The sequence below is a fragment of the Sus scrofa genome, chromosome 13 (assembly GCF_000003025.6).
Source record: "Sus scrofa isolate TJ Tabasco breed Duroc chromosome 13, Sscrofa11.1, whole genome shotgun sequence".
Taxonomy (NCBI): Eukaryota; Metazoa; Chordata; class Mammalia; order Artiodactyla; family Suidae; genus Sus; species Sus scrofa.
Window position 1 is genome coordinate 74847359 of NC_010455.5, and position 251755 is coordinate 75099113.

Genomic DNA, 251755 nt, shown 5'->3' on the forward strand with positions numbered 1-251755 from the left:
GGCAAGTCTACATACACATGAGTGAAAGTTACTAGAGTTGTAAAAAGAAATGGCACCGCCTCAGTTCACTGTGAGGGAGCAAGTCTGTGGTGAGCTGTGTAGTAATTACTGTTGTCAGGCACCCCACAGTGGACAGGGGACTCCTGCTTGCCCTGTTCCTGCTCACTCTACCCAGCGTTCTGCCCTAGAATGTGGGCATTACTGTCCAAGTCACCTAGATGGGAAAGTGAAGCTCAGGGCTGTGTGACTTGCCCAGGGCCACCCACCTGGGAGGTGGCTGTACCTGCATTTGAGCTGAGGTGCTGTGGCCAGAAGGCTTAGCTCCTCCTGACCCACCACAGGGGTCCCGGTTACAGGCTGCCACCCATCTCTACAGGGAGGTCAGCCCTGGGGCAGGAGCCTGATCCTGACCATTCCTGGGGCCCAGTGGAGGCCTCATGGGAGGAGGAAGGGACTCACAGATGCTGCTAATGAGGAGGAGGAGGAGGAGGGGGAAAATGAAATCAACCCTTTAGCTTTTCGTGGCTGGATCTGAATAGCAAGGGAGTCCATCTCCTCTTGAGAACAGGAGACCAGGGGCCAAGTTTTGCCATCTGTATCTGCACATGGGCAAAGAGGGTCTGTCTTGGAGGCCCCTAATCTTGGGCATTAGCTAGAGCCCTGGGTCTTTGTCTGGTGTGGTGCCTGGACCAGCAGCATAAGCATCACCTGAGAATTTGTTAGAAATGAACATTCTTTTTTTTTTTTGTCTTTTTGCCTTTTCTTGGGCCGCTCCCATGGCGTATGGAGGTTCCCAGGCTAGGGGTCTAATCAGAGCTGTAGCTGCCAGCCTACACCAGAGCCACAGCAACGTGGAATCCAAGCCACGTCTGCAACCTACATCACAGCTCATGGCAACGCCCGATCCTCAACCCACTGAGTGAGGCCAGGAATCGAACCCAAAACCTCATGGTTCCTAGTCGGATTCTTTAACCACTGAGCCACAACGGGAACTCCAGAAATGAACATTATTGAGTCAGACTTCTTGAAGTGCGGAGTTGGAGGGTGGGGCTGCTGCTCTGAGTTTTAACAAGCTGATTCTAATGCATATTAAGGTTTGCTTGCATAGCAGTCCCTTAGGAAAGAGTGAAAGTGGTTATACAGGTTGCGGTCCATGAAGATTTCAGTAAAAACAGGAATAGTTGTGATGTGCTCTCTGGCAGCTACCTTTGGAAGATAAATCTGGGCCTTAACTTTACTCTTACCTCCCTCACATTAATCCCTGTTTCTTTGGCATTTCTGTGACCTAGAGCCAGAAGCTTCAGACCCTGCCTGGAGTACAGTTATAGGGAACCTTATGTTTGTAGAATGAAGAGACACAGGAAATAAATATAGCAGGGCAGTTACTTTTAAAATGTGGATGGTGAGAAAACGAGTATTTCTTGTCCTATTTTGCTACATAGATAAGATTTCTGAAAACTAAAAAATAAACTAAAAATAGATTGTTTTCAGTGATAGGGTTTTATATTTGTTTTCAGTGCTGTAAATGAATACGTACCTACATATAAGGAAATGTATAATTAAAAAATGAGATTAGTACATATAGGACAGACTCTTGGTTGCCAGGGGGGAGAAGGAAGGGGTGGGATGGATTGGGAATCTGGGGTTAGTAGATGAAAACTCTGGCATTTGGAGTGGATGGGCAATGAGATCCTGCTGTATAGCACATGGAACTATGTATCTACTTACTTGTGATGGAACATGATGGAAGATATTGTGAGAAAAAGAATGTGTGTATATATGTATGACTGGGCCACCTTGCTGTACAATAGAAATTGACAGAACATTGTAAATAAATCATAATAAAATTTTTTTAATAAATTAAAAATACAAAAAAATGAGATTAGTAAATTATCTTTCTTGCTGCAGAAATAGTCTTTGCTGCAGCACAATATTTATTTGTTGTCTGTCTTCAATAGCTGGATGGTAGAACATCGGCATACTGAGTCTGCTAAAGTATAGGGAAAAGGAGGTAAAATGGAATGTTAGTGGCATGTGTTGGTGGCTGTTAGCTGCATTTAATTAGGTATTATAAGAAAGTAATAAACTCAGAAGAAGTGGCTTGATTTCAAGCAAAAAATAAGAGAAAAAAATCCAGGAGTGCCCATCATGGCTCAGTCTTAACCACTAGACAACCAAGGAGCTCCCTGGATGCCTTCTTAGGTCTGTCTCGTTTCTCTAAACTGTGTTTCTTTTTTTTGTCTTTTTGCCATTTCTTGGGCCACTCCCGAGGCATATGGAGGTTCCCAGGCTAGGAGTCGAATCAGAGCTGTAGCAGCTGTCCTAATCCAGAGCCACAGCAACTCGAGATTCAAGCCGCGTCTTCAACCTACACCACAGCTCATGGCAACGCTGGATCGTTAACCCACTGAGCAAGGGCAGGGATCGAACCCTCAACCTCATGGTTCCTAGTTGGATTTATTAACCACTGCGCCACGACGGGAACTCCTAAACTGTGTTTCTTTACTTACCAAATAAAACATTTGAATAGTCTTGTCTAAAAGTGTGATTTCTAGGGAAACTCAAACTAAGACAAAAGACCCAAGACATTTGCTCCTCTTGATAATGTGTGTTGTTGCTGGAACAGAGTGCTCAGCCACAGATTCCAGTTCCCATCCTGTTTGCATCTAGGTGGGATCATGTGACTGAGCTATGGCTGATACAATGTAAGCTGAAGTGATGTTTAGCACTTCTGAGCCTGGTCCATGCCAACCTCTCATACTGGGTCCCACACGTCCTTATTCTAGATCCCAACACAAACAATAGTCTTGGAAACTGCATGTTGAAAATTGCAGAGCTCTGAATGTCTGTCAAGAGCTCCAAAGATGAAATCTCCACCCCCCACCCCACCCACCCCACCCCCCTGCCTCTTCAACAGATAAGCACTACTGCTGCCAACTGGGTTTTATATTAGCAATAGTTTACTGTATTAAACCACTGAGATTGAGAGTTTCATCTGTTATGGCGACTGGTACCAACCTAATCAATTCTGAAGTTGGCAGGGTTTATTTTTTATTTTTATTTTTTTTCTTTTTCGAAGTTGGCAGGGTTTAAACAGATGTGTTGCCACTTCAAAAACTGTCTTTGCAGAGTTCCAGTAGTGGCTCAGTGGGTTAAGGATACAGCATTGCAGTGAGCTGTGGTGTAGGTCACAGACACGGCTCAGATCCCACGTTGCTGTGGCTGTGGCTGTGGCTGGCACCTGAAGCTCTGATTCGACCCCTAGCCTGGGAACTAACATATGCCGCAGGTGCAGCCCTAAGAGGAAAAAAACAAAACTGTCTTTCATTACCAGAAGGCCCTTGGAAAGAGGAAAGAATGAAGTGACTCCAGAGGCCACCTGGGAAAAAACATGGACTTGGAAGCAGGCTGCCTAGTTTTTTTGGGGGGGTTTTTTTTTTTTGTAACCTAAGAATTTTATTTTTTAAAGTTTTATTGAAGTATAGTTGATTTACAATGTTGTGAAGGCTGCTTAATTTGAATGTCAGCTCTGACATGTACCGGCTGGCTACCTTGTGCAAATTACTTAACCTCCGTGTACCTCACTTTCTTCCTGTATAAAATGAGATGACAACAGCATCTACCTTGTGGGTTTATTTTAATATTAGAAAAACACTTAGCTCAGTGCCTACACACAATGATAAATTTACAAATCCCTGATTTTCTAAAGGTCATCATGAAGTCTTTAAAATGTTTTTGACAATACAATCTAACCTTCTGCTCTGCTATTGTGAGAGATTATGCCAAAGCAACAAAGATGGCTTTGGCACCATGAATGGCCTTCCTTTGCAAGATGACTTTGTCCCCATATGTAGGAAGTTTCCATAGTTTGCGCTACTCAGAGGTCAGAGGGCACCTTGGCCTATTGGATTTAGGCTGTTAGCTTTAGGTAGATCATCAATCTTAGCAGCAATATGCACCCCTTGACCCTAATTGGTCTTTGCTGCAGGCTTACGGAGACAATTGCTCAACCTACTTTGGATATAATCCTGTGCATTTATTCATCTATTTGTTAATTTTTTGAGCCTTATATTAGGCACTATTTTCCAATAGGATCAACACATTGAACAAAACAAATGTGATCTCTGCCCTCATAGACCATATTTCCTTTCAAAGTTAGGAGTAAATGGAAGACGAGCTAAAGAAGTTACACATGAGCACAGTACCCTGTGAAATTCATTTAGTAACAATACACTAGAGTCTTAAAAAATAAAGATTAGGAGTTCCTGTTGTGGCTCAGCAGGTTAGGAAACTGACTGGTATCCATGTAGATGAGTTTTGATCCCTAGCCTCACTGGTGTGTTGGGTTTCTGTGTTGCCATGAGCATTGGTGTAGGTTGCAGACGTGGTTTGAATCCTGCATTGCTGTGGCTGTGGCTGTGGCTGCGGCCAGCAGCTGCAGTTCTGATTCAACCCCTAGCCTGGGAACTTCCATATGCTGCAGGTGTGGCCCTGAAAAAAAAAAAAAGATTAAAAATGAGTAGCTAATGTCATCCTTGGCTAGTGCTTCTGCCATGGTGAAGTAGCTTGTGCAGGAATTATACTATTGTTGAATAGATCTAGATGTGGAGAAAGCATCAGAAAACATCTATTTCTTTTCTTGTTTTTTTTCTTTTTTCTTTTTTTTTTTTTTTTTTTTTTTTGCCTTTTCTAGGGCCGCTCCTGCGACACATGGAGATTCCCATAGGGGTCTAATCAGAGCTGTAGCTGCTGGCCTACGCCACAGCCACAGCCACAGCAACGTAGGATCCGAGCCTCGTCTGTAACCTACACCACAGCTCACGGCAATGCCAGATCCTTAACCCACTGAGCAAGGCCAGGGATTCGAACCCAAACCTCGTGATTCCTAGTCGGGTTCGTTAACCACTGCGCCATGACGGGAACTCCAGAAAACATCTATTTCAAGAGCATTAGAAATTAGGAGTTCCCGTCGTGGCTCAGTGGTTAACAAATCCGACTAGGAACTATGAGGTTGTGGGTTCGATCCATGACCTCACTCAGTGGGTTAAGGATACAGCGTTTCTGTGAGCTGTGGTGTAGGTTGCAGATGTGGCTCGGATCCCATGTTGCTGTGGCTCTGGCTTAGGCTGGCAGCTATAGCTCTGATTAGACCCCTAGCTTGGAAACGTCCATATGCTGCAGGTGCAGCTCTAGAAAAGAAAAGAAAAAAAAAAAAAAAAAAAAAAGAGCATTAGAAATTAGAAGTGCCAAATTTCTGGAAAAGGGAGGGGGTAACCCAGAGGGTTGAGATGACATTCTGCAACCACTTGGGGGAGTTTTCCACTTCCAGGCACAAGGCAAAATGTATCTGGCTTTGCCTAAGCAGTGGGCCACTCCTAGCAGAACCTCAGTGCTGGAAAAACAATTGGAGACAAGATCCCAAGGAGAAGAGAGTACAGAGAACTAAGCCTAACACATAATCAGTTTTCCTCTTAAGGAATTTGGCACAATGTGAAGCTCCATAGAATGAATGGGAGGCAGAAAAATAAAATTCCACAAAGGTCCCAAAGAATATAGCAGGTGTATTAGTTTACTATTTCTTCTGTAACAATCACCACAAATTTAGCAGCTTAAAACGATGCAAATTTATTATCTTATGGTTCTGTAGGTCTGAAGTCTGAAATGGATCTCACTGGGCTAAACTCAAGGTGTTGGCAGGGCTGTGTGCTCCTTTCTGAAGTCTCTACAAGAGAATCCATTCTTTTGCCTTTTCCAGCTTTGAAGCTGCTCACATTTTTTGGCTCATGGCCTCACCCCCTTCCACCTTCAAAGCCAGCAACTGTAGAGTCTTTCTTACATTGTCTCTCTCAGATACTAACTCTTCTGCTTCCCTCTTCAACATTTAAAGAATCCCTGTGATTGCACTGACCCAACCAAATAATTTAGGATAATCCGTTTATCCCCAAATTGCCTGATTAACAACTCTAATTCCATCTGCAACCTTAATCCTCCCTTGCCTTGAAACATATTCACAGTTTGTGGGATTAGGACGTGGATGACTTTAGAGGGGCCATTTTCTGCCCGCCGTACCAGGCTTTCAGTGTGAAGATATAGGAAGGAGCCTATTAAAATTGCAAACTAGTCTTGATTCAACCAAATCTCAGATGGATCCAAGTGACTAGTCCCCATTCTATCTTCTTAGCAGAATGAAAGAGCGAACTCCCCTTGGAAATTATGGTATATTGTCTAGAGCCTCTAAAATATTTTATATGCAATATCCAGTTGTTCAAGCAAAAATTAAAAGGCATGCCAGGAGGACTGTATGTCAAAAAAAAAAAAAAAACCTAGTAGAAAAGCTCACAATATAAATACATCCACGAATAATCCAGATACTGCAGCTAGCAGACAGACAAGGAAATTTAGCCATTTATTTATTTATTTAGGGCCACATCTGCAGTATATAGAAGTTCCCAGTCTAGGGGTTGAATCAGAGCTGCAGCTGCTGGCCATAGCCACGGCAACACAGGATCTGAGCCATGTCTGCAATCTACACCGCAGCTCCTGGTAACACTGGATCCTTAACCCACTGAGTGAGGCCAGGGATGGAATCCGAGTCCTCATGGATACTAGTCGAGTTTCTTACCTTGAAGCACAACGGGGAACTCTGACAAGAAACTTTAAAAACCATGATTAGGAATTCCCATCATGGCTCAGTTGGTAACGAACCCAGCTAGTATCCACGAGGATGCAGGTTCTATCCCTGGCCTTGCTCAGTGGGTTAAGGGTCCAGCATTGCCGTGAGCTGTGGTGTAGGTTGCAAACATGGATCAGATCCTGCATTGCTGTGGCTGTGGCTGTGGCTGTGGCTGGCAGCTGCAGCTCTGATTCGACTCCTAGCCTGGGGACTTCCATATGCTCTCTGTTAGGCCCTTAAAAAAAGACAGCCACCCCCCAAAAAATCCCCACGATTAGTAGAGTCAAAAAGTAGAGTAAAATGTGATAAAAATGGAAGAAAAGATGGTGAATATAATGGAAAAGATGGAGAATTTCTTTGGTGAACTGAAATTTATGAAGAAGAAGTCAAATGGAAATTCTAGCAGTGAGAAAGGCAATAATTCTACTACAGATCTAAGAAAAAGTGTCTTTGCGATTTGTCTTATTGTGGTAGGCAAAACTGGGGGAAATACAGGAATTATGAAGCTATGGAAAGAGAGTCTTTGCAACTCAGAAATAACCTTGTAAACAGCAAAGAACCTGTTTTACTCCAAAAACATCTAAAACATGAGTTTAAATGAAAATGCAACAATTGATGTTAATTTCTCATTAAATGGATTTAACAGTACAAATAGACACAGAGAAGAGAGAATTAGTAAGCTGGAAGACAGGTTAACATAAAATATCTGAACTGGAACACAGCAAGAAAAAAAAAGATGGAAATATAGGAAAAAAAAGCACGATATATGTGCATATTTTAAAAAGAGTACTACACAATTACAGTCATAGAAGTAGAGTCAAGAGAGAATAGACAGGTGTTCCTGCTATAGTGCAGTAGGTTAAGAATCTGACCACCAATAGCTTGGGTCTTCGCAGAGGCTTGGGTTCAATCCCAGGCCTGGCACAGTGGGTTAAAAGCTCTGCAGTAGGTTGCAGCTGTTGCTGGGATTCAATCCCTGGCCTGGAAACTTTCATATGCCATGGCTGCAGCCATAAAAGAAAAAAAAAAAAGAATTTTCCAAGAGTGATGAAAAATAGAGCACACAGTCACAACTAGGATAAAATCACACTTAGGCATAATATAGCCAAACAAAAGAAAATAAGATGATAAAGGGAATATTTTAAAAGCAGCAATATTTGACTTCACAACAGAAATTATGGACAAAAGAACACAACGCAGAGACAATATTAAGGAAATAACCAACAGAGTGGAATATTACACTTGGTGAGGAAAAAAAAACTTAGAAGACAATTAGTTAAAGATATTTAAGGAGTTCCTACTGTGGGTTAAGAATAGTGTCTGTGAGGATGCAGGGATTTTGTTTGTTTGTTTGTTTTAGGGTCGCATCCGAGGGATATGGAGATTCCCAGGCTAGGGGTCTAATCGGAGCTGCAGCTGCCATCCTACGCCACAGCAACACCAGATCCGAGCCTCGTCTGTGACCTACACCACAGCTCATGGCAACGCTGGATCCTTAACCCACTAAGCGTGGCCAGGGATCGAACAGCAACCTCATGGTTTCTAGTTGGATTTGTTTCCACTGCACCACGACAGGAACTCCAAGTGTCCGTGAGGATGAAGGTTTGATCCCTGGCCTCACTCAGAGGATTAAGGATCTGCTGTTGCCACAAGCTGTGACACAGGTGGCAGATGTGGCTCTGATCTGGTGCTGCTGTGGTGTAGGGCGGCAGCTGCAGCTATGATTGGACCCCAAGCCTGGAAACTCCCACATGCCACAGTGCAACCTTAAAAAGAAAGGGGGAAAAAAGAAAAGAAAAAAAAAGGCATTTAAGACCCTGAGAAAATTCTTTGCAAGAAAATTTGTACCAAGGGACAGAAATTCTTTTAGACAATAAAAATGATCCCAGATGGAACCACGGAAATGGGGAAGAAGTCAAGAGAATAAATATGTGGTTAACCATAAATCAATACTGACTTAACAAACATAAAATTTTGTGACTTTCTAAACTATAAATGAAATTAAAAATGCATAACATAACACAATAGTCAGAAAACAGTAAGTGAACTTGTTATAAAGTCCCTAGCACTAGCAAGGAAGTCATGGAAGTGATAATGCTCTTTACACTTTAATAAGTCAGGAGGTTGTGTTGCAATCTATTGGGTACTCATTAAAAGAATAGGAAAATAATATGTAACCAACAAGTAAATAGGAAAAAATGGATGCATTTTTAAAAAATGATTAAAAGAGGAGGAGTTCCCGTTGTGGCTCAGTGGTTAACGAATCTGACTAGGAACCATGAGGTTGCGGGTTCAATCCCTGTCCTTGCTCAGTGGGTTAAGGATCTGGCGTTGCCATGAGCTGTGGTGTAGGTCACAGATGCGGCTCGGATCCCGCATTGCTGTGGCTCTGGCGTAGGTTGGCAGCTACAGCTCCGATTAGACCCCTAGCTTGGGAACCTCCATATGCCGCGGGAGCGGCCCTCAAAAGGCAAAAAGACAAAAAAAAAAAAAAGATTAAAAGAGGAAAAGAATGGAAAGTATATAAAAGAGGTTAGCCAAGTAGAAAACAAATAATAAGGTGATAAATAACACCCCCAATACATCAGTAACTACATGAAATGTCAGCAAACTATATGCCAATTAAAAGCCTAAAATTATCAGATGGAATTTTTAAAAATCTGTTTCTTATAAAAGACATACTTTAGACAAAAAAAAAAAAAAAAGATGTACTTTAGCTATAAGGACACAGAAACACTGAACACAAATGGAGTAAAAAAAATATCATGCCTATAATTGACTAAAGAAACCTGGTTTAATTATATCAATATTAGATAAGACTCTAAGGCAAGAAACATTACTAGAGATAAAAAGAGGCATTTTGGTGGGTGAGGGGTGGATTGGGGTTTGGGATTGGCATATGCACACTGAGGTCTATGGAATGATTGGTCATAGGGACTTGCTGTATAGCACAGAGAACTCTATACCCAATATTCTGTGATCATCTATGTGGCAAAAGAATCTGAAGGAGAATGGATGCATGTACATTTATAACCGAGTCACTCTGTTGTACAGCAGAAATTACCACAAATTGTAAGTCAACTATACTTCAATAAAACTTTAAAAAATGAAAAAAGAGATTTCATGATGATCATAGTTATAAAAGAAATAACCCACCAGTAAAATAGCACAATCCCTTGGAGTTCCCGTCGTGGCTCAGTGGTTAATGAATCCAACTAGGAACCATGGGGTTGCAGGTTCGATCCCTGGCCTTGCTCGGTGGGTTCAGAATCTGGCATTGCTGTGAGCTGTGGCGTAGGTTGCAGACAAGGCTCAGATCCCGCGTTGCTGTGGCTCTGGCGTAGGTCGGTGGCTACAACTCCAATTGGACCCCCAGCCTGGGAACCTCCATATGCCGTGGGAGCAGCCCAAGAAAAAGACAAAAAAAAAAAAAAAAAAAAAAAAAGAAAGAAAAAAATATATAAAACAAAAGTTTTACAGAATCAAAAGAAACAGACATACCGCAGAAATCAACATAACATTGTAAATCAACCACACTTCAATAAAACTTTTTAAAAAGTAAAAAAAAAGAAGAAATAGACAAATCTACAATCATTGTGGGAAACTTTAATACAACTTTATCTGGCACTAGTAGAAAAATCAGATTGAAAAAAACAAAGATAGGAAAACAAAACCCAAAGAAATACAAGAGAGCAGAAATCAGTGAAATAAGTGAATTTACAATAGAGAAAATCAACAAAGTCAAAAGTTCACTCTTCTTGAAGATTCATAAAACAGATAAGACCCTGCCAAAATGAATCAAGAAAAAGGAGCAAACATAAATAGCAACATCAGCAACAAAAAAGAAACGTTCTAGCAAGAATCTTTCATACATTAAAAATGTATAAGAGCTTCTAGGATGGTGAACATTTATTTTCATGTGCTGGGAGGGTGGTGCACTCCAGTTTCTCAGGGACAGAGGCTTCTCTATGCAGGACCCTTCTGGACCTCACCAATGAACCTCTTCATCTGTATCCTTTGTAATATCCTTTATAAACTTGCAAACAGAAAAGCATGAACAAAGATAATATTGTGACCAAGCTTATAATAAATTTCAAATTTGAAGTTTAGATGAAAACAAAATGTACTAATTCTAAAACTTCAAGAATCAGACAATCTGAACACTTCTCTAACTATTAAAGACATTTAATCTGAAATTGAAAACCTTTCCACTATGAAATATAATTTGAAATTGAAAACCTTTCCACCCATCTAGAGATGAATGACTTTACTGCTAAAGTCTTCCAAGAATTTAAGAAAATAGCACTAGTTTTACATGTCTTCCAAAAGATAAGAAAAGAGACATTTCCCACGTCATTTTTGAGCCATCATAACTTTAAAACCAAACTTAAAGGGAAATTAAAATAAAGAAAAACTGGAGAATGATATCTCTCATGAAAAAAGATGAAATGGATGCAAAAAAATCCTCAAGAAAATATTAGCAATTCAAAGTCAGCAATATATAAAAAGCATTACACATACTAACCAAGTGAGGTTGAATACAGGAATGTAATAGTGGTTTAACATTTAACAATCAATTAGAGTAATTCTCCATATTAACGCTAAAAGGAGACATAATCATGGTGATGTCACTGTGGCTTTGCTTACAGCTGTGGGGTGGGTCGATCCCTGGCCCCAGAATTTCCTACCCCATGGGCATGGCCAAAAGCCAACCAACCAAACACAAAACAAACAACAAAAGGCAAACTAAGAAGAAAAATAGCTTCCTTAAGCTAAACAATGTCTAAATAATATCTAAAACAAAACACCAGCAAACATTTTACCTAACGGTGAAGTATTGAAAGCATTTCTCCTCTATCACTAATTTTATGCCGTGATGTATTGTAAGTTCTAGTCAGTGCAGTAAATCAAGAAAAAGACATAAAATTATAAGGATTGGAAAAAAGGAAACAAAATATTACTGACAAAAATACAAAGCTTTACACAGAAAATCCAAAAGAAACTCTTATGATTAACTATTAACTATTATAATTAATAAAAATTTAATAAGGTCATTGGATTCAAGGGCAACATAGAAAAACTAATTGTTTTTTCATATAGCAGCGATGAACAAGTGGGAAAAGAGTTAAAATCATGATACTGTTTATGATAGCACCAAAAAAACCTGTGCTATCTAGGAACAAATCTAGTAAGGATGTGCCAGGCCTTCAAAGTGAACACTGTGAAATATTATCCACAGAAGATGTAGTAAAGAAGAGCTAAATAATTGGAAGGATATACCATACTCATGTACTACAAGGCTTAATATTATCAAGCTGTCACATCCCTCCAAACTGATCTATATTTTATGTAATTTCAATGAAATCTCTGCAGTTATTTTTTCCTGGAAATTGATGTGCCAATTCTGAAATTTACATGTAATTGCAAAAGCTAAACTAACATCAATAAACCAACAAATCCAAGTGCATCTTGAAGCACAAATGGGAGGACTTAACGATGAGTTTTGAAGACATTATAAAGTTACAGAGGTCAAGGAGTTTCCATTGTCGCTCAGCAGTAACACACCTGACTAGTATGCATGAGAATGTGGGTTATATCCCTGGCCTCGCTCAGTAGGTTAAGGATCTGGCATTGCCGTGAGCTGTGGCGTAGGTTACAGGTGCACCTTGGATCCTGCCTGGCTGTGGCTGTGGTGCAGGCCGGCAGCTGCAGCTTGAATTCCACCCCTAGCCTGGGAACTTCCATATACCGCAGGTGTGACCATAAAAAGATAAAAAAAAAACAGAACAGTTTGGCAGCAATTATTAAAGCTGAACATAGGCATTTGCTGTGAACTAGAAATTGTGCCTTTGTGTATGTAATCAACAGAAATACATACACATGCTTACAGACATGTACAGGGATTTTCACAGCAGTATTCCTTCATAATAGCCTCAAACTGAAAGGAGAAAAAAACAAATGTTCATCAATAGTCATTGATACATTCACCATTGGAATACCGCACAGCAATGAGAAGGAGCAAATTGCATATGAAACGGCATGGTGGACTGTCATGAATATTATGTTTAGACAAAGAAGCAAGACAGAAAACAGTGCTTACTTTATGATTCCATTTGTCTAAAATACAAAAACAGGTGAAACATCTATGGTGTTCAAAATCAATAATAGTCACTTTTGATCACTGGTTACATTGGTGTGTTCACGGTGTGTCAATCCATAGGCTGTACACAAGATTTGTATGTTTTCTATATGGATGTATAAGGTCAATAAAAGATTCACACTAAAATGATATAAATCTCTTTTCCTCTAGATTAAAAATAGAGGAAGGGACTGTTATTCTCATTTTCAAAAATTCTAAAGGTCAAAAGATTCCTTGAGTGGAAAAAGTAGAAGTAGCTGAGAGTCCCAGCACAGAATCTCTGGTCTCTAGTGTCCTTGGCAAGGGGTGGGTAGCAGGCAGACTTCAGGATTATGTCACCATCACAGCAGGCCCAGAGTAAGGGTATAGCTCTTAGCAATCTCTGTGGCAGGTGCCATGCTAGGGACCTCCTGATGAGTGTCTCACCAAGGAGAGGACTTGTTCATCCTTTCCTTTGGGATGACGTTAGCTGGATTGCTGGTCCAGAGGTTGCTTTAATCTCTAACCAGAACCATACTGGCTATTTCTAGCTCATGAGCAGATGGGCTGTCGTCATCAGGGACCCTGCCTCTCTGCCCAGCATGGACCTTGGGTGACTGAGGCTCCTAAGCCTTTCTCAGTGCTTTCCAGCTGGCCTCATTCCAAAGCACAGAGGGTCACCTCAGAAGCTAACCAGATGTGAGAAGAATCCTTCTCCATCCCCCTACTCATCTGGCACATAGAGAGGGACAAGGTACGCTTCTTGAATTGAAAACTGAACACAGCTGGCTAGAGGTGTGTGAAGGTGAAGAGAATAAGGACAATCTCCCCTTGGTTGTTGAAGGATGGTAATGTCTGCAAGATGCAGAAGGAAGGGGATAAGCAGTTTACTTTGAGGCGTGTGTGTGTGTGTGTGTGTGTGTGTGTGTGTGTGTATTCCAGAGAGAGCCCAGGTTTGTGTATCATAGTTTCATGCCCTTGACCTTGTGACCTCTATGATTTACAGCCTCTTCCCACTCCCTCAGGACTGTCTCTGGCCTCAGTGGAAGGCAGAGTTAGTTTCTGCAGAGGGAAGAACTTTCCATAGTCTTGGTAGGAGCTGAAACGAACAACATTTCATTTCCTTAGCAAACATTCACCCTTTGCACGAGAAGAGGGGGCAGAATAAAGAGTAATGGTGGGCTAAAATGATAAGACTGACAGCGATCTAAGCCACTGCAGTGACAATGCCAGCTCCTTAACCTGATGCAGCACAACAGAACTCCAGCATTCACTATTTACAACAGCCCAAACTTGAAACTTCCATCATTAACAGGAAAGATAAACAGTGGGCCCTGCATACACAATTTGGGGTCATACACAATACCCAAATCCCTGGAAGGGCAACGATGCACAACAACATAGATGCACCTTACAAATACAACCTTAAGTAAAAGAAACCAGATGCAACATTGTACATACTATAAGATTCCATCCCTATAAAGTTAAACAATCAGCAAAATTAGTCTACTGTTGCTGGAAATCAAGATAATGGATATGATGTGGCCAGAGCCACTTCAGTGACAACAGGATATCCTCAATAGGCTGTGCCACAGAGGAACTCCAACCGCCTGTTTCTAGATGTGAATGCTGGTTATAAGGATGTGCCCACTTGGTGATAATTCATAAGTAAGAATAGTCAGAATATGTGAAGTTGTATGTATGCATGTAAGACTCTATCTAAATTTGAAAGACTTCCCCCAGATAGAGGTCACAGATTATAGGAGGATAGGGCTGCAGGGTGCAGGGGCGAGTAGAAGGAGCACTTCCTGGGTTCAGCGCTTCACCACCCGACCTCAAGCTTCAGAAGAGGGTTGCCAGGGACCGCGTCACGGGGAAGGAGTGCTGCAGAGCTTCTGGGAGGGCCCTGGAGAGGGCTACCGAGACGCTTCGGAGTAGTCCTAGGATCCCTGAAGATTGTGTTCACTACATTGTGTATACGCGTGCGCATTCTTTCCTGGGGGACGGGTCCACAGTTTTTACCTCCTGGACCGACCCTCAGTCCCAAGGAGTCTGTGTTCAAAGCATCTAAGAGCTGTTTGTCTACACGACGGTCTGGGGGTCAGGGAACCTGCATTCGAGTAGCTAACCTGGGACCCAGGCAGTCACTCTCGTCTTGGGCCTCAGTTTCTCTCTCTGCGGCGTAAGGCGGTCATTACTTCGGGCTCCGAGGTTGCAGGGGCTCGTACCTCCGGGTTGCGGACCCTTAGCCCGCGAGCGGAGATCCAGCCTCGCAGTCCCCGGCCCGAGGCAGAGGGTGCAGTGGAGGCTCTCGGGCAAGGTGTAGGGGTGTGGCGAGCGCAATCAGCCCGGAAGGGCGAACCTTTTGGAGGAGGCGGATCCGCCCCCTCTCGGGCAAGTAACAGCTGGCAGAGTCCAGGGGAGCCGGGTCGGTGTCGCGCGCCGCTTCACAGAATGAGGCTCGCTTTCTGCGTCTTGCTGTGCGCGGGGTCCCTGGGTGAGTGAGCACTGGGAGCCGGGTGGGGGCTGGCCCTCTAGGGTAGGGACCGGGTGCCAGCCGAGAGTCAGCTCCCGAGCGACACTGCGCTGCCTGGTCTAAGCGGCTTCAAAGCAGCGCGGCGTCTGGTTGACTCCGAACTGCCTCCCACTCGCTGGTAGTGGTACATCCGTGCACCTGACAACTTTCACCCTTGCAGAAACCCTCCAGCACCGGGCAGGGGTTCACAAACCATCACCCGCCAGCCAAGTCCGCCAGCCCCGTCTGATAAACAGCTGAGTTGAGCTACATTTTTCCATGGGTGAAAGAAAATAAAAAGAATAGTTTTGACACGAGAGACTTACATGAAATTCAAATGTCAACATCCATGAATGTAATTTCATTGGAACGCGATCCTGCTCATGCAGGTCAGTATCGTCCATGGCTGCTTCCAGGCTTTAAGGGCAGAGGTGCATAGTTGCCACAGAGAGTGTAGGGCCTACAAAGCTAGTAACTGACTAGCTTTACAGAAAAAGTTCATAACCTCTGGCCTGGAGGGTGTTAATCCTGTTTACAGTGAGGGAAATGGTCAGCAGAGAGAAGGGATTTTTCCCAGGGCTCACAACTAAGAGGGAGAGGGGCACGCGTCAGGTAAGCTTGTCATGTCAGATATCTAGCTAGAAGGATTGTTCCTGCTCTGAACTGTATGATGCCAGCTTCCATTTGTACCACGCACCAGGGAGGAGGAGGAGGAATATAGGGGGGAAACAACCACCCTAGAATGGGATCCACCCACCACTCAGTTCCACGGGACTCTGGGTGGTCCAGTGCCTTCTCTGAACTAATTTCCTTTTCACAACACACAGTTGCTGTGCCCAAGGGCACAGGTGAGTTATCACTGGAAAAAATCCGCACGTAAATATTGGGGTCCCCTTTCTGTGTTGGGGTGGCAGGGCTTATGGCTGGGTAACTGTAAGGAAGGTCATGGTGGAAAGCCACTGTGCTCATGCAGGTGGAGATCCCCTCATTCCTTGATTCTACAGCTGGGTTCTATCCAGCCCTGGTTCAGTCAGGTCTCAGGCTGTCTTAAATCATTTCCAAGGTGGGGTATCTATCGTGCAGGGAGGGATAACCCAGTGCTGCCCACCTAGGGCCACAGAGGGAGCTCTGCCGGGTCTGGGGAAGGCTGGCAAGGACCCTACAGTTGTGGTCTAACTGTGGCTGGCCACAAGAAATCCAGAGGCCTCTGGTCTCTCTGGCATTCTTCCTGGTGAACAGGGCTTGTATTGTTTGTTCCATCTCCATCCTCTCTCTTGGCAGTGTCAGGCATGGCCCAGAAGTTTGTTTTCCCAGTCTGCTCTGTGTTTACAAACCAGAGGCAAGAGCTGCCCCCCACCCCGCCTCTGCCGGCCCCACCCGCAGCATTCCTTTCCTCTTGGCCCCCGGACCAGGCTGGAATCTAGGACACACTTTCTTCAAAGCTCAGTGTTCTTCTCCAGCAAAAACTCTTCTAACTTAAACAGAAAAGGTCCGAGGAGAGGGAATGGTTATTCCTGGACCTCCACCTTGGCTCCCACTTCTTCCTTCCACCTCTTGCTCTTTCCGGGAAAAGACTTCTCCACAGAGTGAGCATGTGGCCAGCTTTTCATTTCAAGGATCAGATTGAAGTATTCACCGTGGGCCCTGATTGCCCCTTCTTGAAATCGTCACTGGTTGGATGAGGTGGTATGGATGGCTGGCCTCCTTTATGTTACTTGACCCCATTGATCTTTAGCTTGCTTGAACACGCTCTCTTTTTAAAATCATTTTTTTATTGAAATATAACTTACATATAGTAACATGCCCTCCTTTAAGTATACATACAGTTCAAAGAATTTTGACAAATATGCCTACTTTCGTAACTACCATCACAATCAAGATACAGAGCATTTCCATCACTCCTAAATGGTCCCTACCCTTCCCAGCCATTCTTATTTTTTCCCACTTTAGATAAGTTTTGCTGTTTCTAGGATTTCACATAAATGGAACCATATAGTCATATAGTGTTTGGTGTTTGGCTTTTTTCACTAAGCATAATTGTTTAGAGGTTCATCCCTGTTGTTGTGTGTACCAAAGTTCACTCCTTTTTATTGCTGAGTAGTATTCCATATGACTTTACCACAGTTTGTTTTCCATTCATTTGTTAGTGGATATTTAGATTGTCTCCACATTGGGGATATTGTGACTAAAGCTGCTATATTAGTATACAAGTCTTTGAGTGGGCATATTTTTCATTTCTTTTGGGTAATTATTTCATTTCTTTTTCTTTCTTTTTTAGGGCCGTACCTGCGGTATATGGAGGTTTCCAGGGGAGGGATCAAAATGGAGCTGTAGCTGCCAGCCTACACCACAGCCATAGCAACGCCAGATCTGAGCTGCATCTGTGACCTACACATCTCACAGCAAGGCAGGATCTTTAATCCACTGAGCAAGGCCAGGGATCGAACCTGCATCCTTATGGATGCTAGTCAGATTTGTTTCTTCTGAGCCAAGACGGGAACTCCCAGAAAATGTCAGGTTTTGAGTAGTTGTACCATTTTATATTCCCACCAGCAATATGAGAATTTCAGTTGCTCCACATCCTGGCAATACTTGATGCTGTCAGTATTTTCATATTTAGCCGTTCTAATAGATGTGTTGTGGTATCTCACAATAGTTCTAAATTGCACTTCTCTGAGTAATAATATTAAACATTTTTAAATGTTTTTATTTTTATACTTTATTTTAATTTTTTTATTTTGGCTGCGGTATGCAGCGGCTTGATGTGGGATCTCAGTTCCCAGATCAGCATTGAAACTGGGCCACAGTAGTGAAAGCACCTAACCATTAGACAACCAACACTTTTTTTCATGTTTTTTATTGACCATTCTTATATCTTCTTTTATAAAATATCTGTTCAAGTATTTCCTCATTTTTGATTGTATTGTTTGATAATTGAGTTTAAAAACACTTTATATATTCTAGATGCTAGTCCTTGGTCAATGTACTACAATTATTTTCTCCATGTTTGTGGCTTAGCTTTCCATTTTCTAAATGATATCTTCTGAGGAGCAGATGTTTTACATTTTGATCAGGTTCAATTACCTAATTTTTATTTTTTGTATTATGTTTTCTGTCCTCTCTAAAAATATAATTGGCTACCCCCAAAGTTGCAATATTTTCCTCTCTGCTTTGTTTTAGAAGTTTTATAGCTTTGGCTTTTATGTTTTGGTCTTCAATACAGTTTTGGTTAATTTTTGCGTATGGTATAAAGTAAGAGTTGAGGTTCACTTTTCTCATATGGATATCCAGTTATTCCAGGACTTTTTGAAAAGAATGTTCTTCCCCCTTTGAATTACCTTGGCATCTTTGTTTAAAATCTACTGACTCTATATATGTGGGTCAATTTCTAGACTCTTGTTTTGTTCCATTAAACTTTCTTTCTTTCTTTGTGTGTGTGTGTGTGTGTGTGTGCGTGTGTGTGTCTTTTGTCTTTTTAGGGCTGTACCCACGGTATATGGAGGTTCCCAGGCTAGGGATAGAATCAGAGCTGTAGTTGCCAACCTACACCACAGCCATAGCAACGCAGGATCTGAGCTGCGTCTGTGACCTACACCACTGCTCACGGCAACGCCGGATCTTTAATCCGCTGAGCGAGGCCAGGGATCGAACCTGCATCCTCATGGGTGCTAGTCAGATTCGTTTCCACTGAGCCATGATGGGAACTCCCTGTTCCATTAAACTTTCTGTCTATCCTTGTGCCAGTATCATACTGTATTGGTTACCGCAGCTTTATAGTATATCTTGAAATCAGGTGGTATAAATCCTCCAACTCTGTTGTACTACTTCAGTGTTGGTTTTGCCATTTAGATCTTTGCATATCCAAGCACAGTTGTTTTTTTAATTTTGTTTTTGGCTACAGCCATGAGCCAAGACACAGAAGTGACAACACTGGATCCTTAACTGTTGAGTCACCAGGAAACTCCCAAGCAGTTTTGAATCACAAGCACAATTTCTATAAAAAAAAACTTAGGGCTTGGATTATTTTGGGGTTGGCATTTAATTTACAGATTATTTTGAGGAGAATTGTCACCTTAATACTGAGTTTTTTTCAACATTGTAAATCAACTATACTTCAATAAAATTTTTAAAAATGAAAAACAAAACAATGCAATACTCTGTTTTCTAATCCATGAATATTCTGTATCTATTTATTTAAGGCTTCTTTCATTTATCTTGGGAGTACTTTATAGTTTTCAAGTACCAGTCTTGTTCACAATTTGTTAAATTTATCCCTATATAGTTCATATTTTTGGATGCCATTGTAAGTAGTATTTTTAAAGTTTCATATTACACTTTTTTCTTTTTAGTTGTAGAGATTCAATTAATTTTATTTTATTTATTTATTTATTTTTATCTTTTTGCCATTTCTAGGGCCGCTCCTGCAGCGTATGGAGGTTCCCAGGCTAGGGGTCGAATTGAAGCTGTAGCCACCGGCCTACGCCAGAGCCACAGCAACGCAGGATCCGAGCCACGTCTGCAGTCTACACCACAGCTCATGGCAACGGTGGATCCTTAACCCACTGAGCAAGGCCAGGGATTGAACCCGCAACCTCATGGTTCCTAGTCAGATTCGTTAACCACTGAGCCACGACGGAACTCCAAGATTCAATTAATTTTAGTATTTTGACCTCAAATCCTATTTCTAAATTCATTTATTCCTTTAAATTTTCTGTGTAGAGAAGTGTTATCTGTGAATATAGACAATTTTGTATCACCTTTTCCAATCTCTATGCCTTTTTTTTCTCTCTTGAAGCTTATTAAAAGGGTTAAGACCTCTAATACAATGTTAAATAGAAATGGTGAGGAGTTCCTGTTGTGGCTCAGCAGAAACAAAACCTGACTAGTATCCATGAGGATGTAGGTTCAATCCCTGGCCTTGCTCAGTGGATTAAGAATCTGTCGTTGCTGTGGGCTGTGGTATAAGTCACAGACGCAGCTTGGATCCCATGTTGCTGTGAAAGCTGAAGCTACGATTTGACCCCTAGCCTGGGAACTTCCATATGCTACCAGTTCAGCCCTAAAAAAAAAGGAAATGGTGAGAGTGTTTATCTTTGCCTTGTTTCTAACCCAAAGGGGAAAGCATTTAGTCTTCACCATTATGTATGATATTAACTGTGGGTTTTTGTAGATGATCTTCATCAGGTTGAGGACATTCCTTCCCGTTCCTACTTTGTTTGGAATTTTGAATTGGCAAGTACTTTTTCTGTTCTATTGAGATAATCATATGGATTTTTCTCTTTTATTCTGTAATATGATGAACTATACAGATTAATTTCTGTATATTAACTCAACTTTGCCTTCCTAGGTAAGGGAAAACATATTTGTGTGTATGCATGTGTGTGTTCATGTACTCACATTTTTGTCCGGCGGGGAGCGGGTGGTTGGATTTGATCTGTTAATATTTTGTAAATGATTTTTGTGCCTATGTTTATGGGGGATATTTGGCTGTAGTTTTCTTTACTGGTAATGTCTCTGGATTTGGTATCAGGTTATTGCTAGTCTTAGAAAATGAGTTAGGAGTATTCCTATTCTTCTACTTTACAAGATAGTTTGTGTAGCATTGGTGTTATTTCTCTTTTAAGTGTTTGATAGAATTTGCCTGCGTTACCACTTGGGTCTGGAACTTCCTCTAACATACATTGCAGTGCAAATTTGCTGTGCCCAAATTCTCCCAATACTTGTTTGTCTGAATTTATTTTTGCCTTCAATTTTGAGAGTTACTTTCATTGGGTATAGATTTCTAGATTACAAGTTATGTTCCTTTTAGCACTTTAATGCTATCATTCCATTGCCTATGATTTGCATGGTTTCTGACCAAAAGTCTGTGATATTTATTGTCTTTGTTCTTCTGTTCCTAATTTTGTCTCTTTTTTGTGCGGCTGTTTTAGAACTGTGAAACTGTAGTTTTTATGTTAGGAAATATTCTGGACAAATATTTCTTCATATGTTTTTTTCTTGCCACTTTTCCTAATTTTTCTCCTGAACTCCAGTTATACATATGTTGTATTACTTAATACTGTATGACAAGTCACTGAGGCTCTGATCATGTTTTTCAATATTTCTTTCTCTCTGTGCTTCATTTTGGATAGTTTCCAATAATGTCTTCCATATCATCTTTTGTCTTCTGCAGTATTTAATCTGATGTTAATCTCATCCAATGGAATTTTCATTTTAGATATTCTGTCTTTCTTTCTATCAATTCTTTTTCACTCTTTGTATCTTATATTTGTATCCTCATTATGTTCTTGTTTTTCCTTAAATCTCTCAGCATATGTATAACATTTTAAAGAGCTGTTTTAAAGTGATTTTGTGTTAATTTCATTACTACTTTCATTTCTAGTTCTGATTCTCTTGACTGATTTTCTTTCTGGTTATGGGTTACATTTTCTTGCCTCTTCATCTGTGTAGTAATTTTATTGGCTGCTGGACATTGTGAATGTTATCTTGCTGAGTACTGGATTTTGTTTTTTTAATTTAAGGAGTATCAACTTTTTTTCTGGCAGACAGTCATATTATCTTCAGATCTGTTTCATCTTTTCAAGACTAGTTTTCAAGATTTTTAGGCTGTGTCTAGAATACCCTTCACTCTATATCTAACTTAGCTTACTTCTAGAATTTTTCATAAATGCACTATTTATTCAATAAGATTTTCTCCACTCCAAATGGTAGAACTCAGCTTAGGCTCCTCATTAATTTTTTTTTCCTAACAGTTGTCCTTGCCTGGCCACCACAATGCTCAGGTTGGTATTTAGCCAGAATCTTAGGGGTATGAAGCATCTGGATCTCAACCTCTCTTTCTTTCTTCACTCATTTTGCACTCCCTGCTCTTTGGTACTCTGTGCTGCACATTCTAATGACCTCCTTCTTACCAAGCTATGATCTCTGTCTCCTCACCTTGGGATGACCATCAGGCTGTATGGTTTTCCCTTCTCTGCCCTGCCATCCAGTCCCTTTGTCCAGGAAGAAAGCTAGAATGATTGTAAGGGCTTGGTTACCTACTTGCTCCCTGTCTGTCAGGGATCACAGACTTGTACTTCCTGTTGTTCAATATTTTAAAACACTTTTTCCAGGTTTTTCATTCGCTTCTTTTTTTGGCCATGCCCATAGCATGTGGAAGTTCCCAAGCCAGGGATCAAACCTGTGCCACAGCAGTGACCCAAGCCACTGCACTGATAATGCCAAATCCGTACCACAAGAGAACTCCCCAGATTTTCTTTTGTTGTGTAAAGTGCTAGGGCAAGTCCCATATCAATTATCTTTCACAGGCAGAAATAGAAGTCCATCCTCATTTGGGTTTTGGTTTGTTTTGTGTTTTATTTTTCTTGCATTTGTTTAGTTCCCTGTTTTAGTACCATGTTTCTGTGAAAACTTTAGCTTTTCCCCTAATGAAGCAAACTTCATTCACCTATATTATACTCACACTTTTATTTATTAAAAAAATTTTTTTGGGAGTTCCTGTCATTGGCATGGCGGAAACGAATCTAAGAACCATGAGGGTGTGGGTTCAATCCCTGGCCTCGCTCAGTGGGTTAAGGATCCAGCATTGCTGTGAGCTGTGGTATAGGTCGAAGATATGGCTCAAATCTGGCATTGCTGTGGCTGTTTTGCACACTGGCGTCTACAGTTCTGATTAGACCCCTAGCCTGGGAACCTCCATATGCCATGGGTGGGGCCCTAAAAAAACAAAACAAAAAAAAATTTTTTTTAGTTGTTAATTTTTTTTTTGCTTTGTCCAAGAGCTCCTGGGCCAGGGGTCAAACCATAGCAGTGACCCAAGGCACAGCAGCGACAACACGAGATCCTTAACCATGAGGCCAGCAGGGAACTCTGATTCTCACATTTTTAAAAACATTGCTAAATGCAAAGCTAAAGTCTTAATCATTTGAACATAAGCAGAAGTAACTGAAAATACAGACTTTCAAAAAGGCTTTCCCAATAAGTTCATACCTTTGAAAAAGAAAAAAAATCCTACACTTGTGTACAGTACCTCTTTATGTAACTTAACCTCCTCTCTAAGCTATTTTCATTTATAGAGTTATATTGTCTCTATGGTTACCAGTCATTGCCAAGCACAGAATGTTTTAAGAATCTGGATTAGCAAGCAGAGTAAACATGCTTTGAAAGGCTCAAAATGCAAAGTGAGCCTTTACTCTGAACACTTGTATTTTACTCAAGGCACATGGCTCCATTCTCTCGATGACTCTCCTTCCCTGGGCTGCTACTATTGAAAGGCGTTTTTTGTTTTGTTTTGTTTTGTTTTTGCTTTTTTTTTTTTTTTTTTTTTTTTTTTTTTTTTTTTTTTTTTTTGCTTTTTAGGGCCTCACCCACAGCATATGGAGGTTTCCAGGCTAGGAGTAAAATTGGAGCTGCAGTTGCCAACCACAGCCACAGCAAGGCAGGATCTGAGCTGGGTCTGCAAACTTCACCACAGCTCATGGCAATTCCAGATCCTTAAACCACTGAGCAAGGCCAGGGATCGAACCCACAACCTTATGGTTACAAGTTGGATTCATTTCTGCTGTGCCACAACAGGAACTCCTTAATTTTTTTTATTATAGTTGATTTACAATGTTCTGCCAATTTCTGCTGTAAAACAAAGCGTCCCAACCATATGTGTACACACACACACACACACATTCTTTTTCTCACGTTATCCTCCAACATATTCCATCACAAGTGGCTAGGTGTAGTTCCCTGTGCTACACAGCAGGGTCTCACTGCTTATCCACTCCAAATGCAATAGTTTGCATCTACTAACCCGAAACTCCCAGTTCATCCTGCTCCCTCCCCCTCCCCCTCCCTCTTGGCAACCACAGTCTGTTCTCCATGTCCATGTGTTTGTTTCCGTAGAAAGGTTCATTTGTGCAGTATATTAGATTCCAGATATAAGTGATATCCGAAAGCCTTTTCAAACAGAGCTGAGGCATTCTGTTTGTCACTCCCAATCTTTGATATGGGATTCTCTCCAAGGAAGTTTGACATCTGCCCCATTTCTTCTGAAATTTCCTACTTACAGACAGTTAAAAGGCAACACAGATTTTGGAGTCCAATAGACCTGGATGTTTCAAGTATTAGATTCATCTCAAGTTGTTTGATGTCTCTGACAAGTTTCTTTTGTTTGCCTGTTTAATCTCATCTACAAAACAAAAACACCAATATCTAACCCACAGGGCAATTGCGGGCATTCGAGGCCTTCGTGTGTCTGGCCCTTGTCGAAAACTGTTAGCTATTACTGATGTTACTTTCATCTTCTAGATTTCATCTAAGATAACATTTTGCTCAAATACCACAGATTTGTAAATAGCATTTTGCCTTTCTTGTATTTTCGGCACTAGTTACTACAGCTTAAAGTGACAGTGAAATAATAAGGCACTGATTTTGACATTCCAGCTATAATACTGTGTAAGGTTAGAGGATCCAGGGTCAAGAGGAAGACTAAATCACTAGGCCCAAATCTCCTTTCCCATAAGATTTTTTTTTTTTCCTTTTCTTTTTTGGAGTGAAATCCACTAACATAAACATTTTATTTATTTATTTATTTTTCTTTTTTTTTGTCTTTTTGCCATTTCTTGGGCCGCTCCAGCGGCATATGGTGTTTCCCAGGCTAGGGGTCCAATCGGAGCTGTAGCCGCCGGCCTATGCCAGAGCCACAGCAACGTGGGATCCGAGCCGCTTCTGCAACCTACACCACAGCCCACGGCAACGCCGGATCGTTAACCCACTGAGCAAGGGCAGGGATCGAACCCACAACCTCATGGTTCCTAGTCAGATTCATTAACCACTGCACCACGATGGGAACTCCACATAAACATTTTAAAAGTTAGGGGAGGTCCCATTGTGTCTTAGCGATAATGAACCTGACTAATATGCAGGAGGACATGGATTCGATCCCTGGCCTTGCTTAGTGGGTTACAGATCTGGTGTTGCAGTGAGCTGTGGTGTAAGTCACAGATGCAGCTCACATCACGCATTGCTGCAGCTGTGGTGTAGGCCAGCAGCTGTAGCTCCGATTCAACCCCTAGCCTGGGTATTTCTATATGCCGCATGTGTGGCCATAAAATAAAATGAAGTAAATAAAATAAAATAAAATAAAATAAAGCAAAAAAATAAAAGTTAGTACACTCATAGGGTTATGCAACTACCACTTCTATCTGTTTCCATCACCCAAGAGAACATCCTGTACACAGCCTCCTCCCCCCGCAGCCCTGCCCACCACCAATTTGCTTTCTGTCTCTATAGATTGACTTATTCTAGATATTTCATAAAAGTGGAATCGTGTAATGTGTGGCCTTTTGTGTCTGACTTCTTTTGTATAACGTAGTATTTTTGAGCTTTGTCAATCCTATAGCATATAGCAATGCTTTGTGTTTTATGGTAGAATCTATTCCATTGTATGGATATACTGTATGTTGTTTATCAGTTCATTCACTGATGTACATTTGGGTTGTTCCCACCTTTTTGACCATTGTGAATAGGGCTGCAGTGAAGATGTGTGAATATGTATTTGAATACCTGTTTTCAATTCTCCTATACTTAGGAGTAGAATTCCTGGCTCATATGTTAATTCTATATTTGACTTCTGGGGGGGGGGTATCTTTGGCCTTTTTCTCCAAGGGGAAAGGCACAATCAGAGAAGTGGGACCTGAGAATTTGTGTGTGCCAGGCAGCCAGTCCACTTTCTGTTTACCCCTCTCAGTTAACCCCTGACCTTGTCTTTAACCTCTTCTTCCAGTAGAGAAAGGTGAGTGCTGTGGGTCCCTTATACCTCTGGCCTCTCTCCCCTAGGGCTGTGTCTGGCTTTTCCTAAGGAAACTGTGAGATGGTGCACTGTCTCAAGTCAAGAGGCCAGTAAGTGCTCCAGTTTTCGTCACAATATGAAAAAAATCCTTCCAGTGGAAGGTCCTCATGTCAGCTGTGTGAAGAGAACCTCTTACCTCGAGTGCATCAGGGCCATCTTGGTAAGTCACTGCAGCCTAAAGGCAGTGGAAGAAAATCCTTACTTTCTCCTTCTTCTTCTTCTTCTTTTTTTTTTTCCTTTTGCTTTTTAGAGCCTCACCTGCAGCATATGGAGGTTCCCAGGTTAGGGGTTGAATTGGAGCTGTAGCTGCCGGCCTATACCACAGCCACAGCAATGCCAGATTCGAGCCCCATCTGCAACCTTCACCACAGCTCCTGGCAACGCTGGATCCTTAACCCACTGAGCAAGGCCAGGGATCGAACCTGTGGCCTCATGAATCCTAGTCAGATTCGTTTCTGCAGTGCCACAGTGGGAACTCCATACTTTCTTCTTCTTTTTCTGCACTTGTTATTGTTTACTGCTTCAGAACAGCTTTCTCCTCACAGGAATTAGACCAGGCTTTAGAGGAGAAAGAAATGAGCAAAAGACCCCAAATCACGGAGACTGTGTGAAGATGAAAATATAGGTGCTCAAATTCATTAATAGTGAAAATAACAACAGTAATAATTAAACAACTGATAGAGAAGGATTCAGTGAAAATGTCCATGGTAAAGCAAAGCTGGACTTGCACTGGAGGAGAGATCTATCAAGTCTCAGGTATAAGAGTTCCCTGTGGCTCAGCGGGTTAAGGATCTGGCGTTGGCACTTCTGTGGCTCTGGTTACTGCTGTGGCACAGGTTAGATCCCTGGCTGAGGAACTTCTGCATGCCACTGGCATGGCATGAGAAAAAAAAAGAAGCTCTAGTATCACTATAATTACTTAATACTGTTTTCAAAATTTCCTGGTGATGTAATAAGATATAAAATGCATGTGAGATAGCAACAAAGAACATAGCAATATTTTCAGATGCTTTTGTGCCTAGAAAGTACAATGGAATTGAGAGAAATGTTACTATAATTATTTATTAATGAAACATTAGTTTGGTAAGAGGTAATATATCACAATTAATGTCATTTTCATATATCAACAGTCACTAGTTGAGGAAAATTAGCCCCAAAGTGCCAAATTATGATATCACTTATAATGATATACGGAAAATGTCTATGAGGAAAAATCATATGAGAGCTCTGCGTGATTATTATAATACAAAAGTCTGGGGCAGATGAACAATAATTACTGATAAAGTAAAACATGCCATTTTCCTAGGTAGCAAGACAAAATATCATATATGTGCATATTCTTTTAAAGTTAATTCACAACTGTAACATAATTTTCATCAAAATTATATTAAATTTTTTTAAAGTCGAAGTTTCCATTGTGCCTCGGCAGTAACGAAGCTGACTAGTATCCATGAGGTTGCAGGTTCAATCCCTGGCCTCGCTCAGTGGGTTAAGGATCCAGCATTGTCATGAGCTGTGGTATAGGTTTCAGATGAGGCTTGGATCCCTTGTTGCTGTGGCTGTGTGTAGGCTGGCAGCTGCAGTCCTGATTGGACCCCTAGCCTGGGAACTTTCATATATCCTCAGGTGTGGCCCTTAAAAAAGCAAAAAAAAAAAAAAAAAAATTTAAGTCAATGAAATAATTTTAAAAATCTTAAGTGTGGATGAGAATGTAAAATAGTATTATGAAAAGTAAATTTAGCAGAGGGGTGGTTGAGGCCTGCCTGAAATACAGCATATTAAGTAATAATATTACAGAAAGCAGGGTCCTCAGACAGATGTGGGAGACATGGAAGCTTTCTATACATACATGCATCTATCTGATTATCTATATGATGTGATGTAGATGCAAACTATAATGAAAGTCCAACATTAGGGCACTGAGGTTGGTTTTTGTTTTTTGTTTTTTGTTTTTGTTTTTTTAGGGCCTCATGTGTGGCATATGGAAGTTCGAAGGCTAGGGGTCTAATCGGAGCTGCAGCTGCCAGCCTACATCACAGCCACAGCAACTCAGTATCCAAGCCATGTCTGTGACCTACACCACAGCTCACAGCAACATCGGATCCTTAACCCAATGAGCAAGGCCAGCCGGGTTTGTTACTGCTGAGCCACAATGGGAACTCCACAATGGGAATCTGTCTAACTCTAAATCTGGTTAAGCAGATTTAGATATTGTATGATAAGGCAAGCTTCCCAACAAAATGGCTGAGAAAGGATTTTTCATTGTGCAACTGGATGGCCGTTTAGAGATAAAACCAATTGAGATTTTTAATCTGTTTACCAAATAAACTCCCAGCTTGACTCAATTTGGCTAATATAGGTAGATATAGCAAGATAAATTACAAAAGCAGACAAATTTGGAGATGTAAAAATTTTAAATCTCTTACAAAGAAAAGAAATATAAAACCCTAAGCATACCAGAAAATATATTCAATCAGCTATGACAAAATAGCATAGTGTAAATGCTATATGAAGATTTCATTTAAATTTATATGGAATGCTTAAGAATAATAAAGTATAAAAAACTACTCACAGGGAGTTCCCGTTGTGGCTCAGTGGTTAATGAACCCGACTAGCATCCATGAGGATGTGGGTTAATCCTTGCCTCACTCAGTGGGTTAAGGATCTGACATTGCTGTGGCTGTGGCATAGGCCAGCAGCTGCAGGTCCAATTCTGCCCCTAGCCTGAGAACTTCCATATGCCGGGTTCACTACTGCTGAGCCACAGCAGGAACTCCTATAATAATACTTTTTAAATGATAGCATTTCTTGCTGGTAATTTTGTGTGAAACTGGTATGCATTGCTATTTGCATTATAAGTTATAAATTTCTACATCATTTCTGGAAAATAAATTGGAAATATTCAGTAAGGGTCATAAAGATGAACATGAACTTTATTTTTCTCTAATTCATTCATAAATATATATATATGTAAATATACGGTGGAGATTGATTTGTTATAGAAATGTATATGAATACATAATATAAAATATATGTAAGGAAAAAATGGGGTGAGGAAAAGGGAGGCAAGTATATGGAAACATAGTATTATATTTATAAAAAGCTAGAGTTCCCTTGTGGTACAGTGGGTTAAGTATCCAGAATTGTCACTGCTGTGACTCGGGTCGCTGCTATGATGTGAGTTTGATCCCTGGCCTGGGAACTTTTGCATGCTGCAGGTGCAGCCAAAAAAAAAAATTTATCAAAAGCTGAATTACTTTAATGTCAATTAATAAATGAATAAAAAGCATTATTTACAAGTGTCCATCAGTAGCTGAATAAATAAAGAAGATGTGGTACATAGATGCAATGGAATATTACTCAGCCATAAAAAAGAATGAAATCTTAACATTTGTAACAACATGGATGGACCTTGGGAGTGTTTTGCTAAATGAATTTATAAGTTAGGCAGAGAAAGGCAAATACTGTGTGATGTCACTTATATGTGGAATCTAAAAAACTCAACAAACAAACATAACCAAATAGAAACAAAGTCAAAGATACAGACTTTGTGGTTGTCAGAGGTGGTTATCAGAGGTGGTGTTGGTGAGGGAGGAAAGAAATAGGTAAGGGAGATTCCAGTTGCAAAAATAATTTTTTTCCATGATGGATAGGGAGAGGCTATGAGGTTACTGCTTCTCTCAGAAAGGAAGGACCCCTTGGCTGATAGATTTTCGAGTGGGGAATCAGATCCAAGAGTATAAAACATGACTTTTTTTTTTTTTTTTTTTTTTTTTTTTTTAGGGCTGCCCCTGCAGCATATGGAGTTTCCCAGGCTAGGGGTCTGATCAGAGCTACAGCTGCTGGCCTATGCCACAGCCACAGCAATGTGGGATCCGAGCTGCATTTGTGACCTACACCACAGCTCATGGCAATGCCAGATCCTTAATCCACTGGGGCCAGGGATCGAATCCGCAACCTCATGGTTCCTTGTCAGACTCACTTCCGCTGTGCCATGACGGGAACTCCCAAACATGACTTCTTATGGATGGAAATATCCTACAATTCATTCACTCACTTACTCAACAACATTTATTGAACACCTACTGGTAGTAGGTGCCAAGGCTCAGGAGGCTAAAACAACACAACAATAATGTCCCCACCTTGGTGGAGCTTGCATTCCAAAGGAGAGAACAAACAATAAACGAAACAAGTTTGTCAGATGGTTGATGAAAGTTGAGGAGAAAAACAGAGGGCTTCTGGTATTTGTGAGGTGGTGGTTTTAAGAGCATGGTTGGGGACAGTCTCACTGAGAAGGCTTTTGAACTGACCCGAGGCAGGTGGAGGTCTGAGCCGTGCAAGTGTCCACAGGGCCAGAGTCCCTGCCAGAGGGTTAGGTGAACCTTCCTTGGAGGTGAGGGGCTCCCCGTTCATGTCTGGCCTCTTCTCTTTCAGGCCAATGAAGCAGATGCTGTGACCATCGATGGAGGTTTGGTGTTTGAGGCAGGCCTGGCCCCCTACAACCTGAAGCCTGTCGTGGCAGAATTCTATGGGTCAAAAGATGGTGTGTCCTCCATGGGGACCCAGGACTCTGTTCTGACGCAGCAGCCACGGGGGTGGGGGTGGGGGAAGCAGGGACTCTGTCAGCCTTACACTTGCAGGGGACAAGGTTACTGGAGCCCTTTGGACTGTATGAGGCTGTCACCTCACTGACCCCTGGGGGCTGGGATCTTGGCTCTCTCTGGGAAGCTAGGAACTTTGCACATCCTGATGGGCCTGGCATTGGTGCTACTGAGTGAGAAGGGGAGTCCAGAGTCCAGTGCCTACCCAGGAGGGTTGCACAATGGGAAGCCCATCTCTGGAGACACATAGGCCCAGACAGCCCCTTCCCTGGGCAGAGTCCCCTGCAGGTGTGAGAGCACACCAGCCTGTGAATGTTGCCAGGAAAGATTGTGGGGGATTGAAGGATGGGACTTTGCCTCCACCATGCTGGTCCATCCGCGTCACCAGTGAGTGTGTGAACACGGCCTGCCACAATTTGAATCCAGCTTTCAGAGCTCTGGCAAAATCCAGGGGATGCCCACACGTACCTTCCTCTCACACCTTCACCTTCATGTCTGGGCTACAGACAGAGAAGCAGAGAAGGGACAGAAGTTCTTGGGGAGAAATAGTAACATCACAATGACTGGGAGCTTCAGGCTCTGTAATAGCAGGTGCAGAAAAAGAACTAGGGTGTGAGTCTGTTTCTGCGTTGTAGGTAGGTTCATTTGTGCCCTATTTTAGATTTAGAATGGATAAGCAATGAGGTCCTACTGTATAGCACAGGGAACTGTATCCAGTCTCAGGGGATAGAACATGATGGGAGATAATGTGAGAAAAAGAATGTATGTATGACTGGGTCACTTTGCTGTACAGCAGAAGTTGGCACAGCCATGTAAATCAAGTATGCTTTTTAGCAAAATATAGTTTCAAATGCTACTTCCTTAAAATAAAAATAACCCAAAACCAAAAAACTAGGGTATATTGCCTTGAAAAGGCAGTTTTCTTTCTCCTGTCAATCAAGGGCCTTTCCCTTTCCTTTTCTGCCTGCTTCGCAGGAGATGCTGTAGGTCCTAGGATCCCCAGAAGGTCCCCATTGCACACACTCCAGATTAGTAGCAATGATGTGGCATCTTCCTTTGGCCCTTCTTTTTCTGCTCCTTTGCAGATCCACAAACCCACTATTACGCGGTGGCCGTGGTGAAGAAGGGCAGTGACTTCCAGCTGAGCCAGCTCCGAGGCAAGAAGTCCTGTCACACAGGCCTTGGCTGGTCTGCTGGGTGGAACATCCCCATGGGGATACTTCTTCCTCCTGACTCAGGGGAAGAAGGTAAGCTGGCAGGGTGGGGGTGCCCTCAGGCCAGGCTTCTACTCCCATTCCCACCTGGATTGTAGTAGGGCCTTACAATTACTATCAGGTGGGTGGGTTTCAGAAACTCCAAGATGGGCTCAGGACCACTTGCTTTACACATGTGCTGGCTGGGTTTGCTACCCCAGCAACCCTCGGGAACAGGCAGCTGTCTTTCCTTCTCTCACAAATAAGCCCCTGTCTCTCAGCTCCTGACAGCCCCACCTTCACGGTAATCCTATAGCAATTTGGCTTGACAAGGGCCATTGTGGAGGCTCCTGAGAAAGGGGAATGCCCTTCCAGCTGCCCAGGAAGACTCAGTAGGGATGACAACTGCACCACCCAGAGTCTGGCCTCAGTGCCTTGGGGGAGGGCTTGGGTTAAAAGCCAGAGGGGATGGTGGCCCAGAGGGATGATTTTTTTGTATGCTCTTCTCTTGTTCAGTTATAATGAGGCAAGGTGAGCCAAGGCCTAGGGTGCCTTTTCAGCCCCTGAAAGATGACAGCCAAATTTTCTGCACTCTACAAAAGTTTTGTCTTTTTGAGTCCTCCCCAAGTCTACAGCATTCGTGTTTCACCTGTGTTAGGGGCTGCTGGGGCCAGATGGGCCGCAGCTCTGGCCATGGTTGCCCTTTCTTGGGGTTCCCACTTGCCTCAGTGTCAGACATTGCTGGACATCTGTCTGGGTGGTTATAAGGCTGCTATTGACACCACCCTACCACCACCAGGCAGGTTATCCCAACCCCCATACCGAAATTCCTGGAAGAGGGATCCCTGAGAGCCACCCCAGGCTCAGGAGAGGGGTGAGTGGGGCCATGTCCTGAGATAAGGAAGGGCTGGCAGGGGTTCCTGCATGTTTAGAGAGAGTTCTGCCTGCCCAGCCCCCATGTAGATGGGTAACTCATCCTACCAGCTCACACCCTGAGGTCCATATGTCTGTGTTGAGCAGCAGCAGCCAAGTTCTTCTCTAGCAGCTGCGTCCCCTGTGCGGACCGGATGGCCTTCCCCAAAATGTGCCAACTGTGTGCGGGGAAAGGGGTGGAAAAGTGTGCCTGCTCCAACCATGAACGGTACTTCGGCTACTCGGGCGCCTTCAAGTGAGTGGGGCCCCCTTTCTTCTCCCCCTCCTCACTCTGATGTTGGGGAAAACAAGGCACAGGGAGTGGCCAGGCCTGCTCCAGACCACGGAGCGACAGTGTGAAACCCAGGCCCTGAGTGCCTCCCCTCTGCCCACCCTGGCTCCTGCCCAGCCCAAGGAGCAGTCTTCTGCAGGGGAGCCCCTACTCTCTCCCCACAGCCTGGGGTCTGGACCAAGGTCTCTGGGACCCATAGACACAGGCTGGGGCCAGACCAAAGGCCAGGACCTCCCCGGCCTCCTTCTTTTGACTTGGCATCTCATGTCAGGGATGCTGCTGCCTCTCCCCACCTCCTGCTTAGCCCCCTCCCTCCAGGCCCCTCTCCATGTGCCACGCACTGCAAGAAAAGTAGGTACCACTTAGAACCAGAGCAAAACTGACCAAGAATCTAAGGCTAGCTGGAGTTGTTATCCTCAATGAAAGAGGCCTTATACTTCTTTAAAAAACAAAAAAAACAAACAAACTAAAAAAACTGAATAGATAAACAACAATGACTTACTGTAGACTGCAGAGAACTATATTCATATCTTATAATAACCCATAATGGAAAAGAATCTGAAAAAGAGTATGTATATATATATGTGTGTGTGTGCATAACTGAATCACTTTGCTGTATGCCTGAAACCAAAACAACATGTAAATCAACTATACTTCCAAAAAAAAAAAAAAAATCTGTTGCTTTAGGCTGCCTAAAGAGGAAGGTGAGGGTCCCTCTTTAGCACCATCCCTCCCCAGGGGCTTTAGGGCTGCTGCCTGCTTCAGACCTGGACTTGGCTCTGGGGCTTCAGAGTCTCCTCAGACAGGACCATCACCTCCGTGAGGCAGACTGAAGCCCAGGAAACTGTGGGTGAAGCCCTGGGGCAGAGGCTAGGGAGAAGAGGGGCAGGGCTGCTTCGGAAGGGGTAAGACTGTGTGTGGAGACTGGCCTGACCACAGCCGCTGTGCTTCTCAGGTGTCTGCAGGAAGATGTTGGGGACGTGGCCTTCGTGAGGCATGTGACTGTGTTCGGTAAGTGCGTGGGCCACACCCTGGCCAGGGGAACTAGTTCTTTCCTAAAAGTTTCCTTACATCTAGAGATGGGTGGTGACAAAATCTTTAAGGAAATAGAGTTTCTATACAAAAAAATTTCTGTTATTTGTACTTTATTTAGGGCTCAGTTTGTTCAGTCTATAAATCTACTAAACAATTTTTTTTTTTTTTGGTCATTTTGTCTTTTTAGGGCCACAATGGTGGCATATGGAGATTCCTAGGCTAGGGGGTCTAATTGGAGCTGTTGCTGCCGGCCTACACCACAGCCACAGCAACACCGGATTCTTAACCCACTGAGCGAGGCCAGGGATCAAACCCGTAACTTCATGGTTCCTGGTCGGATTCGTTAACCACTAAGCCACGACAGGAACTCCAATTTTCTGAACATTTAAACATGACCTACCAATTAATAACACAAAACAAGTTTTAATAATCAGATTCTCTTAGTCCCTGAAACTGCAATTTCAGATCTAATCATATTCTCCCTGAATGCATCACTATAAATGGCTCCAAAATGCTTTAACCACCTAAAGCAAACACAAACTATTATAATGATTTTGGAAGTTATTAGCACATCTACAATTAAATCTGTTGCAAAAGCATTACTACCAACCATGGGAAAAAATGTTTTGTTTTTTTGTTTTTTTTTTGTCTTTTCTAGGGCCACACCCATGGCATATGGAGATTCCCAGGCTAGGGGTCTAATTGCAGCTGTAGCTACCAGCCTACACCAGAGCCACAGCAATGCCAGAGCCAAGCCGAGTCTGTGACCTACGTCACAGCTCATGGCAACCCTGGATCCTTAACCCACTGAGCCTGGCCTGGGATCAAACCCACAACCTCAAGGAACTCAGCCACAACAGGAACTCCCCAAAGGCCACTACACTTCTCTTTCCTATTAGGGCAAGACACCAGGCTGTGAAGAACTAAGGCCCCTAGAAAAAGTGAGAATGCAAAATTCTCCTTGAGGTAGCAGACACTGATTTTTAAAATGAACCTAGCATAGACTATACACTTTTGTTTAAACATCTTACGTGATACAAGGGTGTTCTATGTCAGATAGAAATTTTTTTTTTTTTTTTTTTTTTTTTTGGTCTTTTTGCTATTTCTTGGGCCGCTTCCTCGGCATATGGACATTCCCAGGCTAGGGGTCTAATCGGAGCTGTTGCCGCCGGCCTACACCACCGCCACAGCAACGTGGGATCCGAGCCGCGTCTGTGACCTACACCACAGCTCACGGCAACGCCAGATCCTTAACCCACTGAGCAAGGGCAGGGACCGAACCCGAAACCTCAAGATTCCTAGTCGGATTTGTTAACCACTGAGCCATGATGGGAACTCCAAAAAATGTTTTTATTCTTTATTTCTTTCCTTTTTTTTTTCTTTTTTGGCCACCCCAAGGCATACGGAGTTCTCAGGCCAGGGATCCATGCCAGTTGTGACCCATGCCAAAGCTGTGACAGCGCTGGATCCCTAACCCACTGTTCTGGGCCAGGGATCAAACTTACTATCCAGCTTCTTTATTTCTATATTAAAAAAAAAAAAAAACACTGTTACAGAGTTTTGGGCAATTTATCAGAAACAAACTAGTATTTCAAACAAATTCAGCTTACAGATTTTGGATTTTATAGCCAATTAAATTTCTGACAGGAGTTCCCATCGTGGCACAGTGGTTAACAAATCCGACTAGGAACCATGAGATTTCGGGTTCGGTCCCTGCCCTTGCTCAGTGGCTTGGGGATCTGGTGTTGCTGGGAGCTGTGGTGTAGGTCACAGAGGCGGCTCGGATCCCTCGTTGCTGTGGCTTTGACATAGGCCGGCAGCTGCAGCTTCAATTCGACCCCTAGCCTGGGAACTTCCATATGCCACATGTGTGGCCCTTAAAAGACCCCCCAAAAATTTTTTTAATTAACAAAAAAAGCAGAGTAGTGATCTTTTTTCCCTGGTCAGGCATTCACAGTTCATTGTCCCCCTCATTATTACACACTGACCTGGTTTGTTAGCATTTCGGCAATTGGGGCATGTCTTATTATCAGTAATTTGAATTAGTGGGGTCATCTATGGGTTTCATCTCCCAGAATCAGGTTGTTCCAGATAATTATCATTGTTATTTCCTCTGCTTGCTCAAGTTAGCACAGTTAGGCCATTGGGTAGCATCTTTCACTCACCCTAGAGTATTGAAAACCTCCTCACTTTCTGAAAACAATCGGTTGTCTGAGACCATCCCGATTTCCCTCTGCCAAGAGTCCTGTGTCCACTGTTACACGAGAGCCCTTGTTGCCTTTTAAGTAGAAGTTTCTGAGAAACTACACACTAGGCTGTAGTGGTAAAATGAGTGTAGGTAGTGAGCTGCTGCCACCACCGGGCCCTAGAGGGACAGAGATGGAAAAATTCTTTCTTTTGGAAGCTATTGGATCATATTGATTCTTTTAATTCTAGCATGAGCTGAAATTAGAAACAATATTTTTCGTTTAATATAAAGATTTAAAATGTACTTTCTCTGCACCATGCCTGATTAAAATTGAACCATTCACAAGAACTCTAATTGTATTATACCTTCTCTCTCAATAAGATATTTTATCAACCTAAGATCTATATGAGTTTGCTAGGGCTGCCAGAACGAAACACAGTCATCTCTTGGTATCCATAGGAGATTTGTCCCAGGGCCCCTGAGGATAATAATATCTGCAGATGCTCAAGTCCTTTATAATGTTGTAGTGTTCACATATAACCTATATACATCTTCCTTATACTTTAAATCATCTCTAGATTACTTGTAATTCCTAACACAATGTAAATGCTATATAAATAGTTACCTAGGTGGAAAATTAAAGTTTTGCTCTTTGGAACTTCCTAGAAGATAGATAGAGATCCTGTGGATATTGTGAATTGACTGTATCCCAAACTGGGTGGCTTAGCAACAGAAGTTCATCATCTGAGTTCTAAAGGTTAGAGTTCCAAGATCAAGGTGTTGGCTGGGTTGGTTCCTTCTGAGGGCTGTGAGAGACAGCCTGCTTCATGCCCTTCCCGTAGCTTCTGGGTTTAGCGGCAATTTTCGGCATTCCTTGGCTTGTGCTTGTATCACCCCAATCTCTGTCTTTCTCTTCATGCGGCATCCTCCCCGTGTGTATGTCTGTCTGTGTCCAAGTTTCCCCTTTTATTTCTTTTCTATTTATTTTATTTTATTTTTTGGCTACATCCATGGCATATGGAAGTTCCTGGGCTAAGGACTGAACCTGTGCCCCAGCAGCGACCTGAACCACAGCAATGACAATGCCGGATCTTTAACCTGCTGCACCACAGAGGGAACTCCTAAATTTCCCATTTTATTTATTTATTTATTTATTTATTTATTTTGTCTTTTGTCGTTTTAGGGTCGCACCTGTGGCATATGGAGGTTCCCAGGCTAGAGGTCTAATCAGAGCTATAGCTGCTGGCCTACGCCAGAGCCACAGCAATGTCAGATCCAAGCTGCCTACACCACAGCTCACGGCACTGCCGGATCCTTAACCCACTGAGTGAAGCCAGGGATCGAACCCACAACCTCATGGTTCCTAGTCGGATTCGTTTCTGCTGAGCCATGACGGGAACTCCTAAATTTCCCGTTTTAATAAGGACACCAGTCATGCTGAACTAGGGGCCCACCCTACTCCACTGTGACCTCATCTTAACTAATTCCATTTGCACTGTTTCTACTTCCAAGTCTCCTTCTGAGTTACTGAGGATTAGAATTTCAACCTATGAACTTTAGAGAAACACAATTCAATGCAGAGCTCCTAGACAAGGGGAATCAAAGAGCCTGTTTTCCTCACAAGGCTCTCTGGTCCTTCTTTGTACCTACAGAGAGTCCTGACTGGGCTCTGAGGCCTCTGCCCAGCCCTCAACTCTTCTGCCACCTTTCCTTAGCAGGCTTTGCCCCCAGGGAAGGGATGTCCCTTTAGTCGAGGACCTGGATTGTCCTAGCGGGGTGATGTGTCAGCATCAGACTTAGCTGAATCTTTGACGAGTTACCCTCTAAGCATCCTTCTGCTCATCTCCAGGATGGGGTAACCACATTACCAGTCTCTCCCCGTTGTTATCGGGGGTAAACAAAACAGAGCATGGAGAGCCTTCAGCTCTGTCTTTGATAGGCTGTGAGCACTGAGAAAATATGTGCTGTCACCATTCATGTTAGCAGAGCCCTGGGCCAATCAGGCCTCAGCATCCTCATCTGCCTAAAATGCATTTGCTTTTGTGTGTGTGTGCTTTTTCAGGGCCACACCCATATACGGAGTTCCCCAAGCTAGGGGTCAAATCAGGGCCATAGCCGCCAGTCTACACAGCAGCCACAGCAACGCCAGATCCGAGCCGCATCTACTACCTACACCACAGCTCATGGCGACACAGGATCCCTGACCCACTGAGTGAGGCCAGAGATCAAACCCACATCCTCATGGATACTAGTCTGATTTGTTTCCGCTGTGCCACAATGGGAACTCTCATAAAATGTATTTGGAAAAGATTCCCTGTACTCCTCTTCAGGCTGTTATAAATGATTAAAGAAAACAGTCGAGGTGATACAAACACACTTCTTGAGATGGGCAGTCTCTGTTCAGAGGACTGCGAAATGGGGCAGAAGGCAGGAAACTTTGATAGGATAAAGAGTAAAGAACAAGGAAGAGACAGGTAATGTGTGATTGGCTGGGGCTGCGTGGTCCACTCTGCTTGGGGTGAGAAGGAAGAAGGAAGTCAGTGTAGAGCCCAGAACTGGTCTGGCCTTGGGGGCTGGATGGACTGCATTTCTGATCAACTGGGGCACTTACAGGCACACAGAAGTTATTTAAGTTTCGGTGCTAATGTGGCCTCCCAGGAAGGAGTGGCTCCATTTTGAGCTTAGAAAGTTATTTCAACAAATCCCCAAACAATCTGGGATTCAGGGAGGGTCAGGCACTGCAGCTCATGCTCTGCCTGTGGTCCACTCACCTGGGCTTCCCTCCCCAGAAAACCTGCCTGACAAGGCTGACAGGGACCAGTACGAGCTGCTCTGCAAGGACAACACCAGGAGGCCTGTGGATGACTACGAGAACTGCTACCTGGCACAGGTCCCTTCCCACGCCGTTGTGGCCCGGAGTGTGGATGGCAAGGAGGACTTGATCTGGGAGCTTCTCAACCAGGCTCAGGTATCCCCACCCACCGTCCTCTCCTCCTGTGTAGGGGTCCCTGCTTGGATTTGGGGTGCTTTCCTTCATTCCTTTCCAGCCACTCTGGAAGCCCTGGGTGTCGGGCACAGCAGGAACCATGCCATTCGTCCTCCATTCCACTGATAAGCACTCAGTCTGGATACATAGTGGGCAACAATAACCTTAAAACTCCCTCACGTGGTATCAGTGACACAGTGGGCCAAAAACTCTGCAGAAGCCCCTCATTGCCCCCTTTTTATTCTTCTTAGTTCTAAGGGGTCCTCAGACTGCAGCGCAGATGCCTCTCCTCCATGAGGTGCTCCCCTCTTATCCCATTGGCTAGGGACCTCTCAGTGGCTGTCCCCGGCGTGAGCATTTTATGTCCTACGCTAGAGGCCCTCTCCCCCAGCCCGCCCTCATTTGCCACCTCTCCCACCTCTGGCAGCACCCTCTGCTCAGCACTGGGCGTTCAGAGATGAACTAGACAAAGACCTGCCCTTGGGTTACTTACAGACGACTGTGGAAGTTACACACGTCATACACACAGATCATCACCAGAGGGCGCCACTTTGGGGGCAGGGGGCATGGACTGTGTCTGTTCAAGGGTCTGATTTTCAGGGTGTATCTGGGAAGTTTTCTGGGCCCCAGGAAGTAAGCTGTGGGCACTCCAAGGAAGTGTGGGTGTTTTCCAGAGAAGGCAGCCAGTGACATTTCATGCAAACTCACTGCAACAGCAAAAAGCAGACAGACATTGCAAAGAGCGTCAGCTACAGTCAGGCGTGGCTTTGGGCCAATTAGCAGGAGTCAAAAGCAAAGAGCCCTTCATTTCTTTGGGGGCCACAGAGAGGAAGTGACTGGTTAAAGTCCTTCACTGGCAGGCCTGGGCCTGCAGACGTGTCCAAGACTCCTGACCTCCAGGCTTGATGGTCCTGGATCACCACCTGCTCCAGGATGAAGCCCATCAGAACCCCCCGGGGTGATCAGATGTCCAGCAACAAGGCTGAGGCATAGGAGAGAGGCAGCTGCTTAGCCATGGCAATCATTACCCTTTATACAGACCTGGGGGACAGCCCCTGGCAGTTTCCCTGAGGCTTCAAAATGCACACAAGCTGGGATTTCAGGAAAGCATTTACTGGAGAAGACTTATTTGAGCCATAGGGACACTGGAGGGCCTTACTCAGTCATCACTCTCGGGCACTCAGATTTCCCTCCCTTTTTGTTCTCCTTGTCTGTTTGGGGAGGTGTTTTTCTTTTATTTATCTCTGCCAGCCTCCTTCCTTCACTGTTTCTTTTATCCTTTGAACAGGAAAATTTTGGAAAAGACAAGTCGGCAGAGTTCCAGCTCTTCAGCTCTTCTCATGGGAAGGATCTCCTGTTTACAGACGCCTGCCTTGGGTTTTTAAGAGTCCCACCGAAAATGGACGCGAAGCTCTATCTGGGATATGAGTATTTTGCTGCCATTCAGCATCTAAGGAGAGGTGTGTAAGGTCCTGGGAGGGACCTGGAGAGCCTGGCCTGCGGGGCCACGGAGGCTTTCCCAGTGCTTGCAAGCCTCACTGCACCTGGGCTTCCCTGGCCTTCCCTGGCTTGCGGGGCCTGAGGAAGCTGCCTACTAGACTGAGTTCATGCAGTGATTTTCTGCTGAGCTGGGGAAAGGCCTGAATTATGGGATCACAGTCTGGGTTTGGAAAACTTTCAGCCTACAAGCAACTTGAAGTAATGATGGTCCTGGCTCCTTTGGGTTACCCAGGGTTGCCCCACCCCGCAGTAGGTCTATTTGTGGGGGAAAAACAACCCATCCTAATCTGGAGCAGGGACCTCTGCCACCATCAGGAACAGAGCTAGAATTTCAGAGGAGTTTTTTGTTGTTGTTGCTTTTTTCTTTTTTGCTTTTTAGGGCCACACCCGTGGCATATGGAAGTTCCCAGGCTTAGGGTCAAATTGGAGCTGTAGCCACCAGCCTACACCACAGCCAAGGCAATACCAGATCCAAGCTGCATCTGCAACCTATACCACAGCTCATGTCCAAGGATCCTTAACCCACTGAGCTAAGCCAGGGATAGAACCTACATCCTCATGGATTCTAGTCATGTTCGTTAACTGCTGAGCCACGAAGGAAGCTCCCTTTCAGAGGGTTTTGATCCAGCTCTTGCCTTCCTTTGGATCTCCATGGTTGGTTTCTTCCTTCCTTCTTTTTTCTTTTCCTTCTCTTAGCCAGTTGTTATTGAACATCTCCCAAAGCCACTGTGATTGTGGGCATACTTGGGGAGCAAAGACATTGGGTGGAGGGAAGCAAGCAAGCCCACCTGGAGCAGATGACCCTGGCTTCCAACTAGGAACACTCCCCAGATGGGAGAATCCCATCCTGTAAGAGAGAACCCCAGAAGGCCCTGAGCTTGTCTGGTGCTCAGAGAGGCCCTCCTCAAGGGGAGGCCACGAGGGGGGTTGCCCTTGCCTTCACTGCTCTGTCATCCCATTTACAAGCGGTGGCATGGGCATGAGACATGCCAACTCTGTTGCTGTTAAGAAGGGCCCCTTGGGCAGCCACTGGGAAGCCAGAGACACTAGACCCATCGCTGTTTCTTCTCCACCAGTCCAAGGGACAGAAGAACCCCAGAGGGTGATGTGGTGTGCAGTAGGCCAGCACGAGAGGACCAAGTGTGACAGCTGGAGTGTCCTGAGCGGCGGCATCTTGAATTGCAACTCGGAGGACACCATGGAGGACTGCATCGCTGCCATCGCGGTAAGGAGGGCCCCCCCGTTGAAAGCTGGGGCCCTTCCCGGATGCCTTTCCATCAGCCTCAAGGCTGAGAAGAACCTGTTGTGGGCTGCCCCCCACGCTCCAGAGCCCCACCCACTGCCCTCACAGGCCCCTCCAGCTCCAGCCTGGTGGAAACTTGAAAACACAGAGCAGCCCCAGACCCAGACTCAGCTCTGGAGTCCAGGGAGCTCGGAGGGGCCCTGCTTAAGAAGTGGGATGACAGCCCAGGGTGTGGTCAGGGCTCCTGTGGAATGTGAAAGCAAATCAACCTTTTCAGTCCTTTGGAAAGGTTAAGATTTTCTTTTGGGGGGTTTTTTGGTGATAAAATATCACATGCAGAAGAGAAATGAAAAATACTGTTTGTAACTCCATAACTCAGAACTCAGTACCACATAATTTCTGAGTTATGCTGTAGTGTTGGCTCTTACCTGTCCATTTTCTTTATGAGCAGATATTTTTGAAATCAGAAAAAAAAAGTTTATAAATAAAAGTGGAACAATTGACAAACAGGAGAGACTACAATTTTCGTAAGAAGATCATGATTTTGATAAATCTCCCTAGGACCAGCCCATAATATTAAGGCCTTGCAATTTAGATAGTCTCCTAAACTTGTCAATTATAAGAATTAAGTGAATATGAGTGCTTGTAAGTTCACCTGGCATATAATAAGCAATTAATACATGTTAGGAATTGTTACTATTTCAGTTCTTGAGTACAGCTGATACACTTTTTTTAGATAATGAAAGAATCATTTGAAATATGTTTTTAAAGGCTGCATAATAGCCCACCAAATATTTCTGTCTCATTTTTTTTTCTTTTTATGGCCACACCTTTAGCATAGGGAAGTTCCCAGGCCAGAGGTCAAATTGGAGCTTCAGCTGCCAGCCTATGCCACAACTTGTGGCAATGCTGGATTCTTTTTTTTTTTTTTTTTTTTTTTTTTTAGGTCCACGCCCGCTATATATGGAGGTTCCCAGGCTAGGGGTCAAATTGGAGCTGCTGCTGCCAGCCTGCAACTCAGCCATAGCAACGTAGGATCAGAGCCATGTCTATGACCTACACCACAGCTCACAGCAATGCTGGATCCTTAACCCACTAAGCAATGTGAAGGACTGAACCTGCATCCTCATGGGTCCTAGTCAGGTTCATTAACCACTGAGCCACAACAGGAACTCCCAATGCTGGATTCTTAACCCACTGAGCAAGGCCAGGGATGGAACCCACATCCTCATGGAGACTAGGTCAGGTTCATAATCTGCTAAGCCACAAAGGGAACTTCTTTTTGCCTCAATTTATTTAATCAATTTTTAAATGCCTGTACTTGAATTATTTCCAAATCCTTTGCTACTATAGATATTATAGGATTGGAGATTTTTGTTCTCTACCCATCGATATTTCTCAATATATCTTTACTGTTAATGACAGTGAATATATCTGGAGTTACTTGCTATGTGCCACGTGTGTATAGGAGCTTTTCACTTGCATTAATTCATTTAATTCTCATAATAAACCTATGATGTAAACTTTTCACCCATTTTATGGATGAAGAAAATGTACGCAGAATAGTATTTAGAGATGTGTCCCCTTGGAGCCATCAGGGCTGGAAGCTGTGTTGCATAGTGGTTGTGAACAGAAGCTAAAGAATAAAACTACCAAAGTGTAAGTCTTAGTGATCATCTCTTGGATAAATTGCAACCTCTCTCTGCTTCAGTTTACTTAAGTGTAAGGGGGGGAGCATTACGTACCTGCCTTATTTGACTTTGTGAAGAATACATGAGGTAATCACCATAAAGTGTTTAGAAAAAGGCCTGGCACATAGTAAGGAACTGATACACTTTTTTTGTTGTTTTTTGCTTTTTTCTTTAGGGCCACACCCACAGTGTATGGAAGTTCCTAGGCCAAGGGTTGAATCAGAGCTACAGCTGCCAGCCTACGCCACAGCCACAGAACCCAGATCTGTCACATCTGTGACCTACATCACAGCTCACGGCAACACTGGATCTTTAACCCACTGAGCGAGGCCACAGATGGAACCCTCATCCTCATGGATCCTAGTTGTGTTCGTTAACCGCTGAGACACAAAGGGAACTCCTTGACACACTTTTGTTTCTATAGTTACTACTGTTTTAACATAGGTTTCTAGAAGGGCAGTTAACAGAGGAAGAGCAAAGAGCATGCCTGTTTCTGTGTGTTTTTTCCCTGATGACCTAATCTGTGACTATAAGTACACATTTTTTTTTTTTTGCTCTGTTGTTGGAAACATTCATTGATTAAAATCATAAGTTAATTATTGATTTGATTAGAGTGGAATGCTAATGGGGTTATAGGAATAGAACCCAGTGCTGCCATTTGGAACAGATTAAATACATACCCTGAGCCTAACTGTGTGGCTTGTTGAGTGAGTGACAGTGGTTGCAAAGAAAGTGTGGTGAGGGAATGTCAAGTATTCAGAATGGGGTCTCATGGGGGACACAGAGATGAACAGAGAGCGTGACCTGGGTTGAGTGCTTGCTCCTGGGTCAACTGGCTAAAGGCACTTCCAGTTTTCTAAACCCTGTCTATGTGCCAAAAACTTTGGGTAATCCACCATTTGGTTTATCACAAGGACATCTGACACGGAGTCTCTGAGGGTGAGTCAGAACAACAGCCTCACTTTTGTGTTATTATTGATTTATTTCTTAACTGCAGAAAGGAGAGGCTGATGCTATGAGCTTGGATGGAGGCTTCCTCTACACAGCGGGCAAGTGTGGTCTGGTGCCTGTCCTGGCAGAGAACTACTGTGAGTGAAGCAAAGGGTCTCTTGTGTTTTCTTCCCTCTGGGCCATAGACATAGAAAGATGAGGAAATAATTTAGTTCAGTGCAGACATAACAATAGCTACTGTTGGAGCATAGAGGGCTAATAGATAACATCTATCTTCCCCAGAGTCAGAACCAATTAAGATAGAGAAGGGGGAGTTAGTCAGAAAGAAATCAAAATAGCACCTTTATGACTTAAAGAGTGAGGTTGAAGGGCATGGCATCGAGCTGGCCACAAGGTTTGCCAAACTGTCCTTGAGTTAAGAGTTGCCCACTGAAGTTTCCGTCGTGGCTCAGTGGTTAATGAACCCAACTAGCATCCATGAGGATGCAGATTTGATCCCTGGCCTCACTCAGTGGGTTAAGGATCCAGTGTTGCCATGAGCTGTGGTGTTGGTTGAGACTCAGAAGGCCTGCAGCCACAGCTCCAGTTCGATTTCTAGCCTGGGAACCTCCATATGCCGTGGGTGCGGCCCTAAAAAGACAAAAAAAAAAAAAAGTTGCCCACCAACTCAGGAGGACAAGTGTTCTGGCTGACCCCACTGTTGAGGGCAGAGGAAGACACATTCTGTCATAGGTGAGAAGATGGAAGCCACCCCAATTTTTTTTCTTTTTATAGCCACACTTGCAGCATATGGAAGTTCCCAAGCTAGGGGGGTCAAACAGAGCTGCAGCTGCCAGCGTATGCCACAGCCACAGCAACACTGGATCCTTATCCCACTGAGCGAGGCCAGGGATTGAACCCACATCCTCAAAGATACTGTGTCGGGTTCTTAACCTGCTGAGCCACAATGGAAGCTTCCCAGATCCTGGCTGGTTGATGGCCAATGGCCCACCGCTGAGTTAGCATTTCTCATATTATTCTTGACTGTTGAGATTGAGAAAATCATGACTTGAATAATGTGGGAGTTTAAGGCCATCTACCCTGTCTTTTCCTTTTTAGTGTCTCAAGATGGCAAAGAGCGGTTTGGGTCTAAGTGTGTGAATACACCTGTGGAAGGTGAGTCAGAATAACACAGGGGCTCAAAGGTAAAGGACTGTTATCAGGGAGATGGTGAGGCAAGTCTACAAATAAGTGAAAGTTACTAGAGTTGTAAAAAAAAAAAAAAAAAGATGGCGCTGCCTCAATTCACTGTGAAGGAGCAAGTCTGTGGTGAGCTGTGTAGTAATTACTGTCGTCAGGCACCCCACGGTGGACAGGGGACTCCTGCTTGCCCTGTTCCTGCTCACTCTACCCAGCGTTCTGCCCTAGAATGTGGGCATTACTGTCCAAGTCACCTAGATGGGAAAGTGAAGCTCAGGGCTGTGTGACTTGCCCAGGGCCACCCACCTGGGAGGTGGCTGTACCTGCATTTGAGCTGAGGTGCTGTGGCCAGAAGGCTTAGCTCCTCCTGACCCACCACAGGGGTCCGGTTACAGGCTGCCACCCATCTCTACAGGGAGGTCAGCCCTGGGGCAGGAGCCTGATCCTGACCATTCCTGGGGCCCAGTGGAGGCCTCATGGGAGGAGGAAGGGACTCACAGATGCTGCTAATGAGGAGGAGGAGGAGGAGGGGGAAAATGAAATCAACCCTTTAGCTTTTCGTGGCTGGATCTGAATAGCAAGGGAGTCCATCTCCTCTTGAGAACAGGAGACCAGGGGCCAAGTTTTGCCATCTGTATCTGCACATGGGCAAAGAGGGTCTGTCTCGGAGGCCCCTAATCTTGGGCATTAGCTAGAGCCCTGGGTCTTTGTCTGGTGTGGTGCCTGGACCAGCAGCATAAGCATCACCTGAGAACTTGTTAGAAATGAACATTATTGAGTCAGACTTCTTGATGTGTGGAGTTGGAGGATGGGGCCGCCGCTCTGTTTTAACAAGGCTGCAGTCTGATTCTAATGCAATTAAACTTTGAAAACCATGGTGATGGAGGATCCTGAGATGGAAACAGGTATTCACTTGGGTTCGGATTTATTTTTTTCTTTTTAGCACCTCATCCGCAGCATATGTAAGCTCCCAGGCTAGGGGTCCAAAAGGAGCTGCAGCTGCCAGTCTATGCCACAGCCACAGCAACATGGGATCTGAGCCATGTCTGCGACCTACTCCACAGCTCAAGACAATGCTGGATACTTAATCCACTGAGTGAGGCCAGGGATCAAACCCGAATCCTCATGGATACCAATCAGGTGTGTAACTTGCTGAGCCACAATGGGAACTCCTGCAATTTCTTATGAGACAGGAAAGCTGGGGGAGGTGGGTGAGTTTGGGGTATCATAGCACAAACTTGGGGCCAGAGAGTCCACCCACCTCCACAAAGGCCTCAGGAGTAGAGGCCACTTATCTGGCAGCAGCTCTGCTTTGAGTGCAGCAGGACTCCAGCCCTGGGATATGTTCTTCTTCTGCCCTGTCACTTTCATGGCTAACAGTCTTCTCTGAACTGGGTGTATCCCCAATCCTAAGGGCTGGCATTTCATTGTTCTGATTATAGAACACATGAAGTTAGAAAGAACTCCAGTTGCCTCATGAATTTCTAGAATGTAAAGTCAAACACACATGTAGGCCAATGAGGATGCTTAGGAGCTGGTTCAGAGTGATGGAGAAGGTTAGATTTGATTAAGGATGGAGAGGGGTTAACCCTGAAGCTACACACACATACACACACATGCACACACACACCAGATGACAATAATTAATGTTATTTGTGCAGACATCGTCACAGCTCAAGAAAGGCACTGTAACGGTGTTTTGCTGAGTCTGGTAGGCAAGAGCTTGCTGAGGCCTCAGGAGAATCTGCTTCATCAAGAGGGACTCTGGCACTGCCTTTGCTGTTAGCAACATGATTGGAAACCTAGCGATGTCACCTTCCCTTCCCATTCCTAGGGTGCAGTACGCTCCTATTAGTTCATCTCGTTCCTCTAAATACCCCCCTGCAAGGGTATTACTCTTACCACTTTACTGAGGAGAGACTGGGATCCTAGAGGCTGAGTGACTTGTCCGAGGTCATTTAGTAACTGACAAGGCAGGTCTTCACAAACTGCCAAATTGACTCCCAACTTTTCCAGGCTTTAGTAAATAGAATATACTTACCACAGCAGCAAGTAAGGGTGTGTGTGTGTGTGTGTGTGTGTGTGTGTGTGTGTGTGTGTGTGTGTGTGTGTGTTCTGGGTGTGGTGGGCATGGTGGTGGTGAACCACATTACCCTCGATTCCAATTGTATACATTCAGCCTTGCAGCTTAGGCCTTATTCAACAAGCACAATTGTGTTACAGAACATTGGGATAGGAATATGTCGAATATCAATGGTGTTCCCATAAAAATCAGGAGCAAGACAAGAATGCCCCCCCAAGATATTCGGCATTATTTTGGAAGCAAATGAGGTAGGATAAGAAAAAGGGATTTTAAAATATACTGGGGGAGTTCCCATTGTGGCTCAGAAGAAACTAATCTGACTAGGATCCATGAGGATGCAGGTTCAATCCCTGGCCTCCCTCAGTGGGTTAAGGATCTGGCGTTGCCACGAGCTATGGTGTAGGTCACAGATGCGGCTCGTACCTGACATTGCTGCGGTTATGGTGTAGGCCAGAGACTACAGCTCCCATTCCACACCTAGCCCAGGAACCTCCATATGCTATGGATGCAGCCCTAAAAAGACAAATATATATAAGAAGATATAAGAAGATATTAAATTGTCATTATTAGAAAATGGTATTATTGTTATAAACCTGAATCAAGAGGTGTTGGCAGCATGTCATCAAGGAAGAATGAAGCAACTCACAGGGAAGAATATATAGCAGCATCCCATTGGAAAAGTATGTAGCTTATAAGTGTGTGTGTGTGTGTGTGTGTGTGTGTGTAAATATTGGTGAGTGTGTGTATGAAGACATACCTGCAAAACAGCAGAATCAGACTCTTGGCCCAGTTACTATCGGTGATGGTTACAGGGAGGATCTTCTGCCCCTGCTGGAGTAAGGTGAGGGCCATAAGCTGTGCCCCCTCCCTGGGAGAGTGGCAGGTGGCAGCTAGCCCAGCAGCTCTGATGTACATTTTTGGATGGCCCTGAAGGTATTGAAATTGCACCTCAGTGTCTCTGTCCCAAGGTTATTATGTCGTGGCCGTGGTCAAGAAGTCAGATGCTGACCTCACCTGGAACTCCCTGAGAGGCAAGAAGTCCTGCCACACAGCTGTTGGCACTTCCGCAGGCTGGATCATCCCCATGGGTTTCATATACAACCAAACCGGGTCCTGTAAACTTGGTAAGTGTGCTCTGGGTGGTGGTGTGGCAGCCCTTCCCTTGGCCTGTGCCTGTGTAGGGGAGAGGTTCAGTGAATGGCCAAGTGGCTGGTGCGCTCAAGGGCTAGACGGCCATGTAGGTGTGCTTCACATCTCCCTAGCAGGGCTCTCAATCTCTTCTCCCGTGGCATCCCAGGGGAATGGCTGGTCCCAAAGGACAACTCTCAGGGAAACACTCAACTCTTTATGTCTTTCCTCTGGCTCAGGGAAGAAGCCAGAGCTGCAAAGTAAAAATAATGTGTAGGTGTGCACATGTGATGGGTGTGGGTTTGTGTGTATGTATTGTTTTCCCATATAAACCGAATTGGCTGCTTTTTTTTTAAATGAAAAAAATGTTCTATTATGATTCATTTACAATGTTCTTTGAATTTCGTCTGTGCAGCAAGCGACCCAGTCACATATATATATATATATACATTCTTTTTCTTGTATTATCTTCTATCATGTTCTATTGCAAATGATTCGATATAGTTCCCTGTGCTATACAGCAGGACCTCATTGCTTATCCATTTTATTCTTTTTTTGTTCTTTTTTTAGAGCCACACCTGTGCCATATGGAGTTTCCCAGGCTAGGGGTCAAATCGGAGCTGTAGCTGCTAGCCTACACCACAGCCACAGAAACACTGGATCCTTAACCCACTGAGCGAGGTCAAGGATCGAACCTGCATCTTCATGGATACTAGGTAGATTTGTCTCCGCTGAGCCACGACGGGAACTCCTGCCTGTCCATTCTAAATGTAATAGTTTGCATCTACTGCCCCCAAACTCCCAGTCCATTCCACTCCCTCCCCCTCCCCCTTGGCAACCACGAGTCTGTTCTCCATGTCTGTGAGTCTGTTTCTTTCTATAAATAGGTTAATCTGTGCCATATTTTAGATTCCACATGTAAATGATATGATATGGTATTTGTCTTTCTCTTTCTGATTAACTTCACTTAGTATGATCACCTCTAGTTGCGTCCGTGTTGCTGCACATGGCATTATGTTGTTCCTTTTTATGGCTGAGTAGTGTTCCATTATGTATATGTACCACATCTTCATAATCCATTCATCGTTGATGGGCATTTAGGTTGTTTTCCTGTATTGGCTATTGTGAATAGTCTGCAATGAACATAGGGGTGCATGTATCTTTTTAATGAAAAGTATTGACTGGATATATGCCCAGAAGTGGCATTGCTGGATCATATAGTATTTCCATATTTAGTTTTCTGAGGAACCTCCATACTGTTTTCCATAGTGGTTGTACCAATTTACATTCCCACCAATAGTGAAAGAGGTTCCCTTTTCTCTACACCCTCTCCAGCATTTGCTATTTGTAGACTTATTAATGATAGCTACTTTCTTAATCATAAACCTTCCACCAGAAGGTCTTCGAGTGCTTTATCTTTCACTTTCAGCCTCACCTCTCTTAATTTTCCAAATTAGTCATTTCAGCAACACTCTTGCCTATACCTAAAAGGCTCCTGGTCCCCTGCTTTCCCCACCATCTGACACATCCAAGCACTGCACTAACCTGCACCTGGGCAGTTGAACACAGCTGGAGAATGTCACAGGGCAGAGCAGTTCATACCATTGAGATGCTCCAGCTGCTGGTCTCAGAGGGCACCTCTAGCGCTCAAGAGCACCCCTGCTGTTTCTCTGCTCCACACGCACACTTCCCATCATCATCCTAATGTCCTACTTGTTCACAAACCTCCATCCCACACCAACCTATCTATCCCCCTTTCTCAGCAGATGATCTCATCTGCACCTGCAAGAGACGCTTGAAACCATCAGAAACGTAGTTTTCTGTCAACACCCCACTGCCAAAGCTGGGGGCTCCTGCTGGCTGCATCTGCTCAGCCTCCCTCCATAACCCTGCCAGTCCTCCTACCTGTACTTGGGGGTGGGCCCCTGACCTGTCCCCGCCCCACCCAGAGCCTCACCCTCAGTTACCACGTCTTCCTCTGGTATATCCGACAATTTCTTCAACATGTAGATGAATCCGATGTCTTCCATCTTTAAAAATCCTCCCTCTCCCAACATTTCCCTCCAGCTCCTGCTTCTCCTACTCCCCTTTACAGCCAGACCTCTTAGAAGCATGGTCTGAGCCACTCACCCCAGTCATGGCTGCACTCCCTGCCCCCTGGCTCCTCTGCCTCCTTCCACAGGGAGAAGTCTGGTCAAGGCCACTAGGATCTCCATATTGCCCAGCTTGAAGGATGTGCCCCAGTCTGTTCCTCCATGACCTCCTCTTCTTCAAATCACCTTAAAGCACCACCTTCTGGCCTTTGTGAAAACACGCTGGCTTCTTTTTTTCTCCTACCCCTACAAAGTCCCTCTTTCCCAACCTGGTTAATAAATGTTTGAGTTGCTTAAAGCAACTCCCCAACCCCAGCTCTAAATTCAACCTCTGAGCCCATACATGCATGCCTATAGCCTGGATTTCCATCTAAACAAATATTACATGTACAAAGCCAGGGACATAGCAAATACTGGATAAATGTTTGCTGCTATCACTATTATCATGTCTATATGCTGATAACTAAAGTTTTTGCCCCCAGCACAGATCTCTCCTTGACCTCCAAACCTATGTATTGAACTGCTTGTTTAACATTATCTAGTCAGATATCTTAAAAGCACATTGAGCTCAACCTGTATGAAATGGAATGCATCTTCTCTGCCAACCCACAGTTCCATCACAGTGATGTCAGCTTTTCCTCCCTCCTCTCGCCCCCTCCTTTGTGTTACTCTGCTCCAGGCTGGTCTCATGTCCCCTGACCTCCTGCAGGAGCCTATGGCGGGCACCCCACATCTGCCCTGGCTCACCCTGCTGCTGGACCCCTGGGCCAGCATTGTCTAAAACCCTTCAAAGCCTTTCTATTTCTCTATGGACAAAGGGTAAGACATCGCATGTGGTCTGGACCCTGCACCCTCCCCACTTACTAGACCACTGGGTGGTCCAGGCTCAATGGCCTCCATTAAGCTTTCTGTGCCATTTCCCACCTCCCCCAACCCCTAAGCCTTTGCAGATGCTGTTCCCTGTCTGGAAAGCTTGTCCCTTTGCCCATCCTTGGGTAATTCCCAGTCATTCTTCACTTGAGGACTTCCCTGACTCCCAGGTCTGTGCCGCATTCCTTTATCTGTAGCCATGGAACCATGTTCTTTTCCCCAGAGCGTGGTGGGAAACTCAAATTCACTAGCATGGTTACTTGAGTCATGAATGTCACCCCAGGAACTTGAAGTCCAAGAGGGTGAGGCCTCTATGGTTTCCTCACTGGTGCCTTGAGGCCCAGCACAAGGCTAGATGGCTGGGCCTCTCAGGCCCCTTCCTGGCCTTGAGTCACAATGGCAGAGCTTGTAAGGAAGAACAAAGGCAGCAGACGTCAGAAAGTGCAGGACCATCAACCAGCCAGGACTTCCAATTTTGCCCACTCTCTTAAAGTTAAGTCTGTGTCTACCCTTCCATGCTGCCGCCCTGTTCCAGGACTGCTGTGAGCTCACGGACCCTTGTTCTAGCTGCAGCCAGGCCCTCTTTGCTCCAGCTGTAAACTTTTTTTTTTTTTTTGTAATTCCATAATGTTCTTATTTCTACCTCAAGTATGTCTTTATGTCACTCAGTCAATTTTAAGGACAAAATCTGAGGCTTTCTTGCCAACAAAGGCAGGAAAAGCTGACCGCCCCTGTCCTCCTGTGCAGATGAGTTCTTCAGTCAAAGCTGTGCCCCTGGGTCTGATCCAGAGTCCCGTCTCTGTGCTCTGTGCAGTGGCAGCATCAGTGGGCAGCCAGCCCACACCTGTGCCCCCAACAGCCACGAGGGGTACCACGGCTTCAGTGGGGCCCTCCGGTGAGTAGCATCTGTCCACCAGCTTTGCTTTGGCACCAACCCAGTGAACTTTCTGTCCTTTCACCGTTTTCATCACCCCCCCCCCAATCTGGGTGCTGCATTTAGGAGGAACCAGAATTAGAGAATAGAAAGGCAGATTCCCAGGGGCCCTGAGGGTTCTAGTCTGCTCTGGAGCCCTCTGCTCAGGGAGGACCAACTGATGCAGGGCACCAGAGAGGTGCAAGGATGATGGGTGCAGAGTCCCAATCCCGCTTCTACTTGTGATCCTTTCTTCTGTGTGATTGTGGACAAGTCACAGCTTCTTTCAGCATCCCAATTTAAGATCAAAGGAAGGCCACTGGACTCGTGCTTCTTCTACCTGGTTGAGGAGTATGTTTATTTATTTATTTTCCTTTTTGGCCACACCTATGGCATATGGAAGTTTTTGGGCGAAGGAGTGAATCTGAGCTGCATCTGTGATCTACACCACAGCTATGGTGAACAAGATCCTTAACCCCTGGAGCCATAGTGGGAACTCCAAGGAGTACATTTTAAAAACACATATTCCTGGGCTCCTCCATCCATTCAAGAACTAATTATTGGACACCTAGTATGTGGCAGGTACTGTTCCTAGTTGGAGCAGTATAGCAAGCAGCAAGAAGACACACACAGCCCCTATGCCTCCTGAGTCTTGTGGGGAGAGGAGGACAATGAACCCATAATGGGTGATGCCTTCCTGACTATGATAAGTGCTACAGGGGACTAAGGAGTTGATATGGCCAGTGACTTGGGGACAATCTTAGAAAAGGTGGTAAGGAAAGGCCTCAGCAGGGGCCCTGTGAACTGAGGGTTAAGTATTGCATGAGAATCAGGCCTGGAAAATCTGAAGCAGAGTAATCCAGGAAGAAGGAACAGCAAGGACAGAGGCTGGAGTGGGACAAATCATGCCATGTTTGAGGCCAGAGAATGTCCCAGGGAAGAGGGAGGGAGGGCAGGGATCAGGTGCAGAGATTGGGGCTGCAGACACTGGCTATTGTGGTGCCCTATAGGCCTGGCTGAGATAATTCTAAGTGTGATGGGCAGTGTGGACACTGCGAGGCAGTGGGGCATGCTGTGCGAATTAGGGTTATGTGGCATGTGGGGGCCTGTGTGAACCTCTAGAAAGAACCCTTTTCTTCATCACACTGACAGGCTCCCTCATTCCTCCCTCTCCAAAGTTTTGTCCCTTTCATAAGCCATACATGAATCACATATTTTCACAGATCCCTGAACATTAAACCTAGACTAAAATAGTTGAACTTCCCTTTACATTGGGAGATGCGTTAGTCTTACGGTCCACGGCCTCATTTGGGTAGGGTGATGATAGATTCACAGAGGGCCTAGAATTCTGTCCTCAGGTTCTGTTCTGAATCAGGATTTCCCCTGTTTCCAAAGTGAAGATGAGCACACATAGAACAGTCTTCCTTCTGGTCAGCTCATTCTTCCTACCTCCTCCTTCCTGCTTTTGCACTGCCTTGGCTTCCTGACTCTGACAGCCAAGATGCTTCAAGGTGGGGGTTTCCAGGTAAAATTCAGGTCATTAGTTAAATTAGAGTTCCGCATAAACAATGAATGAGTCTTTAGCATAAGGGGACACTCTGCTTCTCCCCTCTCTCTTTCTGTATATCTGCCGCTTTTCTCTCTCCCATCAGGGTAGTTTTCTCTGTTGATAGTTTTCTCTGTTGAGCAGTCAACAGAGAGGGAAGTGTCTGTGACCAGCAGCCCCAGCACTGTTATCGCTCCTGGGTTATAAAGAAGCAGTCAAACACAGACCATGATGTATTAGTCCCAGTTCGCAGGAAATAGGATTGTCAGCCCAGTTCAGGTGAAATTCCTGCTTATACCACTCCTGCGGTGAAGTTGCACTTTAAAGTTCTAGTTGTCTCTGCTGTGGGTTAAAGGGAGTCTAGAGGGGAAGTCGCTTCTCAAAAAAGTAGATGGAAATGAGAGCAAATAACTCTAAAATAAGATTATACACAGGGAATTTTTCTTTCCTAATTATAAAAATTATTATGCTATTATAGTACCATATAATACGGTAATACTGTAAATCAATACAGGCTGGTTTATGTGAAGAATGACAAGTCAGTGGAAGGAAAAAACCTCCAAAGACAGATATATGGAAGAGTTCCCTTGCAGTGCAGCAGGTTAAGGATTCAGCCTTGTCACTGCTGTGGCTTGGGTCACTGCTGTGGCATGGGTTTGATCCCTGGCCCAGGAACTTCCACATGCTGCAGGCATGGTCAAAAAAAAAAAAAAAAAAAAAAAAAAGACAGACACATGGAAATATTATCTTTAGTTTATACCAAAGATGACATTTCAGATCATTGGGGAAGGGATGAACTTGAGAAATCCACTAAGATGTGTAGGACAAACTGGCCCCTGGATCTGGTGACCCCAGGCAGGAACAGATTCAACGAGTCAATCCTCTGAGATGACCGACAGGGTCAGAGAGGGTGGGGGGCAGGGGTGCTGATGTTAGGTGTGATGATCTTTTTAGGGAGTTGAATGAGTTGGGGAGAGAGGCCTGTTGCTGAGGGGCGGGATCAAGGCAGGGCTTAGTGTTTGCTTTTTAAGGTGTGAATGCTGACCAAAAAAAAAAAAAAAAAAAAAAAAAAAAAAAAAAAAAAGGAAGTGTAAATAATGATGAAAAAAGCCCAGTGAAGAGGGTTATAGAGGAGGAAAAGGGTGACTACAGTGAAAAGTGCCTGAGTGTGGGCGGGAGTGGGACACAGAGCACCTGGAGAGGAGACTTCTGCTGGAGAGAGAAGAGCTGTGGGAACTTGGGCTGCCAGATTCCGCAGGGGGATGCTGAAAGAGAGCCCACGCAATGACTTCTGTGTTTCCTCTGGGAATCGAGAGCACCTGTGAGTGCTGGGTATGGGTATACGAAGAGACTGAGATTTGGGGGAAGTGGAAGAATGTTTTGGAGTCACTGCTCTATGGATGGTGAGGGGGAGGTGCTGTCTCAAGCAGTGGTTCTCACAGCCCAAGTCAGAATCCCCCAGAGGGCTCATTAGAACACAGAGGGCTGGGTAATTCCCGTTGGGGCACAGTGGGTTAAGGATCCAGTACTGTCACCGCTGTGTCTCTGATTGCTGCTCTGATGTGGGTTTGATTCCCTGCCTCTCCAGTTCCCAGGGGCAGCCGGGCATCACCGTTTTGTGTGTGGAGTAAATGGACTGTGTTAGATGAGTTGAATGGCCCCAGGGGGCCGGGGTTGGGAGCCTCCCAGTGAGTCCCTCTTGGAGCCTCTTTCTCCCTCCTCATGTGGGTTCTCCTTGCTGACCTGACCCTCCCTGTGCAGGTGCCTGGTTGAGAAGGGAGACGTGGCCTTTGTGAAGCACCCCACAGTCCTGCAGAACACCGACGGTATGTGCATGTACAGTTCCCTCCTCCCTGGAAAACTCTTCCAGGGAGTTTTCCCAGGAAATCAGGTCCAGGTACTTAATGGGGGAAGTCTATCAACCCAGTCAGTCTCCGGTGACTTTGACTGTAACTTTTGTTTTTTTTTTTTTTTTTTTTTTGTCTTTTTGCCTTTTCTAGGGCCGCATGTGGAGGTTCCCAGGCTAGGGGTCGAATCGGAGCTGTAGCCACCGGCCTGCGCCAGAGCCACAGCAACACGGGATCCGAGCCACATCTCACCATAGCTCACGGCAATGCTGGATCCTTAACCCACTGAGCAAGGCCAGGGATTGAACCCGCAACCTCATGGTTCCTAGTCGGATTCGTTAACCACTGCGCCACGATGGATACTCCCGTAAAATTTTTTTATTTAGAGGATGAGCAAATTCTTTGTGTCTGGTCAGATTCGGCAGGGTTGGTTATCACATTGGCCTTGGCCATAGTCTATAGGAGCATGTCTGGCTCTTGATTTTTAGGCATTCTCTGTGTATTCTGGATAGCAATTTTTGCCAGCTATATGTATCACACATATCTGTCCCTCTCTGAAAAGGCGTCCTTTTTTCACTTTCTTAATGATATTTTTTGAGGAACATTCTTAATTTTAATATATTTCAAATGATCAATCTTTTCCCTTTTGGCTAGGGCTTTTCAGGACAAAGACATCGTTGTCTTTAACGGGACTGAAAAATGAATTTGTGAATGTTTCTCTTCTGTTTAATGTAAAAGCTTTATTGTTTAGTTTCTCTGTTTTTGTGATTCTCCCAGGCGCTGGTAGTCAGTCCCCTGCCCCAGTGAGGGCACCTTGAGAGGCCATCAGCTCTGGCTCATGCATTCTTCTCTCCCCAGGAAGGAACCCCGAGGCCTGGGCAAAGGATCTGAAGCAGGAGGACTTCCAGCTGCTGTGCCCCGATGGTACCAGGAAGCCTGTGACTGAGGCCCAGAGCTGTCACCTAGCAGCAGTCCCCAGTCATGCTGTGGTCTCAAGGAAAGATAAGGCGGATTTTGTCCGCAGAATGCTCTTCAATCAACAGGTGTGGGAATTCAATCCTCATCCCCCAAACGAACGCTCAGGTCCCTTGCAGAGCTGCACAGATACACTCCAGCGCAACCCTGTGCCTTTTCTCCCTGTGCAGTGGGCCTCTCTCCTGGAGGAGCCCCAGATGAGTAATTTAGATCTTAGTGTATACTGCCCACCCATCCCAGGCAAAGGATGGTGACCCCAGGGGCAGATGACAAAACAAGAGGCTCTTGGTCGTGGACTTAAAGAAATGAGTAGCTACCTCGGCTACAAGGGAAGTCAACAAAGGAAGAGGGGAAGGGCAGGGAGAGATGGAAATGGTCCAGGCCTGGGGAGAATCCAGAGGGCAGAAGAGGCAAGGAAGCCAGGCTCCAGCCATAGAAACACAGGCAAGCGTGACCCAGAGAGTGGAAAACATTCAGCCGTGCTTGGTGGGATAGTGAGCCAGTGGCAAACATGGAGCTTTTTCTCTTTTGCACTTGCTTTGCATACATCATCTCACTGCTTGGTCGAATTACCTCTATTTTTACAAGTAAACCGAGGTTCACTGAGGTCAGTCAAGAATTTTCCTGAAGTCAGAAGGGCAAGGATTTGAACCCAGAGGCCATGCTTTTTGCCGTTTTCCTAGGGTGCCTCCTAAACTGTGGCTGTGCCCAGGTTTCCTAGGGGCTGGAGTGCAGCAGACTTGGGACTTCTGAGGCAGGAGACACAACCTCGTGCTGCCTGGGGCTGCTGGTCACCTGCTGTCTGTCTCTTTGTCTGTCTGACTCAGGAGCTTTTTGGAAGAAATGGGTTTGAATACATGATGTTCCAGCTGTTCAAATCCTCGACCGAGGATCTGCTCTTCAGCGATGACACAGAATGTTTGGCTAACCTTCAGGACAAAATAACTTATCAAAAATACTTAGGGCCAGAGTATCTTCAGGCTATTGCTAACGTGAGACAATGCTTCCCCTCCGGTGAGTAAAATAAACAATAACGTAGGGGTCAAGATAAACAGGTTTGTGTTAAGGATGACTGTGTGCCAAGCCTGGGCCAGTACAAATAGGAACACAAAGGTTGGGAGGGCTTGCTCCTGGCCCTGCAGGAGGATTCAGGCTTACCAAGGAGGCAACTCAATTGGGCAACAGCATAAGACTCTACCTAAAAAAGGCCAAATCATTTGAGGGAGACAGTGCAATAGAACTTGAGATCATTTGGAAATTGAATTTGTTTACATATGTATTTCTATTTTTTTTTTTTTTTTTTTTTGGCCAGTAGAATGAAAATGTCTGGGTGTGAGCACTTCAACATAGAGAGAGGGTTGGAAATGACACGTGTACCACTCGCGGAGGACCAGTTTTCAAAGTTTTTAAGTAAAATATATGAAAAGTAAAGTAAATAGAAGCAAAGTGTTGTTGGCACTAAATAGGCCATTTCTACATTCACACATAGAAGTAGCACTAAGTAGGTCATTTCTCTCTATTTCTATGTATTATAGAACTGACATAGCTGCCTCAAAAAAATGGTTGGAGAAATAAAATTAGAGTTGAAATAATGGAATGATTGGGCATGTGCCTAAATTTTTGTTAAATTATATCATGTGTCAGAGATGGTGAAAGCAAGAGGAAAGGAAAATGCAGATGTTTTAGGATAGCATTGCTATCAAAGGCGGGGGGCGGGGTGGAGAGAGAGAGAGTTTTAAAAAAGCCTTTTTTTTTTTTTTTTTTTCCTTTTTAGGCCCACACCTGCAGCATATGGAGGTTCCCAGGCTAGCAGTCAAATCGGAGCTACAGCTGCCTGTCTAGCCACAGCCACAGCAACGCCAGATCCGAGCTGAGTCTGTGACCTACACCACAGTGCACAGCAACGCCAGATCCTTAACCCACTGAATGAGGCCAGGGATCAAACCTGCAACCTCATGGTTCCTAGTTGGATTCATTTCTGCTGCACCACACAGGAACTCCAAAAAGTTTAAAAAAAATCTTAATTAACCTACCATTTACTTTTAGAAAATAGGAATAGAATTGTGTTTACTATGTACAAGCAATACCTGATGGCCATTCTCTTATATTACATCTCACAGAACTTCTGGATGCCTGCACTTTCCATGGAAATTAAAAACTGATCAAAGTGGGCAACCACACAGATGCTCGGAGCCTGCAAGTACAGTGGGGCCACATTTTCCTTTGTCTGTGTGGTGGGTCTGGGTTAACATCAGTTATAGTTATAATTGTGTACTGTAACTGATACAAAAATCACAATGAATAAAAACTATTGTGTCTTCTCAGAAAACTTTATGAGATGTTCTCAGACTTGGGGAGGGAAAAATGGTTTCTCTGTTTTAGAATTGTTCTTCTGAGTTTAATATCTATTAAATTATTCCTTTTTTTTTCTGACCTCTACAAGACTAGCTCAACTTCCCTCCTTATTCTTTGATTCTTTACCTGAGTCAACTCACTTAAATAGAGTTTAAGCAATAATTTGTCTGAAGGGAATCTGAGTGGTGATTATAAGTGTTCAAAAAAAAAAAAAAGCATTGGTGTGTGCCATATCAATGACTTACATAATGAAAATGAAGGATAAGGAATGCGTTTGTGCATTTTTAAAATATATTTGAACATTTAGGAGTTCCCATCATCATGCAGCGGAAACGAATCTGACTAGAAACCATGAGGTTTTGGGTTCAATCCCTGGCCTCGCTCAGTGGGTTAAAGGATCTGGCATTGCTGAGAGCTGTGGTGTAGTTCACAGACGTGGCTCAGATGTTGCTTTGGCTGTGGTGTAGGCTGGCAGCTGTAGCTCTGATTAGCCCCCTAGACTGGGAATCTCCATGTGCTGTGGGTGCGGCCCTAAAAAGCAAAAATAAAATAAAATAAAATTCATAGCATCTATTGGAATCAAACCCTTGATTAGATTAATTGAAAAAATTAAGGTTATTCAAAACTTTGGAGTAGCCATTGTGGCTCAGTGGCTTACGAACCCAAGTAGTATCCATGAGAATGCAGCTTCTATCCCTGGCTTCCTTCAGGATCCCACGTTGCTGTGAGCTACAGTGTAGGTTGCAGATGCGCCTCAGATCCCTTGTTGTTGTGGCTGTGGCGTAGGCTGGCAGCTGCAGCTCTAATTCAACCCTTAGCCTGGGAACTTCCATATGCTGCAGGTGCGGCCCTAAATAGCAAAAAAATATAAATAAAATAAATAAATTACTGCAAAAATCCAATCCTACTACCCTTTTACAATTTTCTGAAAATGTGATTTACATTCATTTCATTCCGTTTCTTATCAAAGATTTTGCCATGTCTATTGTGACCATGATTTCAGCCTACGGTAGTGCCTCAATAAATTCTACTTAGAAACCTAAGTTACATATTGTGAAGGGTCAGTTTTGTGAGTGTGGACCTCTGCTTCTGCCTATGAAAGAGTAACCAGTACAGGAATGGCTGTCCTTTCATAAACAACTAAAAAACTGGAAAAAAATATGTGAAACAAATATTTTAAAACATTGAACAGTAACAATGCAGGACTTTGATCCTTAAAAGAAGGGAAAGAACAGAGGTGAGCAGAACAATGACCCTACTTTTTGCCGAGAGGAAGTTTCCAGATCACCTCTAAGGAAGCAGGAACCCAAGAAAGCCCACTACACTGAGTTGAAGAAATAGAGATAAGAGTTTGGGAAAGCCAAAGTGACTGGAATTTCTATAAGAAGAGAGCTTTATATAAATCTCCTTGAAATCTTTAGCAAGGAGATCTGCTTGGGTGTAGAATGAAACTGATGTCCATCAAGCAAGGCAAAGCATAACTGTGAGAGACATATAAGCTGAATAATACCCAGCACTCCACAGGGACAGGAATCAATCATGTTCCTACTAACCAAGGTGAAGAGAACTCATTAAACACCTAGGCTTTTCGCTGAAGGGCTCTGGGACTGAAATAGCTGTAGACTAAGGGCTGCTCTATAACTGCCCTCACTGACCATGACACTAGCCTGGGTAGAATCAAGTGGATCTCAAAGTCTCTTTTTACAATTGTTAAATATTTACTAAAAAAGATTTTTTTTTTTTTTGGCTGTGCCTATAGCATGCAGAGTTCTCAGGCCAGAGATCAAACCTGGGCCACAGCAGTGATAACACTAGGTCCTTAACCTGCTGAGATGCCAGAGCAACTCCTAGGTCTGCAGGTCACTTGATTGCCCTCCGCAACAAACCTCAATACTCACTAAAAGGAAGACAATACAAATCTGAATATTCAACAGTGTATCATACTTAATATCCAGAATCAAGTGAAAAATTGCAAGTGCAAAGAAGCACAAAATGTGACCCAACTGATAGAAACACATCTAGAAACCACAGAGATGATAGTATTCAGACAATGAACTTAATTTTTTTTCATTCATGATTCACTTTATTTTTCTTTTTTTATGATTTTTATTTCTTGCATTATAGTTGATCTACAGTGTTCTGTCAATTTCTACTGTACAGCAAAGTGACCCAGTCATATATATATGTATATATTCTTTTCTCATATTACCCTCCATCATGTTCCATCACAAGTGACTAGATATAGTTTCCTGTGCTATACAGCAGGATAGCATTGCTTATCCACTCCAAATGCAATAGTTTGCATCTATTAACCCCAAACCCTCCCTCTCCCCTGTGGCAACCACAAGTCTCTTCTCCAAGACCATGAGTTTCTTTTCTGTGGAAAGGTTCATTTGTGCTGTACATTAGAATCCAGCTATAAGTAATGTCATATGGTATTTTTCTTTTCTTTCTGACTTATTTCACTTAATATGAGAGTCTCTAGTTCCATCCATGTTGCTGCAGGCATTCTTTTGTTCTTTTTTATGGCTGGGTAGTGTTCCATTGCATATATATATATATATATATATATATATATATATATATATACATATATTACATCTTCTTAATCCATTCATCTGTTGATGGACGTTCAGGTTGTTTCCATGTCTTGGCTATTGTGAATAGTGCTGCGATGAACATACAGGTGCATTTTTCAGTTGGGTTGTTGGTTTTTTTGCTGTTGAGTTGTATAAATTGTTTGTATATTTTAGAGATTAAGCCCTTGTCGGTTGCCTCTTTCGAAACTATTTTCTCTCATTCCATAGGTTGTCTTTTTCTTTTTTTTTTTTTAATGGTTTCCTTTGCTGTGCAAAAGCTTGTCAGTTTGATTATGTCCCATTAGTGTATTTTTGCTTTTATTTTTGTTGCCTTGGGAGACTGACTTAAGAAAATATTTGTACAGCTGATGTCAGAATGTTTTGCCTATGTTCTCTTCTAGTAGTTTGATGGTGTCTTGTCTTCTGTTTAAGTCTTTAAGCCATTTTGAGTCTATTTTTGTGCATGGTGTGAGGGTGTGTTCCAGTTTCATTAATTTACATGCGGCTGTCTGGTTTTCCCAGTACCTCTTGCTGAAAAGACTGTCTTTTTCCCATTTTATATTCTTGCCTCTTTTGTCAAAGATTAATTGACCGTAGGTGTCTGGGTTTATTTCTGGGTTCTCTATTCTGTTCCATTGGTCTGTATGTTTGTTTTGTACCAGTACCACGCTCAGATAGTGAACTTTAAACAGCTGAAATAGTTGTTACACACAGGCCCAAGGATTTAAATGAAAACATGAGCATAATAAAAAAAGTATACAGTTTTAAAAAAACAGTGAAAATCTAGCATGGCAAAATTTGTGTTTCAAGGAATTTGTCTATTTCATCTAAATTGTTTATTTTTGCCAAAAAATTCTTCAAGATATTTCCTTAATATTCTTCTAATATTTATAGGATGTGTAGTGATATCTCTTCTTCCATTTTTCATATTGGTAATTTGTATTTTCTCTCTTCTTTTTTCTTGGTCAGTCTAGCTATAGCTTAATCAATTATTTTGAACTTTTCAAAAATTGATTTTTGCTTTTATAAGTTTTAACTATTGTTTTTAAATTTAATTTTCTGTAAACTTATTTCCTTTCTTCTACTTATTTTTCATTTAATTTTCTTTTTCTTAGATTCTTAAGGTGCAAGCTTAGATCAATATTTACATTTTATTTTGCTAATATATACATTTAAAGTTATAAATTTTCCTCCAAGCACTACTTTAGCTGTATCCCACCAATTTTGATATGTTTATTTTCATTATCATTGAGGTAAAATTTTTTCTAGTTTTTCAAAGACTTCTACTTTGACCTGTTGATTATTTAAAAGCTATTTTTTGGGGCCATACCCAAGGCATGTGGAAGTTCCTGAGCTAGGGATCAAACCCTCACCACAGCAGCAACCTGAGCAGTGCAGTGACAATGCTGGAACCTTAACACAATGCACCACAAGGGAGCTCTCCAAAGTTTGTAATATATATCTTTAGTTTAATACTAGCATCAAATAATGTTGTATCGCTTTGTGTATAATATCAGATCTGTAATAGTAGAGTCCCACTTTCCCTAGGGACGTGTGGATAAACCAGATCTTCAGGGTAAAAAAGGCCTTGATTTATATCATTTGCCAGCTTCATGCCAGGTTACCCCTAGATACTCTCGCCATGGATGATTTCAGGCCACCAAAGTGATGTCAATGAATTCAGAGTTGAGAAGAGATACAAATGATCAGCTTTTGCAAGCCAACACTTGCTAGCTGCAATACCCCACTGATTTCCCTGCTTTATTATTTATTTTTATTTTATTTTATTTTTTTGTCTTTTTGTCTTTTTAGGGCCACACCCATGGCACATGGAGGTTCCCAGGCTAGGGGTCCAATCGGAGCTGTAGCTACCGGCCTACACCAGAGCCACAGCAACGCCAGATCCAAGCCGCCTCTGTGACCTACACCACAGCTCACGGCAACACGAGATCCTTAACCCACTGAACAAGGCCAGGGATTGAACCCGAAACCTCATGGTTCCTAGTCAGATTCATTGCCCCTGCACCATGACGGGAACTCCCTCCTTGTTTTATTTTTTGTGCTCTTATTATCATACATTTTACTTCTACATGTATGAAACTCCACAATATATTTTTAAAATTATTTTTACATCAAACCGTCAATTATATTTTCAATAAATTTTAAAATGAAAAAGAAAAATCTTTAATATTTAACCACATGTTTACTGTTTTTGGCTCTCTCCATCTTATTGTGTAGGTTACAGATTTTAGATATTTTGTGGATACACCTTTCTGGTATTCTTTCATTGTCTGTAGAGATGTTATTTTTCTCTTATTGAATTTTTTTCTAATAACTTTGTATAGTATTTGACTGAGGTATTTTCTTTTACTCAATTTTAGGTGAAATTGCTTTCCTGAACTTTTATTATTATTATTATTATTTTCTTTTTAGGACCACACCTGCAGCCTATGGAAGTTACTGGGCTAGGGGTCAAATCAGAGCTGCAGCTGCCAACCTACACCACAGCCACAGCAACACTGGATCTGAACTGCATCTTGGTCTGTGCTGCACTTGTGGCAATGTTGGGTCCTTAAGCCACTGAGCCACAACGAGAATTTCTTAAACTTTTAGAATAAGGCTACTTTCAGAAAAAGTTTTCTTACTCTACAGAACTCCCTCTTCTGTTGTTTGGTGCATTATTCAAAAACATAACATCTTGCTGTCTTGAGTTTCTTGGCTTTATTCCCTTGTCCACTTTGGTCTAGACCTTCTTTTTACTTCATCCTTGTTTTCCCTTTCCTATACAGTCTTGACTCCACTTTCAGCAGTGTCTCTTGCTCTAGATTGCTCCAGGTCCTTTAGTCCTCTGAAGGTATTTTCACATCTGGTCCTAGGTTAGCTCCCTGCAGGTTATCCCTAGGAAGCATGCTTATCCTTTACACTGGGGCTTCTAGGGAGACTCTCTTCTAGAGTGTCACCTGCTGCAGAGACCTCAGGCTCTGTTGCCTTAGGCCTCAGACTGTTGCCCTTGATGGGCTTGAGTCTCTGCCACAAGTTTCCCCACCAGGAAAGCCACTCTTGCAGTCTCAAGTGGAACAGACCTGAAGCAGGAACCTGAAGATCCTGGTCCAACAGGGACCTCTCCCAGGCACTGGGGAAGAGCTGTCAAGTGCCTTACCTCTTCTTCCTCCAAGTTCTAAGACTTGGAAAGAAGACCAGAGCAGATAATTAATGTCTACTATTTCAACATGTTTGAGGTACTACTGGAGGCCTTGAGGATCAATAAAATCCTGGGCCCTCATACTAGAAACACATATATACCCCTTGGTGTACAATTTTTGTGTATTCATAGTTCCAGGCCAGTGATTCTTCGGTGACATCACATCATAGGAGAAGCACTGGGGATAAGGTTGCTTAATCTATTTTCAGGCAGATGCTATCTTATGGGGCTAATAAGCCTTATTGCATATAGACATGTTGCATATATTTATGTAAATGGTCTATCTGTGGAACATTTAGGACAAATAAAAAGGTATGATAACTCAACTGTAGAAACCAAGAGTTGACACCCAATGTCTACAAATCTGTTTAGATCAGAGGTTTACTTTGGAACAACTGAGAAACCAGGTGGACTTTGCTATTTTTTTTCCATGGAGGGCAGGGACATCAAACAATGGCATTTGCTGTTGGGGCAGTAGAGGAATCTATAATCTGTTTGTTTTGCCCCAGGAGCAATAGACTCTGCTCTGCTTAGCCAGTCACTCCTCATGGGCCCACATGAAGATCTCAGGACCCAGCTTCTCTTGGTGAAGGAGCATGGGAAGTGAAATCCCTAAACAACTTAGACGACAATATGAATGACACCTTCCAAGAAAATGTGTCACAGGCTGGTGGGGAGAGCGCAGCTTACTGACTCCAAAGTCTTAGATTCTTGCTTTGCCTGCCTTACCGGACACCACAGCAGTTACATCCTCTGTCTGGGACATAGTTTTTCTCTCTATAAAATGAGATCACTGTAAAGGTGGTCTTGGAGGGTGTATTTTGCTGAAGGGTCCCTTAGCCATGGAAGGTGCCAAAGAGAAACTATGTGGAGTCCCTTCATTAATTCACTGAATGTGTTTTAATACTTTATCTTAGCCAGGTGTTTAGTAATAAATGGTAGTCATTGCCATCTATTGGTGACTGCTACTTGTCAGGCAGTACTAGCACTATGAGTAATCTTTAAAATGACCCAAGAAGGAAGGTATACGTAATCTTATTACTAATGAGAAAACAGATGCTAAGAATAGATAAGTAACTTGTCCAGCATCATATAACCCTAAGTGGTCTGTGATCCAAACCCAGGAGTCTCTGACTCCAATTTCATACTCATTTTATTCCACAGATTGCACATGAAAATACTCAGTATCTGTCCTCAAGAATAGATAGGTGAGTAAAAGGCATGTACAGCTAACTGGTATACAGAGAAAAAAACGCTGCAGCATCTTTTTGCTATATTATTTATGATGCATGGTCTAGGATCTAGGGGTCAGCATGCTTGCAGGGCTCCTTGATATGGTGTGATCCAAGGGGCTGGGGTCATAGTGCTGTGCATACAGGACTTGAAGGGGGAAAATATTGGTCATAACACAAATAAGAATGAGAATAAAGTCCTGGTACTATAGTAGGTGATTTACTTTAATTACTAACTGTGTTCTTGGAACAACCCTATCAAGTAGGTATTATTATTCTCATTTTCAGATGGGAAACTGAAATTAAGTAACTTGCAAAATTCACTAAACAGCTGAGTTCTTATTGACTAGAAGTGAATGTGTAGAAGCAAATGACCATACCACACTAGCTTTAGTGGTGTCCCCAGTCCAGGAGAACAAGGGCCATGCTCTTGTCTTAATTTTTACAGTTGTGATCATTTCTCATGTTTCTTTAATGCTACATCTATCACCACTACATTCATGCTTAGCATGGGCAGATGACTTCCAAAAATAAATGTGGGATTCAACTACACTCTGGGAGCAGATTCCTTTACCTGAGATCATTCCTTTATTTTAAAATCCAAAAATAATAATAAAATAATAAAATAAAATAAAATCCAGACTCCTTGACACCCTCATGTCCTGGCCCACTTTATACCAGGCTCTCAGAATCCCCCAGCTGTGCTTCCCCCTCCATGGCATCCCTTTTTGTAGCCTGGGAGAAGTCAATTGCCAGAGGAGACTTTGGACAGATGTTCCATCCTGGGACAGATGCTGCCCATTTCACAATTTTGCCTGAAATCAGCCCTGCCACAGAGCCATAACCTGTGCCCCTGGCCCTGACCTCTAACCCATCTTTGCCAAACCTGTCCAGGTACTTTGCAAAGAGCATGCCAGAGAAGACCAACTTTTCCTGCATGCTTGCCTTTGGTCAGGGACTTTTGTTCCTTTACACATGACAGTTTCCAGAGTCCATTCAGCTCCAGGGTCAGTGGCCTCTACGTCTGTTGGCCTAGAGATCAGACATGGCTGGGCTAGATTGAACATTGTACTGATGAAGAAAGGGTTTTCTTAGAAGATCCTTTTGCATGCAGAATGGATAACTCTGCCTTTTGAAACAAGGACAAACAGGCTCTGGTCTCTCCAAGTACATTATAGAAGAATGATCGAGGTGAGGAAAAGGAGCACAGAGCTTTGCTTAATGGTGAAAAATGCTGACCATCTTTGTTCAGTTATTCCTCATTCCACATGATCCTGCTTTCTGCCCTTCACAATATACTGTGTGACTGTGGAGACAGGTAAAAAGGCTCCTCTTTCTTTTCCTTTTCCCTTACCTTTCTTGCTTCCCTTCTTTTTTTTTTTTTTTTTTTTTTCGGTTCTTTTCTTCAGTTAAAAATGTTTGTTCTCCTCCCCTGCCTTTCCTTGAGATGTCCAGGGGCAGTGGAGCCTAAGAGACTGGGATCAAGAAGGCAGCTGGAGATCAGGAGATAAATTATATACAGGGGAAGGGAGTAAAGAAATAAAAATATTGAGAATATTGGGATCCACCTCTCAGAGAGAAGGAAGTTGTAAAAATGAGGAGGAAAAAAACTAGGAGATTTGCGGTAGTGTTCAATTGGAATTGGAGGAATCAGTGTGAACTCATAGTTGGGGAGCAGGTTGGGGAGATGGATATAGATATATGTTATTATGGAGATCTGTAGCTATATCTAGAGTTAGATCTAGATCTAGATATCTGTCTGTTGAAAGATCCTAGTATCAATATCTCTCCAAAGCAGTTACCACCCCTAGCACCCACATTTTGGTTCGTAAATACCGTTATATACTAAAAGGATAAAGTTTCTTAGAGAAATGAGATTCCAGAAACAGAGATTCCAGAGCTGGTGCAGGAAAATGTGAGGAAGGCCTGAATGTCTTATTCTGCCAGAAAGTGAAGCACCTAAAAAATGATGAGGCTTTAAAAAAAAACACACAGGGAGTTCCCGTCGTGGCGCAGTGGTTAACGAATCTGACTAGGAACCATGAGGTTGCAGGTTCGGTCCCTGCCCTTGCTCAGTGGGTTAACGATCCGGCGTTGCTGTGAGCTGTGGTGTAGGTCACAGACGCGGCTCGGATCCCGCGTTGCTGTGGCTGTGGTGTAGGCTGGAGGCTATGGCTCCGATTCAACCCCTAGCCTTGGAACCTCCATATGCCGTGGGAGCGGCCCAAGAACTGGCAAAAAGACAAAAAACAAAAAAAAACAAAAAAAACACAAAACACAGGAGTGAGCTTGAAGGGCCATAATGATCTGATCATCAAAATAAAGAACGAGGAGGACTCTGGGAAGAAGGTAGTATGTAAAGCCCAAAAATTTGTCTCCCCACCCAGTCAGAATTTACACTGGTAAAATCTGTTTGATAGAAGTATTTTTTAACTGGAGTCCATTGAAGACTTCCAACTTCTAGGGGAAGGCTTAAAGGGTAAATTGCCATTAATCTCAGTCAATCTCAGTTCTTAGCTTGGCAGTGGCTACCCATTCCCCTCCCATCTGCCCCCACAACTGTCAGGCATGCAGATATTCTAGGAGGAACTTGCACACAGCTTGTGGGATCGAAGGTGGAAAATAAATATCCTCTCATGAAATATTGGGGATCTGTGTTATGGTCATTGATTGCTGCTTCTGAACATGAAGGTGCAGGTAGAGAGGAGGGAAGCTGCTGTTACTGCACCTCCCTTTTTGTTGCAAGACCCTCCTTCTCCAAGTGATTTAAAGGGTCAAACCTTTTTACCATGCTTCTCTGCTCTTCAGTTTTCTCTTTCTCCACTTTGCAAGCTAGATATTTTAAGACTAGGGCATTCAAAAGCAACTTCATATTCAGAGGAAATTAGAAAGTCATTGGGCATACCCAGGGAAAGGAGCAGGATCAAAACTACTACAACTAAGGTCCTACTACTGAAAGGACCTTAAGTTTGTGTTTCAGGCTGCTGCTTGGCACAAAGATAGCCTACAGCAATAAAAACCAACAAAATGAAACTGCCAGCCCTGAGGAAGGAGAATCTGCTTTCTAGAGTTACTGTACTGTTAGATTCAAATGTTCAGTTTTCTTTCTGTCTTTCCTTTTTTGTTTTTTCTTTTTCTATTTAGGGCTGCACCTGTGGCATATGGAAGTTCCCAGGCCAGGGGTCAAATTGGAGCTACAGCTGCAGGCCCTATGCCACAGCCACAGCCACAGTAACACGAGATCCAAGCCACGTCTGTTACCTATGCCACAGCTCATGGTAGTTCCAGATTGTTAACCCACTGAGAACCACCAGAGTTCGAACCTGAGTTCTCATGGATCCTAATCGGGTTCATTGCTGCTGAGCCATGACAGGAATTCCCAAATGTCCAGTTTTCAACAACTACATAAGGAATTAAAAAAAAAAAAAAAAAAAAAGGAAAATGTGGCCCATTTAAAGAAAAAAAAAAAAAAAAAAAAAAACACCCAGAAACTATCTTTGAAAAATACCCAATGATGGATCTACTACATAGAGAATTTAAAACAACTATTTGGAGTTCCCACTGTAGCTCAGCAGGCTAAGAACCTGACTAGTATCCATGAGGATACAGGTTTGATCCCTGGTCTTGCTCAGTGGGTTAAGGATCCAGCATTGCCACAAGTTGTGGCATAGGTCACCGATGCTGCTCAGATCCTGCATTGCTGTAGCTGTGGCATAGGTCAGTGGCTATGGCTCCAATTTGACCCTAGCCTGGTAACCTTCACATGCCATGGTTGCAGCCCTAAAAAGACAAAAAAATATATATATAAAACAACTTTTTAAAATGCTCAAAGAACTAAAAGGAGATGTGGAGAAAGTGAGGGGGAAAGTATATAAACACAATGGATAAAATACTAAGATATAGAAAAATCTAAAAAGAAACCTAGAAGACATTTTGAAGCTAAAAAATACAATAACTGAAGTCAAAATTCATTAGAGGGATTCAAAGACATTTTGAACAGGCAGAAGAATCAGTGAACCAAAAGACAGGACAATTGAAGTTACTGAGTCTGAGGAACAAAAGGAAAATAATATGAAGGAAAAGTGAACAGAGAATAAGAGACCTGGGGGTCACCCACAATGCAGAATAACATGCACTGGGGGAGTTCCAGAAGGAGAAGAGAAAGAAGTAGGGAGAATATTTGAAGAAATAATGGTCAAAATTTTCTCAGTTTTCATGAAAGACATGAATATACATCCAACAACTCAATGAACACTCAGTAGGATGAACTCAGGGCCCACACTGAGACATATAATAGCCAAACCGTCAAAAGGCAAAGATGAAAAGATAATCTCCAATGCAGCAAGAGAAAAGTAACTCTTGAAATACAAGGGCTCTTCAATAAGCATATCTACAGATTCCTCTTCAAAAAGCTTTGGAGCACAGAAGGCAGTGGGCTGATATATCTAAAGTGTTAAGAGAAAAATCCCTGACCTCCAAGGATCCTATATCTGGCAAAATTGTTCTTCAAAAGTAAAGGAGAAATTAGGACATTCCCAGATAAACAAAAGCTGGGGATGTTTGTTATCACTATATCTGCCTGACAAGAACTACTAGTGGGACTATAGGTTGAAATCAAAGGACACTAGACAATACCTTGAAGCCTTAGCAGAGAAAAAGATCACAGTGAAGACAAATAACGAGCGATTATAAAAGCTAGTATTGTAACAGCGGCATGAAACTCCACTTTGTTTTCCACATATATAAGAGACTGATGTGTAAAAATATTAGTTTATGTTTTAAACACAGTATATAAAGATGTAACTGTGAAGATATCGACAACTGAAAGGGGTGGGGAATGGAGCTGAAAAGGAGCAGTTTTTGTATATTATTCAAGTTAAGACGGTAAATTCAAATTAGAGTGTTATAAATTTAGGATGTAATATCCATAATAATCACAATGAAAATAGCTATAGTATATACATAAAAGGAAATGAGAAGGAAATGAAAATGCCTCACTATCTGAAATCAACTAAGCACAAGAGAAGATGGTAATGCTGGATATGAGGAACAGTAAAAGCCATATGTTTTCGATATGGTATGTGGAAAACAAATAGCACTATGATGGCAGTCCCTCTTTACCAGTAATTACTTTCAATGTAAATGGATTAAACTCTTCGATCAAAAGATAGAAATTAGCAGAATATAAAAAAGCCTAATTCAATAATACACTGTCTACAAGAGACTTACTTTAATCCAAAGACACATGTAGATTGAGTGTGAAATGATGGAAAAAGATATTCCCTGCAAACAGTAACCAAAAGAGAACAGAGTTGGCGGTAAGAATATCAGACCAAAGAGACTTGAAATCAAAAAATCTTATATGAGACAAAGGACATTATATATTAATACAATTTTCAATACAGCAGAAGGTATACTTAAAAGTTACAAACCTAATAATAGACCATCTAAATACATAAAGCAAAAATTGACAGAAAAGAAGGGAGAAATAGTTCTACAATAAGAGTTAAAGATGTCAATATCCCACTCTCAACAATGGACAGAATAACAAGATAAGTGATAAGCATGGAAGTAGACAACTTCAACAACTCATTAAACCAAACAGATCACAGACATATACAGAACACTCAACCCAACAACAACAAAATGCACATACTTTTCAAGTGCACATGGGATATTTTCCAGGATTTGTTAGGTCACACAGTAAATCTCAGTAGATTTTAAAAGATAGATGTAATGTAAAATATCTTCCCTGACCACAACAGAATGAGTTAAAGACATACGACAAGAGGAAAACTGAAAAATTCACAAATTTATGGAAGTTAAACAATACACTATTAAACAACAAATGAGTCAAAAAAGAAATCACAAGAGAAATTAGAAAATACTTAGAGATGAATCAAAATGAAAACACAACATACCAAAACTTATGGGATACAGCAAAAGCAATGTTAATGGGGAAATTTATGACTACAAATACTTACATTAAAAAAAATGATCTCAAATAAATAGCTTACTGACACAACTTAAGGGACTAGAAATAGAATAACAAACTAAACTCAAAGTTAGCAAAAGGTAGGAAATAATAAAGGCTAAAGATAAATGCCATTAGAGAACAAAATAGAAAAATTAGTGAAAAATCAATGAGCCCAAAATGGAGTTCCCACTGTGGCACAGCAGGTTAAGGATACAGCGTTGTCTCAACAGTGGTTTGGGTCGCTGATGAGGCATGGGATGGATCCTCAGCTGGTGCAGAGGGTTAAAGATCCTGTATTACTGCAGCTGCAGCATGGGTTGCATCTGTGGCTCGGATCCAATCCCTTGTCCAGGAGCTTCCATATGCTGTGGCAGCAGACACTAAAAAAAAAAAAAAAAAAATCCTCAACAAAATACTAGCAAAATGAATTCAGCAGCATAATGAAAGGATTAAATACCATAACAGTGGGTTTTTTTTTTTGGTATGCCAAAAGAGTTCTACATATGAAAATCACCCAGTGTAATACACCACATTGACAAAAAGATGGAAAAACCCCATGTGGCCATTTAGATTGAGACGGAAGAAGTGTTTGACAAAATTCAACAGTCTTTCATTGAAAAAAATCATTAGACAAACTAGGAATAGAAAGAACTTACCTCAACATAATAAAAGTCATAAATAAAAAAACTCACAGCAGAAATCGTATTCAATAGTGAAAGACTGAAAATATCTCAGGACTGAAAATATCTCAGGAACAAGGCAAGGATGCTCACTTTCACTAGTTTTGTTCAACACAGTAATGGAAATTCCATCCAGAGCAATTAGGCAAGAAATAAAACTAAAAAAATCCAAACTGGAAAGGAAAAAGTAAAATTTCCTCTGTTGGCAGAAGATATGGTTTTATATGTATAAAACTCTAATGATTCCACTAAAAAAACTGACAAATTCATCAAAGTTATAGGACACAAAATCAACCCATGAAAATATACTAACAATGAACTACCCAAAAGGGAATTTAAGGAAACAATTCCATTCATGACAGCTTCAAAAAGATGCCTAGGAACGATCTTAACTAAAGAGGGGAAAGACTGGTACAATGAAAACTACAAAACATTGCTAAAGGAAATTAAATTGAAGACATAAAGAAATGTAAAGACATTTCATGTTTATGGATTAGAAAACTTAAGATTGTTTTGATGCCAGTACTACCCCTAAACAATCTACAGATTAAATACAATCCCTATCAAAACTCCATGACTTTTGTTTTCAGAAATAGGAAAAAAATCCTAAAAGTCATATGGAATCTCAAGTGATCTTGAATAGCCAAAACACTCTTGAATAAGAACAGAGCTGGAGCATCCACATTTCCTGGTTTCAAAACATACCAACAAACATAACATTATATGTTACAGATATCAAAAGAGTATGGTACACATAGACCAAAGGAATAGAATAGAAAACCCAGAAACAAACACTGATATATATGGCCAAATTATTTTCCATAAAGGGGCCCAAGTCATTCAGTGGGTAAAAAGACAGTCTTTTTGACAAATTGTGCTAAGAAAATCGGATATAAACATTCAAAAGAATGAAGCTGGATCCTCACCTAATACTATATAAAAATTAACTTAAAGTTATTTAAAGACCTAAATTTAAGACCTAAAAGAATATTTCTTAGAAGAAAACATAGGGCAGAAGTTTCATGATATTGGATTTGGCAGTGATTTCTTGGATGTGACATCAAGGCACAGGCAACAGAAACAAAAATAGATTGAACTTTATGAAAAGTATAACTTTTGTGCTTCAAAAGAATATGAACACTGAAAGTAACACACAAAAATGGGAGAAAATATTTTCATATCAGATATCTGATAAGGCATTAATATCTATAATAGAGAGAAAAGTCCTAAAACTCAAAAACAGAAAAACACCTATTTTAAAAATGGGCAAATGGGAGATCCCATCATGGCTCAGTGGTTAATGAACCCGAGCAGTATCCATGAGGACGTGGGTTCGATCCCTGACCTTGCTCAGTGGGTTAAGGATGCTGCATTGCTGTGAGCTGTGGTGTAGGTCGCAGAAGCAGCTCAGATCCCGAATTGCTATGGCTGTGGTGTAGGCCGGCAGCTACAGCTCTGATTTAATGCCTAGCCTGGGAACCTCCATATGCAGTGGGTGTGGCCCTAAAAAGACAAAAAAGACAAAAATAAAAAATAAAATAAAAATGGGCAAAGAACTTGAACAGATGTTTTAAAAAGACATTTATGAATGGTCAATAAGCACATGAAAATATGCTTAATATCACTATCATAAGGAAAGGCACATCAAATCTCATACCCACTGGAATGGCTACAGTAAAACAAACAAACAAACAAACAGAAACTAGTAAGTGTCAGTGAGACTATGGATAAGTTAAAACTCTGTGCACTGTTGGTAGGAATGTACAATGGTACAGCCATTATGGAAGACAGCATGGAGACTGCCTGAAAAATTAGATGTAGAATTACCATATGATCCAGAAATTCCACTTCTGAGCATATACCCAAAAGAACTGAAAGCTGGGTCTCACAGAGTTATTCACACACCCATGTTTACTGAAGTATTAATTGCAATAGCTAAAATGTGGAAGAAAGCACATTGCCAGATAAAATGATAAATAAATATGATATGAACACACAATGGAATATTATTCGGCCTTAAAAAGGAAGGAAATTGTTGACATATGATACAACATGAATGAAGTGAGGACATGACAGTAAGTGAAGTAAGCCAGTCACCAAAGGCAAATATTATATGATTCCACTTACTACTTGGTATAGTGAAAATCACAGAGACAGAAAGTAGAGAGATGATTGCCACAGGCTTAGGGTAGGGGAAAATGAGGAATTATAGTTTACTGGGTATAGAGTTTCAATTTTGCAAGATGAAAAAAGTTCTGGAATCGGATGGTGGTTTATACAGCAATATGAATGTACTTAATACCACTGACCTGTACACTTTAAAATTGTTAAGATAATAAGTTTCAGGCTATATTATTTTACAATTAAAAATTTTTTAAATAATAATAAAGTATTATAACTCACTGAATAAAAAGAAATCCCTAAGTCCATGCTGATAGAAACAAATAAAAAGAAATCAATAAATAATGGAGAAAGAGAAGCACTTATTTACTTTATTTATTTATTTAGTTCGTCCTCTTAGTGCCACACCCACGGCATATGGAAGTTACCAGGCTGGGGTCAAAGCTGCCGGTTTACAACCACAGCCATAGCAACATGGGATCCAAGCTGCATTTGAGACTACACCACAGTTCACGGCAACACCCACTGAGCAAGCTCAGGAATTGAACCCACGTCTACTATTCAGATTGATTACTGCTGAGCCACGATGGGAACTCCTTATTTACTTTAGAATGTCAATTGATAAATGTACAAGGAATGATATCAGAAAATCACTGTTTGGCAACCAATACCGTAATAATTGATTCAGGCAGGAATTATCAATAGTTGCTGAAACTGGAGGATGAAAGTCTGATGAGGAACAGAAATTAAGTAGTTTCAAAGTAGCTTCCTACAAACTACTCATTAATTACAAAAGGAAATTTACAGTGTAGAGACCTGTCAGACACCACCTTAAGCAAGAAAACAAACTTAACAGAAGCGATAATGGACCAAATTATAATTGTGTTCTTTCTAAAGCAATACCCTGAGAAAAACACTGCATTACTTCTGTGATGTTGCTGCAAAAATGCACACCCTAAACCAAATCATGAGGCAATCTCAGACAAACCCCAACTGAGGGACTTTCTATGAAATGCTGTTAAATGCAAAACAACATGTTAAATCACATCTCAAAGATACACATCAACCAAATCCAGAATGTTGTAAATTCCAACAAAGGACAAATGATGCAGTTTCTTCAACAAGTAAGTAGGATAAAAGGTAAAAGAGTAAAAGATTTAAGACATATAACCAACTCAATCCCTAGATCTTGTTTTAGGTTCTAATTTGAACAAGTTAAATTTTTTGACAACCAAGGAAATTGGCATATTCATGGATATTAGTTGGTAATATAGAATTTTTCATTTTGACAGGTGTGATAAATGCATTATGGTTATATATTAAACCTTTCTTAGCTATTAGAGATGCATACTTTTGTGGGTAAAATTATACAATGTCTGTTATTCCAGAAAAAAAAAGGGGGAGTAGGAGGATGGATTATGTAAGATTGGCAAAATAATGTCAATTGTTGAAGTTGGGTAAGGTTTGCATGAGAATTTATTACTTCTGTGTATATTTGAAAACTTCATATATGTATGTAAAAAGAAGGGGGCGGCAGAGAGGAATCTGAAATAGATCTTAAAGGATAGCTAATGAAGAATTTAACTTTTTTTTTTTTTTAAAGCTGCACCTGTGGCATATGGAGATTCCCCAGCTAGGGGTCAAATTGGAGCTATAGCTGTGGGCCTACACCACAGCCACAACAACGCAGGAACAGGGCAGCATCTGTGACCTACACCACAGCTCATGGTAACACCAGGTCCTTAACCCACCGAACAAGGCCAGGGATTGAACCTGCCTTCTCATGGATGCTAGTCAGATTCGTAACCACTGAGCCATGACAGGAACTCCAAGAATTTAATTTATATCTTAATGTGAAAGAATTAGAATGAACATAAGAACTAAATATATACTGATCGTAGTGGATGTATGTCTACCAATACTTATTTAGTGGACTGCATATAATTTTCATGCATATAACTAGTCCAGTATCAAGTTGTAGAAAGTACATTGCAGATAATGAACACTTGAGTTGGACAAACATGACAATTATATTTCAGATGTTAGTACTTAGAAAAATTTAGAAAAATAAATGCATTCTATTCTCACCTTGGTATATTACAACTTATACAACCGACCAAATGTCTATTTAGGATATTTTGCATTTCCCTATAAATTTTAGAATTATATTGTCAATTCCCACCAAAAAGTATAAAATATTTATTGAGAGTAAGATTGGGAGTGCATTAAACCTACATATTAATTTGGGAAGAATTGACATCTTTTTACTACTGATAAAAAGTATATTTCATTTTTTGGTATGGCCCTTTAATTTTCCTCAGTAATATTTTATAGTGTGGTGTGTAAAAATTTTAGACATCTTTTAATAGACTTAGTCCTTGACATATGTTATTTTTATACTACTTTAAAAAGCATTTTCTTGTTTTTTCATTTTGAATATAGAAATACAATTGATTTTTGTGTATTTACCTTATATCCAGCACACTACCTAACATTTATTTTTCTAATAATTAATCTAATTTCTTTGGAATTTTATATTTACAATCATATCATCAGTGAAAATAAGTTTTACTTTTTCCTTTTCAAACCTTTTACATATTATATCTTTTTCATACTTGACCAGACTGTCAAGGACTGCAAGTTAAAATGCTGAAGAGAAATGATAATGGCTGACCTTTTGATCTTTTCCTTGATCTCAAAAAGAAAGCTTTCATTCTTCATCTCACCACTGAGTATAATGATTTCGTGTATAAATTTCTTATGTATTTGCATATGTATTTCTTTTACGTATATTTCACATATACACATATTGTTAGTACAGCAGAGTCGAAGGGGACAGAGACTGGAGCAGTGAGATTGCAAGCAGGTTTATCTAACAACAGAGTGGATGGGAGCAATGAGCAGAGAGAACTAGGGCTCCCTGCCGGTAGGGCAAGGGCATCTTTTATAGGCAAGGGTCTGTGTGTTGGGCCACATAATCCTAAGGAAAAAAAGGGGGGGGGCTTTGGAAATAAGGAAGGAGGATTTAGGTCATCCTGTAAAAATTTAACAGTCTCTTTGACTCTGCTTATCTTGAGGCTTAACAGTTCCTTTAGTTATCTTTGTCCTGGGACCTTCATCCGTGCAGGGGTCTGTTTTCTGTTGGTCTGGTCGGGTGAAACCACCTCTGGAACCTCAATGGAATTTTGATGATACGGCTGACTTCATCTCTTCCATTTTTAACTTTCTCTCCAGATTATTACCACCTAACACATACATTCTCTTTTTACATTCTTTTTACAAATTTTCTAAAATAAGTTGGCTAGGGGGATTTTTAAAATGAATGATTGTTGGATTTTACCAAAAGGTACTCCTCTGCCTACTGATATAGTCATTTTTCTCCTTTATTCTGTTAATGTGATCAATTATACTGATTGATTTTTTTTAAAGGATTTACTTGCATTCCTAGAATAAACTCAACTTGGCAATGATTTAATATCCATTTTAGGTTTGCTGGATTCAATTGCTAACATTTTGCTTAGGATTTTTGCATCTATATTCATTAAAATATTTTTAAAATATTTTTCATGAAATCTTTGATGGTTTTTGCTTTCAAACCATACTTACTGGCCTCAAAAAATTAGTCAAGGAGGGGTCTCTTTTTTTTTTTTTTTTTTAGTACTTGGAAGAATGTGTATAAGATTGCTCTAATTCTTCTTCAATATTTAGTAGAATTCATCAGTGAAGCTATCTGGTCCTGGACTATTCTTCATGAAAAGGATATTTTTATGGTCTCCCCTGGGGAAAGAATAGAATCCCAAGAATTGTCCATTGTTCAGGGATTTTGGAGGGGTGGAAGGGGGTGGAGAGAGAGAGATGGTACTGGATGGCATTTCAAATTACCTGACATTTTCCTAAAAGGAGTCTGCTCTTGATTCCCATCTATCTCACCACACAGCCCTAAGCTAGGAGTTCTGTCTATAAGCATAGTTTGCAGGCTGCCTGATCCTACCTTCTCCATGACCCAGTGGCAGGTCTTTCAGTGAATCCCTGGTGTTAGGCAGAGAGTGGTGGTGGTTGGGGGCACTGGTTCTAGCAGACAGAAGCTCTTTGTTTGCTCTGCTTCTTTGTAAATGTGGCAACATTTGGAAACAAATATTGGTTCAAAGGACCAGTGCTTTCATGCCCATCCCCTTTAGGTCAGCTACCTAACCCCCCTGCACGTACACACAAATTCAGTTCTTTCAACAAGAGGGCCAATCCTGTGGAAATTTAAGAGTTTTATTCAGCTTATCTTGGAAGATTTGGGTCATACCTTAGATTGGTCTGTAACTGGAAGCTCTCTTCTCTTTCTCTGTCTCTATTCTCCCTCCTTCCCTTCTTTCCTCCATCTAGCTCCTCCTCTTCTGGACAAATAAAGAGATCAATATCAAAAAAGAAAAGAAGAAAAGGAGAAGAGGAGAGGTCAATATCAAGAAAATAGCTGCAGTCTAGAGAAGGCTGGGACTTAGGAGATCTGAATTCAGGTCCCAGAGCTCTGGGAATGAGGACCTGTCATTTTACTGTAGTGGCCACATCTGAAAAAGGGGTCTGATCTCATCTCCTTAGGCAGTTGGTCAAGATCACAAGATCTTGTCCCAGTACAGTGCCTGACACACAGAAGAGCTGAAAATGTGGTAAACCAGTGCATGCCTGAGGTGCTACATGTGGGGCACCCAGACTTCTCCCAGATAGACAAGCCTCTTTGCAAGAGAAACCGGGTGCATGTCTGTAGAGACATGGCAGGGCTGGGGGTGCCCTGTCTGTCTGTCTCTCTCAGTGTGACCCCGATGAGTCCTTGGCTTCTGTGTGTTCCTATTTCCTGGGAGAGGGAGCGTCCCTGGAGGATGGACACATAGGTTCTGGAACCCGAATGCCTGATTTTGCACCTGGCTCATCAGCTGACCTTGGACAAGTTATTAGCCCCTCAGGACCTCAGTTTCCTCATCTTATCTGTAAAATGGGGATTCTAGTGCTCTGATCTCAGAGGGCTGTGGTGAGGGCCCGGAGAAGCTCTCAGTAAGAGCTAAACATCACTAAGCTGTGAAAGATGGATAATGGGAAGTTGCCGTTGTGGCTCAGTGGTGACAAGCCCAACTTGTATCCATGAGGATTTAGCCTCACTCAGTAGGTTAAGTGATCCAGTGTTGCAGTGGCTCTAGCATAGGCTGGCAGCTGCAGCTCCTATTCGACCCTTAGCCTGGGAACTTCCATATACCACCTGTGTGGCCCTAAAAAGTAAAAAAAAAAAAAAAAGTTGGATAATGAGTTTCCTGACTCCAGAGTGTCTCTAGTAAAGAATAAAACACCATAGGGCGAGCACAGGGACAAGTGTCATGGGACACCAAGGACACAGAACATGATATTTAACCTCTCACCTCCGCATACTCCATTCACATTGTAGCTGAGGGCACAGCCATACCAGCAAAGGCTGTGCACACATGTATACCCATAGCTGAACTCACCCTGCCTCCAAGGAGTGGCAGACACAGGGCTCTCCCAAGCAAGCGCCAAGGCCCGTGTGAGTAGATGACATGGGACCCGGTTCTCTGTGTCCCATCTGGCCCTTCTTCAGACCCTGGGGGCTCTGTACCTCCTCCCCTCCCAGGCACACCTTGATTTTGGACTCAGAGGCTCCACAGAGGCAGGGTGTGGGGTTGGCTGGCCTGGAGAGGGTTCTGCCTGGCCAGAGTGCTCTTCTGAGAGGCTCAGGCTAGGCTGGAGAGGAGCTGCCCCAGGAAAGGCTCACTGTGAGAGCAGAAGGGGCCCAGAGGGAGGACCCTGGTCTGCCTGCCTTCTGTCTGTCCTCCATGCCTTCCACCGAACTTCCCTGAGTTTGTGGATTCATTCAACATTTGGCACCTCTTCTTCCTGCTTTTAGGCGGACGCTGCAAGCTCACTGCAGGGCCTGTAAGAAGAGGCAGCATCTGAGGGCAGGCATTCTCCCAGCCAGCCCTGCCCCCTGACTATCCCCCTCCATTTTCCTCTCAGTACCTCAAGGTGCCCCCCCCTGAGGCCAGACCATCCCCTAATTCCTGCTGGGTCATCCCTGGCTCCCTCCAGAAAAGTGGTCTCCAAAACTGGGTTTCCCATGGCTTGAGCAGAAGGGCCCACGGGGGCAAGGACAGAAGAAGGGCAGCAGCTGCCATTCTTCTTCCTGGTAAGGCAGGGTTTTGGAGGGCAGAACTTGTCATATGTCCCCACCATAAACAGAAAGGACCTGTCCCCTACTAAAGAAATGAGGTCTCTGCAGTGAGGTGTGTGTAACCCCTTGTATGTGAAACCATCTACTGGAGTGTGGGGGGCCACTGAGGTGTCCTGAGGGAAGATGGGGAACACCTCACAAGGGAGGAGTGAGGAAGGGGATGCTGGAAGTTTTGGTTCCCCCTGCTTCTGGCTTGTGTGGTTCCACATATTGAGGTTTGCACATGCCAGTAAAATGGAGGTAGAGATGAAGTAATGTGGGTTAACTCATCAGACATCACAAAAGGCATGAGGGCCTTAGAAAGATTTCTGCAAAGAAGCCAGAATTAGAAGGTGACGCCAATAACACAAGCATAGGTGAACTAAAATTAAATGGCACTGCTGACATGTCCTCTAGGCCTGGTTCAAATGAGTGGGTGTAAAGTGGACCGAAACCAATGATCCTCTGATCCAGTTGGGTAAGATGTAACTCAAGAAAACCTTGACCCTCTCATGATGACTCTCTGGAATATGGATTTATACTTACTCTCAGGAACCTCACCCTCTGCCTGAGTGTATATTTTACCTTGAGATAGTTTTCATTGTGTAAAAGGCAGAATAAACAGACATTTACAAATGAATGTTTCATCTTTGTCTTATTGTTTTAAAAATGTTTAGTCCTCTCATGATTGACATGTACACAATATCAGTTTAAAAAATACATCTCTAGAATGGACAGCTTCACAGCATTTCCTGATGAGGATGGGCAGGCAAAATGGTGTGGAGACCACTTTCTGGGAGGGAACCAGGGATGACCCAGGCACTGAGATTAGGCCACATCTGCGCTCCTGGGTCCCTTTCTTTGTGCTCTTGCATCACTTACTTACCAGTGTCACAGAGTCTTGATCACCCTCCCGGGCAACTTCTTGTGAGACAGATGTCATTGCCCCTGTGACTCTGTTCCCTGCCAAGGTGTCCAGCAGGCTGCAGGAAGGGAAGGAAGGTCACCAGGCCTGGAGCATGTGCACAGCTGGGCACATGGGAGGGACAGTTCCTCCATGGGGCCTTAAGGGCACAGGGCACTTGGGAACAAGTGAAAGGTGTTGAGCCTGTTGTCTTTGACTTCAGATCAGCTTCTTCCTCTCTCACACGCTGTCCCGGGAAGGTCTTTGCCTGCCATACTTCTGTTCTACTCTGCACCTGAGGCAGTGCCCTTCCCTCTTCCATCTTCTAAATGAGCACATAAGTAGATTCAGGACCAGCTCTGGCCACCCGGGATTCAGCAGCAGAGTCACCCCACCCCTGCCCACGGCAGCTCTGTTCCTGGTACAGAGCAAGCGCACATTAACAACGGGTTGATTTTTCTTTTAATTCCCCTCCAATCAGCATTTTTGTGTTGGATTCCATCCATGGTTCTGTTCCAGGGGTCAGGAAACGAGGCAGTCAGCTAGGGCGAGGAATGAAGGGGGAGGGATGAGGGGCGATTGGGCAACCGGGCTGAACAAACACAGGAGGTCAAAGATTGTGCTTGGCCAGCCCCGCGGGGGATAAAGGGGCCCAGGGCTCAGGGAGGAGGCGCAGAAGCCAGTCAGTCTGCGTTCGGCACTCCACGCCGCAGACCCAGGAGGATGAGGCTCGCTGTCCGTGCCCTGCTGGCCTGCGCGGTCCTGGGTGAGTGAAGCTGCTGGAAGACCTGCAGTCTCTGGCCCGGGCGCCCTGTGCATCCCCGAGCTGGCCACGCCACCCCTGGGCTCTGCACTCAGGCTGGAAGCCTGGAGCCTTTCCTTCGCTTCTCCCCGCCGCACCCCTGCACCTGCTTCAGCACTGCCTCAGGGACAGCTCTGTGCCTCCCACACCTGCTGCTCCTACCTGTGCCCCTGCCACCTTTTCAGCCTCCCCTGCTTCCACCTCCTGTATCCAGTAAATCTTGTAGTAGCGGAATACAATAAACTAGAGCACTTCTATCATGGTTTATCAAATCCCTTTGCTTTGACCTCAATTAAGTCCCAACTACTTAGGATGGCCTTTGAGGCCTCCCTGGATCTGATCTCACCTCCACTGACAGTCTGATGTTCCATGGTTGCCCTTGGTGCTGACCATGTCCCACTAATGAGGCAGGGCCATTGAGGGGTTCAGGGTATGGGATGCGAAGCCACATTTTTGGGTCCTCAGTGAGAAGGGTAGTACAGCCTGGCCTGGGAGGGTCACATGATAGTAAATGAGGCCACAGATCCAGGCACCAGTGAAGTGGACTTTGCTGCAGACCTCTGTGCTTTGGGGTCTGTCACTGTTGGCCCTTGCACACTCATCAGCTCCTGAGACTGAGGGACACTCCTTGTCCTCTAAATTTGCCTGCCACTCATGGTGCATTTTATCATAGCTTTGGCGCCTTCTGTATTTAGCTACTTGTGTCTCCTGAAAAAGTTAACCCTTGAGAGTTCATCCACCTTACTTGCCTTTACCTTCCCTGACTCCCAACCTCAGAGAATCAGTCTCAGAAGGCTGTGCAGGGTCAATGCAATCCTAAGGACAAATTCCTGTGTTTGGAACTTCAGGAGGGGTGATTTGGGGAGGGGCCGGAGGAATGGTTTGGGGGAAGGTCTGCCACTGACTCCCTCTTGCCTGCTTTGATTTCCCATGGGCATAGGTGGAATAAAGTCAGGTTGGAGGAGCAAGCTCCCTATGGCCCCTCTTTTTTTGTCCTGGAGAACCATTCCCTTCCCCGCTTCTGCTTTGTGCAATGTGGATGTTCATCAGCTTTCCTGAGTCAGCCCTGTGCTGTGGATCCAGGGTGGAGATGACAGAGGGCTTTGGGAGCAATGCCAAAACTCAGTTCATGGGGACAAGGTATCTGCAACCAGGTGGTTAATAGCTACAGACATGCTCTAGCAATCCTCCTAGTGGCAGCCCAAAGGCCTAATGGTGGAAATTGAGGGAGGAGTCATAGACAACAGAGAGAAACATTGAATATGTGGAGTTTCTAATTATTCCTGGGATGAAGGATGACAGAGGAAGGTCATAGGCAAGTCCATTGCCTCATCTATCATTTACCCCTCTCTACTGGCCAAGGAAATGGAAACCCCATCAGAATGTTATCTTCTTTTGTTCCCTGGGCAGAGACCAACCTCTGGAGACCTGGTTTCTAGGCCAGTCTGGGTAAACCTTGGGTAAAGAAGCCCTCTCAGAGCCCAGTTCCCTTGTCTCCAAAAGATACTGATTTATAGATGTAATTCCTACCCTGCTGGCTTCCCAGAGTTGTGGCATTGAGCCAACACCTTGATGTAGCTAAACATCCCCTGTGCATCCCAGGTCATGACCTTGTGTGAAGGAGGCTCAGAGAACACTGAGGAGCAGGTTGCTGTCTCCAGTTGAGTGTTGATGGCCAAGCTAGCATCCCTCTGGCCAGTACAGGCTGGTCAGTGGGAAAATAAGAGGTCATTAGTGTGCCTGTCACTCATCTCCAGACTCAGAATGTAATGGAACCTGTTTCTCGTTGTTCATGGACAGGAGTGGAAGGGGGACAGGATGGAGGGGAGGTAGCCTTCATCACCCTTCAGAGGTGGCTTCTGTCTCTCCCACTGGTGTAGTGACCCCTGGCCTCTCTCCCCTAGGGCTGTCCCTGGCTGTCGCCCAAAAAACTGTAAGATGGTGCACCATTTCAAATCAGGAGGCCAATAAGTGCTCCAGTTTCCGTGAAAACATGAGTAAAGCCGTTAAGAATGGTCCTCTTGTCTCCTGTGTGAAAAAATCCTCCTACCTGGATTGCATCAAAGCCATCAGGGTAAGTCCTTCCTGCCTAAAAGAGAGTGGAAGGAAATCCATGCTTTTTCTTTCTCCTGTCATTTTGAAATGATTCTGTACTCACAGACAGGAGGCTGACGTGTGAGGCAGTCAGCTCACAGTGCTAAGAAAAGCACTTCAGGGAGTTCCTGTCCTGGCTCAGAGGAAATGAATCTGACTAGTATCCATGAAGATGCAAGTTCAATCCTGGCCTCGCTCAGTGGGTTAAGGATCCGGCATTGCTGTGAGCTGTGGCGTAGGTCGCAGACACGGCTTGGATCTGGTGTTGCTGTGGCTGTGGCGTAGGCCAGTGGCTACAGCTCCAATTCAACCCCTAGCCTGGGAACCTCCATATGCTGCGGATGTGACCCTAAAAAAGAAAAAAAAGAAAAAAGAAAAGCACTTCAGAAACAGACACAGGAGCAGTCACCCTTGATGAGACTTAAAGCAAAACCCAACATATGCTCTGAGAGGGGATTATTGTGAACCATTAAGTTCTCTGAACTCAGAAAAGAAGAATGCTTGCCATCAAAATGACCATGTAGGCGTTCCTGTCAGCCTCAGTGGGTTAAGAACCTGACATAGTGTCCGTGAGGATGCAGGTTCGGTCCCTGGTCTTGCTCAGTGGGTTAAGGATGTGACATTGCTGCAAGATGTGGTGTAGGTTGCAGATGCGGCTTGGATCTGGTATTGCCATGGACCAAGAACTTGCATATACTGCCAGTGTGGCCAAGAAAAGAAAAAAAATGGGGAGTTCCCATTGTGGCTCAGTGGTAATGAACCAAACTATTTTCCACGAAGATGTGGATTCAATCCCTGGCTCTGCTCAGTGGGTTAAGCATCCAGCATTGCTGTGAGCTGTGGTGTAGGTTGCAGATGCAGCTCCAATTTGACCCCTAGCCTGAGAACTTCCATATGCCACACCTTTGACCCTAAAAAAAAAAAAGAAAAAAGAAAAAAAATAACCATAAAACACGATTTTGGTGGTTCTTGATGCATCACAAGAAGTAGATAAATGATTCACACAAGGAAGAGGTATAGGTCGTGATTGCAGTCTTGATAGCTGATCCTTTTGGTTTCTAGGTTTTCCAAAACCTTTCACTCCTTCTGCATTGTTTCTGCACATCTGAACATGTGTCAGACCTTGTGCTGTGCAATGGGGCTTCACTAGTGAATTTAAAGGCACATGGTCCTTACTCTTGAGGAGCTCACAGTCTAGTGAGAAGAAAAACATGAAGGAAGTGAAATTTCTATGTGCGATTCCTACAATGGAAGGAAAGAAACAGAACTTTCAGACAATACTTGCTTTGGTCTGGGTGTCAGGAAGAGTCTTCCTGAGAGGGAGCAATGAATTTGGGACCCCTGGGATGAACATGGGTAATCCTGCCAAGAGCTATGCGTAGGATATGCCAGATAGTGAACCATAGCATGTGCAAAGGGCCTGAGACAGGAGAGAGCTAGGCTTGCTTGAGTTTCTGTAGGAAAGCTACAGTGACTGGAGCAGAGCAAGTAGGAGTCTGGAGGAAGGAATGAGGTGAGAGAGGTGGACTCAATCTGATGGAGTATGATTAACTCAAGGAATCAGTGATTTGGTATAAATAACTGGCCTGGTGTGTGTGTGTGTGTGTGTGTGTGTGTGTGTGTGTGTGTGTGTCATTGAATCTCAATTACTATCCTGGCTTAATTATAACTTGATTAATGACATACATTCAGCATTAGTACATGTATACACCTCTTTGTTTTTAAGTATGTTAATAATATAAAATAAATTATCCAGAATCCACCAAGGTTCTCAAAACTTCATTGGTGCCAATAGCTTACTTCTAGGGCTACTGTGTGACAGCACTGGATTCTATGGGAACACCACCACCTGGGGTCGCGTGACCCACTCACTGGTACTGTTAAGTAGTACTTAACAACTACTTATGTGTTTCCACATCCAGTGCAAACAGAATCCTAAAACTTCCTTGCCTTTTATTTTAATTTTTAAGACTGACATAGAGTATATGTGAATGATTGCATAGTTTTGCTTCTTGAAATATTTTATCAGTGGGACATTGCTATGTGTTTTCTCTTACTTGTTTTTCCTCCTCAATAGTATACTGAGATTTCACCCACATTGTTAAATAGAACTATTGTTCATTCATTTTCTGAGCGCTACAAAAGTCCATTGTGCTAGTATACCACAATTTTTCTTTTCTGTTCTATTCATTAGGAACTTGGATTGTTTCCAGTTTGTTGTTATTCTCATAACAAATACATGTAACCCCATTCTTTTTCAGATTCTTTTCCATTAGAGGTTATTACATAATACTGGGTATACTTCCCTGTGCTATACAGGAGGTCCTTGTTGGTTATCTATTTTATATATAGTAGTGTGTACATGTTAATACCAGTTTCCTAGTTTATCCCTCCCCCTTTACCCCTTTGGTAACCATAAGTTTGTTTTCCATGTCTGTGAGTCTATTTCTATTTTATAAATAAGTTCATTTGTATCATTTTAAAAGATTCCATGTATAAGTGATAACCTATGATATTTGCCTTTCTCTGACTGACTTATTTACTCAGGATGATAATCTCTAGGTCCATTTGTGTTGCTGCAAATGGTCTTAGTTCATTCTTTTTAATGGCTGAGTTATTTGGTTTTTAAGCAAAGCCAATGTAGTTATTCCAATTTCCACTCTCACCAGCAGTGCATAAGAGAATAATCTCTCACCATCTTTGGTGAATTTGGTATTTTATCAATCTGCAATAATCACTATCTCTGGCAGTGCTTTTTTTTTTTGCCATTTTGCCTTTTCTAGGGCCATTTCCACGGCATATGGAGGTTCCCAGGCCAGGGGTCCAATCGGAACTGTAGCCACGGGCTTACGCCAGAGCCACAGCAATGCGGGATCTGAGCCGCGTCTGCGACCTTCACCACAGCTCACGGCAACACCGATCCTTAACCCACTGAGCAAGGGCAGAGATCAAACCCACAAACTCATGGTTCCTAGTTGAATTCGTTAACCACTGCGCCATGACGGGAACTCCTCTGGCAGTGCTTTTTGACTAAATTCTATTTTTCTGATATTAGCATACTATATCAAATTTCTTTTGGTTAGTTTATCTTCCTCCTATATCTCTTTGTGTTACCTTATTTTTAACTTTCTGTGTTATCACAGACACCCCCCCTTATCTTTTGAAGGTGTCTTTTGTAAACTGTATGCTGCTAGAATGTGTTTATTAATGTAATCTGTCAATCTCATTTATTTTATGCGGTAAATGTAGACCATTAATAAACTTTTTTTTTGTCTTTTTTCTCTTTTCTAGGGCTGCACCCATGGCATATGGAGGTTCCCAGGCTAGGGGTCAAATCAGAGCTGTAGCCACCGGCCTATGCCAGAGCCACAGCAATGCAGGATCCAAGCCACATCTGCAACCTACACCACAGCTCACAGCAATGCGGGATCTTTAACCCTGTGAGTAAGGTCAGGGATCGAACCCGCAATCTCATGGTTTCTAGTTGGATTATTTAACCACTGCGCCACAACAGGAACTCCCATTAATAAACTATTATAAGTTTGGACTTATTTTTGCAATATTACTTTTTTTTTTTTTTTTTTTTTTTTTTTTGGTGTCCCAGTCTGAGCTGCAGTTTCTGGGGCAACCCTGGATCCTTTAACCCTCTGTACAGGTGCTGGGGATTGAACCCGCATCTTGGCGCTGCAGAGAGGCTTCCGATCATGTTGTGCCACAGCGGGACTTCCATATTACTTTTCTCTTAGTCCTGCTTTCCCCCTGGTTTCCGATTTTTCCTTTTCTGATTTTTAGCAATTGAGTTCAGACACCTGTATGTTCATTTGGATTGTTTTCCCTTTATTCCACTTTTCCCCCTACTGGTTGTAAATTTAAACAATTTTTTAATCTTTTTTAATGATTTCCCTTAAATTTTTACTGTATAATTTTAGCTTAACAAAGTGTTACAGTAAAATAATCTTGACTCACCCTTCTGATACAGTAAAAGAACTCTAGAATGTAGCCGTTGCTGTGGCTGTGGCATAAGCCGGTGGCTACAGCTCTGATTTGACCCCTAGCCTGGGAACCTCCATATGCTGGGGGTGCAGCTCAGACTTTCCTTTTCTTTGTTTAGATATTACTCTTTGATATTTTATGTCTATCTTTTCTTAACCCTAGAGTGTAGATATTTCATGTATTTGTTGACAGCACACATAAATACTATGTAAATATAGCATATGTGTGAGTGTATTTGTGTACACAGCTAAAAGTTCAGGAAGACAGAGAGGAGGGGAGGGAGGGATGGAGGGAGACAGAGTGTGGGAGAGAAATTTGGCCTATCTACATTTTTGCTATTTAATCTCATTACCATTCTTTCTTGGTTCAGATCACCCTTCCGAGATACGTTTTATTCTCAAAATGTGTTCTTTTGGTGATATTTAGAGTCGATATCTTGGTGTTAAACTCTCTCTGTTGCTTGCATGTTTGTTTTCTCTGCAAATGCTTTAATCTCTCCCTTATTCTTGAATGGTAATTTTGCAGAATGCATAATTCTAGTTTGATGTTTTTACACTATTTAAATATATTATTCCACTGTCTGATGACTCCCATTGTAGTCATTGAGAAGTCTGGTGTTATCCTGTTATTCCTTCAATCATCTCTGAATAAATTTGATATTTCATGTTCTTGATTGAGGATGTTCCATAAATCTGCTACGATATTTCCAGTTGTGGAAATCTTGGTACTTATCTTGCTCCCATCCTCTCTTTAAACACTGCTACTTCTTCCTTTTTTTTTTTTTTTCAATCCTAGGTTTCTAAGAAGACATGTGTTAGACCTTCTTAATCTAGCTTCTGTGTCTTTATTTTTTACATTTTTATGGCCACACTTATGGCATATGGGAATTCCTGGGCTGGAGGTCAAATTGGAGCTGCAGCTGCCAGCCTACACTGCAGCCACAGCCACATCCACACAGGATCCAAGCTGCATCTGTGAGCTACGCCACAACTTGTGGCAACACTGGATCCTTAACCCACTGCGCAAGGTCAGGGATGGAGTCTGGATCCTCACGGACACCACGTCACACCATGTCAGGTTCTTAACCAGCTGAGCCACAATAGGAACTCCTCACCTCCATATTTTTAAATCCCTCTTTCATAGTTTCTGTCTTTGTACCTCCTTTTGGCAGCATGCAGGATGAATTCTTCAGATGCAGCTTCCAGTTCTTTAATTCTCTATTGAAATATATCTAATCAGGAGTTCCCATCATGGCACAGTGGTTAATGAATCCGACTAGGAACCATGAGGTTGTGGGTTCAATCCCTGGCCTTGCTCAGTGGGTTAAGGATCTGGCATTGCCGTGAGCTGTGGTATAGGTTGCAGACGCGGCTCAGATCCCGTGTTCCTGCAGCTCTGGCGTAGGCCAGCAGCTACAGCTCCAATTAGACCCCTAGCCTGGGAACCTCCATATGCCTCGGGAGCAGTTCTAGAAAAGGCAAAAAGACACACACACACACCAAAAAAAGTCTAATCAACTTGTTGCCCATTCAATTTTCATTTCAACAGTTATATTTTTTGCTTCTAGAAGTTCCAGTTTAGCAGGTTTTTTATTCCTATAATTTGCTTTTCTACACTTACCTCTGTAAGTATAGCCTTCACTTTGTACATAAAGTACATAGATAGCTCTTCTTCTCTGTTTTGACAGTTCCAACCTCCACAATCCTTGAGGCCCATATCTACTCTTCCTGTGGCTCCTCATGCTTTGTGGTTTACCTTCTTTTGGGTTTGGGTATTTGCACCTGGAGGTCATGCTTGACTTTAATCCTCCCCCTCCCTGCTGGTTCAGGTTCCCTCTGGAATCCCTATTGCTCTTGCTGATCCCATGAGTTAGGCCTTGGCGCCTCGGTTCTTTTTTATTTGTTTGTTTTGTCTTTTTGCCTTTTCTAGGGCTGCTCCCACAGCATATGGAGGTTCCTAGGCTAAGGGTCGAATCAGACCTGTAGCCGCCGGCCTATGCCACAGCCACAGCCATAGCAACACCAGATTTGAGCCGCATCTGCGACCTACACCACAGCTCACGGCAATACCAGACCCTTAACCCACTGAGAGAGGCCAGGGATTGAACCCACAACCTCATGGTTCCTAGTCAGATTTGCTTCTGCTGCACAGCCATGGGAACTCCCTGTGCCTCTATTTTTTAATGCATAAAGTGGAGCTAGGTTGGACAGTAGTGTCTGAGTACTTGATTGAATGAACTGATTGGATTGGAAATAATTCTTAGCATTTAACGCTCAGTTCAGAGTCTAAGCAAGAGGTTAAAGCCCGAGAAAGCACCAATCCCTGAACAAAAGACTTCTGCTGTAGTTATAGATCAGGACCAGATGGAAAATTACAGAGTACTGGATCAGAGTGGAGAAGAATACCATTCCCCCCCTACCCCCCGAAGAGGTCTCCACAGAGGCGTCTGAGGAAGCTCTCAGCAAAGGCCCAAGATAAAGAGGTCACCATATGAAAGCACCTGGGCTTAAAATGTAAATTTGTCTAAGAGTATACCAGGCAGAGAGTCCTTGACTGCAGCCCCTTCAGAGTCTGAGAACCCAGACTGGGGTTGGGGGCCAGCTTTCCCCCGGAGACCTGCTGATAAAGCCTCTGGAATTCAGGTCCATCTTGAAAAATCACAGTAGTTTTCCAGGCCAACAGCTGGACCCTTCACAAGGGAAAAGAGAAGAATGATCCATTTTTTCCTCTTTGTAGGAGTTATAAGAATATGGTAGTCAAATCTCCTCACCAGGGAGGCAGAATCAACTGAAGACTGTGGTATTGTGCAAGGTCTGGCCCCAGATCCAAGGAGCACCGCCAGTCACCTCAACATGCATGACTATCAGTGGGCCTTTCTCAGAAGTAAGGGCTTCATCAGCGTCTGGTCTGTTCTCTTTCAGGATAAAGAAGCAGATGCTGTGACACTGGATGCGGGTTTGGTATTTGAGGCAGGCCTGGCCCCCTACAACCTGAAGCCTGTTGTGGCAGAGTTCTATGGGCAGAAAGATAGTAAGTTTGCCCTGGGGACCCAGGAAGGGGTTTATGGTCCTTGTTCTCTTACGGTTGACTCAGAGTCTGGTCTCATTCAGGCAGATAATGGAGATTGGATACTAATGAGCTTTCTCCATGGGGGAGTAAGTGGGGAGTGAGGGGCCCTGTGAACCACCACAGCCACAACGCTGGGCTTCTGGGGGCTTTGGGCCAATGGAAGACTTGTACTCATGATACTGACCTCCAGGGCAATCTGTGTGCAAACCATGCTGTACCACTGGAGTGTAAATCTGTATAGAGGAGCCCTCCAAGAACCTCAAGTGTTGCATACAAGGGAGAGACTGCACGGGAGCATGCACTTGGAGTGCCAACTGTCCCTGGGCCTGTGTGATGGGGGCAGGGATACGCAGAGTCAGAAATGTGGCCTCTAGTGGAGCAGGTGCACTTTTTGCCACAGTTCCAGCTTCCTGGGGGCTCAGCTTAGTAGGTGTAGGCAAACACTCCTGCAGGGCCATGGTAGGCAGAAGCCTGTGGCTTTCTTGCTCCTGAGTTTGCCTGGAGGGTTATTACTGTGACTAAAAAAAAATGCACAACCTGAAGGTGGAGAGGTAAGTATTATTTGGAGCAAAATTAGGACTTAAGCTCAGGAGACAGCATCTCAGGTAGCCCTGAGAAACTGCTCCATGTTGGCGAGGGTGAAGTGAGGATACATGAGTTTCTGAAACAAAGGGAAGGTAGTAGGAGCAAAAGAGTTACAGATAACCGGATTTATAGAAAAAGATTAAAAAAACCCAAAAAACCCAGTTTCTATGAGACAAAGGTCTGGGCTTAGTGGAATCACTCCTTTGATAGGCACCTCAACTGGGCGCCAGTCTTCTTTGTTCCTTTCCTGGGTTCCCTCAGGGCTCACCAGCCCACCCTTGGGAGTGACGGCATTCACAGAGGACCATGACATCTTTTGCTTTGTCCACTTAACTATGGCTCAGGAGGCAGGACTTCAGATAGGTCTGACATGCTGCCCCAAGGAGGAAAGGGGGAATATCACCACATGAGTCATAAAGGTGAAGGGGGAGGAGCCTGCAGCCAGGCACACGTTTTATAAAGTTTGCTGCTGGCCTTGTGAAGGTTATACTAGTCATGAGGTGCAGACATCCCCATGAAGGGTTTTAGTGTTTTTCTAGATACAAGGAGATGCAAGAAGTGGGCTCACAAAATCTTCTCCTAAAAACATCTAACTCTCTGAAGACCTGTTCTTCCAGTTTTCCCTGCTCAGGGATGCTGCGGGTCAAGAGCTGCAGTGGCTCATGATTTAATCCATGTAGAGGCAGATGGCAAGGGCAATGTCTCTACTGTGGTCCTTTCCCTTTTTTTTTTTTTTTTTTTTGTCTTTTTGCCATTTCTTGGGCTGCTCCCACAGCATATGGAGGTTCCCAGGCTAGGAGTCTAATAGGAGCTGTAGCCACCAGCCTACGCCAGAGCCTCAGCAACGCGGGGTCTGAGCCGCATTTGCGAACTACACCACAGCTCACGGCAACGCCGGATCCTTAATTCACCAAGCAAGGCCAGGGATTGAACCCACAACCTCATGGTTCCTAGTCAGATTCGTTAACTGTGGTCCTTTCTTTCCCCTGTAAACCTAGGGAGGTTTTTCAGAACTTTCCTTTTCTACAACCCAACTCAGCATAAATGTTTCCTCCAAGTTCCCCTTTCCTCCCCAGGTGCCCATAGTGATGAGCAAGGCTACCCTGAGGCCCAGTTTGAGAGTCTTTCATCCACGCTGTCCCTTTGCAGATCCACAAACCCATTATTACGCGGTGGCCGTGGTGAAGAAGGGCAGCAACTTCCAGTGGAACCAGCTCCAAGGCAAGAGGTCCTGCCACACAGGCCTCGGCCGTTCTGCTGGATGGATCATCCCCATGGGATTACTTTACGATCAACTGCCTGAGCCACGGAAACCTATTGAGAAAGGTAAGTGGGCAGGAGGGTGAGTAAGCTTGACAGGTGTCTCTTCTTCAGATGACCACATGGGCCACACCAAGGTCACTCAGACACAATCAGGTGGTCACGAGTATGACGACTCCGGGCGTGGAGGTGGGAGGTTAACCAGCCATAATCTGGCAGGTCTGCTGTACCAGCAGCTGTTAGGGGCTATTACATGCATCCCCTTTTCGTGGAACTCCTGACACCCCACCAGAGGCTTTTGGGGGAAGAGCATCCAGCCTGATAGAGGGCTTCAGTTGAGTCCAAGGTTGTGGACCTCATTGTCCACTTTCCTGGGGTGCTTTCCTATCTGTGGCTGATGCATTTCCCATTCTGCTGGAGCTCTCGCTGGAGGCCATCTTCTGGCCATGAACTTGGCCTGCACCTTTCCAGGCAGGTCTCCCATCTCTCAGGCAGGCCTCCCAGAGGAGACCTCTCTCTGAACTGTTCAAGTCAGACAAGGCAGTTGGGGGTGGGGGTGGTGGCTGTTGGTGACCTGAGATAGGCCTTGGTTGGTGAAAGGCACAAGCATAGTTCTTGAGGAGAGAAGTGGGGGGAGGAGGTTAACTCATCCCTTTTTGGAAATCTTTGACCTTGAAGAGTAAACACTCATAAGGGCATACTGGGCCTGGAGGGTGTTGGTTTTGTCTGGGTCTCTCTCTGTTCCTTTGGGAGGCTGGGCTGGGAGCTGTAATTGCCTCTGGCCAGGCTGGCTCATGCCCTGTGCTTCCGTGTCTCTGTGTTGAGCAGCAGTGGCCAGTTTCTTCTCCAGCAGCTGCGTCCCCTGTGCGGATCCGGTGAACTTCCCCAAACTGTGCCAACAGTGTGCTGGGAAAGGGGCTGAAAAGTGCGCCTGCTCCAACCATGAACCGTACTTCGGCTACGCAGGTGCCTTCAAGTGAGTGAGAACAGCTGCTGCTCTATCCAGGCTCCTAAGTGCCCAACAGCCTCAGGCGGGAGACCCTCCCTGGCCCATAGCAGAGCCCAGCCTGCAAAGGGGCTTCCGGGGGCCTAATTCCCTCACAGAGAGTCAGGGAAGCAGCTGGGACTCCCTAGGCCAGGCCAGCGCATACTTGCTTCATGGGATATTGACAAGGAAGCCCCCTCTCCTGGGACCCTTTCTGTCTCCCCAGAGTTCTCTCACTGGACCAGGCAGAGCCTGAAATGCCAGGCACGGCCCAACTGTCCAGCCTGTTCTTTAGTGGCAGAACCTCTGCTTCCCATTGCAGTAGCATCACTGCTCAATGAGCTGGCCTCTCTCCTGCCTCCTCTTGGTGCCCCTGTGCAGGCAGCTCATATGGCTCATTTCCTTCTCTCTCTCTTTTTCTTTTTCTTTTTTCTTTTTTGACTGTGCCCCTGGCATGTGGAAGTTCCCAGGCAAGAGATTGAATCTGTGCGGCAGCAGTGACCTGAGCCCCAGCAGTGACAACAGCAAGTCCTAACCACTAGCCCACTAGGGAACTCCTCGTGTGGCTCATTTCTTACTCCCTCTTTTCCCATGGTTAATTTTAGAGCCAGACAAGGGCATCTCTCCTCCCTCAGTAGATACTTCGCCTTTATCCTCCACCAGAAGTTTGAAAAACTTTTCTCTGCTGAAATATTTTCAGTGCTTTTTTAATGCTTTGGGGCACATGGTGAGGGCCCTACAGCTCCTAGGAGCACAGGCCCTGATCCCCCATCTCAATGGCACCCTGGACATCAATGCCTCATGGTGCTTCCTCAGCTGTGGGTCTGTGCGCAGGCTTTGCCCTATCCCAGGGCTAGACAGTGCCATCAGATCCTCCAGCCCTGCGGGAACCCCCCTCACATGTTTCTTCCCCACAGTTGCCTGAAGGAGGATGCTGGGGACGTGGCCTTTGTCAAGCACTCAACAGTATTGGGTAGGTAATCAGGGAACCTGTAGACCCTCTAAGCAGAAGGCCCGCCTTTGCTTCCTGCCTCCTTTACATGCTCAGTAGTCAGACATGAGCATAGTGTGGTCCTCTTTTCTCATGGCTAGGAGGGCTGTTTACCTGTGCAGAGAGGTGTGTGCCTGTGGGGCCTCCACCTGGTCTCCTGGGCCTCTTCCCATCATTCAACCTCCTAGACACAGAGACCGCCCCCCCCACCCTGCCCGTGGTTAGTGTTGCAATAACAGGAATTGGGGGTGGGTCTGGCCAATCCTGGCCTGTAGTAGGCCTGCTGAAATGAGACCCCTCGGAGGGTGTGGGCAGCCCCTCCTGCGCTGGGCATCAAAAGCGTCTTTGTCTGTAATTGGCTGTGGGGTCTTGAGAAAGTCAGTCTCCCTCTGGCCCTCAATGTTCACTCTAGGCTTCTCAGCTCACACAGTTTAATGATTCAGTGGGGTTGCCAGGGAGAGGAGAGGCACTGCAGCTCATGCTCTGCCTGTGGTCCACTCACCTGGGCTTCCCTCCCCCAGAGAACCTGCCTGACAAGGCTGACAGGGACCAGTACGAGCTGCTCTGCAGGGACAACACCAGGAGGCCTGTGGATGACTACGAGAACTGCTACCTGGCACAGGTCCCTTCCCACGCCGTCGTGGCCCGAAGCGTGGATGGTCAGGAGGACTCAATCTGGGAGCTTCTCAACCAGGCCCAGGTATTGAATCCACTGGCCTCTTCCCTGCTTAGCAGTCCCTGTTTGGATCTGAGACATTTTTCTTCATTCTCTTCTTGCCACTGTAGAAGTCTGTCTGTGTTCCGGACATAGCAGGGACCACGCCACACACCATCCGCTTGTATGAAAACCCCCAGCCTTCTCAGAGTTGCACAGAGCCTAGTCCTGCATTATCATCTACCAGACACTTTCATTCTGGTCCAGTGACATGAAAATGCTCCTAATTGCTCTATTCCATTTCTCTCCCATTGGAAAGGAAATGATCCCTCTTCTGAGGTTCCCTCAGCCTGACTGCAGGGGAACTGCACACACAGCCAGTTTTCCTTCCCTAGAACAGCAAAATGCCAGAACTGAGCCAATCTTCTCTTGTCCAGCCTTCCCATCTGTCCATCAATAAGAGTTTAAGTGGTGGGACTCCCTGGGGCCTCCGCAGGTTAAGGATCTAGCACTGTCACTGCTGTGGCTTGGGTTCAGTCCCTGGCCTGGAACTTCCGCATGCCGCAGGTGTGGCCAAAAAGGAAAAAAAAAAAAGAGTTTAAAAGAGGCTTCATGCTGTCAGCCTCTGAAAGGGATGTGTTTCTTGTCCTCAATGTCATCCAGCCAGGGAGACAGGCACAGAAACACATTCAGGGAAATCAGGGACCTCAGGTGTTGCATGGCCTGATAAGAGGACCTTGAATGGAGAAGGTGCTGGGTGGGGGCGGGGCGGGGGCAGGGGAGAGCAGGTCCCACTGCTCTCTCTCCCAGCATCTTCAGAATTCCACAGTTTTCATTTATTTCCTGAGTTTTAAATTTTCTTCAGCCCCATTTTGCAGCATCCTTTGTGGCTGTAGCTACTTTGTTCTGTGTTTTACTCCAAACAGGAGCATTTTGGCAGAGATAAATCTCCAGACTTCCAGCTTTTCAGCTCCTCTCATGGGAAGGACCTGCTGTTTAAGGATTCTGCCAATGGGTTCTTAAGATTCCCTCTAAGATGGACTCCTCGCTGTACCTGGGGTATCAGTATGTCACTGCTCTTCGGAATCTAAGAGAAGAAATAAGTAAGTCCTGGGGAAGGATTGTGTGATCCCAGGAGCTTGGAAACCTGGTGGGGTGAGGACCAGAGATAGTCTTTCCAGATGCTGAACACCTGTCCTAATGACACTTTTTATCTGTCCTGCTTGGCAACACAGTGATTGATGGATGCTAAATGGCATCAGTCATGAGATGGGCCTGGACATCACCAAAGAGCATTAAAGGAAATTCATGCTTAAACTGACTTGTATTAATGCCAGCGCTATTTCTCCTGTATAAATCAGGGCCACCCTACCCACTTTGTGAAGCCAACTAACCTGGCACAAAGTAAGTCAGATGGAATAAAATTGCTACAAACTTGCACTCTGAAGTCAGTGCTATGGTCAGCATGTGCCACAGAGAAACTGGGGCTTCAGACAGGTTGGTCTTACTCCTGAATTTCCTTGGGACATTGGAGATGTGTCTGAACATTAATTTGATCTCGGAGAGACAGGAGTGAGTTACGGCTTGAAGAGAGATCTTAATTCTCTGCTCAGGAATTGAACTTGGGTGAAAACTAGGAATCCCAGCCACTAGACCAGCTAGAAGCTAAAAGTAGAATTTCACTGATTCTTGCCCCCGTTGAAAGCAAAAATGTTTCAAGGAGGCAAAGACTGTGAAACAGGTACAAGGTTTATTATCAGAGTTCCATCATGGCTCGGCAGAAACAAATCTGATCAGTATCCACGAGGATGCAGGTTCAATCTCTGGCCTTGCTCAGTGGGTTAAGGATCCAGCATTGCTATGAACTGTGGTGTAGGTCACAGACTTAGCTTGGATCTGGCCTTGCTGTGGCTGTGGCTGTGGCCAGCGGCTACAGCTGATTCGACCCCTAGGCTGCAAACTTCCATATGCCATGGCTGTGGCCCTAAAAAAAACAAAAAACAAAAAAAACCCAAAACAGAGACACAGTATAACATGTGGAAGAGCAAACAGAAAAGCAGTTTATTTAAAACAAGAGGAAGAGAGAAATACACACCCAAAAGAGTGCAGGTGCAGGTGTCCTCTTGAATGAGGAGTGTGTCAGAGAGGTGATTTATTTTACTTATTTATTCATTTATTTTTGCTTTTTTTTTTTAGGGCCACACCCACAGCATATGATGGTTCCCAAGCTAGGGGTCCAATCAGAGCTACAGCTGCTGGCCCATGGCACAGCCACAGCAACACCAGATCTGAGCCTCGTCTGCAACCTACACCACAGCTCACAACAACGCCGGATCCTTAACCCACTGAGCAAGGTCAGGGATCAAACCCACAACCTCATGGTTCCTAGTCAGATTCATTTCTGCTGAGCTACAATGGAAACTCCCAGAGAGGTGATTTAAATGACTAATATAGGACACTTCTTCCAGGTCTTTGTTTTCCTTTGGCCATTTATCTTGTTCTATTTCTCATACCTGACTGGACCCAGGTTGCCCTCCCTGATATGTGTGTGTATCTTTTGGCCAAGATGGATTCCAGAGCAAGGGCTTATGGGAAGGTTACCTGGACTTGTAACGGCCTGGTGCCCCCTCCCATTTTTGACCCTTAGGAGTCTTTCTGCACATGTCTAGTTGGGGAGGTCCCCTTGACCCCAGGAGTGCTCGATGTGGTTATACTTTTACTCCAGCAGAGCTCAGTTCCCGCCATTATCTTTCTCCTTGACGTGTCCAAGAGAAGCAAGGCCCAATGTACTCAGCCTAACATGATGCAGCTGTTCTCAGCCCAGGGGCCCATCTACCTCCTACCTCACATTCATTCAATAGACAGACATTGACCATCTAGCATAAACTGTGTTATATACAGGGCATACAATGGTGAGACGAAGATATATTTGATTCTGCTGTCATGGAACTTTCAGACCAGTGGGGAAGGCAAATGTTCAAGGAATAGTCATTGTATTGAATGATCATTAAAATGAGAGATTTCCTTAGCAGAGAGAAAAAAAACAAAAACAAACAAACAAACAAAAAAAAACCCAGAACAAAATATCATGGCTCTATGAGAGTGCAAAAGAAAGACAGGTCCTAGAATGGAAATAAGGCATCCCCGAGGAAGTGAGCTGCGTCTGCAAGTTGAGCAGGTGTCCATTTATTCAGCAGACATTTATTGGGCTGACCATAAGCCAGGAACTATCCCAAAGACGAAGGGTACCATGGAACATAGGGAGACATGGCCCTTGGCTTGGCCAAGCTTATGTTCTCCTGCATTGGACAGGTGAATAAGTGAATAACAACAGCTCAGTTGGTGAAATAACATTTCTAAATGAAGAGGAAAAAAACCCTGTAGCCTGAAGTGATAGAGTGCCTTGGGGCTGGGAGGAGAGTTGGCTTCTCAAAAGAAAGAATTTTAAGCTAAATCTAAATGGTAAGAAGCCAACCAAGAGACTGCGACTGCATTTGATTTCTAAGTGATTAATTCCATGAATGGGATTTGTTGGTTTATTACTGAAAAATCCTGGCATTTTCATGAAGACAGTAGTAGCTTCATGACCAGCAGGTAACATCTTCGGCCTCTTCTTATCTCTGGTTCTCATTCTTATGCCTTAGGCCCTGATAGCTCAAAGAATGAATGCAAGAAGGTGAGGTGGTGTGCCATAGGCCACGAGGAGACGCAAAAATGCGATGCGTGGAGCATAAACAGTGGTGGGAAAATAGAGTGTGTATCCGCAGAAAACACCGAAGACTGTATCGCCAAGATCGTGGTACGTCCCTCCTGTCTCCGTAAGGCAGCATCCCTGCCATTGCTGTCTGCCTGTCCCCAACGCTGAGTAAGTGTTCCTGGGAATGATATGAAAACGAAGGTTCCCAGGAACCTTGCTCTCACTGTGGGAGCCCAACCCCATAGGAGCCTCAGGATCTCTGAGCTTATCAATCTGAAGGGCTCCCCAGGGCTTGTCTCCTCTCCGTGTTAACAGCTGGTGGAGGGCAATCTGAGCCGCGGTCTGCTTAGGAAGCCTGGACTTCCGTGTAGGTGTGCCTGAGACCCACTGTGTGCCCTGGCAGGTGTGACAGGGTCATGTTAGTGTGCAAACAGGTAGAAGTTTAGCTTTGTTGATTACAAGAGCATTCACATTTGCTTTCAGAGAATATTGAAAACTGAAGGCGAAAAAGAGGAAAATACGTTGAAACTAATTGTAACCTTGTAACTCAGAGAAAATCCTGTTAACTGGGCTCATACCATATAGAAGATTTACTACTCTTTTCTCACCTAATGTTGTCTGGAGTGCTTTTCTCTTGTTACAAATCATTCTTTGAAAACACCTCTTTTTTTTTTTTTTTTTTTTTTTCTTTTTGGCCCACATTCCTCCTGGGCCAGGAATTGAATCCAAGCTGTGGCAACACTGGATCCTTAACCTGCTGCTCCAGTGCCATCACAGAGACAACCCAGATCATTAACCCATTTTGCCCCATTTTGCGGGAACTCTGAAAACTTGATGTTTTAATGTTGATCTGTATTCCGAAGTGTGGATGTGCGATAGTTTGTTGGGTCATTTCCTTCATGTTGAGCACATACTTACATGTTTTTGCCACTTACACATTTTGCCCAGATAGTTTCCCACATATCTGATTATTTTTTAGGGTATATTCATTAAAAGTATATTTCCAGGCCCAATGGGAGGCTTGGCAACCCTGTTGAATTTAAGGATATCTGAAATTTGGAGCTTATTAAGATCTAATAGGTCATTTGAATTTATCTGACTCATACGTTAAAGCTCTTGTAGGAGTTCCCGTCATGGCTCAGCAGAAATGAATCTGACTAGCATCTATGAGGATGCCAGTTTGATCCCTGGCCTCACTCAGTGGGTTAAGGATCCAGAGCTGCTGTGAGCTGTGGTGTAGGTTGCAGACGCAGCTCGGATCTGGCTTTGCTGTGGCTGTGGCGTAGGCCGGTGGCTACAGCTCTGATTGGACCCCTAGCCTGAGAACCTCCATATGCTGCAAGTGTGGCACCAAAAAAAAAAAAAAAAAAAAAAAAAGCTCTCGTATTGACCAAGCACTGAAATAACACCCAGCCAATATGGCTGAGACTTGGGGGCTGGAGCACTTTATGTCACAGACACAGTCCCAAGTCCCTGAATCCACTCTCTGTCTTACAAATGAGAATTCTTGGTGTCAGAAAAGTATTTTGAGAGTGTCTTTGGGACACCGTGTCCTTTGAGCAGGACTAAATGTGGGTGTTTGCTCCTGAAGAAACTAAGCAAAGCATCCAGAGGTAATCATCAGTTAATCATGGTTTGGGTGAAAATGAGAGCACATTTTATTTTCCATGGGGGGCATGCCTGACCACTCCCTGGGTGGTCCAGCACCAGCATCTTCTGTCTCCCAGGCCCTTCACAACTGGTGATGGTCTCTTTTCACCTGTTGCGATGTGCTCTGTCTTTGCAGAAAGGAGAGGCTGATGCCATGAGCTTGGATGGAGGCTACATCTACATTGCGGGCAAGTGTGGTCTGGTGCCTGTCCTGGCAGAGAACTACAGTAAGTGGCAGGGATGCCTCTCAATAGTTCATTTCCTCTGGGCCATGGAGAGAGGAGATGGGAAGTCACAGCCTGACTCAACCCATGGGCCACAAAGCTCCTGCCTACTGAGTGCTCCTACTTCCTAGCTCTGGGCGCCCTTGTCTCTAGTCCCTATAGTTGTCTTGAAGGATGGCATCTTCTACCATACCTTCCACATGGGAGTTGGAAGCTTTGCGTGGGGAAGTTATAGCTAAAAGTGACCCCTCTGCAGAAGCCAGCTGGATTGTCAGCTGGAATTTCTGGCAGGTCTTCTTGCTTCCCAAATTCACACTTTTCCTGTTCCCTTGGTGCAAAGATTTGAGAAGAGTTGGCAGAGGCCACAGGACAGATAGAGTGAGCGGGAAGCTGGAAATTACAATTTGGGGCTAAATTCCAGAGACCAGTGAGCTAAAGTGAACTTGCCTAATTCAGACGGCCTGGACCTTTTGGAAAGTGGTGATATGTAGATAGTTTCCCTGGTTCTTTCTTTCTTTTTTTCTTTTTTTTTTTTTTTTGTCTTTTTGTCTTTTTTATGGCTGCACCCTCAGCATATGGAAGTTCCCAGGCTAGAGGTTGAATCAGAGCTGTAGCTGCCAGCCTACACCAAAGCGACAGCAACACGGGATCCGAGCCATGTCTGTGGCCCACGCCACAGTTCATGGCAACATCAGATCCTTAATCTGCTGAGTGAGGCCAGGTATCGAACCCAAAACCTCATGGTTCCTAGTCGGATTCGCTTCTGCTGCACCATGACAGGAACTCTTCTCTGGCTCTTTTTATTCTGAGCTGCACACGGGAAAGACGATTTCCATCCATAAATGAGTATTTAATGACTTCTTTGTTTTCTTCTCTCTAGAAACTGAGGGTGAAAACTGTGTAAACACACCAGAGAAAGGTGAGTTGGGACTGGTCACCTCTTGAGTTTAAGATAAATTCCCATTGCTTTTAGGAAAAGGTAAGGTAAGTTTTGGTTTTTTTGTTTGTTTGTTTTTTCCTCAATGAGTTTATTACATTTATAGTTGTACAATGATCATCACAATCCAATTTTATAGGATTTCCATCCCACAACCCCAGTGTATTCCCCCACCCGAGGTAAGTTTAAATTCAAATCAGAAGTAGATAAGAGACCAGTTCTCATAATGTAAAAGAATAATGGAAGGAGAGTAATTGGCAGTGGTCATTACTCTTCTGCGCTTGTCATGACTTGCACAGAGGGTTTCTCATTTAATCCTACAAGGTATGTCTTATTGACCTTTAAGGATGCATACAAGGACCAACACTCAGAGAGATGAGAAGTTGCTTAGTTCTGACATCCGGCAAGTAAATCTGGGCCCTCCCTACCATTCCCTTCCACCTTGCATTGCAAGAGGCCTGCAAAGTTTTAGATGAGAGCACCAGCCAAGGAGCCTTGCTTATATGTGCCTGGAAGCACTGAGGGGAGAGGCTCACACAGGCAGATGTCTAGGGGCATGAAATTGTCTGGCCTCCCAGCCAAGGCTAGATAGACCCAGGAACCCAGGCCAAACTGGCTCTCACCCAAGGCTCTGGCTGGGAGTGGATCTGGAAGGATGTGCTGGGAACAAGATGGGAAATTTTATCAAGGTGGGCTCTGGGGTGCCTACAGGTCCCTTCCAGCCATTACTCTGCGAGTCTGTCCTCATCACTTTTCCCAGTTACAACCTTGTAGCCTCTCCCCATCATACCAGGAACCAAGCTCTTCAGCCGAAAACAGAACCATTCTTATCCCATGAACAATAAGACATGTCGTCTCTGTTGGAAACAATTTTCTGAATTAATTCAATCAGAAAACTGAAATCATGAGTTGATATTCTTTCTGGTCCCAGTTTTTTTTTAAAATTAATTAATTATTTACTTTTTTTGTCTTTTCTAGGGCCACACCCGTGGCATAGGAGGTTCCCAGGCTAGGGGTCCAATCAGAGCTGTAGTCGCCAGCCTACACCACAGCCACAGCAATGCAGGATCCGAGCTGTGTCTGCGACCTACACCACAGCTCACGGCAACGCCAGATCCTTAACCCACTGAGCAAGGCCAGGGATCGAACCTGCAACCTCATGGTTCCTAGTCAGATTCATTAGCCACTGTGCCATGATGGGAACTCCTCCAGTCCCAGTTTTAAAGACCAGTGTGTTTTTGCTGCTCAAGATGGCAGCTATGTTGATTTTGACAGTTTCAATTCTGCAGTTTCATTTTGATGCAAACCTGTATTCTTCTTATCGCAAAACATCGGGCTAGAATACTCCTGCGGTTTTTTGCTCACTTACTGTTCTTTCCTAATAATCATTAATGTATAGAATGTTGGAGTTCTATGTACTCTTCAGTATCCACTCTCTGCAATTCCACAGTGGAGGGTGAGTTTATGTCAGTAGCTTCATGCTTTGGGAGAAGAGTTATACACCAGACATTGCTCTGATGGTAATATATACTCACTATTTTGTTTTTTAAGTTCAGATTAACCTCCATCTCCTGGAATGATTGCATTTCCCTCAGTCATGATTGGGAAGACCCTTTCAATGAGAAAAGGAATGATTTGGGATAATTTTATTCCATAAAGGACAGCAGGCTTTGATGGCAGACGACATTCTGGAGGGCCCAGAGGTGTTAACGTTCCCTTTCTGGTGTCTTTCTTATAGGGTATTTGGCTGTGGCTGTGGTTAAGAAATCATCAGGTCCTGATCTCAACTGGAACAATCTAAAGGGCAAGAAGTCCTGCCACACTGCAGTAGATAGAACTGCTGGCTGGAACATCCCCATGGGTCTGCTCTACAACAAGATTAACAGTTGTAAATTTGGTGAGTGGACTCTCGGGAGCCAGGTGGAAAAAGGTGTGCTGGAAAGAGTGTGGTATAAAATGCTGTGGCCCTCATTCTATGGTAATGCAATTTGATTTTGTGAATGTCAAGGAAATATCCTTGAAGGAATGGTAGGGCTGGGAGCTGGATCAGAATGGCTCTTTTCAGTTGCACCTAACAGCTTAAGTGAATGAATGTTTACTTTTCTGTCTCATGAAAAAGACCAGAGACAGCAGTCCATGGTACTGTCACTGGGAACCCAGGCTCCTCTCTCTCCCTGCTGCATCATTCTGAGCCTGAGGTCCCCATCTTCAAGGTTACCCATGGTTGCCATTACATCCATGAAACAGGCAACCTCAAGAAACAAGGAACAAGGGCTTTGAAGTACAGGGCACCTTATTAAAGGAACCATTCAGGAGTTCCCGTCATGGCTCAGTGGTTATCGAATCTGACTAGAAACTATGCATGAGGTTGTGGGTTCAATCCCTAACCTTGCTCAGTGGGTTAAGGATCCGGCGTTGCCATGAGCTATGGTGTAGGTCGCAGACACAGCTCGGATCCTGCGTTGCTGTGGCTCTGGCGTAGGTCGGCAGCTACAGCTCCGGTTCGACCCCTAGCCTGAGAACCTCCATATGTGGCACGGGTGCAGCCCTAGAAAAGACAAATAAATAAATAAACAAATAAAATAAAGAACCATTCAGGAATTCTAACCTAATTACTTTAGCTAAATTTTCATTCCCTGGAACTTAGGTACATAGTCACATTTAGCTGTAAAAGAGGTTGGGAAATGTCATCTTTTATTTGAGTGTGTTTCTTCCCTAAATGAAACTAGATTTTTGTTCAAAAAATTAAAAATAGATTACCATACAATCCAATAATTTCACTTCTGGGTATTTACTGGAAGAAAACAAAAATATTAGGTCGAAAAGATATATGCATCCACGTATTCAGTGCAGTATTATTTACAATAGCCATGATACAGAAAGAACCTAAGTAGCCATCATGGATGAATGGATAAAGAAATTGTGGTGTATGTATGCACATACACACACATACATATATACAGTAAATATTATTCAGTCATTAAACAGAAAGAAATCTTGCCACTTGCAATAACATGGATGGACCTTGAAGACACTATGCTAAGTGAAGTAAGTCAGGCTGTGAAAGACAAATACCATATATTCTCATTTATATGTGGACTCCAAGAAAAATAAGACAAAACACCTGAGCTCATAGACACAGAGAGCAGATTGGTGGTTGCTGGAGGCAGGGAGTGGGTAAGCAAAATGGGTGAAGGTAGTCAAAAGGTACAAACTTTGGTTATAAAATAAATGTCATGGGGATGTAGTGTACAGCCTGGTGATTATAGTCAATAATGCTGTATTTGCATCGCATATTTGAAAGTTGCTCAGAGAAGAGATCGTAAAAGTTCTCAAAATGAACAGCTTGTGGTTGCCAAGGGGTGGGGAGGGAGAGGATGGACTGGGAGTTAGGGGTTTGCAGATGCAAACTATGACATTTAGAAGGGATAAACAACAGGTCCTACTGTAGAGCACAGGGAACTATATCCAATTTCCTGGGATAGACCATGATGGAAAAGAATATTTTATTTTTTTGTTTCTTTGTTTCTTTGTTTCTATCTTTCTTTCTGTCTTTCTCTATCTATTTTTGCTTTTTAGGGCCACACCCGCAGCATATGGAGGTTCCCAGGCTAGGGGTAAAATTGGAGCTATAGCTGCAGGCCTATGCCACAGCCACAGCAACTCAGGATCCGAGCCTCATCTGAGAAAAGACTATTTTGAAAAGAATGTATATATGTGGGGAGTTCCCATCATGGTGCAGTGGAAACGAATCCAACTAGGAACGATGAGGTTGCGGGTTCGATCCCTGGCCTCGCTCAGTGAGTTAAGGATCCATCGTTGCTGTGAGCTGTGGTGTAGGTCGCAGACACAGCTTGGATCTGGCATTGCTGTGGCTGTCGTGTAGGCCAGCGGCTACAGCTTTGATTAGACCCCTAGCCTGGGAACCTCCATGTGCCTCAGGTGTGGCCCTGAAAAAAGACCAAAAAAAAAAAAAAAAAGGGAACGTATATATGTGTCTGAGTCACTTTCTGCGTAGTGGAAATTAGCGCATTGTAAATCAACTATAATTTTAAAAAAGTTTTCATCACAAGAAAAAAATTTTAATGTGATACACCATATTAACAAACTGAAGACTAAAAATCCTGTGATCATCTCAATAGGTACAGTAAAAGCTTTTGATAAAATTTGATATCCATTTATGATACAAATTCTCCAAAAGTGGGCATAGAGGCAATATATCTCATCATAATAAAGGCCATATATGACAAACCCACAGCTACAGCATTCTCAACAGCGAAAAGCTGAAAGATTTCCCTCTACATAGGATCAGGAACAAGACAAAAGATGCCACTGTCACTGCTTTCATTCACCATAGTTTTTGAAATCCTAGCCAAAAGAAAAAAAATGTTTAATCCTGTATAATGACGGCTGGAAACAGACCTATTTTTGATCATTTCACAGTATAGTCACAATAGCAAATCATATGATACATCTGAAACTAATATCATGTTATATGTCAATTATATCTCAATAAAAATTAATACAAGAAAAAAGCAATTTGATCCTTGTTAGGAATAAACAAGGGGAAATGGCCACTGGCTGGACAGTCAGCCATAAGCAAACCACAGGGCTTTCTTGGCAATGTGGTGGAGGGACCCTCAGGGCTATTTAAGATCTTGGCAGTTTCACCGAGTGACTGCTCCCCGGCCCCTCTGAAGGGGTGGAAATCAGTTTGTTCTCTGTGTCCTTTGAATATTTTCAGGTATAAGCTTAGCTCTGTCCCCTAAAACCTGCACATAACTTCACCATGGACCTGTTTTCTCGTGGTTCTTTCTTACTTTAGCTTTCTGAGTACTTCCTCTCTGCCACCTCCAAATAGAGGTAGCTACTTTAAAAGAAGAGCCCTCTAAAGACAATTAGGAACCAGGCAAGTCCTGTGTGTTGGCAGGTGGGGCGCGGATTTGGAGATGTGACCACACTTCTGCACTGACGTGTTCAGTGACACCAGTTTGCCAGGAAGTAAAGCGTGGCTGGGGTGACACTCAGGAGTCTTGTTGCCCACCCTCTGCTCTCCTGAGCCACATGGCAGTTACACAGCCGTTGGGGAGCAGGTGAACCATGAGTGAAATTCCCCAGCACTTTATTGAGCCTCGAGTTCTAAATTCTGTTAAAGGCTCTTCTAACACATGGTAGGCAAAGGAGATGTCTGAAAACAAGTGCCACAACCTCAGGGAGTGAGACCTTCAATTTTACCCTTTTATGTCAACTTTCTTTTTTTTGTTTGTTTGTTTGTTTGTTTTGTCTTTTTGCCTTTTCTAGGGCCGCTCCCGCGGCATATGGAGGTTCCCAGGCCAGGTGTCCAATTGGAGCTGTAGCCGCCGGCCTACGCCACAGCCACAGCAATGCAGGATCCGAGCTGTGTCTGCGACCTACACCACAGCTCATGGCAACACCGGATCCTTAACCCACTGAGCAAGGCCAGGGACTGAACCCGCCACCTCATGGTTCCTAGTCGGATTCGTTAACCACTGAGCCATGACGGGACCTCCAACTATGTCAATTTTCCTACCATTTCCATGCCATCTCTCTTTAGGTGAAAGAGGACACTGTCAGGATGACCATGGAATCCCCTCCACCATAATGGTCATGGACCATTCCCAGCCTCAGTTAAGCTTCCTTTTAAAGCATATAGCTGGGCAGGTCCCGAGCTGGTGGCAAGTCACAGAATGAATATGTTCTTCTTATCCCGGGCCATATATGCCTGTTAGGTGGTAGATAAAGTTCACTCATATTGACTCAGGAAGAGTTGACTTTCTTCTGTCCTTCTGCCCAGATCAGTTTTTCGGTGAAGGCTGTGCCCCTGGGTCTCAGCGAAATTCCAGTCTCTGTGCTCTGTGTATCGGCTCGGAACGTGCGCCTGGAAGGGAATGCTTAGCCAACAACCATGAGAGATACTATGGCTACACAGGGGCTTTCAGGTGAGTCTTATAATCTTGATACAGAAACAATAATAATCCCAGCCCTGGTAAGATTCCTGTTGAGGAACTCAGGTGAGATTTTATGATCCTAGCCCATTAGTCCTGCAAGTCAAGGTGTCATATTTACAAACATATGTAGAAACTTGTGTGAAGGGGAGTCCAGGTCCCTCCCGGACATTGTCTCCAGACCTGGGTGGCATAGACAGCAAAGACTGGCAGTATGGGGAGGTCAGAAATTCTCAATAGGGGGCATTTTGCTCCTCAGGGGTCATTTGGCAGTGTCTGGAGATTTTTTTTTTTTTCTTCTTAAGGTTTCATGTGCAGGATAATGGAAGTTCCCAGGCTAGGGGTCGAATCAAAGCTGCAGCTGCCAGCCTACGCCACAGCCACAGCAACGCCAGATCTGACTCGAATCTGCCACCTACACCACAGCTTTTGGCAACGCTGGACTCCTTAACCCACTGAGCGAGGCCAGGGTTGAACCCACATCCTCATGGACACTATTTCGGGTTCTTAACCTGATGAGCCACAACGGGAACTCCTTAGAGATGTTTTTAATTATCAGTGGGGCTGAGGGGTGCTACCAGCGTCTAAATGGGAGAGGCTGCTAATCATCCTGCCTGCGCAGAAGAACACCCTACAACAAAGAATTATCCAGTTCCTAATGTCACTAGTGTCAAGGTGAGAAAACCCTACCACAGTTGAATAAACACAAGAGTCAAGTGTCTGGCTCATGGTCTTCCATGCAGAAGGTACAACCACATTCACCTAGAAATATACAAAAGTGAAATATATGATTTATACATCCCCAGTTTCAGTTCTATTTCATGGAGTCTTTTTTTATTATTATTATTTTTAAGAGACAGCTGTGAACCTTATGACTTTTCTTTTACTTTTTTTTATGATTTTTATTTTGACTTTTTTTACTTTTTTAACTATCCTTCTGAGTTAGGCCCATCTTACTTGGTAATTTATGAATCCATCAACTTCAAATTGATGGTGGTATTGTAACTGAACTTCTCAGTAGTGAAGGAAAAAGCAGATTATCCCAATTTTCCAGGTAGAACCATCTTGTGAATTAGAGTAAATATAATTCACATTCCTAAAGTTTCCAGTTGTACAAGTAGACTGTGAAAAAGAATCACTTTACTGAAAAACTGCCCCCTCCATTATCTGTGTTGAAGCTAGGAAACCTCTGTGCCAGAATTTGGAATTTAGTGTGTAGAACTGAAATAACTAACTACAAAGCATATCAGAGGTTCTGTTTTCTTTTTCTTTATCACTTAATGTTAATAATATATGATGAGGGAGAATAGATTCGTGATAAAATGGGAGTCATAATTGCTGATATCAGATGACCAGCCCTGGTTCCACAAGGTGACCTTCCTGAATCACAGACATGTCTCTGACCTCCTTCCTCCTCTCTCTCTATCTGGGACTCTGCAGGTGTCTGGTTGAGAAGGGAGATGTGGCCTTTGTGAAGGATCAGGTTGTCCAGCAGAACACTGACGGTACGGACACAACCCTTTGTCCCCATACAGCAGGGTGGCTGGTGCACGTGTGTTCAGGATGTCTTTGTGGAAGTGTCAGGTTCGTCCGTTCTGCGCTGGTCTCTCCCTCGGTCCTTGCCTACACACAACAAGGATTTGGAGGCCGAAAATCACTGTAGCGGCATCAGGATAGAGCCAGCGGGCTTTGCCGCACAAGGATGGCGGGAGGTGATCTGGCGGGAGGTTGTTCTGGCCGGGAGGTGCTGCAGCAGCGCTGGGATAGACCCAGTGGTCTTGCCGCTCAGAGATGAAGGCAGGCGGTCTCAGCATGGGAGCGGTTCTAAGTCAAGGGAATTTTCCCTCGAACTGACACCGTAGTGTAACATCGCAGAGCGCTGATCTTGGTCTGTTAATGAGGCTTTCTGGTCCATCTCCCCTAGCGAAAAAGGCTCCTGCCATTTGCCTTGGAGGTTGCAATCTAGAGTCAGGTAGCAGTGTGCAGCACGTTTTATTCACACCCACAGAGCAAACAGGCCGCCCTGGGGTAGGGGTTGGCCTCGGCTGCAGACCAATACATCACGAATCTGTTTGGGGACTCCTTTTCTCTTGCCCCAGGCCCCCTAATTTCCTGTCCCCACCTCCCTGAACCACGCGTGCGTGCGTAAATTGATCTCTGTGAGGGGAGGAGGGGCGTTTGGCTCCTCTGATTGGTTCTGGGGGGTGCCTTATTTACATGGGAAAAAAGTTATAGGGAGATGCTCCGAAGAGCATTCCTCTGGTACCTGCTTGTGTCTTCATTGTTTGATCACAGGCCTCCTCTTTTAGTAATCGGTAAATGGCCTGTTTTGAATCACCCAGGTCTGAGTCCCTATCCTATCCTACCTAACGGAAGTGTGACTGTCAGGGTCTAGAGCACTGATTCTCAACCCGTTTGTTCAGTGAAAAGAGATGTGTTCACCTGGGTATGCAGGATGATAAGGGCCAGGGGGTTCCCAGTGGCCTGGAATTCTCTCCCACGAGCAGGCACAGGTGCAGGCCCTGTGCCTCCTTTCCCCTAAATACATCAGTGCACATTTCCTAAGAACAAGGATTTTCTCTTACAAACCTACATTCAATGATCAAGATCAGGAAATTTATACTAACATGGATTTAATGCTCATCATGTCCACAGTCCCTATTCATTTGTTTTTAAAAACCTTTCTTTTATTCAAATTTTTTTTTTGGCCACACCCACAGCATATAGAGTTCCCAGGCCAGGGATCAGATCCAAGCCACAGTTGCCAGGGATCAAACCTGTGTCCCAGCACTCCAGAGATGCTGCTGATCCGATGTACCACAGCAGGAATTCCCCTATTCAAATTTTGTGAATTATCTTCAAAAGGTCCTTTATAACTAGTTCCCATATTTCTAGGTCCATAGATATTTAAATATACTATAGGTCCACTGGAAAAAAAAAAAAAAAAAAAAAAAAAACCTTATAGGCAGTGGCACTCCTGTAGCAATGAGCAACATGACCCTGACTTCTAGAACCATTCTCCAATAGAAGGAACCAAAGGCCTTTTGGAAAAATAGCTGATGCTGGGGCTTGGGCAAGAAAAGTACAAGGTGAACCTGGAACATCTTGCTGAAGCCCTCACAGAATGGAATGTATCAAAGCACACAGGAGCCATTGGGAAAGCCCTCCACTGGCCAAATCTGGGACATTTTGAACCTTAAAAGAAATAATAATAGTAGTAAGTGATAACCCATTGACTAAAATAAGAACTCATGAGTCCACCTAGATTAAACAAATGAGTATAAGGGAAAGATCTTCCTTATTGTGGAATGCTAATTATAGTCACAGAAATAATTGTAAAGGTTAAAAACTATCATTTGGCAACCAATATAGTAATGATTGCTTCAAGCAAGGATCATCAATGGGGACTAAAACTAGTGAGTGAAGATCAGAAGGCCATGGCATTAACAAAGAAGAAAAAAATCTTAAAAATGTTGGTAAGAATGAGCGTCCCACCTGCCCACTCTGTATCACTAACCGCTTAGAGCACCCCCTACAGTCCAGACAGTTATTACTTCCTTCCCTCCCTCAGGCCCTTTCACCCAACCTCAGATTTTTCCCACAATTCCTTTAGAATGAACTAGTACAGGACCAGCTCCTCCAAGAAGCCTTTCCAGATGGCACATCCCATCCCAGAGCAGAATCCTCTGTCCAGAGCGCTGTTATTATTGAATTCATCACATTCTGTAGTACACTGGCTACAGGGACCCTTTGAGTTCTATTTTTCCTCCTCTTACATCCCAACACCAACCACAGTATGGGGCACATGGACATAGCTAAGGATTTACTTGAAGGAATATTAGTTTGACTCGTTTTTCTTTCCTCTCTCCTGTTATTTTTGCTTTTTCCTTTAAGGGCTGTCCTTTTTCCGGCTACCTGAGTGTTACCCTAGGCTGGTTCTTTGTCACACCTTGATTTCTCTTAGTAACCTTATCTATGAGGGCGCCCCTCTCTTGGCCTCAATTCTCTTTGCAATGACTTCAAAAGACTTGGCTCCTGAGAGGAATTTAGAGAGGAGACCTACCTCGCATTTAAATAACATCCTAAGATCTCTATTTGCCCCATAGTCATTTTATGTGCGAAGCACACTGGCACTGCAACCTCACTAAATAAATCCAAATTCCTTATACTTCTCTCAAAATTTAGTCCTCTTCACACAGCCTCTGCCCCTACAGAGGACTTTTTTTTTTCTTTTTAGGGCCGCTCCCATGGCATATGGAGGTTCCCAGGCCAGGGGTCGAATCGAGCTACAGCTGCCGGCCTACGCCAGAGCCACAGCAACACAGGATCTGAGCTGTGTCTGCAACCTACACCACAGCTCATGGCAATGCCAGATCCCTAACCCACTGAGCAATGCCAGGAATTGAACCTGCAACCTCATGGTTCCTAGTTGGATTTGTTTCTGCTGCACCACGACGGGAACTCCCCTACAGAGGACTTTATTATACGCCCTGCCAGTCAAGCCAAGATGAGTCTTTCAGTCAGTATGTTTTTTTGTTTCTTCAGAATATGTGTAAATTCTATGGTATTTTGTGATACAGAAGAATCAGGATACAAAGGCATGTGGACTCTCTGATCTAATTATGTGCCTATGTGTCTACACATTATATGAGTGTCTAGAAAAGACACTAGAAGACAGGCACCAATGTTGATAAGTGAATGCTGTAGGATTATATGAGTTTCAAAGTTTTCTTCCTTAAACTAAGCAGCATTTTACAAAGCAGCCACAGTAAACAAGCATTATTTTTACTGGAGAGAAAATTTATCATCCTCTCTAGTTGCCTACTGCTCCTTACTCAAACCAAAGCGCCTCTCAGCTCATTTTTCCTAATTGTCCTATTTCAGTGCATACATCAACATCGATTTCCATTCAGAAATTCTCGTAGACCCATTTTTCTTCCCATCTAAGTGCCCCACTTCATCTCACACTCAGAGCCTTGAGGACCTGGGCATATTCAGCCTGACTGCCCAAAGACTCTGTCCCAGTGGGGCTGTTTCCCTCCACCCATTAGAAACACAAGGCACATCTCTGTCCCTGAGTCTTTCCGGACCCGCCCCAGAGAAGTGGTCCTTTCTCCTCTCAATCCTACACATGTAACAGGACTCACCTGAAGACATCTTCTCCAGCTTGCCTTGCCGAGTCAATGTGCTTGCTCAGGGCTGGCTCCCTAGCTCACACATTTAGAGTGTTACACAAAATATAAAATGTTGGAAGTTCCCTGGTGGTGCAGTGGGTTAAGGATCTAGCATTTTCTCTTCTGTGGCTTGGATTACTGCTGTGGCATGTGTTCAGTCCCTAGCCTGGGAACTTCTTCATGCTGTGGATGCAACCAAAAAAAAAAAAAATTATTTATCGGTGTCCTGCATTCTTGCTTTTGGTATGTGTGCTATTTCCCCCTTCAATAAGATTGTGTTTTGCGGAGGGCTAAGAACATAGTATAGAATAAATGCTTAAATTGCTAAGTAGCACAGAATGGATTTGGAGAGAATAAGTATGGATTTCATATGGAAGGTGTTGAGTTGAAGGGACTGCTAAGAAAGGAGAAATATTGAAAGGTGAGCAAAGATGTGTGCAGGTACTGTGGGAGGAGAGGCAGGGAATTTGGAGTTTTCTATTAAAACCAAAAGTGTACATTTGGGGAATGTAGGAAAAGGGGTATTTTTACTTATATAAATAAATTTAAACTTTTTTTTTTTTTGTCTTTTTAGGACAGCACCCTCAGCATATGGAGGTTCCCAGGCTAGGGGTCTAATCGGAGTTGTAGCTGCTGGCCTATGCCAGAGCCACAGCAGCTCAGGATCCGAGCCATGTCTGTGACCAACACCACAGCTCATGGCAATGATCCTTAACCCACTGAGTGAGGCCAGGGATCTAACCTGTGTCCTCATGGATGTTAGTTGGGCTCATTAATTGCTGAGCCATGGTGGGAACTCCTAAATTTAAAATTTTATGATAGTGAATTCATATATTAGTTGTTCAAGTCAATGAGAAAATAAAGGGAAAATTAAATTAAGAAAAAGACTGCAATCCTGCGTTTTAGGAGAGAAGCAAAAAAATGGGAAAACTTATATTTGCCTCAGGAGGAAGGAGCTTAAAACTATGAGACTGGGTGAAATGTTCTTTTTCAGAAAGAGTAGAGAGAAGATGAAGCAAGGGGCTGAGGAGAGGGAATGGACCTATACACAGAGGCAGGCATGCATTTCACGTAGAACTAGTACAAGTGAACCCAATTTCAGACATCTGGCCACCTTCCAAAAGGGTCTCCGGGGAAAGATCTTTTGCTTGCTGGTGCACAGAGACTGTCAACCTGCTTAGAGGGTCACTTCTTCGGGTGCTGGAGCAAGAGGTCCTAATGCTTTGGAGTTTAGGAGAAATGAAGATCTTTTTGAACATCATCTGCAAAATGTGGTTTATTCCACCCTGGCTGGGAGGGCAGATTGAAAGGAATGGTCCCTGGGAATTCCTGGTAGGTCTCTCCTCTCTACATCACAGGAAGCCCTGCTAGCCACTAAAACCAGGCTTTCCACACACCAGTGGGTTGGTCACATCCACCAATGAGGGTGCTTTGATCAAAGCTGTAGCTGACCCACACTTTCTGTATCCAGGAAAAAACAAGGATGATTGGGCAAAAGATCTGAAGCAGATGGATTTTGAGCTGCTGTGCCAGAACGGCGCCAGGGAGCCTGTGGATAATGCTGAGAACTGCCACCTGGCCAGAGCCCCAAACCATGCTGTGGTTGCACGGGATGATAAAGTGACCTGTGTTGCTGAGGAGTTACTTAAACAGCAGGTATGGACCAGCAGGTACCTCCAACCCCTTTTTCCTGGGTGGATGTGGATTATTGGTGCACAGTCACAGCTGAGTACCAGCCCACACTCCAGCATTCTTTTCCTGGAAGTTAGAATAGGGAGGGCATGGACTATGGAACTTGCTCTCCCAGGACTGGCTCTGCTAATATCTTCTGCTCATGGGAGATCAGACCCCATCTGATGCACATGTCCCTGGGTCCAAGCATCTACCTTCCATCTCAACCTTGACCTTACTCTGCTGTACCCTCATTTTCCTCACATTTATCTTGTTTTTTTCTTTTTACAGCTGCAATTGCAGCATATGGAAGTTCCTGGGGCTAGGGGTTGAATCAGAGGTACAGCTGCAGCCTATGCCACAGCCATGGCAACACTGGATTTGAGCTGCATCTATGGCCTACACTGGATCCTTAATCCACTGACTGAGGCCAGGGATCAAACCCACATCCTCACGGACACTGTGTCAGGTTCTTAACCCCCTGAGCCACAATGGGAACTCCTGCCTTTTTTAAAAAAAGAAAGACAACTGATCCCGTTTCCCAGTGCCAACCCCCCCGCCCCCCCGCGCGCGCTTTTTGCTTTTTAGGGCTGTACTCGTGCCATATGGAAGTTCTCAGGCCAGGGGTCGAATTGGAGCTGCAGCTGCTGGCCACAGCCACAGCAACGTGGGATACAAGCCACGGCTGCAACCTACACCACAGCTCACGGCAACACTGGGTCCTTAACCTATTGCCTGAGGCCAGGGATGGAACCTGCATCCTCAGGGATACTAGTCAGATCCGCTGAGTCACAATGGGAACTCCCTCTCAGCCCTTCTTGATAAAAGTCATAAAAGGTGGACTGTGTTTCTCTTGCTTAGGCAGAGTGAGAACCATTCCAACAGGCAGAAAAAAATCAGGAACCCTACCTTTGGGAGCTTGTCAGGGGAAAATAAACAAGCCAGGGCCAGCCTTGTGGCGGATAGGGGCTGCTTGTGCCCTCTAGCCTGAAAGACTCCTCAACCCACAATATCCCCCACCCCTCAGCGACAGCTTCCTGCCTGTTGATCTACCATTAGTTTTCTTTTTCTTTTTATTTATTTATTTATTTATTTTTGTCTTTTTGCCATTTCTAGGGAGACTCCCACGGCATATGGAGGTTCCCAGGCTAGGGGTCTAATCAGAGCTGTAGCCGGTGGCCTACGCCAGGGCCACAGCAAGGCAGGATCCGAGCCGAGTCGGCGACCTACACCACAGCTCATGGCAACACCGGATCCTTAACCCACTGAGCAAGGCCAGGGATCAAACCCGCAACCTCATGGTTCCTAGTCGGATTCATTAACCACTGAGCCATGACAGGAACTCCAGTTTTCTTTTTTTTTTTTAATTAAGATAGCACACCTTTGTGAGTTCTCTTAAGATAAACGATACTCTTAAGGTAAACTGACATTTATGACTAGCACTTCCTAGATGTTATATGGAATGTTAAATCTTTTGTAATCATTATTTCACTTATAATTCTAGAAGACCTGGAGGAGTCAAGCCTCTTATCAAGACAGGATCAAAGGTGCAAACATGAAAGTTTAACAGCTACGTGTACCACCCCTCATTGGGTGGCTCATATTTGATATCTTCTTTGAGAATAATACTTAAAAGGGACATGTTTCTGTCCTCTGATTTTCTGGAAGCAGCTCCCCAGGGCCATGGCCAATGAAGTGGGGAAGAGAGAACAGAGAAGTTAGCAGAGAGTGATTGGGAGAGAGGGACTTCTCCAAGGAGATGGGACTAGGATGGACCTTATGGAGCACATTGGGGCCTCATGGAAGTATGGATTTAGGCTCCATAACTGTGCAAATGCCAGGTGAGGGATGAGGGAAGATCTTAAGTCATCATCTGCAGCTCCCCTTTCTCCCCAGAGCTGGTTTCCAGCTTCCAGCCACCCCCATGCCATCCATGTGTCCCCAGCGCATGGTCCTCATGCACCTGCCTTCCATTTGACAGGCTCAATTTGGAAGACATGTAACCGACTGCTCAAGCAGCTTTTGCATGTTCAAGTCAAATACCAAGGACCTCCTCTTCAGGGATGACACCCAATGTTTGGCCAGAGTTGGCAAAACTACGTATGAATCCTACTTAGGAGCCGACTACATCACGGCTGTGGCTAACCTGAGAAAATGCTCAACCTCAAGTGAGTAAGAGGAACAGCATGGGGAACCTTGCAAAGCAAACACGCTCGGGGTTCTGGGTGCTGGATACAAAAGGAGGAGCGGGCTGTGGTCCCCAGGAGATGACCAATGGACACGGTGATACAAATGGGGGGACAATTCAATCCGAGCATGAATGAAAGGCTACTTGCATGGGCCAATGGTAAGGGGACACGGGCTGAGGGCACTGAGATAAGGACAGGCTGGACATGAAGAATTCCATACTATTACTAACGAAAGGAAGAGAGCTGTGCGACCATGCTCATTGCTCTGCTCTAAAAGCCTTTTTGTACAGTGCTGCATTGTTCAAAAAGGCAGCCTCTTGCTACATGTGGCTTTTTACATTTATATTAATTAATACTAAACAAAATTTTAAGTTTAGTTCCTTTGTCACACTAGCTATACTGTGTTTAGTAGATACATGTGGCTCCATATAAATGAGGAAAGAAAATATTTCCAGGATTGCAGAGAGTTCTTTTACATGTGCTTATCTTGAACAATGATAAGTTCTGGTACCTCTAAATGTTGCCATACATACCACAAGCATACCTCAGTGACATTTCAGGTTCAGTTTCAGACCATTGCAATAGAGCAAGGCACATGAAGTTTTTGGTTTCCTTTCCTTTTTTTTTTTTTTTTTTTTTTTCCTGTCTTTTGTCTTTCTAGGGCCACACCCTCAGCACATGGAGGTTCCCAGGCTAGGGGTCGAATCGTAGCCGTAGCTGCCGGCCTCCACCACAGCCACAGCAACGCCAGATCCGAGCCACATCTGTGATCTACACCACAGCTCTCCACAATGCTGGATTCTTAACACATTGTGTGAGGCCAGGGACTGAACCCACATCCTCATGGATACTAGTCGGGTTCATTAACTACTGAGCCACGATGGGAACTCTATGGTTTTTGGTTTCCTAATGCATATGAAAGTTATACTGAAGTTCCCATTGTGGCGCAGCGGAAACGAATCTGACTAGTATCCATGAGATTGCAGGTTCAATCCCTGGCCTCATTCAGTGGGTTAAGGATCCGGCATTGCCATGAGCTGTGGTGTAGGTTGCAGATTCGTCTCAGATCCCACATTGCTGTGGCTGTGTCGTAGGCTGGCATCTACAGCTCCGATTGGACCCCTAGCCTGGAAACTTCCATATGCCGAAGGTGCGGCCCTAAAAGACAGAAAAAAAAAAAAAAAAGTTATACTTAACACTATACTATAAAGTATGCAATAGCATTATGTCTAAAAAAAAAACTAAAATCAATGCACATGTCTTGATGAAAACTTTTTTATTGCTAAAAAATGCTATCCATTGTCCGAGCCAACAGTGAATCATAATCTTTTTGTCAGTGGAGGGTATTGGTTCAATGTTGATGGCTGCTGACCAATCAGGGTGGTGGTTGCCTATGGCTGGGGTGGCTGTGGCAATTTCTTTTTTTTTTTTAACTCAGTGAATTTTATTATGTTTATAGTTGTACAACGATCATCACAATGTGGCAATTTCTTAAACTAAGACAACAATGAAGTTTGCCACATCGATTGACTCTTCCTTTCATGAACCATTTCTCTGTAGCTTTGCTGTTTGATAGCATTTTTCCCGTAGTAGAACGTCTTTCAAAGTTGGAGTGAAACTTCTTAAGCCCTGTTGCTGCTTTATCAAATAGGTTTATGTAATCCTTTATTGTGACTTCAACGATCTTCACAGTATCTTCACCAAGAGCCGAGTCCATCTTAAGAAACAATTCTCTTTGCTCATCCATAAGCAGCAACTCCTTTCCTGTTAAAGTTTTATCATGAGATGGCAGCAAGTCAGTCACATCTTCAGGCTCCACTTCTAATTCTAGTTCTCTTGCTATTTCCATGACATCTGTGCACTTTATCCACTAAAGTCTTGAACCCCTCAAAGTCATCTACAAGGGGTGGAATCATCTTCTTCCAAACTCCTGTCCATGTTGATGTTTTGATGTCTTCCTATGAGTCATAAATGTCATTAATGGCATCTAGAATGATGACTCCCCTCTAGAAGTTTTTCAGTTGACTGCCCAGATCCTTCAGAGGAATCACTACCTATGGCAGTTTTGACCTTATTATTCCTTTAAGAATAAGACTTGAAATTCAGAATGACTCCTTGATCCATGGGCTGTAGAATGCGTATTATGTTAGCAGACATGTATACATTAATCTCCTGGTACATCTCCATCAGAGCTCTTGGGTGACCAGGTGCATTGTCAATGAGCATTCATATTTTGAAAGGAATCTTTTTCTTTCTGAGCAGAAGGTCTCAATTAAAAAAAGTGGGCTTAAAATATTCAGTAAACCATGTTGTAAACAGACATACTGTCATCCAGGCTTTGTTGTTCAATTTTTAGAGCACACACAGAGTAGATGTAGCATAATTCTTAAGGGCCATAGGATTTTGGATATGGTAAATGAGCACTGGCTTCAGCTTTAGAGTCATGAGCTGCATTAGCACCTAACAAGAGAGTCAGTCTGTCCTTTAAGCTTTCAAGCCAGGATTTGACTTCTCCTCTCCAGCTAAAATCCTAGATGGAAACTTCTCATCCAATAGAAGGCTGTTTTGTCTACTTGAAAATCTGTTGATTAGTGTAGCCACCTTCATTAATGATCTTAGCTAGGTCTTCTGGATGACTTGCTACAGCTTCTACATCAGCACTTGCTACTTAACCTTGCACTTTTATTTTTTTAATGATTTTTATTTTTTTCCATTAAAGCTGGTTTACAGTGTCCCATCAACTTTTCTATTCTACAGCAAGGTGACCCAGTCACACACACACATATATATATATTTTTTCTCACGTTATCATGCTCCATCATAAGTGACTACACATAGTTCCCACCTTGCACTTTTATATTATAGAGATGGCTTCTTTCCTTCAACCTCTGAATCAATCTCTACTAGCTTCAGACTTTCCTCTTACAGTTTCCTTATCTCTCTCAGCCTTCATAGAACTGAAGAGAGTTAGGGCCTTGCTCTGCATTAGGCTTTGGCTTAAGGGAATCTTGGGGCTGGTTTGATCTTCTATCCAGACCACTCAGACTTTCTCCATATCAGCAATAAGGCTGTTCTACTTTCTTATCATTTGTATTTTCATTCGAGTAGCACTTTTAATTTCCTTTAAGAACTTTTCCTCGTCATTCACAACTTGTCTAACTGTTTAGTACAAGAGGCCTCTCTTGGCTTTTGACATGCCTTCCTACACTTGATCTTAGCCAAAAGGCCGAGAAGCGATGACATGCCTTCCTCATTAAGCTTAATCACAGCTAGCATTTGATTTAAAGTGAGAGATGAGCAACTCTTCCTTTCACTTGAACACTTAGAGGCCAGTGTTGGGGCTGTTGATTGGCCTAATTTCAATACTGCTGTTCTGCTGCCGCAGTCAGGACACACACAACATTTATCAATTAATTTTCCCATCTTAATGGGCATGGTTTGTGGGGCCCCAAAACAATGAACAACAGTAACATCAAAGACCCCTGATCTTGGATCACTATAACAAATGTAAGAAAAATGAAAAAGCATAAATTATTTCAACAATTACCAAAACGTGACACAAAGGCATGAAGTGAGCAAAGGCTATTGGGAAAATGGCGCCAACAGCATTTGCTTGATGCTGGGTTACCCAAAACCTTCAATTTGTAAAAAACACTACATCTGCAAAGTGACAATAAAGCGAGGCACAATAAAATGAGGTATGCCTGTACTTACCTAGAACACCAGCTTTCTAAGAATTGGAGAACAGTAACACATCATCACACTATAGCTATGTTGCATATCATTGAATCATTTGGAATCATTTGGAAGGTGTGGGAGAAAACCTTGTAACCTTAGGGCAGTTATTCTCCACCTGCAGCGTGCAGGTCTGTGAGCCATGGTCCTGGGGATACCAATTTAGCAAGTCTGTGCCAGGTTCAGGGTTTCTGGATTTTAACAGCTGCCCACATAATTCTGGTGCAAGAAACGTGCTTGTCCACAGCCATGGTTCTGAGCACCCAGGTTTTGTTTCCCTAACCTATACCGTCCATGATCGAGGGGAGACTCTGGCTCTGCTGGACTCCACTCCATCCCCAGCCCCCAGCCCAGAAACTGGCAGGTGATGGGTGCTTAGTGGATCCTGTAATGTTAGTTTCCTAGCTGCAGAAAGAGGTCAAAGAAGACAGTCCTCCCAGGCTCCTTCCAGCCACATGGATTCAGATGTGGAAGCCTCACCCATAAGACACAAGCTGGGGGATGATGCAGGGCAGTGGAATCATGTTACCATCCTTGCTGGGGGGCCCTTCCCGGTGTAGGCCTAGGAGCTGTGCATGGAAGGGGAGGAGGCCACTGGGAGAATGGCCAAGTCCACCAGTTAGAAGAGCAGGGCAAAGAGTCTGAGCACTCTTGTATCAGCCTTAACTGCTCGTTTACTCAACAGAAAATCCAGGTATATTTTAACTCTCCTACCTCTCTTCTCTGCCCCCACAGAACTCCTGGAAGCCTGTACTTTCCACAGTGCTAAAAATCCAAGAGTGGAGACTACCACCTGATGGAGACGGGAGCTCACGGGACCCATAAGCTTCCCTCTGGTTGTGCTGGCCTGAGTGGTTTGGTTGCCTTCACACTTTCGTGGTGGCACCTCTGCAGGACAAAAAAAAAATAAAAATTATTATCATTTTTGTCTTTTAAAAAATTCATTTTTTCCTAAATGTTTGTTCTGGAAGGATCTCTTTCATACCATCTGACTAAATATATGTGCAATTAGCCCTTCCTTCAGAGTTCAGGATTCATCTGCTCTTTCCCACAGCCACATCTCCTGGTACAGTCCAAGTAGAAATCCTTTCTAAAAGGGGTCTTATAATAGAATCAAGCATATGAGGCTGTGTGTGTGTGTGGGCATATGTGTAGGTGTGCACTGCTGGGGAAGGAGCAGGAAGGAAAATATAGAGTAAGTATTGAGATAGAGTGCTCAAGGCAATATAGAAAAAGAATATAGAAGATTTATATATTAAAATATATATATATCCATACACTTTTTGGCCACACTCGCAGCACGTGGAAGTTCTGGGCCAGGTATCGAACCCGAGCCACAGCGGTGACAATGCTGGATGCTTAACTGCTAGGCTACAGAAACTCCTTAAAAAATATTTTACATAATCATGAGGTATACTTGAGGTCCTGAGTCTCATTGCTTAGGAAAGTGAATCACTGGGACCTCTTCTTGCTAAAAATCATCCCTTGACCCCGATTCCCAGGGCAGTCACTGCCCTCTCTCCTCTTCCCCTAGTGGAACTCCTGGAAGGTGGAGCCTCGCTCTTTCCATGCCTCTCTTGTTATTATCAGCTGAACATAGAGAAATCAGTCTTCTGCTCTACTCATTTCCCACAGCTCCTCTGGTCAAGGTCACTGCCCACCTGCTGGCTGTGCAAACCAATTAGTTCTTTCATCCCTGAGTCTGTTTATTCACCTGATATGGCTGACCACTCACTCGCTCTTCCTCAGAACTCCCTCCAGCTTCTCTGACACGGCAGCTCTCTGCTCTGGTTGTCTTTCCTTTCTGTGGTCTTACTGTGGGCTCATCCTACCAGCTCTGAAATGTAGGGTAATCTTCCTATGGGTTTTCTCTCTCTCTCTCTTTTTCCTTTTTGGCCACCCCAAAGAATATGGAGTTCCCAGCCCAGGGATCAGATCCAAGCCACACTTGCAACCTACGCTGCAACTGCAGCAATGCTGGATCCTTTAACCTCCTGTGCCAGGCCAGGGATTGAACCTGTGTCTTGGTGCTGCAGAGAAGCAGCAGATCCTGTTGTACCACAGTGGGAACTCATGGGGTTCTTCTCTTGACCCAGGGCTCTCCCCACTTTTCAGGCCCTCCCTAAGCAATAAGAACAACTCCTGGGCATCTACAGCTACAGTTCTGACCCGGGTCTCTAGTGTCCCACACTCACAGCTCCTCCTGCCTGTGCATCTATGCGACTATAACACCACAATCAGAGGCCCAACAGTAAAAAAGTGAGGTGATCATCTTGAGCCCCCAGACACCCCGCCCCCCGCGCTGTCCTAATCCAATCATTGTTTCCACATATTTCATATCGTTAAAGACACGGTCTGCTACCCACTCACGGGAGTCTTAAACAGAGGAGTCAGATTTCAATTCACAATTTTCCCTCATCCCACATCCAATGTCAGCAGCAAGCTGTGTTGATTTTGCCCTCTAAGCAACTTTCCAGTTTGCCCCTTTGTTTCCTAACTTCTACTGTAGCCTTGGTTTACACTCAGGGGCAGAGCTGCAGGTAGGGGGTTTCTGGACACAATGGTCTACACCTCTCGACTTTCTGTTACCCAAGGAAACATACGCCGGCTCCACGTTGCAGTCCAGACCTGATGTTCACCTTTCTCCATGCTCAGGCCTGCTTTGCTTTGAGCCTAGCAACACTCTGCCTTAAGTCATATCCACCTAAATGCCACACCCACCCCAAATCTTATGATAATTCTTTCTTTTCCTTTGTTTGGTGAGATATCCCACATTCCTTTGGTGTGTGGTGTGTCTTATTGCAATGAGTCAACCATTCTAATTTTATCACCAAAGCCCCAAGTGCCTACCATAATCCAGGCACTGTTCTAAGGGCTGTGAACCCACCAATGCCTATTATAGTCTCTAAAAATAATTTCGGTTCATTTTTATTTATTCCTCCCTCTAGACTATCTTCTTGTCAGTATATATGTACAGAGAAATGTCCAAAATCATGTTCATCAGATATTATAGGTAAAAAATTAAGGTGATTTGTGGCTTTTTTCTTTGATCTTTCATTACTTCATTACTGTATTGTTTTTAATATAATAAATGTGTCTCATTTTAGCTCTTTTTTTCTTTTTTTTCCTTTTAAAATGGCTGCACCTGTGGCATATAGAAGTTCCTAGGCTAGGAGTTGAATTAGAGCTGCAGCTGAGGCCTATGTCACAGTCATGGTAATGCTGGATGTAAGCCGCATCTGTGACCTATGCTGGAGCTTGCTGCAACACCAGATCCTTAACCCACCAAGTGAAGCCAAGGATCGAAACTGCATCCTCACAGAAGAAAATGCTGGGTCATAATAGGAACTCCTCATTTTAACTCTTTTTAAAAACATCCTCTATTTTTTCCCAAAGTAACAGAACTAAAGAGATAAGTCAGAGGAGGGGAATCACATGATTGGTATCCCCGAATCTGAGGTAGGATTTGGAGCTACTGGAAACAGGAGAGGGAAACATGTACCCAGTGAAATGAGACATTTTAATTAGTGGAAGAGAAGGAAAAATTGTCTATGTTGGTTTTGTTGTAACTCTCCCTAGGCTGTTAGAATCACGGAGAAGAACCCTTTCAGCTAGCTGCAGTCAATGTCTGCACACCCTTCCTCTACATCCACCCTCACAGAGCTCCCGGAAGCCTGAGGGTCCCCAGGGTGGAGACAGGAGAGGTCAGGAAGCCACCAATGCTGTCCTCTCCTGCTCTCATTCCTGAGGATGGCAGCACCACTCTCTTATTCAAGTGTGGATGGTGTGCACATTTCTTCTGCCTTCATAACACTCAGGAAACAAATTGAAAAAAAAATGCCATGTCTTATCAAACCCTTTTTTCCTCATTCCCAAATTTCACTGCCAACATGGCACTTGTTTACTTACACAGCTCTCGGACTAAAAATCCTTACACAGTGAGGACAGTTATGGTAGGTGTTCTCCATGTCTGGCCCTTCCTATTTCCTTGCATTTTTAGTCCCTAACAGATTTTTATAAAGGAGGGGTGTGTGTGTGTGTGTGTGTGTGTGTGTGTGTGTGTGTGTGGTGTGTGTGTGCGCGCGCGCATGTCGGATGGTGGATACAGACTAGGAATCAGGCCCACAAGAAAGAAAAGAAATAGAATGCGGAAAGATTACTGTGGGTTCTGACAGTTTGAGATGATAATGCTAATTTAAAATAGAGCAGGTGGCTTACTTACTTTAACAGCATGTCCTAAACATCCTTCCTTAATCTGGAGCCTCTATTGCTTACTTTATCAATGAAATGCCTGGAAAATGAATTGTACTCTGTTGGAGTATATAGTAAAGCATAAAGGAACACAACTGCCTGGGATCAGAGAGCAATCCCATCTCAGTTTGCTCTCTGTAAAAGTGGGATAATGGATCATTGTGAACATTAAACAAATTAATAAATTTAAAGTACTTAGAACAATGCCTAACAAACACTCATCAATGTTAGCAATTATCCTCATTACCCACCTGCTTCTCCACCTACTACAATCTCTGGTCCATTCCCACCTCCCCCAACCCCCACTGTTCCCTCTGAGCTCACTTTTCCTTCGAGCCCTCATATCTGTTACAGAGATGCCACTGACCACTTCCAGGACACGTTTTATTCCTGTGTTGCTGACTCTTCCTTCTTAGGCTTCTTCATAGGGATCCCCTCTCCTCCTCACTCTTCAGGCCCTCCACGTTTAATGACCATTTATTTACATATGAAAATATGGCACTTATTGCTGAAATTTCACATACGTTTACTGCATCACCTGCTCCACATAGGATTTTCGAATTCTCAGAGGCACTAGAAACTCCATCTATAGCAAAAGAGAGGCAGTTTTCAATCTGGCTATATCCCCAGCTCCAAAGACCCTCCAACTGAGTTCTCCCTCCAATTTATGTTAAGCCCTTTGACCTTCCCAATAACACACAGCAACTGCTTCAGATGCAGTCTTGATAACTCTCCTTTTCCTTAACTCAGCATATCCAATTAATCACCAAATCCTATACATTTGCCTTCTAAATATCTGTGCCCTCCTTTCCTCTGCCTTTGGTTCAGACCCTGTGCATTGTTTGCTAAAACACTACAATAGCTACTAGCTGGTCTCCCTGCCTCCAGACTTTTCTGTCTCAAACCGTAGCTCACCATTGATATGCCAATCATCTATTTCATTCTCAGTGACACTTCCTTTTGCATTCTGGCTAAAGTCTAGGTTCCTCAGCATAGCACACAGTCCCTTCAGGTCTGGTTTTTGCCAGCATTTCCTGCTTCATCTCCTCTCACTTCTGCTGAAACGACACCTGCTTGATGACAGAGACTGCAAGCTAGCAGTCCCTAAGCCAGCCACATCTGATGCAATGAGGTATCACAAGTTTTTATTACTTACTATAATTTGAAAAGTGGGAAATTTACCTTAAGAACTTGTCTTTCTGGCATCTCTTGAAAAACTCAAGAGTTGGCCACACTGGTCCCACATTCTTGCCTGAAGAGTGGTGGCTGCCACTTTAGGGTAGGAGTGACAGTATTTGTTGCTGTTGTCTTTTTAGGGCCACACCTGCAGCATATGAAGTTCCCAGGCTAGGGATCTAATCGGAGCTGTAGCTGCTGGCCTAGCCACAGCCACAGGCACACCAGATCCGAGCGGCATCAGCGACCTACACCACAGGTCACGGCAACGCCGGATCCTTTAACCCAATAAAAGAGGCCAGGAATCGAACCCGAGTCCTCATGGTACCCAGTCGGGTTTGTTACCGCTGAACCACGACAGGAACTCCAGGAATAAGTTTTTAATGGCCCTTGCCCCTCCCATTGACTTTCCTGGCTGCTTCCCTTGATGTATTTATCTCAGTTGTAGCTTTCAATTTACAATGTACGGACAATGAATTGCTCATTTTCTTCTGCACAGAGCAACCTTTCTTCTGTTATGCCTGAAGAGCCTAACTCAGTTCCTATCATTTTCCTCCAGGAGCTTTCCCCTGAACCCAGGTGGACTAAGCGACCCTTTCTGCCTTCCCATTCCACGCCTTACATCCTCTGTCACACTTCATGCCACATTACTTTCCGATGAAATGTTTGTGAAACGCTTGAGTTCCTCACAAGTTTCACGAAGGGAGATTTCTTGAGCATTTATTTTATTCTCCCATCATTTTGTCCACGGTCATGGAGACAGCAGAGACATCTGACTCATCTTAAAGGATGAACATGTCACACAAACCTCGGCTGACTGCCCATCTCTCCGTGGGAACACACTGTCCCAGAGAACTACAACTCCCATCAGGACCTTCAGGATCCCGGACTCGGAAAGAGGAAATACAACATAGGAACTACCACTCCCGTGATGCTCCGCTTCGCACGCCTGCGCAGAGCCTAGGGCCACGTCGCTTTTGCAGTGCCGGGTGTAAGTACTCAGACATGGCTTCTGCAGACTCCCGGCGGATGGGGAATGGCGGCAGTATGGGGGGCGCCTTCCATCCCTACCTGGACTCCTTGCGGCAGGAGCTACAGCAGAGGGACCCGACGCTGCTGTCAGTCGTGGTGGCGCTCGTCGCGGTGCTGCTGACGCTAGGTAAAGAGGGGGCTGGTGGATTAGGTGGGTGCAGGGCAGGCGGGGATCCGATCTTGGACTGGGCTGTGCCGACCGCGGACGCGGTGTGGCGGTGCCACCTGGGGGGCGTCTAGAGAGGAAGACTCACTCGATACAACTCCCTGCTTTTCTGCCTGAAGCAGCGTGAGTAGCGCTACGTTAAAGAGGATTTCCCGCGACCCCAGGAGTCAAGTTTCAGTCCTCGGGCATGGGTTACTAGACCCTGTTTTGCCTAGGCACGCGGTTCTCCCCACTTCCATTGCTCTTGTTGCCAAGACTCAAAGGGTCTTCTCTCCAAGTTTGAGCATCCTGTGTTTGAGCTAGAAGCCAGCGATACAGGGTTAATAAAGCCGGATTGCATTTGAAGAGTATGCAGTCGAGGTAGGGGGTGCAGATACAGAAAAGTTGACAGTTAATAGTCGCAGGCGCTCAGCAGAGTTACTAAAATAATGATTATAATGGTGGTAATAACAGAGTAAACTCCAGGTGAATGAGGTGTTCTGTGGTAGACTTCTCTTAATTTTCCCCAACCCAATCACACACGCGTAATCAAGGCGTAATTTTGGTTCTTTTTTTCTATTCCACAGTGTTCTGGAAGTTCATCCGGAGCAGAAGGAGCAGTCAAAGGGCGGTTCTTCTTGTTGGCCTTTGTGACTCCGGGAAAACATTGCTCTTTGTCAGAGTAAATGCTTTGATTTTCACCTTTCTTAAACTTGATAGGAAAACTTAGGGCATCCCATTATTCCTGTGAGGTTTACTGAGCTGATGCTGACAGCTGGGGAGTTAATTCTTGACTCCTTTGGGAAAATGAAAAGACTCTTGAAAAACTCAAAATAACCTGGGATTTCTCTACCATTTCTTTTCTCTTGCACTTGCCAGATACTGACATTTAGCCCTTATCCCATTTAAGGGTTTTATATACTAACTACTTTCATGCCATGGCTAAGGATGCCAGGACAGCTGAAGAGATTACAGTGTATAATTCATTGTGTAACAAACTCTTTTGAGAATTTGTCAAAGGAACTTTTTAAAAGCGTGATTCTCCTTCCACATATTGGGCCACTTAGGCTTCTTTTCATTAATACTTATTTTAATCTACTTAGTATTTTTAAATATTTGGTTTTTTGCTACAGAGAGTAGCAGAGGTTTTCTCCTTATTACTTACTCTTCTTTTTGTTCTGCTAAAGACATATACTCTCTGATCATCTTTGGTGATTAAAAATGTTGGGTGGAAGGTCAGTAAACTTGACCACTAACTATTTGAAACTATTATTTGAACATAATGGTTTAAAAACAATGGTTTTCCTTCCTCTCTCACTGGAGCGAGGGGAATGAATTTTGCAGTTAATTAGTTTTTCTATAAGAAGAGGGAAAAATCAATATGATCCTTTTCAGCTATTGCTTTTCAGCAAGCAACATTCATTTGTGTGACCTGACACCTGGGAGAGGTATATCAAAATTACTTTCTTTAGGTTTGCTATTTATATGTTTATTCTGATCTCCCTCATATATTTTTTTCTTTTAAACAGTTGTTAACAGGCCTTTACAGGGACACTCAGACTTCCATCACTGACAGCTCTGCTGTGTATAGAGTCAACAATAACAGGGTAAGGGGTTCCTAGACTGTTGGGAAGCTGACAATTTTACTTTGGTGTATCAGGAAAAGACTTTTCTAGGATGGATTAGTCTGAGGGCATCGGTACCATTCAGAGCTTATTTTTGTGGCTAAATGTTGCCTAGGTGACAGTTCTGCTCTCAACCATCCAAGTGGTGGCCTTAATTATGTCCTCCCTGGCTTTGTGTACCTTATGCACACTGATGTTACATCACATTTTGTTAGTTTTTGTTTCTGTGTCTTCTTTCCAACTTTACAAGGGTGAGCATTAAGCCTTTTTCTTTTCATTTATGTTTTGAATAGGTAGTACATATGGGACCAAAATTCAAAAGGCTAAAAAGGATATTTTGTGAAAAGTAATTTTCGCTTTCCTATCCTTCCTTACAAGTCTTCTCCTTGGAGGTAATAACCTGCCACGTTCCTGAATGGCCTTCCAGATGGTCTCTACTATACAAACATATCTTTATATTTTATTTTATTTTTTTTTAACACACTGTTCTGCCCTCTTTTTTGGGGGGGGAGGAGATTGTTTTTAATTTACAATATGACTGATATACAGCTTGGGTTTGCTTTCATTTTCTCTTCCTCATTTGCATACATAGTATCACCTCATTGGTTTATGAGCTGCATAGTATTACGTTATGTGGCTGTATCATACAATTAAGTTTTTTTTTTAATGAGTCCTATTAAAAGACATTAAGTTTTTTTGTTGTTACAATCATATTTTTACAAACAGTATTGCATTGGGTATCTCAGAGTATACATGAATATATATTTTAAAAATACCATTAAGGAATAATGAGAAAGACTTTTTATGTACCGGTATGGCTTGGAATGTAGAGGGTGACTTCTAAGCCAGTTATAATGTTTTTAAGTATTTAGTGAGTGAGTGGAAGGAACGTAGCTGGCTGGCTGGTTGGAGGAGTTAGATGTATAGATGGATGAATTAGAATGGTGATTTTAGAGACCTTTTCCCCTTCTCCTTGGTTCCACACCCACCCCACCCCTGCCCTTTTCTGGTACCTCCAGAATTAGACATTGTAAGCAAAGATAAAGAGACATCCTTTAAAATGTCTTAGAGATATTTTTTCTTTTTTCAGTAATGGCCATCTTTCTGGTTCAGACCTTTCTAAACTCCCAAGGATTCAGATTTTGAAATTTCTCGTTTGGAAGAGCTTTAATTCTTAGGGCAGTTGTACTAGATTTTTTTAAATGGGGGTATTCCATAGTATGCTTTAGACCTATACATTCCAGTAGAGTAGCCACTGGTCTTGTGTGACCATTGAGCACCTGAAATGGTGACTAGTCCAAATTGAGGGTATTGTAAGTATAAAATATACACCAGATCTTGAAGACTTAAGATGAAAAAAAGAATGTAAAATATCAATTTCTTGATTTTTTTATTATATTAAAAAGATAATTTAGATTTGTTGGATTATGTAATATATATTATTAAAATTTTACCTATTTTTTTTTACTTTTTTAGTATGGTTATCAGAAAACAATATTACATAAAAGACTTGCATCTTTCTATTGAATATGTAAAATATTCTTTTTTACTTTTCCCAACCATTTATTTATTTGTCTTTTCTAGGGCCGCTTCCTGTGGCATATGGAGGTTCCCAGGCTAGGGGTCGAATTGGAGCTGTAGCTGCCAGCCTAAGCCAGAGCCACAGCAGTGCAGGATCCGAGCCACGTCTGCAGCCTACATCACATCTCACAGCAATGCTGGATCCTTAACCCACTAAGCAAGGCCAGGAATCAAACCTGCAACCTCATGGTTCCTAGTCGGATTTGTTAACCACTGCTCCACGATGGGAACTCCTCATCCTTTTATGTTTTAGATCTAGTCTCTCAAGACAGTAAAGTATCTTATGGATTGTTTATAGTATGTGGTGCGGTGCTGATTACGAAATGTGATAGTGAGTCCCAATCCAAGGTCCTTAGACTCTTACCAGTATTTTTTTTTTTTTTTAAATGGCTAGTACACTTTGTATATTTACCTAAAAAAGATTGCACAGACTGAGAGGTCATAGTGTATCCAACTGTAATTATGTCAGATCTGTGTATAATGCTGACTGACTTGCTGAATAGTGGTTGAGGCTGGCTGTGGAGAAGGTAGAATGCCTGAGAAATGATCCGTGGGTCTGATACATGTACCAGGACTATACCTGAGAGTCTTAGCTTTGAGCACAGCCACATCTGCATTGAACCTGAGCTCAAGAATGAAGGCCTGGAATGAACAGCATATAAGTGGGCATTTAATCAGGTTGCTCGGTAGGGGCACAATCTCTGCCCCCATTCAGTGATTGTCACCTGGATCAAGAATTGACACAAAATATTCACAGAGTAGGAACAAATGCATAGTGTGTCTAATGGATGTATATTTTAAAATTAAGTTGCGGTAGAAATAGAACATCTTGTTTTTTTGTAGAGGTTGGGGATCCCTGTAGTGGTAACATGCTGTGTGATAAAGTATAGGTTCTTATATTACATTATTTAATTTTTGACTATTTATTACTGTTTTTTACGTTTTTGCTTTTATTCATACTAGTATATTTCCCTAGCTTCAGATGGATTTCCCTGACTTCCCCAGGCAGGGTCAGGTTTCTCACATACCCTCAGAACATTTATCAAAGTTGGAATTTTACATGTATATGTAATTTTACATTGTGTTGACCTTTCTGATTATAGTATAAGCCCTGCTGGGGCAGGGATCATGCCTTTGCCCACTGTTATATCTCAGAACCTCCACTGATGATTTATAAATAGTAGATGCTCCATGAACATTTGTTTGATTCACTAATCCGTTACAGTGATATTTTTTGATTCGTTAATTGATTGGGTACCATTCTGATATATGAGCTTTGATATGAAAGATTTATGTTGTTGGGAGTTCCATCGTGGCTCAGCAGTAACCGATCTGACTAGTATCCATGAGGACGCGGATTCGATCCCTGGCTTTGCCCAATGGGTTAAGGATCTGACATTGCCATGAGCTGTGGTGTAGGTCACAGATGTGGCTTGGATCCTGTTTTGTTGTGGCTGTGGTGTAGGCGGACAGCTATAGCTTCGATTCGAACCCTAGCCTGGGAACTTCCATAGGCTGCTAAGAAAAAAAAAAAACGGGTGCAGCCCTTAAAAAAAAAAGAAAGATTTATGTTGTAAATGTGAATCAGGACTGAAAGATTAATATTATTGCTGCCATCCCTAGGGTGCTAGCCTGACCTTGATTGACCTCCCTGGCCATGAGAGCTTGAGACTTCAGTTCCTAGAGCGGTTTAAGGCTTCAGCCAGGTGAGTAGGAAGTGGGATGGGCTTGTCTGAAATCTGCATATTGAAGCCAGCCATGTTGTTTGCTCTTGTAGTATTCTGGAGGCAGCCTCATGTCCTGGAGAGAAAGGAGCATGGACCCTGGGGTCAACATTTCTGGGTTGCAAGGCCACCTTCACTCAAATTATGTGAAATAATGTTTGAAAGTGTTGCTCGGAGTGTTCAGAAGGTGTTTACCCTTATTATCATGTCGGTAAATTTTTCATTACTCTGAGGACAAAAATTTAATAATGTATAGAACTATTGAAATCTGAAAAGAATGTTAAAGCTAGGTAGAATCCTAGAAGTTATTAGAATCCAACATTATGGGGAGTTCTCACTGTGGCTCAGTGGGTTACAAACCTGATTGGTATCCATGAGGATGCAGGTTCAATTCCTGGCCCTGACTCAGTGGGTTAAGGATCCTGTGTTGCTGTGGCTGTGGTGTAGGCTGGTAGCTGCAGTTCTGATTCCACCTCTAGCCTGGGAACTTTCATATTCCACAGGTGTGGCCCTAAACGGCAAAAGCAAAAAGAAAAAAGCCAACGTTATATATTTCTAACCTTAAATAACATAAAACTGATGGCTGGAAAGTACAGAATAGTACTTTCATATTTCTTTTAGTATTGTCCTAGAATTACTGACTCTTTATTTCCTAAATTTCTTGAGCTTCAGTTTAAGATGCTTTATTTTGTTTAGTCTCTTAACACTCACAGGATTTGAGGAAAATCAAAATACTATATTTCATTGATGTTATTTTATTTTATTTATTTTTAATTACTCAATGAATTTTACTACATTTATAGTTATACAACAATCATCACAAGCAAATTTTATAGCATTTCCATCCCAAACCCTCAGTGCATCCCCCTGCCCCCCAACCTGTCTCATTTGGAAACCAGAAGTTTTTCAAAGTCTGTGAGTCAGTATCTGTTCTGCAAAGAAGTTCCTTGTGTCCTTTTTTTAGATTCCACATGTAAGTGATAGCATTTGATGTTGGTGTCTCATTGTCTGACTGACTTCACTTAGCATATATTTCATTGATTTTAAAACACATTTTAATATCTGAAATTGGAATGCTATTTACAATTGATGGTGTCATAGTTTAATTGGCAGTATTTTCTTTCTTAGCTGTACCTGAAATAGTACTGTCTTTTAATTGATGGAATCTTTGATTTGATGGAATGAGGTAGCCGTTTCTTTCCTTATTTTTGAAGATATTTTGGCTTATATTTTGTTCTTGCTTTCTTGCCCACAGGATGGTGGTGATGAGCAATCTGTCATAGATGAGGCTGTTATTTGTTTAAAAAAAGACTTTTTTTTTAGAGTTTTAGGTTCACAGCAAAACTGAGGAGAAGGTACAGAGATTTATTTCCCACATAACCCCACCCCTACACATGCCAACCTCATCTGTTGTCAACATCTGCCACCATAGTGGTTCATTTGTCACAGTTGATATACCTAAATTGATACATTATAATCACTCAGAGTCTGTATTTTACATTAGGATTCACTCTTGGTGGTGTACTTTTAAGAATTTGAACAAATTTACAGTGATGTGTATTCACCATTATAATATCATACAGAGTAGTTTCACTGCCCTAAAAATCCTCTGTGTTCTGCCATTTCATCCCTCTCTCCTCTAACCCCTGATAGCCATTCATCTTTTTACCACCCCTTTAGTTTTGCACTTTTTAAAATGTTACATGGTTGGAAACATAGAGTATGTAGGCTTTTTGTGTTGGCTTTTGTCACTAGTAATATGCATTCAAGTTTCTTCCATGTCTTTTCATTGTTAGATAGCTTATTTCTTTGGAGTGCCAAATAATGTGCCAGTTTATCCATTCACCTATTGAAGGGACATCTTCGTTGCTTCTAAGTTTTGGCAGTTCTGAATAAAGGTGGTTTTTGTGTGAGCATAAGTTTTTGGGTAAATTAAAGGAGCACAATTGCAGAATCATATAATAAGAGTATGTTTAGTTTTGTGAAGAATTTCCAAATTGTCTTCCAAAGTGGCTACACCATTTTGCATTCCCACCAACAATGAATGAGAGTTCCAGTTGGTCTGCATCCTCACCAGCATTTAATGTTGTCAGTGTTCTGGATTTTGGCTATTCTGATGGGTACGTAGTAGTATCTAATTGTTTTAATTTACATTTCCCTGATGACATATGATGTAGAGCATCTTTTCATATACTTATTTGCTATTTATAAGTTATTTAAATCTTGTTTGCTGAGGTGTCTGTAAAGATCTTTGACTCATTTTTTAAATTGGATTGTTTTCTTACTATTGAGCTTTAGGAGTCCTTTTATATTATTTTGGATAACAGTCTTTGTTAGGTATATCTTTTGCAAATATTTTTTTCCCAGTCTGTAGCTTGTTTTCTTATTCTCTGGATGTTGGATTTTGTAGAGTAAAAATTTTTATCTTTAATGAAGTCCAGTTTATCAGTTCTTTTCATGGATTGTGTTGTGCCTTAAAAAGTAATTGTCAAACTCAAAATCAAGATTATCTATGCTTTCTCCAGCATTGTCGCCTAGGAATTTTATAGTTTTGGTTTACATTTAGGATGTGATCCACTCTTAAGTTAATTTTTGTGAAAGCTGTAAGTTCTGCATCTAGATTGATTTTTTTGGCATGTAGATGTTCCAGCACTACTTGTTGAAAAGGCTACCTTTGCTTCATTTATTGCCTTTGCTCCTCTGTCAGAGATCACTTGACTGTATATATGAGGGTCTCTTTCTGAACTCTGTTCTGTTCTGTTGATCTGTTACTTCACTAATATCATGCTGTTGCAATTAATATAGTTTTATAGTAAGTTGGTAATGCCAGTTCTCCAACTTTGTTCTTTAGTATTGTGTTGGTTCTTCTGGGTCTTTTGCCTTGCTACATAAACTTTAGAATCAGTTTGTCAATATCCACAAAGTAAGTTGCTGAGATTTTGATTGGGATTGCATTGAATCTATAGATCAAGTATATCTTGAAATTATTTAGTCTTCTTATCAATGAATGTTCAAAATCTCCATTTTTCTAGTTCTACTTTGATTTTGTTGATCAGTTTCATAGTTTTCCTTATATAGATCTTTTTTTTTTTTTGTCTTTTTTTGCTGTTTCTTGGGCTGCTCCCTCGGCATATGGAGGTTCCCAGGCTAGGGGTCAAATCGGAGCTGTAGCCTCCGGCCTCTGCCAGAGCCACAGCAACGTGGGATCCGAGCCGCGTTTGCAACCTACACCACAGCTCACGGCAACGCTGGATCGTTAACCCATGGAGCAAGAGCAGGGACAGAACCCGCAACCTCATGGTTCCTAGTCGGATTCGTTAACCACTGCGCCACGACGGGAACTCCCTCCTTATATAGATCTTGTATGTATTTGTAGCTAAGTTTCATTTTGTGGGGGTACTAATATCAACGGTATTGTGTTTTTAGTATAAAATTCCATTTGTTCATTCCTGATATTTGGGTAAGCAGCTCACTTTGTGTATCAACCTTGTATCCTGAAATTCTACAGTAATTGCCTATCATCAGTTCCTGAGCTTTTTTGTTAATTCTTTCGAATTTTCTCTGTAGTCATTTCATGCGCAAACACAGACATTTTTATTTCTTCCATCCTAATTTATATATCTTTTATTTCCTTTTCTTGTCCTAATGCATTAGCTTGGAATTTCAGTACAATGTTGCAAAAGCAGTGGTGAGATGGAACATCTTTGCTTTGTTCCTGATCTTAGCAAGAAAACTTTGATTTTTTTTTTCACCATTAAGTATGATGTTAGCTATATGGTTTTTGTAGATATTCTTTATCAAATTGAGGAAGTTTCCCCTCTCAGTTTCCTAGGAGTTTTTATCATGAATAGTTGTTGGATTTTTGTCAAATACTTTTTTTGGATCTATTGATATGATCATGTGATTTTTTTTTTTTAGTTTATTGATGTGATTATGTTAATTGATTTCACTTGGTGGTTGTGATATTGTAATTTATAATGAGAAATGTGTATTTGATTTTCATCCGTTTCTGGCACAGAGCTCCCAACCCTTGGAATATCCTAAGTGATGAGAGTGATAAAATGAAAGTGTCTTTCCTTATGTTATTGAAGTGACTTTCGGAAAGCACCTAAGGATGGGGGCTGGATGCCAGGAGAACTAACCGTGTGATTAGATGGTTGGAACTTTTCATTCCCATTGAGGGAGGGAAGAGGAGAGATGCTAGAGATTGAATCAGTCACCAGTGGTCAATTCTTTAATCAATCACACCTCTGTAATCAGGCCTTCATAAACCCCCCAAAGGATGAGGTACATAGGCCTTCCAGGTTGGAACCAGAATGTTTCCACATGCCACTCTGCAAGGCCCAAACTCCATGGGGACAGAAGCTCCCTGCTATATGTATCTCTTAATCTGGCTGATGATTCATATCCTTTAATATCTTTTGCAATAAACTGGTAATGGAGTGAGTTAAACGAGTCCCCTAAGTTCTGTGAGCTGCTCCAGCAGATTAATTGAATCCAAGAAGAGGGATCATGGGACCTCTAATTTATAGCCAGTGAGTCAGAAATACAGGTAACAACCTGGACTTTTGACTGGTGTCTGAGGTTCCCTCTGCCAAATAAGTCAAACTGAAGGAGGCAGTTGTGAGACCTTCCAATCTGTCAGTCAGAAGCATGGGTAACAATCTGGGCTTGTAATTGGCATCTGAAGTGGAGGGCAGACTTGTGGAACTGAGCCCTTAACCTGTTGAATCTGATGCTGTCTCCAAGTAGATAGTGTCAGCATTGAGTTGACTTGTAGGATACCCAGCTTGGTGGTGAAGGAAACCTCCATCCCCCACATTGGAATTGGGTTAAGAGCTCGTTAGTTTTGGTATATAATTCTTTTATACATTATTGGATTCAATTTACCAGTATTTTGTTGAGGACTTTTATATCTATGTTCATGGGAGATATTTGTCTATAAATTTCTTGTAATGTCTTGGTTTTTGTTTTAAATAATGCTGGCCTCATAGAATGAGTATGGAAATACTCCCTCTGTTTCTGTTTTTTGATTGTAGAGAATTGGAGTATATTCTTCCTTAAATTTTTTTTTTTTTTTTTTTTTTGGTCTTTTGTCTTTTTTTGTCTTTTTGTTGTTGTTGTTGTTGCTATTTCTTGGGCCGCTCCCGCGGCATATGGAGGTTCCCAGGCTAGGGGTTGAATCGGAGCTGTAGCCACCGGCCTACGCCAGAGACACAGCAACACGGGATCCGAGCCGCGTCTGCAACCTACACCACAGCTCACGGCAACGCCGGACCCTTAACCTACTGAGCAAGGGCAGGGACCGAACCCACAACCTCATGGTTCCTAGTCGGATTCGTTAACCACTGCGCCACGACGGGAACTCCCCTTAAATTTTTTAAAATTCAGTATATTTGACATGTAACATTACATAAATGTCCTTAAATGGTCACTGGTGTTAGAATTCACCAGTGACCTCCCTCTCCCCGACCTGTGCCTAGTGTTTTCTGTTTGGGAAGGCTTTTAAGTATTGATTCCTTTTTTTAAATAGCCATAGGGCTATTCTGATTATCTATTTCTTATGTGAGTTTTGGCACATTGTGTCTTTCAAGGAATTGGACCATTTCACCTAGGTCATCAGATTTGTGGGCATAGAGTTATTTGTAATATCCCTTGATTATCCTTTTAACATCCGTGGGTCTGTGGTAATAGCCCCTTTCTTTTCTTTCTTTCTTTCTTTCTTTTTTTTTTTTTCTTTTTATGGCCTTGTCTGTGGTATATGGAAGTGCGCAGGCTAGGGGTTGAATCAGAACTAAAGCTGCTGGCCTGTACCATAGCCATAGCAACGAGGGATCCTAGCCGCATCTGTGACCAATGCCTCAGCTCCCTTAACCCTTACTGAGTGAGGCCAAGAGATCGAACCCGCATCCTCACAGACACTATGTTGGGTTCTTAACCAGTTGAACCACAACAGGAATTTCTCCCCTTTCATTTTTGATATTTACAATTTGTGTCCTCTCTTTTTCTTATTTAGGATGGCTAGAAGTTTATAAATTTTATTGATCTTTTCAAAGAACCAGCTTTTGGTCTTGTTGATGTTCTCCATTGATTTCCTGTTTTCAATTTCATTGATTTCTGCTTTTTAAATTATTTCTTTTTGTCTGCTTGCTTTAGATTTAAACTGCTCTAATTTTTCTGGCTTCCTAAGGTGGAAGCTTAAATTAATGATTTTAGGTCTTCTTTTCTAATACATGCATTCAATGCTAAAAAACTTAACAGGGTATAAATTCTGCTTTGTTGGGATTTATCTTTCAGCACTTTCAAGATCTCACTTCATTCTCTTCTTGCTTGCATGGTGTCTGAAAAGTTGGATATAATTTTTATACTGTCTCTCTATAAGGCCTTTTTCCTCTTCTGGCTTTTTTTTGGGATTTTTTTCTTTATCTTTGATTTTCCATAGTTTAAAAATGATATGGCTAGGTGTAGTACTTTTAGCATTAATCCTGAGTGGTGTTCTCTGAGCTTCTCATGGTTTCTGTCTGACGTTAATTTGGGGAATTTTTCAGTCATTATTGTTTTAAATATTCTTTTCTCTCTCTCCAATCCTTCTGGAATTCCCAATACATATATGTTATACCTTTTGTAGTTGTCTTGCAGTTCTCAGATATTCTATTCTTTTTTTAAAATCTTTGTTCTTTTTGCTTTGTAGTTTTGGAGGTTTCTGTTGAGATATCTCAAGCACAGAGATTCTTTTCTTCAGTCATGTCCAGTCTACTAATAATTCCATCAAAGGCATTCTTCATCTGTTAGGGTTTTTTTTTTTTTCTTTTTTGATCACACCTGCAGATGCTGAAGTTTTCAGGCCAGGAACTGAACCTGAGCCCCAGCAGTTGTAACACTGAGTCCTTAACCACTAGGCTGCTAGAGAACTCCAGGTTATTTTTGATCTGTAGCATTTCTTTTTAGTTATTTCTTAGAATTTCTGTCTCTCTCCATACATTGCCCATCTATTTTTACATGCTGTCTACTTTATCTCAGCCCTCAACATCATAAAGCCCTCAACATCATAATCACAGTTATTTTAAATTCTTGATCTGATAATTCCAACATCTCTTCCATACCTGTGTCTTGTTCTGTTGCTTGCTCCTTCTCTTCAAGCTCTTTTTTACTTTTTAGTATGTCTTGTAATTTTTCTTGATAGCCAGAAACAATATACTGTGTAAGAATATGCCTTTAGTAACGTGGTGAAGTATAAGGGGAAGGGAAGTGTCCTATGATTGATTAGCTCTCAGTCTTAGTGAGCCTCTCTCTCTGGACTGTGAGCTTCTCATTTGATTCTCAGCTGATTACCACCTAACCCCCTAGGCGGGATAGGCTAGCTAGAGTGGGCTGGAGTTGGATATTTCCCTTTTCCCAGGTAAGGTAGGCACTTACAGAACCCCAGCAAACTAGGCTCTGGTGAAATAGTTTGTCATGAGCGTAAAGCTCATTAAGGTCTGGCATATTTCAAAATGGTTCCTTTTCCCTTCCTTCTGCTGGAAGCATGAGGGTTTTTTTCTCTATACCACAAGAACCTGGTCAAGCTCCGGAGGTAAAATTTACAAAAGTGTGGGTTTTATATAGCTCAGACTTGTTCACACTGAGCTTCTAGCAATTCATCAATTTATAGTTCAGGTTTTCCTACCTCAGCACAGAAGTTTGAGGTCATGAGTTTATGCTCCAGTTGAATTATATTTTTCTGTGTATGTGGGTCATTGTCTGCAATTTGGGGGCAGTAATTTGCTCTGTAATTTTACTTGTCTAATGAATCAGAGTACTTTTGGTTTTTCAGTCTGGTTGGCTTTTTACTTGTTAGAATACATTGATGACTTCCAGTTTTTTTCATGCCGAGCTGGAAATTATGCTTTTTTTTTTTTTTTTTTTTTTTTTTATTCCTCAAACAACTGATACAAATCCAGAACTGGTAAATTCTGCCATAATTGGGTTTTAATTTTCTAATTTCTGCAGTCCACAGTATAATTACTCTTTGATCCCAGTATTTTGGGTAACTGAAATATTTAAAGTATGAAGATACAAGTGAACTCAAATCATAATCACAATAAATTCAAATTCAAAAGACATTTGCTACAGTGGACTCTTGAACAGCATGTGTTTGAACTATGGGGGTCCACTCATAGGAGGAATTTTTTCACTTAATATACTACGTGATCTGAGTTGGTTGAATCCCCCAGTGCCACACCTTGGATATGGAGGGCCAACTCTGAAGTTACATACAGATTTTTGACTGGAGGGTCAGGCCTCTAATCCCCTGTTGTTCAAGGGATGATTTAGGGAATATTCATCTGCATCACAAGAGAACTCCTTCTTTCCTCCTTTCCACTAACCACCAACAGTTAGTGATTTTTTTTTTGTCCTCCACTCAGTGATTACTTAGCATTACCAAGATGTTTATGGATTTCATTTTTTTTTCTTTTTCTATTATTTTTTTTTATTACTCAAATGAATTTATCACATGGATTTCTTTTTTCTTCATTGCTTCTTGCCTCTTACTCTGTTCTTTTGGTTCAGTTTTCTTTCATGTACATCTTTTAGATGTGTTTCCAGAAATGAACAAGAAATAAGTTTCTCATTTTTTGTTCATTTGAAACTGTTTTTCATTGACCTTCATTTTTGAATAACTATTTTAGCTGAGTATAAAATCCTGGGCGGTAGTTATTTCCATTATCACATTGAAGACATTTCTCCTGACTTCAGATATCTATTGTTGTAGAGGAGAAAGCAGTGCTCTATCTGTCATTTCATGATATAGAATCTACCTTTTTTTAAACTTGTGTTCATGTAGATTATCCTTCTATTCAGGGGGTGATACAGCCATATATATCATGCTTGGAATTCAAGTTCACTAATTTAATTGAAAGATTTGTATCTTCAGTTCTGGAAAATTCTCAACAATATCTTTCAGGTAGTTCTGTTTCCAAATTCTCAGTTTCACCTCTTGGAACTCTCATTATCATCATTGAACTTTATCATTTCTGCTCTTCTTATCTCTTCTCTGTCCTATCGTCCAAGTGTTTTTAACTTGCATATAGCGTGATATTTTCATCTTTGTTTTGTAGTTTACTGTATCCTTTTCAGCTGTGAGTATTCTCTGTGTAACTTTTCCATTGAGTCATTATTAATTTTTTTTCTTTTTTTCTCTTTAGGGTGGCACTCATGGTATATGGAAGTTCCCAGGCTAGGGGTCGAAGCAGAGCTTCACCTGCTGGCTTACGCCACAGCCTTAACAACTCAGGATCCAAGCTGCATCTGCAACCTACACCACAGCTCATTGCAACTCTGGATCCTTACTTAACCCAGGCCAAGGATCGAACCCTCTTACTCATGGATACTAGTCTGGTTCATTTTTGCTGTGCCACCATGGGAACGCTGAGTCATTATTAAATCTGTTTTGACTTCTTGAAACCTATCTTGTAAAATCAGCTTTTTTTTTTTTTTGGACTGTCTTTATTCTTTTATTATGTTGTCTAGTATTCTTTTAAATAATTTAAAATATTTCATTGATTGCTTTATCATTTTTATTTTTGGATGCTCATTAATCTGTGTTTGCAATTCTTCATACTGGTTTATTTTCTGTGCTTTGTAATTTTGATCCTAATTCAAGGGGATTAGATTTTGTTTTCTTACATTGTAGTTGCTGGGTTTTTTTTTTTTTTTTTTTTTTAATTGCCTTAGGATATAAAAACCTCTTTCTAGAAAGATTTCATCTTTCCTTCTGTTGAGGGCCGTAGGGGTTTATTGAGTCTGGCCCAGTTTTTATACATCTTCCTGCTTAGGGATCTTTACACCATGAAAAATTGTATTTTCATAGTCTGTTTCTGTGTGTGGCACTGGGAGCTTGGTGTTTCACTTCCTCTTGGAGAATTTTTACATACCACCCTCCATTAGGCTGCTTTTAAGTCCAAGGCTTTGCACAGAGGGTTCAGTTCCGGCTCTCCAACTGCATGTTGGCCATTGCATTATCTCCTGGGTGTTCAAACCCTCGTCCCTGAGGCCTATAATCTGCTGTTTTCCTGGACTGCTTTGCTTTAGCTTTGATACCTCTTTATTTCTGGCCCATGAGGATTCTCACTATTGCTGCCTTAGGTTGAGTCCTACCTGGTCACTCTGATTCTAGTTTGACTATACTCTAGATTTATCTCTTCCATTTAGGCATCAATATTCTTTGTAAGACAGAAAAGCATAAACTTTGTAGGTCAGTGTGTCACATCCCTTTGCTGGCTGGCTTGGTTTTCCTTCATTTCCCCACCTATCAGCATTAGCTTACTTGTTCCACTACTTTGTGTCCTGCACGTACTACTTTCCAGACAGTCTGTACCACAGTAGTATTGTTGTCTGGTTAAAATTCACTCAACTGTTACATCCTTCTTTAAATCTTCTTGACCTGGCTTCATGTAAATGATCTTCCTCTTTGATTCTATTACAACAGGTACAAGATCTGTGCTAGTGTTTTATCACATGGTTTTGCATATGACAATTTCCTGGCCTTGAGGGGATACATTATTTCCTACTGTCTTTTAGATATAGTCATTGATAACCTAGTAGCACTCAATATTCTTTGTTAAGTATTTGTGTTGTATGAGGGGTTTTTTTGTGTTATTCATTAGGATTGAACCTGGACAAAATTAAGATACTGTTTTTCAATATAATCGTGCACTGTTTCATGCTCACATTCTAATTTTTCTTTTCTTCCCCTCCAGGGCTATCGTGTTTGTAGTGGATAGTGCAGCCTTCCAGAGAGAGGTGAAAGATGTGGCAGAGTTTCTGTATCAAGTCCTCCTTGACAGTATAGGTCTGAAGAACACACCATCATTCTTAATTGCTTGCAATAAGCAAGGTACTATCATGTTTTCTGACAATAATAGTTGAGATTTTTCTGGGATTGCTACTAAGAATTAACACAGCTATCTACAATTTTTTTTTTTTTTGTATTTTTAGGACTGCACCCACGGTATATGGAGGTTCCCAGGCTAGGGATTGAATCAGAGTTGTAGCCACTGGCCTACGCCACAGCAATGTGGAATCCAAGCTGTATCTACGACCTACACCACAGCTCATGGCAACACCGATCCTTAACCCACTGAGCGAGACCAGGGATCGAACCTGCGTCCTCATGGATCCTAGTTGGGTTTGTTACTGCTGAACCATGACAGGAATTCCCTAAAATTGTTATTACTGAGAATGAGAGACAGTTGCTAATGAACTGTAAATTAAGGATTTTAAGTCCTAAAATTTACTTATACTCCCGCATTTTCTTTTGCTTTCTTTTTTTTTTTCCTTGGGCCGCAGTTGGGGCATATGGAGGTTTCCAGGCTAGGGGTCCAATTGAAGCTACAGCTGCCAGCCTACACCACAGCCATAGCAACGCCAGATTCAAGCCGTGTCTGTGACCTACACCACAGCTCACAGCAATGCCGGATCCTTAACCCACTGAGCAAGGCCAGGGATCACAACCCACAATCTCATGGTTCCTAGTCGGATTCATTTCCGCCGCGCTATGATGGGAACTCCTACTCCTGCATTTTCATTTGTCTCCCTTATCAGTCTGTTCTAAAGAGTGACAAGGGGTGATTATTATTATTTATTCTTTATACAGTGTTTTGTTTTATTTTGTTTCTTAATCATAAATCATTTTCACCAGATTGACAATATGTCACATCAGATACGTAGCTGAGGAAGAACAGGAGGGAGTCTCTCCTTTCAGACATTTCATCAACAGAGTTTATGGAAGTTGTTTTTCTTTAACCTCATAAGGATGAAAAACTTTTTAGTCTCAACCAATAAAATTAGGCTTTAGTTTTATTACCTTTAAAATCAAATTAGGAGTGATGTCAGCATCATGAAGTGTGAGACACCCCCTTTGTCTCTCCTCTTCATTTTATAACTAGTAAAACATCCATAACTCAATAAAGGTCCGTCTGCCCAACACATTAGGACCCTGGAGAGATCCACAAGTCTGCTTCCAAAGGTGGGTGAACTGGAACATATATAGGTAGAACTGGGGGAACAGTAGAAGAAATGCCTGCAGTCTTGGCTCCTGGCCATAGCAGCTGAACCCAAAGGCCTAGGGGACCCTGCAGTAGCAGGGAAGACAGCACACATGACTCCAGCCTCCCCCAGCCACAGTGGTATCTGACACCACAGGGAACCAGCAGCAGCAGTGGTAGTGGGGCCTGGGACCCCAGTCCCCTGGCTCATAGCGGTGGTACAGGCACACCAAACAACCCCAGATGTGGTGAAAGTGCCTATGACCTGCCTCCCCACCTCCCCGCACCCCAGCAGCAGTGGCCACCCAGGTCGCCCTGGAGCACAAACAGTGACAATGAGGATACCAGTGACTTATCTGGCAGAGGTAGTTGAGGGTAGAAAGTGCCAATTCTGAAATATAGCCAGAGGCAGCTCAAGTAAAAAAAGCCAAATATTTGTGTGATAGCAAGAAAAACAAAAGAAAATTCTAATTTCCAACTTGCTGAATTGTTATAAAGAAAAAAACAGCTTTTACCTACACAAGAAAGGCATTTGTTACTTCAAATGCACTGGCAGAGAAACAGTTTCCTAGTTTTACATGGTCAAGTACCATGTAAAAGCACAGTATATACGTGTCACAAAAAGAAAATGACAGTTCTCCAGAAATCAAACTTAAGTCATGGAAGATTGCAGTCTAACTGGTAGAGAATTCAAAATTGCTGTTGTGAAGAAACTTAGTAAGTTACAAGAAAACTCAGGAAGGCAGTTCAGTGAGCTTAGGAATAAAATTAATAAACAGAAGAAATACTTTACCACAGATATTAAAACTCTAAAAAAGAACAAAACAGAAGTTCTGGAGCTGAAGATGTCAATAAATGAAATCAGGAATGCGTTAGAAGCACTGAAAATAGAGCAGACCATATAGAAGTGAGAATTAGCTTGAAGACAGAAATCTAGAAATGATTCAAGTAGAAGTGGAGAGAGACTAAGATTTTTTTTTTAATAAAATTTTACAAGAAGTATCTGATTCCTTTAGGAAAGGCAACATGAAGATAATAGTTATCCCAGAGGAAGAGATGGAAAAGGGAACATAGAGTTCATTTAAAGAAATAATAGCTGAGAGTTTCACACACCCAGGGAAAGAACTGGATATACAAGTTTGTAAAGCTAAGGGAATGCTTAATTATCTGAATTTTAAAAGACCTTCTCCAGGACACATTATGTTAAAACTGTCGGAGTTCCCGTCGTGGCGCAGTGGTTAACGAATCCGACTAGGAACCATGAGGTTGTGGGTTCGGTCCCTGTCCTTGCTCAGTGGGTTAAGGATCCGGCATTGCGGTGAGCTGTGTTGTAGGTCGCAGATGCGGCTCGGATCCCGAGTTGCTGTGGCTCTAGCGTAGGCCAGTGGCTACAGCTCTGATTGGACCCCCAGCCTGGAAACCTCCATATGCCACGAGAGCGGCCCAAGAAACAGCTAAAAGACAAAAAAAAAAAAAAAAAAAGAATTTAATATGTAAAATATATTTGGAGTTCCCGTTGTGGCGCAGTGGAAACGAATCTGACTAGGAACCATGAGGCTGTGGGTTTGATCCCTGGCCTCGCTCAGTGGGTTGAGGATCCAGCGTTGCTGGGAGCTGTGGTGTAGGTTGCAGATGTGGCTCAGATCTGGCGCTGCTGTGTGGCTCTGGCATAGGCCGGCAGATGTAGCTCTGATTAGACCCCCTAGCCTGGGAACCTCCACATGCTGTGGGTGCAGCCCTAAAAAAAAAAAAAAAAAAAAAAAAAAAACTGTCAAAATTGCTGGGACTTCCCGTAGTGGCTCGGCGGTAACAAACCCAACTAGTATCCATGAGAACACAGGTCGATCCCTGGCCTTGCTCAGTGGATTAAGCATCCAGTGTTGCTGTGAGTTGTGGCACAAGTCACAGTTGTGGCTTGGATCTGGCCTGCTGTGGCTGTGGTATAGGCCAGTAGCTACAGCTCCGATTTGACTCTTAGCCTGGGAACTTCCATATGCCTCTGGTGGGACCCTAAAAAGAAAAAAAAAAAAAAGAGAAAACTTTCAGAATTCAATGGTGAATCATTTTAAAGGCATCCAGGGGAAGAAAGATAGTAACTTAACAAAGGAACCCCTATTAGGCTATCAGATTCCTCAGCAGATTTCTATAGGCTGGGAAAAGATGGAATGACCTACTCAGAATATTAAAAGATTTAAACTGTATGTCAAAAATCCATCCAGTAAAGTTATCCTTCACACAAAGGAGAAATAAAGGCTTTCCAAGACAAACAAAAGCTGAAGGAGTTCATTACCACTAGACCTGCCTTATAAGCCATGTTGGAAGGAGCTCTCTGATATGAAGAGGCAAAAATACACTCAACTTTCAGTAAGGGAATAAGCTATTTATTCAGTAGAACAGAACTGAGAGCCCAGAAATAAACACATACATATATGGACAGTCAAACAACTTTCTTTATAACAAAGAGGAGGTATTGTTCCCATTTTACAGATAAAGAAACAGGTTCAGAAAGATGAAGTATGGAGTTCCTGTCGTGGCTCAGTGCTTAACGAATCCAGCTAGGAGAAAGGACAGTTACTTCAATAAATGGTGTTGGGAAAACTAGACCATTTTCTTACACCAACCACAAAAATGAACTCAAAATGGGTTTAAAGACTTGAACAGAAGACATGAAACCATAAAATTCCTAGAAGAAAATAAGTTGAGATTTTTTTTTTCTTTTTAGGACCATACCCATGGCATATGGAGGTTTCTAGGCTAAGGGTCCAAAGAGAGCTACCGCTGCTGGCCTACGCCACAGCCACAGCAACCCCAGGATCCTTAACCCACTGCTGCAAGGGAGTGAACATGCATCCTCATGGATGCTAGTTGGGTTCGTTATCACTGAGCTACAACAGGAACCCATAAGTTCAGAGTTTGATGTTGGTTTTAGCAGTGTCTTTTTGGATCTGTCTCCTCAAGCAAGGCAAACAAAAGCAAAAATAAACAAGTGCAGCTATATCAAACTAAAAGGAAACCATCAACAAAATGAAAAGACAGCCTACTGAATGGGAGAAGATATTGTCAATACATATATCTGATAAGGGGTTAATATCTAAAATATATAAAGAACTTATACAGGAGTTCCCAATGTGGCTCAGTGGTTAACGAATCCGACTAGGAACCATGAGGTTGCAGGTTCGATCCCTGGCCTTGCTCAGTGGGTTAAGGATCCGGTGTTGCCCTGAGCTGTGGTGCAGGTTGCAGACGCGGCTCGGATCCAACGTTGCTGTGGCTCTGGCATTGGCCGGTGGCTACAGCTCCGATTTGACCCCTAGCCTGGGAACCTCCATATGCTGTGGGAGCGGCCCAAGAAATGGCAAAAAAAAAAAAAAAAAAAAAAAGAACTTACACAACTCAATAGCAGAAAACCCAACAAACTTATTTTAAAATGGGCAGTGGAACTGAATGATGTTTTTCCAGAAAAGATGTACAGATGGTCAACAGTACATATGAAGATGTTCATCACTAGTGAAGATGAACATCACTAATTATTAGGCAAATGCAAATCAAGACTATGTGAGATACTACCTCACACCCATTAGAATGGCTGTTGTCAAAAAGATCAATAACAAGTGGTGGCAAGGTAGTAGAGAAAAGGAAATGCTTGTGCCCTGCTGATGGGAATGTAAATCGGTGCAGCCTCTGTGAAAAACAGTATGGGTCTTCCTCAAAAAATTAAGAATAGAACTACCATATGATCTAGCTATTCCACTTCTGGGTATTTATCCAAAGATAATGAAAACACTCTCCTGAAAGGATCTGCACCCTCTACTATATGGTGACAGATGGAAACTGAGCTTTTGGTGGGGAGCAAGCTATAGTGTATAGAGAAAGTGAATCGTAATGTACACGTGAACATACAGTGTTATAGACGAGTGTTACCTCAATAATAAAATAATCTCTTCTAAAAAATAAAAAGGAGTTCCCATTGTGGCACAGTGGTTAACGAATCCGACTAGGAACCATGAGGTTGCGGGTTTAATCCCTGGCCTTGCTCAGTGGGTTAAGGATCTGGTGTTGCCGTGAGCTGTGGTGTAGGTTGCAGATGAGGCTCGGATCCCGAGTTGCTGTGGCTCTGGCTTAGGCCGGTGGCTACAGCTCCCATTGGACCCCTGGCCTGGGAACCTCCATATGCCGCAGGAGTGGCCCTAGAAAAGGCAAAAAGACAAATAAATAAATAAATAAAAAGAAGATCGACTAGTTGATCTCTGTAGGCCTCTTGGATCTAATATTCTTATTCTGTGAAGAGCCCAGTTCATTTCTCAGAGGTGAGCTAGTAATAACCCTAATGATGACTAATCAGGAATCAGTCTTAGAGTCATTACCTAACCTCTTTATTTCTTCTATTCGGTATAAGAAGAGGAAGTAATATTTATTTGGCTGCTTCTGGTGTCAAACCAGTGTTTTTTATTACCAATGTGCCCTAGATGCCGTAACATAACCATCTTAGTGTCAGCTGGAAATGTTCTAGTTTACTTTTATATAACAGGTAGGGTATTTCTGTTGGAATGAAGGTTTTTGTTAAAATCACAAAGCTGGTAGTTTTTCTTTTTCTACATTAGCCAAACTTATATGTGTGTGTTGATTTAAAAGGTCTGTAAGATGTGGAAAGCTTTTGTGAAAGAACTGGTCAGTTTAGGGTCATAAGCTTATATTTATAAGCACTACTGTAATATAAATATTCATGCAAAAGTAAAGCTTATTTGGACAGTGGAACTGCTAGTGATAAAAAGCTGTTTAAAAAAATGATGAGGCAAAGAAACTGGAATAAATAGGGATTTTCCATATGTACAAGAAGTCTTGGGAAAAGACCCTTTCTGCTTTAAACAACATCTTTATTTCTTTACAGACATTACAATGGCAAAGTCAGCAAAGTTAATTCAACAGCAGCTTGAAAAAGAAATGTAAGTAAGAATAAGTCCTTGGTTAATTATGTATCTTTTTTTAATTTTAATTTTTTTCCATTATAGTTGATTTACGGTATAATTAAGTATCTTAACATTTAGGAAATATGAATATATTGCTTAAGGTCTTTGGTTCTCTATGATTATCACAATTAGCCTGAAGGTTAGTATGAAATATACTCATTAAATAATTGATAACAATTAATGAAATTATTAAAACTATTAATGGGATACTTACAGATATTTAAAATTTTTGCAGAAAGATCTCAGGTTTAATGAGACTGTAAGCTTAATTTTTTTTTCCCACTGTTTCTAGCTCATTTATAGTGGATATAAAAGGTTTTAAAAACTAAAAAAATTTGAAAGCCATGGAAATTTCTGTTGACAGAATAAGAAAGGAACACTTTGGAAAAATATAAAAATCTGTGATACTATTTTGTAACATTTTTTGTTTTCAAGCCATGTGGCCACATTGTTTAGCTTGACTTCAGTGTTTAAAACTTTGTGAATTGAGTTGTAAGCTTTTTTTTTGTCTTTTTGCAATTTCTTGGGCCGCTCCTGCAGCATATGGAGGTTCCCAGGCTAGGGGTCGAATCGGAGCTGTAGCCACCGGCCTACGCCAGAGCCACAGCAACGTGGGATCCAAGCCACGTCTGCAACCTGCACCACAGCTCAGGGCAACACCGGATCCTTAACCCACTGAGCAAGGCCAGGGATCAAACCCGCAACCTCATGGTTCCTAGTCGGATTCGTTAACCACTGAGCCACGACGGGAACTCCAATAAGCTTTTGAATTTTAAGGAATCTAGCATGTTTTCATGTTCTGCCCTTTGTAGGAGCTAGCTAACAGGTAGCTTACATAGGAAATACCATCATTATAATAAAGCAAGTTATTTTTTTCTTATTGCTCTTGTGTAAGGACATTTTTAATAAAAATCCAATGAGGAAAATGTATAAATTCAACTCGTAGTACACTTTTTCCCATTATCGTTTACATTCTCCTTTATTCATTTAATAAGTACTATAATTTATCTAATATATGCCAAGGCCTGCACTCGGGATGTGGCTATAGGAAGAAGTGTGATGTAGTTCCTGTACTTGGGAGCTTAGAGTCTAGCAGAATATGCCTTGCTTCAGAGGTTGGCAGACTCCTGCTGAGGGTCTGCTAACAAAGAGTGCATTTACATTTTTATAGGACAGCTAAGAAGAAAAATAGAAAATTATATGACAGGCTAAATACCACCCATAAGCCCAAAATATTTAACTTATGGCTCTTTACAGAAAAATTTTACCAGCCCTGGACTGTTATTTCCTGTGGTTCCTTTTTTTAAAAATTGAGAATGATATATTTAATTCCATATGCTTTAAACTTTTTAATATATAAATAGAAGAGTAAAGTTAGCTATTCAGTCAGATTTATCAAAGATATGCCTTCAAATTGAATATCGTAAGAAAATTTTAACCCTTTTATTGAGGTATAATTGATAGGTTAAAAAGCCGTGTATATTTAATTTTTATAGCTCAATTTGGGGGTGAGCATATACTTGTGAAACCGTCAGCACCATCAAGGCTATAAAAATATTAATTCCCAGAGTTTCTTACTGCCCACTTTATTATTGATGTATGTTATTTCATGAGAATACTTAACATAAGGTCTACCCTAATAGCAAATTTTAAGTGTATTGTGAATACTATGCTATATATAGTAGATCTCCAGCACTTATTTATTTGCATAACTGAAACTTTATACCCTTTGACCATAATCTCCACATTTCTTCCTTCCCCCACCTTAGTGACCACCAGTCTACTTTCTGTGTCTATATGTTTGATGTTTAGATTCCACAAATAAGTGTGATTATAAAGTATTTGTCTTCCTGTGTCTGTTTATGTTATTTCACTTAGCATAATGTCCTCTAGGTGTCCACGTTGTTGAAAATGGCAGGAATTTCTTTTGCAGGGCTAAATAATATTCTGTGGCGTATATGTTCCATATTTTCTTTATTTGTTCACTCTTTGATGAACATTTAGGTTGCTTCCCTATATTGGCTTTTGTTAATAATGCTGGAATGAACATGGGAGTGCATGTACTTCTCTGAGATCCTGATTTCAGTTCCTTTGGATAAATACCCAGAAGTGGAATTACTAGATCATATGGTGGTAGTTCTATCTGTAATTTTTGAGGGATCTCAATGTTTTTTCCTGCAATAGCGCTACCAATTTACATTCCACTAATAATATGCCACAGTTCCCTTTTCTTCATATCTTTGCCAACGCTTATCTTTTTTTCCTCTAAAGTTAGTAATTCTCTCAGGTGTGAAGTTATATCTCATTGTGGTTTTGATTTGCATTTCCCTGATGATTAGTGATGTTTTGTATCTTTTCATGTACTTGTTAGCTATTCATATGACTTCTTTGTCTGTTTAGGTCCTTTCCCCATTTTTAAAATTGGATTATTTAGTTTTTTTGTTACTAAGTTGTATGCGTTCCTCATATATTTTGGATATTAACTCTTACCAGATAAATGGTTTACGAACATTTTCCCCCATTCCATAAGTTATCTTTTTATTTTGATGATTGTTAGAAGGCTTTTAGTTTGATGTAATCACATTTATGTTTGTTTTTGTTGTCAGCTTTAGGTCTCATACCTTAAAACTAATCGCCACAACCCCAATGACAGTGAGCATTTTCTTCTTGGATTTTTATGGTTTCAGGTCTTATATTTAAGTCCTTAATACATTTTGGGTTAGTTTACATGTGGATATCCAGTTTACCCAGCACCATTTATTGAAGACTGTCCTTTACCATTGTATACTCGTCATCCTCATTGAAGATCAGTTGACTGTATGTGTGCAGGTTTATCCTGGGCTCTCTCTCTTTTTTTTTTTTATGATCTACATTCCTTTATTTTTTAATTATTAATGAATTTTATTACATTTATAGGTGTACAACTAAATTTTACAGCATTTTCTTCCCAAACCCTCAGTGCATCCCCCCACCCTGCAGCCTGTCTCATTTGGAGATCATAAGTTTTTCAAAGTCTGAGTCAGTATCTGTTCTGCAAAGAAGTTCATTCTGTCCTTTTTTCAGATTCCACATGTAAATGATAGGATTCGATGTTGGTGTCTCATTTTCTGACTGACTTCACTTAGCATGATAATTTCTGTGTCCATCCATGTTGCTGCAAATGCTGTTCTTTCTTTCCTTTTAATGGCTGAGTAATATTCCATTGTGTATAGGTACCACATCTTCTTTATCCAGTCTTCTGTCAGTGGACATTTAGGTTGTTTCCATGTCTTGGCTATCATATGTAGTGCCGCAATGAACATTGGAGTACATGTGTCTTTTTGAGTCATGGTTTTTCTCTGGATAAATGCTGGGCTCTCTATTCCATTGATCTATATGTCTTCTTATGTTAGTACTGTATTGTTTTGATAACTGTAGGTAATATAATTTGTAATCTATAAGTGTGATACCCTTTTTACTCAAGATTACTTCAGGGATTATAGTTCTTTTATGGTTCCTTATGAATTCTAGCATTGCTTCTTCTATTTCTGTGAAAAATTCCATTTGAGTATTAATTGAAATTCCATTGTATCTATAGATGGACATTTTCACAGTGTCAATAAATAAGGGATATCTTTCTATTTATTTGTGTCTTCAGTTTCTTTCACCACTGTTTTATAGTTTTCTGTATACAGATCTTTCACATACTTTGTTAAATTTATGCCCAGGTATTTAATTGTTTTGATGCTGTTGTGAATGTAATTGTTTTCTTAATTTCTTTTTCTGATAGTTCATTAGCAGTGCATAGAAACAGAACTGGCTTTTCTATGTTGATTTTATATCCTGCAGTTTTACTGAGTTTATTCTGGTTTTTTGTGGAGTCTTTTGGGGTTTTTAATGCTAAGATCAAGTTATCTGAAATCAGAGATAATTTTACTTCTTGCTTTCTGATTTTGGTATCATATTTCTTTTCTTTTCTTTTTTTTTTTTTTTTTTTTTTTTTGCCTAATTGCTCTGTTTAGGACTTCCAGTACTATGTTGAATAGAAGTGGTGAGAGTAGGCATCCTTAGCTTATTCCTGATCTTAGAGGACAAGTTTTTAGTTTTTCACCATTGAGTATGATATGTGTGGGTTTGTCATATATGGCACGTGTTGTTTTGAGATACATACCTCCTATAACTATTTTGTTGAGTTTTTATCATGAAAGAATGGTGAATTTTGTGATATGCTTTTTCTCCATCTATTGAGATTATTATATGATGTTTATCCTTCATCCTGTTAATGTGATATATCCCATTTATTTGTTTGCATAAGTTGAACCATCTTGGGCATATCCCATTTGATCATGGTGTACTATCTGTTTAATATTCTGTTGAGTTTAGTTTACTAGTATTTTGTTGAGGATTTTTGCATCTGTGTTCATTAAAGATACTCACCTGTATTTTCTTTACTTGTAGTTAGTGTCCTCGTCTGGCTTTGATATTAGTGTAATGCTGTTCTTGTAAAATGAGTCTAGAAGCTTAACACCTCTTTAATTGTTAGGAATAGTTTGAGAAAAATTGGTGTTAATTTTTTCCTTAAATATTTTGTAGAATTCAACAGTGAAGCCATGTGGTCCTGGGCTTTTCTTTGTTGCAAGGTTTTTGATTGATGATTCAATCTTCTTGCCTATTGGTCTCTTTGAATTTTCTATTTATTCATGACTTAATCTTGGTATGTGTGTGTTTCTAGGAACTTATCCATTTCTTCTTGATTATTCAGTTTTTTTCATGGTAGTGCTTTTGATCCTTTGTATTTCTGGGGTATCAATTTTAATGTTTCATTTCTGATTTTATTTATTTTAGTCTTCTCTTCATTATTCTAGCTAAAGGTTTTTCTAATCTGTATTTCATTTATTTCTGCTCAGACGTTTATTTATTTATTTTTTTTTCTTTCTGCTAATTTTGAGATTAGTTTGTTCTTTTTCTAGTTCCTTGAATTGGCAAGTTTGGTTGTTTATCATGATCTTTCTTTTTTCTTAGTGTAGATGTTTACCACTATAAAATTCCCTCTTAAAACTGCCTTTGCTGCATCCTGTGACTTTTTGTATGCTGGGTTTCCATTTTTGTTTGAGTCAAGATTTTAAAGATTTGTCTTTTGATTCCTTTTTGACCTACTAGTTGTTCAGGAATATGTTGTTTAATCTGTACATATTTGTGAATTTTCCAGTTTTCCTTCAGTTGTTGGTTTCTAGTTTCATGCCATTGTGGTCAAAAAAAGATACTTGATACAATTTCAATCTTTTAAAATTTCTTAAGACTTGTTTTGTGGCTTAGGAGTTCCCGTCGTGGCGCAGTGGTTAACGAATCCGACTAGGAACCATGAGGTTGCAGGTTCGATCCCTGCCCTTGCTCAGTGGTTTAAACGATCTGGTGTTGCTGCGAGCTGCGGTGTAGGTTGCAGACGCGGCTCGGATCCAACGTTGCTGTGGCTCTGGCGTAGGCCGGTGGCTACAGTTCCGATTTGACCCCTAGCCTGGGAACCTCCATATGCCGCGGGAGCGGCCCAAGAAATAGCAAAAAAAAAAAAAAAAAAAGACTTGTTTTGTGGCTTAACATATGCTCTATCCTGGAGAAAGTTCTGTGTATACTTTTAAATATTTATTCTGCAGTTGTTGGATAAAACGTGCTCCTTATGTCTCTAAGGTATATTTGGTCTGTGGTATTGCTCAGATATGTTGTTTATGTATTCATTTTCTGTCTGGATGACATATCCACTGTTGAAAGTATTGAAGTCTCTGCTTCTGTTACTGTATTGCTTCTGCTGTTTATTTTTCTCTTTAGTTCTGTTAATATTTGTTTTTGTTTTTTTCCTTTTTCGTCCGCCCTGTGGGATCAGTCCAGGGATCAGATCTGAGATGCAGTTGTGACCCAAGTCGCAGCTGCAGCAATACCAGATCCTTAAACAACAGTGCTGGGCCAGGGATTGAACCTGTGTCCCAATGCTCCTGAGATGCTGCCGATCCAGTTGCACCACAGCAGGAACTTCTTATATTTGATTTATGATTTTTATATTTGGGTTCTCTGATGTTGGACATACAGACACACACACACAATTATTATATCCTCTTGATGAATCGACCCCTTTATTATGTAACATTTGTCTCTGGTGACAATTTTTGACTTAGTCTATTTTGTTTTATTGATATATCAACAAAATAGACTAAGTCAAGCCCTATTCTCTTTTGTTTATCATTTGCATAGAATATATTTTTTCTGTCCCTCTACTTTGAACCTTAAATCTACAGCACATCCGTTGGAGATACCATATAGTTTGTTCTTGTTTTTAATCCACACGTGTGTTTACATTTAAACTAATTATTAATAGGTAAGAACTTACTCTATTTTGTTGATTATTTGCTGTTTTGTAGTTCTTTTGTCTCTTCCTCTCTTCCTTTAATGATTTTTGTTTGTTTTGTTATGCTTTGATTTTTTTTTCACTTTATTTTGTGTGTCTACTATAGGTCTTTTCTTCATGATTGTAACTTGGCTTATATAAAACGTCTTTTAATATTGACAGTCTGTTTTAAGCTGGTAACAACTTTGTATACAAAAAATTCAATACATTAACTTCTTCTTCTTCCACTTTTTATTGTTGAGGACATAATTTACATCTTTTTATGTTATGCATCCTTTGATTATTATAGTCATGGTTTATTTAATACTTCTGTCTTTAGCTTTTATGCTAGAGTTAAAATGATTTATGTATCATTACAGTACTAGAGTATTCTAAAATTTTAGTATATTCTTACTGTTTCAGTGAGTTTTATATTTTCATGTTCTTGATTAGTTTCACTTCACTTTGAAGAATTCCTTTTAGCATTTCTTGTCAGGCAGGACTGACTAGTGGTGAACTCCTTTTGTGTGTTTGGAAAAGCTTTTATCTGTCCTTTATATCTGAAGGACAGCTTTGCTGGGCATAGTATTCTCGGATGACTTTTTTTTCTTTCAGCATTTTGAATATATCATCCCACTCTCTCCTGGCCTGCAAAGTTTCTGCTATGAAATCCAATCCACTTTTAGTCTTAAAGAATTTCCTTTGTTTGTGACAGTTAGCTTTCCTCTTAATGCTCTCAACATTCTTTCTGCCTTTGACTTTTGTGTCTTGTTAAAGCTCTCTTTATATTTAATCCATTTGGGGTACTGGGGCTTAGTAACCTGGATGTTCATTACTTTCTGTATTTCTCATGGGGTAATTTCAGATTACCTGCGTTCAAGCTTTTTGATTCTTTATTCTGCTTGATTCAGTCTGCTGTTGAAGCTCTGAATTTTTCATGTTCAGTCATTGTGTTCTTCAGTTCTAGAATTTTTGTTTTTTGTGTTTCTATATCTTTGTTGAACTTCTATGTGCATTTATTCTTTCACTCATTTTGTTGAATTGTCTGTCTTTGTTCTTTTGTAGCTTACTAGACTTACAGATGATTTTTTTTTAACTCTTTGCCGGCAGTTTTTAGATCTCCATTTCTTTAGAGTAAGTTATTGTTGCTTTATCATGTTCCTTTGGTGGTCATGTCCCTGATTATTCATGATCTTTGTGTTACACTGATGACTGAACATTTGAAAAAGTAAATCACCCCTTCTAGTCTTTATAGACTCACTTTGTCAGAGAAAGAAAGAACCTTCTCTAGTTAGTCCAGCCAAAGATTCTGGATGGAATCCTTGGGTAGGTTGCTACTGGGTCTGTAGGTTGGTAGGTGGGTGAACCTACTAACTGGGTCCATGATAGCTGGTCTGAAACCTGAATCTGTCATGGCTGGCCAGGTGCCTGAGTTTACTGGGACTGACTTGGTGCTGGGTTCCATGACACAGTGAATGCTCACTTCACTCTCCTTCCCCCATGTGAATCGTATCTTCATGCTGTGCTGTGCAGGCTTGCAGGAGCAGTAACCTGAGTAATGCAAAACTGTCCCTTCTACCCTCTTCAGTGCATCTTATATCTTTGCCATACCTGGGTGCTGTAATCTCTGACCTGGATTCCTTAGCTCTCCTAAAGGTATTCTTGTGTGTGGATGGTTATTACAGTTGATGTTTCTGTGAGAGGGCTTGTGCTGAAAACTCCCATTCTGCCATCTTACTGGTGTCCCTCTGTCAATGGTTTTATCCCTTCTGAAAGTGCATGTTCACCATCTCTTCTCATACTCTCATGTTCACTCTTTTGAGACTACATATTATTGCTTGTCATTTATCAAAAATATTGGAATTATATATGATTTATTTTTCTGTTGCAATTGTTGAGAATTTTCTTTGGGACAAAAAACAATTATAATATTATTTGCGTATCCATTTTTTAAACAGCATAGTCCAAGTCTTCCCGTCTTTAGAACACATTTTCTACGAGTTCCTGTTGTGGCTCAGTGGTTGGCGAATCCGACTAGGAACCATGAGGTTGTGGGTTCGACCCCTGGCCTCGCTCAGTGGGTTAAGGATCCGGCGTTGCTATGAGCTGTGGTGTAGGTCACAGACGCAGCTCGGATCTGGTGTTGCTGTAGCTCTGGTGTAGGCTGGTGGCTACAGCTCCGATTAGACCCCTAGCCTGGGAACCTCCATATGCCGCAGGTGTGGCCCTAGAAAAGACTAAATAAATAAATAAATAAATAAATAAATAAAAGAACACATTTTCCATATTTCATTTGCTTTTCACTCTAAAGAGCCGTAGAAAAACAATATAGAAAGAAATGCTGTATTATAAGGCAATGAATTAAAATGTTAAAAAGATATAAAGGTTAATATCAGTTAAAGTAGGGATCTAGTTTTAGTTTAATCCTGTGTTTGTGAGAATTAGGTCCTATCAGCTTTGAAGCACTTCATAGTCTTCTGAATCACAAGATTTGACATGGCCTTATGGCAAAAGCTGCAGACATATATTATTTGGCTTTATTTCATTTTGAGTTTTTCATTTTAAAATATCTTACATATAAAAGGCTATATATATGGACATATATATTGAGTTTAAAAAATACTAAAATGAATACTCGTGGATCCCACTGCCTTGCATAGAAGGACTTACATGCTCTTCCCCAAATGCTTTTCCCTCTTTCTCTCAAGAAGTATTAATCATTTGCTTAAATATTGTTAAATGTAATAATCAGCTGTTTTTTAAAATACTTTTTTCTGTGTGTCTTTTCCTTCTTTCCTTTTTTCTTTTTCTTTTTTTTTAAAGGGCTGTGCCTGAGGCATATATGGAAGTTCCCAGCTGCAGCTGCCAGCCTCCACCACAGCCAGAGCAACACAGGATCTGAGCCACATCTGCAACCTACACCACAGCTCACAGCAATACTGGATCCTTAACCCACTGAAAGAGGCCAGGGATAGAACCTGCATCCTCATGGATGCTAATTGAGTTCGTAACCCACTCAGCCATGATGGGAACTCCACGTGTGTGTCTTTCTAAACAAGTTTTAGTTTTTCCTGTGGATTCTTAACTAATTTTCATGAAATCTTACAGCACCAAAAAATACTTTATTTTGTAAGAAGGCAGATTGTCAGCAGGGACAGCAGAAAGGGGTTGAAGGCGACAAATTAGCCCTGCTCCTGCACTTCTTATTAGGGCCAGCAGGTGGCAGTTAGGTGACTTAAATTGGGAAAGTGCTAGTGGTTAAAGAGACCGGAGAATAGTAATTTTGCCCAAATTGGATATGGGAATTTGCAGTTTGTGGATTTCTAAGCTCTTTATCCAAATAGACTCAAGATAAATACTCTATCTACCCACACTTAAATTTCACAAACTTAAGGTTTTATAATGCAACAGGTAATTTAAAAATATATCTGAAAGTGGCATCATGCAGGAAATCCCAGTAGAAAGAAGGTTGGTGTGACTGGTTCATTACTGACTTCCTGTCATCTGGCCATGTTATGTTGGACCCCTATCCTGTCTGTCCAAGAGTAATCTATACATGCAAAGGATTATTCAACAATCCTAATAGCATAATTGACAGTTTATGATTAAGCATTTAAATGGGTCCTGAAATATTTAAGAATTAATATGAATTCCTAAAGGCCTTTAATTGTTATATAAAAATTAAGCTTTTTTTCTCCCTGACTTATTTTCCTTTTGCCTCACAGCAATACTTTGCGAGTCACCCGTTCTGCTGCCCCCAGCACACTGGACAGTTCTAGCACTACCCCTGTTCTGCTGGGAAGGAAAGGCAAAGAATTTGAGTTCTCACAGTTGCCCCTCAAAGTGGAGTTCCTGGAGTGCAGCGCTAAAGGTGGAAGAGGGGACACTGGCTCTGCTGACATCCAGGACCTGGAGAAGTGGCTGGCTAAAATCGCCTGAGGGACAGAGCCAAATGCAAGATGTGAATCTGTATGTGTGTCTGACAGGTTTGGAAAAGGATGTGGAGGTTTAGAGTTGATAAAGAAGGGGTGCAAATGTAGTTAGGAATGTTTCCTTGTTCTGGGAACAAATTACTGTTGAAACCAGTGTGGAATTTTTTTTTTTTTTTTTTTTTTTTTTTTTAAGGCCAGTCCTCCCTTTTTGCTTTCAAGCTAGTCGCTTTTATTTGATTCATGTCTTCCCTTTCGAAAGTGTATGTGAGATCCCTTTAGCATATGCTTGATGTAAGGTCAAGGTCTAACAAGCAGACCTCGTGCATAGAGAGGATATTATCATGAGAATGTGGCATCATCTGGAAAGTTTTCTTGTCCTCTGCTTCTGTGCTCTGGTCCCCTTTTCCTGGAAACAAACCTGTCTCTGTATGGAACTGGGTGATTTCCATTTGCGCTTGACATTCATGGGTAGCACATCATCTAGTCCTCTGTGAATTTCAGATTTGTAATCTGAAATTTGTACTGATTTGTACTGTACAGTTACAGTATGGTCCCCTGACACATGAAAACAGGTTGAAAACAGTGAGGTTGTGTTGGCAGTCTGTTCTTCATCAGCTCAGTAACTTGTCCACACTCCAGTTTCATAGCACTTCAGTTCAAAAACATGTTGTGAACCCTGGGAGTGATTCCCAGATGATAGAACTCTAAGTGCTAGATCTTGCTATGCCAAGGGTCTGGTACATGCTAGTGGTTTCCCTTCCCTGAGGAATATATGGAGATTTAGAAGCTGTTTTTCTGGATACAGAAAGGCCTCCTGGGCTGTCTTCACATGCTGTGTACTCTTAGCTTGAATGCTATGGAGCAAATACAAAAGAAAGTTCCCTGTAGGTTTTCAAAGTGCATATTCATCTATGGCTTAAAAAAAAAAAGCCTTTTCAAAGTGATGTTCTTTGCTATCTGCTTAAATGTATAACTTTTTTTTAATGGATTTTATAAGTGATTAATACGTTTCTTGGTAAATAAAACAACCTGTCTAGCTCAAAGCATTTACGTAGAATGGTATAGCGAGTACAAATGGGAGCTATTGTGAGGATTGTGGCCTAACTCCCAAGTTTCCATGGCCTGAAGATTGCAGTGTACAGAGAGGCAAACTCTTCAATCCCTACTTCACACACTCAGGGACAAGCCAACTAAAGCTTAAACGGAGACAGGGGTGGCTATGGATAAGTGAGACGCTGATTGCAGAAGAGCATGGGAAGAGCTGTAGCAGGAGAGGCACAGGGCGATCCCAGGGTGTGGCGGGTGCCTAACCTGGCCTTGAGGGGTGGGGAGAGGCCAAGGAGAAGAGCATGGCGCCTAGGACGTGCCAGTGAGTATGGCCCAGACCTCTGCCTGCTGTCACCCCTCCCTGTGTGTCACTCTGGCTCTGAGTGAGGGGATTCCAGCCCCCCACCCCTCACCCTGCTCTGGAGTGTGAGATAAACATGAGCTGAACGGAGAAGCTTAGACCCTGACCCTGGTAGGGTTCGTATTGGGACTCATCACTGCGTCGTTCTTGCTGCCCTTCGGACTCCTCCTTGCTTCTCCCTTATTAGCCAGTAGTAATTTAGGGAAGGAGGTAAGAACGCTGAACCAGAAACCCAAGAGGAATGTGGTGAATGTGGCTTGTTCACATAATCGTAGGAAGTGTTCACCCGAATAAACATCTGATGCTTCAGTTAAGAGGCATGTGTGTGTTCTCTAAGCTTTTTTTGTTATTTTTGTTTTTTTACTTTATTGGAGGAAGCAAAACATCAAACAAGTGACTGAAGAAGGGGAGCGAAGTTGAATGTTATTCCAGACCTAAAGATGATCTTTTTAAAATGGAAAGTTATATCTCAAACAGTAATTCTCAGATGTTAGTGAGCATCAAAATTCCCTGTGATGCTTGTTAAGCGGCTCATCTGGGGACCCTGCTTCTCAGCATTCAGTTCCAGCAGTAGATCTGTGCTCTCGGGCATCCGGGTGTTTAATGTGACCTCTACCAAGCACACGGGGCTCCTGAGAACCTTCACGGGTGATCTGGCCTCTCAGAGTAGCATGTGTGCTCAGCACTGTGTGGGCCCCAAGGTCAGCTGCTTCAGTGCTGTGCTCACCTTTGCCCTTTGTTGTGACACTGCACCACCCCTGTTGCCCCAACAGGGCTGCCACTTCTCCCGATGACCTGTGTCTCAGTGCCTTCTGAGATTCCAGCATCCGCCCCCCCCCCCCCCGCCTCCCACCTGTGGTTCTGTCATGTGTGAGGCACTGGAGGCTTTTTGAACTTAAGATCTTTTGGTTTCAAGTGAAATATGGGGGGGGTGTCTTTTTAGGGCTACACATATGGCATATGGAAGTTCCCAGGCCAAGGGTCAAATCAGAGCTGCAGCTACCAGCCTACTCCACAGCCACAGCAATGCCAAATCCAAGCTGCATCTGTCACCTACACTGCAGCTTGCAGCAACACGGGATCCTTAACCCACTAAGTGAGGCCAGGGATCGAACCCACATCCTCATGAACACTATGTAGGATTCTTAACCATTGAACCACAAGAGGAACTCCTAAAATATACCTTTTTTAAAAAAAAAAAAAGTTGAGGTTAGCATAGGATTATCAAAGGTCCTTTCTACACGCTTGGTCACTGGACAGTAAGACACAATTGTGGTGATAGACAAAGCCACCTGGAGCAGCACCTTTGATGCCATATGGGACACTCCACATCTTCACCTCCTTCACATTGAGGGAATCACAACAGTGCTTCCTTGATCTCTTGGGAGGGAGCACTGGATGTCGTGCCCATGAACACCACGTTCAGGGAGGCGATACAACCCTTTTCTCGTCTCTAATCATGGAACACCATAGTGGTGGGGAATGACCTCTGGCTTCGAAGAGGTCCGAACAAGCATGTGCCTTTGGCTCTCAGGCCTCTGTGGCGTGACGTGTCCCATACCTCCTCCACATCACATTTTACATCTGGCAGCCAGAAAAGTTTGGTGTAGTGGGCAGGGGAATCAAAGATAGCTTCCTGGAGGAGGCAGAGTGAAGGATGTTCCAGAAACTTCAGAACGTTTAAAGGGGAAGGATAATTAGTGAAGCCAAACTTGAAGAATAAAATCTGGTGAACTTGGCTTACCCTGAAGCCCCAGGATTCCTGGCCTTTTCAGACCAGGGCAGTTCCGGGCCTGATCTTGGCCTGCGTGTCCTCTTTAGATTGGTCCCACCAGTTTAGTAGCCTTTGGGGCATCTTGTACAGGTGACTGAGACCTAAAGGGCCACCTCAGGGCTGGGCTCTGCCTGGTATGGGGTGAGGCTGGAGGGCGTACCTAGCAGCTTGGCGTCATCTGAGAGGTGACTGTGGTTCACCTTAAATTCTTGCCTTTAAACAGCTTTCTAGAAATGACCAGAAGGGAGAGAGAGAGGGCCAGTCCTGCACCCACCCTTCCTAATCCTCAGCCATGGTGAGTGGAGAGCAGGGAAGATAGGCGATGTCCCACGGCCCTGAGTCAGTTCTGTCTGGGGATTCCCTTTCCATCAGCCTTGAGGCAGGTTGGAGAGGATGCACATGAGCCCAGACTTCATCTTATTGGTGTGTCCTGCCTTTCTCCCTCCTAAGCTGGTTGAGCAGGAGGAAGAAGCAAAGGGCCTTGGGTGTGGAACCCACCACCCAGATGTGAGAGGAGGGTCTTCGTGAGCATGCACTTGAAGAAGTCTGTTTTTTCACACCCCCCCCCCCAGATGATGGCACCACTTAAAAATATTAGACAAGAGGCTTTGTGTTGAGAATTAGGACAGTTTATTGTTTGATCAACATGCTGAGTCTTCCACATTTTACACAGTTTTATGTCAAGTCAATGTGGCCATGTAAGCCTGCTGAGCTAGGCACAGATGAAAATGCCACCCTCTGGGCTCCTCATGGCCAGTCACTTTAATGGGGATGGGTGAGGGGGAAGGTGACACACACCACGTGATACAGGCTGGCCGTCAGTGTCTGGAGGCCTTGCACCAGAGGGAAACATCCAAGCCCCACTGCAAGGAGAAACCACACCCTGCTGGGAGTGTCAACCACTCGGGGGTCTGGTGTCCAGGGAGTTTACACATTGAGAGCCCAAGGTTTTCAAACACTGGACTAGTTCATTTCAAACCAAAAATCCAAAGGGTACCCCAATCTGCCAATCAGAGTGGACTTGGGAACTGGCCGTTTGTTGCACTGGAGCCTGAAATGCACATGGGTTCTTTCCTGCCTCACTCAGAGGCATGGGACAGACTTTTAGGTCCAACCTAGACTAGAGGTGGTCTGAGGAGCACACGTGCCCACAGCCCCTGTGTACCAGTGTGCAGTCACGTTTGTTGCACACGGTTGAGGGATGAAGAGTGGAAACACCTTAGTTCTGACTGCTTCTGGCTGCGGGTGACAATCAGCAAGGCACCCTTCTCGGTCCTGGTTTTCCTGCCTTGGCCTAGGAAGGTTTACGAGCCCTCCGCCCCACTCTGCTGCAGCCCAGGGGACGATGCCTCACATTCTTGGGGGAGAGGTAGTTCGGAAACTCATGCACACACAACCCTGCTTGGTTGGTGCAGAGACACTTCTGCTCAGTCGCCCCTCGTGTAGCTCAGATGCCTCACAGCCCTCGGCTGCCTGTTCTCACATCCTGACATCCTCAGCCACCCTCCACCATGTGAAGGAGTGAGGCTGCTTTGCCTGCAGGACACCGAAGCCAGCGGTGCCACGATTGTCACACCTAGTCCTTGAGGGCAGGGGCTCCCAGCACTGGCTGGCCACCACGAGGTCAGAGACATTGCACCCAAGATGTGTCTTAGTTACCATCACTTCAGTCCTAGTTTTTGTTGCCTGAGACAATGGACCTGACCTGGCCATTGCTCCTCGGGCCTGGGATATTCCAGATCACTTGAGGATGCTGACAGGAAGAGAGTGGTAACAGTGATGGCAGGGAAGCCTCTGACACAGGCTTGCTAACCTTGGACTACACAGCTGGAGTTCTAGCACTCAAGAGGCTACTTTCACTCTCACTCGTGCGTGCAATGATGGATACGCTTCCTGCTTTCCCATCGTATGCCCCACTTCTCAGACGCCCAAAAAACAGATGCTTTGCGCTGACAGCTTTTCTTTGAGATTCCTCAAAGAAAAAAAGAGGACTACAGAAGATGACCCTGCCCTAATCCCAGGTCAGGGCTGCTCTGAGGGTCTGAACCACTGGCTAAACTGAGATCATTTCCCAAAAGGATTCCTCCCCTTTGCCTCATGCTAGCCCACCTGGATTCAAGACAGTGGAATACTCTCACTCGGGGATGCTTAGGAACTTCTTGACACTTTCTCCAAGGGAACCTGATCATTTCGTTATTGAACCTTAACTCTGCATCAAGATCCTGCCTAGAAGCAAGAGGACAGTGATGGCACCAGCCTGAAACAGGAGCCAAGGAACCAATGCCCTTCTGTGCCGAGGTCTGGCTGCCCTGATAGACCCAGGAACGAGGGGTGGAGATGAGGCCCGAGGAAAGGGGCCCCAGGGGACAGTGGGGGGGAGGATGGGAGACTGAGGGGAGCCAAATGCCCTCACCTTCAGGGGCCCACGGGGCAGGGAGAGCCTGGGCTATTGTATCTACTGTGTCTCTTACTGTTCCTCAGGGATGTGCTAGAAAAACAAGTTCATGGTGCCTTGGATATGTGTGTACACGGGAGGGGACTGAATCTCTACTTTTTTTACAAGAAGGTTTTAAGAAAAAGTACTCTTTAGTACCAAGGAAATAAAAAGCCGCCATCCATTCATTCACTGAGACCCTGCAAATGGGGCTGTCCTAGAGGCCACAAGCAATGGCTGTCCCTGCCAGCCAGCCCGGGTGCTGTCACCTGGTCTCCTGTGAATTCTCACGAGGTAAGTAAGCACTCTTCCAACAAGCACCACTTGGGGGTGTGCCATGGTGGGGGTGCTGGCCCACCTGGGCTGCACACCTATGCATATAAGTACAGAGAGAAACGGTGCGCGTATTCCCAGGGGCTACTTTTGCCTGTAGTTAACACATCTATGCATTATTTTATTGATGGCAAGACAATCACAAATTTCAGGACAATATTAAGTATTTCTTATTTCAACACATTGCAGTACTTTTGAATTTCCAAAACTTATCACAATGCAAGTTCCAACTTGAGAGCAGGAAAAACAAGAATATACATTGAGCACATGTATCTCCGTGAGAATGTGTGTGTGTAAGGTGTATACACAAGTCTATCTCTATATATAGTTATGTACACACATATAAAAACTCAACACGTGACACTGGATTACCTTCGCACATTGATCTTTGCCTTCGGGAAAAGCAGCTCAGTGGAAATCCTGCTTCCTCTTTCCTTCACCTGGAGATAAATTCCTCCCTTGAGATCAGCTCTGACGGGGAGTCTCCTTAGCTGAGTGTGTGACAGGCCCACTGAACAAATATCCATGAGTTCTGCCAGGTTCTGCTGCACCTACTGCCTGCCATTTTGGATTAGTTTCTGAGAAGTTTCAAATTCACTGCAAAACCTTGTTGGAGCCCTGCTTTATGGAGGAATTTACCTCCTACCACACCGAGATGGTCATTGAGTTCATTGACGACAAGCCCAACAGCAACCTGGAGGAAGAGTCATTGCCAGCTTGGAGGGTATTTATCAGTTTTGGCCAGAGTCACCACCCACAGCCTTTGTGCTGGTGAGTCTGGGACTCTTTGGAAGGCTGGCCAAGTGGGTTGCATCACTTAGTGAAAGTGAGCATCTTCTTCAGAGATTTTACAGGTAGGTCCTCAGGATGAAGCCCTTCTCAGAAATGAGTCAAAAATGGCAAGGACAGCTTTCTCTGGGCAGCCTTCTGGACACCCCACCTCAGCCCTACCTCAGGCAGCCAGAATGCTGCTACCGTATCTGCTAAGGTCTGTGCACAAAGATTTCAACTGCAATGCGCCAGAGTGGCGAACACACATCAAGAAGTCAGCCTTTCCAGAACAGCACTCGACAGTGTGAGCAACGAAGCATCGGAGAACAGGCACCTTCCAGGTGGCAGTTCTGCAGACAACCCTCCCTTCCCCAGTCACAGAAGGACCAATGCTGTGGGACACAGGCCCCAGCTTCCTGGCATCCAAGGAGGAGGGCCTCAGGGTTACACACGCTGAGCTTGCTCTCACCCTGCCTTTGGCTCCAACCCAGACATGTGTGCTGATCGCTAGACTGGTTGGTTAAAACATATTCAAAACTGCACATCGCTCCAGCCCACAGTTGCCAGCAGCACCCCGTCCTTCCTCCCTTCCAGTGACCTCTTGCTCTGCCGACCACTGAGCGGACCACAGAGAACAGAAGGTTGTCTGTGGCAAGTGCCCTCCACCTGCTCCAAGGCTTTTCAGGGAGGGCAAAGAGGCAGAAGTAATTCCAGTGGGCCCGGGGCCGGCCCCTCTGATGTCCACAAGGCCTTAATGTCAGCTCAGGGCTGTGGCTGATGCCCCACTCTGGCCAGAGAAGAACAGAGTCAGAGCTGCCTCTTCAGAGGCTGTTCCATTCCATTGGTGTTTGGTTTAATCAGGTAGGGCCTGTTGATGGAGCCTGTTTGGTCTGGGCCAGAAGGCCTGGAGTTGGAGCCTAATTAAGTTGCCCAGGTAATTGTTCTAATTTATTGGGCAGGGGGCGGGAGCAGGGCAGAGGTGATGAACCATTAAAAGAGGACAGGAAGGAGGAGGTGTGTGGAAAAGGTTCTCTATAAGTTTACAAATATACAAAAACAAAAAAGCACATCTTTCAAATAAAAATGACAACATTTTTATCTGGCAAAAAGTTGTATACACATGATTTAAATTTTTTTTAAATTTTAACAGTTTTTGGCAATCTTAATAAAGTACAATATATTACAACCAAACCAAAAAATAGTTGTTTAAGTAACAGCTGTTAAGAGTGACGTGATCCCTGATGCCCAGCCTCCCTCCCCACCCCTCCCCGACTCCTAGAGACAGAGAGAAAAGAAAAATCCTCCCATCTGGATAAGCTCGTTTCCCACCCCCCTTAGGAAGCTAACCAATAGGAAGCAACACAACAAGCGAATAGTGTCAAGGGAAGCCGGTGGTCAGGCTGCATTAGCAAGAGCAGCCGCCCTCGCTGGCCGGGGGCTCCTGGGGTTTGTCCAGCTTGATGTCGATCACTGCAGGGGGCGGGGCTAAGGAAGATGACTCTCCCAGAGACACGCCCACCACGGTGGGCCCTTGCTCCCGCACTGGTGACCCCTCGGTTTCCCTTCGTAGCCCCTGTGTCCCTCCGCAAACATGCAAGGGCTCGCTCTGCTTGGCCTGGGTGGGAAAAATTCAGGGTCAAGAGCCCCTACCCTTCCTCCTCTTCCCCAACCCTCCCAACACACCCTCACTTGACCCACCCAAAGCAAAGCTTGTCCTGTGCTGTGGGACCATCCTGTAAACACATGAGATCCATCCTTTCTTAGAGACCTGCCTGGTGACCACTGGTGATGCATCGCTGGCTCCCAGCCGGGCCTTGTTACCTATCATCTCCACCCCAAAGTGCACAGGAGGTGGTGGAAAGCCCCCCTCTTTGCCCCCCACCATCTCCAGGGGCCTGACATGGATCCCACCTGGCAATCACAGGGCGAAGTGAGCCTTGCCTGGGTGGGCACAGCAATCTTGACTCCTCAAGCTCCAGTCCGAGTGTCACTTACATCCTGAGGCTGCTGATGAGAAGCCAAAACCCTGGGGGAGAGCCTCTGCCCAGCCCCCTGCCCTCTCCATGGGCACCTTGGGGCCTGGCGGCTGGAGGAGCACCCAGCAGAACTACCAGAAGAGCAGGTGCAAAACGCACACTCAGGCTGCTCCCTCTGCCCTCACCAGGCTGGAATCCTCATCAGGCCCTGCCTGGCCATGACTGAGGACCAGGCTCTCGGCATGTCAGAATCACCTTTCCAGGGGGTGGAGGTGGGGGGAATGGAGGTTGGGGTTGGGGGCCTGCCAGTGGGGCTGTGATGGGGCTGGGAGGGGGTGGTGGTAGAAGCAGCCCTGCTGTGGGACCTGTTGCCTGCGTCCTAGGGAGGTTATGTGGCCCCTTTGTAAGGATGGTGGGAGAGGTTCCTTCTGCATTAAGTCCTCTTGAAAAGCCATGCTTCTCCTAAAGACCACTTACCACTTTCCTTCCTTGTCAGTTTTTGGCCACTCAGCCATGGCATATATATTCTGAGTATGACTTTGTCCCTAACTTTCCTTATTTTTCCTACACCCCAATTTTCTTATGTACATTTAATCTTGTTTTGTGTGCATGTATGTGTATACACATAAATACCTTTTTTATAACATGGCAGAGTGTAAATAAGCTAGTAAACAGACAATAAAAGGCTGCCACGGGGCAAATCAGACCACCTCTCTGAGCTTCAGTCTCAGCTCTGTGTGTGGCCTGAGGTTTGGGGTGCACTATGAGTGATGTGCAGACCCTGCCCCCAGAGCCGGGGGTAGGGGGTAGGGTGCTGTGCAGGGCTGGCGGGGAAGCAGGCAGGACTTGGGAAGAGATCTGCTGGGGGAGTGGTACAGGAGGTTGGACCGTGCTGAAATCGTGTCTGAGTGTCGACATGGAGATTGTACTTGTCCCCATAAATCTGTGTTCACTGGAAAGAAGGGCAGTCACTACCTCTCAGTACCCCCCGCTCCCATCACACCACACACAGCCCTCTGGCATCGCTACACTGTTTTAGAAGCTTAGGTGGTTCCAGATGGGCAGGGCCTTAAAGACCTCGGAGTTCAGCCTTGTCCCTGTACAACGGGGGCCCACAGCACAGCCATCCGCCAGGAAGGCTAGGCTGGAGACCAGGCGAAGGTCCATCCACTGTTCTATTACCAGGTGGAAAAATCAGTGGAAAAAGGGCTGCTCCAGCCCATTCTTTCACTCGCTTGTCGAAGGAAAAGGATACTCCCTTCTTTGCTTTTCTCCTGGACATTCTCCATTCCGGGCAGAGCCGAGGCCACACGTCGGAAGAGCTGGAGGGGGGGAGAGGCAGCGTGAGCGCCAGCCTGCCGCTCCTGCTCCCGGGGTCTCCCCCTCTGCCTCTGCCTCTTCTCACCCTGGCCGTGGGCTCTATTCTCCTGGGCCACCCACTGCACCCTGGACAGCAGGGGCTGCACCTACCTTCTCTCTTCTGCGCCCCCAGCGCTCTTCACACCAGGTGGGTGGGCCATGGGGTCACAAGGGGCTGCACGTGGGTCACAGCAACCGCAAGGGAACTACTTCGGTGCCGAAAATGATCTCGGCCCTGGGAGACAAGCCCTTGGGTGGGCTTCTGTCCCACTGCCCACCTGGGGACCAGGTGTGGAGAAAGGACTTGCTCTTGAGACAGTGACCATCTCCTCAGGGGGTCCTGCGAGTCTACAGCATCGAGGCAGCTGAGTGCTGGGACCCAGGGCCACACAGTCGCAGTGGAGAGAGACTTCAGAGGGAGTGACGCAGCAGTGTGAATGTAACATTGTGGGCTTGTTTAGGTGTGTGTGTGTGATGTGTACAATGTGTGAAGAGGAGTATGTGTGTGCTATGGATGCGAATGTCTGGCAGCTGTGTGTGTGTGAATCTGTGTACGTGTGGGGGGGGAGGTGAGTATGTGGTGTGTATGTGCACATGTGGGGTTTCTGTGGGTTTAAGTCTGTAAGTGTGTAGTGGAGAACCTTGTGTGTGTGTGTGTGCACACGCACGCCGGGGCAGGTGGGCAGGGAGTCAGGTGGGATGCTGGCAGACATGAAACCTAGGGGCTGACAGCAAGGACAAGGCAGAAGGCCAAGGCTCCAGAAGATTCTGAACGCTCTCCCATCTCCCCACTGACACCAACTGCAGGAACAAGGTGAGCTCTGGGCTCCTCCACTGCGTGAGTCCTCTGAAGACAGGCTGAGTCTTGTTCATGATCTCTCACCCCAGAGCCTCACGAGTGACAGGACCAAAGCTGGGTAGGCACGAGTGGGGAAGCTGATGGTGGGCACGGCGTGGTGTTGGGACCCTGTGGTGGGCTGCAGACGGGGCTCCAGAGCTCAGCAGCAGACATGGAAGGGCATGCAAAGGACCCAGTCACTCCCCCAGCCTTCCTTCCTGGCCTCACCCCCACGTGGCCCCACTCTGCGGGTCTGGCTGTCAGAGTGGGCACAGCCTCGGACAGTGGCCAAGCTGCCAGTTAGAAGGAAGCTCCTGGGGCCTCTGAGAGCAGATAGGATCACGATCACAGTCCGGGAGTCTGCACCACACGGAGACTCCTCTGATCCACACCGGGTTTAAACTGACCACATTCAACTCCGGCTCAGACCATCGCCTGGCTTCCAAAGCATGCTGGAAAGGGGGCATCAGCATCTCCCTGACCCCGACCCCTGGGGCAAAGCCACCTGCCCTATAGACTGCTGGCTTCTGATTCCCTACCCCTAGGCCTTTCCATCAGGGCCGCTCAGGGCAGCAGCCCAGAGTCTCCTGCAGGCCTTCACGGACAGACAGCTTCCTCCTCGAAAGGACACCACGGCCACCCCAGCCTTACACTGAAGAAGGTTGGGAAGGAGATGGGAGTTAACAGAACTACTTCAAGAGCCATCCCATTGCAGTACGGGTGGGGGTGGGGGGCACTGAGTCCTGGAAGCTCCCATTCTGTTCCTTCCCACTCCTCTGCCACCTCCCACTGGCACTGCCCAGAGGGGATAAGCCCTCACTGCATCCAGCCAGCGCTGCAGTGGCAGCCTGCCTAGTGTTCCTGGATACTGCTGGGGGTGGCAGGGCAGAAGTGGCCCCCAGCCAGGCTTTGACACCTCTCCAGCTGCATCTGTGCCCATGCTGGTCCCCCGGCCCAGGCTGCCCTCTCTCCCTGTCACCTCCCCAAGTCCTCTTTTCCTGGAAGACAACAGCTCCACACCTTTTCTGAACCAAAGACTCCCTGGGCAGTCTGGTGGGCCTATGGGCTCCCTTTAAGTGTGTGAAATAAATTAGATCCAAGTTTTATGTAAAGGAACCCATTTGATATTGAAATAAATGTCGAAAAAATATTTGAAGAGAGACTTGTGATGTACCAGTGCCTGTGCTTCCTCACGAACATGCAAAGGATAAGAACAGGCAGGGGGTCTGACAGCCCCTGAGATACTGACTGAGGTGGGATGCCTGTAAGAGCCCCACAACCCTGTAAGGTGACAAGAAACCAGCTGGAACCTCTGTCATGATGCAGCCATAGGTGCTGCTAATGTGGCGTCGTGTTGCCCACCCTCATGGCTGCAGAGGATGCTGGAGGTCTGTTGGAGATTAATGCAGAGACAGGTGCAGTTTTTTTCCTGTCCAAGTCCACTGACTTGTGATTCTATCCCTGGACTCCTTGGGAGTCCATGGACCCTGGGCAAAGCTCCTGCTCTGAGGTACAACCCTAAGCCCACCCCCTCTATGGCTCCTCTGATTCTGATTCCCCAGGCCTCCTCCTGCACAAGCTCCAAATGCATCATGGGTGGGCTCTTTTCTCCAAGCCTGCCTGGCCCACCACAGCCCTGAGTACTTGCTGAGCACAATGCACGGACCCCAAAACGCTGATCAGACTGACTTTCCTACACACCCATCCCAAGTGAGATTAGAGGTAGGGAAATGCTGCTTCTCTCAGCCGCCTGGAGTTGGTGGCCAAAACCCCCACAGCAGCTCAGGGGCCGCAGATCTGATTACCACGTGCGGCTGATGCCACATCCCCGGACACCCTGAGGGTGTGCATTCCTTCCCCCTCCCAAGCAGTAGAGCTTGGGAGGCAAGATGCTGCCCCACCTAGTCACTAGCCCTCAGTTAAGGCAGGACCGGGGCCGTGGCCACCAGTGCCAGAAGCCACCCGCGGGCCCCCAGACAAGGCAGCACATCCCACCTGCTTCACGTTGTAGCCGGTCTTGGCGCTGGTCTCAATGAACATGACGCTCAGTTCTTTGGCGCGCTGCTCCCCCTCCTCGATGGTTATCTGCCTGCAGGGGAGACGAGGGGGAAACCAGCTCAGTAGAGATGTAGCCCCTGGTGGGGGTGGAGGAAGCAGCCTCAGATGAGGAGGACACTTTAGTCAGGCCTGAGGCCAGGGCTGGACCCCAGGGCTCCCTCAGGAGCAGGGGCACAGGGCACAGCAGGACACGAGCTCCCCTCTCCTCCACTAGTTCTGTCCAGCTCAGGAGCAGGCCCTGAAGCAGGTGGCCTGCCGTCCCCTACCTGCCTTTCCCTATGTCACCACTGTCAGACTGCATTTATAAAGTGCTGCCAGCCACAGGATACCTCTCTGGGTGGTACCATCAGCCCCACTGCCCAAACAAGGGCACTGACATTGAGATGATGGTCCCAAGGTCACCTAGCGCGAAGTGGCTGGGCTTTGAGCTCCGCTTTCTTCACTCCAAGGACAGCATTCTAAGGAAGCAGCCTCTAATGCAGATGATTCCCTACGCAGTCACTGTACATTTCAGGAAGCCCTCAATCCATGACCTGCTTTATCTGACCCGTGAGATGAGTGGACAGGTGCAGGACAGGGCACTGGGGTCAGCCCTGGGCCTGGAGGGCAGTATGCAGCAGCCTCTTCGGGGAGAGTGGCACACCCAGACACAGGGATGCACCAGGAAGCTCTGGGTGTTCACGCCTGGGGACTAGGGCCTTCACAGGCATTCCCAGGGGCAGGGCCGGTGGAGGCCGAGGGCTGCCGTGTCTGCAGCCGCACTGTGGCTGGGCCCAGACCATGCACCGCCTGGCCAGCCAGGCACACAGGGCTCCACCCAGCCCTGCCCCTGCCAGGCTGGAAAGTGGGGCTTTAGGGATGACACACCTGTGGGCAAGCCTCTACTGGGTGCTTTCAAACCCCAAGGGGTCCCTTCCCAGATGCAGAGGGATGGGACAGAAAAAGGGTGTTCACCCCCTCACATCCCAGCACTCCCCCTCCAGGAGGAGTTGCAGAGGCATGGAGGGCAGCCCAGCCTCCAGTCCCCTGCACCTACCTCTTGTCGGCCAGGTCCGTCTTGTTGCCCACCAGCATGATGATGACATCACTGCCTCTCTCTGTCCTGACGTCATCGATCCACTTAGAGGTCTGTTGGAAGGAGTTGAGATCTGGAGGTGGAAAGTGGGGATAAAACTGCATGAGAGGAGTTCCCGTCATGGCTCAGTGGTTTACGAACCCAACTAGCATCCATGAGGACACGGGTTCGACCCCTGGCCTTGTTCAGTGGGTTAGGATCCAGCATTGCCGTGAGTGGTGGTGTAGGTCAAAGATGTGGCTCGGATCCCCCGTTGCCGTGGCTGTGGCTGTGGTGTAGGCCAGCACATATAGCTCCCGATTTGACCCCTAGCCTGGGAGCTTCCATATGCTGTGGGTGCGGTCCTAAAAAACAAACAAAAAGAGACAGCCGGGGTGGGGGGGGGGACAGTGAGGTCCCAGGAGCAGGAGGAAGCGGGGGGTGGGGGGGACGTGTACCCACAGATGCTTGAGGGGTGGGCAGGAGACCAGACCAAGGCCTGGGCCTTTCTGAAGATGCCTAAGTGCTTGTGGAGCTGTGCCCCTGGGCCCCTGAAAGCCCTTCACGTTGCTGAGCTGCCCTCTGGGGACAGGAGGTCACAGTGCTTGGAAGGCTACTGTGTCATGATTTGCTACACAGACTAGTGGTTTTAGGGCCCACCTAAGGTCAGACATGATTTTGGAGGCTCAGAGCAGAGTGAGAAATGGGTGCATGAACTCAGCTGAGTTTGGAAACAATGTGACACTGTGTGTATGTGACCACAGCAGCTCTGAGGGCAGGCATGCCCTTCAGAGCAGCCTCCACCCACAGGAGCTCAGAGGGGTTTCTGAAGAGCCCTTCGAATAAGCAGTAAGGCAGCCCCAGGGCCAGGCGAAAGCCAGGAGAGGCCAGGCGTCTCAGGGTAGCTCCCTCCTCAGTCAGAAGCTGGGACAGGCCTCACGGAGGAGCACAGGGCAATGCCCAAACCTCAGGAGCCTGGAGACCCAAGGGGAGGCTGCGGGACCCTGGGCTCCTTGCAGCCTGAGCCAGGCCACAGGAATGCAGGCCCTCCCAGGGCCCAGGGCCCACCTGATCTCAGGTGTGCAGGGAGCCTGCGGTCAGGGAGAGGGGTGGAGAGATGGGGCGAGCACAGCCAGAGATGGTAGGCCTTGGCCTCCTCCCACCACAGATGTGACTGCAGCCCAAGGGCTGGCCCGGTGTGAGGCATTACACCTACCTGGGCGGGGGTGCTCGGCCCCGGGCCCCACCCCTTACCCCCATCCCCCTCAGGGCTATTCATTGCTCTTGAGAAGAGCAGCTTGGGCCAACAGCGCCACAGTGTGTGAGAAGCACAGCCCACTCACGGCCCTCCCGGACCCACTGGGCCTCCCCTCCCAGGAAGCCCCGTGAGGAGCTGGGGTGCCGCTGACAAAACTGTGGCTGCAAGGTCAAGGTTGGCCCAGGGACCTTGACACACACACACACACACACACACACACACACACACATTGCAGCCTGCCTGGTGCTGCACCTGAGCCCCGGAGCCCTTGTGAGCTGCCCCCGTCCCGGCACCCAGCCCCACACTCACTTGTGATGTCGTACACCACCACGGCCACCGTGGAGTCCCGGATGTAGCTGGGGATCAGGCTGCGGAACCTCTCCTGGCCAGCTGTGTCCCAGAGCTGCAGTCGCACCTGTTGCAGGGAGGGCAGGAGGCTCAGGGGTAGTGAGGTTCTCATGGTGGGGGTGGGGGTTGGGGGAGGTCCCGGCTCTGTGATGCCAGCACTGCAGCTCTGGACAGGCAGGGCTCTCAGTGGCACCCAGGACGGGCCCAGGCAATAGGTCCCAAGGAGCCCTCCCAGTCCTCCCGGGTCTCCAGTCAGGCACTCACCGTACGATCCTCCAAGTACATGGTTTTTGACAAGAAGTCAATCCCAATGGTTGCCTGTTAGAGAAAAGCCCAGAAAGGTCAAAACTGAAAGGTCTCAGGCAAAGGGGCAAAAGCTAAGTGACAGAGGAAACCTGAGTTCCGGCCCTGTAGAGCCTCCTCAGTGACCTGAGACTGCTTACGCCCAGCCTGCTGCGTGACAGAGAACTGAACTTCTATTTCGCTTAAGCCACTCTTATTTGGGGCTTCTTTTAACACAGCCTAACTCCATCCTAATGAATAGAGCAAAGAATCACAGAGAAACGATTCCTCAAAGGTAGGCAGCGTGGGCACTGATGTTCTCATTGATAACGTAACAATGATAACCCCATTTCCCTTCACCTGTGCTTCCAAGGAGGTCAGAGAAGTCACAGGTGACATGACCAAGGACTGTGCCATTTGGATCAAGCCCTGGTAAAGCTCGACCCAGTGGCTTCCATAATCATAAACACCATTTCCTGGACACACATATACCTCATTATCCTTCACAACAGCCTGACTGAATCCGTGGTAATGAGGAAATTAAGGCCAACTTCTTATCTCTCCAGCTCTCTCACACCTTTAGTCCCACGTTCACACTTCTTCTCTATCAGAGAAGCACCTGGTTCCTTCACTGTCCTGTTCTAGTCACACTCCCCACCCAACCAGGCTCCTGAACCACTACAGACCTTCCCACAGCTGTAGAGACTGGTGTCAAAGCACAGGCATTGTCCTTGGATATGGCTGAGCCACCATCTCTGCTCAGAAAACATCTAAGTTCTGCTTCCAATAATGGCTAAGAGGCCAGTATCAAACCAGCCCTCCTATGGATAACTATTATAAACTCTGGACAAATACAAGAAATAACAATTGTAAGCACTGAAGAGGAACCAAAAGTGGGCAGAAAACAGTGAGTTTACAATCTCTAAAGAAAGGGAAGAGATCTAGGTGAGATCTTACATTTAACCAATTTCTCCCCTGAAGTAACCTTCTAGTCCTACCAAGTTAGATGAACTTGGTAAACACCTCAGGCTTTTCACTGAACCCTAGAAGGACCAGCTCTAGAAGAAAGGACATCAGCTCAGGACTAAGGGTTACATAAGAGTTCTAGGGGAGAAATCAAAAGAGACCTATCTTAAAGTTTAAGCATGGAAGGTAAACCGTCACCCCCACACACAAAAAAGATAAGCTGCCCATAATTTAATTTCCTGTTGAAATAACTCAAATCTCTTCAGAGGAAGGCTAACAGAACCCAAGAATATCTACAACTTATTATTCACAATGTCTGCCACACAATAAAAAATATTAGACATGAATATGTAGGATATTCCAGCCATAATCAAGGAAAAAACTCAAAAGAAACAGATTCTCCAGATGATTCAGATGCTGGATTAGCAGACAAGGACTTTGTTATAAGTATATTAAAAACATAACGAAAAAGATGAGTATGATGGGTGCATTTCAAGAGGTATATGGAGACTAAAACAAAACCCAGAAATCTTCACATGAAAAAACACAACATCTGAAATAAGAATGCATTGGATTTGAACAACGAGGACACTTCAGAGGAAAGGGCAGAAACTGAAAGACAGACCTAAACAAATGCTCAGACTGAAGCACAGATTTAAAAAGGGTGCAATAAAAATACACAGACCCTCAAGAACTTCTAGGACAACAGAAAGTGACCAGATATATGTGTAGGTGGGGTTTTAGAAAGAGACTAAAAACAGAATCAACAAAAAATTAAACAAAAACAGCCACATATTTTCCCAATTTGATTAAAAACATCAACCCACAGTTAAGTGAACCTAAAACAGGATACAGAGAAAACCATACCTACTATGCAAGTCATAGTCAAACTGCCAAAAACTAAAGATAAAGATAAAACCTTAACAGCAGCTAGAAAAACAGCAAGACACAATTTATACGAGGAAACAATGACAAGAATGATGGTCAATTTCCCTTCAGAAACAATTGAGGACAGAAGACAATGGAACAACATCTTTCAAGTTCTAAAAGAAACAATGACTGCCATCACCTGTCATGTCAGCCTAGACTTCTATAGCCAGTGAAAGTTTCCTTCAACACTGAAGGCAAACTAAAAACACTTTCAGTTCAGGAAAAGCTGTGATAAATTTGTCATCAGTGAGCCCTCATTACAAGAAAAGCTTTAGGTTGAAGGGAAATTTTACAGATGGAAGTTTGGATCTTTAAAGAAGGAATTTAGGAGCACCAGAAATTGTAAGTCTATGGGTAAAAAAAAAAAAGAAAAGAAATGTGACTTGTCCTTGATCACATGCCTCCATCCATATCAGCAACAATTCATAACATCCTCCTCTCTATTTTTTTTTTTTCTGTCTTTTTAGGGCTGCGCCTGCAGCACATGTAAGTTCCCAGGCTAGGGGTCGATTTGGAGCCACAGCTGCCAGCCTACACTGCAGCCACTGCAATGCAGGATCCAAGCTGGGCATCTGCAACCTACACCACAGCTCACAGAAACACCAGATCCCTGATCCACTGAGCAACACCAGATCCCTGATCCACTGAGCAGGGATTGAACCCATGTCCTCATGGATACTAGTTGGGTTTGTTACCTCTGAGCCACGAAAGGAACTCTCTCCCCTCTATTTTGCCCCCATTCCATCCTCAATGCAACTCTCTCTCTGAAGATGGCCTCAAATCTTACTTTACATTAGGTATAAACCACTTCAATCCCTTGCTTTTACCCTCTAATATAACAAAGGTGATAACCACAGTGTCAATGACTAAACATCTGAGTACTTATCAGCTGCCAGACATTATGCTACGTGCTTTATATGCATTAATTTAACCCTGATAAGTTATGCCGTGAGTTACATTCTTTAGTTTTCATGTGTTTCTGCTAAGAAAACTGAGGAAAGTTGATGCCTGAACAACATGAAGGTTAGGAGCGCTGATCCTCTGCCCAGTGGAAAATCTGTGCATAACTTATAGTCAGTCCTCTGTATGCACTTTGGTTCCTCCATTCAACCAACTTCAAATGGTGTATCACTGGAGTATTTCCTACTGAAAACAATCCAAATCTAAGTGGTACAGTTCAAGTCCATGGTGTTGAAGGATCAACTGTATAAGAGATGATAAATTACTTGCCTAGCATCAATAGCTGGAAATGGCAGAGCCAGGATTCAAAGATATTTGCAAAGTTGTCTACATATGTCCAGCCACAATTCCACATCCCTCTGGGCTCTGAGCATCTGAGCTTTCCCCTGTCAAAGCAAGCTTCTCCTTGGGGTTCTCTTGGCTCTGGCCATCAGCCATCAAGGATCTTTTTTCTGTCTTCAACCCTTCATTCTCTGCTCACTCTTTCTTTTAATCCAAAAAACATTCTCAAAATCCTTGCTCCCTTAAAAAAAAACTCTTCCCTATTACCAAGTGGCTCTCCAGCTCTCTGTCAATCTCTCACCTCTCTTCACTCAGTATGCTTCTTGGAAAAGGGCCCCAAACCACTGTCCCCACTGCCTCTCCTCCCACCCATTGCTCAGTGAAGGTAGTCTGGCTCCTGGCCCTCTGCCCACTGAGGCTGCTCTGGCTGTGGTCGCCATGGCCATTCATCTCCAAGTGGTCAGATTCAACTGGATGTACTTGACCCAGTGGAGTAATCCTTTTCCTTGACACTCTTCTTTCCTTTGCTTTTTGTTATACCACTTATTCCTGGCTCTCCCTGCCTCCCTAGCTGTTGTTCCTTACTTGTCTCCTATGGGATCCTCTTTTCCCTTCTCTGTCTCGAAAATGTTGGCATTTCCTACTGCTTTGTGTCAGGCTACCTCATTTACTGCCACAGCTTCAAAAAGGATGTACTGCTGGCAAGCCTACATCTCAGGTGTCGCCTCTGTCCTAAGCCCCAGATCCAGGTTACCAACCACTTACTAGACATGTCCATCTTGACCTTGTCCTCTTACTAGACCCAGATCCAGATCTTACTAGATCTTACAGATCTTAACTGGATCCAGATCCAGGTATTCAACTGCCTACTAGACATGTCTTCTGGACACGGACACACTGGACACACCAGACATAGCATGTCCCACACTGGGCCCACTGTCTCCCCCCAGGCTTACTTCAATTTTCCCCACATCCCTGGGTGCCCAAGCCTCTGGAAGCCCTCTGGAGGTCCCCCTCTTCCTCTGCTCTCTCATCCACTCCCTCACAGCAAAGGAATCACTGAGTTGATAAAACTCTGCCATCTGTCGGCTTCTCTCTATCCTGCCAGCACTTCCCCAGCTCAGTCCTCCAACTTCTTTGACCTGAATAACCTTAACAGTTTCCTGACTGGTCTCTCTGCCCTCAGGTTCTCCCCTTTATAATTAATCTTTCATACAGCATTAGCGTTCTCTTTCTAAACATTAGTCTGACCATATCTCCCCTAAGAAACAGTCCAAACACTTCAGCCTTGCAAGGGGCCTGCCCCCGCTTCCCCTGACTTCACTCCTCTCTTGCCCAGCTTGCCTTTACACTTTAGTAATAATACTGTGGTGAGAATTCCATGTACACAAGTCACTGTGCTTCTGTGCCTTTTCTGTTTTTGTTTTTTGGGATTTCTTTGTTTTGGTTTATTTTGGTTTGTTTTAGGGCTGCACCTGCAGCATATGGAGGTTCCCAAGCAAGGGGTCGAACTAGAGCTGCAGCTGCCAGCCTACGCCACAGCCACCGCAACACCAGATCCGAGCTGCACCTTCAACCTCCACCACAGCTCACCGCAATGCTGGATCAACCCACTGAGCGAGGCCAGGGATCGAACCTGTGTCCTCATGGATACTAGTTGGGTTCATTACCACTGAGCCACAATGGGAAGTCCTCTGTGTCTTTTCTAGTGCTGTTCCCTGCTTTTCTAGTACTCTTCCACAAGGTTAAAACCTATTCAGGGATGAAGATCTAGCTTCTCTGCAAGTCATTTTCTGAGTTCTCAGGTTGGCCTAGGGGCCCCTCATTTAATGGTTTCTCTACTAAACTGGAAAGATCCTTATTCTTGTCAGTCTCTCCCACTGGCCAGTAGTTGGATAATTCTTAATATGTAACCCATGGACCACTTGCTTCAGAGTCATAGAGGGAACTGTTAAACCTGCAGCTTCCTGAGCTCAGCCCAGACAGAGAGAACCACAAGTTCTGGGGTATCAATCTGGGAATCACCCAGACAAGCCCTCATGTAACTCATATATACAGTCAAGTTTGCAAACAACTGCCTGGACACTGAGCTCATGCAGTAATCAGTCTGAGGAGGTTGTGGTACCCAGAAAGAGGGGCAGATTCCTTGCCTGGATGAGGGACAGGGAGATGCCCAAGGGGCAGAAGGGGCTGATCAGGGATGAAGGAACCAAGGCTCACTCAGAGCTGAGGTCATACAGGTGGGAGTGGCAGAGCAGAACTGGAACCCAGGTCTCCCTGACTGTTGAGCTGTACTCCCTCTGCTTCCTGAAAGCCCTTCGTTTCAGAAGCTGTCACTGTGCCCTCAAGCTGTCACTGAGTGCAGGGAGGATCACATCCTGTCTGGATCCCTATTGTCAGAATCTATGGTCATTAGCCATGATAGCTTGGCAGAGTGCACATCAAAGGAAGTTCATTTGCATTTTAACAACAGCAGCTCTCTAAGGGCACAAGAGAAAGAAGAACTTTTAAGATGGCCTTGGTTACCAGAAATTTTCTAGCTCCCTGGGATTATTTACTTTTCCAGGCACAGATCACAAGCAGTTGGCTCTACCCCACCACCAGCTGGAGCCCATCTCTCCCAGACAGGCCAGAAATGCAGGGAGAAGGTGGCCACAGCCTTCCCTGGGCAGCTCCTTTCTGGCAAATGATGTAAGTAATAAATACCCATTCTTGTCTTTACTCTTGAGTGCCTATGATGTGTTAGGCACAGACCCAGACAAGCCCTGGCCCCTGCCTTACACAGAGCTCTTCCCTCCCCTGGAATATGCTCTTCCACATGGCTAATACCTATTCAGAGTTCAGGATTCAGCCTTGAACTTCCAACCATATGGAGGAGCTAAGATTAGCACACAGAACTATTGTCCCTGACAGACGGACAGGATGAGTGTAGTTTGAGGGGCTTTAGGAGGAGGAGGAGCTTGCTTCTGATTGATTTCTTAAGGAAAGGCAGGGCAACTAGGCCAGTCCTTGAGTGAACACTAAGTTTCCAGCAGGAAGATGGGGATGTGGTGGAGAAGCATGGGGAGTAAATCCCAGGTTCTGATTTCAGTGATGGCAGAGCTCCTATCAGACCAACCCACTTGCAGGTTACAACTATAAATTCTGAGGAAAATGTAACAAACAATTATCTGAAGACACTGGCACGTGGCCATGAGAGGGCAGAATCTGAAGGGGAGTCAATACTTAAAAGAAGAGAATAGGAGCTCCCACTATGGAGCAGCAGGATCAGCGGCATCGCTGGAGTGCCAGGACACAGGTTTGATCCCTGCCCTGGCACAGTGGGTTAAGGATCTTGCGTTGCCACAGCTATGGCGTAGGTAGGTTGTAACTGCAGCTTGGATCTGATTCTTGGCCTGGGAACCCCATGTGCCACAGGGCTGTCAAGAAACAGAAAAAAGAAGGCGAGGGAGAAGAAGAAGATGACGAAGACGAACACACAGAAGAAGCAGAAGCAGAAGAAGAAGAGAATAGCCCTGGGTGAGGCTCCTGTTTTATGACTGTTTACGCACCCGAGAGCAGCCCTGACTGGAGCTGAGAGGTGGCTAAAATTCAGCAAGAAACCCACAGTCTTAGTGGTTGAAAAATGAGAGGGCAGCTTAGGTAAGGCTATTTAGCAGTCAGAAAGTATGGAACATCCTGAAGATGAGAAAGCCAGACAGGGCACCTCAAATTCTACATGTAAATGCTGCCCCAATCTCTGGCCCAAACAGACCACAAGCAGCCTACCTAAGGCTGAGAACATACAAACAAATCTGAACAAAACTTGAAGTTGCTGTCTAGAACAGGGAAGAGAACTAGGGTCCAGTGACTATTCTTCCAAAGGAACAAACAGAATCCACAGTCTTAATCACAATGTGCAGGATATAACTCAAAATGACTAGACATATGAAGTAAAAGGTCATATATGAGAAAAAAGGGAGTAAATGGAGACCAACCCTGAGGTGGCCTAGATGTTGAAAGTAGCCAAGCAGAACAGACTTGTGGTTGCCAAGGGGGAAGGAGAGAGAGTGGGATGGACTGGAAGTTTGGGGTTACTAGATGCAAACTATTGCATTGGAGTGGATAAGCAATGAGATTCTGCTGTACAGCACAGGAATTATATCTAGTTAGTCACTTGTGATGGAACATGATGGAGGAGAATGTGAGAAAAAGAATGTACATATATATGTGTGACTAGGTCACTTTGCTGTACAGCAGAAATTGACAGCACATTATAAATCATCTCTCGGAGTTCCCGTTGTGGCTCAGTGGTTAATGAATCCTACTAGGAACCATGAGGTTGTGGGTTTGATCCCTGGCTTTGCTCAGTGGGTTAAGGATTTGGCATTGCCGTGAGCTGTGGTATAGGTCAAAGACGCGGCTTGGATCTGGCGTTGCTGTGGCTCTGGCGTAGGCTGGCGGCTACAGCTCCAATTAGACCCCTAGCCTGGGAACCTTCATATGCCATGGGTGCAGCCCTAGAAAAGGCAAAATAAATAAATAAATGAATAAATAAATAAATAAACTCTAATAGAAAAAAATAAAAATCTTAAGTCTACAAACAATAAATGCTGGAGAGGATGTGGAGAAAAAGGAACCCTATTACACTGTTGGTAGTATTGTAAATTGGTGCAACCACTGTGGAAAACAGTATGGAGATGCCTCAGAAAACTAAACATCTGACCCAGCAATCCCACTCCTGGGCATCTATCCAGAGAAAACCATGACTCACAAAGACACATGTACTTCGATGTTCATTGCAGCACTATTGGCAATAGCCAAGACATGGAAACAACCTAAATGTCCATCGACAGAGGAGTGGATCAAGAAGATGTGGTACTTATACACAATGGAATATTACTCAGCCATTAAAAGGACTGAAACACGGGCATTTTTAGCAACATGGATGAACCTAGAAATTATCATGCTAAGTGAAGTCAGCCATACAATGAGATACCAACATCAAATGCTTTCACTGACATGTCAAATCTGAAAAAAGGACAGATAGAACTTCTTTGCAGAGCAGATACTGATCCAACAGACTTTGAAAAACTTATGGTTTCCAAAGGAGACAGTTTGGGGGTGGGGGATGTGGTGGGCTTGTGAGATGGAAAGCCTATAAAATTGGATTGTGATGATCATTGTACAACTATATATGTAATAAATTCATTAAGTAATAAAAAAATTTTTTTAAAGAAAAAAACTTACAAAAAAAGAGAAAGTAGTCAAGCTTTTAAAGTAGCTCATATAATTATGCTCAAATATACAACGAAATACATGCTCATAATGATACAATATGTGAAATTTTTAAATGAATGCTGTGCTTAACCACAGGCAGCAGATGACAGATGAAACAGACAATGAACTTGAAAACAGAGCAATAGAATTTATCCAAAAGGGAGTGCCCGTTGTGGCTCAGCAGTTAACGAATCTGACTAGCATCCATGAGGATGCAGGTTCGATCTCTGACCTTGCTCCATGGGTTAAGGATCCGGCATTGTGGTGAGCTGTAGTGTAGGTCACAGATGCGGCTCGGATCCTGTGTTGTTGTGGCTGTGGTGTAGGCCAGTAGCTGCAGCTCCAATTGGACCCCTAGCCTAGGAACTGGGAACTTCCATGTGCCGCAGGTGAGGCCCTAAAAACCAAAAGCAAAAAAAAAAAATTATCCAAAAGGATAATATGGGGACACCAGACAAAAAGAACAACGAGCTACCCAGATAGGCCACACTCACCTACAAAAGGCCCAAGAAATCGTGCTGATCTCCATTTCCAAGGTCAGCACAGGTCACACAGTGTGTGAGTGTATTGATGGGAGGAATGTGGGTGTGAGTGGATGTCAGGAGACACATGATAAGTGCAGAGACACACTCGTGCATGCAACTACCTATATATTTGCATGTGGAAGTTTGCATATGTGGGTAGGACTGGGTGTAAGATGTTTGTGTGGGTGTGGGTATGGGTATGGGTATGGGGTGGGGAGGGAGTCATTTCTACTATGAAGGTAAAGCCCAGATCCATGATGCGCCCACAGCCCTGGGGATGCCAGGAGGCTGAGACGCTGAAGTGACCAGGAGCCTCCATGGGGGGCGGGGGGGGGGACATATTTCTGCCAGCAAATCAAGGCTCCCTGTCAATGCCTCCAAGGACAGACTATGGCCAGCCCAGAGGATGTGATGTGCAGCAAGTAGACTGCCCACCCAAATAGACCTGGCTGGAAGTCATGTGCCCAGGGCCTTGGCAGAGCCTGAATGCTGAAAGTCTGTGGTGGAAATTTGCATGGTAATTTGCATATATTGACTCAAGATTCTCTTCTCAGGAAATCATGAAAAGGAGTGTATGTGTGTCTTCTTTTAGCCTTGGCCTGTGGCTGGGGAAGCATCCGTAAGTGGCAGAAAGCAGCTGGAAGAGCACTCTGTTGGGAGTGTCCTGAGAAAATGACAGCCTCTCTGGGCCGTATCTTCTCATCTCTAAAATAAGGATAATCATCAGGGGAGTTCCCTGGTGGTCGATGATTAGGACTGAGGGCTTTCACTGCTGCTGCCTGAGTTCAATCTCTGGTCTGGGAACTGAGATTCCACCTCAAGCTGCTGCACACCATGGCCAATACATACATACATACATAAAAGGGGGATAATCACAGCTTCCTTCAAGCATTCCTAGATCAAATGAGTTAGATTGCATGAGAGTATTCTATATAAACAAAATGAGCACTGACCAACTGATTGAGGGATTTCCAAGAGAAGCTGTAGAAACCCACCTACCCCACAGAGAGAGCCTCAAGCAGTGTTTCTCAGGCTGGTTACGTGGAACACAGCCCCATGAGGAAGCCCTGCTACAGGATGAAAGTAAACTGTGATCAAATGTTTCTGGGAAAGGCGGCCTATTCAAGCCCATAGTGGGGGGCCATAAAGTCCACCACCACAGTAAAGGCTCTGAGAAGTCCTGCACTGAAGAATCATGAACAATTTCATGTAACTCAATGTTTCCCAAGCTTCTTGGTCCTGGGAACTTTTGTACTTGTAACCCCTATTCAAACATCCCAATAAATGTGCTCCCAGCCTTCAGGAATGGCTGCTCCACCACTGGAGGTGGACTCCCAGGGAACTATGGAGTTTTGGCCACAGTCTTCATCCTCTGTACTCTATTTCCTCTTATGAGGTCTGCAGTAAGTTATTCTCACTGGAAATTATTCCACAGGGATGTAAAGAGGATATCAAGACAACAGGAGCAGCAGGCTTAACTCTGGGGACTCTCCCGCCAGCCACAGCCACCACAATCCTCCCTTCCCCTCCTGGGCTGTGCTGGGTGAGCCTCCTATACTGCCCGATGGCACTCTGAGGAGGCTGGGCTGCTTCCTGCTCTGATTAGGTCACCTCAAAGCTGGCAATGCTTGTTTATTCCCTTAACATTGCCATATTGCCAAGTGCTTATGACAAATGGCAGGTACTTCATTTTATACAAAACAAGAGGAACCTTAACAAGGACAGATTTCACGGCTGCACCCACATTTATCTTCTTCTGACGGTGGTGTTCAGCAGTGTTAATAGGGGCTCAGACACACAGTGCAGAATGATGGCACATGACAGGCCTCCCTCAGCATTTTGGGAGGCGCCATTGGCCCAGCAGATCCCTCAGGAAAGAGATGTTTCCTCAGGCACTTGTTGAAATCATCTCTGCTATGTGCATTTATTATGAAATGTAATTTGGCATCCACATTCTGACAAGGCACAGTAATAAAGTCTGCGGTGGAAATTTGCATGGTAATTTGCATATATTGACTCAAGATTCTCTTCTCAGGAAATCATGAAAAGGAGTGTATGCATGTCTTCTTTTAGCCTTGGCCTGTGGCTGGGGAAGCATCCGTAAGTGGCAGAAAGCAGCTGGGCATGACAAGCCCTTGACAATGAAGCTCTGTACCACCAACCAACAGATGAGAGTATCGGGGTAAAGTCATGCAAATTAGCATGCAAATGAGGCTGGCAAAACTTAGGGATTCAGACCAGCCAGTGGGTGCTGTCGGGTGGCTGGGGGAAAGAGACAGCAGCCTCTGGAAAACATGCAGAGCAGGTCTGTCCTCAACAGCAGCTCAACCAAGTGCTGTAGGGGAGGGGCCGCTGGCTCTGGAAGCCACAGCGCAGGTACCTGAATTCTTTCAGACACCTCAGCCTCAAAGTCTACACGGACCTGTGAGACTTTCCTCCCAATGAGGAGTGGCCTGTGCTAGTCACCACCCAATACAAATATTCATTGATTGCTCTTTTATTTCCTGACTGTTCTCTGAAACATCAACCAAACAACATGTACCTTCCAACCTTAAAAAGAGGGTTGTTTCATCAAAATTAGTTAATCCTTTCAAAAGTCACACAGATGCCCACCTATGGGATGTATGGCCTGCAGCTCCCTGAGGGGTCTCCCACAGGGTCACAAATGGATCCATGAACAGTTCCTCTCCTTGGCTCTTAGGGAGAAAGATGTTCTGGGGGGTGGACTTTTGAGGGCATCTAAGAGCTATCCTACGAGTAACCTAAGAAATGAATCAGGAAGGCTTACTAAACCTGGAGCAGTTGCATGATGGGTCCATCTCACTTATGAACACTAGAAGGCGCTATCAGACACACCCAATACTGATTGGCAACCTCCCATTCCTTTGCCAGCCCAGAAACTGTAAAAGTGAAATTCTGCTTTCCCAGACTCTCTAGAGGATAGCAGAGATCAGCGATCATGTGACTCAGTTCTGGCCAATAGACATAGGCTGCAGTCTTCTGGAGGAGAAGGGGATTCTGGGGAAGCTCTTGCTATCTTTTTCTGCAGAAGTGATGCCTGGAGCAGCAACAGCCAGGCTGCATGAAGATAAGAACCCATAGAACAAGAAGACAGAACAGAATGACAGCAGGGCCCTGAGCCCTGCCTGATGGCATCACCGCATAACGGGGCCACCTCGAGTCCCACCATGACTTCTTGCATCTGCAAAACCAAAACCTTTCCTTGTTTAAGATGCGGTTAGTCAGCTTGCTCTACTAGAGGCTGAATGCATTCCTAACTTGTATATGCTTGACAAAAGAGAGGGCGAAAAGGACAGGGAGAGGAGGAAGAGAAAGAAAAGATGTTAGAGCAAGTCTGCCCTCAGACCAGTCTCAGGTCAATGTCCAAAAGGAGCACCCGGATGACTGGTGCTCCAGTGGGTCTCTGAGGGCAAGGTCATCTTGCCAAGCTGCCTGGCATTCAGGGGCATTTCACTATAGAAGATTGTCACCTCACATTTTTATCTCGGAACCAAATGTTTTGCAGAAGGTGGGACTCTAGCATACTGATGGGATAAAATCCTCATGTTGCCAGTGTTAACCAAGGATGGAATCTAGGTTTGGCCAGAAGTATGGGGCACTGGCATTATCTGGCAGAATGCCATAGCTCTGCAGACAGGCGCGTGTTGAGAGGCCCACAATTTCCCACAAAAACACCTCATCAACAGTTGTTAATATTCACAATTGTTAGCTTCACTTCATCATTAGCAACTTGGTTTGTTGTGGGGTTGCTGTTATTTTGTTTTGCTCTTATTAAGTGTACACACATTTGTATCAAGTGTTTTTGGCCTATAATTTTCCATCATCAAGACATTAAGACCTCCATGGGCTATGTTTAAATGCAAATGAACCACATTCCTACTGCTAAAGTTTAAGGCCATTGATCTAGGTAATGTAGGGGTTAAATCCCATCCCAATAATTTCCAGCTTAATAAAAAAAAAAAAATGCACTACTAAGAAACTGGGATGCTGGCCCAGAGTCTCTCAGGTCAGTGACCGACTAGGTATTTGAACTCGGGCTTCTGCAGGCAACACTGTTTTCAAGGAGAAAAAAAGAGCTGATAGATAAGAGAGTGCGCCAACTCTTTCTTTTTGGTGTGTAATGTCACTCTGATCACCTGGACAGGGGCAGAAGATCCTGCCCGTCTCCCCAGGCGTTGGGTGGTTACCTAAACACCACCTGGGGATGAGGCAGGAGATAGATGGGTCTTAGGCTGAGCAACCAGAATCTGTCCCCTGTGGACGGATAATTTCAAGATAAAGATGACAGCAGGGAGCAAGGAGGTGCTGCTTGGATAAAAGATAAAGAAACCACCTATTTCTCATTCTTGAGGTCAAGGAGACCTCCCAAACTACACATGCGCAGAAGGGTCCTCAGGGATCAGAGGAGGGAGGGACACCAGACCACGGTACATCCTGTCAACTTCCCAGAGAGCCTTGCGCTAGAACACTTCCTTGGCTAAAAGATGTACATGCACATAGGGGAGGGTCTTGAGTCAGCTGAATGTGGACTCAACACCAGATGGAGCAAGATGATTGGCCAGAGGAAGGCAGAAAGGACTGCCCCCGAACAAGTGACATAAACCACCTCCAAAGCATGTGCCACTCTCTTTCTCTGTCTATCTCTGCCTCTCTCTCTCTCTATCCCCACCCCAGAGCCATCGTGCTTTCTTTGCACCTGTCTTCTCTCTCCTCTCTGTTTTTTTATTTTATTTATTATTTATTTATTTATTTAGGTCTCTTTAGGGCCACACCTGCGACATATGGAGGTTCTCAGGCTAGGGGTCGAATTGGAGCTATAGGTGCCAGCCTACACCACAGTCACAGCAATTCGGGATCCGAGCCACATCTGCAACCTATACTACAGCTCACAGCAATGCCAGATCCTTAACCCACTAAGCGAGGCCAGGGATCAAACCCAAGTCCTCATGGATCCTAGTCGGGTTCGTTAACCACTGAGCCACAATGGGAACTCCTCTCTCTTAATAAAGACTTCATTTGCCTAACTTCTCAGTCTCTTTGCCGAAGATTTTCTCCAAAGGGACAAGGATTGGGGACCTACATCAAGACTAACCCTGTGGTCTAGGGATTAGGGTTCAGTGCTCTTACCCCATAGCCACCTGAGAACAGGGATGCAGGGCATCTTGAATTCTACAGAGAAAGGCCCCTCCTCCTGACTCTCTACCTACTCTCTAGACTGACCCGGAAAACTTACAGGGCTTCAGGAAGCCAGATTCTGCCAGCCTCTCCCAGGCTCACCCCACATGACAGCCATTTTCAAAACACTGTCACTTGGCTGTTCCACCATTGCTTCTCACTCGACTTTCCAGTTTCTTTATACTGATGCCACCGATACGCTCCTGGGGCATCTGGAAACCCAGGGTCCACTCAGGCCTCTCTCCCTCTTCTGCACCTCACAGACCTCCTCTATCCACTCGCCCCTCCCACTGTCCTGTGAGCCCAGGCCCAGGCCCAGGCTTGGCCCAGGCCCCTCACTCACGTCCCACACAACCATGCGGGACTGCTCGGTGACATTCCTCCCTCCCCAGCCCTGCCCTTCCACACAAGTGGCTGCATCCAAGTCTGCAGGCCCTCTCTGCAACTGCTGTCCCTGTCCCAGTCCAGGCCTCCAGACCTGTCTCCTGCAAACTCTGGGGTCTTTGATCCCGTCGGTGTCCACCTTAAGAACCCCCCAGTAGCTCTCCATTTCCTGTGACATGAGTCTGAGCCCCTCTAAGCTTCTAGGGCCTCCACAGCCCCATCAACTGGGCCCGCATAACCACTGGAACAGCAGGCACAGAGCCTGGTGCCCGCAGTACATTTAGGAGTCTAGGAAAATGTTTTTTAAGTTTTTAAATTTTAATTTCTTTTAAAATCAAAAGAAAAAATGAATATAATGATAATGTATAATAATGAATCCAGCCTGCACTGTAGTCATCTTTAAAACAATACAGTTATAAAATAGAATTTATACAGATTATATATCGTTGTATATATATAATGTTTTTTAATGAAGGAAAGGGCAAAGTACCCATGAAGGCAAAAGTGCCCAAGGCCCATGAAAGTCAAAATATAGCCGGGCCACCAGTCTCTCCACGGCGCTACTGCTACCCTCCACTCATACAGGCAGAGCCCGCCCCCTGCCCTGCCCCCACACATGCGCAGCACTGGGTCACTGCACCTGGGGCTTCCACAATGGCTTTTCCATCAGCGGGCAGTTGGGCCTCCCTCTAATGCAGTTGCCTCAAATCTTCCCTGTCCTTTCCTACTCAGTTCCCACCCTCTCCTCCAGAAAGTCTTCTACACACACTAGAACAGCCACTGATTCCTGCCGTGTCTGAAGCTCCATGCCCTCAAGGGACCACAACACTCTTCAGGAGCTTCACTTGTTAAGGGAGGATGGGAGGGTGGAAGGAGGAGCAAGGAGGTACCTGGGTGACAACAGCCATGTGGGTTACCTTGTGGGCTCCATGTTAGCTCTCCAGAGGCAGCCCATGCTCCCCGGCGGCAGCCATGTGAGGCCCATCCCCTCACTTCTACCAGTTGCAGAGCTCAGCTTGGCCACCCCACCATGGGGACATTGAGCTGGGTTGAGTGCCAGCAGAACACGATGTGCATCGGGATGGATATCATGCCTTGTGCCCCAGGGCCAAGGGCCCAGCTGCCTTGCCTAGTGCTCTTGCAGAAAGCAGTTTGGCTCCTCTGAGTCTCCTGCCTCTTGCTGAACAATGCTCCATACTGTGGCCACAAAAGCCATTTTTGTTGGAGTTCCTGTTGTGGCTCAGGAGTTTCCATCGTGGCTCAGTGGTTAACAAATCTGACTAGGAACCATGAGGTTGCTGGTTTGATCCCTGGCCTTGCTCAGTGGGTTAAGGATCTGGCATTGCCGTGACCTGTGGTGTAGTTTGCAGATGCGGCTCGGATCCCGCATTGCTATGGCTGTGGTGTGGGCTGGTGGCTAGCTCTGATTAGACCCCTAGCCTGGGAACCTCCATATGCCATGGGAGCGGCCCTAGAAAAGGCAAAAAAAGACAAAAAATAGTAATAATAAAATAAATAAAAGTCATCTTCATTGGACCCTGTGCATTGACCCGTCCACTCTCATCTAACTGGCTGTACCCTGGGCACCACCCCACCCACCAGATGGAAGCCTCTTCCTGGTGTCTCCCTGATGCTGTGGGATCTGTGCAGGCTCAGTCCTCTCCTTACAGTGACCCACTGACAGAAGGATGCTCAGGACCATCATCATCCTACCCCTGAAGTCCCACTCCTTTCCTGTTCCCTGGCCCTAGCAAGGGAGGCGACCAGAGAGCAGCATTCATGAGTGTGAGGGTGGGTGTTAAAGGAAGACATTCTGGCTTGACCCGTCCCCAGGTCATTTTCCCTCACTGCACCCCACTTCAGGCCCACCAGCAAAGGTGAGAAGGGGGCACTTTATGTGTGGGGCCCCAAGCCTGGCAACCTCCAGACCGCCTGTCTGAGTCTGGCTGGACAAACATGAGCAGAACTTGCTAAAAGAGACTTCAAGGCATTCAACCACACATAGACTGAGCACAGCCCTCACACACCATGATCCATCACAAAGGCCCCCTCCCTGAGCACCTGGGATGCAGTGGTGTGTGGCCCAGTTGAAGCTCAGTGCCCGTGAAAGGCTAATCCTACTGCAGGTTTGAATCAATGGGGTGACAGGTGCTGGTTTGGGGGCGGGGGTGGTGGGCTGAGCAGTAAGATGGGCAGCTCCGTAGAGTCAATGACCAGACCCCAGGATCTATTTACTGATCATTTTGAAAAACTCTGTAAGAACAAAAAGGACTGCTGCCCAGATAGGCTCCTGGGGAAACAGCTTCCCCAGGTGGGATGCTGGCCCAGCAGCATGTGATAGGCCTGAAGGGTCTAGAGCTTGGAGGGTCCATGCTAGGGGCATGTGGGGCAGACCATACTGAGGCTCAGACCCAATGGGATCACACTGGGAGGTGCTGGGACACTGCAGTGGGTGGAAAAGTGTCCTCCTCTGACCCCAAACTGTTTGAGCTGAACCTCAGGATGTGACCTGGTTTGGAAAGAAGGTGTTTGCAGATGTAATTAGTTAAGGGTCTCAAGATAGAAAATCATCCAGTATTGAGGGGGGCCCCTAAATCCAGTGACTGGTGTCTTTATCAGAAGAGGAGGGGGCACACAGGCGCAGAGAGAAGGACATGCACAGAGGGAGGCAAGATTGGCGGGGACCGCCAAAAGCTGGAAGTGGCAGGAAGGATTCTCTCCTGGCCTTCAGAGGGCACAGGACTCTGCTGACTCCAGACTCCTGGCTTCTGGAATTGTGAGAGAATAAATTTCTGTTGTTTTAATCCACTTGGTTTGTGGCAATTAGCTACAGCAGCCCCAGGAAGCTAATAACGACTCATGGGTGAGTGAGGAACACCTCAGGGCAGCTGCCAGATCACTGAAGGGCTGAGAGCAACTCAGGCAGCCCCTCAGTTGGGACACAGTGGACATAGTCATGCTGTCCCCTTTCCGGAGGTGCCATATGTCCCATGGAGAGCCCAGGGCATTGGCAGTTGCAGCTGGGTGAGCCCCAGCAGGAAGGGACCCACTAGGCTGCTTTCCTAATTTGTGCTGTGGTGAGCGGTCCAGGGACTGGCTGGAGGCTCCAGCGTTGGCTGAGTTCATCTCAATCATCTCTGAGATTTAAAACATGCTAACGCCTGAGCCACCCCCCAAATAGGTAATGCTAACGTGCAGCCAAGATGGGGGGACCTGGTGAGAAACTTCCAGAAGACTGCTGTTCCCAAATCCTCCCCTTACCCCCAGCCACCACCTGCAGGCTTAGTAACCTCTCATTCTGGCTCTACTGCAAGGTTTCAAACAGGTGGGGCAGCCTTGTTGGGCTATACTGGCTGATAAGCAGGCACTGCGAGCAGGGGGGCGGGGTGGGGGAGTGGTCACTGTGCAAGGGGACAGCTGGGAATATCCCCCAGAGCACTCGGGGATCTTGTCTACTTTCCAAATATCTCTGCCACCATGTCAAGAAAAAAAAATACTCCCCCTCTCCATCTCCAGAGAATTCATTAAGATGAGCCTGTGTGTGCACAGAATTGGAGCCCCAGCCTCCCAGTCCAATTACCATTTTAGAAGGTACTGAGAAAGAAACTCTACCTGTAGCCAAAAAAAAAGTCAGAAAAAGCCTGCAGTGGGGAGGGTACTTGCTTCCTTCTGGGCTTTCCCCACTTCCTGCCATGACACTGACATTGGGCCACTGTGGCCACTTAGTCTGATGGGGTCTGAAAACCAAGGCAGATAGTGTTTCTCGAAGCCACTCTGGTGCCATCAGGCCCTGACACCAGCTGTGGGCAGGTCCTGAGCTGGGCCCACAAATCCGAGGGGTTCTGGCCTCAGCCAAGCCCAGAGTCCATCCAGGAGCCAGGGCAGGAGGAGTTCCTATGAGCTGGAAGGCCAAAGGAGCCCAGAGGACAACACGGGGGAGAGGGGGTGTGGAGGGGTGCAGAACAGAGGGAGGGCCCCAGCCACACACGATCATGTGCTCTTAGCCTTGATGAGTCAGAGGAACATTTTGCAGCAGAGCAGAGCAGCAGGAAGGACATTTCAGCAGAGGAGACACCATGAGCCAAAGCCTGGGAGGTGACACTGGAGATGGAGGTGGGCTGAGATTTTTGAGGAACTCAAACAATATGGGGAGGAATTGAGGCATTGATCCACGTCACTGAGGATCACTGCAAAGGCCCTAAGGCCACCTGTCAAGAGCACCAACCAGCCAAGAGTGACACTATTATCAATGGGATATCAACAGGAAGTATTATAAATAACTTAATACGAAAAAAAATCAAATAATCAAAACAGTATCTCACACACACACACACACACACACACAAATAAGCGAACACCAAGTCAGACTTGAAAACCGCAATCTGTTAGAGCCGTGACCCAAATGCAAAGCAAAGCAGTAGGATTCGCCTTTTGGGGAAGAGAGGCGTCTGGCAAACCCACCATGGTACAAAGCCCTGGCCTGGAGAAACTCAACCAAGACAAAGTCGGCTGAGAGAAGCATCCCAAAGCCGACGCCCAGGTCTCTGCACATCACTGGCGGTCCCATGTTCTTACCCTTCAGTCAGTCCTTACCAAGTCCACCAAGCTATCTGGCATTTCAGACAACAGCAGAGGAAAAACAGGGATTTAGAAGGAGGCAGAGAAGGGGGCTGTATTTGGGACAAAGATGCTAACTGGTCCAGAGGGAGACAGACAGACTGAAGGGTGGACACAGAACTGCAGTGTGCAGTGAGTCGTGCTCTGCATGCTCCACAAGTTCAGGAAGGTGGAGGACCTCTTGGCACAGCTGTCCCCAGTGTGTTCTATAAATAGTTGTCCTTTGTGGACTCGATGACAAAAGGATTCCATGACCAAATACATCTAGGAGATCCTGCATGCCACACCTCTTTTTCAGAAAATCAAAACCATACATTGATATAGTAAAAGCCCTGAGAAGTCCTGCAGGAGAAAAGTCGATTTGTTTTTGCTCACCATGTTCTCTCAATCTATTTTTTTCTCAAATAACACATATTAACATCTCCTTGCACTAGTATCTTACAGAACCCACTGGCTCAGAAATATGCATTATTCTTTGTCTCTGCCTTAAGGAAGAAAACAATATATTTTTTCTTAAAAAATAGTTGAAATGATTAAGCTTGGTGTTAATAAAACTTAATATTGACAACTCTACAGCTGCGTTAACAGCTGTAGTTGCAGGGGAAATTCACTTTATTTGCACAAGCCTCCCCACAACAGTGGTGCCAGGAAAGTGAAATGTTACTGACCCCACCTCCGTTTGACTCCAGACCCCCCTCAAGAGCCAGAAGCCACACAGGCCATCCCATTCAGCCTCCTGCCCACATTGAGCAGTGCAGGCCTGTCACACCAGCCCCTCCAGGGAAGGAAATGCCCAGCAACCGTGTGTGTGTGTGTGTGTGTGTGTGTGTGTGTGTGCATTGTGTTGACACATGCGTGCACTGTGTGCATATGTGTACTGTGTGTATGTGCATAAGTGTGTATATGTAAGTGTATGTTGTACGTATGTGTATGTATTGTGTGTATGCATGTATACTGTGTCTATTTGTGTGTGTGTGTGTGTGTGGATGTGTGTTTATGGGTATCTGTGTGTGTGTGCATGCATGCGTATGCTCACACGTATATTGTGTGCATATGTGTGTATTGTGTGTAGTGTGTATGTGTGTGTATTTGTGTGTGTGTGTATGTGTATATACTGTATTTGTGTGTGTGTGTGTGTATGCACACATGAAGGGCCAGTAAACAGCCATGATCTTCTGCTCTTTCATGTCCTTCGTTTTGCGTCTTACCCATCCTTCTCCATATCATGATCCCCAAGTAAGCAAACACCATAATGGTTTAGACCTGCCCACGAAGGACAAGAGAACAGACTGAAGGTGGCCTTTCTCTACTGGAAACATTTCCTTGCCAAGGTCTGGATCTTCAGAAGGGCCCAAGGTCCTTACTGAGTTGGGACCAGTGCACAGAGGGGAAGCTCCTCTGAGGCAAGACAGATGCCCTGGGCCCCGGGAAAGTCCCACCCTCATCTCAGCACCAGCAAGCCCAGGAGAGTGGCTGGCATGGTCTCCTGGCAGCTGGCAAGGCTACAGACACCATGGGGCTTGGTTAGGGGGCAGGGACCCTGGAGCTCACCTGGTACGTGTTGTCGAAGCTGTCATACATGAACCGTGTGATCAGAGACGTCTTCCCGACTGTGAAAGAAGAAGAGAGCAGTTCAGCTGTAAACCGAGCTGGGCTCCTTTAACATATCTCATATGACAAAACAGATAATGAAACAAAACAAGCTCAGAGAAAAAGATGAGCTATAGTAACAGAAGCGGGAGGCGGGACCTCCAGAGAGGGACCCTGAGTCAGGGTGGCCGAGTCTACACAAGTGGGTGGGGGCTGCACAGGAGCTCCCACCAGGCACCAAGGAGGAGGCCTCCCCCTGCCCCATGACCTCTTACCACCCCCATCCAGGTCTTCTTTGACCCACAGGAGCCCAAGTGCTGCAAGAGCCACAGATGAACAATCAGAACAAGTGTGTACATTACAAGATGCTCCTGTCACATGGCCCACATTTGCCTGGAAATACTCCCTTGCCATTGGTCACAGGTCGGGATGGAGGCATGCTCCTTTATGTCTGGCCTGAGGACTGGTGAGGGAGGTGGCTTTCCAAGGAACCAGGGGGCAGGGGAAGTAAATGGTTCATTCCTCATGTCTCTCACAGGCGGGACTATTCTTCATAACCTGTGCCTCACTGTCCAGCTCCTCATGGGATGTTTAGCATTCCTGGACCTCGCTGGGTACATGCCAGCAGGATCCCCAGTCATTGTGACAAGCCTGGACTCCCGTACACATGTGCAAATGTCCTCTAAGGGGCAGGAATACCCCCATCTGAAAACCACTGGGATGTCTAAGAGAGCCAGGAAGTCTCTTGGGAATCCCATAAATGCTGCTAATTTCCCAAACTGCAGAGTTTGGCTTCTGACCTAACCCTGTGCAAGTCCCTTGGGGCCTGACAGTGGCAGAAATGCCTACTACAGCATCTCAGAGCATCTGGGAGGGGAGGAAGGGGGATAAAGGAACATTTGTTAGCACAAGCCCAGCAGGGAGTGTGCTACACTGTCCCACCATGTCTCTGCCACAGCCCTGGGAGGCTCAGAGGGGTACTAGGCCAGCTGGGCTTGGCTTAGAATCCCTTCTGCTCCAGGCTGCTGGAGACACATAACCCCGGCAGAGAAAGCAAAACACCAGAGCCTGAGAGTTCTCCGTTCTGTCTCTGCCCAATTCTCAGACGAAAGGAACTGGAGGCTGGACATGGTAGGGTAGCTGGTCACTGCCTGGGCGGAGCAGGGCCTGCCAATAGGGCTCTTCTGGGAAAGGTCCTTTTCCAGCCTGGAAGCCTCAGTAATGCCCCAGCCTTTTTAAGGAGAGGGCAATCGTCTTCTAGCTAGAAGGAACATCTGACACAGCGTGTTTGGGGCAAATTTAGATGCTCCATTTTTTTTCTTTCTTTTTTTTTTTTGTCTTTTTGCCTTTTCTAAGGCTGCTCCCGCGGCATATGGAGGGTCCCAGACTAGGGGTCCAATTTGAGCTATAGCCACCAGCCTACACCAGAGCCACAGCAATGCGGGATCCGAGCCGCGTCTGCGACCTACACCACAGCTCACAGTAACGCCGGATCCTTAACCCACTGAGCAAGGCCAGGGATTGAACCTGCAACCTCATGGTTGCTAGTCGGATTTGTTAATCACTGCACCACTACGGGAACTCCTAGATGCTCCATTTTTAACCCAGAATTGGTGAACTGGATTTTAATCTCAGAGGGGGTACTGTTAAGCTGTGTCATTTTGAGGTGGTCTCCCCTCCTCTGGACCTCAGCATTTTTTTCTTTTTTCTTTTTTTTTTTTTGTCTTTTTGCCTTTTCTAGGGCTGCTTCTCGCGGCATATGAAGGTTCCCAGGCTAGGGATCTAATCAGAGCTGGAGCTGCCGGCATACACCAGAGCCACAGCAACGTGGGATCTGAGCCACGTCTGCAACCTACACTACAGCTCACGGCAACGCAAGATCCCTAACCCATTGAGCAAGGCCAGGGATCGAACCCACAACCTCATGGTTCCTAGTTGGATTCATTAACCACTGAGCCACGACGGGAACTCCCTGGGCCTCGGCATTTTAAAACAGGTATAACAACGTCAAAGATTTCAAAGGGCAGTAGTAAGAGTTAAATAAGATGATAAAAGTGCCAGGCACATAGGAAATGCTTAAAAGTGGAAAGAGGTAGCAGGTAGCTGTGATAGCTGAAGCAATTTTCAGAATACCAGATTGAAAAAAAAAAAAAAAAACCATCATCACTGTTGTATAATAATTTGACTCCTCCTTGGTTCCTGGGTGAGCATGAAAGTAGTGCCTTTGTTATTCCTAAGCGCCTTGATCACGCCTGAGCTTATGCGAATGAGGGGGCTCCTGGTTGGCCTCCTCAGGGTGGAGCTGTGTCCCCAAGACCAACCCTGTGATGAGAGGCAGGGGCTCTGAGCCAGCACCGCTGCCCGGAAGGAAGGGAGGGTGGACATCGAGTTCAATCCGTTGCTGGTGTTCAGGCAATAGTGCCTAAGCCATGAAACCCCAACCAGACCAAATGTTATGGAGCTTGCTGGCTGGCGGTCACATCCATGTACCAGGAGGGCGAGGTACCCTGACTCCACAGGGAGAAGGCAGCTCGGCTCCAGGCCCTCCCAGGCCTCGCCCTTCATGTCTCTTCCTTGGGCTGCTCCTGATCTGTACCTTTCATAGTAAAGCTGTAATTGTAAGCAGGGTGCTTGCCTGAGTTCTGTGAGTTATTCTGGTGAACTATGGAACCTGAATAAACTGAGGAGGTTCTGGGGAACTGAGAAATAAACTATCACCTGCCTTATCAGTTAACAAAGGATGTCAGAGTCATCAGTGACTGCAGCCACTGGCAAGGGTGAGCGGGTGAGCCCTGCGGAAACTCAAGAAAGAAAGAATACCTGCCATCTAGCCTCCATCAGAAGGCAGCCACTCCCGAAGGTGAGCCCTGAGGCAACTCAGGCTGTGAAAACACAGGATACTGGCCCCAGACAGCAGAGATGCATATCAAAGGAATGATTTGGGTGAGTCCAGACCTTCCCATCTTCCCATAGAAAAGAACTAAATTCCTTAACTTAAGGTATCTGATTTTCTTTTATTAACAGTCATCTTTTGTTCCTACTAACTGCCCTTTGTGTCAAAATTCCTATATATCCCTCCTTGCTTCCTTGGAGCAGTTTTCCCAGGGTTACATGAGATGCTGCACCTCTTTGGTATAAGTCCTCATTTTGCCCCAAATGAAACTTAACTCTAGGGAGTTCTCATCAAGGCACAGCAGAAATGAATCTGACTAGGAACCATGAGGTTTTGGGTTCGATCCCTGACCTTGCTCAGTGGGTTAAGGATCTGGCATTTCCGTGAGCTGTGGTGTAGGTCGCAGATGCAGCTCAGATCTGGCATTGCTGAAGGGCTGCCTGAGTTGCTCTCAGCCCTTCAGTGATCTGTGGCTCAGGTCCCATGTTGCTGTGGCTGTGGTGTAGGCGGTGACTGTAGCTCGGATTGGACCCCTAGCCTGGGAACCTCCATATGCCACAGGTGCAGCCCTAAAAAGCAAAAAAAAAAAAAAAAGGAAAAAAAGAAAAGAAACTTAATTCTCAACTTTTAAGTTGTGCAGATATTTTTTTTAGCCAACAGAACCCCCAGAAATGCAGGTATCCCTGGGGACCCCACTCACAGCTGATGCCTGAAGTGGGCGGCAGTCTCACTGGGGACTGTGCCCTTAAACCTGAGCAATCTGACACCAGCTCAGGGTAGGTGGCACCAGGACTGAATTTCAGTACACTTGCTGGTGTCAGAACAGCACCACTGCTCTTCTGAATCTCTCTGGGATAAGCAGTAACACTCCCAAGATCTCCTATAAATTTACCTGGAAACTGCCCTTTATGCTTCTGATAGAAATTAAATCTTTTTTTTTTTGGTTTCCACCAGCCATTTTACTAATCTCCCTGGGGCTACAGAAGCACATGGCTAGTAAGAAATTAAATCTTAAAGTGTTTTCCAATTGCTTTAAATCTTCCCTTAAATTCACATGAAGGTGAGAAGTGGGGGCTTCTACACCAGGAGGATCTGCTCTGAGGCTCTGAGGCCACAAAAAGGACTGGCTGGGAACTGCTTAGAGGACCACAGAGTGAAAAGTGGAGCAACCTGGAGCTAGTAGGCAGATGATGAAATCAGGGAGTACATGGCATCCTCCTTTTCCAAGAGACATGGAAAGTTCCTGCCTCCTGGGAAGCAAGGCTCTGCAGGGCCCACAGGGAGCTCCCTCTGTGGTGACATACAGCATCCTATACCTTGGGGAAAGGGTTGGGGAGAAGGTAGAAAGACTTCTGCAACAGGCTCTTCCCTGGGGCAGCAGGCAGGGAGGAGAGGGAGCTGAAGTACCCAAAGCCACTAAAGGAACAGGGGCTCATGGAGGAGCTGAGAGATTAAAAATTCCTGAAAGAATCAAAACTACAATGATGTACCACCTCACCCCATCAGAATGGCCATCATTAACAAGTCTACGAATAACAAATGCTGGAGAGGGTGTGGAGAAAAGGGAATCCTCCGCAGTGTTGGTGGGAATATAAACTGGTACAACCACTATGGAAAACAGTACAGAGATACCTCAGAAAACGAAATATAGAACTATCACATGATCCAGCAAACCCACCCCTAGGGATATATCTGGACAAAACTATAATTCAAAAAAGATATGCACCCCTATGTTCATTGCAGCACTGTTCACAGTAGCCAAGACAAGGACACAACCTAAATGTCCATTGACAATGAATGGATTAAGAAGATGTGGTACACACATTCAATGGAAAACTACTCAGACAAAAAATGAACAAAATAATGCCATTTGCAGCAACATGGATGCAACTAGAGATTCTCATACTAAGTGAAGTCAGAAAGAGAAAGAAAAATACCATATGATATCACTTCTAAGTGGAATTTAAATTATGGCACAAATGAACCCATTTTCAAAACAGAAACAGACTCACAGACATGGAGAACAAGGAGGTTGTGGTTGCCAAGGAGGAGAGGAGAGGGAGTGGGATGGATGGGGAGTTTGGGATTGGTAGATGCAAACTATCATATTTAGAATGGATAAGCAATGTGGTCTGCTATATAGCACAAGGAACTATATGCAGTGTCTTGGGATAGAACATGATGGCAGACAGTGTGAGAAAAAGAATATATATATATATATGAGACTGGGTCACTATCCTGCACAGTAGAAAATGGCACACTGAAAATCAAACTATATATTAATTAAAAAAACCCAGAACCCCAAAACAGAAAAAAGAAAAAGAGAAAGAAGAAAGGAAGGGAGGGAGGGAAGAAAAGAAATCTCTGCAAGGCTTCTCTGCCAAGTTCCCCTTCTCAAGGCACAAGCCACAGCCAGCAGCTTTGCACTGGCCAGCAGGGTGACCACTAGGCGGAAGAAGAAAATCCCAAGGCAACAAGTCACATCTTGCAACTCTGCAAGAGGAACTTTCAGGTGTGGGGAACTGGCCGGTGCCAATATTTTCTGAGCCTTCCCACAGTCACCGTAAGAGGCAACACTTGAAACCTGTATTTACAGAGCACGTGTCAGGCACACCCCTAGCGCTGTGCCAGGCACAGATCTACACCGTTGCAGTAAACAAAAGGGACGGGACACCTCCCTGCCTGAAGGTCGCAGGAACTCCGTGCTTGTTGCAACACTGTACCAAGCCCTTAAGACCACCCTGGCAAGTTCTCAACTCCGAAGCAGGTATCACGATATCTGCATTTTATACAAGGGGGAAAAGAGCTGAGCTGGGCCAGGATGAGGTGGCCAGACCAGGGACCGAGCTCCTGTCCCTGACATTCCTCCATATCTTTGGGTCATACTGGGTTTCAGGATTCTGCCAGGTCATTATTGCCACCACTCTGGCTGTCATGGAGCTCTGGGAATAGCTTTGCCAGGCCAAGGAGGCTTTTTCTTGGGATGGGTTGGAGGCGGGGGCCTTTCATTCAGGCAGTGCTTGAACCCAACCTGGAAGGTCAGAAACTTGGAATTAAGGAGGCTGTAGGGCCCAAGGATGGCTCAGAAAGCAAGGAGGGGCAGTTTGAACACTGCGGGCCCAGCACGCCAACTGAGGCCTGGACTGCATGACAGCCTCATTATTGAGCAGATGCAAAAGGAAAGGATTTCTTCCCATTCTTCTAGGCCAGTTTTTCTCATTTCTCAGAGCTGAAGCCCTCCTCTTCTCTGCCTCGGCGCTTCCCCAAGACCATCTGTACTCTTTCCACAGCTGCCAGGACAGCATGGCTTAGACCCTGTGTCAACCTATCAGCTTGGTCTCCTTGCTTAGGGCCCTCCAGCTGCTCATCCTTCCCCATGGCAGGTAAGTGCACATCAACACTGCGGCCGGTGTGTCCTGTCCCAGCCCTGACGTGAGTAGGACTGACCGTGGAGCCTCCACCCCAACTCATGGCCCTGGGGCTCCAGGGCAGGGCTTATCAGCCTACAGAGGACCAAGTTGCCCTCAAAGCAGAGCTCAGGCACCAACGGCCAGAAAGATGCCTCCATGCTTTGTCTTTAGAGCTCTGAGGAAGAGCTTTATAAAGGAGCCCCTTGCCCGCTGCAGCTGTGGCATCACAAAAAAGAACTGGGTGGGTAAAGGGCCACCCTGGGCCATGTTCCTCTCCCACCGAAGGGCAGAGGCCACTTTCTCACCCCACCACTGCCCTGGGTGGAAGGTGCTGGAACCTGGAAATGGAGAGCCTGCATGGCCCATCGACTTGGCCACTCCCTATCTCACAGCCAGCACATGAGGCATGACCCCTGGGCTGGGCCAAGGGGGGGCCCCAGAGCGCTGCGTGTTCAAGCAGCTCAGACAGGACTGCATGGCAGGAGACCCTCCCCACTGAGGCCCTGGCCTTCCAGGGGCCCCTGCAGCCTGTGGGAGGGCTGTCCTCCCTCGCCTGGTTCTGTCCTCAAGGTCACACTGCCCCACTTCTGTTCTAACACCACTGCAGCAAACCGAAGCGCTTTCCCAGGGCAAAGACTCAGCTCTCCTGGAAGGATTTTATTAAAAACAAGCAGGCAAATCATTACTGAGCTTTTTTTCTCTCTGCTCATGGCTCAGCAATATTCTTGTAATCTTCTGGTAGTTTAGTCCCACATGATTAAGCAGAGAGATGTGTTTTTTTCCTCTTTCAAGCAAATGAGGGTGAGAAAATTCATTCCTGAGCGCTTATTAGGGGCTTCTAGAAAGGAGTGGTGGAAATGCTAAAATGTTACTAGGCTTCTATTCAGTGCCGGACAAGAAATTCCTAGGTTGTCTCATTAATCCTCATCACGATCCAGTGGCGTAGGTCTTACCCCCAAGGTCACAGAGCCAGGAAGCCCTGGGGCTGACGTATAAACCCAAAAATGACGCTAAAGTCTCTGCCTTGTGCAGGATATCGCGCTGGTTTATCAGGGAAAGGTCTGACCAGCAGCAAAGCAGATCACGAAGGGCAGGGGCAGGGTGGCTGGGCAGTCAGGAAGGCTGCAAGGAGGAGGAGGCAGGGCAGCTGCTGAGGTGGGGGAGGGGTGGAGGAGAAACAGGGGTTTCAGGCTGAGGGAAGAGGGAGCCACCGCAGAGAGGCAGGGAGATAAAAAGCTTGTAGGAAGAGATAGGAAGCAAACAAGCCAGGTTATGGGGGATGAGGGGGCAGCAACGCAGCCACCAGGAGCCCCAGGGGACACACTTAGAGGCCTCTTCATCCACATCTGAAATTGTCTCAGGAAATGGGACCAGACCAGGTGTATCAGGAGAGGGGTAAGGGACAAACACTGTGCAAAGAAGCTCTGGGTGGCCGGAGGGTTGATTTAAACCAAAATCCATCTCTGAGGCCAACTGTGGTGGGAAGGAAGGGACAAAGGCAAGCCCGGTGGGGGAGGGGCTAGATGGCCAGGCCATGTGGCCACATCAAGGAGCATGGATTCCCTCCCAGGAGTTTCAGAAGGGTCTTAAGCAGAGAGACGGTGGGAACAGGTGCGGTCATTCACAATGTCCATGATGGCTCACAAAACCTGGCCCATCCACATGCTCTTCTTACAACACGCCACTGACACTGTGGGGCGGGGGGCGGGGGTACATCTGGGCCAGTCTGTGACTGTGGCAGAAATGCCACTGTGTGCACCTCCAGAGGCGAGGCTGGCAAAGGCAGCATGGCTTCTGTCTGGAATGTTCTGACTCCCTGACGCTCCAGAAGCTTCCCTTCAACCCAGCTGCCATGGACTGCATGACAGCCTCATTACTGATTAGATGCAAAAGCAAAGAATTTCCTCCCATTCTTCTAGGCCGGTTTTTCTCGTTTCTCAGAACAGAAGCCCTCTTCTACAGGTAGGAGGCTACACAGGTAGCAAGAAACAGAGGCCCCAGCCAGCAGCCCTGGGGATGGCCGAGATTTCAGATGACTCGAGCTCCAGCTTTGGAGCTGTTGAGGTGGAAGAGAGACACCCTTTCCCTTCCAGGACCTGCTCAAACTATAGACTCCTAAGCAAAGTAAATGTTCTCATTGTCTTGAGCCACTGAGTTTGGGGTGCTTTGTTATATAGCATTAGGTAATCAGAGCTATAGATCTGTGCTTTAGGAAGAAGACATACACTTCTAAGGGGGGAAGGACTTATAGGGCCCAGATAGGGACAGGAGAGCAGAGAGTGATGGTGGACCTCAGTTAAAGCAGAGGCCATGGAGTTGTAGAAAAATGAAAAGCAGAGAGGGGTGACAGGACCCAGTGATGGGCTGGATTCAGAAGAGAGCCTAGGATGCCTCCCTGACACCTGGCTTCAGCACTAGCATGTAATGGAGCCACTCCTTGAGTCCAAGCAAGCTGGACAAGAAGCAAGGACCAAGTCATCACCCCGGATTCGAGTCACCCTTAAAAGCTTTCTTTAAAACTGTCAGACCAGGGGAGTTCCTGTCGTGGCGCAGTGGTTAACGAATCCGACTAGGAACCATGAGGTTGCGGGTTCGGTCCCTGCCCTTGCTTAGCCCAAGAAATAGCAACAACAACAACAAAAGACAAAAAATAAATAAATAAATAAATAAAACTGTCAGACCAAAGCACAAGTCACAGCATGATATTCAGAGAAAAATCATTCTATCTTGATTAATAATAATCATTCTGAAGTCCCTGTTGTGGCGCAGCGGAAATGAATCCGACTAGGAACCATGAGGTTGTGGGTTTGACCCCTGGCCTCGCTCAGTGTGTTAAGGATCCGGTGTTGCCGTGAGCTGTGGTATAGGTCACAGACACAGCTCAGATCTGGCATTGCTGTGACTGTGGTGTAGGCTGGCAGCTATAGCTCCGATTAGACCCCTAGCCTGGGAACCTCCATATGCCACGGGTGTGGCCCTAAAAAGTCAAAAGACAAAAATAATAACAATAATAATCATTCCATCTCATGAGCTGAGGGTCTAAGCTTATTTTCCATTATTGACCTCACTGTGGAAGTCATTTCTTATCTACGTATTAAGCTACAGGCAGAGGAGTCTTGCAAACTTGTGGGCTATGTGATGAGCTCACTACCACCTGCCCTGAAAATTCCACCCATGCAGGGGGCACTGAATGCTAGCCCTTCACAGTCAGCTGCCAGCACCCACCAGGACCTCAGCCATGGGGACCACTCACTTCACCAGCCTGTGGAGGTGGAAAGACCTCCATGAGGGCCAGAAATGGGGTAAAACATGAGGCAGAGGATAAGAGATTAGCTGGAGACTTGGGAAAGGGTCTGCCAAGACCTGGCCGTGTGTGCCCCACCCACGGGGTCTCCCCTCACTGAACTGAACCTGACCCTTGTCCCACAATCTGTTCTTGGCCACACACTCAAGCTTACTGCCCACACCAGCTTGGGGGTGCTCCTGGGTGGTTGGTGGGGTACTGCCTGGTCCTCCTGTGGGTCACAGAGCTGGGTCCAGACTGGGAGGCAGGGAAGATATTGTGGAATTCACTGCCATCTCCAGGCCCTGGCGGCTGCCCACCTCTGGGTCACCTGTGTGTTTATGAGTGTGGTCCCCATGCCAGGAAAAGGGGCTCTGCATCCTTGGCCCATAGATCCCAACATCCAGCCCAGGTCAGAGACCATCTGCAGCTGCCACAAGGTGGCCTTTAGGGCTGAAAAGGCAAATACACTTCCTCAAGGCTCAGGCCAGCAACCCAGTCCTAGGATGGGCCCAGCTGACTCAGATATGCCATCAGCTCAGCTTCCAGGACACAGAAAGGAAATGCTGGGCAGCAATGGGAAGGGCCCTGCCAAGGGGCCTTGTCCTCATCCTGATGCTGTGAAGGAGGCCAGGCCATTGGGTTCCGGGGTCCAGGGTCCCTGCTCCACAGAGGCCTGGGGAGAGGACACCACCATTCCCCTGCACCCCACACCCCTCACCCACAAAGCCCCCATTACTGGCCCAATCATGGAGTACAAAACAACCAGCCCCTGGGGTGACAAGAGGAACAGCTAAAGACAGCAGCTACAGCTGTCTGATCCTTGTTGCCTTTTGTTCTGTTTTCCCAAACCAGAAACCCCAGCCCTGTCCGTCCTGCAAGGTGGACAAGCATGAGGGCTGGGGTCGGGGGGGAGGGAGGGGCAGGCTCCCGCTGCCACACCCCGCCCTGCCATCCCATGCTCAGAAAAGCAGCTCCAGACTAGGGCTCTGCCAGCTCCTACCTGAGCCCCGAGGGGCCAGCTGGCTCACTGTAGGCTAAATGAGGAAACACGTGAAAATCCCATTTCAAACCATCCCCCCAAAGACTCAGACGGTAATTAAGAAATATGCAAAGCTCTTCATTGGACACTTTAATTAAGTGTGTTAATTCCCTCTGCCAGAGGATGCTCAGCCACCTGGGCCTCACCGGGGGACTTAAGGAAGATAGACCAGGGGAGGGAGGAGGGGAGGAAGGACCGGGAGGAGGGGTCTCGGGCAAGTGGTGGGGGCTGGTCTGGCCCAGGCCCTTTCTCCTGCTCCAGTTGGGAGCCTGGCCCATTCCTGACCCTCTCACTTCCCCATTGTCCTCCACCTGCCCTCATTTCCTCTGTCTAAGCCCAGTGATGCCAGGAAAGCCTGCCTTGGGTCGGGGGCTGTGGGGTGTCATCCACTCCCCACCACCCGAAAATAAATCACGATGCCAGGAAGCCATTCCAGTGAGGTCAGGCTAGAGGTCTTTGTTTTGTTTTGATTTGGTTTTGTCAGGCTTCGCCCACAGCATGCACAAGTTTCTGGCCCAGGGATCAAACCTGCGGTGACAACACCGGATCCTTAACCCAATTTGCCACCAGGGCACTCCCTAGGCTAGAGGTCTTTAAAGCCTGCTTCCACTTTGAGGCTAGTGACAATGCTTACCAAGCCTGAAAGGCAGCTGGATGAAAGGACCAAGGCTGTGGACAGAGTCTCTCTGACCCCTGGGCCTCACCAACCTTCAAACATTTCATTCCATCCCTGCTCCCATCCCTACCCGGCCTGGAGCCCTGAGAGCCCAAGAAGGGGCTGTGCTCCTTCACTGTCTGCTCTGGTGGGAGGGGCAGGGGGGCATGGACACTGGGAGGGTGCACAATATGGGGGTGCCGGCATGACTGCTGTGGACAAAGAGTGCTCCCTCGCTCACAAATGACAGTGCGGGTTAGCCTTCTCCTTTATTTCCCCCCAAAAGGATCACTGGTGACTTTTGAAAATATAACTGTTTAAAATAATATCAGGATATCAGCTACGTATCAATAACAATAGCGATAGTCACCCTGTTCCTACTGTGTCTGGGCAGGTCCAAAGTCATCCTCCCAGTGCAGAAGCCTCTCTGGCAGCTCTGCTGTAGGCATCCGACCTAGCTTCTCCCATCAGATGCACACGTGAGACTCACCAGAAATGACTGACATGACTCTAGTAAGGTGTGGGATGGCCCCTGGATTCTGCACAAAGGGGCAGCCATGATGTGGGTTTCAACGCCAGCCTCCGCCAGTACCCAGCACAGGGACTGTGTCTCCCCCTGAATCAGTTCTGCTGTGACTCAGGCTGCTGTTCCAAGCCTGGTTCTCTGCCCCTCCCAGAGACTCTGAACTCCCAAGTCATTGCTCTGATACATTATTTGCTCGAATCAGCTGGATAGCAAGAGTAAATTTCTCTTATTTGCAACTAAGAATTCTGACAAAGGATAAATAAGCTAAAAAGAAGGCTGGAGCAAAAAGTTTGTTTCATCTCATAATATCCACCTCATAACATCTTACCCAGTCATTATAGTCAGGCAAAGAAATGACCTGACCTCCCCGGTAGTCAAAGGAAAAAAGATTCACAGTGGTCATAAAAGCAAAAGAGTTGCTAATAATGAACTTTTTATAAGAGTTGGACAGCAGGAAGTTCTTGCAAAGAGTTTGAAGTACAGAAATCATGCAGCCAGTTAAACGGTAAATGTACTATATGTTATACAATTTATTGGATGAATATCATGGATGAAAATCAAGGATGCTAACCAGACCAGAAGACCAGATAACACCCATTTCCCAAGCTAATGTTTGCAGTCATGAGCCCATATGTGTGTCCTCTACAAATAAGCAATTAAATGAAAAACCAAGGCCCCAAGACATTAGCTTCTGGCCAACATGGAGTAACAGGGATCAGATTTATCTTCTCATTTGAAAGAACCAAAAGACAGACAAAATATAAAAGCAATGATTTTCAAGACAGTATATCAAGCAATGAAGGACAGGAAACACTAAGAGATATGAAACAAATGCGATGAGCCCCCAGCTGCCCCCAAATTGTTGCCTTGAGAAAAATCTCAGGGCTACAGCACAGGGAGTGGGGAGCATGTGGAACCTGGAATATTCCCCAAGTTGAGGAGATAGAGTTGGGAGTCCAGAGAAAGCAAGGCAGCTAGAGTTCACAAGACAGAGCACAAAAGAGGAGGGAGGCACAGAGAGAGAAAGCTAGAGGTCTGCAAAGAGGCTTCCTTACGTCTTCAGCTGAGGAGTGATCAGCAAATGTGTGTAAAGAAACAGCTCAAGACTTGGGAAAGAACTACCCAAATGGATTAAAAAGGAAACGGTGCCTGGTATCTACACAGGCCTGGGGATAGTGCCTGCTCCTACAAGCCAGAATGAAAAGCTTCCTCATTTACGGACACTGGCGAGAGAGCTAAGAAGGGCTATGCCTCCATAGTGAGAAATAATTAGCTCTAGATCGAGCACCATGCCAGTCTCAGCTAACAAATCCTAAGAAGATTAACAGGCATACAAAAACTATCCAATACATAACAAGGCAAAATTCACAATGTCTGGCATCCAATAAAAATTTACCAGGCATTAGTTCCCTCATGCTGCAGTGGGTTAAAGATTCAGCATTGTCACTGCAGTGGCCCAGGTCACTGCTGCAGCGTGGGTTTGATTCCTATCTTGGGAACTTCCAAGGGCCGTGGGCATGACCATAAATAAATAATTAATTACTAGGTATGAAAATAAACGATCCCGAATGAGGAGAAAAAAAATCAATTGAAACCAACCCCAAACTACCACAGATGTTACAATTACCAAAGACATTAAAAAAGTTATTATGACTGCACTTTAAATGTTCAAAAAGTTAAAAAAAGAGATGTGACTCAATTATACTTTAATTAAAAAATCAACTATAATGAAAAAGAGCGATGTGGAAGATATTAAGAAAGATACAAATCACCCTTTTAGAGAGAAAAACTACCATGTGGGAGATAAAAATATATATATATTACTTGGGATTAGCAACAGATTAATTCCAGATTAATTGCAGAAAAAAAATACTAATGAACTTGAAGACATAGTAATATCTAAAATAAAGCACAGAGGAAAAAAGACTAGAAATAAGTGATTAGAGTATCAGTGAGCTGTGGGATGTTATCAAGTGGACTAACACAGGTGTATTTGGAATCCTTGAAGGATTGTGGGGGATGGGGTCACAAATATTTTGTAGAAATAATTACTGAAAATATTTCAAATTTGAGGGAAAATATAAATTCACAGATCAAAAAGTTCAACAAAGTCTAAGTAAAGGAAACATAAAGGACACCACACTGAGGCACATCATAATTAAAGGGAGAATTCGTGATAAAGAGAAAAAAATCATAAAAGTAGTCAGGGAAAAAAGACACATACACAGAGAAACAAAGATAAAGAAGACAGCACTTTCTCTTCAAAAACAATGCAAGCAAGAATACAATGGAGCAAAATTATTGAAGTATTGAAAGACAAACTAGCAACCTAGAGTCCTATAACTCTCAGATATATACTATCTAAGGTCTTTCAATAACAAAGATGAAATAAAAGCTTTTTCAAATATTAAAAAGCTGACAGGATTCATCACCAGAAGATCCTCACATCAAAGAATGTTATAGGTAGTTCTCTAGGAAAAGTGAAATGACATCATATGGAAATGTGCATCTTCCTAAAGGAATGGTGAACAAAGGGGATGGTCACTACATGGATAAACTGGAAGATTTCTCTCATATCATTTAAATCTCTTTAAAAGATAACTGACTGTTTAAACAAAAATAACACAATATATTGAATTACAGACCTAAGAAAACATAGACAAAAAAATCTTTGTCACCTCGTCAGCAACTATGCAAACCAGAAGAAAATGAAGTGACATCTCTGAAATACTAAAAGAAAAATGCTGTCATCGCAGAATTCTATACCCAGCAAAACTCTTTCAAAAATGGAGGTGAAATAAAGAACTAGGTGCCAAGATAATTTCTTACAACACAAGAGAGGAAGTTGTCTGGACAGAAGGAGCAGGATACCTACACACTCAATTACACACAGTCAGTACACACCCCATACAGTCTGACAGACCTGGATGTTAATCCAGGCTTAGTCACTTATTCACTGTGTGATCTCTGCTTATTTATTATCCTCTCTGAGGCTCACTGTCCTCATTTGTACATGGGGGCAGAACTGCCTACCTCAAAGAAGTGCTATGAATCCCACAAGAGCAGTACAAAGTTAATATTCTGGGTGAAAGACATAAGGGAAGTCTTTGTACTATGCTTGCAACTTTCTTAAGCCTAACATAACGTCAAAATTAAAAGCTAAAGGAAAAAAAGAAATATGATGATTTTTAAAATTATGCACACACATACACATGTGTATTACATCCACGTCTCTTGGATTCTGAACACAGTCAAGAAATGGCTTGTTCTGATTAAACATGAAATTTTCCTAAGGAGCTAGAATATAACTTATATTTGGTATCAACAGTCTTCACAAACTTATCTGGGCACTGGGGAACTGCTGTGAGCCCTTCTAACCACAGGTCAGGAGATGGAGCAAGCCTGGACTGACTAGCATGGTGGCAAAACCACTACATGTGCATGCTCACTGAGATGCACGCGCGCGCACACACACACACACCTCAGCAGGTACCAGAATCCCGTGAAGCCCTCTAGTTCTCCTGTTGTCTCAGCTGTGAAACTGAGAACCTCATCAAGGATGATGCCTTTGGAATTTCCTGAAAACCACCTGAGATCTGATCACACAGCTCATGTGGGCTGCAGAGTTCCTCCCTTCCAAGGTCAGCCTGCCCATGGTCCAGACTCTCTCTTGAATACTCTTGTCAGAAGGGTCTCCCCTCCAGGTCCCACTAGCTTTGCATGCTAGCCACTTCCCACCCTTGCAGGGCACAGTTACCCTCTGTCCTCCATTCCCTGGGGGTGGCAGAGGAGCAGAATGTGCTCCATTCCAATTGGCTTGAGGCTAAGTCCAACTCCAGCTAGATCCTACATTGGCCAATCACATCACATGTCTGGGTAGTTTCATGGTGCTGTGAAGAACTCATTCATAGATAGGATGTGTATGTTTGAGAGAAGTAAGAAGCACATGCTAAATGCCCCCCACCAGCTGATCTTTGGACAAGGCTGGTGTTAATGCAATTTGATCGTTTATTTCACTGAGAGGAACTCTTGGCCCAGCCACAGCATGGAAGTTGGCCAAGTAATACATACTTGCATTTATACTTTTCTCCCCAAGGCAAACTGCTGATGGTGTCAACGTTAAAAGCCTCACTCACAGGGAGAGAAGTGGGACAGTGACAATGGGTGGACAGTGCACTGAGAGGCACGGCTTATGTTTCCCAGATGGTCAGCTGAGGTCCAGTCAGAGGGGCCTTGTGACAATGGACCCACAGCTGCCACCCAGGGGGGGCCAGCTGTGGCCTGACCATGAGACTGAGCTCACCTGGGCAGGTGGAAGGTAACCTCTAGGTCACAGGCTGGAGCAGGGCGCCCTTCAGAGGAAACCTGGGCTGGCCAGCCGTGAGTGTGGACAGTAAGCAGCTCCAGGTACCTGTACGGGCCCAGCTCCCCTTCCTGACCCCGCACACACCTCACACAGCATGCCCACTTTGCTCATCTTGCTATTTTGCCAAGGAGGACATGGGTGCAATCCCAAAGCCCCTGCACATCCAGAGCCAGCTGCTGAGGGAAGCATGTACGTGGAGACCTCCCCATTCAGTAACAGAATGAAGACCCCTCCTGTCCACAGACTCAAGAGCACCTGCTCAGGATTCACCAGGGAGTAGGGACAGCCTTCCAGGTGAAGTTTAGAGATGAGGACCACGGTCTCAGGGTAGAAAATGCACTCTAGATCACTGGGCCCCTGGCTCTGACAGTGGGCACAGGACCACCCAGCAGGCAAGGAGGACCCTATGTCTCCAGACCTTGTGGACCAGAGATGCTGCTGGCCAGGCACTGGGGTGGCCAGAGGGTCAGGCTGGGGGAATAATGAACTGGGTCCATATCCACGTCTGTCCCTAGACTTGGGTGCCTAGGTACCAGAACAAGGAGCTATAGCCAGGCTCACCTCTTCCCATCCCACAAACTCCGGGTCCTTGAGGAGCCCTTCTCCAAAGCAGCACCACAGAGGATGTGAGCCATTGAGGACTCTAGAACTACTCTTGTTCAAGCCTCTCACTGAGCTCAGAAGATGTGAAGGCAGAGAAGAGCAGACACTTGTCCAGGATCACAGAGCACCAGAGTCAGAGCCAGATAGTAACTCTCCTGGTGCATAGCCAAGAACTACACTTAAGAGGTTTCTCTGAGCCCATCCTGCTTCCTGAAGCCCCAGTGGAAACACAACATGGGAAGAGCAGCAGAGAATAAACTGCACTAAGGCCAGGAAGCCAGGCTCCCAGAAGATCACAGATCAGACTGGCCTCAGAATACCAAGTCATGGCAAGATGGCACCTAGAGATCATCTGATCCAGTCCTGCATGCAACAGAGGAAAAATCAGAGTCAGAAGGGTTTGCATGAGGTGCACAAAAGGAGAGGAGTAGCAGAGAAAAAAATCAGGGCCTGACTCCCAGAGGGCCTCCCTCGTGCATGCTTTGGGCGGCCCCAGCCAGCTGCTTAACCAGGGGCAGGTCACAGTTCTTCTTGGAAGCTCCAACTCTTTTTCTGCAAAAGGAGGGCCTCTCTAAGGTGTGTCCTCCCTGGAAAATCTTCACCCCCATCTGTACTAGTTATCTGTTGCTGTGTAACAAATACCACAAAGCTAGTGGGTCAAAACAACATTCATTTATTGTATCACATTCTCCTGGGACAGGAGTCTGGGCACAGCTTTCCTGGACCTCTGCTCAGAGTCTCACAAGGCTACAATTGTGGTATTGGCTGGGCTACATTTCCTTCTGGAGCCCCCCCCCCCCGCCCCTGCCCCCTGCATCAGCCCCTTCCAAACTCCCGGCTGTGGTGGTTTAACAAAACTCAGTTCCTTGTGGCTGGAGGACTGAATCCCCATTTTTTTTGGAGGCTGCTAGCCAGGGCCTGCTTTGTCCCTAGAAGCCACCCCACAGTTCCTGGCCACATGGCCCCCTCACTGCCCTCTTACCACATGGCAGCTCACTATTCCAAGGCCAGCAAGAGGAGACCTTTAACGAAACAATCATGGGAGTGACAGCGCATCATCTTTGCACTATTATATTGGCTAGAAGCATGGGTCAGCATTCCATCGGCATTCCATGGGAGGGGACCAGGCAAGGGGGTGACTCATTCAGGGTCACCTTAGGTCATATCTGTCAAACCAGGTCACATTCCTAAAAGATGTCCCCTCTAACCTTCACTCAGCCTCTGCCTCCTCTCCTGAGTTGGTGAAGTGGCTGGTTACCTGCAACAGGACCACCATGCTTAGGACTCTGTGCTTAGGACTGAAGTTACCATCTGGCCTGTGGGTGGGCAGGGACTGTGACCACCTCACCATGCATTTCCCACAGCACTTCCAGCCCTCCCCAGAGCCGAGGTGTATGGTTGAGAGGATGCTGCTGTCCAGACCAGAACTCTGGCTTAGACGGCCCTTTAGCTGCATAATGGAGGCAGAAGGGGAACTGAGTTCTTCTGGCCTAACATCTGGGGTTCTGCCTCTTCTGATGTAGGTGGGAGAGAATGAGGGGGTGGGCTAGCTGGGCACCTTTCAGGTCTGCATTTCTCATTCTAATGTGGGCAGCAGCCTGCAGCACTTTGGCTGGATGTGGGGGAGTGATGAATTAGAATCAGGGAAGAATTTCCGGATCCTGGTGCTACAAGTAAGATCTGTTAATATCCCAAAATAAATGGCTAATTTGGGAGTGGCTTTTTTCTCCCTAAAAAGAAACCCTTCTCAGAGGTGCTCTCTTCACAGAGAGAAGCAAAGATGTCCTGGCCCCAAGGCTTGACCCTACTTGCAGCAGCCTCATCTGGGAACTGCAGGGTCCCCATGGGGCAGAGCGAACCAGCTTTGGGGAGGGAGAAACAAGGCTCACTCAGATCTGGTAGCCTGGCACTGGCAGCACTGGGCAGTGGGGCTGATGAACTTCCCCCCTCATTCCCCAGGGCAGGCGAGAACCCTTCTCTCCAACTCTTTCTCTGCCTTGCTGGGGGCTGTCGGCCTCCTCACAGCACCAGCCCCCACCCCAATTAGTCCCATCACTCCTGTGCCCCAATATGAACCAATGTTTCCACAGGCCTCTCCAGCCTTTGATTCTATTTGGTCAGGACCCCAGGATGGACAGCACCACTGCCTAGAGCCCGGCTCCACCTGCGCTTTCTCCAGGCCAGCTACACGTGGCCAGCAGCCCTGTGACCATGGTGCAGCTGCATCTGTCTGTGTCTGGTAGGGGTGCCTCCCCTCTCTTCCCCAGCCTCCTGACTCCCTCCATTCTCCTCCCCTGGCCCCTTTCTTCCTTGGATGGGGAATTACACAAGATACATCTGTTCTGAATGCTTCACTTCATTCTCTTCAGTCTGTGCAATGTTTACTCCCACTCATCAATAGGGTCAGAAGAGGGCATTTTCTCTACCTCTCTCACCTCCACAGGGACCTGTCCCCTGTGTGGAGGCCACACTTGCAGCTCTGTGGTCCTGAATCAGGGGTCCGTCTCTTGGTCCTGGCTCTGTCCCAGGGTGGGAGCAATGGGGGGATAGGGGGGCCTGGCGGTGGTTTGAACAGGTCAAAGCTGGGCTGAGCCCCTTGTGGCTAGCTTCTGGGGGCCGTCAGCAACTCAGCAACTTGGGGCAGGGGGGACACCTCTGCTGAGCACCAGCTGAGGGCACAAGTCTCCTTACCCCTATGACCTTGCAGAGAGTTAATGTGGCCTTGCTCACAGGAGCCACTAAAACGTGTTGGGACCACTGACGATGCATAATTAGGATACTCTCCCCACCAGCCACACTAGCAAAGGAAGACCCAGGTGGGGCTCACTAAGCTCCACAGGCATTGCCTGGGCGGAGCACAGCAGGGGCAGGGCTTTGGGAGGGGTGGGGTTTCAGGCCCTGAAAACAGACCACTGGACCAGGAGCTCGCTTCTGGGTGGGGTTTGGGTTCAGAATGGCAGCCCCCTGCCTCCCTTCCGACCCCCTGGCTCTCACCCTTTGCATTTTGTGTAACCAGCTTAAGATCAGGTTTCTGTTCCCAAGGTGGGGAGGGAGGCTCTTCCCCACACAGCCCTCCCTCAAGTCCTCAAGGACCCCTGAGCCTGTTGGGGAGCCAGAAACCGGCAGAGAAGAGTGAGAGAATCCGTGGAAGAAAGCGAAGGAGGTGAGTCAGATGTCTGTGGGAAGAGGAGGCCAACAAGGGAGGGAGTGATAGGAGGCTGCACAAGAGCGTTGGGGCTCACACACCCAATGGCCAGCTTCTCCCCAGATGGTACATCCTGCCCTGAGCAGGGGGCAGAGGGGAAGAGCCTAGAAGGGCTGCCAGCAGTCCAGGAGCCCCCAGGGCATTGTGGAGGCCAGAGGATGGACAGGCTTAAGGCAGCCAGGTGGGTACATCTAGGGACAAAAGCCCCTCTTCTACAACCATTCCTCAGTCCTCACCTGACAGAAAAAATCAAGAAAAGATAGGAGTTCCTGCTGTGGTGCAGCGGGTTAAGGATCCAACATTGCCACAGCTGTGGCTCAAGTCGCAGCTGCGGCTTAGATTCAGTCCTGGGCCTGGGAACTTCCATGTGCTGAGTGTGTGGTCATAAAATTAAAATATATATTTTAATTCAGGGCCAGAAAGAAACTCAAGCTGACACCTCTTCCAAAGCCCTCCTCTAAATTCCATCCTCTCAACTTTCCCAGCCGGCCTGGTTCAGGCTACCCGGATATCCTGCCTGCTATCGGGTTGCATCCTCGTCTTCTAACCCATGGGCATGTCTCTCCTTGGTTAACATCCCCCCAATGTCAGGAGGTCCTAGACTCCTGTGTGGGGCCTGACCCTGCTTCCCCAGGTGCAATTCCTTCTTCCACCATGTTCTGCCCACCCCACGCCAGAGCCCAGCCACGTGGCCCACACCCATAAGAGCCCTCAGCCTTGGCACAGCTGGGCCCTCTGCTCATGATGCCTCTCTCCTTGCCTGTTGGTGAATTCCTGCTCACTGTGCATGACCTCCTCCAGGAAGCCCTCCCTGACTCCCCAGCAGACCACGCCCACAGTCTTGCTTGTGTATTTAATATTCTCATCAACACTGCCTGAGCCTCACTACCCACTCACCTTGGGCCAAGCACTGCTCTAGTCAAGACATTGTAGAGCCTCTTGCAATCCCCAAGCCATGTCCTTGGGGAAGTGCTTCACTGCTCAGTGAAGTTGAGGTGCTCTGCCTGTGAGCAGCTGTGGGGTCCTGGGGGTCAGGGTGAGTCTGCCCCCCTCTGCCAGGCTGGGCAGTGGGGAAAATGCCAGCCAGGGGGTCAAAGACCCAGGGCTCCTTCCCAGCTCAGCAGGAGTGGCTTCTGCCCTCTGTGCAAATGCCCTTGCCTCTCAGAACCTCACTTCCTTCATCTATAAAGTGGGACAAGCAGCTTTGCCTGTCAGATCACAAGGACACGTGCCCTGCAGCTCACTACACAAAAAGAGTCCATTCCATCAGTGATTCTCCAAACCTTGTTCCACCGCTTCTCTTCCGTTCCTACCTCTACAAAGGGGTGGGGATCACAGTCAGTATTTCATTAACAATATTACCTCTCACTGGCGCATTTAACATATGCCATGTATTGATGTATTCAATCTTCATGAAAGTCCAACTAGGTCATGAATACCCTATTGTCTGGAGGAGGAAAATAGGCACAGGGGGTCCTGTTACATCTCAACACACAGAAAGTGAGGGCCGGCCTGGGGTGGAAGGCTGGGGCTCAGGAGGACAGTGCAGGTGATGGAGTTGGAGTAGGAGCGGGGACTGGGTCAACAGGCCTGCTGAGTCTGCTGGGGACACTGCATATCCCTCTTGGCTCTGGCCCTTTCCCAGCCCTTCCTGCTTACCGCCCACCCACCTGGCTGCAGAAGGAAGTGTCCTGGCGTAGGAGTTCCTGGGAGCTGTCTCCCCTTCTGCCGTCCTCATCATGGGTCCTCTCTGTATGGAATAAATGCCTGCCCCTGCAGGCAAGAAGGGCAGTACAGCCCCATCCCTGTTGCCTGGCAACCTGAGCCAAACAACATCATCAGAAGGGATGAGCCAGAGCACTCTGGGGGCACAGAAGGGAGGGCTGGACCCAGGCAGGTGGGCCTGGAATGCTGGTGGGGAGAAGAGGGGGCAGACTGGAGATCGCCGGTGTTCAGGGCAGTTCAGGGGGAAACAGGGGGCAGAGGCCCTGATCCCACGCCTTCATCCCTGCAGCAACTCTCACCAGTGCCATGTCCAGGCTGGGTGTGTGACTGGCTCTGTATCACACCCTAAGCTGGCACTGAATTATACAACCAGCTAGAGCTTCGCTGGCCCAAGTGATCACTGAATGCGACAGCCTCCAGGGACACTGCCAAAAAGCCAAAGATGGGCTGGGGCTTTTCCAGCCACACAGCCAGCTGTGGTGGGTGGGGGGTGGAGGGGCAGACTCCAGACAGAATCGGGGTCTCCAGGGCCCCGATATCTCCAGGCCTGGAGGGAGGATGAGGATGGGTTACCCCAGAGCAGGTGGGAACCAGGTGCTCAGTGTGACAGGTTCTTCCCTGCTTAGTAGTTAGTTCTCAGCTGGAACCTGGGAGCAGCCTTTCTCCGCGGCAGGGGGCGCTGCTCACTAGAGGGGCTCTCGCTGCCCCGGCTTCTATCAGCTCCCTTCAAACTGTCTCAGACAAGCAGCTCATTCTGTGTGAGAACAGAGGAGCTATGCACTCTCAGCCCCTTCAGCTCCACGTGGAGACCCTGCTTCCTTCCTGGAGCCCACTGAATGCCCTCCTCCCTCTCAGGGCCCCATGCCCCTTGCCAGCCCAGGGAACTCAAAGGCCTCTTCCCGCCCACCCCACGCGGTGCTCACGGGCTCCTCTTCAGCAAAGGCTTTGGTACCTAACTCTCTAGGAAGCATCTACAGCGGACCTCATGTCCATAAAGCCTTAGTGTTCTTCTCTCCCCTGTTCCCCACTGCTGGGCCTGAGCCTGTCTTGAGGCATGAGGCCCAAGAGTTCACTGTTTCTCTTGGTGACCTGGGCTTGGATTCGAATCCTGCTACATGGGCAGGGAGTCCTTGGGCCTGAGCACCTCTCCCACTGAGTCTCTGCCTCCTGGTCTGCAAAACAAGGTGAACCCCATGCCTACCACAGGGTGCTGGGAAGATGACCATGCCTGCGTGGAGCCTCAGGCATGGTGGGTTTTCTTAAATGCCACCCAGGTTAACTGGGGGAAGGACACAGGAACCCAGGAGGGGTCCCTCTTGTCAGGCAGCCTGGGCACAGTCTGGACCCTTCCCCATCGACCCTCCTCCCCAAGGCCCTAGGAGGAGGGCTAAAGTCCCAGCTCATGGCCGAGCCAGCCAGTGTCTGTGACCTGCTCTCACCTCATCTCCAGCCACAGAGGGCAACTGGGTGAGCCAGTTACCCCAATGCTAGAAATCTCTTTCTCTAGGGAAATCCCACTAAGGCAACAAGCCCCCCTGCCAACTGCCCCAGCCCCGGAAGAAAGCTGTGGTCTCCAGGCAAGAAGGCACCCAAATGATGTCTTCCTCCCTTGCCTGTCCACCGCCCACAGCACCTGCAGGGGCTCCAGGCTGCCATTCTTCTAATGCATCTTCTGGAAGTAACCTTTAAAGGCTCTTTTCTGTCAGGGGTGAGGAATCATCTACTTTCTCCTGAACCCAGGTCTGTCCCCCGGGTTATGTCACCCCCTGGGAACTGGTGGTACCTGGCACAAGACACGTGGTTGAGTCACCCACACTCCCACTGGCCTTGTTACCAAGAGACTGGGATAAATGTGCTTTTCTACTAAAAATAAATCACTTTACTAAAACGATAACATATCCATGGCAGTGAAATTTTACTTTTTAAAAAAGAGCCCACTTCATTCAGGGCCAAAGTTGCCAAAACAATAAAGGGAATTGGAAAGTTCAAGTTCAGGAAAGGACCTCTCAGGAGTCCTTGGGCATCTCCGTCCTTTCCTGCCCTGCTCCTGGAAGCCAAGACTGGCTTCCTCGCCATCATAGTCCCCTCAGGGCTTAAGTGCCCAGCGCTGCCTGGGGCCCCCTTTCCCAGCAGCCTGTCTTTTGGGCTCTAACAAAAGATGCCCATCTCAGGGCGTGTCGGGCACTTCTCCCTGGCAACCTCCCCCATCTTCCCTGGGGAGAAACAGAAAAGGACGACAGACAGACACACACACAGACAGCGGTGGAAAGGCCTAGCACAGCTTTTCCGATATGCCACCCCCCGATGTTAATGAATTTTGCCATCCTACCCACCCTTTCCTCACTTTCCCCAATGGCTCTGTCCATCCAGTTCTCTAAATTATTTACACTGAGACCTGACAGCCCTTGCACATTCAATGGCTCATTCATTCCGCAACAGTGGAAGACATGGGCTGGGGAGGACAGGGATGCTCTGCAGCCTGGATGGGACACAGATGGTACCCCCTCGGGCCTGCCCTGGGCGAGTCTGCAATGTCAAGGCAACACCTACGAGGATAAATATTCATGGGCTGATTTTAGGGATGTAATAAGTATCAAAAGGACAATGAGGTTATTTTGTTATATTTTAATGGCATTCATTATAATTTGGAGGCTGCAAACAATCATGATAATCAGACCACGCAACCAATGGTAATTGCTATTACATCTGCACTGCCAGAACACGCCCTCAGACTTTCTTCTCTTCCGCTAGTTCCCGAGCATCTATCATCAGCCCTGAGGGTGCCACTTTCCTCTGATGCCAAGTACAAGTTAATTCTCATCCTGGTGTCTGACTGTCTATCTCACCTCACACATCGCTCTTTAAACAGATAAAGCAAAGGTTCTGGGTCTGCACCCCAGATCCAAGGTTCCCTCTCATTCTAGCCACGGAGGCAGGGAGAAAAACTGGGAAGAGAGAGACTGAGGCACAGAGCGGCTTGTGATTTCCTCCAGATCGCCACGGGCACTCTGTGGGGCCTGGAGCCGTCCCTTCTGCCACAACACTGGTGGCCTTGCTGCTTTTCTCACAGGTGGTGGTGGGGGGATCAGGGTGCCCTGAGAAATTCAGCTTCCGTGAGAGGAACGGTGAGTTGGGCATGACCAACGCTAAATGATCCAATCCCTCTGTGAAAGACTTTTAAGTGTGGCAGATAAAAATCCTCTAGCTTGAGAAAGTGGCCGGTGTCAGGATAAAGAATCCTGTTTCAAAGCCACTTTGACGCCCTTCGCTTTCCATTTACTGATGGGCCATCAGCAAATCCCACACAGCAAAGATCTCTCGTCATTTGCCATTTTCGAATGTTTAGTGAGCATGAACCTCCTGCAGGCAGGGGGTGGGGAAGATGACTAAGATCTAGTCACCTTAAGGTGCTGAAATCTGCCCTTAGGAAGCTTAAAATTCAGTTAGGATTTTTGTACCTAAAAAAAGTTTAAAAGTGTTTAAAAATCCTGAGTAACCTAGACAACAGAGGTCTTGGGGTGGCCCGTGATTTATTTTATTATTTTATTTTTGTCTTTTTAGGGCCACACCCACGGCATATGGAGGTTCCCAGGCTAGGGGTCGCATCAGAGCTATAGCCACCACCTATGCCACAGCCACAGCAATGCGGGATCCCAGCCACATCTGGGACCTACACCACAGCTCATAGCAGTGCCAGATCCTTAACCCACTGAGCGAGGCCAGGGATCGAACCTGCATCCTTTTGTACACTGGTCAGGTTCTTAACCCACTGAGCAGCAACGGGAACTCCCCCGTGATTATTTTTAAAAATGCTCAGGAGAAAACAGCTCGGCCCATGGGGAGTGCTCAGGTGGGCCGGGCACAGCGGGGCCAGCAGGCCTGGGAGGCGGTGAGAGGAGCAAACTTCTGGTCTGGGCCTCAGGCGTAACCACCAAGCCAGCGGTGGGCTCCCTGTGTGGCCGTGGCAGTGTGCATGTGGGAAGGCAGGGCTCAGGCTGGGCCCCGCTATGGGTGGGGAGGGTCAGGAAAGCAAGCAGTGAAAGCGGAGGGCCAGCCCCTTCCTTGTCAGCAGCAAACCAGATGCCTGCAGGTCACCGTCTTCCTCCTGCTCCCCACCCCATATGCTTTTTCTACAAAGCGGGGAGAAGAACCACAAAGCTCCCTGGAGAGGGTAGGCCCCTTGCAAGACCTGCCTCCTGCACTCGGACTAAAGAGGCCGTACCAGCGTGCTGCCTATGGAAGCGTCTCCTCCTCTGAAGACTTTAGAGGGCACCTCTGACACCTGCCCCCAAGGTGGTAGGATGCCCTTCTATGCACTTACAGCAGCTGCTCCTCCCTGTCTCAGCTCTTACAGACCTTTACTGTAATTATAGCCGCAGATGTCTGTGCTCCCCAGTGGACCATAAGTTCCATGAGGCAGGGATACACTAAGAGATCTGATTGAATGAATAAATGGATGCTGGGAGGAGAAAGGGAGGGAGGGGGATGGGAGAAAGAGAGTGGGATGGTTAAACAAATGACTAAACGACCAATGCTGCCTGCAGGGTCACTGTGCTGCACAAGTCCAGGGATGCCACTGATGCTGTGCTCAACATGAAGGTACCTCCAGCAGCACAGCTGCCGGGGTGTGGGGGCGGGGGGGACAGGGAGGTGGCCAGTCAGAAGGAGAAGCTGGCCTGTTGGCCTCAGCCTGGGGAAGTCAATTGAACTTGCGTCCATCAATCTGCCTGCTTCGGCTGGAGGAGTCTCGGGAAGGGAACGGGGCAGAGGCCAGAGCACGGCAGATACAGCTCACTCTTTCCTCCCCACCACACACACACACACACACACACACACACAGGCCCAGAGCGAAGCCAGAGCCCCACAGATGCCATCAGAACTCAGGAGGAGAGTGTGTCCCGCAGGCTGCATCCCTCCTCAGACACTCATCAGCTCATACCTGCTCATGCCTGCCTTCTCTGGATGCCACCAAGTGCCCAAGTCAGGACTGGTGTGCATCACCCTCTCCCTCTGTCCTCTACCACTGCCATCAGCACAGGGGACAGCCAGCAGGCCTAGAGAGGATTGTAGAGCCTCCCTTCTGCAAGGAAACCCTTCATCCTGAGGCCCCAGCTCTCTCCCACACACCCTCGCCCTGCCAGGCTGACACTGTCAGCCAGCCTGTATGCCACGCTCCAGGGCCCGGCATTCCTTCTGCAGCTGGGAAGAGACACTCTCTCCTGGATAGATGTGTTCTCTCCTGAGTGGCTCCTTGAGGCTTCCCACCCAAACCTGGTCTCCAATATCTCCGAAGGCACCTCTTCATCACTGGGCTCCAGGCCAGGCACTCCTCTCTGGGTCCAGCTGTCCCCACCCACTGCCAGGCACAGTGGGTGAACGAGAGAAGGCCATAGTCCTCCAGCCCTTTTCCCCTGGCCCCTTTCCAGGGGACTCAGCCCATGTTGTTCTAGAAGTCTCTGTTGTGCTCAGCAGACCCAAGCTGCCCATGTACAGAAGGGAAGAGACCTCTGAGGTCACACAGGGAGGGCGAGCCAGGGTGGGGGGGAGGGCCAGACTTCAGCAGCTCCCTCTACCACAGAGGCTGCAGAGGATGTGAGACAAAGGACCAACCCATGTAAAAGCGCAAGCAGGCAAGATGGAAGGCATGGCAATGCCCCGGTTCCACCAGACTCAGGGATGCACAGTCCCCTACCTAACTCAGGGACCCAACCCACTAATGACACAACAAAGTGGGAGGAGACTTTTCAGGACCCTAGGGTTCCCTGCCAGAAGGAACCAGAGTGGCTAATAGCCAGTCTCACTGATAGCAGTGCCTTTTCCCTAATGACCATGTTCAAGGGCCCAGAAACCATGCTCTCAACCAACAAGCCTGGCATCCCCACCAGGTCACCCAGCCCAGCCACAAGCCTGGCCCGATAACGACAACCCTCACCCCTCTTCAGAAAGCTCCCCAAAGCTTGGCTTCCTCAATTCAAGGTCACCTTATTTCCCAATGACATTTTAGTGACTGGGAACAGGAGACAGGGGTTTCAGTCCCTGAAGTTTTCACAACTCACCATAGGACCCTGGGTCCACAGCCCATTCCTGGGGTCAAACATCCCATATAAACATGCTGGGAGGTGTGGCTCATGCTCTGAAGCCTTCAGCTCTCATTTCTGTGATTTTTAGGTGCAAAGGGGGTTTGTAGTGCTCAGAAGGGGTCTCAGCCCATCAGGGATTCTTCCTTCAAACACACCAGAGACATTGTTCTCATCAACTGAAGCATGTTCTTGGAATAAACGAGTGTTTGTTGAGAATCTCCCACAGTCCAGAGGCATTAGGGAAACATGAACGGGTAAGAGAACTACCCTCAGGCAACCATCTTACAGAGACATATCTAAGATTCAGAGAGACCTGGAAATTCGCTCATGGGAACACAGCTAAGAATTCAACTCCCAGGGCTCCAGGCCCAGTAAAACTAAATTGGATGCGAAGACCACCCTTCCCCGCAAATCCCTTTAGACACAAAGAAAAGTTAGAAACTGGAATCTACTGTAAAGATCAGAAACACAGAGTCCAGGACACAGAGCTGGCTGGTTGAGTTGAGATTGTTCTGAAATGCCCAGCCTGGCCCCCAAATCCATGTCAGAGCTTGACCACTTTCTTACACCCTTCTCTGATCATCCCTCCATTCCGAGTAATGAGCAGCACCAGGCAGGAGACTGCCATGTGACCTCAACAACCCTCATGTTCACCCATCACAGTAGCGCTGTTCCCAGAGCCCACCAGGTCCTCCCAAGGTTGTGTGTGTCTTGGCCCATTGTGCTGACAGGCATCAAACCAGGTGAACGCGACTGGTAGAGCTGGGGGTTCTGCCCCCAGGACAGCTTCTCCCAGAGCAGAGCTGGTCAGGGCCCAGTTTGTTTCCCTGCAGCTCCAGGTGAAAGGCCTTTGCAGGGATGCTCTAAGAACCACTCCTTCTACAAGTGTCAGAGGCTCCAGGCTCCTCAATCAGATCTTCCCACCTTGGGACTAACCTGGGTTTCAGAGATGCTCTCCCCTGGGAGGCTACTGGGCAGCACGGAAGCTGTTTGTCTCCCCCTCCCCCAGCCCCTGGCCCGCTGCCACGGTGACCTCCCCTCCCCCAAGAAGGGCGGTGAGCTGGGAGGTGGGGGTGGGAAGGAGCCGCCACCAACGCTCTGGGGAGGGGTGCTGGGAAGCCAGGCAGGGCGTGTCGTCTGGTCCTTTCTTTGCCCGGCACTGGGCTTCACAGCTCTAGGTGAGAGGCGCCCCCCTTACCATCCGGCAAATCTGCCTCGCACTGGGGACCCTTGCTGTCATCGCCCAAATCCCTGAGCCCCAAAGGGTCTAACACACACTGGCGAAGGGCAGCGGGTCTAGAACCTTCTGTGCCCAGTCGGACGTAAGCCAGGGGAGGTAGGCGCCCTGTTCCCCCACCACCTGCATCCGCTCTTTCCAGAAGAGACAGTATCCGTCTTTCCCCTGCAGCGGTCTGCCCCCGGGCCTGGACGTGCCCGTAATTACCGTTGCAGGGCAAAGGCCTCAGGGAACCCCTCTGGTGCCGCGGGGTGGGGAGAGGGCAGACGCCAGCCCAGTCTCGTTCTCCAAAGAGGGGCGCCCGTCCTCCCCGCGCCCCTCGCCGGCGCCCCGCCACCTGCGCCGTCGCCCGCAGCCGGTGCCGCAGTGCGAGCGAGCCAGCGAGCCCGGAGCCTTCACGCCTCGGCCGGCGCCGCCGAGCGAGCCGCCGCCCTCCCGCCTCCCCGCCGCGCCGCACCTGCATCCGCACCCCAAGCCCCCACCTCAGATCCCATCCTCGCCCCCATCTCTGGCCCAGCGCCTCCTCGGTCCTTACCCTAGTTCCCTCCTCTGCCCGGCCCCACCCGAGCCGGCCAGGACTTCCCCATCCCCATCCCTTGCCTCCACCCCGGCATGGAGGGCCCTTTCCCAGCCGGGGCCGGGGTCCCAGTAGGGTGGATGATTTGGCGGCGGGGGTCGACTGGGCGCCAAGCCAAGAGAATAAGCAGGGCACTTACCGCTCTGCTCCCCTAGGAACACCAACTTGAATTTTCTCAGTGGGTTCCCAAAATCTCCCCCTGCGGACATGGTGCTGGCAGTCTGGGCTAGGAGAGGAAGAGGAGGAGAAGCGAAGGAGCAGGGAGGGGAGAGGAGGAGGGCGAGGGGAGGCGGCCGGCGGTGCGGGAGCCGGAGGGGGAAGGGCTGGCTGCGCGCGTCCCTGTCTCCCCAGCTGCGTCCCGGCCCCGGCCTGCGGCTGCGTGTCCGGCGGCGGAGGAGGAGGAGGAGGAGAAAAAGGAGGAGGAGGAAGAAGGCTGGGGCTGGGCTGCCGCGGGCGGCGCTTGATGCGGTGCGAGGGGCGCGCTCTGGACGCCCGAGGCGCTGCGCGGACAGCGAGGCGCAGGCGGAGCCGGGGCGCAGGGAAGGCGCGCGGGGCGGAGGAGCGCTCTCCCGAGCCGCACCAGTCGGCTCCCCCTCCCGCCTCTCTCCTCTGTCCGCGCCTGCGCTCTGCGCGCTCCCCAGCCTCTGATGTCATGCGGGGCTCGCGGCGCTGCGGGGCTGGGGGGCCTCCGCCCACCCACCTACCCGGAACCGTCACCCGGGCGTGAGAGAACCGCCTCGCAGTGAGTCCGTGAGGCCCCCGAAATGGGCCCTCTCTGGTTGCCCCACTACGTTTGTCTTCCCTACTCTACCGCTCCTTTGAATCCAGAAAATGACGTGAAATTGTCAAGGGACATTTGTTTCTGGTCTTTTAAACCTAGATGCTAGTCCCTTCTTCCACCTCCTGCGACACCGATGCACTCAGCGCAGCCATCGAGAGGGCGAAAGAAAGGGAGTAGGGGGTGAGCCAGGGTGTGGTGGGCCATGTGGGCGCAGACGGGCTTTACTGTCATCTTGTGCATCTCCGGCCCTCCCTCCCCTCCCTAGGGCCAGATCCCTCCTCTTGGGGGCCTCTGTGGGGTCACGGGTGTTCGGGCAGACGTGGCCCGCGAAAGAGTAGACGCCAGTAAAGAGCGCACCTACCTCAAACCTACCGCTCCTAAAGATCATTTTTTCCTAAACCTGCTGCCACGTAGTAGAGAAAGAGCAGCGAGGCTCTGAATGTCAGGACGGCCATCTCCAGGACGATGCCCTGGTTCCCTTGGACCTTGGAGTCACCGGGCTGTCAATGCCACTCCTTGCTCTGGCAACGAAGTGTATCAGGACAATGATTTCCAGGAGGACAGGAGGAAGACCTGTCCAGATCATTTGTTTCTGATGAGTGGGTGACAACTAGGAGTGGATGCCAGGAGTTAGAAGCACCCCCAGCCCCGTCCTAGTATTCTGGTTAGTTGAGATTTTACAAAGCTGCCTCTTACTGCCCTGCCACCACGTGGTCTATTCTTTTAGGTCTGTTCAATGAACATTTATTTGGAATTATAATCCAAATATTTGGGAACAAGGTGCGTGTGTGTGTGTTTTACACATAGAGAAAATTGAGAAGCAGTCTTCATCTCTAGAGATTTCCAGGGGATATTTGTTGCCCTTTTTTTGACTTACATGGCTTGCCTGGGATGTCTCCCTGTCTGGATCCCTGGTTTGTTTACCCAGAGTCTCTCTTTCACTGTTTATTAAAAACCATGAGTTTCATGGTTATTAAAACTTAATTAACAATATTGAGTTCCATGATAGTAGCAGTTGTGGCTCGACTACTGAATCCCAAGGACCTAGCATGTTGAATGTTTGAATGAATGTCAAGAATCCAAATCAGAACAACTGTTTCACTTAAGAAGATATTGTCTTTTCTCCATTGTGTAATTTTGCCTACTTTGTCATAGATTAATTGATCATAAGTGTATGGGTTTATTTCTAGGCTCTCTATTCTGTTCCATTGATCTATGTGTTTGTTTCTGTGGCAGGACCATACTGCTCTGATTACTCTAACTTTGAGATATAGTCTGAAGTCAAGGAGTATGATTTCTACAGCTCTGTTCTTCTTTCTCAAGACTGTTTTGGCTATTTAGGGTTTTTTGTGTTTCCATACAAATTTTGAAATAATTTATTATAGTTCTGTGAAAAGTGCCATTGGTATTTTGATAGAGATTGCATTGAACTTGTAGATTGCTTTGGATAGTATGGTCATTTTAACAATATTAATTCTTCCAATCCAAGAATAAGGTATATCTTTCCATTTGTTGTCTTCAGTTTCTAGCATCTGTGTCTTGTAGTATTCTGAGTACAAGCCTTTAACCTCATTAGGTAGGTTTATTTCTAGGCATTTTATTCTTTTTGATGTGATGGTAAATAGAATTGTTTCCTTAATTTCTTTTTCTGATAGTTCATGGTAGTGTATAGAAATGCAACAGATTTCCATATATTAATTTCATATCCTGCAACTTTACCAAATTCATTGATGAGCTCTAGTACTTTTCTGGTGGTGTCTTTAGGATTTTCTATGAATGTTATCATATCATCTGCAAACATAACAGTTTTACTTCTTTGTGTCTGATTGCTGTGGCTGAACTTCCAAAATATGTTGAAATGGCAAGAGTGGATATCCTTGTCTTCTTCTCGTCAATAAGTGGTGCTGGGAAAGCTGGACAGCTAGCTGTAAAAGAATGAATTAGAACCTTCTCAAACACCATATCCAAAAAAACTCAAAATAGATTAAAGACCTAAGTGTAAGATTGAATACTATGAAACTCCAAGAGAAAAACATAGGCAGATCACTCTTTGACATAAATCACAGCAATATTTTTATGAATCCATCTCCTAAAGCAAACAAAAGAAAAAAAAAAACAAATGGGACCTAATTAAATTAAAAGCTTTTGCGTAACAAAGGAAACCACTGATAAAATGAAAAGACAACCTACTGAATGGGAGAAGATATTTGCAAATGATATAACCAATAAGAGGTTAATATTCAACATGTATAAACAGCTCATATACATACAAGTCAACATCAAAAAACGAACAACCCAATTTAAAAATGGGCTGAAGAATTGAACAGACATTTTTAAGAAGAAATGCAGATGGCAAACAGGCACATGAAAAGATGCTCAACTTCACTAATCATCAGGAAAATGCAAATCAAAATCACAATGAGATATTATCTTATACCTGTCAGAATGGCTGTCACCAAAAAGAATAGAAATAATGAATGTTGCCGAGGATGTGGAGAAAAGTGAACCCTCATACACTATTGCTGAGAATGTATACTGGTGGAGCCACTGTGGAAAATGGTATGGAGTTTCCTCAAAAAACTAAAAATAGAACTGCCACATAACCTAACAATTCCACTCCTGGGTATATACCCCTCTCTCCCCCAAAAAAGTTCAAAAAAGACAGTGCATCCTAATATTCATAGGGACATTATTTACAATTGCCAAGACATGGAGGCAACCTAAGTGTCCATCAACAAATGAATGGATAAAAAAAGACATGGTGTTTATATACACAATGCAATACTATTCAGCCTTAAAAAAAGAATGAAAATTTTCCATTTGCAACAATATAGATGGACTTGGAGGGCATTATGCTAAGTGAAAGAAGTCAGACAAAGACAAATGCTGTGTAATATCACTTATATGTGAAATCTAAAAAATACAGCAAACGTGAATAAAACAAAAAAGAAGCAATTCACAGATGTAGAGAACAAACTAGAGGCTACCAATGAGGAAATGGGAGGGGGTGGGGCAATATAGAGGTAGGAGGATAAAAAGGGTTATTATGGAATTATATGAAATCATCTTATGAAACTTTTGAAACTTGTAAAGCACTATAGAATTTTAAAAATCTTTCATTCTATAAAAAAATTTTAATAAAAAAAAATTTTAAAAATCCATCTTTTCCCCACTGGGGAAAAAAGCACAACTGTTCTCTCCTCATAGTGGCCTTCGATTTGAAGCCGCAGAGATTGGAGGGCGTCACTCTGGGTTATCTCCCCTGTGATGCTAACATCAGACTCAGAGTCACCTTCCAAATTCCCACCCCACTTCTGCTCTGGGGTTTTGCTCTCTCAGGAGATGGCACCCAGCATGGGGCTGAAGGAAGCTCTAGAAGGAGGAGACTCCCAAGCCACAGCCCTTCTTGCCTCTGCGAGTGGTCGCCCCATGGGAGGGGCAGGGGAGGCACCCAATCAGGCACCCAATTCCCCCAGCCCTCACCTTCTCCCAACATCTGGTGCTGTCTTCCCACACCCTCTCATTTGTCCTGAGGAAATCATCTGCAGCAAGGCAAAGCACAACAGGAAAAGTCCCATCTTTTAGGTAAGCCTGGGCAGGTGCTGTGCCTTCCCTGACCGCCGGGTCCAGAAGGCATGTTAGTAGGGGAGGGAAGGATGGGACTGGGGCCCCTCTGGGCATCTCTAAGCTTCTGTGCCAGCCTATGTGCTTACCAGCTCCAGTCGACTGTGGGCCAGGATGCCTTGTGGAACTCTGTTAAGATTCTTCCAGTTCAAGTGACAGAATCCCGACTCCAACTACTTTAATCAACAGGACATGGGCTGGCTCAGGTAGCCGGAGCAGACATTGCTCACAGAATGTGCTCATCATGCTATCTGCTCCCTCTCCTTCCTCACTTTTTATCATTGTCTCTCTCTCCTCATTTGAGGTCTTGTCCTGAACCTGCCCTGAAGATAGGCTTTCTCCAGGTGGCCAAAAAAGAAAGAAAGAAAGAAGAAAAAAATATGTGGTCCTCAGTGTGGCAACCCCACTGAAACAAGTTTCTTCCACGTGACATCTTGGTGTTCCTTTTTTTTTTTAGTTGTGTAAAGCTTCCTATTGAGGAATGTACATGTAAATTATAAACAGCACTTACCATTAGGACTGCCCATTTATCCTCCACCCAGCTGGAGCAAGCATTGCAATATTTTCAGGCCTCAGTTATTTCCCTTCTCTGCACCCGCTTCCCTTCCTCTCTCCCCAACACAGAAATCTAGAACCCTAGCTGGCTTTTCTTTGAGTTTTATCACATTTAGATAAAACAATAAAACAATACTTTGCTTCGTTTGCATCTATTTTGTTTGTTTATTTGGCTGCACCTGCAGCATATGGAAGTTCCCAGGCTAGGGATTGAACCTGAGCCACAATGGCGACCCCAGCCGCTGCAGTGCCAATGCCGGATACTTAACCCGCTGTGCCACAAAGGAACTCCATCATCTTTTGAACTTTATATATGGTATGGAATGATGTGTGTTCTTCAGTGACTTGCATTTTTAACATCATGTTCCTGAGATTCATCTGTTGATGCGTATAGTGCAGTTCTTTCCGCTGTGATTTCGTATTCCATTGTACACTCCAATTTTAAAATCAGTATAATGTGTCCAGTTTAAAAATGTGAAATACTTTTAGATTCACAGTGATAATATTTTACATAGCCATAGTACATTGGTAAAACCAGGAAATTAACATTGGAGAACGCACCCAGTTTGCCTTCTGCTACTTCAGATACTGCTGCTATGAACACTCCTTATGTGCTACCTGATACACCTTTGAGAAATTTTTCCAAGCTATGTATTGAGTAAATAAAAAAAAAGGAATGGAATCAAGTAAATACATTTAATCTTATGCTAAACCGTTTTCCAGCGGTAGTACTCAGCTCACGGTTCTCTGGTGGCCTGGTGACTAAGGTCTCTGGGTTGCTACCCTGGTGCAGGTTGGATCCCCGGCCCAGGGACTTCCACATAAAAAAATAGTCCTCAACTCCTGTAGTTCTGTACCTTCATCTATGTTTTTTACTTTCTTCAAGAAAGTCTTGGTTATTCTCAGCTCTTTGCTATTATGTGCACCTTTAAAAAAATTATTTTGTGTGTTTATTTATCTTTATTATTTTTTAAATTTTCATTGTTATTATTGTTAAAGTATAGTTGATTTACAATGTATCATCAAGTTCTGTTGTACAACAAAGTGACCCAATCACAAACATTTCCCTACGCTGTACAGTCGGATCCCATTGCCCATCCACTCCAGATGAAACAGTTTGCATCCTCATAAACCCCCAAAATGCCCATCCCTCTCACTCCCTCCCCTTTCCCCCCACCCTGGAACCTCAAATCTGCTCTTCTTGGCCATGCTCTCTTTCTAGCTTTTTTTGTTTGTTGCTTTGTTTGTTGTTTTTATTTTTTATTTTATTTTACTTTATTTTTTGATTTTTTTTAAGGGCCAAACCCATGGATCTGGAGGTTCCCAGGCTAGGGGTCGAATTGGAGCTATAGCTGCCAGCCTATGCCAGAGCCACAGCAATGCAGGATCTGAGCCACGTCTAGGACCTACACCACAGCTCACCAAAATGCCAGATCCCCGACCCACCGCGCAAGGCCAGGGATAAAAACCGCAACCTCATGGTTCCTAGTCAGATTCATTTCTGCTGAGCCACAGTGGGAACTCCTCTTTGTTGTTTATAGGTAGGATCATCTGTTTTATATTTTAGATTCCACAAATAAGTGATGTCATATGGTATGTTTTTTTCTTTCTGGCTTACTTCACTTCATAAGAGAGTCTCTAGCTCCATCCATGTTGCTGTAAATGGCATTGTTTTGTCTTTTGTAGCTGAGTAATATTCCATTGTATATATATGTACCACATCTTCTTACTCCATTCATCTGTCGATGGACATTTAGCTTGTTTCCGTGTATTGGCTATTGCGAATGGTGCTGCAATGAACATAAGGGTGCATGTATCTTTTTCGATGAAACTTTTGTCTGGATATATGCCCAGCAGTGGGATTGCTGGATCATATGGTAGTTCTATATTTAGCTTCCTGAGGTACCTCCATACTGTTTTCCACACCCTCTCCAGCATTTATTATTTGTCATCTTGTTAATGATGGCCATTCTGACATGTGCAAGGTGGTACCTCACTGTAGTTTTGATTAGCATTTCTCTAATAATTAGTGAAATTGAGCACTTTTTCATATGCCTGTTGGCCATCCATATGTCTTCTTTGGAGAAATGTCTATTTAGGTTTTCTGCCCATTTTCAATTGGGTTGTTGTTTTTTGTTGTTGAGTTGCATGAGTTGTTTGTATATTTTGGAGATTAGGCTCTTGTCTGTTGCGTCATTGGCAAAGATTTTCACCCATTCTCTGGGTTGTCTTTTTGTTTTTTTGATGGTTTCCTTTGCTGTGCGAAAGCTTTTGAGTTTGATTAGTTTTCTTAGTTAAGTGCAATAGTGAGAAGGAGGGAATAAATAGAATGAGGAGTTCCACCTGTAACCGACTGTGAACAATCACTTGGGATAGCTCACTACGTTCGGACCAGCCTATGTGCACTTTTAAAAAGCTTTTTTTTTTTTTTTTTCTTTTCATTTTCAGGGCAGCACCTGCTGCATATGGAAGTTCCTGCGCTAGGGGTCAAATTGGAGCTGCAGCTGCCAGCACTCACCACAGCCACAGCAACTAATATCCCTGTGCCACAGCTTGTGGCAATGTTGGATCCTTAACCCACTGAGTGAGGCTAGGGATGGAACCTGCATCCTCATAGAGAGGCAGGTTCTTTACTTGCTGAACCACAATGGGAACCCCTGAAAAACCTTTTAAAAGTTGAAATACAGTTGAATTACAAAGTTTCACATGTACAACAAAGTAATTCAGTTATACATATTATTACATGCACTTTTAATTAAACCTTTGATTTGGGGGTCATTATAGATTCACAAGTAGTTGTAAGAAACGAGACAGAGCCTGTGGAACATTTATCCAGATTCTCTCAGTAGTAACATCTTGCCAAAGTATAGTACCATATCAGAACCAAGGTCTCTACATTGGCACAGAGGAGGTGCAGAATATTTCCATCCCCACAAGGGTCCCACTTGAGATACTTCTATAGCCACACCCACTTGCTCCTGCCCTGCCCCTTTCCTGACCTCTGGTAACCATTAAACAGTTCTTTATCTCAACAGTTTTGTTATTTTAAGAATGTTATGTAAGTGAAATCATATAGTAATTGGGATTGGCATTTTTCTTTTTTCTTTTCCCTTTTTTTTTTTTTTGTCTTTTTAGGGCCACATCTGCAGCATATGGAGGTTCCCAGGCTAGGGGTCCAGTGGGAGCTGCAGCTGCCAGCCTATGCCACAGCCACAGCAATGCCAGATCTGAGCCGCACCTGTGACCTACACCACAGCTCACGGCGATGCTGGATCCTTAACCCACTGAGCAAGGCCAGGGATTGAACCTGAAACCTCATGATTCCTAGTTGGATTCATTTCCGCTGTGCCACAACGGGAACTCCGGGATTGGCATTTTTCACTTAGCTGAATTCAGTGGAGATTTCACCCAGGTTGTGTTTATCAACAGTCAGCTCCCTTTTCCTGCTGCCTAGTGTTCTGTAGCAGGGATTACCACGTTCATTTACCTTCACCTACTGAAGGGCACCTGGGTTATTTCCAGTTTGGGGCCATTACAAATACAGCTGCTATGAACATTCATGTACAGGTTTTTGTGTGGACAGAAGTTTTTATTCCTCTGGGATAAATGCCAAGGAGGGCAATTGCTGGATCATATGGTAGTTGCATGTTCATATATATATGTTTTTGTTTTGTTTTGTTTTCTTTAAGGAACCACCAAACTGTTTTCCAGTTGACACCACTTTATACTCCTACCAGCATCATTTGAGGGATCTGGTCTTTCCACATTCTTGCCAGCATTTGTTTTCGTCACTATTTATTTTTTAGGCCATTCTGAGATGCCTGTCAAGATATCTCACTGTGGTTTTAATCTGCATTTCCCTAATGGTGAATGATGTTGAACATCTTTTCATGTGCTTATTTGTCATCTGTATATCCTCTTTGGTGAAATAATCCATTCATGTCTTTTGTTCATTTTTTATTTTGCTTATTTATTTATTTATTTATTTATTTTATTTTCCCACTGTACAGCAAGGGGGTCAGGTTATCCTTACATGTATACATTACAATTACAGTTTTTCCCCCACCCTTTCTTCTGTTGCAACATGAGTATCTAGACATAGTTCTCAATGCTATTCAGCAGGATCTCCTTGTATATCTATTCTAAGTTGTGTCTGATAAGCCCAAGCTCCCGATCCCTCCCACTCCCTCCCCCTCCCATCAGGCAACCACAAGTCTCTTCTCCAAGTCCATGATTTTCTTTTCTGAGGAGATGTTCATTTGTGCTGGATATTAGATTCCAGTTATATATTTATTTATTTTTAAGGCCACACCATGGCATATGGAAGTTCCCAGGCTAGGGGTTGAACTGAAGCTACAGCTGCCAGCCTACGCTATAGCCACAGCAATGCAGGATCCAAGCCACATATGCAACCTACACCAGAGCTCACAGCAACAGCTGGATCCTTAACCCACTGAGTGAAGCCAAGGATCAAATCCGAGTCCTCATGGATACTAGTCGGGTTTGTTAACCACTGAGCTATGATGGGAACTCCTTGTGTACGTATTCTTTTTCAGATTCTTTTCCAATATAGGTTATTACAAGGTACTCAATATAGTTCCCTGTGCTATACAATAGGACCTTGTTGTTTGTCTATTTCATATATAGTGGTTTGTATCTGTTAGTGAATATCCTAATTTATTCCTTCCCCCTTTTCTCCATATGTTTGTTTTCTATGCCTATAGATCTGTTTCTGTTTGGCATATAAGTTCATTTGTATTATTTTTAAGATTCCATACATAAGTGATATCATATGATATTTGTCTTTCTCTATCTGACTTACTCTTCACTTAGTATGATGATCTTTAGGTCCATGTATGTTGCTGCAAATGGCATTATTTCATTCTTTTTATGGCTGGATAATATTCCATTGTATATATGTACCACATCTTCTTTATCCATTCTTCTGTAGATGGACATTTTGGTTATTTCTATGTCTTGGTTATTGTAAATAGTGCTACAATGAGTGGGGTGCATGTATCTCTTTTTATTCATCTTTTAATTGAATTTTTTTTTTAGGGCCACTCCCGCAGCATATGGAGGTTCCCAGGCTAGGGGTCCAGTCAGAGCTACAGCTGTCAGCCTATACCACAGCCACAGCAATGTGGGATCTGAGCCGAGTCTGCCACCTACAGCACAGCTCACCGCAACGCCAGATCCTTAACCCACTGAGCAAGGCCAGGTATTGAACCTGTGGCCTCATGGATGCTAGTTAGATTCATTAACCGCTGAACCACGATGAGAACTCCTGGATTTTTTGTTTTTCTTTACTGTTGCATTTTGAGAATTCTCTGTATATTCTTGATATTAGTCCTTTGTCAGATATATGGCTTGCAAATGTTTTTTCCCAATCTGCAGCTTGTCTTTCCATCCTTTTTTGCAGAGTGGAAGTTTTCAACTTTGATAAAGCCTACCTGATTAATTTTTTTTTTCTTTTAAGGATTGTGCTTTTGGAGTTCCTACTGTGGCACGGTGGGATGGGTGGTGTCTCTGCAGTGCCAGGATGTAAGTTTGATCCCTGGCCTGGTGCAGTGCGTTAATAGATATGTCAGTGCCACAGCTGCAGCATAGGGTTGCAACTGTGCCTCTGATCTGATCCCTGGCCTGAGAACTCCATGTGTGGCAGGGTGGCCAAAAAAGAAAAAAAAAAAAAAGTGTTCCTTTGCTATCATGTTTAAAAACTCTTCGTTGCGCACTAAGTCCCTAAGATTTTCTATATTTTTCCCTAAAAGTTTAAAAAGTTTATGTGTTACATTTCAGTTCATGACCCAGTTTTGAGTTAAATTAGTATGAGCCATGAGACTTCGGTTGGAGGTTTATTTTTGTCTGTCTTGCCCATGGATGTCCAGCTGCCTTGGCATCATTGTTGTTCCTCTGTTAAATTATTATCACCCCAGCGATCACTTGGGCCTTGTTACTGTGGGGGAGGGACTGTCCTCTAGACCCCCGCATATGGTCTTCATTGACACTGCTGATGGGAGGCCAAGGTACTGGCCAGTGGGGACAAAGGTCCAGCTCCCATCTTGGCCTTCTCTGACCCCCCACCCCAACTGAAGAGTTGGAGCCCTCCTGTCTTCCTTGGCGATGGCAGACGTCTATACTCACTGCTTAGATTTTTGCTGGGCTTGGCAGGTGGCAATGGGGGTCCTCGCAGCTTTTTCTACAGTGTTTGACTAAAAGTGTTTTGACTTGCTAGGCTGCCCCTTTTCCCAGTCCATTGACTCAAGAGAGCAAGCTCTTGTTGGAGCTTTATTTTTTGTCTGTGCTTAGTGGTGTTTTTGAGTCACTAGCTTCTTTAGCTCCAAGTCCAGGACACATGAGGGAAAAGGAAAACCCAGGGAACCCATCAAGTTGTCATTCCTCAGGTCCTGAGGTCCAAAGCTCAACTACCTTTTTCTCTCCACCTTTTAGAGTTTTCTTATGGTTGTTTTGTATGTAATAGCTGAAGTATGCAATTTTATTTAGCAGGAGGAATAGGGAAAAATATATTTAGTCCACCTTTTACCTACATATTTTAATTTAAAATTTTTATTAAAATATAACATGCATGCATAAAAGTCAACAACGTGCAGCTTCATGAACTTTTGCAAAGTGAATGTATCTATGTAACCACTACGCAGATCAAGAAAAAGACTATTATTAGTACCCCGGAAGCCTCCATCATGCCCCCTCCCCACACATCTCTCTGCTCTCACAAAGGAAAGAACTATTTGGATATTTCGGCAAAAATTGGTTTTGCCCATATTCAAACTTGATTAAGTTGAGTCAAACAATATGTATTCTTTTGCATCTCTGGCTTCTTTCATTAAATATTGGGTTTGTGAAATTCACCCATGGTGTTGCATGTAGTAGCAGCTGATTCATTTTCAGGGTTGTATAGTGTTCCCGTGTGTGAATATATCCTTTTTTTTTTTTATATTTTTCAAATGATTTTTATTTTTTCCATTGTAACTGGTTTACAGTGTTGTCAATTTGTACTATACAGCAAAGTGACCCAGTCACACATACATATCTATCTACATTCTTTTTCTCACATGATCCTCCCATGCTTTGTCATAAATGACTAGCTATAGTTCCCAGTGTCATACAGCAGGATCTCATTGCTTATCATTTATTTATCAATGTATTGTAAAGGGACATTTCCGTTGTTTTCAGTATTTGGTTATTACAAATAGGGCTGTTATAAAAATACTTATATTTGCTTTTTGGTGACTATATGTGACCAACATAAATCTATATTTCTTCTGGCTATATGCTTAAGTGTGAAATTGCTGCACCATAGAGTATGTCTCTTTTCAGATTTAGTAGATATGTCCAGCTTTCCAAAGGAGTTGTACCAAGCACCAGTGCTGCATGAGAGTTTCAGTATTTTACATCCTTTCCCATCCTTGATACTGTCAGCTTTTTAGTTTTAGCTATTCTGGTGGATCTGTAGTGGTTTCTTACAGTAGCTTTAATTTGCATTTCTTTGGGGCCCAGGAAGGTGGTTTCTTTCTCTAAGGAGGATTTGCGTTTGTTTATGCCAGGCATTAGGGAATCCTAGCAAACAGTATTCCCCTTAATCTAGTTTCAGAGCCTGGGATGATTAGGAGCTGGGATGAAGTCACTGTGAGAGCAGGTATTCTTGTCGTCCACACCCATGACCAGGCTGCACTTTCTTTGGGTTCTCATCCCAGCACAAGGCTCTCTTCTTTGGTGGGTCCTAGACTCCAGCTTTCTACCCCATTCCCTTGGGGCTAACCAGAACACTACTCAGGCTCTCCGCTGACTTGTCCAGAATTAGTAAATGCTCCCGGGGCAGAAGTGCTCCAAATGTTGGGTACACCTCCCAGGAATCCCATTTTCTCCAAGCTCAAGGCCCACACCTTCTTTACTACTCTGTTCTGTCTTCAGTATCTTCAAGTATGTTTTTAAAAATGGTGCCTAGGAGTTTCGGTCGTGGTGCAGTGGTTAATGAATCCGACTAGAAACCATGAGGTTGCGGGTTTGATCCCTGGCATCGCTCAGTTGCCATGAGCTGTGGTGTGTAGTTCACAGACGTGGCTCGGAACTGGTATTGCTGTGGCTCTGGCATAGGCCGGTGGCTACAGCTCTGATTCAACCCCTAGCCTGGGAACCTCCATGTGCCTCGTGAGCGGTCCTAGAAAAGGCAAAAAGATAAAAAAAAAAGTGCCTAGTTTTGTTTTTTTTTTTTCTGTCCCCAATGAATTGCCTAATCTTCTATCAGAAGAGGCACAAGGTTCTTTTTTTATTGCTTCTTGTTCCTTCTTCCTTTTACTGATATTTTCCCTTCTATCTCTGAATATAATCGGTTACATTTATTGTACTTGTTAAACTTGTTTTGTACAGTTGATCTGTCTGTGGTCTGCATTGTATCCAGTTTGTTGTGGTGGTTTTAATCCTCAGGTCTCCCCTGGTTTTGGCCTGTGAGCTCACATGGCCTTTGTGGTTATCAGCAGTCCAGTCAGATAATAATAAGGGATACCATGAGGTCTGTTTTTGTTCCTCTTGTATGAAGGGAGGAGGGGGGATGACCCTGGGAAGGAGAGCCCTGGAACCAGAATCACTACTCAACTGCCTCTCTTCTGTTTCTCAGAGAAATCTCAATGGTCAGCAATTCTAGATTCTCAGAAAAAAAGCAACACAGACAGATGACAAAGTCTTTAGACAGTGGAATCATCCACTGTCCTTGAAACCATCATCGGCCACCCATGAGGGTTTGAAGGAGTGGATGCCTGGGCGTCTGGGCAGCCTGCATTGGTTTTTATCAGAATCCCAACTCAGCGTGGCTCTGATAACCCCCTGCCACTCCTAAGCAGCCAAGCTGTTGCTGCTGATTCCTCCAGGGTCAAAAGCCACAGGCATTTTCCGGGAAACACTGAAGGGAGAAATGAGTAGAACCTAGCATCTCTCCACTGCGCTTCCCACCTCCGTACCTGTCCCGCCCCCCCCCACCTCAGACTGCTACTAACTTTTCACATTAATCACCCAGCTTGGTTTCCCAGGGGTTAGTCACAGGGTTTATGTTAGTTCCTCCATCTCACTTCTGTACTTTCTCTACCATTCACTTTTTGGGAAGCAACCAGGGCTCGTTCACTATCTGGCACCTCCTTTTCTCCTCCTTGAACTCCTATCATCATTTTTAAGATCTTCTTCTTTTTCCTCCTTCTTCCTCTTTCTCCTTTTCTCTTTCAACTTTTTAAATTTATTTATTTTGCTTTTGAGGGCCGCACCCACGGCATATTGGAGGCTCTCAGGCTAGGGGTCTAATCAGAGCTGTAGCCACTGACCTACGCCAGAGCCACAGCAACGCCAGATCTGAGCCATGTCTGCAACCTATGCCACAGCTCACAACAATGCCAGATCCTTAACCCACTGAGCAAGGTCAGGGACCAAACCTGCAACCTCATTCCTAGTTGGATTCGTTTCCACTGCGCCACAATGGGAACTCCTCAACTTCAGTTTTGATTGTAGTTTCCTTATCTCGACTTTGTAAATGACTCTGCCAGAGAATATTTATTTATTTGTCTTTTTAGGGCCACACCCGTGGCATATGGAGGTTCCCAGGCTAGGGATCTAATCGGAGCTGGCCTACACCACAGTCACAGCAACGAGGCATCTAAGCCATGTCTGCCACCTACACTACAGCTCATGGCAACGCAGGATCCTGAACCCACTGAGCAAGGCCAAGGATTGAACCCATATCCTCATGGATACTAGTCAGGTTCATTAACCACTGAGCCATGATGGGAGCTCCTGCCAGACAATATTTAAATATTATTTTTACTTCTATGCTCTTCCTCTTGATTTGTTGTGGCTTGTGTTTTTCATGAATCACCTTGATCCAGTCATTCTAGCTGTGAGTCACTCATCTGAACAAGAAACTGTTCTTCTCTTCCATCATGTTTTTACTGCGATCCATTGAAGTGGTGCTTCCCGGCTGCTTAACCTCCATTGGAATTTGGGCTGGGGAGTAAATGTGTAAATTGGCAAGTCACATTCTGTGCTGGCTGGCTGGCAGGCCAGAGGGCTAAGCGGTGGGTGGGTTGATAAAAGGTTGTGCTCACAACAACAAAAGTATCAGGCTAATGTTGGAGGAGGTCTAAAGCAGTCCAACTATGGGCAAAAATTCTGCTTCATGGTCTGCTGTAAACTTTGCTGATGACTCTTCAATAAAGAGTGGGTTGGATTAGAAGTTTCAGTTATTGGGGAGATTCGAGGGCTCTGTGTTTAATAGATGCTGTAAGATCCATAGTCTCTGTTGCAAAAATTTTCATATTTTGGACAATTAGGGTAGGAGCTCACAGACCTCCTTATTATGCTCATGAAATGTTATGGTTTCTTGATGAGTGAGAAATGGAATGAGATGAAAAAGGAATCTTAGGAGGAGAGCGCTTCCCATTCTATGGAAGGTCTGAGTTTCCGAGTTATCAGTGACTGGATAAACTGAAAAACTGATTGAATGAACAGATGAATTAATAGAAAGAATATAAGGATCCATGGGAGCTGGAATGGACAAATTTTTGAATGGGTGGCTTTGTGAGTGAATAGATGAATAGATGAATGTCTGGGGGAGTGAATGTATCTATGTATGGATCCATGTAGACAGATGGGTGTTGGAGCAAATGAATGTGGTTAAGTGGATAGATAGGTGGCTGGAAGGATGGTGGGTGGACTGACAGATGGAATAGGGGGAATGTCTGGATAGAAAAATGGCTACATATATATGCACGTAAGTTTGCATCATATGTGTGTGCAGGCAGTGATGAAGAAGTAGGTAGATGGATGTTTGATGGAGGGACGAGGGTAACAGATGGATAGAGACAGGGTACATAAGTGGGAGCAGTGGATAATGAGTGATATGTAAGTGGTTGAGGGCAGTAGATAATGGAAAGATGACAACAGGATAAGCTTTGAAATTAGGCCTGTGTTTGCATCTTGACTTTGTATCCTGGCTATTTGACATCGGGTAAAATCTTTTAATTTCTCTCTAAGCCTTGGGAAATTTTTAAATATTCATGAAAAAATAATTTACAAGTTAGAGTGAAAAGTTTAAAGAGAAATATTGTTGAAAACAAGCACTTTTGAGAATAAAAACATTCAAGAAAATACATGTTATCAGAGAGAGGTAAAGGTCCTACTTGAAGTTACATTTCTATAATTCAAAATGAAGAATTCAGGAGTGGAGGAGCTGTGTCAAGAGCTGGATGAGTTCCCTGATGACCTAGTGGTTTCAGGATTTGGCATTGTTATGGCTGTAGCTCAGGTTCGATCCCTGGCCTGGAAACTTCTGCATGCCATGGCACAGCCAAAAAAAGGAAAGAAAGACTTGGAAACATTTAACTATGAGATGAGATAATACAACACATTTTACAAGTTATAGTTATAAATACTATTATAGTATAAATACAAATTATAATATAATGCTGTGTATGTAAAAATATTAATAACACAATATACGATGATGTGAGAGAGGGGAAAGGAAGCCTCTGGATCTGATGACCTCAGCTTTCACATCAGGGAGTCAAATAATAATGCCTACATTGAAGTATGGAATGTAAAAACCATTACTCTCATCTCAATGGAATGGAGATTCCAAATCTCTTTCTGTGATTATAGAAAGATCTTTTGCAGAAAAACTCACTTGAGGTGAATACACATTTATTTGAAATTTTATAATTCTTTCATGTTCCTTTGATTTCTTTTTCCAAAGAAAATCTCTTTTTGTAATTATAGAAATCTTCCAAATCTCTTTCTGTGATTATAGAAAGATCTTTTGCAGAAAAACTCACTTGAGGTGAATACACATTTATTTGAAATTTTATAATTCTTTCATGTTCCTTTGATTTCTTTTTCCAAAGAAAATCTCTTTTTGTAATTATAGAAATCTTCCAAATCTCTTTCTGTGATTATAGAAAGATCTTTTGCAGAAAAACTCACTTGAGGTGAATACACATTTATTTGAAATTTTATAATTCTTTCATGTTCCTTTGATTTCTTTTTCAGGTTTTAACTGCAAATGAATTGAAGTACAATAATATTTTGAATGATGTATAAAAACAATCACATATTTATTAAAATATTTCAGTATATCTACACTTGTTCTTAGCCAAAAGGCTGAGAAATGATAAAATATTTCAATATATCTAGTTAGCTTTTCTGGAATACATGCATGAAAAGATGTCTAGAATGATACCATCCTACTGTAAATACTAATTATTTATGAGCAGTGGCATTTGAATTTTTTAACCTCTACACAGTGCTTGAATAATTTATAAATATGCATTCTTTTTACAAAACTCAAACTGGTTTTCCTTCATATAAAAGAGAAAACATTTTTAAATTATTTCTCTCCTTATTCAAACCTTGTCATCATTACCTTAAGTAGTTTATTTGTAGGAATGTTCTGTACCATTTCTTTTTTGGGGGGGGGATTTTTCTAGGGCCCCATCCTTAGCATATGGAGATTCCCAGGCTAGAGGTTGAATTGGAAGTGCAGCTGCTGGCCTATGCCACAGCCACTACAACATGGGATTTGAGCTGTGTCTGCAACCCTCACCACAGCTCATAGCAATGCCAGATCTTTAACCCACTGAGCGAGGCCAGGGATCAAATCTGCATCCTCATGGATGCTAGCTAGTCAGATTCATTTCCGCTGAGCCACGACAGAACTCCTAAGTTTAACTCTAGGCTTACTGTTAATTCTCTTTGGAATGTAACCCTTAATCTCAAGACATCCAAACTGCTATGCTTGTTTTATTTTGTAAGTTTGTTAGAGAAAAGTGTTGTTATTAAGATACTCGTTATAAATTTTTTGCAGACTATATTTGTGGTATGAAAATGAATTTGCTCACAACCCTTTGACAAGCAATTCTTGACTGTGTCCCTCTGACCTTGTTATAATTAATCTGAGAGCCTGTAAACTAAGTAGTCTCCAGGGAATAAGAAATGTAATGGTAAGCTTTCTTTTCTAAGAATATTTATGCATAGTGACTTTAAAATAAAACATAGAATCTCTTCCGTGACAATCGTGAAGTCGCAGGGCATGGTGGGACAGGACGCCCAGATCCCAGGCATAGGGCTCCATGGGGTGGTGGGTGCTGTGTGCACACAGCAAATCCCCTACCAGCCCACAGCTGAGAGGAGGCTGATTATGCTTTACAAATGTTAAGTTGTATATAGAAAAGAAATGCCTACCTGAAAACCAAAATTTTAGACACTTTGTGAAGAGGAAGTTTTCTTTAAGAGTTTAGCATTCTGGCTGAGGTGTGGTATACTAGCTTCCTTTGGCTACTGGAAGGAATTTGTTCCTTTGGTCAGAATTTGTTCTAACTGATAGAAAACAAGAGAAATTTATCCTGACAATTCTAGAGGCTGAAATAGGATCACTGGGCTGAAATTAAGAGCGCTCCCTCTGGAGGCTGTAGGGAGAATCCATTCCTTGCCTCTTCTAGCCTTTGGTGGCTGCCAGCATCCCTCGTCTTCTGGCCGCTGCAGTCTGGTTCCTGCCTCCGTGGTCCATTGCCTTCTCCTCTTCTAGGTATGAAGTTCCCCTTCCTCTCTCTTAGAAGGACAAGTGATTGCCTTAGGGTCCACCCAGGTGACCTGGGATAATCTCCCCATGTGAAGATCCTTAATTACAACTGAAAAGTCTTTGCTATAAAAAGTAACAGGTTCTGGGGATCAGGGCAAGGATATATGTTTGGGGCCACCATTTAGCCTCCCACAAATTGTACAACTGAGAAAGAGCTAGCAAAGTTTTCCTCTTCTCACACTGTATAAATTAAGGCTTCCATCTGAAAGCTGTGAACGTGTGAATTTACTCTGATCTGAATCGTGAAGCCCCAACCTGGGAGGTTTCCATCACTGCCCCAGACAAGGCAGAGGCCACGCTCCCCTTAATGCTCCCCTGGCGCCCACCGACCTCTCTTCCTGAGGTCTCTCTGCAGCTAGAGGATGAAGCCTTAGAGAATTCGCCCACGCAGGTGGTCTGAGTGCTTGTTGAGGGTTTGCTGTTTGGGATCCTGCATGAGGACAGGAAGGCAGACGTTTTTTGGGTTTTTTGTTTGTTTGTTTTTACAGTTTCCTCATTATTAAAACTTTCCCAAACCATTTTACAGATGAGTTAATTTAGGCATTCAGAATATAAGTAAAAAGGAGTCTCCTGGTGGCCTAGTGGTTAGGGATCCAGTGTTGTCATTGCTGTGGCTTGGTTTTGGTCCCTGGCCTGGGAACCTCCACATGCCATGAACACAGCCAAAAACCCTCCAACAAAAACAAAAACAAAACCCCAAAACCAGCGGTAAATAATAAGCAAAATTATACAGTGGATTATATTAATTAAGTCTAGGCAGTCTGGCTTCAGAGTTCAAACTATGAAGTTTCAAATCAACCTTCCTTCCTTCCTTCCTTCCTTCCTTCCTTTCTTCCTTTCTTTCTTCTTAATGGCTGCACCTGCAGCATATGGAAGTTCCTGGGCTAGGGGTCCAGTCTGAACTGCAGCTGCTGGCCTATGCCACAGCCACAGCAACACTGGATCTGAGCCATGTCTGTGACCTGTGCTACAGCTCACATCAATGCCAGATCCTTAACCCACTGATTGAACCCACATCTCATGGAGAGTAGCTGGGTTCTTAGCCCGCTGAGCCACAGTTGGAACTCCTGTGTTTTTATATCCTCTATTTGATAGATAAGGAAATGGAGACCCCAGGTCCACAACCACAGAGCTAGTCCATGCCAGTGCCCGCACCTGATTTGAACCTGAGAAGTCTTGTCATGGTAAGCAGCTTCATTTGACCCTCCTGCTATGAGTCTCAATTTCTTCATCCGTCAAAAGGGGCCTCCTTCACCCACAGATGGTGGCTCTATGGGCTTGTTTTCGCAGGAGTCAGTTCTGACCACACGAGTCTCTTTCCTTTTCCTAACTGCCCCCCGACCCCCTGGGGTGTTCATTCACATTGAAACAATGGGCCTACAGTTTATGAGCCAGAACCTAAAGGCCGCACTTGCTGTATGAGTGTTAGGATGCGTCACCCCTCTCTGGTTGTGTGCCCTCTGCTTTGCACCCCAGGACATCCCCAAATTTGATGAATTCCTGGCAGCATGTGTGGGTTGAGAGGGCCTCCTAGCACCCCTTGGCTGCACTCAGCTTCGTTTTTCTTTTGTTAACCTGAAAGATTTCACGTGGGTCAGAGCTTCCCCACCCCCACCCCCCTTTAAGATTATGTTAAACTCTGACTTTGTCCAAATGAGTTTACTTCCACTTTCAAGTTTTAAGCAATCATATTTTCAACGTATATATTGTATTTTTTAATAATATGACGACCAAGATTTTATCATGTTAATTTTTCAGCATAGTTGTTCAAAATAATGTAATCCTTAAAATGATGCATATTGTTACACTATTATTAGCTTGGCTTTGATAAAATCAATATCCATTTCATTGTTAAAAGTATTTTTGTAAATAAAGTAGCTGCGAACCTTTTTTAATTCATGTGACAATGAGGATACAACACATCATCAGCTAGCTTGGGACGCGCCACCTCACTGGCTCTTCAGAGACAGCCCCATGATTGTGCCCCATTTTGCTGACACAGAAAAAGGAACTGAGGCTCAGCCTAAGGTGGTGCTATGGGTCTGAAACAGGATTTCAGGGAGACGCAGTGTTCCTGAAAGGTGGGAAAGGGGCTAAGAGCAGAGCCCTTAATTTCACAAAACGAGTGTCAGCGGAACCAAGACAAGGGAAACAGTGGTATAGCTCCGTTACAGGGTTATAACTCTGTTGCTTTTTTTTTTTAGGGCCACACCTGTGGCATATGGAGGTTCCCAGGCTAGGGGTCCAATTGGAGCTGCAGCTGCCAGCCTACACCACAGCCACAGCAACACTGGATCTAAGCTCCATCTGCGACACATGCTACAGCTTGTGGTGATGCCGGAGCCTTAACCCACTGAGCAAGGCCAGGAATAGAACCCGCATCCTCACGAACACTGTCAGGTCTTAACCCGCTGAGTCACAACAGGAACTCCTCTGTTCCTTTTTAAATTGTGAACGGTGTTCCCCACAGACTCCCGCAGTGAGGCGGGAGGGGAGAAGAGGGTGTATCTCTGCAGATCCTCTCACAGCACGTGTGAATCAGGCTCGCATGAGGTTATCCATCCAAAGACGTGGCATAAGATTCAGAGATACCCAGATAGACAGTACAGGGATTTATAGATTCCTGACTCATTGCCTTGACAACCAGACGGTTGGTGAACATTTTGTTCTGTCCCTCTGCCCTTCCCGTGCCCCTGAGGACTGCCTGTCAGCAATCACATACAAAGCCCAGTGACAGAGTGTGATTTTTAAATTCTAAAATGTGTGTAAGCATACTAAATGAGTTAAGAAAATTCATGGAGAGAGGACTGGACTTTATAAAAAAAAAAAAGTTTTTTCTTGAAATTTTATCTTGTGAGTATAAAATTAAACTATGTATTAATAATGAAGCTCCCATTTGACAAGTAAATATTGTGCTCTGACAGGAGAGAACAAATATATGCAGATATTTGGGGGTAAAGAGCTATTAAGGAGAACATCTTAAGTTCCAGATGAATTTTGAAGAATAAAGATTAAAATTTATTATAATTTATGCTGAATGTTAAAAGTGATAATCCTATTTTTCTCACATAATATGTTCTCTTCCCTATCAGACAGTGCAGACTGAGAAAGCGAGGAATAAAAAAGTCACTTCTTTCCTTTATTAAGTTAAAAAAGTCAGACTTTTGGCTTGAAGCCATCTCTGTCTAAAGTAAGTGGCAGGGCAGGTGGTCCCTTGTAACATGATAAAATCGGTCCTCATTTTTATTTTTATTTTTTTACTTTTTGTCTTTTTAGGGCCGTACCACAGCACATGGAGGTTCCCAGGCTAGGGGCTGAATCGGAGCTGTAGCCACTGGCCTACACCACAGCCACAGCAATGTGGGATCTGAGCCATGTCTGCGACCCACACCACAGCTCATGGCAATGCTGGATCCTTAACCCACTGAGCAAGGCCAGGGACGGAACCCTCATCCTCATGGGTGCTAGTCAGGTTCGTTAACCACTGAGCCACAGTGGGAACTCCTGGCCCTCATTTTTTAAAAATCATAAATATAAAGGTAAACTGGTGAAAATACTTTACAACTGGAAATACTTTCAATACAAGGACCATCTATTTAAAAAGATAGTAACATGTTATCATACAATAAAACCATGAATTTTTTTTCTTTAGGCCACCCTGCGGCATATGGAGTTCCCAGGGCAGGGATCAGATCTGAGCCGCAGTTGCGACTTACAGCAACACCTGATGATCTTTAACCACTGTGCCGGGCCAGGGATTGAACCTGTGACCAGGTACTGCAAAAATGCCACCCACCCTATTGTGCCACAGTGGGAACTCCTGAAACCATGAGCGTTGATTTTAATCTAAAATTTACTCAAAACTTGGAGTTCCCTTTTTGGCTTAGCGGTTAACGAACCTAACTAGGATCCATGAGGACGTGGTTTCGATCCCTGGCCTTGCTCAGTGGGTTGAGGATCTGGCATTGCTGTGAGCTGTGGTGCAGGTCGCAGATGCGGCTTGGATCCCAATTGCTGTGGCTGTGGCATAGGCTGGTGACTACAGCTCTGATTGGACCCCTCGCCTTGGAACCTCCACATGCCGTGGATGTGGCCCTAAAATAGCAATAAATAAATAAATAAAATAAGAATTTACTTAAAACTCCTACTTTAATAAACCTTTGGAAAATCAAATCTTAGGTGTGAGTTTTGCATTAAGGATGATTGTGTTTCATCCCTGGGGCAATAGTGCAGTTACAATGGTGCCCAACAGAGATGCATGCAGGCCATTTTGGCACTTTATCCTGTGAACTGTAATACCTAGAAGCACAAAACTAGGGCTCAAGGAATTATCACTAAACAATGAACCCTCAGGAGTTCAAGAAGTAGAACATTGTTACAATCACAGCTGTCTTCTTCCTGCCCTTCCCAGTTACTAAGCCTTCCTTTCTTCCCAAACCTACCACTTTACTGACATATCAGGGCAGTTTCGTTTGCCTGATTCTGGAATCTTTGAGTGTAAATTCTTTAGTGTTCCAATTTTTCACTCAAAGAAGTGTTTGTAAGATTCATCCGTGATGCTGTGATGACTACATTTGTTGTGTATGTATCGTATATGCAGGTGTGTGCTTGTGTATGTGTATGGTGTGGTTTCCATATGGGGCTATTATAAGCGACATTGTTATGAAACATCTTGCCCATGTCTATTGCACACAGGCAGTGTTTCTGTGGGTAAATGCCTAGGAGCGAGTATTCTGGGTCAGATGATATGCATGTGTTCAGCTTCAGAAGGAAATGCCAAAATGCTTTCAAAATTATTACAGCAATTTATACTCCTGCCAGCAACATGTTTTTATTCTTGTCAACACTTAGTATCATCAGGCTTTTGTTTGTTTGTTTGTTTGCCTTTTCCAGGGCCGTTTCCTGTGGCACATGGAGGTTCCCAGGCTTGGGGTCGAATCGGAGCTGTAGCCACCGGCTTGTGCCAGCGCCACAGCAACTCGGGATCCGAGCTGTGTCTGCGACTTATACCACAGCTCACGGCAACACCAGATCGTTAACCCACTGAGCAAGGCCAGGGATTAAACCCGCAACCTCATGGTTCCTAGTCGGATTCGTTAACCACTGTGCCACAATGGGAACTCCTCATGAGGCTTTTTAACTTTGGCCATTCTGGTGGAGATGTAGTAGAATTATGTTGTAGTTTGAATTTTTATTTCCTGAATGACTAATGATATTAAGTACATCTTAATATATTTATTGGCCATTTGGATATCCTCTTTTGGGAAGCATATGTTCAAGTCCTTTGCCCCTTTCTCTGTCGGTGCATCTTTTTCTTGTTTACATGCATAGGAGTTTTATGTACAGATTCTGGATACAAGTGTTTTATCAATACATGCTGGAAATCTCTTTCTGTTCTCTGTGGCTTGCTGTTTCATTATTTTAATGGTACCTTTGATGAAAAGAAGTATTAATTTTCATGTAGTTCAATTTATCCATCTTCTTTATGGTTAGTGCTACTTGTACCCTACATAGGACATAATTACTGGGGTCTTCCACTTCCATTTCAACGTGGGAAACAGGCATTTTCTTTTGCAGTTACACATACACATCTCCTTTGATCTAGCAATTTTTACTCCTAGGTTTTTTCCCCAAGAGAAATGAAAACATAGATCCATAAAAAGGTGTGTGCACAAATGTTCATAGCAGGAAAAAAAAAAACTGTAAACAACCTAAATGCCCAGGTGAATGAACAAATCACCGTCTACTCATCCAGCAGAATACTAACCAGCAATAAAAAGGAATGAACTATTACGTATTCACAACCACACGCATGAATCTCAGAAATATTATGCTAAGCCAAAG

General features: G+C 44.8%; 4 protein-coding genes across 5 annotated transcripts; 3 read left to right on the forward strand and 1 right to left on the reverse strand.

Moving 5' to 3' along the window:
• On the forward strand, positions 15144 to 59701 carry TF (porcine inhibitor of carbonic anhydrase). Of its 2 annotated transcripts, none has more exons than XM_021068520.1 (17): positions 15144 to 15288; positions 26134 to 26306; positions 30581 to 30689; positions 31833 to 31994; positions 32961 to 33108; positions 34100 to 34155; positions 39157 to 39335; positions 40642 to 40813; positions 41930 to 42078; positions 44785 to 44875; positions 45837 to 45893; positions 48954 to 49124; positions 52839 to 52986; positions 56312 to 56376; positions 57256 to 57440; positions 58200 to 58386; positions 59493 to 59701. In XM_021068520.1, exons 1-17 carry the CDS (start codon positions 15246 to 15248, stop codon positions 59525 to 59527), a joined length of 2130 nt encoding a protein of 709 aa, XP_020924179.1. In that variant the 5' UTR covers positions 15144 to 15245; the 3' UTR covers positions 59528 to 59701.
• TF (transferrin) lies at positions 83297 to 123241 on the forward strand. The gene is given in 18 exon segments (NM_001244653.1): positions 83297 to 83390; positions 85331 to 85500; positions 92435 to 92543; positions 94317 to 94493; positions 95256 to 95403; positions 96330 to 96385; positions 96925 to 97103; positions 97985 to 98080; positions 98083 to 98161; positions 100703 to 100857; positions 102542 to 102632; positions 103510 to 103548; positions 105305 to 105463; positions 109382 to 109526; positions 110973 to 111037; positions 116178 to 116362; positions 118359 to 118545; positions 123037 to 123241. Coding segments are annotated over 18 exon segments (2145 nt in total). The 5' UTR covers positions 83297 to 83347; the 3' UTR covers positions 123099 to 123241.
• On the forward strand, positions 128672 to 162842 carry SRPRB (SRP receptor beta subunit). Its single transcript, XM_021069470.1, has 7 exons — positions 128672 to 128887; positions 129493 to 129587; positions 130435 to 130512; positions 133735 to 133817; positions 144575 to 144711; positions 150750 to 150804; positions 160909 to 162842. Exons 1-7 carry the CDS (start codon positions 128734 to 128736, stop codon positions 161120 to 161122), a joined length of 816 nt encoding a protein of 271 aa, XP_020925129.1. The 5' UTR covers positions 128672 to 128733; the 3' UTR covers positions 161123 to 162842.
• RAB6B (RAB6B, member RAS oncogene family) lies at positions 164909 to 227966 on the reverse strand. The gene is made up of 8 exons (XM_003132428.5): positions 227458 to 227966; positions 197678 to 197736; positions 176991 to 177044; positions 176688 to 176793; positions 175103 to 175214; positions 174004 to 174097; positions 171067 to 171133; positions 164909 to 169305 (listed from the first exon to the last, which is right to left on the reverse strand). The coding sequence occupies exons 1-8, from the start codon at positions 227525 to 227527 to the stop codon at positions 169241 to 169243; spliced, it is 627 nt and encodes a 208-aa protein (XP_003132476.1). The 5' UTR covers positions 227528 to 227966; the 3' UTR covers positions 164909 to 169240.

Excerpts from the sequence above, each read along its gene's own strand:
- TF (XM_021068520.1), top strand. The coding sequence starts at position 15,246 with ATGAGGCTCGCTTTCTGCGTCTTGCTGTGCGCGGGGTCCCTGG. Across the intron at positions 42,079-44,784 it reads ACTGCATCGCTGCCATCGCG|AAAGGAGAGGCTGATGCTAT; the intron begins GTAAGGAGGGCC and ends TCTTAACTGCAG. Across the intron at positions 45,894-48,953 it reads TGTGAATACACCTGTGGAAG|TGTCTCTGTCCCAAGGTTAT; the intron begins GTGAGTCAGAAT and ends ATTGCACCTCAG.
- SRPRB (XM_021069470.1), top strand. The coding sequence starts at position 128,734 with ATGGCTTCTGCAGACTCCCGGCGGATGGGGAATGGCGGCAGTATGGGG. Across the intron at positions 128,888-129,492 it reads CGCGGTGCTGCTGACGCTAG|TGTTCTGGAAGTTCATCCGG; the intron begins GTAAAGAGGGGG and ends TCTATTCCACAG. Across the intron at positions 130,513-133,734 it reads ATAGAGTCAACAATAACAGG|GGTGCTAGCCTGACCTTGAT; the intron begins GTAAGGGGTTCC and ends TGCCATCCCTAG.
- RAB6B (XM_003132428.5), bottom strand. The coding sequence starts at position 227,527 with ATGTCCGCAGGGGGAGATTTTGGGAACCCACTGAGAAAATTCAAGTTG. Across the intron at positions 177,045-197,677 it reads GCTTCGACAACACGTACCAG|GCAACCATTGGGATTGACTT; the intron begins GTGAGCTCCAGG and ends TTTCTCTAACAG. Across the intron at positions 176,794-176,990 it reads TGTACTTGGAGGATCGTACG|GTGCGACTGCAGCTCTGGGA; the intron begins GTGAGTGCCTGA and ends TCCCTGCAACAG.